A 250856-nucleotide genomic window follows, 5' to 3' on the forward strand; every position below is an offset into this window, starting at 1 on the left:
TAGTCTCACATAAGTTATCTCTGAAGATGGGTAGTTCAGGCTGGCATGAAGGCCACAAGTATATCAGGGTCTCAAGCTCCTTTTTTTTTTTTTTTCCTCCTCTACCACATTAAAGTGTGGCTTCCACACTGGGTATTGTATGTAAGCAATGAATCACGGGAATCTACCCTAAAAACCAAGAGCACACTGTATACACTGTATGTTAGCCACCTTGACAATAAATTATATTAAAAATAAAATAAAATGTGGCTTCTATCTTAAAAGTTGAAACTTACGGTTCAACAGTTGCTAGAGTACCAGCCTTCAACTCTACATTACAGGCTGGAAGAAGGAAAAGCAAAATGGCCAAAGGGTGTGTGCCCTTTTAGGAACTTATCAGAAGTTTCCTTTAACACTTGAACTTATATTTCAACAACTTAGTCACATGGCTGCATCCAAGAAAAACTGGAAATGTAGGTTTTGATTGAGTACATTGCCCAGATATCAGTTAATAAGGAAGAATTGAAAAATGAACATTGGGGGGCACCTGGGTGGCTCAGTAGGTTAAGCATCTGACTTCAGCTCAGGCCATGATGTTTGTGGGTTCAAGCCCGGCATCGGGCTCTGTGCTGACAGCTCAGAACCTGGAGTCTGCTTCAGATTCTGTGTCTCCCTCTCTCTCTCTGCCCCTCCCCCTGCTCATGCTCTGGCTCTTTCTCTCTCAAAAATGAATAAAGATTTAAAAAAAAACAAACTTAAAAAAAAGAAAAATGAACATTGGGAGGCAACTGGCAGTCTCTGTTACAAATCCTTGGTCAATTTTACTTTTGGGTTTTTGTTCTTATTCTTATTGATTTGTGGGAGCTTTTTATATATAAAGGAAACTTTGCTACAGGAGTTACAAGTACCTTTTTTGTCTATTCTTTTCTTTTGACTTTGGTTATGGTGTTTTTTCGTGTAGATATTTTTCTGTAGTTGAATGTATCAATGTTTTCTTTTTTATGGCTTCTGGTTTTTGAGTCATATTTAGGAAGGCCTTCTCACTCTGAAATTTCTGATGTTTTTTTCTAGTACTTTTACAAGGATTCAGACCTTGAAAGATTCAACTCAAGGTCAAAGCCTTCTGGAACCAAATTTCTTATTTAAGTTGGAAGCAATGGCAGTGACATCTGGCTTGCTGATTACTGGTAGGGATAGTTTTGTTGTCTTTGGAGACTTAACAGTATCACTAAAGTAGTCTTACCATATAATAGTATTGAATGATGGCTCAAAGATTAATGTGAATTGCAGGTCCCTTCAACATGATTACTGAATGTCTGGATGACTGCAATGCAATAAGAATTTGCCCTGAATGAGACCAAGGTGGTGTTTTCAAAATAGAAATTGAAGTAGCCAAGCCAGAAAGTTATTAATAGGAAACACGAAAGAAATAAAAGAAACATTCATTTGTAAATCAGAGAGAGAGTCTTTTAAAACTGTCACAGTTCACATTGGCTGGTTACCACTCCAACAGCTTACTGTCTCTGATCATAATTACTCCCGGGAATAGAGCAAAGTCCCATTAGAAACATCCATATACACTGGAGCATATCCCATTATAGCCTGCAGTTCACAGGAGTTAGTGAAGGGCAAGGCCTTCTAAGCCTTGACATTAGCCAATCTCTTTTGTAAATATTCTCTCCATTACTGTGGTAGCTTGGCAAATTCTTTTTTTTTGGAAAGGAATAGTTTCAATAGGATGCTACCTTGATAAGGGCATAATTTAATTGGTTTCAGGTAACTTTATTTATTCATGTTAGGGAGAGAGAGAGAGAGAGAGAGAGGGAGAGAGAGAGAGAGAGGACAAGCAGGTCAGGGGCAGAGAGAAGGAGAGACAAAATCCCAAGCAAGCTCTATGCCATCAGCACAGAGCTTGATGTGGGGCTTGAACTCATGAACTATGAGATCATGACCTGGGCTGAGATCAGGAGTCAGATGCTTAACCGACTGTGCCATCCAGGCATCCCGATCCTAGTTAATTTTCTAAAATTCACTTAGCCTAACATCTATTAAAAGCATTTTCCAAACTTGAATTCTAATGTTGCTTAGAGCTCTGGATTGAAATATTCTGAACTTCTACAGGTATGAAAATTGTCCTATTCTCATCAGGAACAGAAAGTTAAATGCCTAACAGCTGGAAACATCACCTTAATTTGCTCCTTCTAAATCTAATTAGACACAGTAAAGGCATTATATGCATGTACTCCAAGAGAATGAGATGAAATATTTGAAACCGGAGATGAAAATGCTGCCGTATATTACAACAGCACTTTTCAAAACAGTGGCATAGTCTCCTTTCCTCCTCGCCTTCACTCAATGTGGCAGAGAGGGCAGTCACAGGAGGACACTAAGTAAAAATTGACTTGCTCAGGTGGTTACAAAGGTAGTTTTAGCAAAGCTATGATACAAACTGGAATTCCTGATTTTAATTCTGTTAAGTAATTTGATAATAACTAAGTTAGGTTAGGAAAATATTTTTTAACATGACCAACACAGTCTCTTTAAACTTACAACTTGCTGGCATTCCATTAAAGTCATGAAGTCTAAAGATGATGTTCCCAAGCTCTGCTGAGACCTATTGGTTATCATATAGTTGGTTATAGGTCTAGTACCTCTTTCTATGGCTAAGATATATCTTCTAGCAGTCACCAGAGATTTTAGTACCATGAAGGGGGAGAAGGGGGCAGATTATATAGTCCCTGGTAAATCTCCACAAGCTACTTTGTTTTTTAATGTTTATTTATTTATTTTGAGAGAGAGTGTGTGTGAGCAGGAAAGGGGCAGAGATAGAGAGAGAAAGAGAGAGACTCTCAAGGAGGCTCTGCACTGTCAACACAGAGCCTGATGTAGGTCTGGACCTCACAACCGACAACTGTAAGATCATGACCTGAGCCGAAATCAAGACGCTTAACAGACCACCATCCAGGCGTCCCTCAACAAGCTGTTTTAAGAAGACTTTAAACTTCTTGGGGAACTAACCAAACAATGTTTGCTAGTTGGAGAGGTAAAATGCTTCATAACCACTGAACTGATTATTGTAGACATCTTCTGTTTGAGGTACATGGAAATAATTTTTATGAAATGAAATTATATCAATGTGTCTCAGGTTAAAAAAAGGGGGGAAAAAGAAAAATTTTAAGAATTAACACAAGTGACATGTAACGGTTGACCATCAAATTTTAATCTTGAACCTTTTCTCCAGTCTTCAAATTATTAACACGAAGCGGAATGATAAATTGTAATTTTATCATTACCATATCACTGTGTAACAAGCCCTTGTTACAAAATCTCCACCTACTGTCTCCAAAAAACCAATAGAAAACCCATACATTATATTATCTAAGTGATCTATTAACAGATGAAATTTTAACCAACTTCATACCAGGAAACTATTAACAGAGGTACTTCAATCACATAGCTTAAAATATGGAGAAGAGACAGGTAAAAAATTATCTTAAGCTGTAGTAGTCTTTTTACTTTTTAAAATTTTTATAAAATACACTAATTCCCCAAAATAAAGAATATTATGACACATTGGTGTCAACTTACACAGATGAAAGCTGATGTCAGCTTTTTTTCTAACTAAAATTCATTTCACCAAACCTTTATATATTACATGAATATCCAAGTAAAGTATTTTTTTAAAAATTCAACACACAGGAACATAATGTACAGTGTTTTATATATATATAAAAAGGTTAATTTAGGAATGATTTCATTTTCGACCACATGATATATCTTTTTAAGACCATGAAACCTCTTGCTATCGCAAGAAGACTTTTCAGTTCATGTTTCTATTTCCCAGTTGTAATTCTTAAAAGTAAAAAATGAAAAAGGGTTTTTTATTTGTTTTTCACAAAAAAACTGTAGCAACAATTTCATTCACTACCAGGATGTCTTCCCTCCTTTTGATTTTAGGACTACCCAGACCCATGACCGCTTGGTGCCGGAATGTAACGGGAAGAGGCCAATGACATCAAAGAATAGATATAAAAAGACGGGCTCAGCTGGATCCTGCCGCCATTGTAAGGTGTGGGCACTTTCACTCGTGAAAGGCCTCCCAGAGCTGCAAGAGAACAGTCACAGGAGCAGTCTCCTGGCTCATCCTTTACATCCGTCAGCTGGGAGGACATAAAGGAACATTTTCATTAATGACTTGTCTAATGGCTGATGGATTCCTTAGCCAGGGAGGGAGCGAGTACGCTCAGAGACCTCGGTCAGGAGCAAAAAGAATACTGTTTATTTTACACCTCCTGCATTGGTCACTTCTGAGCGCAAACCAACCTCAACAGGAAATTGCAATGAAATATACACACCATGCACAGTCCCTATTACTGTGGGAATCCAGTAACACATGCAGGATGGTGGGAAAAGAATCACAAGGGATGAATGTAAACTTTTCACAGTGTTTCTTATAGCCTTTGACTTTAGCACGAGTGCACCACTTACCACCACAATCTCACAAACGTTTTATTGTGTCCTGGGCATGCAGATCACTTGGGGTAAAATGGGCGATTACATTTCATAGCCATTCTCAGACAGGAGTACAACTTCAATTTTCCCAATTTCCAACCAATGAATCAGCTGCTTCTGTTATAAAACTAAATACATTTCTGAATACATTTTTGTTTGAGGTTGTGCTTTATTCTTATCACTTCACTGGCTTCATTCTAGGGAAATTAAAAACCCATAAAATTATACTGAAGACTAGGTCTTAAGGGTGATTCCTGACCAAACCAGAAAGACAGGGAATCACTAACTTCTCTTCTCTTGTTTCTGTCTGCCTACCCCAGGCCTTTATTGATATTGACTCAGTTATAGGTTTTAGTTTCCTAAAGAAGAAAACCAAATTAGAGAACTGGCATTTCTGTCTTAAAGAAGTAAAAAGTAACACCGGTGGGGGGAGAAAGGGGGATTCATTCTATGTCGAAAAAAAAAAAAAAATCTCTTGCTCTCAACAGGAGATAATCCAGCTTCTCCTTAGCTATTATTTCATAAATTAATAATTTCTTAAAATCATAATCCAAAGAATTTATCTATTACAAGAAAAATTCAAGTGTAAAAAAGGAAATAAATTAGTTAAGCCTTGTAAACAATTGTCCATTTTAGCTATATATCTTTTTAAAAAGGTTTCTCTGTATAGCAAATCAGACAGTACAAGGCACACCTTACACATCAGAACCCAGAATGATAAGACCCACACACACGCCTTCTTCACACTGTTGGCTGGCCTAACTGTGCTGAGGGCACTGGGGTCACACACCCATCCTCTGCTCATCTCCTGACCATCTGGAAGTCCAAAATGTGCTCTTTCCATTAAATTGCTTTGTGCTATTTTGTTGTGTGATGTGACTTCAGCCTTCTCAATGTTAGTCTCCTCAGATGTTTTCCACAAAGCTTCCTGGGAAAAGGCCAGTTTTCCCATTACGTTGTAACGTGCCTTTGAACCAGCCATCTTCTCGCTTTTTATGGACAAACACGATATCTCCTTCTTTAAGTTCAAGTTCTGCCTCACTCTGAGGAGGATAGGAAACTACCACCCTGTGCCTAGAAAAGAGAGATATATTTTAGTTAAAGCCACTCAAAGTAGTGAAAAAAAAAAAAATGTACACTATTGGTCTACAGAGCATTAAACATAAACAGAATAGAAAATAACAGTTTATAACATCTGTAAAACAACTCAAAATACAACGACTCTCTGCTTCGTAGAGACTTGATTTTAATAGAGTTGACATGTGTGTAACAGTCCATTATCGATGAGACTGGTTTATCTGAGTGACCTGTACAGCAAAAGCTATTCTTGTCCCTTTCCATTGTTTGGATCTTGTCCATACAGAAAATTTTATTCCGTTTCCTAGGAGGAAATGCCCTGTCCTTCCCTCTTCTCCAAGAAGAAAGGAATGAATTCATTTGATTGGTGAGATTAGGAGAAGTGGTTGAGTAGATGGATTCAGTCCTCTCTGAACTCCCTGCCTCTAGGCTGAGTGGCTTCTGCTCTGCTTCTGCTTGTAAGTACGGAATGGTCAAGGGCCAAGGGGGTCAGGCCTGCCTTCTAGAAGTGAGTCTGGAAGTCCATCTCTCTGTGTCCCCTACTTTGGGGTTTGACATGGATGAGGCAGCAATTCTAAGGCAGTTCATCTGCCTTACATACCCAAATTCTCCTTCAGGCAGGCTGTCCTAAGGTCTAGACAAGGAGGGAAGGACAATGACCACAAATTCAATCCAACACCACCAGTAACGAGGCTGATACCCATTTGTCTGACAACTTTGTCTGTTTCTTTATTGGTTCTCAACTCAGATATTAGTGGGAAAAGGGATAATTATCAGTTAAAACCCCAAGAAGCCTTGTTGGTTTAATATTATCTTCCTTCTTCCTTTCTCCTTAGTCTCCTTGTGCAAAATTATGATTAGCTGCCATGAAAGCCAGATGGAGGTTTTGTGCCCCATATTCTTTTATTTTTTCCAGCGTTACTTCACTCCTTTACTCCTCTCTTGCTTTTTCCAACCAAGGCAGAGGAAGGGGGTGGGGGGTGGTATGTGGTAGTCAACCTCCAAGATGACCCCAGTGACCCTTGCCTCCTGGTATTCATACTCTTGTGTAGTCTTCCCCCACAATGCATGGGGATGATCTGTGTGACCAATAAAATACTGTGAAAGTAACTGTGATTTCTGAGTCTAGGTCATAAAAGGCCTTGTAGCTTCTACATTAGTTTCTCTTGAATCTCTGAAGAAAATGAGCTGCCGCATTGTGAGAAAACTCAGCATCCCTATAGAGAGGAGAACATGGTGAGTAGCCAAAGTTTCTTTCTAAAAACCCAACTAACTAGCCAACAGTGATGTCAGGAAGCCACCTTGGAAGGGACTCCTCTAGCCCTGGTCAAGCCTTTATAGGACTACAGCTGAGGCTGATATCTGGATTGCAACCTCAGGAAATATCCCAAGCCAGAACCACCCAGAAAAGCCACTCCCAAGTTCCCAGCCCACAGAAGCTGTGGGGAAATAAATGTTTATTGTTGTTTTAGGCCACTCAATTTTGGAGGTAATTTGTTACATAGCAACAGATAACTAAAAAATGTGAACATATATTTTTCTCCATTTGCTGTTATGCAGTATTCAATCATAAAGGTGATTTTAAGTTTCTACTTTCGTTTGGTTCTTAAAGTCAGAAAATAAGTTCAGAGCCTCACAAGACCCACTCTTGACTGTAAGTAAAGAATGGTATGGCTTAAATAATGATAGTCATAACAAATTCTATAGAACTGTCCCTAAACTATGAAACCCATCAGAGACTAGCCCTTTCAGAAGATTGCTAGCTTCATCAATCTCCTCTCATAAAAACTAGAATCCACTCTCATTAAGAAGGACCCCAGCAAGAGCCCCAGACTATTACTCTATAAAAAAAGGCATCTCTGCAAAAGTCAAATGGCTTCCCCAAACAATTCCTGAGCTACTCTGGGCACATGAACCAAATTATCCTCCAAGGTCTGAAACAAAGTATAACATAGAGGCTAATTCATTATTTTTCTTCCTTCCTTCCTTCCTTTCCTTCCTTCCTTCCTTCCTTCCTTTCTTGTTTGTTTTTGAGAGAGAGAGAGATGGCCCAAGTGAATGAGTGAGGGGCAGAGAGAGAAAGGAGAGAAAGAGAAGGAGAGAAAGAGAGGGAGAGAGAGAGAGGAGAGAGAGAGAAGCAACGCTCACCCGAAGCGGGACTTGAACTCATGAACCATGAGATCATGACCTGAGCCAACGTCAGATGCTTAACTGACTGGGCCACTTTGGTGACTTATTATTTCTAAGAAACGTTCATTTAATTCAAACATGAGTTAACATGTTCAACCCACTGAACCCACCAGGTTCGGGGTTCAATCAAGCATGAACTGAGGGAGGAAGCACAGCCCTGCCCACACAGGTGCTGTGCACTAAGCTTGGGTCTAGGGGCTGACATAGACTTAAAGGTCATTTAGAGCAGTTTAACTTTGGGCTAATTATCTCTGCTCTCTCAGCCTCAGTTTCCTCATCTGTAGGAAAAGGTTGTAGTAACTTAAACAGGTATTACCATGTAATGGAGTAAGATTATGAATGTGATGCTCTTAAGTGGTTTCTGTTACATAGTTTACACCCAAAATGCAAGCTCCCATTGCGATCACGTGGCTCAGGCAATAGCAGGCAGGGGTCTGTGCTTCAAGGAGGTGAAGAATGGACCAGGAAGTCACTGGTCACCTGTATCCAGGAAACAGACTCAGGCCACAGTCTAAAGAACTGCCTGATAATGAGACATGACACTTCAGAATGATAAAGTTAGGTTTTGGAATCTCTTATCTGATATCTTTAAAAGCAGGACAAATAATTTCATTATAGACTTATCTGAAGAAGGGTTTCAGATGAAAAGATTTCTCCAGTCTGATGCAAACATGTTAAAAATCCATGTGGAAAGCAATGTAATAAGTTGCCGTTTGGGGGAAGTTAAAATTTGAGCAAAGCTTTGTAATTCTGGAAAAAGGCATACAGGTGACTCAAATCATATTCAGAGTAGATCTCTCATGAAATGTATTCCCCATCGGTTCTCTGGGAGATGCCTTAAAGGTGAAATGGAACAAAAATAGTTCTTGAAAAACTTGAAGTGAATTAGATTAATATTTGCATTTTATAAAATGCACTAAACCAATTTCGTCAAAAAATTTTTTGAACTACAACTGCTGCTGGGCTAAGAACATAATCTTCCTGCCAAGTTCCCAGTGGGAGCAAATTTTCATTGCGAAGTTATAAACCTCTGGGGGGCGGAATGAGAAACCCTGTGCATAATGGAAAGTGTGACACAGCCCTGATGTGTGAAGGCTACCAGGTGCCGCGGTAACAGACTCTACTTAGAAATCTTCCAGCTCGGATCCTGGCCTCGAGCCTTGTAGTTTGCACACAGATTTCTAACATAGACTCCTAAGGCCAGATTCTGGGCACAAATGGCCAACTATGTCAGGCATGGAAAGTAGAATGTTTACAGACCAACAGACACATATAAGGCACAGCTGCAGAAGCCCTTCACATCTGTTCCTCCACCCTCCGCCTCGCTTGGATTATGCTTATCTGAGTAGGGCTTTTGGGAAATTCTGAACCTCAGGAATCAAAGACCCCTCTCCCGTGACATCCATGGGACCTGCTAATAATCCCACTTTCAAAATCTGCACCCCATCTACTCCTCTTCATCGTCACTGCCGCCATCCTGGTGGACAAACTCATGATGTTCACCCAGTCAAATAATCTACCTGCCCTCCCTGCCTGTATTTCTTCCTGCCTCCATTCCATTCTACGCAGATCCAACAGACCCATTTTCTTAACTGGCAACTCTGCTTGTAGTTATCTATCCCTCAAAAATCATAACTGGCTTCCAACGCCTGTGAGGAAGGTTAATCCTCAGCCTGGCATATAAAGCCCTCAATGATTTGACCTTCATCTCTCTACCTATTGCTGCTATTATCTCCACGAATGTGCCAAATATGCCTCTACACCTGAACGTGCCCTCCAGATATGGCTTCTACCTCTCCGTTCCTTGGTTCCTGTGGTTTCTTCCACTGGGAACTCCCCGTGATGACGCCTCTGCCCATCCACACCTGATCAGCCTCCCACAGCCTGGCTCTAGTTTGCCCCTGCAAAATCTTGTCTAGCCCGTGGCTGGAAGTAATTTCATGCTTGCTCAGGTCCCAGAGGCCTCATGTACATTTCTTACGGCACTTAGCACAGTTTACACTGCACTGTTACCATCTGCATCTCTGTCTCATTCATCTTCCCAGACCATACGCTGCTTGAGGGGGAGAAGATGGTAAATTCACTTTACGTGCCTCATACCACTTAGCATAATTCGTGATAATTCTTTTTTTTTTCCATGGTAATTCTGAGTAAGTGTGCTGAATGACAAAAGAAAAGGCACAATGTATAGAAAACTATTTTTAAAAAGATGCAAAGCTCCTTAAAAGGAAATGTAATTTGACAAATGCTACAACACGGATGGGCCTTGAGAACATCATGCTAAGTGAAATAAGCCACACACAATAGGACAAATATCATACAATTCCAAGTACGAGGCACCCAGAAGAGTCAAACCCACCGAGACAGAAAAGTAGAGTGGCGGTTGTCATGTGTTGCCAGTAGAGGGAATGGGGACTTACTGTTTAACAGGCACTGAGTTTCAGTTTGGAATAACGCAAAACTTTTGCAAATGCACAGTGGTGATGGTTATTCAACAATGTGAATGTACTTAATGCCACTGAATTTTACCTTAAAAAATGGTAAACTTTATGTATATTTTACCACAATTTAAAAATAAATGAATAGGGGCGCCTGGGTGGCTCAGTCAGTTGAGCGTCGGACTTCGGCTCAGGTCATGATCTCACGGTCTGTGAGTTCGAGCCCCACATCAGGCTCTGTGCTGACAGCTCAGAGCCTGGAGCCTGCTTCAGATTCTGTGTCTCCCTCTCTCTCTGCCCCTCCCCCGCTCATGCTCTTTCTCTCTGTCAAAAATAAATAAACATTAAAAAAAATAAATGAATAAATGAGTGAATAAAAAATAATGGAAAGAGTAGGGGAAAATAAAAAGAAAAATGAAAAAACATGGAAAGCTGAGCGGTCACTTGGCTGTTGTAAAAGTATCCCTTTGAACAGAGACCCGGGGGACAGTGTGAGGTGTATAGCAGGGCTCACAGACTTGGCCACGAATGGGTCTCTGCCTGTTGGCAGCTTTGTGACTCTCACTGTCTGTGACAGTCACCAGAATTGAAGAAACAGGCTTGCTATACAAAGAAGCCCCGTCCACATCCCACTGCCCATCTTCCAACCTCAGGCTATGGTGTTCCAGCTTCCACCTAAATGAGCACTTGCAATCTTTCATTTGTATAGATTTTCTATTTCCTTTATTTTTCTGGCCTCTCATGCATTCTCTGCAATTCATACATTTTTTGTTTGTTTGTTTCTAATCTCTCTTGGTATCAGCCCAAATTGGACCCCCTGTGGCTCTGGGAGGCACTCTATCCGTCACCCTAGTCTGGGTAAGTAACCTTCACTGCTTTCTGCCAGTTGCTACAGCAATCTAATATCCAATTAAGTATTTCACTGGCAAAACCATACTAGCTCACTTTGTAGCTTTGCTTGAAGTCCAAGTAAATTATGTCCATTGCTTCACCCGGTGGGTTCATTGTCACTGACTCAAATTAATCATGCTGGTGAAACCCGACTGACTTTCTGTAAATCTATCTCTATCAAATTTGTGTGTCTCCAAGTGTTCTAGCTTAATCCCTGATCAAAGATCACAGGTTCTTTTCCAATTTAAGAGATGGGCTTATAGGTATGTGGTTATCAGTTTAATTCCTAAACTTCAAAATACACAGAGATGATGTGCTGTGTCTCTTTAAGCCCTTATCTGTCTATGCTGTTTTAGTAGAAAAAAAAAGAAAAGCCTGTCACATATACTTTCTTTTACTGCCATTCCTTCTGAAATATTCCTACTTCCTCTTTGCAATTTCCTAATTATTTTTTCTCCATTATCTAAAATAGAGTCAAAAATATCTGTTCTGTTATTTCTGCTGTCATCAATTATACATGTTCTGCCTCCAGGATGTAGTATTTCTTGCTTGTTTTCCTCAGCCTCTAACAAACACAAAAGAATCCTTTTGTTCCTCAGAGAATTGTCTCAGCTGACACCACAGCCGTCAACACACCTCAAGGTTCATCCCTTCTTACTGTGAGATTGCTTAAGTCCTTATATCACGTGAATGCTTCTTCCCATTGAAGGGCTGCCCTAGTCACATTCTTTTACTTTAGATTTATGGGACAGAGCCATGGTTTGAGGGGAAATTTTATGCTTGTTCTCATTATACTCTGCTCTCATACGGCACCAATACAATGCAATGAGAACTACTTCTATGAAATTCTATCAGGAAAAATTCTACCAGAAGAACCCCAGGCTTCTGCACTTTGCCAGAGCAGGAGTTGTTGCTATTTAGGTTGTGAATCAAGGAATCTAAGATCCTGAAATACTTTCTGAATCATAGAGATGTTAAAGTTAATCTTCCCTCCATTTTTAGTACTAAGTACTTTTAATTGTGTTAAAAATTTTGAAATATCAAAACAGGTAATCCCTAAACGGCATACTTGGTAGTTTCCTACTAACCAAAAACTTTCATTCCCAGTGGATAATAGGATGTTTTCCTATACTATCTGTTTCCACACCTTTTTCCTACTGTTTTTATAGCCAGTCGGACCTAAGAACACAAGTTAAATAAATACCATCACCATCAGTGTATGAAGGCAACAGGGCGGTGAAAAGTTGGTCAGGCTGGCTATTATATTTAATATTCTGTTGAACATATGGATTATAAAAATATAAACTTGAGCAGAAATCTTCTCCAAAGACCCCTTTTCTACTTGTAAAAATGGAAATGGTTATATGAAAAACCTGCCAGAGAATTCCAGAGTGCCCATGCCCATCTGTTCCATCATTAAATTCTCCATGTTCCCTATGCGATGTGCATCCCCGGCTCCCTGGACCACCATCACCTGTCTGCATTAGCGATTTCTCCCTTTCAGATGCACTGAACAGCAGGAGCCTGCTGTTAGAAATGAGCTCCTCTAAGAGGAAAGGGCAGGAATGCAGAAGCCACAGAGATTGAGGACATCTGGCAACTGAAAAGGAATGCATAATGGGGGAGGGAGGCAGCAGTGCCAGAGCCAGTGCCTAGGGAGAGGCTGGGCAAAATGAACGATCGCTCAGAACAGTCACACAAACACCACAAATGACAGGGAAAAGAGGAGAGAGACTCAGGGTATGAAGGAAAAACTGCAGATCGATGCCTGGGGGTGGGGACGAAAGAAGGAGCCTTTGTGACCAAAAGAAAGTAAACAAGTCCCTGGACTAACTCCAGGGACAGAAGCCCTATCCCTGGAAAGCGGAGTATTACTGCAGGAAAAAAGGCTGACTCTCAGAATAAAGGATTAAGTGAATGCAGGGCAAAATTTCAAAGCTTTACTAAGAGCACAACAGATGAGGGGGAAAGATAGAATGATTTTATTTGTGGGGGAGGAACACTTTTCAGAGTACTGTCTCATTTCAAAACTGGTTTTATAAGGATTAGACCTATGTAAAGCTATTTCACCTCACTATGAAAATATATAATAAATTGTGTACTTTGTACTTAGTGCACGTAGGCTGTTTAAAGTTTCTTCTTGTCCAGTTTATTTTTTGATAATTCAAATTATACGAATGAAGGCCTCAAATTTTGTGGGTACAGATGTCCATCTGAAATACAGATCTGTAAATTTAAGTTATTGGAATGTGTAACAGTTTATAGTAAGACTTCAAATCAGTAACTGAAAATGAGACCTACACTGCAACACCTCCACAAATCAGAAATGTGATTTATAAAATGCAGGTACAGAAGGAATAAAGCTTATAGAAACAATAAAACAGATGGCACTTTTAAAAACAAATGTTTATATATATATATATAGATTATGTGAAAACAGTCTACTATTTTAGTGTGCTTCATGATGTTTTCCTGGCCAACCACTGGTGCTTCATTTTTAATTCATATAATTCTAGCAGATAGTTGTCTTGCTAAATATATAGTTTCTCCTAACATATTCCTAGAACCCCACTGGTTGTATCAAACAAAACTACTCCCATGTGTAATCATGATTCAAGGCCAGGATCAGTAACACAGGGCCCCTCATTCCGAGTGGAACCCAACCAACTCAGTGTCAGGAGGGGGAGTCAGGTCTCTCAGAACTTAGGCATACTCTCCTAGCTCAGGAAGAATAAAAAGAGAATTCTCTTGGTTGGCAGAATTCTCCAGCTGCTTTACAACCAGCAGGTACTTATGTAAATGTTTAATAAAAAAGGCAAAGGATGAAAGGAGGGAGCAAAAGCTGGCGATGGAAGAGAAGCAAGAAGGAAGTAGATGCGAACCAAGTTCCAGGGATTAACACGTTTCATCTGGTTACAATTCTGGACGGGATGTCTGGAGAAAATAAACAAAAAGAGGGCTGGAGGCCTAACCCATGTAAGGAGCACAGCAAATGGTACAAGAAGGCCAGTGCTTGCCTGTTACTACAAATTCAGTTAAAACGAATTTGGAGGATGTGGAAAAGTATCCTCATGTTGGAATAAATATTCCAGCACAAAGCTTGTTTGCATTTCTTCGTTTCTCTGGGAACGACAGTGAACTCACCTCTCACAAACCACAGGCCTAGACTCATTCAGGACAGGGCCCAGGGATGAACATGGCTGACGAGGAGGTGGAGCGATGGGTACAGCGGAGTCCAGGGAGCTAGTCTTCCGATGAAGAGCGTCCTGGGCCACAGCAGCAGCCACGGCCACAGCGGGGGCCGGGCAGTCCCCATCGGCAGGGCAGGAGCCGGCCCTGCCGTGGGCGCCCCCTAGCGGCAGCTCAGGCCCCACTGCTCCCTGAAGAGGCAACTCCCCGCCACCCAGCTCCACTTCCAGGGTGGGTGAGGCTGGTGGAGATGCTCGGGGCTTACGTTTAGTGGACGCGCCAGAAAGCAACTTCAACAAACCCTTTTTCTCTTTCTAGGAAAAAAAAAAGTACATTAATTAGAGATGGATGGTACTGTTGTTATTGTAATCGATAGGGTGCTAGTTTTCTATTTTTGGTTTGATTTTTTTTTTTTTTTTTTTTTAAGATTTGTATTTTTAAGTAATTTCTACACCCAACGTGGGGCTCTACCTCACAACCCCGAGATGGGGAGACTCATGCTCTACCGACTGAGCCAGCTAGGTGCCACTGGTTTGATCTTTTAAGATTCATTTCTATGGATATTTGGTTATTTATGATCTAGCTCCCAATTCCTTCCTGTATGATGTTAACCTGACATTTGGTTGTCTTTCCTCTCCCTTTCTGCCTGCATGTTTGTGCTTGTATGACACTCCACTGTTCATCTTCTACTGAGGCAGAAGAAGTAGATAAAAAAGTAAAGCAAAAAAACTCATCAAGTCACATCTCTGGCTTGGTGAAGACAGAAGTAGACATTTTAGGACAAAATGGAAATTTCTGATTATGGATTTAATTTCTTGAGATTATGCCTATACTACCTCTAATTCTTATGTGCTGAACTAAACATTACTCTCCATCCATAGAGCATTTTACTCTCCATCCATAGACTTGATCCTTATCATTTATGGAGAGTAATGTCTTGATCAGGGTTAAGGACTAAAACAGTTCTCAGATGTCACCACCTTGACGAAATTTAATAAGCCAATAATGACAGAAGTGAAACCATTTCTATTGTGCAAGAATATCTTGGATTAGAAAGCCAAAACAACTCCACAAAATTTTAAATAAAGCTGCAGTATAATCAAAAACATTTTTATGTCTCTTTGCAAGCAAAAGTAGGAAAAAAATTTTTCCCCAGCATCTTTCTCCACAAAAACCATCTCTAGAATCTCTTGTCTCTTTTGACACTCTTGTTCCTTGGACTGCTAGGAAAACCAGACCTAGAGCTAGGTTTTCTTCATTTCCAAACCCTGTGTCAATGTTCTTTCTGACAACCAAGCATAGACAACAATCATTTCACGTTGTTTTACTGAGATGTCAGTGACATTACCAAGTCATCTGAATGGAAACACTTCAGAGGGAAATAATTCTTTAGAAAACTAGAGGCAATCTGGAATCACTAAGGTCCACTAATAGAGAAATAGAATTATGAGGGGCCCACATGGAGATAGAACCCTGAGGAATTTTTCTTGAGAATATGAGTTAGTTCATACTCAATAAAAATCCCTTGGGGAAAAGGGTCTGAATCCATAAAAACACAGATCCATTAGAGACAGAACGGCAGGAAAAAGGAAGAGACAAAAGTAATGATTTAGCCAGATGACGATAAAGCATTCCAGGGAAAAAGAATCCCAGGAAACTGCAGGCCCCATTTAGAGAATACTGTTCACAGTATGAACCAACCCATGGGTTGGAAGCGGGGGACAGAGAAAGATGGTGGGAGCACTGAAGTCATCTCTGTACAGCTCAACGCAGGCTGCAGATGAGCAGAGCCAGACACTGGATCCACACCCCCCTTCTCCCCATCCCAGCCTGAGGAAGGTTCTTTGGCATTTTTCTTCAAGGCCTGGCCTTAACTCACCTTGCAGGCTTTTGCTTCATTTATTTAGCTTCTCATTTTCCAAGGGGCTACTAATACATTCCAATAAACGACCCTATAAACTCGGACTACCTGCTTGATGCCTGCACCCCATCCACCCAGTGCCTAATGCAAAGATGCACCTATTGAGCCAAGAGGCCAAGACTGAAAGAGACTGAGATGGGGGAGGAAGGGAGATGATTTAGTGAGTCCCAGGGCTAAAAGAATAAGAGAGGACATTTTGTAATTCTCAAATCATACAATGTGCGGTGAAGTGGGCTGAACAAACACCTGCCAAAGCCACAGCTACACTTTTTTAAGGGAGCCTGAGGTCTGGAGGGCCGAAAAATGAGCTGAGAAAAAATAACGTCTACACTTCTATGGGGGCAGTCAGCCACAACTTCCAGCTATTCCTGCCATGATGGAAGAAAGCACGCTCTAATCCCTGGACCCCCACAGATCCACTGAGAACATCAAGTCCAGCGGTAAATTACAATCTCAGCAAGCCACAGCTACAGATGTTTCTTAAAAGCTCAGTTCTGGGCACTCAGAAAAATTCAGTTAACTGAATGGCGCTCAGGGAACAGCCTCTAAAGTGATTAAGAAGAAAGATGACTTGGTTCATCTAAAATGATTAAACACATTAAATACAGCTTGCTTTAATGACTTCTAAGAGATACGTTATCATCATCAGCTGATGCCGACTACCCACTGAGCAGAAGGCAGAGGATTAGGTGTTGTGACAGGGTGTGGGGGTACGGGGTGGGGGTACTTACAAGGAAAAGATGCTGCCCTAGTTCCACCCAAGTGTGCTTTTAATACCATATTTTCATGTTTTCTATGTTAGCAGAACAGTGTGCCGCTGGAGAGAGATAATTCTGCAAACACAGACACTTATCATCTAAGGGTGCCTTTGTTTTATTCAGAATCCAACAGCAGAAATGAAAATTATAGATGAATTAATAAGGACTACACTTCAGCAATTTTTCAAATGTAGTGTTAACATGCATGAAAAAGGGACATATCTTTGAACATGAACCTTAATAATTCTTCTCCTGTGGGTTTTTCAAGAAATTATTCCTAGATGGAATAATGTTTTTATACCCATAATCTTCTCTTCAGAAGATCAACTATTTGGTTCAGAAAATAATTGCCAGATGATGAGAAAGAGTAATTTCTACACGTAAAAATAATTTCTGAACATCACTAAATAGCTTTCCATTAGTCATATCATGGAGGATGAATACAAAATGGGAAACCTCGAGTTCTCCTTCTCAAGCAAAAATAAATTTGATTTGAGCAACTCACGAAGCTGAAAACATTCTACCCACTGAATCTTCTTTATTCCTCTCCTTGCCTTCAGATGTACAAAGAAAGAAGCAAAAGATAAATACTCTTCCGGGACACTGTCATCAAATATCTACAGTCATATTCCCAACAATCAGTCACTATTCTTAGATAAGGCATCTCCAAAGCTTAATTCATATGATTGTCTAATAATAATCACTCACTCTTTCAACAAATATTAACTGAATGTCAAATATGAACCAACAACGTGTGAGGCTCTGGGAATACAAGAGTGAATAAGACAATAAGGGGTTCACATTCTCTAGCAGAGACATAAACATGGCTATAAAACAACAGGTGCTCTGCAGAAAAATAAAGCAGGGTAAGAGGAGAGTGAATGACCAGGGGTGCTGAGATGGGGAGCTCTGGAAGGGCTTTTAAATTTTTTTAATTTTTATTTTCAAATTATTATTATTTTTTAAGTAGGTACCACACCCAACATGGGGCTTGAACTCAAAACCCTGAGATCAAGTCACTTGCAGTACCGACTGAGCCAGCCAGGCACCCAGGAAAGGCTTCTTTAAAGAAGTGAATGGTGGGGCGCCTGGGGTGGCTCAGTCGGTTAAGTGTCCGACTCCAGCTCAGGTCATGATCTCGCAGTTTGTGAGTTCAAGCCCCGCATCGGGCTCTGTGCTGGAAGCTCGGAGTCTGGAGCCTGCTTCAGATTCTGTGTCTCCCTCTCTCTCTGCCCCTCCCCCACTCACACTCTGTCTCTCTCTCTCTCTGTCTCTCAAAAATAAATAAACATTAAAAAAATAATAAAGAAGTGAATGGAGACAGGGAAAGGCCATGTGAAATCTGATGATCAAACACCACTGGGTTCAAGAATCTTGTTAAATGCTTTTATAAAGATTTCCACATTTATTCCTCATACTCACCTGATGCGACAGGAATCAGTAGTATTCCCATTGCCATTATTCTCTACGCTTGCCTACAATCATACTGCTAGTAAGGGGTGGAAGTGGGATAACCCGGCCTTTGCTCTTTTCTTCTGAGAGTTCGGCACAGGCAACAACTCTAGAAGCACATCTACTCCATGGAGTGATAAGAGCAGATATGTTTGCTTACAGGTTGCACAACCTAAGAGTCACTCTGAAACTGTGTGCACATCTGCACTGTCCACAGCTGGTCTGGATCCCAGCTGCTGGCACGGGCAGGAATGTGACTCCGATCACTTAACATGGACAATAACTTCTCTGTGAGAAAATGAAATGGCAAAGCTCACAGACCAACTTGGTTTGGACAGTGAAATAAGAACTGGGAGGAAGGAAAATCATGCGAGCAAAGAAAGTGATCAGTAGGGACTTTAGGACAGTGTTCAGAACAGAAGAAAACAGGTATTTATTTATTTATTATTTTTTTAAGATTTTATTTTATTTTATTTAAAAAAAAATTTTTTTAACGTTTATTCATTTTTGAGAGATGGAGGGAGACAAAGCGTGAGTGGGGGAGGGGCAGAGAGCGAGGGAGACACAGAATCCGAAGCAGGCTCTAGGCTTCTGAGCTGTCAGCACAGAGGCCGACGCGGGGCTCGAACTCACGAACTGTGAGATCGTGACCTGAGCTGAAGTCGGATGCCTAACTGACTGAGCCACCCAGGGGCCCCAAGATTTTATTTTTAAGTAATCTCTATACCCAACATGGGGCTCCAACTTACAATCCTGAGATCAAGAGTCACATGCTCTTCTGACTGAACCAGCCAGATGCCCCAAAAATGGGCATTGAAAAACTAGATGGGGATGCCTAGGTGGCTCACTTGGTTAAGTATCCAACTCTTGATTTCATCTCAGGTCATGATCTCTCTTCCTGAGATCGAGCCTGCCTCAGGCTCTGCACTGGCAGCGCAGATCCTGCTTAGGATTCTCCCTCTCCCCTTCTCTCACTCGCAAAATAAAAAAAACTTAATAAAAATTAAAATAAAAACTGGATGGACCCTCTGCTTAAAAAAACCAAGAATAAGAGCAAAGGTCCTCAAACAGCGAATTGTTTGAAGACCTGTGCTTGGCTCCTTAAGGAAAGGAGTCAGTAGGACTTTGGGGGTGGGATGTTTGTGGTACTAAATGTTGACCTTTTTGTGGCCCGCATGTAGAAATGTCACCTCTTAGGAACAAATCCAGAATATGGGAAAGGGCATGAGAACCAATACCTACTTCTGCTAATTGGTAAAAGAAATAAATGAATATGTCAGAGAAAACTTATACTATGAAGGTAGGGGAAGGAAATAGAAGCATGTGGGGGTATAAAGTGGTGCTTCAGAGATGGTTTCTTCTCTTTTACTATGTGATGGTTAAAATTGTAAAATTAATTAAACCATTAGAGATTTAATTAGAGGCCATTAGGACTGAGGTGATTCTAAAGCCCTAGCAGCTCCCTTAGCAAACCAAACCCTAAGCCTGTAAATACCTCAAAACCTATAAGGACATCAAAACCTATAAGGACAACCAATCACAAACAGCCAACTGGGCTTTCCCCAAATAAGGCAACCACTTAAATTACAGCCAGTCAAATAACTTCCTTGCTCTGCTTTGTGTGTCCTTTACATAATTTTTGCCCCTGGTTCCTTGATAGAGTGGGTGCTGCCTGATTTGAATATGTTTTTACTCAAACTCTTAGAATTTTTAGTATGTGTCGGTATATTTTCTAACAAAACTTAGAGAATATAAGAACAACCAATAATTGGTGCTGGAAAAAAAGATTTTATTTTCTGGATAAAAGCTTAATATACCAAAATAATATTTACTGTATTTTGGTATATGAGGGGGAAAAAGCATATATACACCATAGTATTAATGGCTACCTTTGAAATCTTAGATCATACTTAGGTCTTCTATTTGGATATTTAGACTTTCTCTCACTTTTAAATAAATATGTATTTTTTTTTAACAATTTTATAATAAGAAAACACAAAACATTGTGTGTGTGTGCATGTATACATACATACACATGAGCATCTCATAAGGATTAGGAAACACATCTGCCTGGAGACTAGCTACTCAAATAATGAAGCCTTTAAACTGAATATGAAGTTAGAAAAATGTTCAGATAAAGCTGTTAAACTGATAACTGTAGAAGACATAAGGGATCTCATAGAAAGAAGAATAACAATGACAGAAAGGCCCAGGATTTCAAACAAGAAGTAACTGAGATGATGTTTGGAAATATATTATAGAGTTTCAGATGCTTATTTATCAAACCACAGAATGCAGTTACCAGACAAAAATGAGCCAGAGGGGAACCCCCCCCCCCCTTTTTTTTTAAGTCAAGGACAAAATCACACTTCTGAGACTTTGTGAGATAAGACTTCCAAATAAAATACTGTTCAAAAGGAATAACTCAGTTAGGAGAGGGGCTGCAATAGTCCTGTGTGCACATCAAAAAGTTGTATGTCTCTGTGGAACATCAGTGGTAGGTAGCTCACTGCAGACGATTTACACATAGAGAAAAGGACAGGGAAATCGACAAGCTATCGTTTGGCAGATATACCACACACTATCTAAAGAGTTTAAGTAAATGGATGATGCTGATCACAAAATGATGAAAGAAGATGGAGATAACAAGGGAATTGTCAAATACCTAGATAGTTGTTGGAAGTCTCAACAAAAACTAGGATCTCTATAAACTTAGAATCTCTGATAGACATTTTTCTTGAATTGTTCACAATTTAATCTCACATTGGATCTAATTCTGATCAACTGGGGGAACAGTAGAGACCAGGTAGGGAGTGGAGTGGTTCGGATGGTGGACAGAAATATTGAAAACTTCGAAGTAAGCACCCAAAGAGAAGTTGGCTATAGTCAGATTTGAACTCTAAAGTTTAAAAGAACTGATTTTAAAAGTTCAGAGAAAATATATGCATGACCTGAAACTCAAAAGGAAAGATACTTCAAGAGCAATGGGCAGGCTCTCCAGAATGATATTCTAACCATACAACTGTAAATTATCTGAGCAGATGAAAATATGGAGACATCTAAAGGCACTAGTGTGATCTCCCAGAGAGCAGACTAATGGGCTCAAATTTTTAAAGGACTCAGTACAAAAAGATCAAGAGAAGCGACCATAAGAAAGAACATATCATGGCCCATAACAGCTTAAACTTGAAGAAAAAGGGGGGGGGGGTGGTGGATAACCTTAAAGTTATGTTTGAAACAAGAAGAGGAAAAATATAGACCTGCTGTTTGAGATGGATGGTGGTTCTCAGAAGGTATGAAGAAAGAGAAGGATAATCTTCAGACTAGAAAGAACAAATGCTGACAGGAGGGAAATGAGTGTAGATATTGGGGTTTAGAGATTTAATAATTATGTGCCAGGATGAATCACCCCAGCATACAGAGAAAATTCACAGCTGAAATGCAACTGTTCTTTTCAGAAAATGCAAATTATCTTTGACAGATCCTGATGAGCCTGAGATCAGGTCAACTCAAAAGGTCAAGAAGGGCATGTGTAATCCTAATTTTCAAAAAGAATACAACACTGTTCTTTGCCAACTGACTGGAAAATTCTAGAACAGTGTATCAAATGAAAGGAACACTGAGGAAGAGACTCCTGAGGAAGTCTCTGACACTGAGGAAGAGACTCCTCTAGGAGACCCTTGCTAACATGAGTAACAGCTGAAATGATGGGGAGACTGGGGAATAGTTAGGATGGGAGAATGCAAAAGACCTCTGGATTTTGACAGGCATCTCATAAGTTCTCCCATGATATCCTTATAGACATGATGGAGGAGTATAGACTAAATGACACTTGAATTATGTTAATTATGGAATTATTGATTTTATATCAACCAGGAGAAGTCTCCCTGGTGGATCCGGAACACTAAATGAGGTAGTAGATTTAGGAAGGAAAATTTATAATCTGTGACATAAGTAACAGTGACAAAAACTTCAGGAATGTAGCCCTAAAAAAATAAGATAATTCTTAAATAAGTCAAGGCATCATATAGAAAGGAGATCAACACTTTCTATGTAGCTCCTCAAAATAAAGAGAATGGCATGGCACACTTTGGAGCTAGGATACTCAAGGTCAAATAAGGAGTCCAAACAGAGACCAGTGGCCATTTGTCAAGGATAGGAACTCAGCAGAATAGCCCATTAGGTCCTGTATTAGTTGCTGCTATAACGAATTACCATAAGCTTTGTGGTAAAAATCAAGTCTTAAAATTAAGGTGTCAGTAGGGCTGCATCCCTTACAGAAGCCCTAGTGAAGAATCTGTTTCCTTGCCTTTTCCAGATTCTAGAAGCTTCTTGCATTTTTTGGCTTGTGGCTCCCTCCCTGAATCACTGATCTCTGCTTCTGATGCCACATTTCTTCTGGACCTGATCCCCCTGCCTCCCTTTCAGTAAGATCCATGTGATTTTATGGGGCTCACCCAGATAATGTAGAATAATCCCCTCATCTCAATTAAACCTTTAATTTAATCATATGTATAAAATCCCATTTGCCACAGAAGAAAACACATTCTCAAAATTCAGGGATTAAGTTATGGATGTCTTTGGGGAGCCCTTATTCTCTCTGGCACAGGTCCCTTTCAAGGCTCAGATTTAATGAATTCTTTCCTGGGAGGGCAGAAGCTGAAGAGTCTGTTAGTGACAAGGGCCCTGAGACACACTGTCCTAAAACCTTAAATTCTAAAGTACAAAACAATTCTTTAAAGATCTTGACAAAGTTGAACATGTCAGCTTGAGTACAAGTTTAATGTAGTTAATTATAAACACTGAACAGATACCAATCTTTTTCAAAAACGTTCATGTTAACCTAACAATTAAATATTAACTTTTTAGTAGGCTGTAAAGTTTATTTCCTTATAAACTCCTATTTACAGGCTTACCTAACCATTTAAATAGAGCGACATACAATACCACTGAACCAGGTGGCTCAGAGTTTATGATTAGCCTAGAGTTTCCCAGAACCTGGCTAGAGCTTTAGGAGAACATGCATGAAATACTGAAGAAAATACAATATTTTCCTCAGGTTGTCACTTCATCTGATTATAATACAATTATCCAGACTTTGTTATCCCTCTTACATTTCTGTTCACATTCAATCACCATCAATTTCCTTTGCCTCCAACCACCTGTCTCCAAACCCAACCATAGGTTAGTCTTTCAAACACAGCTTTCCATTTATATTTTCTTTGAAATTCAGCCCCAAATGAGAGCTTTTTTAAACATCTATGGATTTAGAAAATAGCTTTTCACCCTTATTTCACGTCAAGAGAAAAACTATCCATGCTGATTATAATCTAATATGCTGTAGGAAAAATAAATCCACAAATAACATTTTTTGATCAATAATTTCAACTGCTTTGTATATTAAATATTTTTTTGCAGAACTGACTGAACAGGAAGAATTAAGGACAGCACAATGATGAAAGAATGAGTAACTAAAGGAGAAAAGAAACTCCTCCATAAGATGTAAGCTGCACAAAAGTGACTTAGTCTTATTCACTGTGGTCTCCCTAAACATCCAATATTAGGCTTGCAACTTAGTGGGTGTTTCAACGCAGAGAAACATGAATCTAGCAATGGGCGCAGTGTCTCACACATGGTGAGCACTTGAAGGACTCATTGTTCAACAACGAGTCCTTTCATTAGTTAGGATGGGACACAACATAAAGCAGGGGAACAGGACGTTGGTCTTACTTTACTATCTTTATCTGGCTTGGTTGCTGAACTGTTCCCACAAGTCAATGATGCGCTGTCAGGAGAGGTGGGAAGTCCAGGAAGAATGGTCACTGTCCGACCACTGGGCTCAGTCTCCAGAGAGGCGGTGGTGATGCTCGGAGAGGTCAGTGAAGCAGTCGCAGCACAAGCCAGGGGGGCATTGACTCGACCCATATTGATGGCAGCTACGTGGGTGGCAGGGCCTGCCATTGGAGGTGGAAGTTGTGGGGAGGCCAAGGGATGATGAGGCAGGCCCACAGATGCAGGGCCCAGGCAGGCAGTGTTCTGTACCTGGATGGGCGTCACCGCTGCTGTAGGGCGTTCTTGGTTATGTGCTGCAACTAGTAGTGATGGGAGAGAAAACAGCAAAATTTGACCTTCTAATAAATGCTACTCACCAAACCATGAGTCATTTCACTGCATCAGACCATAATGAAAGGTTGCTATTGCACTTTTATAAGAAGTAATGGATGCACAGTGGTTTAAAAGCACTTAATCTTAGCTGGGTCCTTAGACACTGTTTTACTTCCAGATCAGCCCTTGAGTCCACTGAGAGCCTGGAAGCTTAGCGATAACCCCAGGCTGTTCAGTTAAAAAGTCTTTCCACAGATTTATGGACACAGCCGGTCTTTGATGGTACTCTACAGTGTCAGATTAGGTTGGCCTCCAAGCCTTTTGAAAATTATTCTCCATTTTCTTAAAACAAACAAACAAACAAGTAAATAAAATTATTCTTCCTTTTCTTATTAATCATCTTCCATCTTTTGGTTTTTCTGACAGAATTTACAAGTTTACCCTATCACCGTTACCCAAGACTCTTGGTAGGTTTTCAGTGCTATAAGAAGAAGAAAAGTATTTAAGATCCCATTGGGTTTAAAACAAACTTGGAATTAGGTTCATCAGAAATCATCAGCACACTAGTTCATGGAGTATGATGCAGTGGTCACGCGGCTGGCATCAGGGAGATTTGAGTTCATATGGTCTTGAATGCAGAAGCCATATTTCCAAGTCTTATTGACATTCTCAGGATCAGCCTAATTTCTTTCAGATTTTCAATCTGTAGATCAGGCTTGAATTCATGTGGGGGACAGGCTTAGCCAAAATAAGCAGATGTGAAGTGTGCCACTGACTAGACTGTGCCTGCTTCTAATTCCTAATGTTATTCATGACTTTAATATTACATCTGCTCTTCTCAACATCTGTTATAAGGGATCTGGTACTAGGCAAGCAACCCTCTTCCTGATACTTTTCAGTCTGGTCTCCTCCTTACCTGTCCTCACAGCATTACGGGCCTGGTTAACTGTCATCTGCCCAGTCATGTGCAACAAGACCTTGGCCTGAGGACTTGTCTGGATATGAGCGGCTGACACAACGGCTGTGGGGACAACACTGGGACTCCCAGCCATACCATTTCCCTGGAGCTTCTGGGCAGGCCCTCCTGCAGTGGAAGGACTGACCATAGTCACCCCTCGACTGGTCTGACCAGCAGTAGACATAGGGACTTTAGCTTGGGAAGCATTTGTCACGGCCCTGCCAAGACAGAAACACAGACAAAAAGCCCAATCCATCAGCAAAATGGGAGAGAGAACAATTAAATGCAAGAAAAATGACTCAGGGCGTTAAAACAGAACATTTTAAAGAATGAATGGAATAATTTTTAGAAGATGTAAGAATCACAAATTCAAAGTAAAGATGGCCCTGAGGGAGAGAAAGGTCTTGAAATACATTCTTAGTCATAGAAAATTATACATTGCACGCTTGTATAATATTCAGAATATTCAGTTACTGGGTTCGGCTTTCCAGATCAAGGCCCAACACCTCTTGCCTATAAGGTCCTGGATTCTTCTGCTTTAGCTCTCAAAGAAGCTGATTTGTTTGTTATTGCTGCTAGTAACATTAGCAGTTTTGTTACATTTGCATAGCTTTGCTCATGGTTTTTGCCCTTCTCCCTGCTTGTTCCTAGTTCTACATCACAGAAGTGCCTGTGTACGTGCATGTGTGTGCACATACACACATGCACACACTCTTAGAATGTTCTCTCTGGCTACTCTTGACCTGTCTTAATCTCATGTATGTTTCAAGGTCCACAAATCCTGTCCTTTTAAGAAGCCTTGCCTAAGGCTTAGGCTTAAGACCTTATGTATGATTCTATTGTTTCATGTGAATTTCTTCCTTCTACAGCCCTTGATTACAAAATATGTCATTTTTAATATGTAAATTCTGTATTAAATACTCCTGATTCAGTAAAAGTTCCTTGAAAGTAGGCCCAGTGTGAAATGGTTCTTCCACATTCCTCCAGTTATCAGGATACAGCCAGCTCTAAACAAACATTTACAGGTTGAGTTAAATTAAATTAGTTCAATGTAGTTTTGTATAATGTATTTTTTTAATATTCTAAATTCGTTTAAATAACAATTCTACACATAGTAACTTTGTACTAAGTAGAAAACTTCATTAACTCAAACATCCTTATTTACTACGATAAATAACAGAGAATTTATTGCATCTCTTCAGAGACTGTTAATAATTTGTTTTTGAATGTTATGAAACTGCTTTCCTTCATTAATTTAGTCTTTTTTTGTGGTTTGGTTTGTTTTATTTCCTTTAGTTGTTGTGGTGGTGGTGGTTTATTGTTTGTTTTTTTCCTCGCCAGGGAAGGTCTATCTGCCATTTTCTGGATCCTGAATGTAGATTTTAACATATACAGAAAAGAAGGTTTATATTGATTAAAAATCTGCAAGTCAAATTAAAGCTAACATTCTGTCACCATCTGCAACAATAGTGATTTTCATTTGATTAGGCTGCTGGCCAACCTATAAATCAAGGCCAACAGCTGACAAACATGTCAGTTCATTAAGCCATTTATTTAAAATCAGGGTGTTTGAGGAATGATTTAACACAGTTAAACCTAGAGCATTTATTAAAAGCCCAGTGGCTAAAACTGGGGCTCCCTCAATGCCATTAAAGGTCCTTCCATTCAGTTTCTAAGGCTACTTTCCTTAGTGACCAGAAGGTAGACTACCTTTAAATAAAGAAAATTTTGAAAAAAGAAAGAAAATTTTGTATAATTAAAGCTCTTACTTCCTAGTATCCTATAACAGGGCTTTTCAACCTCAGGGACATCCTGGGTCAGATAATTCCTTTCAGCAGGGGGCTGTGCTGTGTAATACAGGACAGTTAGCAGCATCCTTGGCTTCTATGCACTACATGCCAGTAGCAACCTCCTCCCACGTCCTCCACAGCAACAATCAGAACTGTGTTCAGACATTGCCAAATTCTCTTCAGGAGCAAAATCACCCTTAATTGAGAAGGATGAAGGATCAATGTTGTATTTCAGGAATTTTATTTCGGACTATATTATAGAAATTATTGTTGGACTTCCGAGGTAAACCCCACGCTATTGGAATAAATACAGAGCCAGACGCATAGGCTTAAGCACTTCTTCACTGTGTGATCAAAGACAAGTTATTTAACCTCTCCAAGCCTCCATTTTCTCATCTATTAAGTGGGGATAATAATAGTGACTATATCGATGAGTTATTTAAGGACTCAGAATTAATATGAGTCATCCATTTAGAAATCTGCCTGCCTGGCATATAGTAAGCCTTATGTAAACATGTAAGTGTTAATAATATAGCTTTTGTTTATACTAAACATGATATTTTTTACTTTTGAACAGAAAAATACCGAAAATGGTTGGATCTTCTCACATACAACTTAAAACAAATAACTTAAACCCCAGTACATTTATTGGTAGAAACCTACAATTTCACATATACCCATGTGAAAAGTAAGCTAAGAATTTGAGTAGAAGAGACTTCAGCAAATATGGATAGGAGTTTTTAAAATGTTGGCTAGGTAACAGGCAATAATTATAGTGTGAGAAGGAAACTTGGATAGGCTGAAAACCATGGAAAAAAACAAAGCTTCTCTGTCTAGAACTTAGTAAGCCATTTACTCAGAACCATACCTTGTGACTGGTGCCACATAATTGCCAGGGAAAACCCCTATCTTGCTGGTATGCATCGATGTCCCTTTGAACCAGCCATCTTGGCAACGTTCAAATACTAAAAACATCTCCCCTTTTCTCAGCTCCAGCTCATCCTCTTTCCGGGGAGTGTATGGATATATAGCAACATACCTAGAATAGAAAAGAATATTTGATTTCAGGCTGAGTAACAGACAAACCCTGGCATGCTCAAAAACTCTTCCTTGGTACAAAGTCTTGAATATTTTGTACAGATATAAACAGAAAATATAATACTTAGCCTGTAAGTAGCATTGGTAACTGTCCATTGAAAGAGGTTTTGCTGCCTACATTTGAAAGACAGAGGCCTTCCTGATTAAGAACTGCCCACCTGGTCCCCCCAGTGTGAAGGTGACTATCCCACCAAATGGTATTCTCAGGGTGTGAAAGAATTAATGCCACTTCCCAAAGTGCCTAACCTGCTGCTGGGGTTTAGGGACCCACTGGGAAACTTGAGCTCTTCAAACAGCACTGGTAAGACGTGGGAAGTAGCCCCACATGAGGACATATGGCACGAAATCCTGCTAGGAGGCACGATATGCTGCTTTCCACACACAAGCTGAACCTAGAGGCTTGGGTTGCACCTGCTTTTGTATGCTCAGCCAGGAAAAATACTGAATTTGAAAAAGTCAAAAGGGAAAAAAAAGTCCAGGTCATAGAGAGTGCAAAACCACCCCACAGTGCAAGGTGACTGTGCCACCAACATATGGAAACCAGGCAGGTAACGCTAACCAATAGTTTTTGCCAGGGTTCTAAACTGTTCCATGTATAAAATCACGTAATGTAGGAGCCAAAAAATCTAGCTGTATTCTGCCATTGGTAAATGTTAACAAGACAATTAGATTTTTCTGGATACTTATGGTTGGGCCTTATAGCTTTTCCAATGCATATTTGCACTAGATCTGATTTGTGTGGAAAATGCCTTCCTGTTCCTTAGTATCCTAATGTAAGGAATGAAAATGGAGACCAAAAGCTCAAACAGGAATTGTACAAAAAGACGGCACTATGTGCATATAATATTATGAAGAAGCAAACACTATGTTTCCCTAGACTGCAAAAGGCCTCCACTCAGCAGGATGGCTGCCTACTGAGCTCATGTATTGGGCCCATTTGGTTTCAGCAGTTTCCTAATTATATGCATGACTGGGTGTAAGTTTGCAGAACACAAACCACTTTGGTGAGCCATAAGCCTGTCACCAGCTCATATCAGAAAGGTGTTTCTCTACCTCTGCTGTTTGGGCTTAGTTTGAAATAAACTTTAAAGCAGTAATAAATGACACCCTCACTTACACACTGGGGCGAGTCTGAGGCCGTAAATGTGCAATCTGGTCAGTGGGTCCCACTGTGGGTCTCGGTCCCATTGCAGCAGCAGCAGCAGCAGCAGCAGCAGCAGCAGCAGCAGCAGCGCCTGGAGGTGTGGAGGCCAGTAGAGGGGGTGGGGGAAGAGGAGGATTCATAGTCTGGTATGAGAAGACAGAGAGAGAGAAGAAAGAGAAGAGAGGGAGAAAAAGAAAGACAATAATAATGAATTATTTATTTACATCTTTCATGGAAGGTGGGAGGGAAAAGGAATCAGGAATCCATAGGAAAAGACTTTAATGGAATCCACAGGGAGCAGAACCAGCAGGCTACTTTGTATGAAAGCCTCCTTTAAAAAAAAAAACAACAAAAAAACTCATCTCTTGTTCTGCTTTAAGATCTTAGAGCCACAGCAACTTTTTCAGCAAACAGGTACGTAATGACACTTGGAAAGAGGGAAAGAAAAAAAAAAAAAAAGGAACAACTGCATGTAATTTTAAGATTAATGGCATTTTTAAGTATAGACTTGGATAAGAATCCAAACACCTTTGAAGAGGGCAGCTATAATGTCACACTGCTTGCTAAGACGTAATCTGTGATTGTTTCTGTAACTTGAAACTTAAACACAACACAAAACAATTGAGCTGCACTATATCTCAAACCATTCCCTCAGAAGAAAATTTCCTTTGATGCCTGGTTTCCAAACAGCCCAAACAATAGCAAGCCACAATCACTGGGAAATTGTTGCTACTTTCGCTTATTCTTTTCTTAACTTTGTCAGCTTTTGAAATTTAGTACTATCAAGCCTGGTAATCTTTAACAAGTAAACCAGTGAAAAGCTGCTGGTTCCTTTATGGGCACAGACTAATGGGGTTCTGCCTACAGGATTCCATGCCTTTTGAAAATCAATGGAGCAATTGTTACTTTCTGATCTATAAACCCCAGATGATTCTTTAGGGTCTGTATACTGAAACTCCTGGGAAAACAGGCACACAAAGACTTGCCTGAACCCCCACCTCGCCCTCCCCAAATCTTTGAACCACTAGATGTAAAAACTGAATTAAAAGAGAAATAAGGAGACTAAAGAATGCACCTAGGAAAGCATAAATGGCTTCTACATATCAGTGTATAAACACAAAAAATCCAATGATTTCTAAACATCGTTCACAACAGTCACTTTGTTTCTATTTTTTTAAATAAAAATTCACATCTCATCAACATTTGCTTCCTTCATCTGCGGATTAGCTGATTAATGTACACAGTTCTGGAAACACAATAAACTACGCAGAAAAAATTTCAGAATTCCTGACATATGTTGCAACTGTTTCACACATTGTAATTTAATTTTTTGCTGAAGTGACTTTCAGGAAGGATTTTTCCCGTACCGAAGCTGAAGGTGTTGTAGAACATTCAGTGCAGAAATAAATGAGGCGCAGCGCTGCTTACAGAGTGCTAACCTGGACAAGGCAGAGGGCAGTTCAAAAAGTTAGAACTGCATGAAATGTTGCTCACATCATCCATGCAAAACATGGCAGGCAGCCTTAAGATTTGTTACAACTCTGGAATTGCCTGTACTGGGGCTTAGATTCTTCAAAACCTTTAACCAGTAGAAGGTCAAGCATTCATTCCACTAGGTCTCCTCCCAGTGACAAAGTAGAGAGAAACAAAGATAATCCTGGTAAAACACTCAGTACATGTGACCTGGGCAGTTCACTGGTAATCACAACACATCAGTGGCTTGTCGGGCAGGATAACAAGTCTAGACTGTACTCAGGATAATATATGCAGACTGTAAAATTACCACTCAACCGATTTCCACTTAAATCTTCCTAAACCCGATTTCCAAACAGTGTGGCTATGGAAATGGGGAGACCAGTGCATGTGCTCAACACGGGGCCCAACACAAACTGCTCCTAGAAATTACTTAAAATACTACCCAAGGCACAGAACCAAAAAGCTCCATTTCACACTCTAAGTAGAATTGTATTTGCAAGAGGAAAGGAAATTAAAATGGTCTGTTATGGCTTAACATTATTAAAACAAGAGGCTGTACTGGGGCGCCTGGGTGGCTCAGTCGGTTGGGCGTCCGACTTCGGCTCAGGTCATGATCTCGCGGTCCGTGAGTTCGAGCCCCACGTCGGGCTCTGTGCTGACAGCTCAGAGCCTGGAGCCTGTTTCAGATTCTGTGTCTCCCTCTCTCTCTGACCTTCCCCCATTCATGCTCTGTCTCTCTCTCTGTCTCAGAAATGAATAAATGTTAATAAACAAACAAACAAACAGAGGCTGAACTAAATTAACCCTAAGAAGAAAAAGGCAAAACAACATCTACAGACCTGACAAAAACACGTCACATTTTGTTAACAAAATGTAAAATAAGGTCACCTCTTGTAGTTAAAAAAATACAGTAAACTACTGTTTCATGTACATTCCTTTCACGGAGAGTTAAGTCAGAAGTCATTTGAGGTACAGCTTACAAGAGCATATTCTGAAAGACCCCAAAGGCTGTGCTCGAGAGAAAGTGTAGTTCTCTCTCTTTTTCTGTTGTTGGAACACAGACTGTCTTAATAAAATTGGGCAGATTTTCCCCCAGTGTTGGGCTACATATCTTTGGGGAAATAGGCATTTGTGTGTGCATGTGTACTTGGGATATATGCACACAAAGACCAAAGAGAGAAAGTCTGATTAAAATCAGACTCTTAGATGTTGTTCCACCCTGTGGGGTTGGTAAAATGATAGGGCTCTGGTGAGTCCAAGGCTGTGACAGACTAGGAAGTTCTGTGGGTTGCTTTATAAACAACTTAAACTGAAATAATCTGGTGATGTGGAAGTTCAAAAGGTAATCCACTGTGTGCTGTGCTTCAGGCAGTTTGCTATCCTGCAAGACCTGAAATTTCTACAGAGCAAACCACAGCCTTCCATTCACCCAGAGCTGACCTGGAGACCTGCTTATTATTTCACAGTCCGGGCCAGCCCAGGCCCCAGAGGCCAAGGCGCACTCTCCACCAGCAGCAAAAAACATCTATGGACCTGCAAGAAGGATAGGTCACATTTTTCTAATAATATTTTGTTAACTTAATACTGTTCAGAACCAAATACCACACTTAAATGTCATTTTCACTAGACACTGCGTGCTAAATTAATAGGAGCTTTGAAAAGTACTCATCACTTGTAGTTTTATTTTATGGAAATGCAGCACGTCTATGTTATCAAAGTAAAGCTGTCTATAGCTATAGGCTGGGCTGCAGAAATACTGGTGTAGAAAACTAGATGTTATTCTGATATCCATTAAAAATGAGCATCCTCCTTATGTTTCTTTAGATTCAGATCTTCTGTTTGTAGTATGTGGTAACGGTCTGAGGCAAGAATTACTATTTCTGAATAACAGTAAAAACAGGACAACAGTTCTGCTGATGTGAAATGATCATACTTTGCCATGTCCAGGTTCTCTGTTTCCCTGACCCACTGACCTTGAAAGCAGTAGAAGAAGCATGGGCTTTGGGGGCAGATAAACATAGATTCCAATCCCGGCCCAGTGTCTTAGGGCAGTCCTCAATCTCCCTCTTACGTTAGAGTGAGCACCAGAAAAGAAGTGTCCTCTCCAAGTGGACTGGATTCTAGGCCAGATGAGCCCAATTCTAGTGAGCATTGTGAGTGAAAAGTTCAAGTGCATGGGTGTGATACCCTTCCTCTCTGGTGCTCTTTCCTCTTTGTGTCCTTTCATACAACCAAAGAGTGGTTAGGTCTGGGTCTGGCTAAAGACAGGTGACAAGATCCATTAGGTCTTAAGCTTGGGCCAAGGGCTGCAGGCCACCTTACCAGTAAAGTGCTTTGCATTGGAGTTTGGGCAACAAGTACAACTGACAATAAAGGATTCATTTTCTTTCCAACTGTTCTTTAAGTGTGCATTTCCCTCATATACATTTCTACCTCCCAGAGTAGAAAAGTGATGGGCAGGATAGACTCTGGGCATCTCTGGGTCCCCTGGGAAAATCCCACTGTAATACCCCCCCAATCCCAGCATCCTTTTTTTCCTCACACCTGATTTCCAAACAACCCACCTTCAACCCTACACATCAACATCTCTAAACAGCCTGAGTACTGAACTCAGACGCATGTAGACAGGCTGGTGGAGGAACAGTTCAAGCTGCTGCATGATCATGCTTCCTCAAGTCGGGAGTGTTAGCAATTTCAGCAGCATTACCACCTGCATACAGCAGTGTTTGTGCAATTATGTGATTAGCTGGTTTTATTTTATGACAATAAGCAGGAAGTAGAAAAGTGGAAATACTGACACCAGCGATCAAAAAACAAAAACAAAAACAAAACAAAAAAACTTAGTGGTATCAGAATTCAATAAAATTAAGATAAAGATGGAAGGTCCCTAAGTCTTAAGTCTCAACTGGATGCTCATTGGAATTAAGCCAGTCAGTTGTGCGTACAGCTATGAAGAAAAAGGAATAAAATTTAAAAATATATTTAAAAAATCCTAGAAATCGATGCTTAGATGATTACGTCTAAAGGGAAAGATGTAATTAAGAATTTGGTAATTTTTAAAAATCTCTCCAGGAATGGAATTTCCCTCATAAATTATAGATTTATTGTTCTACATTTGATTTGTAAAAAGAGATACTTATGTTAGTTAACTGACTTTGTATCAATTACATAAGCTCTCTATGCCTCAATATACCAATCTGTGAGATGGAGTTGTAATTAGAAATAGTTTAGGTAAAGCTGCCTTTCCCAGTGCCCTGGAGCACAGCAGAAGCTCAATAAATAGAAGCTGTTGTTATGATTCATGAGACCATGAAGTCAGAAACTGTCTTACTCATCTTTGTATTACTGTCACCCAGCTCTGCAGACAGAAGTTAACAGACCCTCAATGAGTATTTCACAAATAAGAAAACATTCTGTGCTTCAACTTCCCTTAGGACAATATGATATGAATCAAGAGGTCTTGGTTCCTGAGATGCTGGAGTCCTTTTCTGTTGTTGCTATGAACATTCTGACCATATTCTATCCCTAATCCTGATTTTCAGAACTCATACCAATTCCAAAGCCTCAACTTGTCCCTCTCAAACTATTGACATGGTAGTTTCATTCCCCTCTTTGCAGAGCCTGTCCCTGATCCTGTGGATCAGTAAGTCCTGCTGAGCCTTCCATCATGGGCTCCAATGGACTAATTACATATTGGCTATCCTGAGAACCAGACATCATTTAATTTGCTTCTTTAAATATACACACAGACACACACTATGTGTGTTATGTGTACAATTTTTTTAGTCAGGGTTACATATTTTTGGAATGCAATCTGTTTATAAGTTGGCCACAGGCTGTATTGGCTTTTATTGACCTGCCTAATTCATGACATCTTGCAGCTAAACACCTCTCAGCTGGTACAGAGGATCAGGGATTATTAATCACTTATTTGAAAGTTTTTCTGCCCTTGTGCAGAAAATACAAGACTAACATAGATCCTCACCCTCCTCCCTTCCCAAAATTAGTTGTGGAAAAAGCCCTCACTACTATTAACATCCTGATGTCTGAATTAGATAGATGTAATGCCAGTTTTGCTCCTAATATTAGATATCTAACATTTTAACTGTTACATGTGAAATGTATAGGACAGTATGATCCTAAGTTCATTCTGCATGAAAGATTAGAAAGTCTCAATTCATAATAAAAATACTAGAGATAATTTTCATTTCCTATTCTAGTGTTGGCATTTATTACCTAATAAATCCACACCATGAAAAGCATAGTTTTCTCTCTACCAAGCTACATACAATATTGCTGTGATGGTGCTCTATGTCTTAGAAAATATTTCAAATTTTAAATAAGATACTTGCTATGATTAATGTAAGATACAGAGGGTACATGCTACTGAGATTTTTTTTCTCATTTAAACCTAACATATTAAATCCAAAACATTTCTGCCAACCTACCAGGGACTTTGAGATCTAGACATCTCCTGGGATGACAGACAGATCTGTTTATAATTAGTTTTTCATTAAATGGAATTGGCACAGTAGACATACTGTTTAATAAACCTTTCGCTTGCTTAACATGCAGGCTTTCTTATATAATCCTAGGATGAAATGGTTGAATGTAAATTAATTTTTGTATATTCATGCTCTCCTGTGACCCGTCCCATTGATTTGCCCTAGAGTTGCCTCCAGCTTAGAGCAACTGGCCATTTACTTACTACACCGTAAAATTTTGAGCCCATAAGGGATGAAATTCAGCCAGCTCTATGTCTTTTCCACTAATTAATTTTTCTAAGATCAGAAAAGGCAGTCTTTTTCCCTTAAGAAATTACGTTATAATTTTTCCATGTGAAGTAGTCATCTGGGAAGGGAAATACCAAGTGGTTGTGTATGTATTGGGGTGAGAAGAGAAGGAGGGAAAGGAGAGAGTCTTCTCTGGAGATGAGAGGGCAGGATGATTATGGAACTTGGCTCTGGTCAAAACACCCAGGGCTAACAGAATCTCATGGAAACCACATATCAATAAAAGTTAAATGAATTTCATCTTCTCCCCAGAAGAATCAGCACAACCTTTCCTGCACCAAGCAGTGGTGCTATCAAAGAAGCTGTAATCGTTCTGGGAACATTTAAAAAAAAAAATACAACTTTAACCTATAACCAGAACATTATTAACTTCCATTTAAATACAAGAACATGGTTAACTCTATAAAAAGTTTTCTAATGTCTAAGTCAAGCTAGGTAATAACTCCACATTTATTTATATCCACCTTGTTTCAAAGCAAAATGAGGCAAAAGGAAAATGAGGACAATAAAACTAGATGGAGCAAACATCTTGACTAATGTACTAATATGTTGTGAGGTCTTTGTTGGAGGGGGGTACAGATTTGGCTCCAAGCATTCTAGCAGAAGGAAACATAATCTTTACAGCATATATAAAATCCACAACCTAAAAACAAACCAGCTGCCTAGAAGTCTCACTATTCCTGGTACAGAGAGCAGAGAAACCATAACCCAACAAACCAGGCCCTCCAAGGCATTCTGAGAACAAACCAGTGGCACATGCCACAGGCCTGCCTTGCAAGGGTCCTCAATAGAGACCAATAATGAGATCAATAACAGTCATCCCCTACTATAGTCTTGGCATGGTGCTAACTCTCCAAAGCAGAAAATAGTTGTTTCATTTTACAGGTAGGGACACTGAAGCTTAAAGACGCTGAGTAACTTTTCATGGTCATGTAAACAAAGAAGTGACTGAGCTGGGCTTCCAACCTAGGTCTGTGTCCCCACCATCGGGCCACACTGTTTCTCCAAGAGCATCACAACCAGTGAGACTCTGTAAAGCAATTTACGGGAGTGGGGCCCACTGGGGAGATCTGATTTAGTGATCTTTTCTATTCTCATTCAACTCAGCACTGGAAGAAAGAGTGTGAAAGCATAAGCCAAGGCACAGGACTGGATGAGAGATGACTCACAATTGCTGGTTCCTTGTAGTTCAATTGCCTGCAAGTTCAGGAAACAGGGATTTACACTATTGTGTTTCTGCTTTCTAAGGCTGAATTTGCTTGTTTCTTCCCTTTTAACTTTCTCTCCATAGTGTTCTTCTTTGTGTCTATCTCCCTTGGCTGCCTTCATTTCTCCTATTAATTTCTCTTGTGAGGATGTTTTAAAGCAATTAGTGTTTGGACTCTGTAGGATGCTAGGTGTTCAGAAGGAAAATCAACACAATCTGAGCGAGCCTTCCAAGACAGCAGTTACCTTTAGGCAGCCAGAGCGGCAGCTACTGCAGTGGAAGACAACCTACTAAAAGGTGAATCATAAATGGAGAGATTTGGAATTGACACACCATGTGACTCAAGGTAAACCATTTAGCCTTCGGGATCCTGGTTTCCTCAGTATTTCTATAAACCTGTCTTTGTAGGAAATAAGTGAAGTCTTCTAGAAACTCAAAAGAAATGAAAAAGAAATTTTAGGTTAAGCCTTCAGGAAATCAGGCTGGACTTTAATGAAAATGGAAAGCATTTTATAGACCTCTTCTAATGCCTTCAGGCCACTGATCACTGTTAAACATTTTGAAGGCTGTAGGAAAGAGGCTTTCTAATTTTTTCTGTAAGATCAGCAGAGATAATAGATGAAAGAGATCCACCTCCACCTAGCAAGTGTCAATGTAAACTGCAGGTGTTAGGAGGTGGGATGTGCCAGATTAACGTCACTAAATACCTGAGAGAGAGACAGAGATGGATAAACTGTACTCACTCCAAGGGCAGCTGGGTAGGGAACATCTGATGGGAAAGTGAACGAGGGGCCAGTTGTCACTGGGCTGCTGGGGGGTGGGGTCACAATTAACCCGGTGGTACTTATATGAACCTGCCAAGAAAAAGAAAAGTTAATTAAAAGACAACTACATTTAATACAACAGATTACTGGCTGAACCTTGGGGAGGCAAATCATAATTTTAAAAAAATCTGTAGTTTCTAGTATTTGGAGGAAGGCAGAATCTCTTGCAGCTTATTCAATCCACATTTACTGATTACCTAATTTGTATTCGGAACTGGGAGGTAATGTGATAATATTGGCCACTGCTGATTTACATACAGAATTCAACTGCTGCTGGCTTTCATAACTTGGGAGGCTACTGTGAACCAAACTGACCTTTCAGATGGTTAGTCGGCTGCTTGCTTAGCCCACTAGCAATTTCCCTGAAGATCCTATTAAGGTAGGTCATGGCTGAACACTCACCTGTCTATCAATATGTAAATCTATGTGAAGTGCTTAAGGTATTTTGTTATTCTCAGGATCATTTTTCATGACTTCTACTTTTCAGTGGGGATGCATAATTAAAATGCAGCTGCCTAGACATGCCTAGAGCAGGTAATTATTTATAAAACCTTTAAAGGAACAATGTCAAGCCAAATTAGCTGTTTTCAAAGGTGTCTTATCCATGATACTATCCAAGATTAATTTACTAGAAAGAAATTGAGTTATTCAGGTCATTTCATTGCCTGTGTTCAGTTACTCGATCAATTTCACTCAAGCTGCGTATCAGGTCCAACTGCAGAATGCAGGCAGGAGTAGGCGTGTGGGCCTGAACAAATGGGATGGTTTTCCTCCACTGTTAAAGGAAGTGGTTGGCTGGTACCTTGTTTCCCCCAAGGAAACGATACACCCAAAACGCTAGGCCTTTTGTAATAAAAACTTAATCCCAAACATACTTCCCTCAATTCCCATATGTTGAGAAAAAGATTATCAGGACAAAGAAAAGCTCAGAGATTAGTTCCCAGAGGGCCTGAAGGAAATTTTGAGTTTCCTGCTTAGGTTAGGCCCTGCCAAGGCCAGGGATAAACAGCATCACAGCATACAATTTATTTTCAGCAATAAATCTGTGTTATATATGGAATCCACATCCTTTTAAAATCACATCTGTGCCTGTTAGCTCACACATTGATTAAACTGGAGGCTTAAACTTAGCAGATCTAAGGGATGCCCTAACAAGAGTTTCTCCCCAAACCCTTTTTTTTGTCTCTCCTGTCAATGAAAGTCTATTATCAATCAATTTCTAATGGGAAGCACACTGATTTTCATTCTAGGATAAAATCCAATGGTCTTTAGCTGTTTTAACCAATAAATCTGTTTATATACATAACCCAAGGACATTTGTAAGTTGGCACTACATAAGAGTCTTTCTGAGAAGATACAATGAAGCTCACTTCAAAGTGCATGCCATTATCATGGAATCAAAATACAGCTTCCTGGGCCTGACCCTACAAATATCTAAGAAAGATCTCATGACTGACCAATGTTTCTCTAAGAGCTGCAGACTGGGAGTCAAGATAATTAACTGCTAATGAGCTCATGGTCTTAGACAAGACACTTCACCCCCCTATATGAGCTGGACCAGAGCCCCCCTAATGTGTCCACCGTCATAGTCATGGAAGTGAAGCACTAAACATTGAGACTCCTGTAAGCACCAGCGAACACAGGGCCACTCCTAGTATTTGAGTAAAGGAAGAGATAAAAGTCACCAAAGAATGATTAAAAGCAGAAGCAACAGAAGTAAATTGCCTGAAGGTGAGCATGCCCAGAATAAATGTCCTGAATAGGGACAGACTGACTTTCTGCTATTCTTTTCCTCATGGAACTGCAAATTAGTTGGGCTCCTCTACAAGAAGGGGCTCTGTGAAGGGGGGGAAAGAGGTGGGGTAAGCAAATGCAAATGAGTGGGTGCATCTCTGGCTTCCCCTGAAGCCACTGACAATACAAATATGCCACAAAAACACTTAATATCATGAATCATTCCTCCAGCTGGCAGAGGCCAAAAAATATCTTGAGTGTGGCCAGAGAAAGATAAAATGTCTTAGTTGCTTGTAGCACCATGTGCTTTTACAGATGTCAATCACAGATATCTGTGCACATCTGTTCTGGTGACCCACCTAGACAGCACAGTCTATAAATAATCTTCTAGTTTATGTATTTGAAAGTTCAGCCTTCACTCAATAGTCACCATATATAATAGCAAGCCAGCCTTTACTCCTTTCTTCTATTTCCCAATCCTGTTGCCTGGAACTTGGGATGTCCTGGTGAGATGTCTAAATTCCGTATAGAAACAGGAGGATAAGGTTCTACCCATATGGTGGAAAGGTAAGCTGAAAAGCACATCACACCAGCACTGACTGCCTATATGTGTATTCTATTCAGGTGAGAGAAAAATGAACGCTCACTTCTTAGGCTCCTTCCTTTAGATTTTCTAAGTGCAACCAAACCTAATTAAGGAAAAGCAAGACAAAAAGTGGACCAAGATGTTAAAACATCCTTTTCCTCAGCTCTGTAAAAAAGGAAAAGAAAAAAAAAAAGAAAAAGAAAAAGAAAAAGAAATGGGCCATAGCAGGAGGAGTCACATCTCCTGATCGGTCCTTTGCAAGGCAGAGGAAAAGGACAGTCCTATTTCAAAGAGTCTCACATGAGCCATCTTCCCATATCCGCTGAGCTCCACAGTCAGGAGAGTGTTTGCCTGTCACACACTCCTGCTATGCTACACACACCCATTGCTTTATTATAGACTGTAGTTCCCTCCAATGTACACACTATGCTAGACAAGTAGTGTTTTCTGTAAACCTGGGCCGGAGAAGCCAGGCAGCACTTGAAACATCTCCCATCGTCTTCTTGAAATCACTTCTCCCTCAGGCAACATATTACCACCGAAAACAGAACGAATTAGAATATGGGAGGAGGGGTGGAATGGTTGAAGGGGAAACTGTTTTAATGGAACACAGTAAGAGCCTTGTTTCCTAAGCTACTCCAACCAAAACAAAAATAGCTCTACTTTTATAGTCTTCATTCCCAGCTCTGGTGTGGCACCGTCAGACATGCTCACACCTGACTGCCGAGTTCTCTACAAAAGATATAAACTCGAGCTTTATCCTCCCTTTCTCTTTTAATTTTGTCTAGTGCCAAAAGATTACTGTCTATTTTTTTTAAAGCTATTCCTATTCTGAGTTGCCACTATTCTTACCAGAAACTTATCTTTTTTTTTTTTTAAACAAAACATCATTGTACAAATGTTGCTAGGTCACAAAATAAAAAACGCAGTCCAATGATCCAATTTTCTTTTAGTGAATGGCCAGCTTTACTAGACCCCTCTGTCAGAACCTTATTCAAAAATCTTTTGAACCTTTCCAGAGTAATCTCACTTGGTACTTCTTACTCCAATCTATAATCCATGTCTATTTTTCACATGGATATAATTAGTTACATGTAAAGTAACATAGCTCTCCTCTCTACCCATTTTCAAGGGACTCCTCATTCAATAAATATTTATTGAGTGCTTACCGTATGTCTGACATTTGGAGTACATCGGTGACCACAACAAAGATGTCTGTCCTCATCATACTCATGTCCTAGTAGGCTTTGTCTGTGTGTGTGTGTACTAGTTCCCTCAAAAGATCAAAAGTTTCATGGCCCCACCACCTAAAAACTACCAGTGAACCACAATCCCATTCAGAAAGTGAATGCATTTAACTCACAACATGCAGGATGAATCTAAAGGAGTGAGGTCAAATAAATGAGGCCGAGAGAACATAATTTTTAATAAAATTGGCAAGGAATACCAGAAACCATGTTGTAAATTTTTATTCTGTGGCTCACAACAGGCACTTATTAAACTGTAAACTTTCTGAGGACCAGGACCCTGTGTGTACGTGTTTCTTTGTTTAAAGGAAAATAATTTAGATTTGTATTTTTTGAAAAACACAACAGCTATATTATAAAGTAGAATGTAACATCTGCATGAATTTTAACAACTAAATATGAGATTTGAAAGAAACTTCTCCTACTTGTGACAGGCTACTTTGGACCGGGCTCTCTGACCTTTGAGTTGAGGAAAATATAGTGGTCATCTAACTGGATAATTACAGCAGCCCTGTGAATTAGGCAAGTAACAGTTAGGCTCATTTTGCAGTCCAGAATTAAGGCCTAACAAAGAAGCATACATGGTGCCTAGAAGGTTCTAAAAATAAGGCACTCAATAAATGCCTGCTGAATGAATGAATGTTTCCAATCATCTTGTGTATTTTTATTAACACAAGAATAATGTGCAGCAATTTCTTAAGATAGTCCAAAGCCTTGATGAACTAATAAGCTTTTTAAAAAAGCTAGGCCAATTTCTAACTTAAATGCTTTTTCACGTCCTTTCTTTTTTCTCTATAGCTCTTACTGGGAAGCCTGAATGTCGGGGTAAATTAGATGGATGCAGGCAACTGTCAACTATGGGTTTTAACCACAGCATCTTTAGTTTGGATGAAGATAAAGTTTTAGTTGGCAAGATCTCCCAGAGCAGCCTTGTGAGGAAGTTCTGTAAAACTGAGCAGTTGCTTGAAACTAAGTATTTAAATCATTTTGTAATTTCTGATCCTTCCTTTGAAAATGACTAAGTTCAGGTTAATACACTCAAGTTAGTTTTCTCTTCTCCATTTTTCTACCTACAGAATGGAGAAAAGCTTTATTACATCTCAGGAAAGCTACTATCTTCTGAAGGCAAAAATAAGCAGTCTTGTTTAGCTAGTGAACAAACATGTTTGTGAATAGATCATTTTGTACCTGAGCTCTGTTCACGCCTTTTGGATGATTTACCTGAGAAGGGGCACTGCAGGAAAGGCCAGAGAGTTCACTGATCCGCGCGGCAGCCGTAGGGTTACTGGAGCTGATGAGGACAGGAGGGCTGATCTCCATGGAGTGGCGGTTCTGGGATGCCTGGGAGGATTTGCTGGCCATGGTGAGGGAAGTAAAGGAGTGCCGCTTTTTGGTGTTCTTCTTGGTGTCAGAGTGCTTTGGGGCATTGCTGCTCTGGGTTGCTGCCAAGGTACATTCTCCAGCATCGACTCCTGGCCCAGGAGGCTTATCCCATTCTATCAGCTGCTTAGCTGCCGAGTTAAACTGCAAACCAAGAAATCGACACAAGACAGTTACACAGTTCTCAAGGATTCACTGAGATTTCTTTTCAACCAGCTTTATCTAAAATTTAATGTCATCACTTTAGAGTTTGCATTTGCAAGCCTCTTTATATTTTTTCCATGTGGATATCTTTTCTCTCAATAGTGGCATTTCATTAGATCTGTCATTAATAGATGTTAAATCAAGAATAAACAATTCTAGGGGCAGCCGGGTGGCTCAGTCAGTTGAGCATCTGACTTCGGCTCAGGTCATGATCTCATGGTTCGCGAGTTCGAGCCCCGTGTAGGGCTCTGTGCTGACAGCTCGGAGCCTGGAGTCTGCTTCGGATTCTGTGCCTCCCTCTCTCTCTGCCCCTCCCTCGCTTGCACTCGGTCTCTCTCTACCTCTCTCAAAAATAAATAAACATTAAAAAAATTTAAAAAAAAAGAATAAACAATTCTAATTCAACACCAACAAGGTAAAAAAAAGTTTTCTCCAAGAATATTCAGAATATCTAATTTTAAAACTTGCCGGTAACAAATGAAGATTCAATTTCAGTTCACTGATGAAATTTAAATCAGAACAATTAAAAGGGTCCATTTGTCTACCTGAATACTCTGTTGTCCAATAATGGCTAGGTGTTTCCTCAGAGCACAAGTGAACACTGAAGGGGCAACTTTTGGGTCTGGTAAAAAACAAGCAAGATGACAAAGAACGAAACCATTACATGTTAACTAATATATTTCCACATAAATTAATCTCCCACTTCTGTATATTTTGGGAAAACTTCACAAAAAAGTTGGTAGATATTCTTTTTTATTTTTTAAATGTTTATTTATATTTGAGAGAGAGCAAGAAGAGCGAGAGAGAGCAAGAACACATGCGTGAACGGGGGAGGGTCAGACAGAGGGGGAGACAGAAGATCTGAAGTGGGCTCTGCCCTGAGAGCAGAGAGCCTGAAGTGGGGCTCAATCTCACAAACCATGAGATCATGACCTAAGCTGAAGTTGAACGCTTAACCGACTGGGCCACCCAGGAGCCCCAACATCCTTGATTATCTGTCATGTCACTGCATCAATTCTTCTCATATGTACTTACAGTTTAAATCATAAGGGGGTAAAACATGAAATTCAAGTCCTTTGGCAAGCTAACTTGTCTCTTTGAAAAGTTCTCTATTGGGGCGCCTGGGTGGCTCAGTCGGTTGAGTGTCCGACTTTGGCTCAGGTCACGATCTCGCGGTCTGTGAGTTCGAGCCCCGCGTCGGGCTCTGGGCTGATGGCTCGGAGCCTGGAGCCTGCTTCCGATTCTGTGTCTCCCTCTCTCTCTGCCCCTCCCCCGTTCATGCTCTGTCTCTCTCTGTCTCAAAAATAAATAAACGTTAAAAAAAAAAAATTAAAAAAAAAAAAGAAAAGTTCTCTATTAAGGGTACAAGGGGTCAAAGGCTGTGCACCGGGCTGATAGCACCAGCAAGAAAGGAAAGACCATGAAATTTGTTTTTCCTGAGGTAGAATAAAACGTTTCCACAAAACTTCCATGATAATAAGCTGTATATAACTTACCAAGATATTACAGTAATAGGAAATCATTGAGCACATAGTTTAACCTCACATAAAAAAACATTAAGATAAAAAATAATGGACTTTTTAAAGGTAAATTTAGGTAAATATTAAGGATAATAGGGATTTTCTTATCTCAGCTTTGCATGCTCAGCACTTTACAAACAACCTTAGATAAAATATCACCATCAAATGTTATTTTCCATCTACCTAAATGGTTAGGACCATGTCTCCTTGCCCTGTTGATGAGAATGTCCTGTTAGAAGAATGGAAATCCTGTCAGTCAATACATAACAAAGTGAACTTGCTTTGGAACAACTGGCTGCTCACAAAGCTGTACTAATTGCAGCTCAGTAGCCAGTGCTTCCATAGATGACTGCAAATTGATTAACAATTTGTTCCTGTGGCTCCCCAGGGCCTTGAATTCATCCGGCCTGTCTGATCTACAGTTAGTAGGATACATCTTTTTCAAACATGAGCATGCCTCTCCTTCAGACTTCAAGGATTTTTTCCACATGATAAACTTTCAAGAATAATAGGCAGTGATGCTACCATTAACACCTATCAATGCCTGAAGTATCAATGGCAGGAGAGAGAGGAGACAGACGATCATAAGGACTCTGTGTTACGTGTTTAGGAATGAAGAAATGAGGTACTATTAAAAGGTGGCCTTAATATAACATTACACTAGCATTTGGCCAGGAGATCCAGGTCTCTAAGAAAATCAGATGCCGGAAGGAAGAAATGTAATGTTTAATTATTATGGTGGGAGTGGCCCAAACCTCAACAATACCAGAAGAAGAAAAGGAGTCACAAAATGCCTTCTTCTACTATAAGCTCATTTAGATCCCAAGGCACAAATCCTCAAAAGCATGACTTAATCCACATGCTGGAATCTGACCAATTAACTCAGCACTCATGTTGCATTGAGTAAGAAATAAAGGAAAGAACTGAGAAGATTTCCTTCCCACTAAGGCCAAAAATACGAATTGAAAAAACTATTGCATCTACTTGATATCAAAGTTAAATTTATTCTGGGATCAAACCATAGCTTCCATTAGCAATGTCTGCTTTGAAATAGTCTGAAATATTACCATGGTCCTGTTCATACCCAGCCAAGTGTTGCTTTAGTTAAAATGAATTAAAATTTCAGGTTTCTATATGCTGTGCTCTGGAATAAACATAAGAAATATATTTCCTACATATATTCCCTATATTCCCTGCTGTTTTCTCATTATAAAAATACAGGGTGCTTTCCCTGTACCTTTTCCTATATTTTCCATTAAATAAATACATATTGATCTTTCCACTAAAATAAATACACATCGATCATTTGTTACATGATGGATGATGTGCTAGGAGCTGGAGATCTATACATGCAGACAAATGGTTCCTGCCCTCAAGGAGCTTACAAACAGACTTATAAATAACACACTCTTTATATTTTCCTGAGTTTTACTTCTTTCAGTCAACAATACACTTTTTGAGACTTATCCATATGGCCTATGAATCGGTCATTTTTTTAAAGTGCTATATAATATTCCATTGTGCAGATACACTACAATTTATTTATGCATTCTATTGTTGATTGAATTTGGGTTCCCTTTACCTCTCCTCCTGCCCCTTCTCTTTCTGAAGACTTCTTCCTTCCTACAAATTTTGGCTATTAAGAACAATGCTGCCATGAATAATCTTGTGCGTATTTCTTGGTGGACTAAGCACTCATCTGGATGTTGGGTATATGCCTAGGAGAGGAATGGCTGGGCTACACAACTGGCATGTTTAGAAAAATAAAGTCTACATGCAGAAGTATGTGCATACAGGCAGACCCATCATGGTGTGGTGGAACCAGCAAATTGCAGAGAGAAGACCACAGTTCTGGTCTTTTGTCTCTCTTAGCTCTCACATGTGTAATGCATTATGTCACTTAAACAGATATAATTCATTTTTCTATTTCACATCTTTCATTTTTATTTCTCTAAATCACCTATTTTTCCTGCACTTCATTTTTACACACAGGCATTCATATTTGTTACTAGAATGCTGCCATACTTTAAAATGACGTTAGACATCTTCTGAAGCAGCAGAGGTTAGTACTTAAAAATGCTATTTGCTGCCTTTGTAAGTTCCAAGGAAAAGCACAAAGTTAAGACTATTTGGTAGAGGCTTTAAGTAATTCAGGCAGAAACTTAAAGAGGCTTTTATTGTAAGTGTACCTTAACATTCAGCAACAACAGGACAGCAAGGATCTGACAGCTTTTAGTGGAATTTTGATAATGTTCACTTATGAATGTTTGTTTGAGTTCACTAGTGTAAGCTTTCTGTGACATTTATCTAACCATGACCTTTTAGTTTAGGAGTACACTTATCACCTACGAAATAAATTTGTATCCTAAAATACCTTCTTCCCAGCATTTGGTAAGGAGTATCTGATGAGACCTGGTTGCCTACAAGATAAAATTCAGTACATTGGAGCTAAAGCAGGGACAAATGAGATTTGTTAATCTTAAAACTGTAATGTCTTTTTTTTTTTGGAAAATCTAAAATTTAGATGGAATATTATCAGAAAGATAAAGAAGTATGAGAAAGGAAATACAGACAAAATATTGATAATACTAACAACAGCAACAAGACAGCTGAAGAAGTATCAAATAATCTGTGGCTGAAGCTGTCTTCGCTAAAGAGACTATGATTTTTTGAAAAAATTTTTAACGTTTATTTATTTTTGAGAGAGAGATGGAACACGAGCAGAGGAGGGGCAGAGAGACAGGGAGACACAGAATCCAAAGTAGCTCCAGGCTTTGAGCTGTCAGCATAGAGCCCGATGCGGGGCTTGAACCCACAAGCTGTGAGATCATGCCCTGAGCCGAAGTCGGATGCTCAACCGACTGAGCCACCCAGGCGCCCGTAGAGACTATGACCTTTTTAAAAGATGGAACTTACATTTTTTAAAAAGAAGGAAAAAAATTTTAATGAAAATGAAATTGAGTAGTCACTATTTGATATGAAGCTTTACAGATGTATCCGTTAGTTTTTGAGCACCAGAGAATACAAACAGTAGGCCTGATGGAGGAACCTATACTAATTCACGACCCACTAGAGTATCCCTTGAACATAACAGGTTTTTTACGACAAATAAAAACTTTAGAAAAACATATTATAAAAGTAAGATATGTTCATGATTTTTAAAAAGGAAATACTATAGAATAATATGAAGTAAAAAGTGAAAGGCCTTGGCCGGTTTCCACATGTCTCCCCCTAACTCATTTCCCAGATGTATCTAAGTTTAACAGTTTAGAACATATCCCTCCATATATTTTCTATGTAGATATTGTTAAATACGTAAAATATGTATTTTATTAATTTTTAACACAAATGAAACCAACTGGTATATACTATTCTCTCCTATAACAATATCTCATCTTTCTGCATCAATAGAGACAGCATGGTATTTCATTGTATAGAGATGTCTCATTTAATATATCTTGGCATGTTTGTGCAGGCATATCTGCAGGGCAAACTCCTAAAAATGAAATTGTTAGATCGAAGTATAAGCTTAAAACACTTTTTTGAAGGATATTACCAAATTGCTCTCCAAAAAGTGGTCAATTTTCATCACCTCCGATGGTGTATTTTTTTATTGCAATATATTTAACATACTACATTGCATAAATTTCAGCTGTACCTCCAGTAGACTATTAAGAAGTCTCTGTTTTGAGGTGCTTGGGTGGCTCAGTCAGTTAAGTGGCTGACTCTTGATTTCAGCTCAGGTCATGATCTCATAGTTGGTGAGATACAGCCCCACAGGCTCTACCTTGACAAGGTGGAGACTGCTTGGGATTCTCTCTCTCTCTGCTCTTCTCCTGCTCACACACAATCTCTCTCAAAATAAATAAATAAACTTTAAAAACAAAAACGTATCTGTTTCTCCACATTGTTAACGGTATTGGGTATTGTCAATCATTTAAAAAATATTATTTGGAGAGGTAACAAACTATATTATACTGTTTTAATTTGTGTTTCTCTACTTGTTAATGAGATCAAGCATCTGTGTTTTTTGGATTTGCGTATTATCACACTTTATCCATTTTTCTATTGGGTTGTTTGTATTTTTCTTATAGATCTATGACTGTTCTTCATATATTATCTAAGTCATTCTTTAACATAACATGTATGCATGTATATATGTGTGTGTATATATTCACCAAGTTAGAAATATTACTCCAATTTGTTTAACTTGTTATGTTTGTTATATATACCTTTTTATTTTATGTGCCAAATTTATCTTTTCCACTAATGGCATCTCAATTTATCATGCTTTAAAAGTCTTATTCTATAATTATTTTTAAAAAGAAAACCATTTTTTTCCTACTATTTTGGTGGCTCCTTCCATCCTTTTTTTTCTTTCTTTACATCTCAATCTTTGAACAATGTGCACATTTGCATAAAGAATAAGGTGAGGGGGGCGCCTGGGTGGCTCAGTCGGTTAAGTGTCCAGCTTCAGCTCAGGTCATGATCTCACAGTTCGTGGGTTCGAGCTCCGTGTCGGGCTCTGTGCTGACAGCTCAGAGCCTGAAGCCTGCTTCAGATTCTGTGTCTCCCTCTCTTTCTGCCCCTCCCCAGCTCGCACTCTCTCTCTCTCTCTCTCAAAAATAAATAAACATTAAAAAAAAATTTTTTTTTAAAGAATAAGGTGAGGATTGTGCTATGTTTTTTTTCACGTGGCTCAGGAGCTGGCCCATCACTGTTTATCTAATAGTCCACCTTTTCCTCATTGGCTTGAAATGCACCTTCACAAAGCTATGCTTTAAAAGAACTTCAGTGTTCTGCTACATCACGAGGTCCAGTGTTCCTTCCCCAGAGAGTTAGACACTTTGAATACCAGTGAATGAATGTTATAGGATGTAAATTCATGCCATTTACCTCCTCTTAGCAGAAACAAAAATATTTTGCCTCACATTACAGTCCTTTGCAAAATCTTTTCACATAGTAGCAATGAGGAATTTGTATTTCCATTAGTCTTGTATTCTTCCCTGCAATTTAGGTAACAAGATTTTTGTTTTTGTATGATTGAAATACAAAAGCAAGCTCAGTCTTCATTTATAATACAAGACTCCCCCACAGAAAAGGAATACTTATAAAGACTGAAGGGATTACTCAGAAGTCTTTTAAAATTGATCTGAAAGCCTCCCTCAGGTAGCAACTCCATTTAGGGCTTGGTAAACATTTGTTGAGTAAATAAAAATGTCAGTCTCTTAGAACTATCAAGGGAAGGAGGGGCTCCCTCTAGACCAGCACTGTCCAACTGAAGTATAATATGAGTCACATGTGTAATTTAAAACTTTTAATAGCCACATTTAAGAAGATAACAGGTAAAGTTAATTTAATATATCTTATTCAGTCCAATTTATCCATTATCACTCAACACGTAATCAACATAAAAAAATTATTGAAACAGTTACATTCTATTTTTTGAAATCCAGTGTGTATTGTATACTTATGTCACATCTCAACCTGGAATAGGCATATTTCAAGTTCTCAGTAGCTATACATATTGAAGAGTACAGCTCTGGACTCTCAGGAGATGATGAAGGGGAGAGGAACTACACCCAAGATGGCTGTCTCCTGAGGCTCATTAAGCACAACAGATTTGCCAAACAGAGAAAGAACAACTGAAACTACTCCCCTGACCTCCCCTGGCCCACGTTTGTGAAGCCTCGTGAGCCCTGAAGTCGTTCACTGGTAATGAGGGTTACTCCTTTACCCAGCAGGGCAGTGAGGAACACAGACTCAGTACAGCCTTCATGACATCCTAAAGGGAAAAGGATTTTCAAAGTAACTGCCCCAATGCACTAAGTTAGGAAGGTGAGAAACATCAGTTATTTAGCTCCTCGCTTACCTTTTTTAAGTGTTTATTTTGGCAGAGAAAGACAGAACATGAGTGGGGGAGGACTTGAACCCATGAACCGTGAGATCATGACCTGAGCCAAAATCAAGAGTTGGATGGTTAACTGACTGAACCACCCAGGTGCTCCTGGCTTAATTATCCTCACCTCTGTTGGCCCCAGCTGTTAAAAAATAAACAAACCAGAATTTTCTTTTTCAGGTTGCTGATTCTGAAATATAAGGGACAAAGGGAGCGTTCACTTCATTGAAAGCCTAAACAGAATTTTAGCTGCGGAGCTGTATAAAAGATTGTTGAAGAAAACCACAGGAAAAGCTCTGAACATAAAGTTGAAAGGTCTGGGTTGGAGTTAAGTCTCTCCTCATTGGCCAAGTACTCTTGGGGAGACCATTTAAATTCCATGGCTTCAGTTTCCTTCGCTGTATAAAACAGGGAAGGTAATATCAATTCTGTATACCCCAGGTAAAAATGAGTACAGGTTAAAGTGCTCTGTAACCCATAAAGCTCTATATGAATATAAGTTATTCTCACTGTTCCCAGAGAGATCCCAGCTGGTCCTTCACATGCTCCATTGCCCTGGGCAAGTCACTTTTTTGTATGTGTGTCTCCTATTTGTCATATGTAACATGAAGTTGGACTTAATGATCTGTAAAGTTTTATTCCTATGTAAAGTAGTGGTGATACCTTTTCTCAACCCAAAACAAAAACATCCCATTCAAAATACTCAGAGGCAGAGACCTCTTTGTCAAGTATAAAGCCCTCAGGCCCAAGGTGACCAGAATCAAACACACTTTCACTCATTCAAGTGTTTTTTGAGTGACTATTATAAGCCAGGCACAGTACTGTGTGGGGTAAAGGGGACACAGAGAAACACCTCCCCCCCCCGACTTGTGAAAAAAGAAACCTAGGAAATAGCACGATGGATTTCTAACATTGGGTAGGAGGTGCAAATTCACCTGTCAGCAGAGCTCAGGCAGAGCTCATTCAATGAGACCAACAGGGAGCAGTGGACTGTATGGTACATTGGCAAGTGTCTGTCCTCTCTCAAGAGGCAACTGCTTGCTGGTGTCAGCTGATTTTTTTTTTTTTTTTAAGGAAAGCTAGAAATTTAGGCTTATGTAAAATCTCCTGATTTTTCCATCTTAACAATGAATTAAAACGAACCCACTCTGTAAGCCAAGCATAAAATTCATATGGAGTCATTGTCTAACTAGGGAAGAAAAAGTACGGAAGATAGCAGGAGGGAAAAGCAAAAAGGCACTCAGAATTTCAGGTTACAGGGGCACCTGGGTGGCTCAGTTGGGTAAGTGTCCGACTCTTGGTTTGGCTCAGGTCATGATCTCATGATTCATGAGCACATACTCTCGCTCTTTCCCAAAATAAATAAATAAACTTTTTATTAAAAAGTTAAAAAAAAAAAAAAAGCATTTCGGGCTACAGAAAGGCCTTGCAAAGTTTCCCAGACCAACCAACCAATATGCCAGAAATGAAAAAGGCAAGTAGTTACAGGGAGATTAAGAATAGTGGTTGTGATGGTTAATATTATGGGGGAAAAAGAAAAAATCGTGGTAGATGTCCCGGGGAGAATAAAACAACAAAATGAGAGCTACGAAAAGGCAGTTAGTTGGCAGCCAGGAGGGCAGTTTCTGGGACTGAAGTAGCCAAAGCCTAACGGTAGGTAATCGGAAAACAGAGGCACTGAGCAGGTATAAGTGATTCTTATGAGAATTTTGGCAGGGAAAGGAAGGAAAGAGGTAGAATCATAATGTGAAGGGAGTGCAGTCAAGGAAAATAGTTTTGAGGTGAGCAAAAAGCTGCTCATTTCCCTACATAAAGGGGAAGCCAGGAGGAAAGCAAATAACTGAACTGCAGAACAGAAAAGATACACATGATGTGACCAAGTTCCTGGAGAATGAAAGGTTTGGGAGGTGGAGACAGAAACTAAAAGGAAAAGAAACACTTCATCCATCAAGATGACGGGGAGACTGTGAGCAGCAAATATGCAGAAGAATTCAGAGAGAGAGAGGAAAGCTCTACCCTGACGGTTAAAGCTAAAGAGTCAGTCATACCTGTTACTTCTGAAACAACAGGTCTACAATCTTACTATGGTGTCAAGGACTGAGACCAATGGTTATTTAGAAGTTGGGCTCAGTTCAGTTCTCTGTGCCCACTGACTCTAATACTCTAGGTTTTGTGTGGGTCTCTTTTGATGTGGTATTCGTTCACCAAATGCACACCACAAATAAGAAATGTCTATAAACCAAAAGGATACATTCCACTCATACATTTTATTTTCAAGGACCTCATTACCAGATGTAGCAATACTACATCTGGAATAGGTATCTCAGGAGGTTAAGAATATGCAATTGCCATTAAATTCTAAGTAATAATTTGTCAGTGTGAAATGACACACTGACAGAAATTCCACAGTGATACATAATCAGTTAATAAACTAGCGAATGACTATTTCTCCTGCCCTAGTACCTAATGTGTGTTTGTGTGTGTGTGTGTGTGTGCGAGTGTTGTGTGTGTGTGTGTGTGAGAGAGAGAGAGAGAGAGAGAGAGAGAGAGAGAGAGAGAAAGGGTGGGAGGTTGTAAGGCACAGAGAGGAAAGCTAATCACCAAGAAGGAATCTGATACAGAAAAATACTGAGAATAATGACTATCTTGAATTTGCACTTTTGTTTAAGATCTTTCTTCTCCTCAGCCTGTAGAGAAAGTTTTGCTCCACACACATGTGAAACCTAATAGGCACACTGCCACTAAACACTATTTTAAAAGACAATGCTGTTTTACAACACTTAGGAAAAATTTTCCAGAAATACATTCAATTTCATTTTAGAGAAGCATGTTCCTCAGTGGTTTAATAACCAAGATGCTTCTGTTTATGCCATTTATATGCCACGTATGTGCAGAAATGTGCAGAATAAAGTAGAATATCCATTCAACCTTCTTCAGGATACAAGACAGAACTTAACCTGTGTTAATTAAAATGAATCTAATTTGTTTCTTAAAGCCTAGTTACCACCAAATTTAGGATGTATACCGAAATATAATAATATTTTTAAATATCAATAAAATTTAAAAGGTCTTATAATGGTTTTAATTAATTTGTGGTTTTTCTCTTAAAAAAAGGCAACCTCAGATATTTGAAATTGTGGAATAAAGAGTCATTTCTGAAAATTAACCTTTTAAGTGTTAGAATTTAAAAAGCTATCATTATTCTTGCTGAAAAATCAAAATGTCCTACATACTTTTTAAGCAAAGCTTGCTAATAACAGTGACTCTATACCAGTATTTGGAACTCTAGTATTCCATATGCTGTAAGGCTAGCACAGGGCAGAAATGTGGGGCATCAATGGACTGCAGAATGGAGACCACGGTTTGCTTTTCAATTACTGGCTGTGTGTCCCTAAACAAGACACTTAACTTGTTTAAAAGATGGGGAAAAAAATTAACTAAATTATGATTTAGCTACCAGAATGTTTATTATGTAGTAAAAACCCTGATGATTAGTAGTATTATAATAACATAGAGAATGGCAAAATCATGTGTTAAAGCATAAGGGGAAAGAATGGAAAGATATTTATCAAAATCATGTGTGATAGGACTAAGGGTTATTTGTTTCCTCTCCAACTTTTCCACAATGTGATTATATTACTGAAATAAAATCATTAAAAATATTCTTTATGTCAGATGTGGCTCCCAAGGAACACAGGAAAACATTAAATCATCTACACACATAATTATATTCTTAGCATATGCCAGATCTAAAATGGTAGAAACTGAGTATCATAGATGTTCGAAGCAAGGAGGAAGGTGTTTGTTCTGTTTTGTTTCTGCACAGGAGAATTAGGAAAGAAGGACTTCATGAAAAATGACAGTATTCACCTGGACCTTGAAGAAAGAGTAAACTTTCTGCAGATAGTTGGACAAAGAAATATCCCAGATGAGCTGTAAAGGCAGCAATTCCAAACTATGTTTTCCAGGAACAATCAGTAGATCAACTTAGGGCCCTGGTTATGTACAGGGGGATACAGCCAGGCTAAGTAATTTGAGGGTTCCTTGGGAATCATTGTGGATGTTAGACACCAGTTGGTCATTATCCTCAGCCTCTGATGAAGGCACCACAGGAGACCTGCATTTTTATGTTCTCCAAAGCTACTCAGAGTACTGGAAACTGCCCATTCATGCAGTGAGAATTCAATAAACATTAACTGATCTTTAGAATCTCAGCTCCCAGAGTGTTTTCTTGATAGGAAACTTTTAAATTAGAAAGGGTTACTGAATAATAGATGGAGTGCAAACTGCCTTAAATAAAGTTCCTTACCTAATTTAAAGGCCTCCTTGTCAGATTGAATCTAGTCAAGTTGCCTCAAGCCATATGTATTAAGCAGTTGTTCCTGCAGTCCAGAGGAGACCTGCCTCTGCCCTTAGAAATTCAGAAACCAGTGCTCATTTTTCCTTCTGTCATTGTGGCAGAACGAAAAGGCAACAATTACTTGTATCAAGCTAATAACATTCAGAAGATAAGAAAACATGCACTATTAGATGGAGCCCACTGTGCTAAGGAAAAAAAAAAAAAGCTACTTCAATGTATTCAGTTATTAGAATTAAAAATGGCAGTATGAAAGAAACATAAAAAGAAGCCAGGAAGCCATTAAGGAAGTAAGGCTTATGCATGTCCTCACCTGAAAGAAAAGATGAACTTCAAAATATAGGTCACTGCCAAACCACAAGCATCCTGGAGCACTAGCTGCAACTCTGCCATTTGAACAGAAACGAACTTTTTTTCTTTTACTTAGGAATGGACTTTTTGCTTAGTGATAGCCCTTAGCAACCAATCATGTACAGGTAAGAATAGCTTCAGTTTTTCAGAATCAATCATATTACTTGACAATTTTTATAGCTTTATTGTAAATTCCCCCTTTGCCTTTAAAAGTCCTCTTCTTTTCTCCCCACTTCAGAACACATTTTCAATTCCTGCTCGAATCTGTGTCACTAGAATTGCAATTCTCAGACCCCAGATAAAAGCCTTTGGTTTGCCCTTCAGTCTTGCTGCATTTCTCATTTGATATTACGTGGTGTCAGAAGTGGGATCCAAAGCAGCTGACCTTCACCTCCACCTCTGCTGCTGTTGTGGATTCAAGTAAGGTGCCTACAAGAGTTCACTGCACTCTGTTGTCTCCTGTGTTTTGGGTTACAGTAGTAGTCCTCTTGTTCCTGAACCTCCCAACTCAGTCAAGGTTCAGGCTCTGTTTTGGTGTCCTGTGTTGCCAGCCTTTACTAACAGAAGATTTTCTGTTGTGTCTCTGGTAAGTACACACTCTTTGTTAAAATGGATAGTTCACTGTCTAAAGAGGAGGCTACTAATCAGTCCCCTCTGGAATTCCTGCTGGCTTTATGTATAAAAACTATGGACCTTTGTCCTACAAATGTTTGTCATGCTGAATGATGATTACTCAGGATAACTTACAATTGAACTGGCTCACTTGGGGCTCTTTTGAAATTCCTAAATTGGTCTATCTGTGTAGCTGATTGAAAGAAGTTGTAAGACAAAACAGCCTGAGTGGGAAGCCTATTTTCATTGGCATTTCAAGGGCTCTAAATGCATAAATACTTCCAAAAGTGCTTCCCTCCAGAATACTAACTTGAAATTAACCAAGGCTAATTCTGAGCTGTTTCAGAGACTTACTAAATTGGAGGAGTCTTTCAAAGGCTCCTCTGATATCTCTGCTCATATTCCATTTGCTCCTCCTCCTGCTTGCTCACCACCTCTCTATCCTTCACTAGCTGAACTTCCTTACTCTAATGACTCAGATCCTGAGCCACCAGCCTTTGCCACTCCCTTTATGGTTAAACCTAATATAAGTGGTTCAGGGATCCCCCTCCATGATCTCTACTCTTTGGACAAAAATGGAACGCTGGGCTATTACTAAAGAGTTCCCAGATCCTAAATATAATCCTGTAAGTTTTGCAAAGGAATTTAATCTAGTGGTCCATGCTGAAGATTCAGGTCTTCTGAAGGAAGAGCTAAAGAATGCATAAACAGAGTAAATTAGAAAAATCCTTTCGAGAATTTCAGTAAGTGGAGAGCAATTGACCAATTGAATATTCTCAAACTAGCAAAAAAAAAAAAAAAATGCTTTATAGTGATTCCTAAACTTTTTCCTAAAATTATTGATTGGGAAAAGACCCAACACTGCACTCAAAACCTGAGGAAGTTATGATTAATCACCTTGAAAGAATCTAAAACAAATATTGTCTAGATTCAATTAATTATAAAATGCTCACCCATTTATTTATCTATCTATCTATTTAATTTTTTAACATTTACTTATTTTTGAGAGACAGAGAAAGACAGAGCATGAGCAGGGGAGGGGCAGAGAGAGAGGGAGACACAGAATCCGAAGCAGGCTCCAGGCTCTGAGCTGTCAGCACAGAGCCCGATGCGGGGCTCGAACCCACAGGCCACAAGATCATGACCTGAGCCGAAGTCAGTGGCTTAACCGACTGAGCCACCCAGGCGCCCCAATGCTCACCCTGTTTAACTCAACCTTCCTGAACAGGTTAAATGAAGAACTAAGCACATTTGTGTAACCTAAGCAACTAAACTGGGCCATTATGGATATTTATAACCTAGTCAACTTGCCTGAACTAGCCAAAGGATCCAAAGAAAAAATTAAAAAGTCATTCAAATTTAAGTATCCATATTCAAGCTACCCAATAATGAGCTTACAAATGCAATATTTAACAACCAAATCTATCTTCCAAAATCCACCAGTCAAGCCATCCATCCTTAAAGGGGTTTGCCACTACTGTAAAAAGCCCAGACACCAAGAAAAGTTTTGTTTACAAGTGAAAGTCTCCTATAAGACCAATAGCCTCAGAAACTATGATTTCTCCCAGGAATTCCAACCTAAATACCCCCAACAGTAGAGATGCCCTGAGGATTGAAAGAGGATTTTTCCCTATGCTTTTGACTACCTGGGGAAAACAGACTTACCCATTGGGAATGAGGTAACTAAGGCTCTAACAGACACTAAAGCCACATACTCAGTCCTCATCTCCACCAGCCTCACCTTTCCCCTTTCTTGGAGTACTAAAACTACACAAATGGTGGGTGTTTCTAGTCAACCCATGACCATTTCAAAATTCCTTTTCTTTCAACACAAGCCCAATGAAGGAACTCATCAATTCCTTTTAGTTCCCTCTGCCTCTATTCACCTCCTAGGACAAGATACCCCTGAGGCATACAAAGCTCACATTTTTTTTTTTTTTCTCAAAAGACAGCTTTTACATCTTCAATTGACAATCCTCAAGAAGACTTGTCCATAGCTATCACAGTCTTCTCAGGCACTATAATTGAACCAAATCCCTTCCTAGATTCCATTCCACCTGAAATATGGTCTAAAATCAAAACAGAGGGGGCACGTGGGTGGCTCAGTCAGTTAAGTGGATGGCTCCTGATCTTAGCTCAGGTTGTCTCAGGGTTATGAGTTCAGACCCTGCGTTGGGCTCCATGCTGGGTGTGAAGCCTACTTAAAAATAAATAGATAGATAGATAGATAGATAGATAGATAGATAAAATGCAACTGACATTGGGTACATTCATTATATACTACCAATACAAATATAAATTCAGGAAAATAAGCCCTTGCTTAATATTCACCAATACCCTTTAAATGCAGACGCTACTCAAGGAATTGAGCCCATTATTGAGGAATACATTAGGCAAGGTCTCACAGTTCCTCATACAAGTTCTTGAAATACTCCTATCTTGTCCAAAAACCTCTTGGAAGGGAATGGAGGTTTGTCCAAGATCTGAAAGCAATAAACAACACAGTTATACCTCAGCACCCAGTCGTGTCTAATCCTCACAACTTCCTTTAAGTCATATGACCAGAAAGTAAATTCTTTGGAGTCACATATCTGTGTAGTGCCTTTTTCAGTATTCCTATCAATTCTAGAAGGTAGTTCCTATTTGCTTTCACTTGGGAAGGACAAGTACACTTGGACAGTAATGTCTCATGGATACACTGAGAGTCCAACCTATTTTTCTACAATCTTTACCATCAATAAAGAGTTTCGATATCAGTCCTCCCTTCTATAATATGTAGATGACTCCCGTGTTCAACTTCTGGAGAGGCATTTCTCAAAAACAAATTCCATCTCCTTCAAGAACTAGCAAAAAGGAGACACAAAGTATCTAAAGAAAAACTTCAATCCTATAAATCCCAAGTTAAATATCTGGGACATTTGATCACTGACCATGGCCTTCTCTGGATCCCAAAAGATTTCAAGGTATCTTGTGCCTTCCTGCCCCTAAAACCAAAAGACAATTCAGAGGGTTTTTAGGGTTGGCAGGATGTTGTAGAAATTATATCCTAAATTTCTCTACCATGGCTTAGCCCTTCTATTCCCTTCTTACACTGACCAAACAGAGACCTTTACATGGGCAGAAGGATCTCAGGAAGCCTTTAATAAGATAAAGCACAGAGCCTATATAACCTTCCTGCCCAGAGGCACCCTATTGATTACCTTTTTCCCGTTTGTTCATGAAAGAGAGAGAAATGTAACTGTTGACTCTTAACTGATTTACAGGAACCCCTCTTGAAAATATTGAATTAATTTGGTTTGCTGATGGATCTTACCTAAAAGAATAAACAAGTCAATATCAGGCTGGTTACAAAATTGTATCCTTAAATGGAACAACTGAAGCTGACTCAATGCCCCAAGCAACTTCTACCCAACAGGCAGAACTTCATGCATTACGTCAAGCTTGCATCTTATCCAAAAATAAAACTGCCAATATTTATACTGACAGCCAATATGCCTTTGGTGTTGTCCATGACGTTGTATTATTTTGAAAACAAAAGGTTTTCTGACCTCCTCTGGACAGAAGATTAAAAAAAAAAAAAAAAGAGCGCTTATGTTTTAAACCTTTTAGGAGCCAATTACCTAAATCTCTACCTTACAAAAACCAAAAACTCCAACACACTCTATGACAAACAAGAGAAAAGCATTTGGCTGATGCATCTGCCAGGAGAGCAGCCCTAAATTTAGCCCCTAAGATAATCAAGGCATCCTTAACCTTGGCTGAGTCCTTTATCAATATGAAGGACCAACTTCTAACAGCATATTTGGCTGCACAACAAAGTAAGAAAAAATGTGTTGCACAAGAATGCAAATTTAAACCAAAAAGAAATTTATGGGTAAGTCCAAGTGGATGGCCAGTCTTCCCTGATTGTCTACAGAGAAACAAGTATTAACAATAAATGTATATCATGACTTTTAACGATTGGAACACTGACAAAATGATCTTATGGGGAAATCAGTACTACTGGAAGCTATCTCTCAAAGTCGGTTCCCAAGTATACCAGAAATAACAAATTTGTTCAAAATAAACCCCTAAAAACCCATTCATACCTCTATGGAATATTTTCCCTATCTTAGGTCCCTTTGTTGTGTGGCAAATGGATTTCATCCAGTTGCAGCCTTCTTAGGGATACAAATTTGTATTGGTAATGATCCGTATGCTTTCTCACTGGGTAGAAGCATTTCCATACCACAGAGCCAAAGCCTCATCAGTGAGCAAAATACTATTGGGAAAAAAATATTCTCATTTGTAGAATTCCCTCAGAACTCCCTAATGACAGAGGTTTCCATTTCACTGGTCAGGTAATTCAATCTGTAAAATCTGGCACATCCTACATTTTCATTGTGTTTACCATCCCCAGTACTCAGGACTGGTGGAATGCACCAACAGGATTATCAAAAATCAATTGGCAAAACCCATAGAATCCTTTAAAATGCTTAGGCCCAGAGCTCTGCCCTTGGTGTCGCTCAACAGGAAAAAGCAGGTTGTCACCCTTTGAACTAATCACTGGCAGACCTATGAGGCTAGATGGAAGGAATATATGAACCAGCTTTCCGAAAAGGAGACCTTTTAATCTACTGCAAGGAACTCATAAACGCCCTCAAAACTAACTTATACCTCATAGAGCAACCTTTTCACAGCATGCTCCCAGAAGACAAAGACATACATTACCATGACCTGTAACCTGGTGATGATGTTTATTGGAAACGTCATCTCCAGGAAGATACCTCACAGCCAAAGGACCATACCAAGCATTATTAACCAATCTCTGTGCTGCTAAACTCAAGGGTACTGATGCATAGATTCATTTTAAAAGTGCATCAGCTCCTGAATGGTCATCTGAAGCCACTGGGGACCTTAAATTTAAAGGCTCCAGACAGCCCAGGACCATCTTGAAGACTACTCAGCCAGCATTAGAAGCATATGACACCTGATATAGACTGCTTCCCAAGAATCTGGACCAGGCCTGTATATTAAACCCTTTAGCCAATAAACATTCATGAAATATTTGGTATCCTACTCCTTGTCACAGCAGTAACTGTACTCCACTTGATTCTTCTTTTTCCTCCTGGTTTCAATTGTTTAACTCTGTTTAAAGGGTTCTGATTTTACTATACCCAAGGATGATTCCCCTGATCCTATTCATTCTGTCCTTAGTCCACAGGGAAACTTGGCATAAAAATACCCTTATTTGGTTATCCCAGTCTATGGCCAAAATAGGAGACTTATCTAATTGTTGGACATATCATCATAAGCCCCTTACCAACTCTATGGTAACTTTGTTATACCTGTCAATAATTTTTCATCCCTTCTGAATTGTACCACAAATCAAACAACCCCTTCAAGCTCCACTTACTGTGTCAAGATAGTTTTGCTGCCAGGCAAAACATACCCCATGATTTTGGGTCCCCCTGTCTAATGGAGTACCAATGATATCCATGAGCCCTCCTTTATCAATGGCTTGAATCAAAAATAGATATCCTTCTGTATATCTTGCCCTGACCCTCTATGTAACACCTTCTAACAACTAGAAATGAGATCTATAGGCTGGGCAAACAAGCCACTCAATTCCTGAAAAAATAATTACACTAAACAACATACAGATCTCTCGTTTGATCATAAACCCTCTTCCATACTGGTAAACAAATCTATAAATAACCATACACTAGCAGGTGTACTTTGTGTACCCTCAGGACACATTTGTCTGTGCATATAAAAATAAACCACAGACATTCAATTGTTTAGACAGACTCCTCGGAAAATGTCTCCTGGGTTATATAATAACTCCATTCACAATTCTTAAATTAATAACTCAAGGTTCCCAGAAACCAGGAAGACAAAAGAGAGTCCTTAACATAATTAAAGGTTAACCTGATGAAAATCCCTCTGAATGAGGACAACAGGTGTGGCCACTCCCAAAACCGTCAACCTAGTTTGGGGGTCAACTCTTTAGAAACAGCCTAGTTTGGGAAAATTTTTAGTTCCTGGCCTCGGATAGTACCTGCATGGAACAAATACATGATATGAAACCTATCCCAAACTATAAACAGAATGGCCAGATCAACTTCCAGAGCCATTAGAGCTCAAAAGTAATCTTCAGATTTTTCCTCCTGTGTGGTCCTTGACAACAACATAGCTTTAGACTACCTGTTGGATGCCCAAGGAGGGATGTGTGCTATCACAAATACTTCCTGTTGCACTTGGGTTAATGCATCCAGCCAGGCGGAATGGGAAACAACTAAGCTTTTCAAACCCACCAAACCCCTAAAAGGAACTCCCTCCCCTGGAATAACAAGATTGTTTAACCTTAGATTTCCATATTTATTCAGCTGGCTTCCAATTGGGATGGGGACCATCCTAAGAATGGGGCCACAAATAATATTACTCATTGTTTTATTAATCTCGTTGTCTTAATGCAACTATTAACTCTGCATTTCTCAGTGTTGTACAACTCAGGAAACCAAAATCATTGCTCAAAGGCTTCAAATGATACGCCAAGCCTACTCATGTGGACTTCCTCATGCTCCCATCATAAATTTGATAAAGTGCTCAAGTGAAGACAGTGTCTAAGCTTTGTCTCCTGAAAACCTCCCTGTTGCATAATTGTGGTCACAAGCTCTCCTCAAACAGACCAAACACCCTGCCTCTAGTTTCCCTCCTCTGTGGGATGTGACTTTCTAAAAACTAGCCTTCCTAGTGCAGAGGACACCTATACCAATGTTGGATGACCTATTAGTTGAGGAAAGATTTTGATCAAAGGGGGAGAAATGTGAAAGAAGCATCAAAATGGAGTCAGTCTTGCCAGGAGAGCTATTTAAAATGGAGCTGGGAGGCCATTAAGGACATTTATGCATGTTCCCACCTGAAAGAAAAGATGAACTTCAAGATATAGGTCACTGCCAAACCACAAGCATCCTGGAGCACCAGCTGCAACTCTGCCATTTCAAGAGAAATGAACTTTTTTCTTTTACTTAGAAATGGACTTTTTGCTTCATGATAGCCCTTAGCAACCAATCATGGCCAGATAAGAACAGCTTCAACCTGTCAGCACCAATCATAATACTTGACAAACAATTTATGTGGCTTTAGTGGAAATCCCCTCTTGTGTTTAAAAGCCCTCCTCTTTTCTCCCAACTTTGGAACACATTTTCAATTCCTGCTCAAATCTGTGTCTCTTGAATTATAATTCTCAGACCCCAAATAAAAACTTTTGGTTTGCCCTTCAGTCTTGCTGTATTTCTCAATCGACAAAAGTACGATGCCAAGCATCAGAGTAATTCTCCCTTACTGATTTCTCAACAATATCTCTAAATTTCATTTGTAAAAATTAATTTATTTCAGAATTGAAGGAAGAAGTGTGGTAAGCAACACAGTAATCCTGCCCTTCTGACTTTCCAACAATTTCTCTAAATTTCTTTTATAAAAATTAATTTACTTCGGAATAGAAGGGGCAGTTTGAATGCCAAGCAGTATAGTTATTCTCTCCAACTTCCCCCTAACTTTCCTGCATTTCTTTTTTACAAAATGATTTCAATTAACTGAACAATTTATTTTGTAATTTTAAAGAAAAAGAATACACTCAAAAATACAGATGATAGAATATCTTTTTATACTGCTCAAGCAACTCTCTGATATTAAATCAAGAACTATTATTTTGGTCTTTTGATCTCATTATTCTCTAGAGGAAAGGCTTTAGGTTAAGAAAGAAAGTTATTGCTATTCTGAGCTCCTCCAAGGGTCAGTCACCTTGGCAACTTCAAACTATGTATCTAAACCTCTACTTCTTCCTGGAGCACAGATGAGATTTCCCAATTCCCCAACTCTGTAGAGGAGGAAGCTAGCATTCCTTAAGGCCACTTGTGCCCTCTGAGACCTGCACATATGATTTTCCACTGTTAAGGCTGATAACACTTCATTCTATTCCCTAGCCACAGAAACATGTCCCAAGATTCGCCTATGGGTTGCTTCTAAAAGTTGAACACAACAAATAACACCTCATCAAGTTATATACTTGAAATATGTGCAGTTTACTGTATGTCACTTATAACTCAAAAAAGTTATTTTAAAAAAATGAGGATCCTTGACAACAAGACCACCCTAACTCTGCTCAAAGTAAGCCAAAGGAATAATCCCAAGCAGGTAAAAATTCATCCAGAAAGTATTCGGGGGTCTTCTGTATATTAAAGATAAATAATTAGTAGAGGCTTCAAAATCTAACCCACAGAATATGGCTACTATTATTTGGTCTGGAAAAATGCTAGACACAACCAAACCCTCACCTAGCCTCATTGAAAAAAAAAGATCTCACTAAGGTAACACAACAAACCTTTCAGCTTTGAGAAACAGAACTTCCTAAAATAACACTAAGATAAATCAATGATGAAATATATGAAATGTATGCCTAGGTTGTATAAATGAGCAACTAACAACCAATAGTTATTGAGTGTCTACTATGGGCAGATGCTGTACAAGGACCTCAGGAGACCAAGGTAAACCAGAATGAAGACAAGGTGCTGCTGTCAGGAGCTCACTTTCTACTGGAAGCAGGCAGAGTTAGGAGACAGTAACCACATGAACAAATAAATTATTAAAGGAATAATAACAGTGGTGATAATAATCACAGCTATCACTTATACAGCTCTTAATAGGTGCTAAGGCACTGCTTGGAAGTATCATTGGAATGAAACCACCCTAGGAAGTGGTTCTATTTTACAAATTAAAGAAAAGGCCCAAAGTCACTTAGTTAGGGGTAGAGTGAAAACTTGATTCCAGTCATCTGGATTCAGGGTACAAGTTTTTCTCCACAATCATACCACCAAATGTGTGAGGTAAAGCAAGCAGATGAAAAGGAACTACTGTAGACAAGGTAGTGAGGAAAAGTTTGTCAGAAGAAGTGACATTTGATCAGAGATCTAAAAAACAAGAAACATAGCCCTTAATTCTGATAGTGACTTAAGAGTAAAAATAGTTGTCTATTGGGCATACCTACTTCATGCCATCTGCGCAAAAGGAATGCTTATTTTTATATTATATCTATGGCAGAGGCACAGGTTGCTAAATAATTAAATATTTTGGTTGCTGTTAAAAAAAACTGGACAAGTGATATTCAAATGAATGACTAAGAACCAACATAAAATGATAAACTTAATAAAATTTATAGTTCACCAGAGTCTACAATACACAATGGTTGAAAAACATCCCAAATCCCACATTTAGCAGTTACTTCATTCAAACTTTTTTGCTTGCTAAGAATCATGCCATACTTGTTCAAATGACTGCTAAACTTGAATGAGTCAGCTCTGAATTAAAGACATTGTTAAAGTCTTCCATCCTATCTCACAGAAGACTGGTATTTTTTAACAAATAAAGAAAAAAGCTACTGGTTTCTTTTTTTAAGCTGCATTCAGTCCTTGACAAATATACCCTTTATACATATTCTGGCATGGTGTCTTCAAGAATTCCCCAGATTTCCCTAAGAGACCCCTACCCCTCACGACTTTCCAGCTTGCTCAAGTCTAGGCAGATCCTATTTAAGCAGAATAGAATCCACAACCTCTGACTCAACCCCAATCTTAGGAGCTTAAACAAAGGCTCCAAGTGATAAATTCAAGGCCCTTTATAGAGCCATTTTTTGCCCTACTCATTCCCCTCAACCAGAGGCTCCTTCTCTGTTCAAAATTTGAAGAATTTTGTACTTTAATAAGGGGCCATTTGCTTGCATGTTGCTATACCATTTTATCACCTTATTCTAATACAGATACAGACTGTAGTACACAGTTATGGGATGTGGAGGGAGAAGAGAAAGGACAACTGAAGACAAAAAGGGAAAGCAAACTATTCGAGCAGCATTTCTATTTTTGTCTCAATCCTCCCACTCAATTCTCTTTACCGACCTCTAATGCTCAGCTCCTTTCAATTTACCCTACCCTCTAATTCCACAGCTGAACCTCTGACCCCATGGTTCTACTCCAGGTCCACAATCCTATCCTCAGGCCCATCCTGTTTAGAGTTTCTGCCTCAACCAAGTTCCTTGAACATTTCCATTATCAAAGCCAACAAGCTAGGAGCTGAGGGGGAGTTCCAGCTTTTGCTGAGATCAAACATGTCACTCCGGGACTCAGAATTCAATTGTGAACTCATTTCTCTCATTATATGTGGTGGTGAGATTCTTTTATTTGATCATACTATACTCTGGCATATTCTGGATTACAGACTAATCTGAGCTCCAAACCACTAAGCATAAAACACAGCATGCCAGACCCTTCAAAATATGTTATACATGTGATCCTCCCAGAACTTCTTGGGGGGTAACAGTTTTTGGAGCACTGTGGAAAAAGCAAAATCACTTAACAACCATGGAGACTTAAATGTATATTTATAAGAGATAAGAAAATTATTTACAAATGGATTTTTATAACACAGCCTGTTTTTATACTGGGGACAGTCTGGACCCTGAAGTGGTTTACAGAGCAAGAGAAAGGCCATTATTCAGGAAAAAGGCTCTGTTTTTGATTCCTTATAACTGGCTTTACCCCATCTAAGATTGTCTTGTAAGACAGTCTATACTTTATTTAAATAGTTGAATTTTGGTAAGTTCCTATTGAAATCTGCCTCCTCTCAATTCCCCTAAAGGCTAAACCAGGTGTTACTAATCCCCAGGTGCTCTGCTCCTACCAGAGACTTCAATCTGATGGCCTGACATCAAAGAAATGTTCATAGTCTCTTAGAGATAGATGATTTGTTTACCGTGTCTCAAATGGCAAAATTCTGGTTCAAATGAGAAAAATACTCATTTGAAAGAAAGGAGGCAGAAGAATGAAAAAACCTTCCACTGGGTAGATGTTTATCTTTCCAACTTAAGTTAGAATAAATAATTCTAATGACCCGAGTGACTCACAGTGACTCTGGATTTGCTGGGGGTGCATCTTTTACGCCTATCTGCACAATTCTACACCTGCTCAGTAACAAAAGTATAGCAATCCTTTTTCATGCATCACAAACCAAGTATTGGCATGTAATATTGATAATACCTAACAAGTAAAGACAGGCTTTCATTACTAATCTTGTGCTTACCCATGCTTTTCAGTGTAACTATTCAAATACTTGGAAATGCTTATAATTTTCCATGACCCACAGCTAGAATATATATAAATAATGTACAGAAAGGATTGCCTGAGATGTAAGAATTTTTTTTCCTGTTGTTTACTTTCAAAGGAGTAAAAAATATTTCAATAAATAGGAACATTTGAAGGGTATGGATAAAATTCAAGGCTCATACATGGTTTGAATTATTTTTCCATGGGTATACAGTAGTCAAACTGATTTTTAATGAAATCTTTGGCAATCTTACTGTCTATGGGAAAAATTGAGTGCTAACTACAATGACACAATTTGTCATTTTAGTTTTCAAAATCATGCCAAAACAAACGCCTCAGATAAAAAGATGAGAAAATAAGTGCTGGTGGTTTTTCCTTCTCATGTGCTTCAGATACATGCTTTGATATCTTAAGCAACAGAATTACTTTCAGTTCCCCCAAACAATCGGTGTTCTCTCTTACTTTTTGGCTGTTGCACATTCCAGTCTTCTGCATGGATGTTCTTCCTGTCATAAAAATGTTCTTCTTCCATTCCTCTTGGTTAACCCTTATTTATCCATCACACAGATATGCGCTAAGAACTCCCATCTTCCAGAATCCTTCTGTGACCTCAGCTAACCCTTTATGGTTGTTTGGGCTGTGTCTCATTCTTTAAAAATGCCTTCAATTTTCAGCAAGAAATTCTTATAAATAAAGGACATGAATGCTTATGATACATGATGTAGGCCTCTTGTAAACTGTCACATCCTATTTCATTTTTAATTTGTGCTATTCTTTAAAATAGAACCGTGTTACTTTATAGATACTGTCTATAAAGATTTCACTGAGTCAGGCTGGCCGTAACCTTTCTGGGTAAAGCTGATTAAAAAGGGAGAAGGGACTAAGGTGTTGCTGGGATGACATGGGGGAAGATTCATTCACTTACTTCATGTTTATTAGAGGCCTACTCTGCAAATCACCATTCTGGTTCTGATGACGTGGCAGATAAGGAAAGAAATAGGTACACAGATACACTCACTTGCCACCTCACTCAGAACATTATCAACCAAAGCTGGCAAACAGAATAGAACACCTGCAAACAATATAGGTACTGACAGGAAGCATACAGTAACATTTAACAAGACACAGGAATGCTTTTGGCAGGGGGATAAGGTAAAGAGTTTCAAACATTTCACAGTCTTCAGTAACTATAGGTGGATGGAGGAATTCTTCCTAATCCATCCAGTGATCTGGAACAGGGCATTCCTGATGTTTTGTGTTGTGAAGACGATGATTTCTTCTCCTTCCCCATTTCCTCCTTCTCCTTCTAGGGTTTTGTCTTTCTTTTTTTACCCCAGTTTTACTGTGATATAACTGACATATAATACTGTATTCCTTTAAGGTGCACAACCTAAGAATTTGCTGTGTGTACATATTGCAAAATGACTGTTAAGGACTTCGTAATACCCAAATTGCATAATTAAGATTTGTTTACTAAGCTGAATACTAACATGTTTGAATTTTCTACAGATTAACTTACCTCAACATATGAAATTGGAAATATTCCTATTTTGTCTGCCAGCATTCCTTCAGCCCAGTTTTCATCCACTCTGCGGATCACAGTCAGAACATCATCCTGAAGAAACAGCAAACATTAGTCTCTTTGATCCCATTAAGTTCATCACTTAATTTCCCTTTTCAATAAAGGGGCTCAAGTTTCAAGAGTAAATGAATCTAAATGCCATGACCTATCTTTAGTACATGAATCCAATGTTGCCACAAACTAAGTGGCCACTGCAACCTGTTGGTTCTTTCAGACCGTTGTAAAACTATAAACTCCTTCTATACAGGGGTTGGCTGCTCATTATGTTAAGATCCACAAATTACAACCTTAAATGCTACTCACCCCAGCCTCTTGAACTTCCGTTTTAGACTGGCTTTCAGGCTCTTCTCACATTCTCTCTGATAATACACCAAATACCCACCTTTAAATGCATATCCTACTGCTTTTCTTTATAAAAAACACTATTGTGTTTATCTACTTAAAATTTTAAAGGATTTTATCAATTCAGTGGATATACTCCTGTGTGCTTTCAGCAAAGAAATTTATGTATAAAATAAGAAAGTAATGATGTCTCATTTTGTTATTCATAATTCAGTAAGCTAAAATCCCTGAGTGGCACACATACCGTGTAAAGTGGCTTAGAATTAAATTTAGGCTATAAATATGAAAATGATACCACACAGACTATCAAACAAAATTATCTTTCATATAAGAATGGTCTAGTTTTAGGGGCGCCTGGGTGGCTCAGCCGGTTGAGCATCCTACTTCAGCTCAGGTCATGATCTCACAGTGTGTGAGTTCCAGCCCCGCGTCGGGCTCTGTGCCAACAGCTCCGAGCCTGGAGCCTGGAGCCTGGAGCCGGCTTGGCATTCTGTGTCTCCCTCTCTCTCTGCCCCTCCCCCACTCATGCTTCCTCTGTCTCTGTCTCTCTCTCTCTCTCTCTCTCTCTCTCTCTCTGTCAGAAATAAACATTAAAAAAAAAATTAAAAAAAAAAAGAATGGTCCAGTTTTTTGTGACTTTAAGAAAACTGCTTCCAGGTATTTTTAAAAGCGCAGGTATTTTTAAAAACTATTTTATCTTTTTGTGAAAGGAAATATAAGCCATATTCCTGTGTATCTGGGTCCACAGAAAGAGTTGGCAAACAGAAAATCTCATTCTAAATTTACCTTTGCAAACGGAAGGCAATCTTTGTCTGCTTCCTTGTCTTTCACTTCAAAGTCATAAAGTGCTTTGCACTGAGGTGGGGGCTGAGGTAACGGCTTGATGATCTGCACAAAATTGGTGGGAAAAAAGCCATGGATCCCGTTGACTTCCCCATGGTACCAATTTTCATCCACTTGTCGCCGCAAAATGATGATGTCACCTTTGCTGAATTTAAGGTCTCCAGGCTCTTTCCCTTCGTAGTTGTATAATGCTTTGGCACAAGGTAACTGAGGTATACCCTTAGGGAAAGAGATGAGTTTTAATTAAAGAATGATCCAAAAGCATCTAAAAATTTAACTGTATTATTATTTTTAGTCAAGGTCAACTCAACACAGAGTGCAGGTCTCTGGAGTTTAGCAGGTGGGAAAATGAAACACTTCCTGGAGGAAGTGACACATAAGCCAAGTCTTCAAGGATACATAGGAGTTAGCCAGGCAAAGCTGGAGTAAAAGATAAAAGTAAGGCATTCTCACCAGAGGGCACAGCACCAGCAAAGACATGGAGCACACTGTGCAGAGGGACTGAGTTTTATAAAGAATGCAGGAATTATGGAATATAAAGTGTAGGAGAAGTAGACAGAAGCTAACTCATGGAAGATCTTGAATGACATGTTAAAGAGGTTCAATCGCTGTGTCCTTCAGGCAAAGACAAGCCCTCACAGGTTTGAAATACAGATGGCCATGGTAAGAAGCATGTGTCAGTCAGGCAGATGAGGCTGGCATGAGAGTGGAAAATGGACAGGAAGTGGGCAGGCGGACAGATAGCTATGTGCTAAGCACAAGCCTTAACTAGTTGAATTTTTTTCTTTTTTTACAGCTGAATCTTTCTAATGAATAGGAAGAAGCATTACTCACAGTACTGCCCTCTCCCTGTGCTCCTCCATCTCCCCGCTCCCCAAAAAAGTGGATCACAGTTTTATACTCTTGAGGCAACAGAACTTCGTAATACACTTTTTAAAAATTACTTTGGTTTCTGGTCAGAGAGTTAGAGTCTGGCTTGCTCCTAAGCCAAATTTCTTTTGTTAAATATTTTTGTTTGGCTTAAGAGGAATAGCCAATTCTTGGCTCTCAAAATGCTATTGGCAGTCATCTTGTGTTGGCTTGATCCATGTGATGTGTTTGGTTAATGAGAGCTGCTCTAGAGGCCAATATCCTGAGAAGACAGGAGCTGAGCCTTCCAGAAGTTCTGAAACCCTCATGTGCCCTCTGACTTTTGGACCCTGACCTAAGATCCTGCCTATGAAGGCATGACTTCTGTTATCTGACCGTGACCTAATCTCATAAACAATTCTGCTGTGCCCCTTGGTTTCTGCAGAAGGAAAATGCCCATCAGGAACTCTGGAGCCTCACAATCCTGTGAACTTTAGTCATATTCCCCTTCAGTGTCGAATGCTAAGGAAGGACTCTAATTTTTGTCTACTCTCACAGAGATGCCTCACTGCATTCTCTATTGTATATTTATTGAAGTCTGGTTATCAAAATATAACAATATTTCCCAAGGCAGGCTTGAGAAAATAATAGTAAATAAACATAGAAATGAATATTATTATGAAACACTGAAAGAGTGATGGAGTCAAAGACAGAGAACTGACAAGTCCTGTAATAAACCAACTCTTGGAACACAGCTGTATGGGACCATGATAAGGCAGTTTTATGTAAGGGTTGGAAACATAGACTCCAGAGCCAGAATGTCTACGTTTGAATCCCAGCTCGGCCACTTACTAGCTGTGTGCCTCAATTTCTTCATTTGGGTTGCTGCGAGGATTTGGTGAGTTAATGTATGTAAACCGCTACAAAAGACCCAGCAGTTAGTAACTGCTGTCGCACCCATGAACTATTATCATCATTGTCACTGCCCAGTATGAAAAGCCTTGTTCACCAGTGAAACACAGCACCTGAAAATGTATTTGTCTCTACGCAGCTGGATGCTATTCCTTTTTGGACGAATTCACATAGCAATTACATTTTTAATACATATTCACTGTATAGCAATGCAAAGAATGTTCCTCCAAGGAAGTGCTGGAATCTTGAAATGTGCGTTTCTGAAGCACACATTTGTTTTCTAAGTGGAATCCATTCATCTTCTGGTTGAACAGAAGAAATTACAAATTCACTGACATGCACGGTTTAATAGGGGATGGCATTTTAGATGTGGCTGTAGTTCATCTTGACAGGGCTAATGTAAGGCATTGGAAGCCTGCATGAATTAATTGAAAATCCTATTACAAACTCGGTGACAAATAACTCTATTCACCATTATGGCCTGTTCTCTCGATTTTTTCCCCACCTCAATTAGCTCTGTTTGGCCTACTCTGTCCAAATCCATGCCAGCCAAATCCATGCACCAAGATACAGATTTAGCACTCTTAGAAACCATTCTGAATTGCTTCTTGAAGAGATCTGTAAAATTCCCAAAAAAACCACAGTATGGTTCTTTTGTGATATGCTCACGTGGAAACTGAAGGAATTTATTTCTTCACAGATCACTTCCACACACCAGTGGCCCAATGGACTTATTAACTTTTCCACCAAAGCAAATCTATTAAGTAACCCTAAAATCATCACACATACTTAATACAATGAATGGTAAGGATAAAACTCATGATAACAGTGATATCCATTATGGTTAGCCTAGTTACATCCCTGTGACTGCAACCTAAAATTCATTAATTCACACTGTTTTGCTAAATCTTGACTGCTAAGGCTATTTCAGTGATCAATAACCACAGAAAAAAGAATCATAAAGCTTACGGCAATCTAATCCACAAGCAGATATTTGCGCATCTGGCTGTGTTTTTCTATGGTGTTCTTTTTCAATTAAATTCTAAGAGGCTAAAAAGCCAGTTTGTGTCAAGTTTCTCAAAAGAAGGTTTCCCACATTAAATAAAATGAATTCTACTCTGATTTCAAATCAAGCAAAGTTCAGTGATCTTTAAAAGACTTATTCCCACACAGACTGCAGATGATTAAGGATAAATGGTTACACGACTTGGAAGGGCAATAAAAGAATGACTTTTCCTTTTGCAACATCTGAAGGATAAAGTCAAAACAATTGGTTTGATAGCCTCAGACTACTCTTGTGGGTAAAATACGTCCGGGGCCCACGGAGGCACTGCCTTCTCATTCATCTCCTTTGAAAGGTCTGGGAGTCATGTCATCACCCAGGCCCTTTGCCCCCCGTGCCTTCGGCAGGCTTTCCAAACTGCTGCCTTTCTTCTGTATCCTCTCATCAGGCCAAGGCCCCCGAGGATCTGTAGAGCTTACATTTCACTTGGCTACACATGAAAGGGAGGCTTAAAAGGAGAGAAAGCCAGAGAGAAACGGACTCTGCAGTCTAACCTTGAGTTTGCAGCTGTCATTCATGCTGCCAGCTTTATCAAAAACCTTGGCAATTTACACAGGTGAGCTATTATAACGATTCTTAATCTGGAATACATTTCAATAAACAGTGACTATTTTGGTCATATAGAAAGGAATAAATACGACAGTGGGCTAGTTTTACTCTTAAAGTAATTTTTGCTTCTACATTATGTATACAGATATTTTACATGACATTAAAATCCTTATGAGACCCACACACAAATATTTTTGATGAAATACTCTACACTCCATTTTTGTATCATCAAGTGTATTCCAATATATCTAGCAAAGCAGTACTTGATGATGTAGCTGAGATTCTAATGGGTAAATAAAACATTCACTGCCAATTTATTTTATAGACTCTAAATGCCAATGCCCAGATATACATGCAAGACAGCCTCTTTAAATTCAAATTCCTTCATGCATTTCTTACTGCTCCATAAAGTAAAAAAGATTCAATGACCTACTAAAAAGAATATCTGGAAGATACTCTTGCCATAGGAACAGCACCATGGTGTATATAATTTAAGAATTTAGTTAAATCTAAATGGGCATGAACTATGGCTGATTTCAACTTGACTTTCAAAACTTTCCAGAAAGAACTGAAGCATAAAGAAATTACAGTAATAGAAAGTAATACATACAGAGTAACAAGTAGCAAAATGGTTCAGGAAAGGATTTTTTTAAATGTCCTTTGGACAACAAAATACATGTTGGCTTTTCCCTACAAAGTGAAAATCTATCGGAATATACCAATAGTATTTCGCAAAAATATTCTTCAATAGTTAAAAAAGTCTTACGTACTGATATCAAGATGTCTAGGTTGGATTATTATTCAAATATTATTTGACCATCCCTTGAAATGTTTCAACCTCAATATAACAAACATCCAAGATAAGTATTACAAGTTATTTTTCCAAAGCAGTATTAGAAAGGACTAAGAATCCCATAATTCCATAATAATCCATTTCTTTTTTTTTTAATTTTTTAAATGTTTATTTTTGAGAGAGAGACAAGGTGTGAGTGGGGGAAGGGCAGAGAGAGAGGGAGACACAGAATCTGAAGCAGGCTCCAGGCTCTGAGCTGTCAGCAGAGCATGATGTGGGGCTCGAACCCACAGACCGCGAGATCATGACCTGAGCCGAAGTCGGACGCTCAACTGACTGAGCCACCCAGGCACCCTACGTTTCTTTTCTTTTTAATGTTTATTTACTTTCTGAGAGAGAGAGAGAGAAGAGAGAGAGAGAGAGAGAGAGAGAGAGAGACAGAGAGAGAGAGAGAGAGGATCCTAAGCAGGCTCCATGCTGACAGCAGAGAGCCCGATGTGGGGCTTGAACTCACAAACCACGAAATCATGACCTGAGCTGAAATCATACACTTAACTGACTGAGCCACCCAGGCACTCCCGTAATAGTCCATTCCTTATTTGTTCTTTCCTTTAATAATTTTTTCTGGACAGCACTGTGCTGAGACATTTTCTCTGATGATCACTCTCTTAAGCTACCATCTGCTATCCACCCCACGTTTGTCACATAACATTTTCTCATCAGACTAATCCTATCTACCAGCACTTTGAGGATGGCAGTTGTGAACAGACAGAAATGAAGAAAAACATGTTTTCTTCATTCACATTTATTCGTTTTTTGGTCCTTATTTTACTATTTCACTGCCATCTTTTCTTGCATGCTCATTTTCTTCAGCATTCTCCTTAAGCAGACTCTTTCCAGGTTGCCTATCTTTCTCCTCCACTCCAGACATGGTGCCTCAAGAAAGTGGGCTGAAGCTGGCTTTGCACTGCTTTAGTGCCCTGTGCACTCAGCTCCTGCTCACACTGCATACACTCTATCCACTCCTCCTCACCCTCAGGTTCTACAACCCAACCCATAAGCCCTTAGGGAGTTTCTATCCCAACCCATGACTAAATAGCAATCAGCCAGTTATTGCTTTCAACCTCGTTGTTTTAGTGATATTAACGGCTTAGGGAAAGGGTGGAGAGAGGGAAAAAAACAAAAAACAATAAAACCCAAGGTTAGAAGGACAGGAGACAAAGTAGCAGATTTCTCACCAATTTCCCTGGACAGTATTCTCACTGCTATTTAATCAAATGATAATACATAGTCATTTATTCGGTCAATACTTAATCAAATACTTAACCAAATGCAAATACAGAATGAAGTAAGTTGAGGTTATAAGATTACTTTCAGGGGCACCTGGGTAGCTCAGATCATGATCTCACAGTTGGTCAGTTTGAGCTCAGAGCCTGCTGGGAATTCTCTCCTTCTCTCTCTGCCCCTACCCCACTCGCATGCACCCACACTCTCTCTCTCTCAAAATAAATACAGTTAAAAAAAAAAAAAAGATTATGTTCAATCATCCAGAAAGAGAACAAAGAGCAGAGTTTTCCAAACTTAAGAAAAAAATTATATGAGACTCTTTTTTTCTAGGAACTGCAGTATAGAGAATAGATAAATACATCCGTGTAGGGTAGAATCGGAGCCTGATGTGGGCCTCGATCTCACAACCATGAGATTATGACCTGAACCAAACCCAAGCAGGCACCAGCCATGAATCAGAAAGGGGGACTTCACCAGAATGAGGCTGTGCTGACACACTGTGAAAAATAATTTCTATTGTTTATAAGCTAACCAGTCTGTGGTATTAGAGCAGCCCAAACGGACTAAGATACTCCTTCACCAAAATTCAAGAGCAGCCCATCTCTCCATCTTCCTACATCGAGAGTCCCCAGCACATATCTTGATACAGCTGCAGTCGATAATTACATGCTTTTATTTCACTTCTATTTTTATTTTCTCTAGCATGACTACTTCTGTTGCTTGGAATCAGATGCAAATAAGGCTAAGATCAGAGACTGATTCCAGTGCAGGTCAGCAGGACAGACTCTGTTTTCCAGATGTAGTGGCCATTGCCTCCTTGGGGAAGATTCTCCCAAGCCTGCCTCACCCAAATCTGGAGAAAGTGCTTCTCTTATGCTCGCTCATCCAGCATGTCTTATGCATACTGTTACTATGGCTTTCATCTTACTCAGTTTACAGCCTGTTTCCCCTACCAGACTGTAACCTCCTGCAGATTGGGACTATGTGTTACCCATCTTTACATCATGAGCACTTACCTCAGTGTCTGTGAATAAATTCTTGCTGGAAAAATAAACAAAAAACAATGAATTTATCTAGGTGGCTGAGGTCTATGATATGGATGACTAAGTGTAAAAATACCATATCCAAAGGAAAAACAAAAGACAATTCTGTGGACAGTTGGGCTCATTGGCTTTAAATGTATTGCACAGTATATGTACGCACATATTTCTGTGCCTCTGATACTCCTCATGAATGACAGATCGTGAACCCATCTTTTTGAAACTGTCTTCAGTGCCTTCTAAGGAACACAGAATATGGTGGGCACTTGACACTGAGGCACAGGAGGAGCAGGAATACGGAGGAAAGAATTTCATTCCTCATTCCAAACCTGTAGCACATGAAAGTGCCAGAGAAAAACAGGGAAATGTGAGCTAATCTGCTAACTGGTGTCTACTTCAATGTGCTCTGGAAACAAGACTAAAAACATGATCTGTTCTGGAAATGGCCAGTTCAGTTTGTACTAAGCAAACTGCTGGCATTTGAAAAATGTAAAGCAAATTACATAGCAAACCATACAAACAAATATTTTCCTTTTAAACTCATCTGGTGGTTATGAGGAAATAGTCACGTAGATGATATATAGCTTTTTTTCTTGGCTGGCCTTAAAAAGGGAGTATCCATCTGACAGACAAATCATTAAAGAAAACAAATCTTATTGAATTTCTCTAAGGGAAGATAGCTATTGAGAATGCAGTCACGGAAATAAAATGCAGGAAATTTATGTCACTCATTGCCCTGAATATTAGTTTTCTGTTTCATCACATGTTTAATAATTACAATAGTATTTTGCAAAGGGGAGGAAAAGTTATTGGGAAAATTTTCTGCAGTAACTTAAGCTATGATCTTGGGGACTCATGGCAGGATGAGGGATGTTTCCTGGTAAAAGGTCAAGTTTCTGTCTATTTGAAAAACAGCTTGATTCCTGGCAAGGAATCTGCCCCTGCCCTTTCCTAAACCTCCCACCTGCCCATGGGGGCGTGGGACTAGATGGAAAAGAACGACTATGTATGAGGAACTCTGCATGGTCTTTGCCTAATCCTTACAGAAACCCAGAAGGGTAAGGAGAGTCAAAAATACAAAGGAAGAGGGGTGTGTGGGAGCAGGTTTTCATATTAAATAGAAAGGTCAGGTAAGGCCTCAATCTAATTCAACTGCCTCGTTTTAGACTTTTTTTGGTCCAGTGTTTTCATTAATATCCCAGAGAGATATGCTCGTGTAATTTAGACATGACATTATATGTGAAAGAAAGTTCAGAGTTTCAGACTTAAAACACCACTGGAATGAACCCACATGTATATGGGCAATTAGACAATAGTGCCAAGGCAATTCAATTTAGGAAAACAAAGTCTTTTCAACAGATGGTTCTGGGATAATTAGAAGCCCATATGGGGAAAAATGAGTCTTAACTCCTACCTCACATCATATACAAAAATTAATTTGAGATGAATCCCCAAAACAAACGTAAAAGTTAAAACTGTTTTTTAGAAGAAAACACAGGAGATTATCTTAGGGATTAGGTGGGTCAAAAACAAAAACAAAACCCAAAACCCTAACTAACCATAAAAATGTATAAACTGTAGTTCATCAAAATTGAAAAATTCTGTTCATCAAAATGCAATTAAGAAAATAAAAATGCAAGCCACACAAAGAGGAAAATATTTGCAATACATATACCTGACAATGGATTTAAATCCAGAAATACAAAGAACTTGTACAAATCAACAACAAACAGTGCAATTTAAAAACAGACAAGATTTCGGGCACCTGGGTGGCTTAGTTGGTTAGGTGTCTGACTCTTGGTTTTGGCTCAGGTCATGATCTCATAGTTTGTGGGGTTGAGTCCCGCGTCAAGCTCTGTGAAGACAACATGGAGCCTACTTGGAATTCTCTCTCTCTCTCTCTCTCTCTCTCTCTGCCCCTTCCCCACTCTCTCAAAATAAATAAATACATTATAAAAAAAACAGAAATATTTGAAGATATAATTCAAGAAGGAAGTTATTATATAGCCATGTAAAGGTACTCAACATCATTAGTCACCAGGGAAATGCAAAATAAAACTATAGTGAGATATGCTTTCACAACCATTAAAATGATTAAAATTAAAAAGACTGACAACAGAAAATGTCGTGAAAGATACAAAGCAACCAGAACTCAGATATGTTGCTAGTGGGGGTCTAGAATGGTTCAACCACTTTGGAAAAATGTTTGACAATTTCTTATAAAATTATTCATACACTTACTCTATGACCTAACATCCTAATCCCAGGTATTAACTGAGAAATGAAGATATATGATCATACAAAGACTTGTCACAGAAATGCTTACTGCAGCACTATTCATAACACAAAAGTCCATGAACAAGAGACTAGATAAAAAATGGAATCCTTAGTTATATATAAAAAAAGAATCACTAATACACGTGAGTGAAAAAAATCAAAATTGATACTATACAATCACACTTCTTTGGCTTCAAGAATAGGCGAAAACAATCTACTGTAATAGAAATCAGAATAGTAGTTGTCTATCAGAGGTGGAGTTGTGGGCATGACGAAAATTTCTGAGATTAGAGACAGAGTCTATATTTTGAATAGGATGTTGATTATCCAGGTATACAAATGTGTTAAAATGTATTAGATCGTACTCTTTTTAAAAAAGTTTCATTTACTTAAGTAATCTCTACACCTGATGTGGCTGAACTCACAATCCCAAGATTAAGAGTTATGCACCCGTCTGACTGAGCCAGCCAGGCACACCAAGACTGTACACTTAAGAACTGTAATTCACATATGTAAATTTTATCTTAATATTAAAATATATAAAAAATAAACCAGTAGCAGCACTTAGAAAAAAAATGAGAAATAACCACATATGCCAAATATGTGACTCTATATGCACATGGAAGAAAAGATACAAAAGCATCACAATGAATAACAACTTACGCTGGCAATCAAGAGAATGGCAAACCTGGCAAAACAAGAAATCTGAAGTCCAGAGGTATGGAGATTAGTGCCTAGAAAGACGGCTACTTTTTGAAAAGGAAATCCATCACCAATGTGCAGAGTATACATAGTATATAGGGTCTCTACTATAATCAGACCCTACACTTAGCACTAGTCAGCCTCTCACTAGATGTCCGGGTTACATTCTGAATTCCACAAGCAAAACGAACAGAGAACTGCAGTGTGTTCAGTGGGGAGAGGAACAGATGATAAAAGTGTTGGAAAGTATTATGATGGAGAAGCTGCAGAAACTTGAGATGTATCAGTGGGGCAGTATTGAAGTGAATATTCAAATATAGTGAAAAGGTCTTACACAGGGAAAGTTAAGTCGGCTTCATATTCACTGAAGAAAAAATAAAGGCTTAAACTGGTACATGCATTATTTAAGTTGGATAAAAGAATTTCCTGACAGTGAGGGTTGTTAAATATTGCAACGGATTATGATATCTCTTTCACTGGAGACTTTTAAAAATAGGACAGCCTCACAAGTTTGGTTCTGCCCAAAGGCAAAGGAACAAAGATTATGACACGTGATCTCTAGCAATGCTGTGATTTCTTTGGCAATCAGACCATTTGAAAGAATAATTTTATTCTTGATGATTTTGTGATTTGTTTCTTTTTTAGGAGTAGAATCCCAAGAAGTACTAAGGTATGGGAGAGTGAGCTGGGAGGGGACATTTAGAAAGAAAACAAAGTGACAGTATGAATTAGCTTGTAGAAATCAAATTATGCCAGCCTTACTACTCCAAAGTCTATCACAACCTGTTACAATATTATCAGCAAAAGTAGAGGCAAGCTGAGCTGTGGTCAGGCACACCAAGTTGTCTTTTACTTTATTATTTTTATTTATATCAAAAAGTAATATGTAATATGTATTTCTGTTACAATTCTCCAAAGAAGTGTTCTGCCAGTTAATTAATATGAAGTTTACATAGTGAAGATTGAGTAATTACTACAGGATAATATTCTCTTACTTTGAAACAAATCCATTACCAGGATATAAAACCAATCCTGTGAAACCCATAGGGTAGAATCAAGATCTTTAAAACATAATTAAGTCTTCACTGAAAAAAAAATCTATCTATATGCATATGCTTTAGAAGTCTGGCTTTCAAAAAAATTCTAAAGTATGAATTGAATGTAGAGACAATCTTATAGTTCTTTCAACAAAGCTCTTTTACCTTTGATTAAGTCTGTTGTAAAATGATACTATAAAAATACCTGTAAATATTCTATGACACTTAAATGAGTGTTATTAGAATACACGAATTGCTTTTACTATCTACTTTATTATATGACTGCACAAGACATGCTACTATAAAGGAAAAAAATTTGCAATGAATAATTTTACCAATAGATAATTATTTTAAAATAAGTAGTTTACTGAAGTTCCCCTTTAAAAAAAAAAAAAGGTATTCCAATTGAAGTATATCAATCACTAAAAATATGAAATAAAGGAGAGAAACTTAAGGGGGAAATATTTAGTAATTAATCCAACAATGACTCTATTTTCCCATAAGTAATTCAACAGTAAGATATTAATTACAGTTATTTTCAACCAAAATGAACCATCATATAAAAATGATGTGTTGTGGGGCTCCTAGGTGGCTCAGTCGGTTAAGCATCCAACTTCAGCTCAGGTCATGATTTCATGGTTCGTGGGTTCGAGTCCCGCATCAGGCTCTGTGCTGACAGCTCAGAGCCTGGATCCTGCTTTGGATTCTGTGTCTCCCCCCTCTCTCCGCCCCCCGCCTCAAAAACAAATAAACATTAAAAAAAAATTTTTTTAAATGATGTGTCGTTTTTTACATTTCTAGGTGATTAAATATATAGCAAAGAATATAAAAATTAAGTGCAGAGTCCACATGTGTGCATCTGAGACTACTTTCATTAAGCATTTAATACATACTGCACAAAGAAGATAAAAGATCATTCTAGCTATATTTGTAGTAATAGAAAATTTGAGATAATTAGAAATTGATCATCTGAAATAGCCACTGGCAAATTAAGTTACAGTTTTAAAATATCTATTAATATAAAATACTACATTTGTATGTTTTTAAAAATTGTTTAAATGTTTTTTTGGGTAAAGCAACTAGTTTTTCATGGGCACCAGGCTGTGACTGACTTGAGGGCAGGCTCTGGATCTCATTCATCTTTGTATCCTGACAGCACAATACAAGGCACAGAATCAATCTGTTAGAGGACTGCTTTCTGGCTGCCTCTTCATTTCACCCTAAAGAAACCTGCCAGATTCATCTTCTTAAAATACAGCTTTTACCAAATCATCTGTCTGATTGGACTTTTTCTAATTCCGTTTCTAGCAAATTTAGCTCAAATCCTTCTCTCTGGCACTTAAGATGCCCACAGTCTGACCCCAAACTGTTTTCTCAAATACTTCACACTCCTCTCCAACAAGTATCCAATATTCTAACCAAACTAGATTCCCTCTAGTTCTCCTAATATGGTCCTTTCCCTCCCCCCCTCCCCCCACCTCTGGGTCTTTTCTCTGTTATTTGCTCCACCCTAAGAGCCCTCTTCCCCAGACTACATGTCCACTTGTCAGAAGTCCATCCACCCTTTAAGACACAATTTAAACATCATATTTTCTAAGACCCTTATTCTCCAACACAGATATATATATATATATATATATATATATTCTCCTTTTGAACCTCAGAAGGTTTTGTTTGCAGTTCTCTGTTGGCTTTTTTATACCTTTTATTATATATATTTGAGTACTTTAATAACGCTACCAGACTAAAAACACTTTGACGGCAGGGATGGTCTCTCATCCTTTCTTGAAATCACTTGCAGAGTCTAATAACATATCTTACATATAGTAAACATATTTTACTGAAATGAACTGGATCAGTGTCTCCCTCTAGGCAATTCTTCTTCCTACCAACTACACAATTCTAAGAAAGAGAAGGAAGCTTCTCAACTCCTATCTTGTACCTTCTATTCACTTCTCTAAGGAATTCTGCTTAGGAAATTAGTAGAGTGACCCACATGGAACTGCCTGTATGTACCAATCAAGCAGAAGGGCAGGGCACTGACATGGGTGTCTGCTTGTATTTTTGTTATTTTATCTGACCTAAGCAAGGAAATAAAAGAAAGAGACTTACATCAAGGCAGAATTTAGCAGTGGTGGGATAAACACATGCATTTAATTGCTTGAGTGACCTCCTTTCCTAAGGTCATAGTGAAATAACAAAAAGTATTTTTAAAAAAATAAAACCACAGCAGTTCTAGAAAATAGGGAAAACAACCATTAGCATACCAGAAAATTCTAGGAATTTCTAGAATGAAAGGAGGTGGAATCAAAAAAATCTCAATCAGTGGTGGGATTAAAAAATATAGGGCCAAAGACCAAGGTCATAACCATCATCATGAAGTCAAGTAATTATCCCAAAACACAGGGAAAAAAGGTAAGAGATGAAAAATAATAAAAAAAAAATTAAGATATATGAAAGATAGCTCTAAAAAAGTCTAATATCAATCTAAAGTGAGACTCATAAAGAAAAACACAATAAGGGGGAGGAGAATCATGAACGAAATTACAATAATGAAAGAAAAGTTTCATGAACTAAAGACACCCAAGATCTCTGAGCTATAACAATCTCATTAAAAACCAAGCAGGGTTAATAAGGGAAAAAAATATATCCACATTCAGACATATTTCATTACACTGCAAAATTCCAAAGATAAGGAAAAAATCCTGAAAGATTTAGGGCAGAAGAGTTTACCATAATGGAACTAGAATCTGACTTCCTGGCAGCAACAGTGGATTAAAAGAGAATGCCTTTGAATTTCTAAGGGAACATGATTTAGAAAAATATAGTCAACTAAATTGTTAAATATGTGTGTGAACAAAATTAAGATATTAATGAATATATAAAATCTCAGAAAGTTTATCCCCCATGCATAAAATAAATAAAAAATAAGTCAAATCAAATTTAAAAAAAAGTTCAAGGCGGTATCTCCCATCCTACACCCCCAAAACCCATAGAAAACTCCTAGAGAGAGGATATGTGATTCAAGAAACATGTATGACTAAATATGATCTAGAAGACATGAAGAAAATGGGAAAGAAATTTAAGGAGAATTCATTGGACTTAAAAGTTGGATTCATCCCACTTGCAGTGAGGCAGGATCTGGTGACACAGGTTATGTTTCCTTTTTAATCAACCCAACCACACTACAGTGAATGTTTATATAATCACAATACCACAAATGTTTTTAAGGGGTCTTGATTTATAGAATCAATCTCCAGGGGCACCTGGGTGGCGCAGTCGGTTGAGTATCCGACTCTTGACTTCAGCTCAGGTCATGATCCCAAAGTCATAGGATCGAGGCCTGCTTCAGGTTCTGCAGTGAGCATGGAGCCTGCTTGAGATTCTCTCCTCTTTCTGTCTCCAAAATAAAAATTAAAAAAAAAAAAAAAAAAAAAAAAAAAAAGACATAGATCGTGCTCCCTACTTCTGTAAGACCTGGTGATTCAACTAATCAATGTGATTTCACCTTCAGAGTTTATATCTAGGAGCTGGTGATCCTGATATGCTGTAGATCATGGGGCCTGGAGAGTTAAGCATGTTACCTTTGGAGAAAATAAAAGCATAACACCTACTCTCAGTTCAAAAGGGGTTAGTTTACTTAACTTGTGAAATACATGAAAGTCACTTGACATGTCATCTTCAAAAATACCTATTTCTCATGCAAACTTAAGAGGTCAATGTATAATCCTAACTGTTATCTCATCATTTACAAGCTGCTTTTAAAGGCAGAGGGGTAGCAAGTTGATAGTGTATGAATTCTTAGAACCATAGTTGAAAAACTTAATCACAGACAAGATTTTGAAATGTTTAAAATAAAGCCATTTCTCTCTTTGTCATGAAGTCTTTTAGAAATATATGGAGTGCCTGGGTGGCTTAGTTGGTTAAGTGTCCAACTTTGGCTCAGGTCATGATTTCACAGTGAGTTTGAGCCCTGCGTTCGGCTCTGTGTTGACAGCTCAGAATCTAGAGCCTGCTTCAGATTCTGTGTCTCCCTCTCTCTCTGCCTCTCCCCTGTTCATGCTCTATCTCTATCTCTCTCTCTCTCTCTCTCTCTCTCTCTCAAAATAAATATTTTTAAAAAAAATTTTAAAGATATATAAGGGCAGTTTCCACCACCAACACCTTTAAGGACATAGCATTATACTTCCATTTTAATTTTCCCTGAGGGAGAGAAGTGAACCGGTGATTGGATTCATACTTAGTGCAAGGCCTATCCTAATTACACAATAAAAACAAGTGCTTTTCAAACTTTATTTATTTTCAAGCTTATGAGTCATTGGGTGTTCCTGTTGCATGCAATTCTGATTCAGTAGTTCTGGGTAGGGCTAGAGAGTCTGCATTTCTAACAGTTCCCAGGTGACAGCAATGGTGATGCTGCTGGTCCAGGAACCATACTTTGAGCAGCATGGGAATCAGGGATCAGTCACCTTCCGTATTCTTTGCTCATTCTTCTTCCTCGGTTGCCCCAGGGTTCAATCTTCTGACAGTTTCTCTTTTCTAAGTTCACTCCCAAGCTGATTTCATCTATTCCCTTCTTTTAAAGCCATTTATGCCAGCTATTACCAACCCTGGCTGCATATTAGGATCAACTCGGGAGTTTTTCTTCTTCTTTTAAAGTTATGTAAGGCCCCACCCCAAACCAATTAAATAAAAATTTCTAGGGTTGGGTCAGAAGTATAGGTTTTTAAAAAGCTCCTTAATGGTTCTATAAAAGGCTAAGACCTGTTCTCTACTCACTGATGTCTCCCAGACCTGATCTCAGCTACAACTTTTCCCCCGAACTCAAGTGTCTACTGCACATCTCCTGTTGAATGTATAATAGTTGACTTGTCTAAAATAGACCTCTTGACTTCCACCTGCCCTCACCAAAACCTGATCCTCTACCACCTTTTCCCATCTTGGTAAATGGCCCCATCATTCATGTAGCTGCTCTGACCCAAAGACTGAGCTTCACCATGATGCCTCTGTTGCCATTCTTTCTAATCTTATATCCAATTCATCAGCAATCCTCCTGGATCTACCTTCAAAATACACCCTAAACCATTGCATTTCTTACAGCTTCCACTGGTACCAGCCTAAGCCAAAATGATACTACCTCCATATTGCTACTCCTGAACCCCTAGAGTTTGATGTCCACACTCTCTTGCCTATAAATTTCCCACTGGCTTTCTTATCCACTTACAATAAAATACAAACTCCTTCCCATGGCCCCAAGGCTTTGCATTATCTAGCCGCTACTTTAACCGACTTCTTTCACTCCTTTACCTCCAGCTCCTACTAACCTCCAACTCCTAACCTTGTTGCTGCTCATGACCACTATACCTCTTTTCTGCCTCAGGATCTTTCTCTTATTTTTTCTTACACCTACAATAATCTTTACAGGCTTATGTCTGCACAGTGGTCAGGTCTCTATTCCAATGTCACCTCAGAAAAGGCTTCCCTGACCATCCCCAAATAGCCTCACACACAACCAGCACTTATCATAATGTGCTTACCCTAGTCTTTCTACCATGCTTATTTTCATGGCATTCATCACCACCTGAAGTTATATTAGTCATTCCTTTGTTGGTGTGTTTATTGTCTCCCCCTGACCCACCCTAAAACACTAGAACATAAGCTCTAAAACACACTTTGTCTTGTCAAGGTAGGATCATAGGCCTATGTCCATACCTAGCAAGCTGTAGGCACTCTAATGCATGTTGGTTGTTATGAACAGAAAGTTTATGTCCTCCCCAAAATTCATGTGTGAAAGCCCTAATATCCAACGTGATGGTATTTGGAGGAGGGGCCTTTGGGAGGTAATTAGGTTTAGATGAGGTCATGAGGATAGAGCTCTCCTTGTGGGATTAGTGCTCTTAAAAGAGGAGACACCAGGGTGCCTGGGAGGCTCAGTTGGCTGAGAGTCTGACTTTGGCTCAGGTCATGATCTCAAGATTCGTGAGTTCGAGCCCCACATCAGGCTCTGTGCTGACAGCTCAGAGCCTGAAGCCTGCTTTGAATTCTGTGTCTTCCTCTCTCTCTGCCCCTCCCCACTCACACTCTGTCTCTCTCTCTCAAAAATAAATAAGGAAGAAGAAGAAGAAGAAGAAGAAGAAGAAGAAGAAGAAGAAGAAGAAGAAGAAAGGAGAAAGAAGAAGAAGAAAGGAGAAAGAAGGAAGAAGGAAGAAGGAAGAAGGAAGAAGGAAGAAGGAAGAAGGAAGAAGAAGAAGAAGAAGAAGAAGAAGAAGAAGAGACACCAAGGGCACTTGGATGGTTCAGTCGGCTGAGCGTTCAACTTCAGCTCAGGTCATGATCTCATGGTTTGTGAGTTCAAGCCCCACATCTGACTTGCTGCTGTGAGAGCAGAGCCAGCTTCAGATCTTCTGTCCCTTTCTCTCTGCCCCTCCCCCACTTGCACTCTCTCAAAACTAAAAATAAATAAACAAAAGAGGAGACATCAGAGTTTCCTTTCTCTTCCTCTCTCTGTGCACAAAGGAAAGGCCATGTGAACCCACAGCAAAAAAGTGGCCATTTACAACCGAGAAAGTAGGCCCTTACCAAGAAACAAATATGCCAGAACCTTGACCTTGGACTTCCCAGCCTCCAACATTATGGGAAATAAATGTCTGTTGTTTAAACCTCACAGTATTTTGTTAAAGTAACCTGACACCAGTAAAATGAATAAATGAGTCATAGAATTCTGTAAATGAGTTACAGAAAGTAACCTGGATATAGGGCTCTGTGATGTGCCCCAAAGGTTTGTAACTATCTATCCTTTGGGATGTCCAGGCTTTTTAGCAAGAATTTGAATGAAAGTATTTAGGGCACAATTAATTTGCCAGGGACACAAACCTAAAAGGGACCTAGCTAGCTAATATGATGAATGACAGAAATGTGATTTTGAAAATTTTTCACCAATGATAAAATATGGACCAAACAACAAAGCAAGCATTGGGGGAATGAACATTCACTGTGTATCTCATTGCTTAAAACCACTTGCACAGATATAGGAAACTACAAAAGACCTGCTCCAATAACAGATTGAATGAAAAAGACTCAAGGGCTTTTGCTATCTACAAGTTCAATATAAGCCACAAGTAACACAGCCACTGTCAAAATTTTAGGCACATTAGCCTGCATAAATGAGATGTCGGTGGCAATCAGAGAAATGGACAGGCCTTTCATGTACTGACTGATCAACAACATCTACAGAATCTTGTTCATTTGTGTGTATCCCAATTTAAGAGGAATATTAGTAAAACGATCTTTAGAAAGATGAATGGTCTAGAAATCATGTTAGAGAATATTTGTCTGAAGGACTTAGAAGACTTGGAAAAAAAAAAATGAAGGTAGTAACAGTTGGTTTTTGCTGAGCATTCTCAATGTCCCATCATACATTCACACACATGATACATCTGTGGGGTAGGCTATCGTTATATATGGGCTGCAGAAACCGAGGCCCAGCAAGGTTGTGTAACCTACTCAATGTTACACATTGGGTAAGTGGTGGGGTTTGATTCCAGAGCACACACTTACCATCAGGAGGTAGTCTTTAAACACTCAAAGGGTTGACATATGGAACGATATTATACTTATTCTCTATAGTTCTAGAGCGTAAAACTAGAACAACAGAGGGCCAAGTTACAACAGTTACAGTTGTACTGAACAACAGTTACAATGGGCCAAGCTCATTCTCAATATAAAGAAGCATTTTTTCTAATGATGAGCTCCTTCCTGGTCAACAGCAAGTATTCATATGGAGAAAGGCTAACACTCTGTCAGTATGCTGCCCAGAGCACAGCCAATTTGGGTGGGGACTCAGAGGTTCCTTCTTCCTCTCAGCACTTTTCATCAACAATACATGTTTCCTTTTCCATCTAAGTACAGCAAGGAACACGGAATGGAAATGTTAACAACTCTTCAAAGCAGGGTTAGCTAGTTACATTTGGAGGAATGATAAGCCATCTTGTAAGTACAGCTGAACACAAAGTAGATGCAAGCATATTCACCATTAGGGTTTTGCTTACTCTTTGTCCTCCAATTTTAAATTCTTTCAGAAAACAAAGATCATTTCCTAAAGATTTCCTCAGCTTGTACCCTAGAAATCTTTACTTTATAAATACCCACTTGTACCAAAGGAGACATTTTTCATCCTTTAATTAGTAAGACATCAACTAAATAAAGGACAACACTTACAAGGTCAGAAACACAGAGAAGTTACAAAATTAAGCACTGAAAGATCCCCACACTGATTTTAATAAACATACTATCTGTATTGCAATGAAAGTTTAATAAACAAGAAGGAACATTCATAATCCATTCTATATGCCCATATCACTAAAAGAATTAGTCTAGTAAAGCTATCTTCTATATCAATAATTTTACAATGAGCCACATTTTAACTATGTGTTAATGGTGTTATCTACCATTTTAAATTTTAAACTAAACACTGAAATGTTTTAAAAGATCTCCATATTATAAAGTTGCTTATATATATGTAAACAGGTTTCCATGGGGTTAAGGGGTTAAAAGAGAAAAGATCCAATATGTAGTTCATACATATAGTTTCCAGTATATTTGAATAGAAAACATCACATATGTGTATGTATAATGTGAACACACATACAGATAGATATTCACTTACAAAGCTGACAGATAAAGGTGCTAAGGCCTTGATTCTCACAGATGACATCTTAGAGAGTTGAAAAAAAAAACCAGAAAACTGGAAATTATGAACCTAACCCTATTTTGAAGGAAATAACCAAAGGATATTGGGGCTGAAAGGGGCCTGAAAGATTATTTAGCCCAGCCTCCACACATCAGGATAGGAAGGTGAACTGAATGACCAAAGTCACACGGCTAGTAAGTGGCAAAACCAAGACCCTAAAACTTGAGAAGATGTACTTTGAAGTCAAAAGAAACTTTGCAAATGTGATGAAGAACCTTGAGATGGGCACGTTATCCTTGATTATCTAGGTGGGCTGAAAGTAATCATTGGGTCCTTAAAATCAGAGAACACTCCCAGCTGAGTTCAGAGTCAGAGGCAGATGTGACTACGAAGAATAGTGCTGGCTATGAACGTTGATACAGACAGATGCATCATTGCTGGCTATAAAGATGGAGGAAGCCCACAACCCAAGGAGCGTGTGTAGCCTCTAGACAGTAAGAAGGCAAGGGAACAGATTCGCTCCTAGAGCATCCAGAAAGCAAAACAGCCTTGACTGCACCTTGATTTCAGCCCAGCGAGACCTGTGTTAGACTTTTGACCTACAAAACTGTAAGATAATAAAGTCGTGTTGCTTTAAGTCACTAAATTTGTAGTAATTTGTTATAGCCAAAATAAACGAATTCACTATGTGAATCCACATCCAGCATTCTCATCCCTCGGCCAGCTGGATGTCCAAGACCACATGGGGCAGACCTCACGCCTCTCTTTGAGGAACTTCCCACACTCCTCAGGTTATACAAGGATAAGTTGAGTAGAATGGAGCACAGCTTGACAACAGAAGAGAAAGCTGCTGAAAGCCCTACACAAAGAAAACACCGCACGAACTTTGAGTAAGTTAAATTTCACTGTTTACTTTAGCCCATTCTTTGAACTACATTTGCTTCCAAGCGAAATAAAATTGACTTTGAATAAATTTTATAGTGTTCTGCTTGAAACAGCTGGTTGGGACTCTTCAAAAAGCATATTGTTATAATTACATATTTTTTTCCTAAGACATATTCCACCCACTAAGTCATAGCAGCAGCCTTGTTAATCACGGTAGATTACAGTGTGAATGCAAATCCCTTAGATTTCCATTCCGCAATAAGCTTCTTACAGGAAGGTGTGAATATATAAAATACCTTAAATTTAACGCAAAGGAAACCTGAATAAATCTTGGCCACATCCACTGCATGGAGGGAAAAGCAGAATGAAAAGGAAAACTTGTAGTTCTAGTGCTGAACAACCGATGCCAAGGCCATCTGCATAACAGCAAAGGCAAAAGAAGCAAATGCAGCAAAATGAGACCCAAGCCTTAACTGATTCTTTCCTTTCCAATTTCCAACTTAATGTGTCTTGATTTGGGAAGGGATTATCCATGAAGAATTAAGTAGTGTGGGAAAGAAAAAGAGGAGTTAAACTGAAAACCTGGAGATGAGAAAAACGAGCCCAAACCAGAGAGGCTAAAGGCTCGTGTTCCAAGTCCCGCTTGTATAAATACTGGTCCTCCACCTCATTGAATTGTTGACATGACATAATTAGCCAGTTACAATAATAACACTACAGCTTAACACACTGCCACAACCAGAGGAATTTTAACTAGTTTAGTGAATTGCCCGTCACCAGCTACATTTGTGCTGAGCTTCAAAGCAAAAACGGAAAAAGAAAAGGGATGAACGTTTAGTATGCAGACTAACACAGAGTAATAAACAAGAGGAGTCTAGTTCATCCAGGATTTGGGTTCCTGGTCCCCTCCCCAGCCCCGTTTGTTTTTGGTTTCATTTAACTGGTTCAGCCTTTAGTTGTTGCCTAGTTAAGTAAGATTCAGTAAAAGCACCACATATACACTGTGATATAGTAAAAAAATATATATATTAATTTACATCATATTAGTGTATACATGAAACAAACTCAAGATACTTTTATTCTTCAACTTTATAAACTTTAACATAACTCCCTCCCAAAAAAACCCATGGCTTAAACCCAATACTTTCAGTTTCATTCTTCAACTTTTTAAACTCTAACCTAAACAAACAAAAAAAAATACTTTAAAAATATTCTCAGATGTCTTGGGCACCTATTAGCATTCCCCTCACTAGCCACAGAAAAAGTTTCACCCGCCAGTGACCCTTTCTTTTCTCTTTAATCACACGTTCACTCTAGGAAATGAAGGGTGCTGTATTCTTTCTTAGTAAAGTAAATTAAATATGAAATGCAGCCCAACTCAGGATGTACTCAGGAAATGCAGGTACTCAGGAAAATCACATATAGTATTCCAAATATTCTTAGATATACTGTACAGAAATGCTCAATCCTTCTAATTGAATGCCAAGTATTTTTCCTTAAAATTATTTAAGACCACAGGCCTAGGAACTATTAAATCTGGAAGGTTCAGTTTAGAAATCATCTATTCCACTTCTCTTGTTTTACAGAAGAAACAGAATTGCAGTATCTTTTCTCCCCTGTTGCAATGAAACCACAAAACCTTGCTAGCTAAGCATTCCACAGTGGGTCAGTTCCTCCTGCCACTGCTGGAGGGTAAGGCCAAAAGGAGAGGACTGAGGCTCATGTTTCATCCAGGGAGCCATATTGAAAATAATGACCCTTCCATGTAATTTGTCATGTTCTTTCCTCCCTTATTTGGTTGGTGCCTAATCTTCATGTCATCTCTCCCAACCTATGTTCCACATCCAAAATACTTTTAGGAAACACTTTGGGAAACCCTTGTAAAAGAAGTCTCCTAAAGATTAATAAGATCATTTAGATATCAAAGAAATGAAAATAATGGTGAAATCCGAGGCATTCTGAGGATATTTGAGTGTGTAAAAGTCCCACCAGGACTCTTCTATCTATATTATGTGGGCAAACTATTACTACGTTCATATAAATTTAACTCCTTATCTTGTCCAATTTTTGTTTTATTCTTTGTTGTACTTATTGTGGTAGGAACTCTTAATAAGAAACCTACCCTCTTATATTTTATTTTTTTTTTATTTAAAAAAAAATTTTTTTTTAAACGTTTATTTATTTTTGAGACGGAGAGAGACAGAGCATGAACGGGGGAGGGTCAGAGAGAGAGGGAGACACAGAATCTGAAACAGGCTCCAGGCTCTGAGCAGTCAGCCCAGAGCCTGACGCGGGGCTCGAACTCACATACCGTGAGATCGTGACCTGAGCCGAAGTCGGACGCTTAACCGACTGAGCCACCCAGGTGCCCCTACCCTCTTATATTTTAAAGGGTACATTACAGTATTGCTATCAGTAGGCACAATCTTATGAAGCAGATCTCTTACTCATCTTGCATAATTGAAACTTTCTACAACCAAAATCCAGCATCTCATCTACTCTGTCCTTTTGAAACTGCTACTCTTGTCCTTTGCATTCTTCTAAGATCATGGTGACAAAGAGTGGAATGCAGATCAGCACAAGGTCATGACACTTGAGGCTTCCAACCTCTTCAGCTCTTGGATTTAAAAATGAAGTTGTCTCCAAGCTTCATTCCTGCAGGTGGTCTCTGGCACTTGAATGAATTCTCCTCTCCCTTCAGGGTTTCCCCAACCCTACTGCAAAAAGCCACTGCCTGACCATCATCTTCCCGACTAAATTTTCACAGTAAAAATTAAGATGCATGGTCTGACAAAAATGGTCTCATATTTCTGTTCCCACCACTCTCTAAATCCCCTTACTCAGCTTCATTTTTCTTTATGGTGTTTATAGTCCAATTCATATCTATCCATGCACATATATATGATGTTCTATTAGGTATCTATTTTTTTGCTGTATACTCTTCTATTAAAGTGAGGAGAGGGACCATATTTGTTTTATTTATTGCTGTATCCTCAGGATCTAAGAATGTGCCTGGCATAATGTAAGTACTTATATAATTTTTGTTAAATGAATAAATAAGGCTTCTGTTGCTTATGTGGGAGAATGGAATAGAATACCTGAAATAGAGATTAATCTGGAAAACTCAAATATGCGTTTTCATACTTACACTCTACAACCTTGATTCAATAGAGTCAACTTAATAATTATAAAGTTATTTGTATCTTACTCTAACTCAATAAATAAAAAAAAATATATTATAACTTACTTGTTAGAAATGTTGACTTTCATAACCAAATCATTAATGATTATATAAAACACAATCATTTCCAAAAGATGATGACCAAAAAAGATCATTTACTGAGCAACTGCTTGTACATGAGAACATAGTATAGAATGTATACATGTTTCAGCACATGTAGCATTAAGAATACCAAAATATTTTCTCTCTTCAAAGTATTCTTAATTTTCTAACATTATCTAGAAAATTCAAAACTCCTCAAAAATATTATATGAAGGCTTTGAGAGTATGGAAACTAATATAACATAAAAACTAATCTCTACAGTTTAAAATAAAAGAGACAATTTACTAACCTCTGTCATAAGGTAATTTGGGGATTTTTAAATCCAATCTTGCTCTAATGTGACAAAGGGCTTATGGAAAATGTTTTTTTCTGAACATGAATGATCAGTTCAGCACCCTGTTAATGACCATCATTCCCTTCTCGCCTCTTTTCACAGTAGGTTCTATTGCAAAAGGACTGTTTAAAAAAAAAAAAAAAAAAAAAAAAGACAATAGGCCCAAAATAGAGTCATTATGTCACTGAAACAAGACCTAACACCTAACCTAACTGCAGCTTCAATCTCTCCCAGGAATTTACCTTTTCACCAAGCAAACTGGAATTCCCTGATCAGCACCAGGGAGGTAATCCATCCAAGACTCCTCCTAGTCCCCACCTTAGGAGGGTGACTTTGCCTGAAACAATGCATTCTTGGCTAATAATTTCCTTTTCTGCCCCAATTTAAACTCAAAAATCTTTCCTTCTCCTTCTCCGTAGCTCAGCAGGGCTCCTTTCTATTTGCTAGGTGGGATCCTGCTTGATCCATGAATCACTGAATAAAACCAACTTGATCTTTAAATGCACTCAGCTGTATTTTTGTTTTGTAACAGATTTGGTGGCAATGGTGAGATCTGAAGTGAACTTCTGACAGCATTCAAGGACAAGGAAAAATGTGCAAAACATAGTCATGATACTCTGCAAACCCTTTTGGGTTCACAGTCTTTCCTCACCCCACTCTCTTTGCTTTGCGCTCCCAATCTAATTAGCTTCCAAAGTCAGGGCTTAGTTGGTCAGTCTGAGCTGGCAGACAGTTCCATCCAGAACTCCAGTCCTTGTCCTTGGTTCTGTTGGATAGAAGCTAGACCTGAGCAGTGGAAGGAACGCACCCATGCAGAGTCTCAAGTCTTTGAAGGGGAACGATAGAGACATGAGCTGGAGGCAAGGACAGTGATAAATAAGCCACACATTAAAAACCCAGGAGCACAACATCCTGACCTTGTGGCTTCCAAGATTGTGGGCCTGACAGATCAAGAGCCACGGGTGCAGAGCATACACTCTCTTCTTCCCCTTCTGCCCCAGAGTAACTCCTAAACACATTATAATGCATTTGCATTGCAGTTATACACCCCTGGATGGAGAGAGGCTGCCATGATGGCTCCAGTACAAAACTCCCCCTCCCAATCTGTGGGAAGAGTCCCCCAAATGACTGGAAACACACCCCATTAAAGAGCACCCCACTGTAGGTCACAGCTCCTCTCAGCCCAGAGAGAAGGAACAAATATCCTATCCCTAAACAACCTAGGGACTGGTTTCACCTCCCAGAACCTGTCCACTCTCCCACCTGGAGAGTGTAATTTTGTTTTAATAAACTGCTTTGTGCTTGCTACTTTCCTTCTGGCTGTTTTTATTCTAGCACATATCTCCACATAAATCTTTTTTTTTTTTTTAATGTTTATTTTTGAGAAACAGAGTGCGAGCGGGGGAGGGGCAGAGAGGTAGACACAGAATCTGAAGCAGGGTCAGGCTCTGAGCTGTCAGCACAGAGCCTGATGCAGGGCTGGAACCCACAAACTGTGAGAGAATGATCTGAGCCAAATTCAGATGCTTAACCAACTGAGCCACCTAGGCACCACCCCGCTCCCCCTCCCCATACATCTTCTTGTGGGGAATCCAAGGACCAAGACTTCATTCACACAATGCTTTATCACCTGTAATACTTCAGTCAGCAATTGTCCAGTTGTTTGGAATCACTTTGTCCAGTTCCACAGTCCCCACTTACTGGAGTTTGCCGATTTAATCCACCCTGGGAATTGCTAGTGGTGTGCACGGCCTTGTCTTGGCCAGTATGCAGTAATATCTCTTGGTTATCGATGGTGTGTTAAGATGCACATGTTTTGTGTAGACAAAGGCTAATGGCTAATGGGAATCTTGGAAGTCAAAAAGCCATAAAGTTAGACGGCACAGGCAAGCACTTTTTAAAGGCTGATAGAACCCTTGCCACCTATTTCAAAAACTCCCACGTTAGGGTAAGTTGGTCATGGGACAAGTTAAGTTGATACTAGGTTACCTGCTAAGGTCAAGAAAATTTCCATTCAACAAGATATACCGTAAAGCATCACAACATCCCAAAACCCAGGGCATATCCCTTGTAGCTATTAATTTGGCTCAGAGAGACCTAAAGTCCTAGCTAAAATAATGATAGTAGTAGTAATAGTTATTATAGTAATGGTAATAAAGATGAGATCCTCAAGTTCCAGTTAAAAATACCACCTTCTTGGGGCACCTGGGGGGCTCAGTTGGTTAAGCGTCCGACTTCAGCTCAGGTCATGATCTCACGTTTTGTGAGTTCGAGCCCCAGGTTGGGCTCTGTGCTGACAGCTCGGAGCCTGGAGCCTGCTTCTGATTCTGTGTCTTCCTCTCTCTCTCTCTCCCCCGCTCATGCTCTGTCTCTCTCTCAAATATAAATAAAACGTTAAAAAAATTTAAAAAACAATACCACCTTCTGGGGGTGCCTGGGTGGCTCAGTCAGTTGGGCAACCAACTTAAACTCAGGTCATGATCTTAAGGTTCATGAGTTCAAGCCCCATATTGGGCTATTGAGCTCTATGCTGACAGCTCAGAGCCTGGAGCCTGCTTCGAATTCTGTGTCTCCCTCTCTCTCTCTGCCCCTCCCCTGCTCATGCAGTTTCTCTCTCTCTCTCTCTCTCTAAAAAATATACATTTAAAAAAAAATTTTTTTAAGGGCCACCTTCTGACACACCTGTTTATTTTATGTCTAACAACTGCAGTCCCAGAAGCTATAAATAGCTACAAAAATGACAAAATCCTACAAAAGCCAACCTAGAATTACAATGGCCATTATGGGAGACATTCCAATTAGACAAGATCAACTTAAGATGGGTACTTGAAATTAAGGGTTCTCTTATCAAATAAATAGAATGGGATACCTATTTCCATTGGTATGTAGAAGCTTCCAAAAGGCTTTAAGATTCCAAAATAGCTTTACTAAAATATTCACCGCAGAAAGCTAATGCAAATCTAAAGACACAAGATCATAAACAAAAGCTTGCCAAACCATTAGCTTTATAGCTACAACAGTTCGGGGGTGCCTGAGTAGCTCAGCCAGTGAAGCATCACCTCTTGATTTTGGCTCAGAACATGATCTCACGGTTCGTGAGATGGAGCCCTGCATCAGGCCTGTTTGGGGTTCTCTCTCTCTCTCTCTCTCTCTCTCTCTCTCTCTCTCTCTCTCTCACACACACACACACACACACACCACACACACATCTTGGTTCAGATGAGAGACAGAGAGACAGACAGAGAGAGAGAGAGAGAGAGAAAGAGAGAGAAAGAGAGAGAGAGGAGGAAGGAAGGAAGGAAGGAAGGAAGGAAGCAAGCAAGCAAGCAAGCAAGCAAACAGTCTTATAGGTATGTAAGGCCAGGGATTGATGTCTTACAGGTACAATGGCCCAAGGATCAATGTCTCAGTTGTAATCAGCTAGGAAGGAGATTGTCCTGAAGGGCCTATGCAAATTTTTCAACATCAACTCCAAAGTCTTTGTATCTACCCTCAAAGGAGCCCATATAGCATCCCCCTCCTCTTCACTCAGAGTTGATGAGACTCTGAGGGATTTTCTGGGAAAATGCTATGTTATTCCCTTACCCAGCAAAGAGAAACTAAAAATTAATGAAAACCCTTGCCAAATTCTGGACACCGGAGCCACACCCCCTTTAAACCCCACTCAGAGCCTGCAAACAGAATCCTAGGAAAACTAGCAGAAACTGGCTAAGGGTAAGAATTCTTACCAGCCTCAGATTTTCTGGATCTCTACTATATTACTCAGGAGAAAGAGGAAAATAAAATATCTCTTGCACCCTCTCTGGGAATGTGTCTTGAGTCCAAGGGGTTATTCAATACTGCCAAAAATATTTACTGTTTGCCCCAGCTAAAAAACTACAAAGTAGTTCTGTGGTGAGGAATTGGACAATTGCAGAACCTGATAGAAAAATACTTTAAAGCCTTCTCTCCTAAGTTAAAATAAAACTATGTACCCAGAGCAAAAGAAAATCTTCCCAAAGCCCTTGTGAAATGATTTATGGGTGGATCAACTTATTAGGTCAATTAGGTTGCAACCCCATTCCTTGAGGAATAAAGAGCAACTGTCTTTATCTCACAAATTTTTGCAGAGCTACAAATGCAACTCCAGAGGCAATTCAAATTTCACTGATTCCTTTTTACTAACCCCTAAATCTTCCTTATTTATCTTAAAATTCTTGTAACCTGCATTCTTCCCTGTGCCTTTGAGATGTAAATATTAAAGTACAAACCTGCGGTGGGGGGGAGTCATTTGGAACTCGGGCTAGTGGGAAATCTGAAGTGTTCCAAAACTATAAGGTTTCTGATTATATCTGTCTGTATGTTTATGTGTGTTTACATATGTGTTACAGATGGGTGACATTTTCTACCTCTGGATGCTACTGCCAGAATTAATTTGTAAAAGACCTCTATATAAGTGTCTTAAAGAAAAACAAATGCTTATATAAATGAAGTATTCATAAAAATTCTCAACACTACAATAGAAACGAACCTAACTACTTTTTAGTTTCATTAATCCAGGTTAATATCTGATACATAAAAGCTAATTTGAGTTTGGTTTAATTAAAATAGGCATGTCTTCCAAGTTACTAGCATTAAATACAGACATACAACTTCTATTCTACCTGGGATTACTAATCAAGTAAATTCACTTTATCTCTTAAGAATTTGTCAGCAAGACAAACAGCTTGGCATGTGGCTGATTTTGTCTGTCTCATCAAGTTTTTGTGGATAGTCTAAATGTAATTGTTAAGAAACAGTAAATTAAATAGATGTTAAGTGGAACAAAAATGGTTTCAAGCAAACTTTTTTTTTAATGTTTATTTATTTTTGAGACAGAGAGAGACAGAGCATGAATGAGGGAGGGTCAGAGAGAGGGAGACACAGAATCTGAAGCAGGCTCCAGTCTCCGAGCTGTCAGCACAGAGCCCGACGTGGGGCTCAAACTCACGGACCGTGAGATCATGACCTGAGCCAAAGTCGGACACTTAACCGACTGAGCCACCCAAGCGCCCCTTAAGCAAACTTTTTAAATACTTTCCCCTAATTTTTTTTTTTTTGGTAACCAAAAAACCTTAAAGTTTTGTAAATTAAGTTAAATGATGAGTTAAGTTAAACTCATTAAGTATCAAGATCATTTCCAAATAAGAGAAAATACTGAAACATCAATTATTGAACACAGGCTTATCTACCTTTTGTTTCCTTTTACAGAGGAACTAAAAATATTTGGGTCTATTAGTAAACATGTTTTGTGCCATGCTGAAAAATTTACTGTTAGAAAACATGCATTTTTAGAAATTATAAAAAGTATTTATAAATTTGTCAAGCCACAGAAAGCTAATTTAGAACAGAGTCCATAATTGTGTACTTCTTTATTTTCACTAACAAGGTTCTTAAGGGTTAAAAATTCTAACATATGTAATTAAAGCCACTAGAAATAAGGAAAATATCTCCAAATGCAAGAAAAGTAAGATGTGTGTTTTCACTAAAAGAAGGTATGAGGAACAAAAATGCATTTTTGTTGAAGGGAAATAAAGCAATTTTGTTCTAAAGAGAAGCTAATTATTTCAAAATGGTAAAGAGGAAAAATATAAGGCAAAATGTTAAATGTAAAAAAGAAAGTTGTAGGTTTATGGAAAAGAAATCTGTGGAAAATTTTAATGTGTGGTCAAGCTGGCTAAGATTAGAATAAAACTAATTAAGTTAAATGAATTTTAATATCAAAAGTAAGCCACTGAAAAATCAGAATTTGTTTTTTTCTACTCTTGACAAGAGATTATAAAAGGTTTTTCTTTACCTTTTAAGTTATCTGCCTGGAAAATAAAGACTTTGGAGAACCTTGGTGGCTCATTCGGTTAAGCATCCAACTCTTGATTTTGCCTCAGGTCACAATCTCATCGTTTGAGACACACATTGGGCTCTGTGCTGATTGCACTGAGCCTCCTTGGGATTCTCTCTCCCTCTCTCTGCCCTTCCCCCACTAATGCATGTGCTCATGCTCTCTCTCTCTCTCAAAAATAAATATACTTAAAATAAGAGAAAAGAAAAAAAATTTGTGTCTTGTGAAAATAATTTTATCAGGTCTTTGATTACTTAGGAAGGCTGAGTCTTCTGGGGTGCCTGGGTGGCTCAGTCAGTTGAGCGTCACCTTCGGCCCAGGTCATGATCCCACCCTTCGTGGGTTCAAGCCCCGCATCAGTCTCTGTGCTGACAGTACAGAGCCTAGAGCCTGCTTCAGACTCTGTGTCTCCCTCTCTCTTTGCCCCTCTCCCACTCTCTCTGTCTCCCAAAAATAAATAAGCATTTAAAAAAAAAAAAAAAAAGGAAGCCTGAGTCTTCTCTATTAAAAGAGCTAAGGTTTTTTGAAACTAACTTTCTGTATTTGCCTTCAAAGTCTTTAATTGTCACTGCAGTTAAATGGATAACTAAGTATTGTTTTACAGTGACCTATGATCCTATTTGATCAAGTGTTTTAAAACTTTTTGATATTTTTGACAAACTTCCCCCCAAATCAAATTCATCTTTTTGACCTCAAATTAACTTTAGGATTTTGCAGAAGATCTCTGTAATGTCTCAAAAGATTTGTTTTCTTTCCTTGTAACAAAACTGATGTTACAGGTATTAGGCTTATTGGGTCTGTTAATTATATGGGAAGCATTGTCAAATAAGCGATACCAAACCTTCTTAGGTTATATTTGTGTGGATATGTTATTAATATGTGTTTCAGAAATTGTATGAAACTGATATCACTTGTAATCCTAGTTCTTATCTTGAAATGTTACCAGTGTTATCACTGAAACAACCAAACTTCTTTATCAACTGCACTGGAATGAACTTTCATCAGATCTTTAATCATACCCATTCTCAAGGTTTTTCTCATTGACTGACAGTTACTGTTTCACTCTAATGCTTTTGCAGAAGTGTTTCATCTTCAAGGACATTCATGGAAAGCCTAGAACATGGCTTCTGATAACTTTAAGATCATAAAACTGAACTGGATAAGAATTTCCAAAACTAATGAAAAAACTTGATTTAAGCCAAACAAGTATTAATTCCATGAGACTAAATAAACTGAGGAGGAGGAACATCATTTTAAGACTTATTGTTTGAAACACTGCTGACTCTTTAATATTTTGTTTTTCCAGATTTTAGGAAACTTTTTTTTCTTCTCTCTTAAGCTATCAACAATTTGGTAAAAGATGCCTTTGTGAACAAAGATGAAATACTTACTTTTTCTCCCTGAGCCCTCCAGAATTCAGAAATTCAGAAATAACACTACTGTTATTTGCATAAGTTCAATAAGAATCTGTTCTTCTTGTAATAACTCAGTTGGAAATATTGCTTAGATCACCAAGGCTTTAACTAGAATGTTGTATTTGAGAGAAGTATGTGTAGACTCAGATATGACTAGACAGTTTTAAAGAACCAAGACTGACTACAGAATAAAGCCCCTTGAAAAACTTGGCCTGGTACTTGTTTACAAGGTTCTTGCCTACAAAGCAATCATAAAAGGAGCTTATATGGTCAATTACTATTCTTGCTGCACTTGTGTAAATAACCACGTCAAGTCTAATGCAAACAAATTAGTTTTACTGTGATTATCATTGGGTGAAAAATGGGATAACTGTAAAGGAAAATTATGTTTGTGTCTTTGTCTATATTAGATTCTAATCCTGTTGTCTTTGAGGTTTTGTTATATACCTGTAAACTGGACTGGATCCTGAATCCTTCTAGTTTCCTCAAATACCTGGCTATAACTTACCAAACTAATGTTTTCAATTCTCTCTCCTCCTCTGATTTGGAATCACTAAGAACTAAGGCTGCCCTTTAATCACCTTTGGACTATACCAGATCCTCCTCATTACCCAGATGGAAGCCAAACGTCAGGCACTTAAACCTTGGGTACATACTTCACAGAAGAAGAAGGCTCCATCTGACATCTGGTCAGGTACAAGGGCTGGAGACCTCCAAAACAAACTGACTACAAAGAGAAGCAGCTGATGGTGAGGTAGACTGCTTCCTCCCAAAACATCAGATCAAAACTTCATACTTTAAACATAAAACCCCTTCTTTTCTGTCTTTCCTTTACTCTGACACTGGCCTAGAAAGATAACACCACCTTGAGTATTTCCTAGGCCATTGCCAGGGGCAGGGCGGGGGGACGACTTTGCCTTTCAGACTGCTGGATTTATCACCAAAAACTCCAATATTCCATTAAAAGTACCACCTTAATGGGAGTGGTTTGTTCCTTCACGGGATTTATCCTGGTCTCTAGTGATTATTATTCTCCTTGGGCCTATGAATGACTCAGACAGCTGGCATACAACTGAGCAATGCCTCTTAGGTTATCAAACTGCTAATTCAAACTGTGTAAAATTCAGCTAATTATACACAGCTAATACAAACTGTGTATAATTCAGGATTCACTTCCTTTGGTAAAGCCCTATAGCCCTGGTAAGGAGTAAATGTAGATGAGGCTATGATTAGAAACCTCTCCTTAACTCTTGAAAATACTGCAGAATCCACTGCTAAGGCAATAGCTGCCTGATAAAAACCACTAGACTCTCAGGCTAAAGTTGTTCTTGATAATAGAATAGCTCTTGCCTATTTTTTAGCTGAGCAAAGAGGCGTCTGTGTTGTGTGCCACCTGGATTAACACTTCTGGAGAAACTGAAACTCAGTCACATAAGATCACTGAGCAAGCAAGCGCTTGGCTTAAAAGGGTGACTCCTTCAATGAGGTCTTCCTGTGACTTATTTGATTTTGACTGATTTGGGTCTTGGGGACCATGGAATTATCCTGCTTCTAATAATCATAGTAAGCTCCCTGGTGCATTGTATTCTCTCAAAACCTTGCAATGCGTGTTCACAGCCGCTAACTGTCAAGCAAATGATCTCCCTAAGACTGGAATTTCAGAAAAAGAATGAATAACCAACTTAAACATTGTGAACCCAAAATCATGGCCTATCACAGAGATTAAGCAAAAAATGTCATGGCCTGTGAATACCACACAAAGGATCAACAAATGTTACAAAAACTACAGAGCAGTAGCTGAGAGTGATGCTAATGCCTTAAATTTTGATCACATCTCTCAGTAAAGCTGAGTCTGATCAAAAGGGGGCATTTTTTTAAAAAGAGACAAGAGGCCCAAAATGGAGTCATGTGTACTAGGCACCACATCAGCAAACCAAGATTTAATACCTAATTGCAGCTTCAACCTCTCCCAGAAATGTAACCTTTAACCAGTCAATCTGGAATTTTGTGCACAGTACCAGTGAAGTAATCTGCCCCAAAGACCTCTTCAATCCCCCTTAGGAGGATGCGTGACCCTGCCCAAAACACTGCACTCCTTGCTAATAATTTTCTTTTTCCACCCTCTTTCTGCCTTTACAAACTTTTCCTTTTCTATAGCCTGGTGGAACTTCTACTTACTACAGGGGATGCTGCTCAACTCATGAATCCTTAAATAAAGCCAATTTGAACTTTAAATTTACGCAGCTGAATTTTTGTTTTTTAATAGGACTCCAAGGAGGCAAAGTGGTCAAGTGTAAAGAATAACAAATCACCATCCAGATATTAGGATGCTTACTCCGTTTCCTTAAAGAAAGTACACTATAAAGTAGTATGTAAATAACTGCCTTTTTCTGTCATAAAAGAAAGCTGGCTTTTAGTGGATTTTTTTCAAGACTTTTTAATAATTGCTGAAGTTTTTTTTAAAAATGCCAACAAGAAACAAATGAGTTAGGACATGACTGCCTGTTGGAAGCCTTTGCTAAGATAATAGGAATGTAGGAAAGAGACTTGTTACTTCTATAAAATCATGAAGTTTATGAAACTACAAAGGTAGAGCTGACAGACTGTCTCCATTAGCAAGACTAACAAGACGGTTTGGTTGTTTTTAAAAGCAATAATAGCTTATGTCACTTTCTGCCTAAATCTGTTACCTGGGATATAGTAGTAAAGAGGCTGGAGAGCATTAACAATCCTTGGTGGCAACAGAAATTCACTCACAAAAGGTACCAGACCTCAAGGGCACCCCATCAGCAGGCTGTGAACCCATATCCTCTACCTCTGAAATCCATTTGATACAGCAGGATCTCCTGCAGGATGTCTATATTTTCAAGGCAAATTATCTCCTGAATGCTTTCCAGGCAACACACTTTGTTCAACTCTAAATTTTAAGGTGTTTCTAGCTCTATCAGCAATAACAGGGCACATCACACATGCCCATATCAAAAAATAGATTTGACCTTCCACGCTTGATGATTCTAAAAAACAAATGGCGAGGCCAGGGAGCAGTGTGTAACCAGCATGGGCGGTGAAGTCCATCAGACCTGGGCTTGAATCCAGGCTGCTTCACTTCATCACAACTTACTTCACTTTCCTGAGCCTCACGAAGACAGCTATTCTTTCCCTTTTGAGCCATTCAAGTCAAACAATGTAATAATATTCCAAAGAGAGCCTTGTGACCTTTACATGCAATCCCCAGCAACCACTAATTAACTATGAGCCACTGAAAAGAAGATGCCTATCTCTGGATGATGAAGGCTGGTGGAGAAAAGATTCCTAACTTCCCAATCATCTGAGGTAAGAGAGTTTTGTTATTTTTTTGCAAACTGGCTATGTGTAGAATATGCCAAGACAAAGTCTGTACCCTAGGGTGTACAATCTAAATTATGCTTGAATAGCATCACCTAAAACTAAACTGGGACTCAGCAGTGGAAAACGGACAACAGTGGACAAGATTATACATGTGAAGGCTTATCTACAAGACAAAGAGCTTACTTTCCTGACTCAAATTCTTTATGCCTCATTTTAGATTTCAAATAATTATATTATAAGACCACCAGGAAAAAAGCGTTCTTATTGCAAATGTCTTACAAGTAAGTTTGTGTTATCTGCTTCCTAGGATGAAGTTTTAGGCTAAAGGAACAAGTCTTTCTTTTAAGTTAGTGGCTCTCTCTTTTTCTAAAAAAATGTATTCATTTTGAGAGAGACAGAAAGAGAGAGCATGCACGTGCAAGCAGGGGAGGGGCAGAGAGAGAGAGGGAGAGAGAGAATCCCAAGCAGGCTCCACACTATCAGCACAAAGCCCACCCGACGCAGGGCTCAGCCCCACTAACAATAAGATCATGACCTGAGCCGAGATCAACAGTCGGACACAACCAACTGAGCCACTCAGGCGCCTTCAAGGGATAAGTCTTAACAGAAGACTTATTTTCTCTTTTCAGAAAATGATTCTCTTTGGTATTTCTTATTAGGGCTACTAGCAACTACTTCTCTAGTTTATGGTTAAAAGCTTTAAATGAGTTTGTTTCATATTGTTCTACTTATTTTTTTTTTACAACAAATCTCTCTCCCAGTCTGCAAGCAACTTGTTTAAGTTTTTCCCCTTTCTCACAAGAGCAGTGTTTAGGTATAACAAAGTAGTCAAAGGTCTTATTAAAAACACTAATCATCTATAAATTAAAAAATCTTTAAACAAGTTAATACCAGATATAAACAAATGAAGTAAATATGTTTTGAAACAAATGAAGGGTATCTGTACAGACATACCTTGAAGACATTGCAGCTTAGGTTCCAGCCCACCCCATAAAGCAAGTATTGCAATAAAACCAGTCAAACGAACCTTTTGGTTTTAGTGCATATAAAAGTTTTATTTACACTTACTGTAGCCTATTAATCATGCAATAGCATGTCTAAAACAAAATGCACATACCTTAATTAAAAGCTACTTTATTGCTAAAAACTGCTAACCATCACCTAAGTTTTCAGTGAGTCTTAATCCCTTTGCTGAGAAGAGGGTCCTGCCTCGATGTTGATGGCTGCTGACTGACCAGGGTGGAGGTTGCTGACAGCTGGGGTGGCTGTGGCAGTTTGTTAAAATAAAACAATGAAGTCTGCTATAACAATTGACTCCTTCCATGAATGATTTCTTTGCAGCATGCAGTGCTATTTGATAGCGTTTTACTCACAGAACTCTCCAAATTGGAGTCGATCCTCTCAAATCCTGCCACTGCTTTACCAACTAAGTTTATGTAACAATCTAAATCCTTTGTTGTCATTTCAACAGTCTTCACAGCATCTTCACCAGGAGTAGTTTCCATCTCAAGGAACCACTTTCTTTGCTCATCCATGAGAAGCAACTCCCCAACCTTTAAGTTTTATCATGAGCTTGAAGCAATTCAAATATAATAATGACAAAGTTTGGAATATTGTTGAGAATTACCAAAAATGTGATACAGACGTGAAGCAAGCAAATGCTGTTGGAAAAATGATGCCAACAGCCTTGCTCAACACAGGGCTCCCACAAACCTTCAATTTATAAAAAGTACACTATCTGTGAAGTGCAACAAAATGAAGTGCGAAATGAGGTATGCCTGTATTGGGTTAAACAGTCCAAAATTCACGTCCACCTGCAACCTCAGAATGTGACCTTATTTGGAAATAGGGTTTCTACTAATGTAAATTGTTAAAACGAGGTCATCCTGGATTCTTGTGGGCTCTAAGTTCAATGGCAGTTGCATTTCTATGAAGGCCATGTGAAGATATAGCAAGACATACCCAGAGGGAGGCTATGTGACATCAGAAGCTGACTTGGGAGTGATGGAGATACAAGTCAAAGAATACCAAAGATTGCTGGCAATCACCAGAATCTAGGAAGACAGAAGAGATCCTTCCCAAGAGCCATACTCATGGACCTGCCAACACCTGATTTCAGACTTCTTACCTCCACAACTGTGAGAAAATAAAGTTGTTGTTTTCTTTTAATATTTTAATGTTTTTTATTTATTTTTGAGAGAGAAACAGAGTGTGAGTAGGGGAGGGGCAGAGAGAGGGAGACACAGAATTTGAAGAAGGCTCCAGGTTCTGAGCTGTCAGCATGTAGCTGGACTGGGGTCTTGAACTCACGAACCACAAGATCATGACCTGAGCCAAAGTCGGACACTTAACCGACTGAGCCACCCAGGCGCCCCTAAAGTTCTATTGTTTTAAGCCACCCAGTTTGTGGGAACTTGTTGCAGTAGCCCTAGGAAATTAATATAACATCTCTGGCTGAAAAGTATGCTTAGATAGAGAAAAGTAGCTTTCCCACAACCATTCATTCTCTTTTTTTTTTTTTTAACATTTATTTATTTTTTGAGAGACAGAGAGACAGAGCATGAGCAGGGGAGAGGCAGAGAGAGAGAGGGAGTCACAGAATCCGAAAAGGCCCCAAGCTGTGAGCTGTCAGCACAGAGCCTGATGTGGGGATGGAACTCACCAGCTGTGAGATCATGACCTGAGCTGAAGTCGGACGCTTAACCCACTGAGCCATCCGGGCGCCCCTTCACTACCATTCATTCTTAAAGTGAAATACTAATGCATCAAAGATAGATAACATTGAGGCAAATTCCTACTCAGTATTTACAACACAATCTTTACACTTCCTACATCACCCTCACTGTAAACACCGGTGTTCGTACATTCAAGCAGCTCTTTGCCCTTCGATTGCTGCAAGTTAAGAGCAAAACCCAACTACAAACATGAAAGGCGGTGTAAAAGTCTGTTGTTATTCTAACAGTATGACCACTGAGGATCGATAATATTGCTTTTCTCTAATCATTTCTGAAAACCTTTCCCATATTTACAGTACAAAAGATAATGAAAATGTAGTTGGCAATCATTATAACTCACTGAAAATCTGACAGAAAAAAAGCCCACATCTAAAAGCATCAACATACTCAAAATCTTTAAGGCTTTTCTGGCTTATTTAATAATTTCAACCTGCCTGCCACAGTTCAATAAATTTTAAATGAAAAGCTTTGTGCAGAAGTGGACAAAATTGGCAAAATAATTTCTTCCATACTCCCTATCTCCATTTTTTGTATGTGCTTCAAGCTTTCAGCAAGGAGTGTTAAACACATGCTCTTTTCTTCTCCAATATTCTGGTGGCTGCATCACTAAGGAAATAGTTCATCAATGTACTAGTTGTAACTGACTTTTTCAATGAAATTATGTAATCACTTTGACATTTTCAAGAAGTTAGCTACAGTGGAAAAGAATTACACACACAGGCACACATGTATGTATATACACACACTAAAAATGAAAATTTCTGGGGATACAAATAATGGTCTCATTTTAGTAAAGATAGCTTTGGCTTACACAGTTACTGTGAAGAGAGTTTTGCCAGTTTAAGTAGAAACTTTTCTAAATGTCTAAGATGAACACATTGTGGTTTTCACCTTTCTATTTTCATTGATGGTACATTCAAGTGCCCCCAGAACAAAGCAAACATGTATCACAACAGAGAACAAAGTACCTTTCCCAAACCTTTTACATCAATTCAGAAATGACCCTCTGCAATTAGTCAAATAAATCATCAAGCAGTAAAGTCATCAGCATCTGCTGATATTTTGCTGCTATTTTGGTCCTATTAAAACACTCTGTTATAAAGATCTGGTAATCCATTTCGACGGGTGCCATGTGGGGCCAAGCAGAGCAAAAGTCATGGTGAATTAGCATGAATTTTCTTAACTCCTCAGCACTGCTCAAGACATGAAAATCCAAACAAGGTCAGCATTAGGGCAGGGAAAAAACAGGGAAAATAACTTCCAGAGACTCTTCCACAGATTTTCACAAATTTTCTGTTTCAAGAAACAGGCCATTAGTGCAGCAACCTAAGTTAAAAATAAAATCAGTGTTTCCCTACACCGTTAAAGAAAGTAGGGTGTACGGGAAAAGAACAAGCTTTGGGACCTGCTCCACCACGGTTGGTAGCTACTTACTCATAGGGAAGCTGCTATCCTGAAGTTCACTTTCTTGGTTCGAGTGCTGTGGGGCTAAGAGGTGGGGTGGGTGGTTGGGAAGCGTGCAAAGCACCTAAGACTACAGAGGTCCGCTACTCTCAGTGTATGGCAGGCCCTCTCCCTCTTCTCCCCTTCCCCCAACTAAGTTTAGGTTTAAGTTTTAAGTTTCAGCAGAACGCTGCAGATGTGTCAGCCTCCAACAAAGTGCAAGGACTCCACCCCCAGAGAGTTATTTGGGGCATATTTTTTCTTTTAAACATAAATAAATGCCTGTAGCTATTCCAGGGCTGTTATGTTCTACCTCAGTATATACAGATATTAAGTCTGCAAGTTAAAACTGTCATTCTGAAATTGTTCCCTCTGGGACAAATAAGGAGACTTTGCCCTGTTACTAAGGATGCCTGGCTCACCACATGGCTGAGTAATTATTATAGCGTAAGCCCTGCCACGGAACGCATCACTCCATCAATACAATAAGGAAGGTCTCACCACATAGCCCTGCCAGTCACCTGAAGAATAGGTCCCTTGGCCTGGGAACTGGAACGGAGTATGAGATCTCTATTTAGAAGTTAACAGACACTCTTTCAGCGATGTAAAAGGACAGAGTCTATGAGCCTTGGGAATAAATTAGCTGTTGTTAGATTCAAAATCTGAACAAAAGAGACTGTAAGATTTATATTCCTTTGTTGTTATTGGTATTTTTTCTGCCTTTTCTTCCTTGGATATTTGGTTAAAATCTTTCATGCAGCTGTGCTAACACTGAGAGGGGATTTTGTTCATATTTGGGCCTAAGGGGTGGGGTCTGTGTTCATATTTGGGCCAGAGTTGTACAAAGGGACTAGCATGCTCCTGGTGGCTAGCATGAGAGCTGCTAAAAAACTGTACCAAGAGAACCTCCAAAGTATGTGTTCAAACAGAGACAAAGACAGACACACACACCTAGATAATAGAAAGTTAAAATAGTTCTTCATCTAAAACTTCTTCTGTATGGTTTGAAAATTATATGAGGATGCATTTTAACATTTTTGTTATGAAATATTCACAGTAACATGCTCAAAACAAGATGCGCAGTTCAAAGATTTATCACAAAGGAAAAACACGTAACCATTACGAGGGTCAAGAAATACAACTTGCCAGAACCTAGAGGCCTCCCTCCTGATCCTACTAATAACTAGCCCCTCCCTTTCCCAAAAGGCAACCATCATCCTTTTTACCTTAGCACGCATCCTCAGACACTATGGTTCCATTTTGTCTTTTTAAGATGTAGTTTAAGTGAATCATGCAGTCTTGCTTCATGTCCAGCTTCTTTCGCTCCGTATTATGTTTGTGAAATTTATCCAGGTAGCTACATGTAGTTGTCAGTTCATTCCTTTCCACTGATGTAGAGTCTACAGTACAAATATACAATCTGTCCATCTAATCTTGGTGCACAGTGGAGTTCTTTTCAGGTTTTAGTTATTCTGAATGGTTCTGTTATGAACATTCTTTAATGTGCTCTCACCTAACTTCCAAGATTCAAATTATAAGTGTGTCAAAACTTCTTACCAAATCCTTTATGTCTCTTAGCCTCTCTTCTGTATTTTTCATCCTTTTGCTCTGTGTTTTATTTTGCATATTTTCTTTCACCTATTTTGTTAATTCCATCCTTGGTTATATCTAATCTGTTGTTAAATCTATCCTCTGAGTTGTTCATTTTGGTCATCGTAACTTACAGTTCTAGAATTTCCATTTGGTTTTTATTTATACTTAGCAGTTTTCTTGAATTCTTATCTTTCCTTGAAAACAGTAAACAATAATTTTAACATCTGATTCTAGTAACACCAATATATAAAACTTCTATGCATTTTTCTATTGCTCCTGTTTTTCTAGGTTTTGCTAATGTTTGTCTTTCTTCCTGATGAGGTTATTTTTATTGTCACTCTTTTTGCAAAATTGTTAGTAAAAATAATTTGAGGACTAGGATGTTATATTCTTATTCAGGGGATTTAAGCCTGTTTCTGCCAGATATCTGTGGGACTAGTACTCTGGAATCACCTTAATCTAATTTCAGGAAATGAAATGATTAGAAGCTGGGCCTCTTTTCTCCCTGATCTGGAGTCATAACTCATCACTATCTTATAACCTCCCCAATGCCTCCAAGCAGAATTTTTTCTTAATTTAAAGACTTCTTTTTTTAGAGCAATTTTAGGTTCACAACATAATTGAGAGGAAGGTACAACAATTTTCCATATGTCCCCCCCTAATTCCACACATGCAAAACCTCCCCCATTATGAACATCCTCCACCAGACAGGTACATTTACAACAACTGAAAACCTACATTTACATATCATAATCACCCAGAGTCCATAGTTTACATTACAATGCACCCTTGGTGTTCATTCCATAGGTTCGGACAAATGTACAAGGACATGTATCAGCCATTACAGTGTCATACAGAGTATTTTCACAGCCTTAAATATCCTCAATGCTCTGCCCATTCATCCTCCCCTACCACTCTCCACTCTCTGACAACCAATAATCTTTTTACTTCTCTATAATTTTGCCTTTTCTAGAATGTCATATAGTTGAGTAGCCTTTTAAGGTTAGATTCTTTCACTTTGCAAAATACCTATAAGACTCCCCAAGTCTTTGCATGGCTTGAGAACCTGTTTCTTTTTAGCAATGAATAATATTCTAATGCTTAGATGTATCAGAGTCTAATTTTTATCCACTTATCTATTGAAAGATATCTTGGTTGCTCCAAGAAAACTTTTTTATATTTTAACTTGCTTGTCCAGTCTTCTTCAGCAAGGTTACCCTAAATTACCTAGTCCACTACCCCGGCCCTGCGTTTTACTTTAACAAGCTGTTCTTTTACTGTATCTCCTCAAAGCCTACCTATATAACTAACCTATGAATTTGTCTACTATTGCTTTGGTTTTATCCCACAAAATATGTTATTCTCTAGTTTTTAAGCCCTTTAAATACTTTTGACTATTTTACTTAAAAAATACTAAGAAACCCTCAAAATGAAACAAAACAAAACAACATTCAAGTAAAAGAAGACACAGAGGGAAGACGAAGTGAAGGCACCCTAAGTCAGCCAACTATAAGCCAAGGAGAGAGGCCCTCAGAAGAAACCAACTCTACTAACACCTTGGTCTTGTACTTCTTGTTTCCAGAACTATGTGGAATTAAATTTTCATTGTTCAGGGGGAAAAAAAAGGTAAAAGAAAAAAATCTGTAATTCTATCAGTTCTATTTTTAACTATACAAAGTTAAAAGGCTCCTACCCTAGAATAACTACACTTTCTGTATTATGTTTTATAAAACAAACTGCATCTGGAATAGTGGGAAAGGGAATAATCTTTTCAATAATAATAAAATTATTAACATTTTATATTAAAATCAGACAGACCTACTACTCTTATAACTAATACATGATAACATTTCTCTAGCACCTTTTGGTTAAAATAATATTATATCCTTTTAAAATATGATTGGAGTGCCTGGGTGGCTTGGTCAGTTAAAAATCTGACTCTTGATTTTGGCTCAGGTCATGAATTCACAGTTCGTCAGTTTGAGCCCCACATCAGGTTCTGCACTCACAGCATGGAGCCTGCTTGGGATTCTCTCTTTCTCCCTTTCTCTCTCTCTCTCTCTCTGCCCCTCCCCCCACTCTCTCAAATAAATAAACTTTTACAAAATAAAAATAAAATAAAATAAAATAAAATAAAATAAAATATGACTAAAAGTTGGCACTTGACTACAGGACACTAATCAATAGAAAATATTAAAAGTTTCAACTGTTGTCTCCGTTGTATAAGAAAAAAACAATTGATACACATGAGTGGAATGCTAAATACAAAGTGATCCTTAAAATCAGAATGTTCTCCCTTGAAGGAAGAAATGAAAAAGTCTTATAATAGTGCTTTAGAGAAATCACTTGGTATAAAATTATTGCATCTAATAAGATTTTCCACCCTTTCTGTCAATATTTTTGTGCTGGAGCAAAAGATAAATTACATTATGGAAAGGTCCACAACAAGGTCTTCTGTCTCTACCTTTCATTTGCTTTCTGTAATCAGAAATTGTCAGGTTACCGTAGCTTTCAACACTTTAAACCACCAATAAAGTCCTAACTCTTAGAATACAAGCAAATGAATATTTTTAACATTCTTGATTATATTAATATTAGTGTTCTCCTTCTGCATTGCATATGGTCTACATAGAGAAGAATGTTGTCACCAGGTTCTTAACTTTTTATGTGCTATAATTTTTCACAGGACTGGTCAATATAAATCTGTACTTGACATTATACACCTTTGTAAGTATAGAAAATAAATAAATTTTAAAAATATATTTTTCTCCTACTTTTTATATCATGTTCAATATAATATATACATAGCAACACATGTATTTTGATTTGTATATTTGAAAATAAATTTGTTAAAAATAATGCACTCTCTCTGGAAATAAATCAAATGATTGACCTTTTTTAGATCATCCAATTTGTCCAAATCTTTGAAAAGTATAAATAAATACATTAAGCAAAATGAATACTAAAGAGGATAAATAAAAAATCACACCTAGATACATTATAATCAAATTGCAGAACATCAAGCACAAAAATAAGACTATAAAAAGAGAAAAAAAAGAGAGCATCTAGCAAAGGAATGACAATTAGACTGAAAACAGATTTCAACAGAAATAAAGGCCAAAGTTCATGACAATATCTTTGAAGTATTTACATAAAATAGCCATCAACCTAGACTTAAAAGAACAAGAGAAAAATAAAGACACATTCAGACAAGTAAAAACTGAGAGGATTTATTACCAGTAGAGTTTTGCCCACTAGAACTTCTAAAGTACATACTTCAAGAAGGAAAATGACTCTAGGAAACAAGTCTGAGTGACAAGAAAAGAAGGCAGGAAATAAATCGGTAAAATGGGAGGCAAAGCAAAACAATAATAATGCCTAGGGTTTAAAAAAAAAAGAAGAGCATGTAAGATAAGAGGGACACAATTGGAGGTGTGTTCTAAGATCCTCGTATTATGGGAGATGGGTTTAAAATCAGATTTCACTTTAGACTCTGCTAGTTATACATGGACAAGAGGATCACTAAAAAGAAGAAAAACAGTGTACAATTTCTACATTACTCAAGAAAATGCCATCTACTATAACAAACCCCCTGGATTTCAGTGGCTTAACACAGTATTTCTCAAAACAGTCTAATGTTTGGTTGGCAAGCGGTTCTCCTCCACACAGAGATTCAAGGTCTCAGGTTCTTTCCATTGTGTGGCTCCACCAATCCTTAGAGTATCATTGTGATACTTGTGAGTTAGAGCTCCACACTGGGTGTAGAAATTACTTTGGTAAGTAAGTAATTTAAAAAAAAAAGGAGAAGAAGAAGAAGAAGAAGAAGAGGAGGAGGAGGAGGAGGAGGAGGAAGAGGAAGAGGAAGAGGAGGAGGAGGAGGAGAAGGACAGAAGTTTAGGATCTCAGCTGGGAGACTTGTTATAATTTCCAAACCAGAGGTATAGTATAGTGGAATAAGAAAACAAGCAAGGGGTGCATGGTGGCTCAGTCCGGTAAGCATCCAACTTGAGTTCAGCTCAGGTCATGCAAGACCTCCTGGTCATGAGATGGAGCCCCCCCAAGTCGGCTCTGTACTGGGTGTGGAGCCTACTTAAGATTCATTCTCCGTCTGCCCCTCCCCCACTTGCCAATTGTGCACTGGCTCTCTCTCAAAAAAAGAAAAGAAAAAGAAAACAAACAAAATTCAACCAATTAAAAAAGGGAAATAAAAGAGAAAAAAGACTAAAAAGTGAGACAAATAGAAAGTATAACATGAAACATATCAGCAATCATAATAAATGTAAATTAATCTGCCAGTTAAATATTAGAGATTGTTATGATGTATTTTAAAACAGTAATAAAATCCAGCAATACAAGAGATATACCTAAAACATAAAGACATGGAAAAACGCAAAGAAAACACAAAGAAAACATGGAAAAAATATACCAAATATTAACCTAAATAAATGATGTTAAAATGCATTAATATCATTTAAAAAATAAACTTCAAAACAAAAATATTAAAGAAATAAAGAGAGCATATACATAATGATAAAAATTTAACTTAACAGGAAGGTATAACAATTCTCTCTCTACATATACCTATTAAAATAGCCTTAAATATGTATAAAGCAAAATTTAATAAAAACATAGGAGAGGGGGGTGCCTGGGTGGCTCAGTCAGTTAAGTGTCGAACTCTTGATTTTGGTTCAGGTCATGATCTCACAGTGGTGAGACTGAGCCCCACATCGAGCTCTACACTGAGCCTAGAGCCTGCTTGGGATTCTCTCCCTGTCTCTCTGCCCCTCCCCTGGTTGCTTTCGCTCAAAATAAATAACCTTTAAAAAAAAAAACCACAGGAGACATTAATAAACCTTTTACAGTAGGAAATTCCAAAAAATGTTCAATGTACTAGACACATGCAGTATACCAAATAATCAGAGTATAATTTTCAAATACCCATTTTCAAAAATTTTCTTTTGCTAAGCCACAATACAAGTATCAATGGATTTCCAAGAATAGATATTATATAGACCATGTCCGCAATCACAAAGCAATTAAGTTAGAAATCAATAATATAAAAATAAATTTAAAATCCCCATACATTGGGGAAACTTTTAAACATTTCTATAAGCCACAAGTCAAAGTAAAGACTGGAAAAGAAATGTATACATCAGTAAGAATGAACCACAGCTCACAACAACACGGGTGAATAAGCACAATACTGAACCAAAAAAACCGAATTGCTAAGCTGATGTGCTATTTCTTCAAAACTACTTGTACTTATGTGGTAAACTATACAACTCTCTTTTTACAAAACAGGTGAATGTTAAACCCAAATTGGAAGAGGAACAGGACAGTGAATGAACATACAAATAGCTTTGCTGGTACTGGTAATGTTCTGAATCTTAAGTTGGGTGCTAGGTTTACCAGTTTATAGGTAAGTTTCACAACACATATATTACCTCACATAGTTTCATATATGTCAAGTATTACTGTCACCTGATACGCTGGCAATTAATCTGTGACCAATTCAGCTATGTGTTCCTTTTACCACTTTTAAATTCCCTTTCATTGAAAAGAAACCTCCATTTATTCACTATTCTCTTCCTAATCATAGGGTAGGAAAATACTTCAGATCCCAGAATTGACTAGGAAGAGAGATATTTTGGATCCCAGAGTAATCAGTGGTACTAACTGAAATAAGTAAACTGACACATTTCTAGAGCTTAAGGGGCCAGAACAACTATGAAATTCCTGTCTAGAATTGTTAGCCCTTTCAAAGCAAAAGGACAGTAATAACAGAAGTCTTCAGTGTGCCCTGGAGCAAGTCAGACACAATGTTAGCTAAATAAATAAAAACACTAGAGGATTCCAAATATAAAGAAATTAAGACGATGAGCAATAATACAGCACTGTCACCATTTCCAATTTTCTTTGACAAGGCTTACAGTATATGACCAATGTTTTTTAAACAAGCATTTTTTTGGAAAGAATTGCATTTACTGAACAGATATAGAAACGATGAAATTTGGAATTAAATTTGCTATGGAAAAAATAACACTGTTTTTCACTATACCCCCTCTATCTGACTGCCAGAGTTGGCTTTAACAATTAACAAATACCAGTGCTAACATACTTTACAGGGAATGTGTTGATGCAAAGACCAGGAAACGGTTTATCTCTACTGGGATATCTTGGAGGAGGAATTAGAGGAGTACAGGCAGTGAGGATCAGAAAAAAAACAACAACAAAAATATTTGCTAAACTAAAAACACATATGCACACATGGGAATTATTTTACTTTCAACAAGTTCTGAAAGTAGTAACAAAACCAGGGAGAGTTAAAAGAATAATTTAACACTGATGTTTTGGGAATGCTAAGAGGGACTGGGCATTTAGACTTCATGTTGCTAAATTTGTTCATCGAAAATCTGAAAGGCACTGTCATGACAACAACTTTGCTATTTCTCAGCATTTTGTCTCTGTAGGCAGCTTATTTCCCACTCAAGGTTATAATTCTGTATTCATAATACCATAATCATTTCCATGGTAACTTCCTGTGATGTCACAGGGAAAACATTACTGACTTCCCCTGCAGCTCCTATTTCCCAGTCAGAATCATACATTGATTTTATTCTTTCCAATGTAAATAAAAGATTTAACTATTAAAATTCTGGGAATAAGAACCAAAATCCCCTGGGGCGCCTGGGTGGCTCAGTCGGTTGAGTGCCCAACTTCGGCTCAGGTCACGATCTCATGGTTCGTGAGTTCGAGCCCCATGTTGGGCTCTGTGCTGATGGCTCAGAGCCTGGATCCTCCTTTAGATTCTGTGTCTCCCTCACTCTCTGTCCCTCCCCTGCTCATGCTTTGTCTCCCTCTCTCTCAAAAAATAAATAAACATTAAAAAATTAAAAAAAAAAAAAAGAACCAAAATCCCATCTCTCATCACTACAGAGGCAAGCAGAGAAACCTGGTAGCACAGGACGCTGGTTAAAACTGCAAGTACCACCTCAGCCTACTTGGATTCACTCTAGGCTTCACTAGTCACGAAATAAGGGTCTTTGGGCACAGTATCTACAGTATCTAGCATTCTCAAACTTCAGTTTACACATCTGTAAAATGGAAAAGTACCTCATTCAGGTCTTTTAAGGATGAGACAATGTATATAAAACATGTAAGCACAAAACCTATCAAACTGTCAACCTAAAAAAGAAAATATCTTGAGTTCCCCAGAACTCAGTTATCTCTGACCTCAGGATTCAGAATTAAAGAGGAAGTTACTGTTTTAGTTATTCGGCAAATATTTATTGATATTTTGTGCTACACAGTGTTTGAGTGCTGGAAGATAAAGAAAGTGTTTGTTCTACGGCCCTAACAAAAACTGTTTCTTTACTCTGCTCCTTCATTTTAATGCTTACTTCCCTCTGTAGGAGGCTGGTTCCTGGTATGAGATCAACCTTGAGTCTCAGCCCTCTCTATTTTCTCTTGTGCCCACACATGTAGGCAAATAGAGTACACATTTAACAAACTCAAACAGTGAGTCTCTGTGTAGATGAAAAATGGAGTCCGGGGTGGGCAGAACTATTTCAATTTACTAACTCATCTGAAGGAGGGATGTGGTTCTTTTTAAAGGGTAATTTAAAATGAATAAAAGTCTTCATCTTGCCGCCAGCTTATAATTATTATTTGGGTTTAAAGCATGGTGACAATTGTCTGAACCTCTGAAAACACAATGGTAGTAAATACCTACCTTCAAAAACCAAAGTATCAGTTAATTCCAGGACTGTGTAAGTGCCTATTTCTAAAGAAATAACACAATAATTTTACCTAGCAACTTCATGACAAGCAGAGAAGCAGTCTATGACAAATGAGTTCCTTGGAGTTCTTTACATATATTGTTGTCATTAGATATTTAGTCTTTGTACCTAAAGTTTAATATGTGTACCATTAGAAATGCTGAGGTCTTCAATAAAAGAACCTTAAAAAACCCAATTATGAGCTTTCTGAGTATGAAAGGAAAAAAAAAAAAAAGGTAAAGGAGGAGGACATAGCATTCTATATCTAGATAGTACTGTGAAGTTCTCCTGAACACTATTTGGGCTAGACAGATGATAGAAAAAAAAGTTTGGGGCACCTGGTGGCTTAGGTGCCTAGGGGCCTGACTCTTGATTTCGGCTCACGTCACGATCTCATGGTTCATGAGTTTAAGTCCTGAGTTGGGCTCTGTGCTGACAGTGTGGAGCCCGCTTGAGATTCTCTATCTCTCTGCCCCTCCCCAGCTCCAGTGAGCGCGCGCACACGCACACACACACACACACACACACACACTCTCTTTCTCTCTCTCTCAAAATAAATAAATAAACTTAAAAAAGGAGAAAAGTTTGGGAAATACTGTGCAAAATTAACATATGCATATTAGCATATTACGGGCTCTAAGAAGTTCTGCAGTAAAGAAATCTCTTTATACTTAAGCACACATTTTCCAAAATGACTTAACAAAATACTCTAGAGAACACACCTAAAGAAATGTTGTTATTTAGTACTTTTCAATTATGCCACATATTAACATAGTTGCTAGATATATGAAGTGCATCAGAGAATATTAACTCACAACTCAAAACATTTTGATATAGGGGCACCTGGGTAGCTCAGCTGGTTAAGCATCTGCCTTCCGCTCAGGTCATGATGTTGCAGTTTCTGGATTCAAGCCCTGAATCAGGCTCTGTGCTGACAGCTCAGAGCCTGGAGCCTGCTTTGCATTCTGTGTCTCCCTCTCTCTCTGCCCCTCCCCTGCTCACACTCTGTCTCTCCCTCTCTCTCTTTCTCTCAAAGATAAATAAACATTAAAAAAAGTTGTAGTTCCTCCAAAATGAAGATACCTTGGAGTTGTTCTAACTGCTCAACAATCCCTACCAGAAATAAGAGTTCTCTTCTATAAATGTATAAATTATAGCTACATGATGTAAAAAAAATGTAAGCTATTTTGCCTGTTTGGTTGAAGGTACATCTAGAACAGTATCTGGCATGTGACAATATTTGCTAAATGAATAATTAAATAATCTGCATTTTTCCCTTCAATTCTAGTCAATAGATAACTCTTCTGATCTGCTCTTCCAGACTCCCTAAGAGGTACCAGTCAGCAATCTGTGATTCTATGAAATCATACATTTAGAAGCACATTGCATACATACATACATACATACATACGTACATACATACATAAAGGGGTGGCTCAGAGGGTTGAGCATCTGACTCTTGGTTTCAGCTCAGGTCATGATCCCAGGGTCGTGGGACTGAGCCCCACATCGGGCTCCACGCTGAGCATGGAGCCTGTTTAAGATTCTCTCTCCCTCTTGCCCTTCTTCCCACACCCTTGCTCTCTCTCTCTCTCTCTCTCTCTCTCAAACAACAGGAAAAAAAAGCACATTACAGAAGAAAGAATACAGAGCTTGGTGCTAAACTAACAGCGTTTAACTAGGTGTGTGCTCTTGAACAGTTACTTTTTGCAAAACAAGAATTTAAACTGTTTTTATCCCAAAAGACTACTGTGAAGAAAGCGTCTAGCATAATCTTGGCACTTAGAGGGATTCAAAAGTTAACAGTAATCTCTCTCTCTCCCTCATTCTAATTTACTCTTCCATATTTAAACCCTGACGAAAAAGGAACTCAAGGGATAAGTAAAACTTCATGATAGCGTATTAAATAAGATGAAATAAGGCAAAACAAATCCCACACTGAATATGATAAAATAGAGAATTGGTTTCTAAAGAATCACATTCTAAAGAATGTGATACTATTTTCCATCTGTTTCCCTAAGGTCCTGAATACTGTAGTTTCTTTTAATTTTGAGGTATACATCTTCTTTTAATCAAACTAATTCAACAAAACTTCCAGCACATAATTTCATTAAATTACCTTATTCCCTGTCAGAGGCTTTATCATCCTCAAAATTAAAACAGCGTATTTCTACAATAAAATAATATATTGCCTATCCAATAACCTTCAAACATAAAATTTCCTGAAGTATACCAAGTTTAAGGTTTTTCATATGCTAAAAACAATTAGAGTATGACGTTGGGTATTTAACATACACCTAAGTGACACAAATAAGACCGAATCCTGTCTAGATATCACAGATAGCAACTTCTTCCCTTTGAAGAGTCTGGGCTCATATCTTGTTTCTGGAATTTGAACCAATTTAAAACATTAAGAAGTCGATTTGCTAATTAAAAGATTTTATAAGAAGGCTGAATTTCCTTTCTCTGTCTCAATCAGTCATTAGTGAATGAAAGATAGGAATCATATATTAAAATGGAAATTTACCAGCAACGTGAAGTTGCCTCATATGCTGACAGAACAACAAGGGATTCAAGAGAAATAGCTTCATTAAATACGCTATTTATGTTCCAGTAAATCCAGTGTTTTAAAATTTTGACATTTGTTTTGAAACCAGATTCAAATTTAGTACGTAGTATTTCTTTGTTGGCAAGAGCTGCAAGAAAGTTAATGCCAATAAGTCTAGCTATTTTACACACACTTTTTGTGTGTTAGGGTATCAGAGGACCTATGAATCAGGTCAAAATTAACACCACATGTATGGGTTTGGAGAAACAGAAATGACTTGTCAGACTTCTATGATGAAAACTAATTTATATTTTTGTAATACCACTGATAAGGCAATAATAAGCATGGCAAAGTCTCCCATGCACTCTCTTTTATATTTAATAACTCTGTCTTTGTAAAAATAAGATCAAATCACCTAAAAATGCAGGCCAATCTTCAGGCATGTCAAATATACTACCCTAAACTGAGGGACATAATGCAACACTGAGCATATCCTTCTTGAGTTATTTTTAAGCCATTTGATCTCATTAAGGTGTTGACAAATACTCACCTGTCAGAAAAATCTCCCAGCACATTTTTTCACTTAGTAATATAGGCAGTAACTCTGAGAGGAGCCTTTAACCAGACATAACGACATCCTTAACTGGACTAATAAATTTCTATCTTTCCCTTTCTTGAGATTTGCCAACATACCATACCAACGCTGAATGAAATTTTCCTAACTCAAGAAAAGGAAAGAGAACATCAAGGATATTTGAAATATTTCTTAACAACACACACATACGCACACAGAGGGGAAAAATCCATATCCTGACTTAAGAAAACAAGCAAACCATGTCCAAAGGAGTTCTCAGATCCCCTTTGGCAAACCGCCTCATTCCAGCTCATTAGGGACATTTACATTTTAACTAGGCTTAGAATTTGGAGCATTTTATAATTGGTTATTCCCCTCTTCACCACCACAAGAATAATAAATACATTTTTAAGTTAATATCTTTTTCTTAAGTTTGTTTCTTTAAGTAATCTGCACACCCAACGTGGAGCTCGAACTCATGACCCCCAAGATCAAAAGTCGCTTGCTCCTCCAACTGAGCCAGTTAGGTGCCCCTTAATTAATGTCTTTAAATGGGAAAAAACAGTAATGGAATTCTGGAATGCAGCAAACGCAGCAACCTGAGAAGCATACAGAGCACCTACTGTCTACAAGATCAGTAATTTCAAGGAATTAAGAACACTGGTTCTAAAGAGCACTCTTAAATATATCAGAACACTTCAAGAGAACGTTGAGAAAGACTGATGAAATATTTACTACTATAAATGACATACTACTTCCAACTATTTGAAAATGATAACTTTGTGTGCCATACATGATTCTGGTTACAGGGGATGCTTGAAGTTCCACTGGATTCGTGACCTCTTGAAACCAGTCCCCACCAGGGGTGTGCCAACACTGCCCTGATGTCTAACATACAAAAAACACTGCTCATAGGATTCAAATTAAGTAAATGGGTCAAGTACTCACCATATGCAAAGCTCCACAACGTTGCTATAAAGATAAGTTACACAGGCATCCCCTGCATTTTGAACATTCACCTTATACCTCTTTGCTTTTACAAAAGACCTACGTTACTACCTGTTTTTGCTAACCAAAAGAATTCTGAGGAGGATTCACTTTTACACAATGGTAACTGCTTCTTCACTATAAGCCATTTTTACTTATAAAAGGTTTCATAGAACCCTCTACCTTTGGATACAAGGGAAAACCTGTATCTGTTCCAGGTAACCTGAAAGAAATCCCAGAAGGAATTTTGCTATTATGAAAAAGGCGAACAGCAAAAACAGCATTCATCATTTGTTTTGCAACCAGTCGTTACAGACGCAGTTCGCACCTCGTGCAGCCAGAGGGGCATCACCAAGCTCCTTTTTCCTGAAGCTACACTCAGCATCTCAGTGCCAAGCTCCATAGCTTTGAACTGTGTCTGTGAACATCTGTGCTTTGTCTCTATTTATTTTGTGCATCCATTAGGAAGACGTGTCCTAAGGTATCAGAAAAGCCTAGCAGAGGTTATTTTTGGGGCCTGGAAATGCTCAAAAACTTTCCCACATAAATTGATACTATTTGCTTCTTCCCTTTGCACCATTTTGGCTTACGAAAGGTTGCAAAGGAACACTCTACTTTTGGATAGCAGGGGAAACCTGTACTGAAAATTTCAGCTTCAAGCTCTCAGGATACCCTGGGAATATCGAGGGTCCAGTCTTTACAGGGTGTGCAGCAGAAGATACGCCAAGCCGCGGAAAATGTAAGAAAATTACATTTAGAACTGTTGCCATTCTACCAATGGGAAATGAATAAACAGGTTAGGGACAAAGTAGATGGGCAGTAATCTAAAAAGAAATGAGATCTGCTAACTTCCGGATATTATACCATCTGCTAAACCAAAATTCTTCCATTTTAAAATAACTCACCACAATACACTAAAGCCCTTTAGGATTTAGACTCTGGCCTCTATCCCAGAAAGAACTTTTAAAAAGCTCAGAGTTCTGTCTATATATGTGGTCAGCTCCACAGTGGCCTGCACTCTTGAAGCTCAGCCCTCCAGGTTCTGGCTGCTGTGACCTCGGCTGGGAAGATAAACCTAACAGAAGACTGTGATGATTAGGCCAGTTCCAGCAGATCTACCTCTGTGGAGGACACTTGTTTAGAAAGCCCCCTTTTCCTCAACTGCTTGTGTACTGTGTCAAAAACCACCAAGATACAACACAGGACAAGGGGAGATGCGGCTGTTTATACAGGTGCCACTTTCCAAAGGGCACTCACAGGAGCAGCTCTCCCTGCAGAGCTGGACTCAGATCACAGGCCTAAAGACAACACCATTGGGGTGTAAGGGGGGTGAGCAGATTCTACTTAAAGAGAGGAGCAGGGTCTGGGGGTGGGGAACCCAAACAAAACTGGGTAAGTACCGCCTCTAGTCTGCTTTGCCAGGTTATTCCTGTCTGTGGGTACGCAAGGCACACGACGAAACATACTAAAATAATGGAACTTTATTTAAAAATGTAAAGATTTAGCTTAGACTCACTTAAGACCTCCAGTTTTGTTGTTTTTTTCCTAAGAGGAAACTACATTCCTTCACTAACCCTCCTTCATCCACATCCCTGCTGTCTGACCCCAAGTATTAGCAGTTTCTGCCCAGAGTTTAAATGACCTTTGCCCTTCCACCCACTTTATCTTCTACAGGAATTCCATTCATCCTTTTGTTACTCACTGAAACCCATTGTGCTCTCATTTTCCCTCTCACTTTTATTTATATTCCTAAAGAAACTCTTAATAAAGAAAGGAAATAGTCACTGAGTAGGCAAAAGAAAAAGATGAAAAATAAATTTTAATACCACAAAGCTATACTTTTTTAGTAAGACAGACACAAAAGTTTCTTAATAATATACATGTGTGCGTACACACACACACACACAAAAATCTATTTTACGTTAGATTTTAAAAACTTGAACAATTGCTATCAAGTCAAATGTTTCTTTCCTAATGGTTTAGTAAATAACTGTTTTCATTCCATTAAATTAAATACACATAACCTAGAAGGCCAATAAATGCCTCCTGGCCATCTTAAACAAATTTTACCCTGTCTTTGCACCCCCAAGGACAAAATGAGCTGGTACAGAGTTCTGAATCAAACATCACACATCTACCCTGAAGTTGCATTAGGTTTGCCTTATCTTATCTCCTTCATTCAGGTCCTGCTCCTACAAAGTTGCCCGGCATTATTCCAAGTCATTTGTAACCCAAGGGACAAAGCCAAGAAACAGGCTGAGCCTCAATCATGCATGAATCCCCAGGCATGAATAAAGATATGAAAATTTTTCTCAAAAGTTGCATTTCTATGGCTCAAAAATAAGCAAGGGATTGAACAAAAAAAAAAAAAATAGAAATGAGGAAAAAGATGAAAAACAGACCAAAAAAAAAAAAAAAAAAAAAAGAGGTAGTTTGTTACAGGAGAGGAGAGTGGTCATTGTCAACTTGTCCTTCAGTTCTCAAACAAGTATTCACCTTATCCAGGAAGCTCTCCCTGACACCAAGTCAGCATGAGGTGTTTTCACCCTGAATTCTCCTACTACATTCCACTATCTATAGTACTTATCACCTGCATTGTACTTGTATAGTTACTCGTCCACTTGTCCCACTGCAATTTAAGCTGTATGAGGGCAGGGATCATATCTACCTTATAATTATAGTATTCTCAGTATCGAGCTTGGCCTACGATGAGGGTCAGTAAATATTACTAGAAAAATTAAGTAATATGAGTTCAAACCCTGGTTCTACCATTAACTCACACTGTAACATAAGATACTCAAGTTTTCCGGGGCATCTGAGTGGCTCAGTTGGTTAAGCATCCAGCCTTTGATTTCAGCTCAGGTCACGATCTTGTGGTTCGTGACACTGAGCCCCACGATGGGCTTCAGACTGACAGTGCAGAACCTACTCAGGATTCTCTCTCTCCCTCTCTCTCTGCCCATCCCATGAGCACCTGCACATGTGCAAGAGTGCTCTCTCAAAATAAATAAGCTTCAGGAAAAAAAAAGATGCTCAATTTTTCTAACCTACAAAATGGAGATAATAAGATAGATAATACTGTAATATACCAGTATATGCTCGCACAATTCACGGCATTCAACATATGTTAAATGTTTACCTTTCTTCATGTCTTTTCATCAGTCCTCAAATCTCTACATTCTGATGGGTCCCTTCCTGCCTTCTCCCCTCACTAATACCTTTCCCTCTCACCTTCATCTTCTATGAGTCTTTCTCCCATTGTATCCTTTACCTCCCTCTTGCTTTCCCTTCCTGTTCCTCTTTCTAATTTGCCTTGCTGTTTATTTTCATCTGTTAACCACAAAGGATCATTTGCATTTGAAAACTGCAAACTTTACCTTCTAATTCACATCAAGATAAAACATTTTCTGTGACTGTATGGCTCATGTTCTAGATATGTTTTAACCTATGATTATTTATAGCATGATGCAAAAACTGAAGCAAATGTTTTTTGGGTTTTTTTTTTAATGTTTTATTTACTTTTGAGACAGAGAGCATGAGCAGGGAAGGGGCAGAGAGAAAGGGAGACACAGAATCTGAAGCAGGCTCCAGGCTCTGAGCTGTCAGCACAGAGCCCAACGTGGGGCTCAAACCCACAAACTGTGAGATCATGACCTGAGCCTAAGTCAGAGGCTTAACCAACTGAGCCACCCAGGAGCCACGAAGCAAATGTTAATTTCACAAAGTATACTGAAACAGTATGCAGATTTCAGTTTTTTTCCAAAAGAGGTCTAAGCCTAATGGGATGTTTAAAATAATAATTTTTAAAACCCTACTGAAACAAAATTACAATTACTTAGTTCATAAAAACGATTTCTTTTCATAATAGCACACACAACTTTGCATAATTATTTTTTTGGTGATGCTGCTTCAATGTACCGTGCTCAAAAAAACCCTCAAAACAGTTCTTTATTTTCACAGGTCAATGTAAATAAGAACAAAGGACAAAACACTTAAACTCTTAAATCAAAAGTTCCATTGAAAGTCTCGATTCTATTGTCCATTAGTAAACAGGTTTTGGTATTTTGACCCACTCTCTAAGGAACTAAATCCAACATCACCATGCTGTAACCATTCACTGCGGAACTTAGAATAAGCAGGTTATTCCATCAGCACTGTCTACCCTGAATGAGGAACTACGTCAAACTGTTCTTAGTGAGTTCCTTCAGTTTGAATGAAGGCCTTGCACGCTTGTACAGTGTTTTTCATAATTAAAGGAAGAAAGCTCCATGAACAAAGCATAGATAACAAATGTATGTGTGTTGGTGGATGACAGCTTTCATAAGTTTTATTTCCATGTATACCAGATGTCAATAAAACTGGCATAAAATCGTGCTGATGCCATCCCAAGTCACCATTTAGTTGGCTACCACTCCTGACTCTCGTCTCATAGAGGAGGCCTCTCAGAGTGATATTAATTTATGATCTGCTTTATATCCTAATACCAAAAGTATAAGAAAAATTGGGGGCTCCTGGCTGGCTCAGTCAGCAAAGCACGCAGCTCTTGATCTCGGGGTTGGGAATTTGAGCCCCAAATTGGGTATAGAGATTACTTAAAAATAATTTTTTAATTCAAAAATATATGAAAAATTATAGAACTCAATTTTAGATAATTCTGCCCAAACATGGCTAATTTTTCTACTTTTCATATCACTACATAGGCTTTCATGAGTAGTGTTAAAGAGAAATAAATGTTTCTGTTGTGATTTCTTAGTCATCTAGTTTCTAAAATATTCCCTGAAATATTTAACCATTAGTAAAGACAAAGTAAAAATTTCTAGCTTGAAGCAATAAACTAACACAATAACCTCAGGGCTCTTTTTAATACTAAGTAAATATATATATATTTTTGTTTTCATAATTTCCTTCCATTTTTTCCTTTTAAATAGAATTTACTTTTTAGAGCACATTTAGATTCACTGAAAATATTGAATAGAAAGTATAAGGAAATTCCCATATTTCCCCTGTACCCCCCACACATGCACAGCTTCCCCCACTGTCAACATCCCCCACCAGAATGGTACATTTGTTACAAACAGTAAACCTACACCGACATATTTATCACCCAAAGTCCAAAGTTCACATTAGGGTTCACTCTTGATGTTGTACATTCTATGGGTTCTGACAAATGTAAAATGGCATTCTACCATTATAGTATCATACAGAATATAGTTTCACTGATACAAAATTTCTCCAGCCTTGCCCCATAACTCCTGACAACCACTGACTGTGGTTTGCTGTCTCCACAATTTGCTGTGGTTTACTGTCTCCATAGTTGGCCTTTTCCTTGTCATATAGTTGGAGTCATACAGCATTCAGCTTTTTCACATTGGCTTCTTTCACTTCGTAATATGCACTTAAGATTCCTCTGTGTCTTTTCATAGCTTGATAGTTCACTTCTTTTTAGTGCTAGAGAATATCCCATTGTCCAGATATGCCAGTTTATTTATCCATTCACCTACTGAAAGACATCTTGGTTGCTTCCAAGCTTTGGCAATTATGAATAAATATCTGCTATAAGCATCTGTGTGAGCGTACGTAAATATCAAGGAACACAATTGTCAGATTATGTGCTAAGAATATGTTTAGTTTTGTAAGCAACTGCTAAACCGTCTTCCAAAATAGCTGTAATATTTTGCATTCTACCAGCAATAACTGAGAGTTCCTGTTGCTCCACATCCTCATCAGCATATGATGTTGTCAGCATTGTGCATTTTGGCCATTCCAAAAGATGTGTAGTATCTCATTGTTGTTTTACTTTGCATTTCCCAGATAATGTATGATGTGAAACATTTTTCCATATGCTTATTTGCCATCTGTGTATATTCCTGGGTGAGATACCTGTTCAGGTCTTTTGCCCCATTTTAATAGGGTTGCTTGCTTTCTTATTGTTGAATTTTAAAAGTTCTTATAGATTTTAGATAACAGTCCTTTATCATATATGTCTTTTGCAAATAGTTTCTCCCAGTCTATGACTTGTCATAGTCTCTTGACTGTCTTTTGTATGGCAAACTTTTAATTTTAATGAAGTCCAGCTTATCAGTTTTTCCTTCATGGATCATGACTTCGGTGTTGTACCTAAAAAGTCATCATCATAGCCAAGGTCACCTAGATTTTCTCTTAAGTTATCTTCTAGGAGTTTTATACTTTAGCATTTTTATATTTAGGTCTATAATCCATTTTGAGTTAATTTTTTTGATAGATATAAGGTCTCTTTCTTGGTTCATTTTACTGCATGTTGATGTCCAGATAAAAAGACTATCTTTTCTCTACTATACTGCCTTTGCTCCCATGTCAAAGATCAGTTGACTATATTTACATGGATCTATTTCTGAGCCTTTTGTTCTGCTCCATGAATCTATTTGTCTATTCCTTTGCCAGTCCACCCTGTCTTGACTACTCTAGCATTATATTAAGCAAGTTAGAGGGCATCATTCCTCCAACTTTATTATTCTCCTACTATATTGTATGGACTATTCTGGGTCTTTTGCCTCTCATATAGACTTTGCAATCAGTTTGTTTATATTCACAAAATAACTTGCTGGTATTTTTGAATGGGACTGCACTGTATTTAGAGATCAGGTTGGGAAGAACCAGTACCCTGGCACTATTGAGTTTTTCCATCCATTAACATAAAATATCTCTCTATTTATTCAGTTCTTCTTTGATATATTTCATCACAGTTTTGTAGTTGTCTTCACACAGATCTTGTACATATTTTGTTAAGTTTATATAGAATTTTTTAATTTTTGGAGACCCTAATGTAAATAGTATTGTTTGTTTGTTTATTTATTTATTTATTTATTTGAGAGAGGGGGGTGTGGGGAAGAGGGACAGAAACAGAGAGAGAGAGAGAGAGAGAGAGAGAGAGAGAGAGAGAGAATATATTTTTTTAAATTTTTTAAGTTTACTTATCTATTTTGAGAAAAAGAGAGAAAGCGCTAGCCTGAGCAGGGGAGAGGTAGAGAGAAGGGGAGAGAAAGAATCCCAAGCAGGCTCCATGTTGTCAGAGCAGAGGCTGATGTGGGCCTCAAACTCATGAACCATGAGATCATGACCTGAGCTGAAACCAAGAGTCAGACATGTAACTGACTGAAGCACCCAGTAGCCCCAATAGGAATGTTTTTAATTTTGAATTCCATTTGTTTGTTGCTGGTATAAAGGAAAGCAATTGATTTTTGCATATTAATCTGATAATCTTAGCAATTAATCTTGCTATAATTGCTTATTACTTCTAGGAGTTTTTTGTCAATTCTTTAGGATTTTCTAAATAGACAATTGTGTCATCTGGTGAACAAAGACCCTTACATTACTTCCTTCCCAATATGTACACATTTTATTTCCTTTCCTTGTCTTATTGCATTAGCTAGGACTTCCAGCATAATGTTGAAAAGGGGTAGTGAGAGGAGATATCCTTGCCTTGCACCAGTTTCTCACCATTAAGTATAATGTTAGCAATAAGGTTTTGTAGATGTTATTTAACAAGTTGAGAAAGTTCCTTCTATTCCTAGTTCAATGAGAGGTTTGTAAGAAATGGGTATTGGATTTTATCAAATGTTTTTTCTGCATATATTGATAGTCATGTGACTTTTTTAAGCTTGTTGATGTTATGAATTACATTAATTCATTTTTGAATGTTGAACCAGACAGACTTGCATACCTAGGATAAATTCCCCTTGGTCATGGTGTATAATTCTTTTTATACATTATTGGGTTCAATTTGCTAATATTGTGTTGAGGATTTTTGCATCTATGTTCATGAGAGATTATTAGTCTACAGTTTTCTTTTCTTGTAATGTCTTTATCTGATTTTGGTATTAGGGTAATCTTGACCTATAGAATGAGTTAGAAAGTATCTCCTCAATTTCTATCTTCTTAAAGAGAATGTAGAGAGTTGATATAATTTCTTCCTAAATGCTTGACAGAATTTATCAGTGAATACATTTGAGCCTGGTGCTTTCTGTTTTAGACGGTTATTAATTATTGATTCAATTTTTCTAATAGATTTAGCCTTATTCAGATTTCCTACTTAATTACATCCTTTAAGAAAGTTGCATTTTATTTCTCTCAGAAACATGAAATTCACAGATTTTATTATCTCTGAATATGCAGTATATTCACGTGTTTTCTAATAGTCAAGAAATGTAGTATATGTGGTATATATTAGCTGTATGTCTGACTCACTATTTCTAAGCGAGGTTAATAATAAAGAATCTTTAAAAGTCCATATTCTGTAAAAGGTTAAGGACAATTAGAAATTATACTGTTTAAAATGAAGAAGTTTGATCATTAAAAAAATTAATTTAGCATTTATCTTCATGACTCCTGAATTTAAGATACCCAGGTATCTTTCATTGTTTCCCACCAGTATTTGAAATCTTTTATTTTAGGTAAAATTTCCTGTAACTGCCTTTACATACTGTCATTATTGTTAATATATAAATAAGAACTATGCAATGACTACTGTGAAGCATAAAAATGTCTGTTCAAAAACAAGAAATGTTTTCTCTTCATGTTTTTATATCAAAAACTCATGCTACACTCTAATATCAAGGAATAGCTCATGAGGGCAATTCATTTAAAAATTTTATCTACATGTGCAACGCAGTGTAACTGCCTACTTACTTCAAGCAAAAATTCTATTCTCTAGGTTTTCTAGAGAATATAAATATATACACACACACATAAATTATATATAACAATTAAACAATTACTTAGGTGTATTTAACTATTTATTTAAAAGAGTTAACAGTAGGTTCCCCTTAGTGGTTCAGTCGGTTAAGTGTCCGACTCTTGGTTTCTCGCTCAGGTCATGATCTCATGGTTTGGAAGTTCAAGCCCCGCATTAGGCTTTGTGCTCACAGTGCAGAGCCTGTTTGGGATTCTCTTTCTCTCTCTGCCTTTCCCCCACTTGCACTCTCTCAAAATAAATAAACTTAAAAAAAATAAATAAATAAGTTAACAGTAAACTAAATCAAGTTAGGAAAAAAGTTTAAAAAATATTAGAATGTAAAGTAAATAAAAATCATCTTGGCATACCGTCACCATGTAAAGAATTTGGACCAGAGTGAGAGACTATGTAGAGAAAGGCCAAAGCAGTATCTGCTGAGGGTGAAGCCATCTTGGATGTTCCAGCCCCGGTCACGTATCCCCAGTAGATAGCACATGGAACAGAATAGAACAACTGCACGGTTAAGCCTAACCAACCTAAGAATTAGAAGATCTAATAAATTGTTTTAAGACATCAAATTCAGTGATGGTTTGTTACACAACAATAAATAGCAACACAACAACATAGGAAAATATCTTCATAACTTGAGTTAATACATATTTCTTAGATTTATTAATGGGAATTATTCTCCCATTTTTTTATATTATCCATTAATAGCTAACTGATAAATAATTTCTACAAAGCTAGTTAACAGTCTTCAGTATTTTCCTGGTATTTACATTCTTGGTAAATGAAATACATTTGATGTTTCTTTTTTCATGTTACATGTCATGATAAAGTAAAATACCATTTAGTACCTTGTAGAGATTTCCAATGGTCTTCAATGCAAGAAGCTAGTTTAGCCTCTATTGTTTCTTACAAGGTCCCACAAGGCTTGGTTAACCACCATGGGTAGTTTAGCCTCTATTGTTTCTTACAAGGTCCCACAAGGCTTGGTTAACCACCATGGGTAGGGCAGGCTGGACAGGACCAAGGCAAGTAAAGGCAGTTGTAGGAAGAACAGAACAACCTGGGAGAAAGACTAGAAGCCAGCAGGCAAAACATCAAAGCCAACAGGTGAGCAAGAAAAAAAATGATCCAATAAAGCTGTTGCCATCAAGAATGTCTATTACCAGTCAATAAATCAGAGAAACAGGAAATCAGGGTAGGTAATGGCTAATAAAGTCAGACAAAGTCAGTCAGCAAAAGGGCCCAGGATACTAGTCCAGAGCTCAGTGGCAGTTGAAAGGGGAGGAAGTACTAGAGACAGAAAGGCAAAGCTCAAATCTGAAGGGCTTACTAAACCAGGGGTTCCAGACAAAGGGTAAAACCACATGTCTCAACTAGATGAACATTAGATCTAACTTGATAGTGAGGAATAAAGTATTAGCCTGTCTCATGTGTACAGAGTTTCAGCTGAAGAAAATGAAAAGTTACGTAGATGGATATACAACAATATAAATGTACTTAATGCCATAAAACTGTGTATTTTAGTAAATTTTGTTATATGTATTTTATCACAATAAAAAGAAAATTTTCAAAAATATGGGGAAAATGTTTAGTAGCATCATTGATCAAAAACACTGGGTCTCAGGGTGTCTGGGTGGCTCATTTGGCTAAGTTTCTGACTCTTGATATTGACTCAGGGCATGATCTCGTGGTTCATGAGTTTGAGCCCCACATCAGACTCTGTGCCGACAGTGTGGAGAGTCTGCTTGCAATTCTCTCTCTCTTTATCTCTTTGCTCCTCCCCCACTCTCTCTCTCAAAATAAATAAATAAACAAACTTAAAAAAAAAAAACTGGATCTCTTCAATTTCCCTAAAAAACCTCATATGACCCTGAGGCGCCTGGGTGTCTCAGTTGGTTAAACATCCAACTCTTGGTTTCAGCTCAGGTGATGATCTCACAGTTCATAAGTTCAAGCCCTACATCAAGCTACGCACTAACAGCACGAAGCCTATTTGAGATTCTCTCTCTCTCTCCCTCTATCTCTGCCACTCCCTGCTCGTGTTCTCTGTAAATAAATAATAAACTTAAAAAAAAAAAAAAAACACTTCCTATGATCCTCCAAATCACCACTGTACAAAAAATAGTCTATAGACTGAACTGCAGCAAGAAATTACAGCTGGCCCTAGAACAACAGCAGGGATGAGGCACTGACCACCGTGCAGTTGAAAACCTGCATGTAAGTTTTAACTCCCCCAAAACTTAACTGTTAATGGCCTACTTTTGACCAGATGCCTCACCAATAATGTCAATTAACATATATTTTGTATGCTATACATATTATATACTGTATTTTTATTAATAAAGTAAGTTTAGACAAAACACAATGTTCTTTAAAAAATTCATAAAATACATTGACAGTGCTCTACTGTATTTATTGACAAAAATTTACATGTAAGTGGGCCTGCATAGTTCAAACACACATTGCTCAAGGGCCAACTGTAATTCAAATGTGAATGCATTTATCCATAGCAAGAACAAACAGTAACCTGGGTCTGCATCAGAATCAAGTTTGATACAGCCATGTTTAACTATGTGTATACATAAACATACATATATACATATACATAAATATATACATATACACATTTAGGGGGCAAAGATTTTATTATTTAAAATATTTAAGTAAAATATTTTACCCTCCCCTGTATCATAAAAGTCTCTGGCCTGAACTGAAACTGCTTTTACCCTTTCCTTGAAGCTGGGACCAGGAGTCTGAATATAGGGGATTAGCCCCTCTCACCATAGGGAGGGAGGGCTGCAGAGCAGGGACCAAAAGGCAATACCACCACTCTTGATACAAAATGCAGAAAAAGTCAGTCATTTTATCATTAATATAAGAACCAGAACCACATTAGTTATGGCTGGCTGGAGCTAACATTGAAATGCATTTGTGGGTCCACAAAGTAGGTAGTGTTGTGCCTAATAAATATAGAAGGTAATTAATTTATGGGAGGAAGCATCTAAGAATAAAAAAAGGTTAAGTAAAGGTCACCTAGAAGTAAAATTTTGCTTCAGGTAATTAGGAGTTCTTTCAAGGTGCTTTAAAAACTTAGTAATTTACTGCTAGGAATTTACCCAAGGGATACAGGAGCACTGATGCATGGGGGCACTTGTACCCCAATGTTTATAGAAGCTCTCTCAACAATAGCCAAATTATGGAAAGTGCCTAAATGTCCATCAACTGATGAATGGATAAAGAAATTGTGGTTTATATACACAATGGAGTACTACATGGCAATGAGAAAGAACGAAATATGGCCCTTTGTAGCAACGTGGATGGAAGTGGAGAGTGTGATGCTAAGTGAAACAAGCCATACAGAGAAAGACAGATACCATATGGTTTCACTCTTATGTGGATCCTGAGAAACTTAACAGAAACCCATGGAGGAGGGGAAGGAAAAAAAAAAAAAAAAAAAAGAGGTTAGAGTAGGAGAGAGCCAAAGCATAAGAGACTCTTAAAAACTGAGAACAAACTGAGGGTTGATGGGGGTGGGAGGGAGGGGAGGGTGGGTGATGGGTATTGAGGGGGCATCTTTTGGGATGAGCACTGGGTGTTGTATGGAAACCAATTTGACAATAAATTTCATATATTAAAAAAAAAACAGTAATTTATAGTATTCAAAAGTCAAACTTTTGACAGATCCACCCTCTAAAACATAGCCACTGAGCACAGAAGAATGATTACACCACGCAGATACAACTTGCCACAAAGCTTCTATACACAAACTCCTTAATAACCCTTCCTTACACAACCGAGACGTCACAGTAAACCTAGCTATCTAATTTCTCAATTTAGAAGGAGTAGCTGACAGAGGCAAGCGTAACAATATGGAAGAGGTGATAACTGACATCTACAAAAGACATAAAACGAAACAGACTCTGGACTGTGTTGAGGCACAGTGCAACAATGAATGTATGTAATGGTAATCCTAACCCTTCAGAAAAGGGTTAATCTATGCTGGGCAGCCTTTGTTCAATCAACATAGGGAGCACTATGGAAAGACTTCATAAAAATTATAAGAAAAGAAAAAAAGGTTCTGGGAATTCACATAATAAATTCCAGTTAGATTAAATATTCATCCATGAGAACACCTTATTTCCTAACCAATGTCAAATAAAGGAGCCACTGCTTTATTTTTAAGTTTTTCTTCCTAAAAGAAACTATTTCAATGCTATCAAAATTGCCTGCTAAAAAATTAATGTACTCTCCTCTGAAATCCCTTACCAAATATTTGAAGGATGTGTTTAAGGGGCAGCTTGTGTTTGTTCTTCTTTGTCTACTGTTTTCTGTTTCCTTTAGGCCTATTTGCAGGCAAAGAGCCAGTAGACAGCTGCTCTAATTACTCAAAGAGCCCAAACTCAAGAACCCTGTTCGTGCATTCCTGCTGTTGAAACCAGGGGTTTACAAACTTTGAATTTGAGACTATTTCTTCACGTGTGCCCCTCTACTATTTTTCTTCATCAAGCAATCATCAGAATCAATTACTTACTTGTCATCCTGTGTAAAATCATTTTATTCACTTATATGTTACGCTTTTTATGCCCAGATCTGTATTTTGTCTCAGCTGACTAAAACGATACATGAATAGGCAGTTTGTTATTAAAAATCAACATCCATGCAATCAATTCAAATTAGCCTGTGGTAATCTAAATTAGGGGAAAGGCAGAAGGGAGGAAAGAAGAAAAGAGAAAGGAGAAACTTTTGGTTTATGCTTCAAAGAAATACTAAAATTACTTCAAATCAGCCAAAGTGAATCATCTGTCTACCAGCATGCCTCATATTACATGGCCTATTTATAACTAAGAGAAAAGTAACTAATGCAGGAAATAGTTTTGTGTTATAAACTGTGCATAATTTTACTGTTTTAATAATGAAATTAAAACTGACATAATTTTCTTTCTTTCCTATGAACTTCTTATAATTATAACTGGAAGAGAAATGTCAAGTGGTGTCCACAGATAGCTGGCTCTTCACAAGAAGACTGATGGAGAATATATTTCATTTTAAATACATGTCATTTCACAAGTTCTATGATTAAATATTTACACTAGCTTTCCTCAGTCAAAAAAATAAATGAACCAACTGAACTTCTGTTTGATCCTCTCTTCCACAGGATAAATTTCTCTTTTTCTAGTACTTTTAGAGTACATATTTTGGCAAGGGTGGGTTGAGGAGTGGGGCAGGTGCTGGGGATGGGGAACAGTTGCTTTGTTCCAAGAGCAGCCATCTTCTGGCCTTTGGTGATTTTAGCAATCCACGGTCTTGCGCACCCTCCAGAAATCTGGAAAGTCTGGGCACCTGAGCACCTAGCTCCAGTGCTCCAGCTTTCACTACACTGGACTCAAGCAACTGACCCACAAAGCCCTAGAGTTCACCATCATGCAACACAAAGCTTGAATGTACTAACAACCACTTATTTATTGGTAAGTAATGCACAAAGGAACTTGAGTTAACATGAAGATGCAATCTGGAGTAAGAATCCACAAATCCATACATTTATGAGGTTGTATTTATAATTTTCAAGAACAAAGTCATTGCAGAGGTTTTGATTATTATTAAAATTAATGAGATTAAAGATCCAGTCACAGGTAAAATTTGCCTTAAAAGCAGAAGTTGGACAAATAATTCTGGTTCAGTCTTAAAAGTATTTTGAGCATTATGTGCCAAACAGTTTGAACACAACTTTAAAACCAAAAGGTCTCAAGTGGTTAATCAGAAATGAGAGGCACACACTGCATTTTACACTGCTTTCAGTCTGCTGACACAACATCATTCTGTGCTCTCTAGTGAGCAAGAGTAATCCTCTATGGCATTAAGATGAGAGGTTGAGCATGAAACCATGGGTAAGTCAAGTAATGATTTTATTCTTTTTGTCATTTTTCTTTCAAGTGGAAGATTCCTAACACTCTCTGCTGCTGACAATGTTTATAAACAGAACTCTGAGAAGCATTTGAATGCAAAAAAAATAAAATAAAATAGCTCTTTCCTACAAAGTGTGATAGTCAACCAGCTGAGTTCTCATTCTGCAGACACGGATTTGGAAGCACTTTTAAGAACTAGTTTCGACAAAAATAAAATTCAAAAATTGCCCAAATTGCTACTTTTAATCTCCATCAAAGAAAAATAATGTTTAACTTAAGATTTGCCATAGGGGCGCCTGGGTGGCTCAGTCAGTTAAATGTCCAACTCTTTATTTCAGCTCAGGTTGTGATCTCACAGTTCATGAGTTCGAGCCCTGCATCGGGCTCCACACTAAAAGTGCACGGCCTACTTGGGATCCTCTCTCCCCCTCTCACTGTCCCTCTCCCACTCATGCTCTCATTCTCTCTCTCTCTCTCAAAATAAATAAACTTAAAAAAAAAAGATTTACCATAATTAGTTATACTAACAACTCTGTTCTGGGAAAATTTAGAAAACATTAACACTGGGAAAACAGGGTTCAATCAGATATATACATTAGGATAAGAGCTGTGTCATGGTAGCATTTCATTTTAACAAACCAACCCTCTACTCCTTATACCTTGTAATCTACAATTAAAGGCAGTACCTTTGGGGCGCCTGGGTGGCTCAGTCGGTTAAGCATCCGACTTCAGCTCAGGTCACGATCTCGCGGTCCGCGAGTTCGAGCCCCGTGTCGGGCTCTGGGCTGATGGCTCAGAGCCTGGAGCCTGCTTCCGATTCTGTGTCTCCCTCTCTCTCTGCCCCTCCCCCGTTCATGCTCTGTCTCTCTCTGTCTCAAAAATAAATAAACGTTAAAAAAAAAAAATTTTTTTTTTAAATAAAGTAAAATAAAGGCAGTACCTTTTATGGCTTATAATAAAGGAATCTAGCTGTTAGATTCAGGATGACCCAACACTTCATCTATCACTCCCTAAAATTTGTCATGAATTTTAAAATTCTTCTTTCACATGGTGTCTGCATTCTACATTTCTGATAGCCTTTCTGAGAAGGATCCTAAGTCTCCGACAGTGAACTGCTAAGCTAAAGCATAACGTTAGTGTTTAGTGGATGAATGGACTTCAATAAGAGGAACTATATAGTTCACCCTTCTAAAAGTAAAGTCTGCCTCCCCTCATCCACTGCAAAACTACAACTAATTTTTCTTGTAAGAGCATCATTGTAGACGTCTACTATGTGATAGTAACATACATTCGATCCATGTACTTGCTTTTTTAAGGTTGACTTGTTTTCCTCCCAAAGCAAAACATACTGCACTGCAAAATCAGTGATGTTGCAATTATTAAATTACCAATCATTGCCTGTTCTGTACATTTTGACACCTTTTTAACAGGGATTTAAGATAATAGAATCTAACTCCAAATTAACAACATTGTTAGATAAACACCATAACAAAATAATAATAAACTCTGCTTCCATAAAAGTGGAATTGTAATCTGAGGACACATTTCAGTTTACTGCTTCCCTTGTTAATCTTTCACCTTCTAAAATGCATTTTACAACTAAAAGTGAGAACGAACGTACATTAACAACTCTCCACTTTGTGACACTTAACTTTTATAGAACATATTTATTCCCCATATTCTGCCCTGCTCCCCACAACACCTCTAATACAGCTGAGATCAGCTGAGAAAATTGTGTCTAAAATGGGAAGCTCTGGAGAGCTTGGGTGGCTCAGTCGGTTAAGCATCTGACTCTTGGTTTTGACTCAGGTCATGATCTCACCATTTGTGAGCTCGAGCTCTGCACTGAGAGTGTGGAGGCTGCTTGGGATACTCTCTCCTCCCCCCCCCCCCCCGCGCCCCTCCCCCACATACGCATTCACACACATGTGCACTCTCCCTCTCTCAAAATAAATATTTTTAAAAGTAAATAAATTTTAAAAAATAAAATGGGAAGCTCTGAGCTGACTATGAAGCCAAACGGGCTGGTGCCTCTGCCTGTGTAGACGGCATCTGTGAGTTTTTAACAGGTGCAGTGTCATGCTTCACGTGGCTTGCTCAGCTGCAGCTCTTCACAAAGATGAAGCACACACAATACTGCCTCCACTTTTCTTCCCAATCGTGTCAGTCCTCCAACATGCAGACTCCTTTATGGCATTCCTCCAGGGCCATAAAATGTCAAGGGGGACCCTTTCTCCCAGGAAGACACAAAAGGACACCTATTCAACTGACAGGTAATAGGTACCCAATGCAAGGTGTCATGCTCAGCACACAGAGATGGTAGGTTGTAATGGACACTGAGCATGGCCGAGCAAGGGAGACAGAAACATAAACAAATAAAAGAAGTCAGTCCACATAATAAGAGCTATAAAGTTCTATGAGAGTTCTAAAGAGCTGGTAAGATCAGAGAAGGGACTATGAAGAGGCGACAGCTCAAGGGACCCTCAGAGAATGGGTAGGAATCGGAGATACAAATAAAGTACACTCTGAATAGGGAGCAAAAGGAGACAGCACAGCATGAAGCTGGCAGGTGTATAACATCTGCTCACTCTTCCTATTTGTATCCCAAACTTATTCTACTCATATCCTAAAGTGATTCATATCTAAAAATCACTGCCAACAAATGTTTACTCAAGACTACACTGTCACAGGCACTGTTCTAGGTGTTGAGGATGCACTCTGAATAAGACAGGCAAAATCACTGCTCTCGTTGAGCTTATTTTGCAGTGGAGGAGATGAACAAACAGATCCACAAATAATATAAAAGTTAATGTCAGACAGTGATAAGTACAAAGAAGAAAAGTAAAACAGGGTAAGGCACAGTGATTTAGGGGAATTTCTGTAAGAGTGAACAATGAGGTGGTATGTGAGCAGACCTGAACCAAGTGAGAAAATAAATTATTCAAACAGGGGAAAGATGGGGAAAGAGTGTACAAAGGCCCTGAGGCAGAACTGTTTGGCATTTTCTAAGACTAGCAAGAAGTCCAGTGTGGCTAGAATGCAAGTGAAGCAGAAAAAGGTAAGAAATGCTCTGGAAAGGCAAGTGAGGTGAGAATAAGTATTTCTCAATAAGAGCACTATTGTCATTTGGGACAGGATAATGTAGTCTTGTTTCCATTCAGTATCATGGTCCTTTGAGGCATCGAATGCCAATAACACTATCCTTATAATGATTGAAGAAACCATCACTTATTTCTAAACACTCCTACAGGTGACAAAAAGGGAGCAGTACCTCCCACTGAGAACCACTGAGCCAGATGCTGTGTGGCTTTGTTGTTATAGTTGATACGATGATGTTGAGTGTAAGGGAGAAGCCACTAGCGACCTGAGGACATATGAAACGTCTCTTTTTGTAGAGCTATGATCTGAATTTCATCTTTAAAAGATGTTTCTGTCTACTTTACGAAAAACTGAGTCTAGGAGATCAAAGTAGCCCCAGGATAACCAGGTACAAGGCTCCTGCCATCATCCAGGAGATTATGACAGCTTGGACTGGGGTAGTTCTAGTGGAGATGCTGAAAAGTACCAACATCAGGGGCATTTTGTTGACAGAGCCATCAGAATCTACCTAACGTGTCTTCATCCAGTAGAAGCAGAGTATTGAAAAGGGAAAGTCAAAGACGAAGTTGGGGTGGGAAACTGACACAAGACTGCTGAGGACCTAGAGAGCTAACCTAAGATATGTAGTCTCATTCTGTGGGCAACAGGGTGCCGAAGAATGCTCCGTGCTTTTGGCAGAGTAATCCAATTAACAGCCTACAGACTACATGGCAAAAGGAGAGACTTAAAACAGAGACCAGTCAGACAGAGGGTGAGGCCAGTTACAGCATCCTTCGGAGTAAAGGAAGCAGGCTCCCTGATAATCCAAAAGACATCACGGAGACAAAGGCAGTGCCAGTTACGACTGGCTGACCCTGATATTCCATTCTGGGTGACAGAGGGATCACAGGGCCATGAACAAAGCTGGGCATTATGGAGAAAGGGGCAGTTTCAGAAGAAAAATACAATGTCCAGCATCAGCTTCAGATATGTTGGGTTTGAGTGCCAGCCAACCTCACAAGTAGGAAAGTCAGCTGAATATGTGGGACCAGAGCTCAAGCACCAGTTAGGGCTGGAGATCACTGTTTGGGAGTCATCAGCAAGATGATGACTGTAAAAGTCACACATGTGAAATAGTACCACCACCAGAGAAGTCAGAAGAGAAAGCTGTGGATACAGAATGTGGCGACAGGAGAAAAGGAAGAGGCGGTTTTAAGAACACAGTTATGTGCAACAAGCTCAAATGCATGGATGTAAAGGGGGATAAAGACTGAGAAAAGGCCAGTTTTTCTTGTGACTAGAAAGAGTTAAGAACTGCCCAAAGTGCAGTGTCATCAAGAGAGAGAGAAAGGTGACTGCAAAGTGCTAAGGGAAACGAATCAGTCTTGGAAACGTAGGTGACAGTACACTATTTGTCAAGGTGTGGTTATAAAAGGAAGGACATAAAAGAGTTGGTAGCTTGGGCAGAGTTGTGAGGAGGTTGTGTGAGTGCACGTGAGTGTATGTGTCTCAGGAATGAGAATTAACTTAGGGAGCTTAATGAGAAGAATTCCAGTGCAAAGGGGGAAACTAAAATTGCAGGATGACACCACATACTAACAAAATAACAGGAGAGGAGAAGGGATGCTTCTTCCTCTGTCAAACAAAGGAAGATGGTCAGGCCTGGGACCCATGGTGGCTGCCATGTTGCTGACAGGCCCTCTGCACATAGCAGACTGGCATCGACAGCATGGAAACGCTGAGGTGACTGGCAAGACAAGGAATAAAGCTGCAGACAGCAATGCACTTCCGACAATCACTTTAGAAGAAACAATATTCTGACTAATGCCTAACGTTATTCTAGTCAATGTCGTGACATCAGAACAACCAAATGTTGTGACTCACAGTTTGGCGCTTTTGTTTAGTGCACTTGATGTGAATGAAAGAGGTGGGTGGTTAAGTATCTTTGGTAAGTGAATAAAGAATAACCTTCCAGACAAGGCTCAGCTTGCTATATATAAAACAGTATATTTTGTTTCTGAAATTCATTTAAACTCCTATTTGGTTTGTCTTTCTCAATCACTTAACATTTATAATTCAGTTTCAAATTCATAAATCAAAAGGATTCCGCTTTTTACCATAGGTGTCGTGTCTACATATCAAGTTTTTTCCTGGTCACCACAATATCACCATGCCATAGCACTGAAAAGCAAAATATACAGAGTGCTATAATGAGAAAAAAAATTGATAGAGCTTGATTAAAAAAAAAAAGAGCAGGAAAGAACAAAATACAAAGATGAGCTAAGTAATTAATGAGATAATCAATCATAGCTCATACTAACCTCATTTAACTATCCCTCCCCCAAAAAAGGAAATTACAGAAAAAACATGGGCCAGGAGCAAAGGCCTTTAAAACAAGAGCTTCTGAAGTAATTGGCCATGATGCACCATCAATTTTATAAGAAACTTCTAGAGATGATGAAAATTATCTTTGTAAATATATTTTACAGTTTGCCAAAATTACCAGCAAAGCTAAAGTCTTAAAATAACTATGAATGGGTGACACCCTGAATAAGTTAAAACAGCATTAGTTACCCCAATTCTAAACCTAAGTTGTACCATCTCAACTACCAAACTAGTTTTTAAAACACATAAAAGTGGGGCACCAGCGTGGCTCGGTCGGTTAAGCATCTGACTTCAGCTCAGGTCATGGTCTCACTGTTCATGAGTTGGAGCCCTGCATCGGGCTCTGTGCTGGCAGCTCAGAGCCTGGAGCCTGCATAGGATTCTGTGTCTCCCTCTCTCTCTCTGTCCCTCCCCCGCTCATGCTCTCTCTCTCTCTCAAAAATAAATAAATATTTTTTTAAAACCATAAAGGAATTGAGAGTTCATTTAATTCCAATTATAAAATAATAGGAAAAAATAAAAAATTCACTAGATAATAGGAAAAAATTTACAAGTTCACTGTCATCTATCAGTAACCCATTTTCAAAGAACTTTTAATTTATTAAACACTGAAAATACTTGAACGGCAAATGATAAATAACTATTACCTATTTCACATATTTTAAAAAAATATTCCTGTTGAAAAAAACTGTATCTGTCACCAAATATTTCATCTTTCACTGATAGGTACATGGCAAAATGATTCATGGAAACCATCCATGGCTACAAAAATGTGTGGTTTTCTTAACAGGTGTCAGGTATCAAGTTGGAATTTAGGCTTTGCAACTTGTAATGGAGCCCAGAGCAGCAAAATGTTTCTTTTAAAATCTGAATTAGTATTTTATATTCTGAAACAACATTTGGCAGGGGTAGCTGAGATCCCTGGGTGTTCCATAACATCCATGCATTATTTATTTTACTATCCTACCATATTAATCTATAATTACTCTGTGTGCCTTTCTCCACCAGTGGACTGGAAACAACTTAAGAGTAGAGAGACCATTTCCCCAGGAAGCAGAACAGTGTCACTGAGATAAACCCAGCCAATTTTAAGAGGAATGTCAAAGGGCAACAGGATAACTACAATACAATTTCTCACAGGAAACATACCATCTCTGGATACTTGAGCAGAATCTAATTGCATCCCCAAACACTTCATCTCAGAAAATTCATAAGGAAAACTTTTAAAAAATAATGCCACAAGAATGAATGAAGGGAACTCCATAAATTCTGGAGTCATAAAGTGATTCTGAATCCCAAATGCCTGGTCTGAACTTTATTAAGGATTTTATTTCCTATAAAAGTAACATAATACATTTTCAATTTTAATCTTTCTTCAATAAGTTATTTCACTATTCTACTTTTTCAAACTATTTCCATGAGCAGTAAGATCATCATCAAATATACATTCTAAATGTGTATGTTCTAAAAATCTGCACTAGAAAATACAGGCTATAAAATTAAGTGTTCTTCAAATATAGGGAGCCATCTAGACATATTATAGTATGCATGTGCATTAGTTTCCTATGATTGCCATAACAAATTAAATTATTAAAATAACACAAATTTATCATGGTATAGTTCTGGAGGTCCAAAGTCTTAAATGAGTCTTGGAGTGCCTGGGTGGCTCAGTCAGCTGAGAGTCCAACTTTAGCTCAGGTCAAGCTCTAACAGTTCATGAGTTCAAGCCCCACATCAGGCTCGCTATTATCAACACAGAGCCCACTTCTGATCCTCTGTCACCCTGCCTTTGCCCCTCCCCCACTTGCACTCTCCCAAAAATAAATGAACATTTTTTTAAAAATAGGTCTCACTGGGCTAAAATCAAGGTGTCAGCGGACTGCATTCCTTTCTAGAGGCTCTAGGGAAGACTCCGTTTTCTTGCCTATATCAGCTTATAGAGGTTGCCTTCATTCTTTGGCTCATAGCTCCTTCTTCCATCTTCAAAGCCAACAGCAGCACCTTGAGTTTTCTTCACCTAGCATTAACTCTGCTTCCCTCTCCCACTTCTAAAGGCCCTTACAATTACATTGGACCCATCTGGATAATCTAGGATCTTCTCATCTCAGAGTCGGCTGATTAACAAACTTAATTCTATCTGCAATCTTAATTTCCCTTTCCCATATCACAACATATTCACAGGTTCCAAGGGTTAGGAGTGCACATCTTTGGGAGAAAGGGGCATTATCCTGCCTGCCACAATTTGCAATCACCTATTAGTACACTGACCATTTTATTTTTTCATACAGATACACAGACATACGCCATAGCCACACACACACACAATTCTTTAGGTTTCTCTGTTCTACTTTATGAATTCTAGACTAACTCTGCTGAATAGTTCCATAAACATCTCCTATAACTTTATAGTGTTAAATTTTTATTTAAAAAAAACCTGTTCTTGAAAGAAATTCCAGATGGTTCAAAGAGTGTAAACCAGAAAATATTTTACTTTGGTTAAAAAATATGCTAATAGGGGCACCTAGCTAGCTCAGTCAGTAGATCTCGGGGTTGTAGGTTCAAGCCCCACATTTGGTATAGAGATTACTTCAAAATAAAATCTTAAAAATATATATGATAATAAAAGCACAATAACTCCAATGAATAACTCTTTTAGGATCTAATTTTAGGCTTATTCTAGAAAAGGTCCTAAGTCTCTTATTCATAGTTACAATTCATTCTGCTATAGGCAGGTTGACCTTACGGCTACATTTTTGTTAATTTTACATTATCTCAAAAGAGTGAGTTTTTCCAGAAATTCTCAAGGTCTCCATTCAGTTAACCAAGGATATCTGAACTCTGTCTCAACTGTCAGTGCTTTCCAGTAAAAATAAATCATGACACTTTAATTCCAACTTTAGTTGTGGGAAAATGGACTCATCTTTACAATTCTTTTCTTATTAAGTGAAGAGACTTACATAAAATAAAGTATTTGAATTTAATTTAGAATGGTTCTTTTGTCATATTCAAATCAATTTCTAATACTTCTGCTGGCTACTTTACTTTTTTTTAATTTTTATTATTGAAGTACAGCTGACATACAATGTTATATCAGTTTCAGGAATATAACGTAGCCACTTTCTTTAAATGATGATCAAAGAAACAATTTCTGAAACTTCAAAACAGCAATTTAAATAGTAATGGTCTATTCTCAAATACATGACTTTGTTCCCCAAAGTGTGTTGTGTAAACACTTGGTAATGTAAATTAGTATACCTCTAAAAAACAAAACAAAAACCCCGATTCTGTGGTCATATATATCTAGAAAAGGATGTACATTATGCCCCCCTTTTGGAGGATCACAATGCACATTAACTTTTTAAAACTCTTAACAAGTCCCAAAACACTGAAACCTCTAAGTTTGTTCAACCTCACTCACTGTTTTCCAAACACGGCTATAAATATCCTGGGCTGAAGCAGGAAAGTGAGAAGAGAATACTGATGTAGAGAATATCTCCATAGAGTATTACTTATTGAGCACTCAGAGCATTCTCAACAGACCTGGGAATAAAACCAACCCCAGTTTAGCTCATGAGAGTTTATGAAACATATTTACAAATGTCAAATGTAGAATCAATGCCAAATTGCAACTATGATTAAAATTTACTTGAAACAACACAAACATGAAAATGTACTGCGGCCTCTAATTGTATTTATATGGATGGGTCTTTTAAAATAAATGTTTAACTCAAGAGGACTTTAAATGATCCAAGTCTAAACAAACCATACCATCTATATAAATAGTCAAAATGTATCTCATTCAAAATGTTGGCCCTCAAATATAGCTATGGATGTCCCATCTACTACATATAAGCAACAGATTCATAAAAAGCATTTCAAAGGTTGTTTTCCTTCATTCACTGAATAAAAATATTTAATTAAAATAAACTGAAGTTAACTTTAAAGGGATAGGAAATTTCTTTCAAATGGTTTTCACCTTGTTTTTCAATAAAATTCTAGAAATATTTCAATCTAAATTTAAAAATTTAACTTTAATCTTAAAATGTTAAGTATTAACTATTCAAATAAAACTGACTCCTCCTTTTTAAAAATTCTACAAAAATGAGATCTACAGTGCACTAGGCTCAATACATTTAAAAGCAATGTCTTTGATCACTGAGTGTCCCGCTCCTGTGAGATGATAAAACACAGCATGAAGACCACACACTCTGGGGTCTGGGGTGGGATCTAAACACTGCCTCGCAGCAGCTGTGTGCCCTAGGCTTACTTACCTTCTCAGTGCCCACACTGCTTCATTTATATAAGGGAGAGGGTAATAACCTCTACCCCGTGGGGCTGTTGTGAGAACTAAGGGAGTTAAAATATGCCAAGCAGTTAGAATAGTACTGGCACATAGCATTCAACAAATGTGTCCTGTTACTACTAACTATTGTTATTTTTACTACCCTCTACCCATGTTTGTTGCCCTAAATTGTTATTCATAAATGAAAAGGAAAATAAATTTCTCCAAATTCTACCTAAATTGCCTACATTAGTTTCTGCCCAAAGCTGTGACAGGATACTTACACCTTCACCAACTACCCATAACCACCAATTACCCATTCTGTTCCCATCAGAGTCCTGAACAATCAATGCCTTTGTCTACTTCTGCTTGAACCATCTCTCTTCAGTTATTGATTCATTCAATTATATTCAAATCTACTGCATGTTGACCACTGTTCTGCACGTTAGAAATATAAAGATATGTAAGTATCAGGTCCTGTCTTTAAAAACCTGTTAGTCCAGAAGAAAAGCAAAAGAAAATATTTCAACAGTTTAAAAATTCCAGAATGGAAATATATCTAAGACATAGTATTGACAAAAAGAAAGGCCTGACACCCTTGCTGAGGGGAGAGAGTGCCAGGCCAGGGAGCTGGTCAGGGGAGAAAGGGGAGAAAGGGGAGAAAGGGGAGAAAGGCACTGCAGGGAAGGGGACAGCTTGCCCAAAGGCAGACAGGCAGGAACTGCTCAGAGTAGTCTATACACTGGATAGCCAATGAGGGCACTTACAAGGTCCTATGAGGTGAGAGAGTAAGTGGATGTCAGACCCAGCACGCTCTTGTAGACCATGCTAACACTTTTGGACTTTATTCAGCAGAGGGCTCTAAAGAGATTTAAACAGGTAAACAGGGGAGCTGGTGGTTCAGATCCATATTTTGAAAAGATGACTGCAGCAATGTGTAGAATAAAATAATAGAAACACACACTACAACAAACAGGTAGATCAAGTCAATAGGCTTCATGATTTTTCCCAGTACCTTCAAATTTAGAACACTCTTACAAAAACGTTGTGTGGAGTGAGCTTTATTACCCTCATATTCAATGTCAGAAACTGAGCTTCAAGAATATCAAAAGACTTCCTCAGGATCACATAATGATAAGGAAGTAACAGCCAAGAGGGTCCCTTGAATCCAGGTTTTCTCATTCCACTGAACCTCTCTCCTCAACCCTCTGAAATTAAAATAAAAGGCAAACTTTTGGTCACAGCACATCCCAGAGTTGTAGTCAACCTGGTTTAGCTGAGACAAATGAATTGAATTTGACTAATCAGATAACTTTCTTTTTTATTTAACTTTTAATGTTTATTTATTTCTGAGAGAGACAGAGCGTGAGCAGGGGAGGGGCAGAGAGAGAGGGAGACAGAATCCAAAGCACACTCTAGGCTCTGAGCTGTAAGCACACAGCCCGATGCAGGGCTCGAACTCACGAACTGTGAGATCATGACCTGAGCTGAAGCCAGACGCTTCAACTGACTGAGCCATCCAGGCACCCCTAATCAGATAACTTTCTGATTGAAATGGCATAGTACATACATCATAGCTATGTAAAATGGAGTTGATTCAGTAAGTTTTTATAAACTTTAGTCCTGAAAGTTGGCTGCTACTAGATATTTTTTACCCTTCTTCAGTGATGTGCATAAACCCCCAAATAAGATTCATGCCCATCAAACAACTAAGCAGAAATTTAGTTGAATCCATAAACTGTGAACATCATATAATCTACAATGAGTTGTATCAATGAGTTGTAATCAATGGTGGAAACTGCCTGGTTGTAAATATTAAGTCTTACTATGTATCAGATTATTAAAAAACTCTGATTAAAAAAAAATAAATAAATAAAAAACTCTGATTTCCTCAGGATAGTCGGTAAATGTAATGTTCTCGTTAATTTACTATTCTGATTATCTGGAAGGTAACACATAGGCTATGTATCACAGAAAAATTACCAATTTTCAAAGAATTATTATAATAAAATAACTTAGAATTAAAACCATACTGAATATGATAATTCACGGTCTTCATTTGAACAGCTGATGATAACCAACATTACTGAAAGGTTACCATGGGACGACAGGTACTCTTCTAAGTGTCTTATATCTAGTAACTCACTGCATTACATTTTATCTCATCAACTTGTTGACAAATAAGAACTGTCACTGTAAGTCATGAAAAACAAACCCAGTTACTTAGGTTCTTTTGGGGGGAGGGGGTGGTTTGGCTTCTGGAAAAATAAAAGTTATATTTCACCACAGTAATTCACTGACTGATTTTCTTCATAGCCTCCAGATAATGAGCAACTTAATCAGAAAACCACCTCCCTCTACCCCATTATTTCACAGAACCATTACTCTTTCATACTTGTCAGCTCTGCCCTTACAAGCTGGCATTTCATTAAGGGACATAATTGAAAATCTAGCTTTCAGGTAAGTCTGAGGGTCTTCCTTCCCCTTCGATTTCTCTATTTTGATCCCTGCCCCAAAGCAGCTATAAAACATTTTCTGTCCCTGCTAGTTACCATCTGCTTCCTGATCCTGTACTCTGAAATCTTCTTCAATTATTATTCTGATTCTCTATATATCCCTAAAGCTGAAACGTACTCCTGGTTTGCTGGGTTTGTTTTTTTTTTTTTCCATTCCTACCTTACTCTGCTAAACCTGTCCATTTAATCAACCTGAACACTCCTGAGAAAGCAGTGTCCTTGTCCCAATTACTCTAGAACAGAGATTCTTCAGTAGGCGCATCCCGGTCCACTCCCCCACCAGGGAACATTTGGCAATTCCAAACTGTTTATTGTCCCCACTGGTCAGATGGAGGGGATTGGGAGGAGTATGCTACTGGCATCTAGTGGATGGATTTCAGGGATGCTACTAAATTTCCTACAATGTACAAAACAAACCCCACAAAAAAGGATTATCTAGCCCCAAATGTCCATGGTTCAAGGCTGGGAAACCCTGATCTAGAATATGATCTCAGTCTAAGTACCACAATCTTCCAGTTCTCCCAAGAAGCATATTAACATAAAACTCTTCAAATATACTGCCATGGTGGTTAAAGAATATCAGTTTTGGTGAAGAACATTTACTACATCCAAATTAGAGACGTCTTGATAGCTGCTTTCATAGGGATTAATTAACACATTTCTAAGACTAGACTTCTTATTTAATAGACATTGCTATACCTCACAGCACACCTTTTTATTTTATTTTTTTTTAATTTTATTTTTTAATATATGAAATTTACTGTCAAATTGGTTTCCATACAACACCCAGTGCTCATCCCAAAAGGTGCCCTCCTCAATACCCATCACCCACCCTGCCCTCCCTCCCACCCTGCCCTCCCTCCCACCCCCCATCAATCCTCAGTTTGTTCTCAGTTTTTAACAGTCTCTAATGCTTTGGCTCTCTCCCACTCTAACCTCTTTTTTTTTTTTTTTTTTTTTTTTTTTCCTTCCCCTCCCCCATGGGTTTCTGTTATGTTTCTCAGGATCCACATAAGAGTGAAACCATATGGTATCTGTCTTTCTCTGTATGGCTTATTTCACTTAGCATCACACTCTCCAGTTCCATCCATGTTGCTACAAAAGGCCATATTTCATTTTTTCTCATTGCCACGTAGTATTCCATTGTGTATATAAACCACAATTTCTTTATCCATTCATCAGTTGATGGACATTTAGGCTCTTTCCATAATTTGGCTATTGTTGAGAGTGCCGCTATAAACATTGGGGTACAGGTGCCCCTATGCATCAGTACTCCTGTATCCCTTGGATAAATTCCTAGCAGCAGCACACCTTTTTAGAATGAACTGCTTGGCAGTGTTTGGAAATAGCCTTACACTTCCAATAGGTCACTTGAGCATTTCAATGGTATTTAGCACAAGAGGAATCTACCTGCACTCTAAGGATTCTTTCTATTTAAGGCAATCCATGGTAAATTGATTTGTTTCCAGGTCAGCGTTTCTCAACCTTGCCACTATTGACATTTGGGCCTGATAATTCTTGGTTGGAAAGGGTGGCTGTCCTGTGCATTTTAGGATGTTTATCAGTATCTCTGGCCTCGACTCAGCAGATGCCAGTAGTAATGCCTTTGCCAGTCCAATATGACAAATGTCTCCAGATATTGCCAAATGTCCTCTGGGGAGCAAAATCACTCCCTTGCCCCCATTAACAACCACTGTTCCAGAGCTTTAAAAACAAAAGCCAGCTTTCCAACCTGGGCCTGGCAGAATGGCTCATGCAAGGAAGGGTGGTAAGAAGATAAGCCATCCTTCCGTCAAGGAAGCAGTGACCAGAGAACACACCACCAACACTCACAAGCACATCCAAGGAATGTGTTTCAGGAAGCATGCCACTCGGGCCTTCAAAGAGATTCAGAAATCTGCCATGAAGGAAAAAGGAACTCCATATGTACACTTTGACACCAGCCTCAACAAAGCTGTCTGGGCCAAAGGAGGAAGTAAGATCTCATGCCATATCCAAGTGCAGCTGTCCAGGAAATATAATGAAGATGAAGAGTCACCAAATAAACTCTATACATTGATTATCTATATGCTGTCACCACATTCAAAGTCTACAGACCGTTAATGTGGATGAGAACTAACCACTGAGTTTCAAATAAAACCGCCACACACACATTCACATACACACAAAACCACCTCTAATTTAAGTTTTCTACACCTACATTTTCATGTATTAAGTTTGCTGGGCACAGATATTTTTAATAATTAAATCAACAAGTTCTTTTATGTTGATATTCTTAAAACAGGATTCCACCTATAATCCTACTGTGGAAATAAGACTCAGTACAACACTGCTCTAATTCTTAATAAATATAAATGAAAATATATAAATATTAAACAGTACCAAAACACTATAATAATCTGGCTTACATTAACACAGTGGTATCCTTACAGATGAACCTAGTCATCAAACTATTTTGTTTACAGTTAAGTTTTTAGAGATGTCATTTATTCTGTAGCATGACAAAATTCCTAACAAAAAAGTGTAGGTAGCATCTTTTCAACATTTATTACGTATTCCATACTTCTTATTCTAACAGCACCACATGCACAATTTTAAAAATCCCTTTCAATGATACAATAACTCTGTATGATAGGTGCTACTATTTTTCCCATTTAAATATGAGGCAATTAAACAGAGAGGTTAACCTAGTAACCTACCCAAGGTCACACAGGTATCTGTGACAGAGCTGGCATTGCAATCCAAGCAGCCTAACTAAGAATTCGTGTTCTCACCTATTATGCTATATTGCATCTCATATACTAGCATGTCCTGTTAATAACTGTAAATCATATAATAATGAGCATATTACAGGGAAATTTTACTTAATTTCTTTCAATGCTACTTCCTCTTCAGCCTAAGTGACAAAACTGTTCTGGACAATGTATATCTCAGTTATGGTCACTGTGCTATAATAATGTAACAGCCTCTGTAGCCTGACTGCCTGGTTTCCAGTCCCAGCTCCACCACTGTGATCATTGTTAGGGCTGTTCACAAACACTCCCGTCCTCTTCTTACGCTGGGCACATGGCAGGACCACACTTCCTTACCTCCTTTAAATGGAGCCATGGCCTAGTGACTTTGTTTGAACAATGAAATGTGAGCAGAAGTAAAATGTGTCACTTCAGGTAACTTTAAGAGCCAGAGCTTGCCTCACCATTCCTTTCCTAGAAGCAGGAGTTTAGATGGAGCCATTGTCAGGCTGGGGCTCTGAGTAACTATAATGAGGAGAGCCCCCTGTGACCCCACACTGGCCATTTATCATGGGTGAAAAATAAGTCTTTAGTGTGTTGAACCTCTCAAATTTAAGGGTTGTCTATTATTACACCAAGGCTTAACCTATTCTAAATAATACACTTACTTTTAGATATGTGACCTTAAACAAGTTACTTAACCTTTCTGTGTCTATTACCTCATCTGTAAAATGGAGATAATAATGGCAACTACCTTATAGTGTTGATGTAAGAATTAAAAAAGGGCCCAGAACATTGTTTAGCATACTGTAAGTACCCACTATTTACCCTAGATACTCTCAGGCAAGCTAACTCATCACTATGGTCACAAGTCTTTATGAGAAATGGATATGTAAATGCATATATTGTTTCTTATTACTCTAATAATAAAACGCTAAATACACAGACCCAAAAGCTAACCAAATAATTGGTCAGACCCAAATAATTGACTGACAGGCATAAAAACTGAGTAATAAAACCCATGATCCCCTTGCTACAAAATGATGAAGTAAGGAAAATAAAGGAAAGATGATTATATTTAATCAGCCCAACTTTTGCTTCTGCCCCATCCTCTGCCAGTAATACACATTTAAACAAAGACAAACACACACACACACACACACACACACTCTCTCTCTCTCTCTCTCTCTCTCTCTCTCTCTTCTCAATGAAGAGATTTAAGTTGCCAGCCAACTAGAAAGATATTCATCAGAAGGAGCCAAAAATGTAGTGCCAACTGGCCGTGTGACATGCACAGTAATGTCTACTAATGAACCAGTACCTGACGTCACATAGCTAGGGATGGAAAAAGCGGATAGAAAAGGAGTGATGTGATGTGGAAAATCAACTTGGAATTTTCCTAGACACACGGTAAAGGTGACTTGATTAGGAAGAGGATCATGCTTAGAATCAAGAAACATTTTTAAAGAGCACAATCACCAAAGACAATTTTCATCAGGCGCTTTTTTATTTACTCAGGAGATAATTAAAACTGACTTCAAGAGGGGAAATGGTTGTAGCTGTCCATATCAACGACTAGCATACTACAACTACGAGATTCTAAAGTCTTTAGTAGACATTTTGGTGAAGGAAGCAAAGGAAGACTTTCTTAAAGTTAGAGAAGAACCACAATTACATATTGAAAAAAACATCCTATTCTACTGAAAAATAACCTAGTCTGGGGCTGCTATAATAAAATGTGTATGTAGTTTTACATATTTTTAAATGCAGATATGAATTATAAGGCTGTGAAAGTGGCTAATGGAAGGGAATGATACATCCAGCTAAGTCACATGTAGAGTGATGAAATCCAAGCTTGGTTGTGGCAAGTTATAGATTTTTAAAAACTTAAGAAAGAGTGCCCTGAGACCCAAAAGGTCAGCAAGAGGACACAAAATAGTGAAGGTGAATTAGTAATAAGACTGCAGAGAGAGAGTACCCTATAGTCTTAATCAGGAAATTAGAAATAAGTTTATTAGACATCTGTGGTTCTTAACATTTTAGAGTTACAGAGCCCTAGGAAAATCTGAGGAAAGTATATGGATCCTCTTTCCAGAAAAAAAAATTTTTGTTTTCATGTACACACAGAATGTTCATAAACTCAGAAGAAAGAAAATAGAAAAAGGTCAGAGATTTCTGGATACTCTACACAGACGTCAAAGGTCATGGGGAATAAATGAGGAAGTAGCAGAAACTTCCCCTTCCAGGAACTAGAAGATGGGAAGCTAAAACAACAGTCTGACAAAAGACTGAATATCAGAACAGGAAGATAAGCCAAAAGGATGACACAAACTTTACAAGCACTTGGCTGCCATTCCAGGATGCCTCTAGAAAAACGCTCAAATACTACAATTGTTTCTACAATGTGAATGGTGAGGAATGAAAATACTGAGACTGGAACTCAAAAAAGAAAAGAAAAAAAAAAAGTTGAGACTAGAGTGTTGTCTCCAAACTTGTCCAGAATTGGGACAGCAGTCCAAATCCAACCCGCAGAGGCAGAACCTATCACATCAGGGGGAAAGGAACCTGGCAGGTGTTCTGGTATGGAAGGTTGTGGGGAACTCTGGCCCTGACCAAATGGTGCAGCCCAGAAGCCATCTTTGCCATCGGGAAAGAGACAGAATATTAAGCTCCCATAGATTCTCTCCTGCCTTCCCATTTTACCAATACCATGAATCTATGGGACTCCTCGGTTGCAAACATACAGTACATTCTTACAGATCTGTCCTATAGACGCCTGTGAGGGAGAAGAGGCTGAGAATTATGGACTGTTGTCTATCAGGGTGAAATGACCTTCTCAAGATCCACAGAAAGGTCAAGAATCAGTTCTGTGTTCCTTTCACAAGAAACAAGCCACTGCCTCCTTTATTCTGGCACAACTCAGCCAACTATGCTGCCAGGGTTCATTCCTCCCATCATCTAACTGCTAAATAAAAATTCTTTTAGGCTTGTTGGTTTAGGGAATGTGAGAAGCAAGGAAGATGATTCATTTTCAGAAATACCAAATAAAAGCTGTGCTGTCTAATTAACAATAGGTTTACAACCTATTGGAAATATGTACAAACTCCCCCAACCATGGAGTCCCAAGCCCTTAGGCACTTCACTTTCTGGTTCTTCTTCCCCCTAGGCATTTCTCAGGCTTATTTTCAAGGGCTTTGTAATGAGCATGGCCAAAGAACAAAGGGAGAAGGGAATGAAAGTCTCAGCATCATCTCAAGGTATGTACGTTTGTTCTAATCAGACTACTTCTTCCTTTACATGGGCATAGGCAACATCCAGCTAAGGCTGCAACCTCTGTAGTATTCACCCAATGAGGAACCGGGGGAGGGACTTGCATTGCTAGGAGATAAATTGTCTGCTATAACTGCCCTGAGTGTACCTGTCCATCAGACACCCGCTCTTGCAAGAACATTGATTAAAGCCTCCCCTCATGGTGCTCCAAGTCTCCACATCCCTCCTTTGATTGGGTCGATGGGCTGATTTCTAACAGGGAATATTCACTTCCATTCTGAAAATGCTTTGGCTGTGGTAATAGAGTGCTGTAAAGAACTCTTTTATCACACCATCTTCCTTCTACTCCTGCCTGCCTCACATTTAGTTCTGCCTCCCATCACTTCCAAGGCAGCATTTAAGTTTCTCCATTCTTATCTTCCTATTTGATTTCTAGACTATTTGACTATTTCAGGCACAAAAATTGACAAATAATTTCCAAGCTAGGTCTGTCTTTCTTTTCCTCCCTTCCACTTTTCTGGTTTCAAGATACCATATGGGTCTTTCATGCATTCTCACAAGACAGTTTAACTGCTCAGCCACTGGCCTTGGTCAATTCTTATACTAGAATATATTAGATACATTTGGCTTACTTAAGTAATGCTTCACTCATCTTTTTTCTTTCTTACCTCCCTTTTCTACATGGAATTTTGGCCTTTTGACAGTCATATGTGGGTCGCTGTTTTAGCCAAGACTGCACCAATAAGAAAGGTTTTAAAACTACTTACTTTGTATAAAGGGGATATTTTTGTTACCATCACATATCTCTGTCAAACCATGAAGGATATAATGCAGGCCGAGTGCACAAGCAGCATGCAGAAAAAAGCTGACATTCAAGAAGTCAAGCATAGAGGGAAATAATGAGAGGTTAATGAAGTGAGCTCTGAGTCACAAGTGTTATTCAGAAAACAAAACAGACATCTGTAAGGATCAACCTTGGAACTAGTCATTGCACCTTAATCAATGTGTATATATGTGTTTTTATTAAATAACTGTTCAAAGACTTTCAAATAAATTAAAAGTCTAAGTTTTAAAACTTTTAACCATTCAAGCTTTAACAATGTCCACCTCATTATCAAACATTCCTATATGAATGAAATGAGTACATTATTTGAGGGAAGTACTCAGAATAACTGCCATTAATTAACTGCAAATTATAACACAAAACCTATCAATAAAAACTTTTCTTTAAAAATCATTAAAGTCTATGGTAAGATTTATAAAGCACAAACTCAAAGTAGACACTGAAATACCTAAGAGTGGAATCCTAAGACAAGCAACTTTTTCAAAGTCAATTAAAACTTCTCAAGGTGTTTTATAATAAACTCAATTCCACTTAAGAAAGCATAAGAAATTGTGTTCAACTCAGGACACTACCCTGCTTTATTCATTACTCAACTTACTGGGCTTATACAACAGGCCCTCATTCAGTACAATGATCATGTGCTTACAAGACCCAATTGAACTTTATCCAAGCATCCTTCTCATTGCAGGGAGGTCTTCTTAAAAAGAGTGAAGCCTTCTCTTTAAAGGTTTAGTAGAGGCTAAAAAATTTAAATCAATGCCATAGCTCAAGTCTATGAAATGGACCAACTTTAAACATTCAAATTAACATAAGGAAATACATGTTAGATACCATTTAGAAGGAACTTGAATATATTTTCTTCAACAAATTCACCCTTCAGCAAATAAACAGCTGAACTTCACCCCCAATTCTATATAGAACTGTTGACCTGATTTTGTGAGGGTTCTGTCTGTATTTTAAATTACCCAACTAAAGTAATGGCCTTAGGGGTAGAGAAGGGTTGGAATGCATGTGACCATGTGAGATGTGCTTTGGCACAGGCTCACCGCCAACATGGGCACACCTGAGCTCCCCCTGGGTAGACCTGAGAAAACCAGGATGTCTTGCAAGTTCAGCTGCTCCAAAAATGCCAAAAGGAAAATGTGGCTATCTTCCTAAAAGGAAAAGTCAAAAACCCAGACTGTCATCCTGCTGAAATGTCATTCAGGCAACCTGACCAGGTAGTGTAGTTATTGAATACATTACTGCACTTCTTGGGATACAGGAGCTAGTTCCCTCCTACAAGGCCCTCTGACCCCTACTAAAGTCAATGTGGGCTTCTCTGGCCCTTATAGTTCAAGACCCTAAGTCTACTCTCTGTAGTTAAACAACAGAAAGCATAGTATCAAAAAATGTTTTTAGGGCTGCCTGGATCGTTCAGCGGGTTAAGAGTCTAACTTGGGCTCAGGTCATGATCTCATGGTTCGTTTCATGGGTTCCAGCCCCGTATCGGGTTCCACACTGACAGTGTGGAGCCTGCATGGGATTCCCTCTCTCTCTCTCTCTCAAAATAAATAAACTTAAAAAAAAATCTGTTTTTAAAAAATAAGAGATAAAGTTTATGAACAATAATGCTTAAATGCCAAAAAAATTATAAATTGGATTCTTTGGTAGGAAATGAGAGATTTGATTCTTTTTTTTAAATTTTTTTTTAGGCTTTATTTATTTTTGAGAGAGACAGAGACAGAGACAGAGCGTGAGTGGGGGAAGAACAGAGAGAGGGAGACACAGAATCTGAAGCAGGCTCCAGGCTCCGAGCTGTCACCACAGAGCCTGACATGGGCTCGAACTCACAAATCACGAGATCATGACCCAAGCCAAAGTCAGATGCCCAACCGACTGAGCCACCCAGGTGCCCCAAGAGATTTGATTCTTAATCAAATATTTTTCTATTTCAATTAGAATACTTTTTTCCTTAAGTTTATTCATTGATTTTGAGAGAGAGAGAGAGCAGGGGAGGAGCAGAGAGAGAATCCCAAGCAGGCTCCACACAGAGCCCAACATGGGCCCTGATCCCACAAACCCTCAGATCATGACCTGAGTGAAACTCAAGAGTCAAAGGCTCAACTGACTGAGCCACCCAGGCACCCCAGAATACTTTTTTTTTAACAGAAGAGTAAAAATTATAGTGCTAAATGATTCTGCCACTCCCCAAAGGGGAAATACTCCTAAAACCATTTCAATCATTAATCTGATGTGTGATTTAACCACAAACATAAAACTGCTTGCCACGAAAACTTTTCTTCCCACACAGGCACCTCACTTACACAGTGGCCCAAATTCTAGCATCTATGTAATCTTTTTCTATTAAGCAGTATCTGTAGGATGAAATACCATTTCTAAAATTATACTCAGAGGAAAGAGATTTGAAACATTAAATCTGTGTGGCTTAATAGCTAAGATTTGCATTTGATTTTGGAAGTATTTTCCATCAAACATTAAGTGTGCACAAGAACTTTTTCAAAATACAGATTCCTGCATCTCAGCACCAGGAAATGAAAATCAGTGGTCTAGGCTGGGACTAGGAATCTGCATTTTAAATAAGCACCCTGGTGTTTCTGATGCAGGTGGTCTAGAAAAATAGCACTGCAGGGAAGGTAATTCATTTCCATTATAGCTGTCCAGTCTTCAAGCCTCTTCTCCCAACTCCATTTTTTTTTCATTTGACACTTTTTAAACAATCCTTAGTTGGATTAGTGTTTTTCAAGGAAAATCTTTGAAATGTCATTTTCACTGCAACTACAGAATAACAATAATGCCAGAAAGTAAGACATAGCAGAAATGGTTAAGAGAAAGGTGAAAAGCTCACTTGCTCTAAGGAATCGCTTAAAATTAGAACTGGATGGGATCTTGATCATTCCAGGCTAACTCTCTCATTTTAATCTTTAAACAATATTTTAAGCACTCCCCTGACTATTAATTTTGTTATCTATGTTCTCCAGTTACCTCATTCATGCTACTAAGTGAGATGATGCCTGAAATTTAAATCAGTCTCAACAGCTCTTACACTGGGTTTTCAGTAAGTTTTGCTTTCACTTACTGTGTTTTCCTATCTGAACTTTTTAGAATCAGAATTGTTTATTTGATCCATTTACTTCACTATTCTCCATAAGATGATTTAGAACCTTCTGGAAATTCCCACCCAACCACAAATGTAATTGGTTGCACTGACTACAGTAAACTTATATTTTTAAGTCAGAAATTCAGATTTTCACTTAAATAACTGCAGACATGGCAGGCTACCCTGGAGTTGCCAAAGTCAATATGTTAAGTCTGTCTCTAGGGCAACAGACTAAAGAGTAGTAAATGAGGTTTTGAACTGCATTCCTGTTCATTTCTGATTTAGCAACAGGCTTCTACATGCTCCCATTATGCTCTGGCCATCCCTTTGTCTGATCTCAAAATTACATGGAATGACTTTTTGGTTGTTGTTCTACCTTTCTTTTTTTTAAAGACATTCTATTTCAATTTTGCTTGCTGTTTCCACATACATTGTTTGTTTGTTTGTTTGTTTTCTAATTTTCACTATCAAGTCATTACAAGCAGCTCCCCTACACAAACACAGGAACGTACACGCGCCTCACCACCATTTTAAAATTTTTCCATGTGAATTGAGGACTGTAAGTATTCAGTGGCTTAATTAGAAATCTGCAAACCCCTCCACACAATGGACCAGTGCTGATTCAGTAAGTACTTCCTGCTGCTTTTGTAAAAGCTCTTCCCAGTTTTGTTTTGTTTTTTTTTAAGCCACTAGACAGATGATCTCTTTCTCCCCAATTCTAGAGTTTCACAATACATCTTTTTTGTGGACTCAAGAATATACTATACTGCTAATGCCAGAATGTCAATCAATCTAAATTTTCCTAGACCATAAGTTAATAAATTTAAATTCATCTCACTATAACCAGCATCACTTGAAGGAGAAAGACACATAAAATACAGTGCCCTAACTACCCAAAATGCGTGTGGAAATATTTAAGATAAACTGATTTGTACACGAAGGATATCTAATAAAATAATATATAGGACAGAACAATGATTTTTTCTGAGTTGCACAAATTTAACCAAGACACAATGACAACCCTGTAGCACTAAGCTTTTCCAAACTTAATCAATGGTTTTCAGTTCTGTTGCTATACTCTCCTAATCCCTCTAATATCCTTAAATTGTACTATCATTTAACATCTTATTAATAAGAACAAAGAGGGTGGTATATAACACTCAGCATGAAGAGGGATACTAAAACTATAACAAACCAAAAAACGTGAGTCATCCAGTTTTTAGTAAAGGTTATGCAAAAAACATGGGTTACATACTTAGATAAATCACAACACACAGAGGTAAATATACTACAGTAAACATACCCATATTGTGTAAGCAGATATTCCATCATAATGATAGCATAACTAGCATCAAATAGTTGCTAAAATAATACATTTATCTTTTGCTGTATTGTAAACCAAATTCCTACACTGGTGTAAATTTTAAAGCAATTTGCTTATGTTTACCACAGTAAGAAGAGTAGTTTGTATCAAAGACTAAAGGAAGAATAAACTTCTCAACACAGCTTTAACTACCAATTTTCACAGGGTAATCTCAAAAGATGAAGTAAAATGGCACCGTCACCTCTGACCAAATCTACTTAGGTTTAGGCCTGTGTCTATGTATGAAGTATGAACAGAAGGCCCTGATGATGGTGCGTACTCAAGTTAGAGCACAAGCCATATTAACCAATAATCTACATATTCAGATGTCTGTGTTTCAAATCTCCATCTAAATTTGTCTTCATTCACCTAAATCCATTATATTTTGATAGCCACAGATTAAGTAGGCTATGTTCTCACACCAGGATTAGCGAAAACAGTCCAGAAAGCAAAACTCTCAACTGGCCTAACATCACTAAGCTATCTACCCTCAAGATCCTGTTTGTGCCTACATGGAGAAAACCACATAATCCAGTTATAAATATAGCAATGATAGTAAACCTCAGTTTCTGCTACAAATAATATGGCCAGAAATGCAGCAAAAGCAGCTGAAAGAAAAAGCAAAATCACTGTGGTAGGTTGGTAATAAAGACTGTAGTCTTGGGGCGCCTGGGTGGCGCAGTCGGTTAAGCGTCCGACTTCAGCCAGGTCACGATCTCACGGTCCGTGAGTTCGAGCCCCGCGTCAGGCTCTGGGCTGATGGCTCAGAGCCTGGAGCCTGTTTCCGATTCTGCGTCTCCCTCTCTCTCTGTCCCTCCCCCGTTCATGCTCTGTCTCTCTCTGTCCCAAAAATAAATAAACGTTGAAAAAAAAAAAAAAAAAAAAAAAAAAAAAAAAAAAAAAAAAAAAAAGACTGTAGTCTTGTAACTGCAGGATATCCTATAAAATGAAAATGTAATTTATAAATCATTTTTAATGCTACCAGAAACCAAAGGAAGGGCAATAGGGGAGTATTTATACAAGACCACCTTCAATAGAGTCTTCCAATAAAAGTGAATCTACTGAAGAGAAAAATGGTCACATTAGTTTTTAATGAAAGGCAAGAAAAACATCTCTGTTCATTCACCTGTACAAATATCAATTGCTTAAGTTGAAAAGAAAAATAGTTTGTCAAAGGTGTCACATCCACTGTAAACTGCAGCAGTTGAAGACCTCGATGGGATGAAACTACTTCCCCAGATGACACTTTTCCTGGCCCCTCCACCTTGCCTATAACTGAGTCATGCAAATGGTATGCTGGTAGGCAAGGTGCTATTTATTCAAGTTTTACTCTGAAACTCAAATTATTTCATAACATTCAGAATAGGACTCAACCATAGTTTACTCCAAATTGGGGTATGAAAAAAAGATTTCATAAAGAGAACTCAGCTTTGCAAAAAATAAGATTTGGAAGTGGTGGGGGGAGCAAAACATAAATTTTCCCTAGTATATTTTAATCTTTCTATCTAGGTGTGTGTAGGTATTATCACCGAAGTATCAGATTGTGAGCCAGGAGAATGTGTGATCCTGCTCATCTGCATTCTGTCACTCTGTTCTGCTCCATAGACACTGCTGAGGTCATGCTTAATGGCCAAAAAATTCACTACGTGCCTAAAGGAGAAAGTAGAAAAAGACAGGCAGGCCTGAGGGTGTGATTATCTATTTAAGCATGCAACTGTATTTTAAACATAATTAGACTAATTGCCTCCCAATCTTAGCTGATGCATCTGCACATGCAATTAATTAGAACTGATTTTAAAAGCTCTGTTTGGAATCCTTTGTTCCCCACTTCCTACAAATCAAATTATCAAGGAACAAATTTAATTTTTCAACTTTTATTTTAAGACAGACACAAACTTATGTTAACTAGGTCTGATCGACAAATGTAAGTCATTTAACTAGCAATTATTTTACTCGGAAACTAAAGGCCAATTCAAATTTTTTCATCTATAAAATAATCCCTGGTAAATACAACAATCCTGCAAGACTGCTGTAGAAAAACTGAAATAATCTCATAGGTCTTCATCTAAAATGGGAAGGTACAAAGAGATAAAGTTCCATTTTGCAGAAAAATTGAGAAGTATACTATTAATGCCACTTTTTACCATGTGCTTTATTCTCCACTGCTTTTTCTACCATAAGTCAAATGCAGTTAAGGAATTTTTAAAAGGACAGTAAGACATATGATGTGCTCACTGGGAAAAGGATAAGGACTATAACACAAAGACCCAGACACTGAAACTGGAGATGGGGCTGGGAGCAGGTAACTGGGGGGGATAAAAAGAGACAAACAAAAAAGTGAAGGGCCAAAAAAAAAAAAAAATATCAACTTTGATAGTTTGGACAGACTGCAGTGCATACTGAAGAGGTGGTCAAACTAGCTCAGGATCTTCTCCCAAGTAAATATTTACTGACTAAATGAACAGTGGATAATCCACAGCAACATTAGGGGTGTGTACGTGATCCAGGGGACAGCAATTAACACAATTAACAGGTCATACAGCCTGGTTAATGTAAGGCAAGACTGAAGTTGGGAGCCAGAGCCTGGAGAATGGGCCTATTTACAGTGACTTTGTAGAATGGCCCCAGAATCATTAATGGATGGAGGAAACGTCCTCTAATTCTACATGGAAAGCAGACTGAGTACCAACACATGATAAAACACAGAATTACCTGTTGGCGAAAAAAATACGAAGATCCATTCCCTTACTGGATGCACACAGGCTAACAATGGGAAAAACAAATTTACAGCAAGCTGACTCCTTGTCAGTAAGCTAAAACACATGCAGGTTTAAGGATAGTAATTGTGAAACATGTGACTGTGACATGTTTCTATGTGCCTACACAGAGACCCTTAAGTGAATTTTACATGTAATGTATGTAGCAATGATTAGATTAGAAAAAATCCATTTCTGATATTAACCAACAGGCTCAGGACACTCAACAGAATCAACCCACAATTCGGTAGTATTATTTTGCAATGGAAAAAAAACGATATCTGAAGGCTAATTTGAATCTACACTATATCCTATGAGGAAATATTCTCAAGTCACGACACAGCCAAGATTAATAGGTGTTTCCACCCACTCCTTAAACAGTTTTAGGTACAGAAAACAATGTCACTTCTCTTCCAAAGAATATGTTAAGTATAGGAGTTTGCAGAAATATATGAAAAAGACAGGGCTCCTTTCCATGCTCTCATTGTCTGGTGTTCTGGGTACCTTTAAAAATATGAGTACTCAAGCACACTGACACCATCAGTTATAAAGGGTGTGTATTCATTTCCAAAAGCAAAAAACAGAGATACCGCTATAATTTGAAATGATGTTGCTCATCTCTTGCATTGGGAAAAAAAACTGCTTATAGCAAGATTATTTTTTAAATAATTCTACATTTATATTCGTAAAACAAAACAAATATGCAAATATGATACTTTAATATACTCATCTATAAAAATTTTTAGTTCCAACTTAAACATCTGAACAATTGACAATCATTTTTCCATTTGCCATATTTTTTCAACATGAGGTTTGCAGAGTTAAGACCAACATACATCAAGTAACTGATTCACTGATTTGTTAACTAAACAAATTCTTACTGAGGGCCTACTTTGTACCAGGTAGTGTTCTAGCTGCTGGGTATACTGACAGGAATAAATTTAGAGAAAGTCCTGTCCCTCATAGAGCTTCCTGTCTACTGGGCAGTGGGGGGAGGGAACAAAGCAAACAAATTTTTAATTTTAAATGGATATAAGTGGCATAAGCGCTACAAGGAAAAATAAACCTATCAGACTAGAAGATTGGGTATGGTGGTCAGAGAAGACCCTCCCAAGGAAGGGACACTTGAGAAGAAATCAAACTGAAATAAAGAAGCCAGCCATGTTGAACTCTGGGTAAAAGCCGACCTTCCTTCCAGGCTTCACAAAAAGCAGGTACAAATGGCCCCAGGTCTGAGTGGTTTGATGAAGAACAAGAAAACTTGTATGGCTGAAGTAAAATGCATAAGCTTAAAAGATAAAGTGGAGGAAAAGATACGGCTCAGTTATACTGTTTCAATCTAATGGACCATTATCTAAGTTTGAGCAACAGTGTGTCACATCACACATCACACACATCACACCACACATCTCTAGGAGACACAGGTGGAAGAGGAAGATTAGTTAGGAGACCATTTCAATAGTTAGCTTCAATAGCTTAATCCATACTCTGTAAATGCTTTAACCTGTTAGGTTTTGTGGGGGTTGAGGAGCTACTTCTTAAATTTAATTCTATCTAAAGAAACAGACATAAAGACGTTTGTATATTTTATACTATACATTCCTCTCAGTGACTTTATTAGTTTGAATAAATGAAAACTATTGTTTCAGATAATCTCAGTCGAACAGCCTTAAAATTATGCACAAAACAAGATGACCATCCTCCTATCTTTTATTATAACTACATGAAAGTCATGTAGGAGTGAATAGTTCTTTTGTCCTTAAACAGGCTATTTGAAAAACAGAAGCATACTGTCTTTTATTGTCAATTCATGGTTCACAAAGCCTGTGAGGTTGGCTTTCGTCCTTCAAAAGCTTTTAATGGACAGGTACATTTAAGCCTTATTTTATGGACTGTGAGAAATGGAATGCACTGGGAGCGGTCCACATCTCCCTTTTATGAAAGGAAAAAGATATCAGCAATGCAGAGTGACCTCACCTATAAAGAATGCATCAGTGACATGGAACAAAGGTGGCTTCCTTCGTAAGGAAACACAATCTGTTTCAGAAAACTGCTTCATTACTTTTGAATGATTTAGGGCTGCACAGTCTACTAGAAACAGTTCCAATCCTTAACCCCTATTTATTTTATTAACAAAACTGTTTGTGATACCATTCTTTGTTCAAACCTTAAGGAAAAGTCTAGTGTATTCATTAATCAAACCTGTATACTGTTCAGATTACCTTTGATCCTATGTGTTTGTGCCAAATAAGTATATTTATCAATTGACGACTGTAAATGATAAATTGCATATCTACGGAACTAAGGACTCTTGGTATGCTGTCCAGAGACTCAAGAACTTGATCAGATGTGGAAAATAAAGGCAATTAACCAATGTTTCAGTATATAAAAGGAAGCCCAGCATTTTCACATTTTAAGGCATGTTGCATTTTCCAGCTTATGAAATTCATTATAGCTTACTTTTTCAAACAATGATATCAATGCAAAGCAAGTTATTTGACAAAAGAGTGAATTCATTCATCGCTAACCTAGATGCGACAAACAGAACACTCACTAAAATAGTAGCTGACTCAAATTCATTAGTTTACTCAAGATCACAAAACATCTTGCTACATATTTTCCCTCAAGGTCAGATAGTGAAGAATTTATTTTCTTGAATCAGACATACATTATTCCATATGATCAGCTCTTACAATGATTTCATGACCATTTAAAAGTGATTTTGCTGTCAAACTAAAATTGCTACTATTTTCATCCTAAAGCTAAAGATACATAGTTGTGATCTAATTACTCCCCACCTGTGCAGACTGTATCATCCAGTACATGGCTGCAAACTTGTCAGATGACACTCGACTGACTAGGAAAATTGATATTAAGTGTCAAACCATAAATCAATTTTGGCCTCTATCTTTAACCCACCTATTCTATTCTTTAGCTTAATATCCCAGTATGTCTGGTAAGAGTGCCAAGAAACGATGACCCTTCATTCCAGACACAGAGAAGAAATGTGTACTGAATGACTGATACATGCATGCACTGAACACAATCTCTATTTTCATACATTCTTAATTTCAACATATATCACTAAACATGAGGCATGTTAAATAAATCCTAAACTGGTCACATGTTAAATAAATCCTAAACTGGTCCAAAAAATCCCAGTTTCAGAAGGGCTGGGTGGCTTACACCATGGCTGTACTTAGACAAACAAGACACTAGCTAATTGCTAATGATGCCCAGATACTGACTTGACCCCACCAAACTGGAATGAGAAAAAAGCCACCAGGGGGGGCTGACAAATTTACATATCAGGTAAATGTGAAAAATAAACTTGCCACTCAGTCCAGGAAATAAAGAAAGCTGGGATCACAAAGAGGAAACTTACATAAACCCAGCAACACATACAAATTTACATAATAAGTATTCACCTAGCATTCTTACCCCTTCCACACAAAGCTCTTCATTCACTGCATACCTAAAAACCACAGCGTGACACATATCTAAAGTTACCAAGCCTTCCTGACGTGCTGTTCCCCAAGATAAGCCATTCTCTTTCATCTATAATGAAATGTTAGGTGGACCTACTGTTCCTTATTTGTAGGTATCACATAGCTTAGTCTCCGGAGAGAAGTAAAATAACTGGAGGTATTTCCATGCATTTTAGTTAAATATTTGATACATTAACAATCACAGAAAATCAGCCTTGCACGTATCTGAACTAAAGAGCCTGCAGTTCTTGTCATGTTTCGTATCATAGCTGGCTGGCTTATAATTCAGGAATTGGAAAGAGTCCCTTGGGGCTAATTTATTCTTCTAACTGCCCTTTTTTCTTTTTTCCCTTTCCACTTCATTCTCGAAATTTTAATTTTATTTTGAATGTGCATGTTGCCTCTTATGGGAATTAGAATGTGGAGGTGCTATTGCAAACCACATCATTACCTGTGCTTCCTATCATCCACAGGATTACCTATCCCACAGGAATTACTTGTATATAGATAATCTGCATCAAAACAGAGGCCTTTATTACATGTAATAGTTGCATTCCTAAAGTAAATATGCAAGCAGAGAAATCACAAGATGTTTGGTAAAGATCAACATGACTGTTGGACAGCTAATTCCTATTAGATCCATTTCATTTTCCTCTTTGTCAGAACGATGATGTGCCTAGGGGAAAGGAGATAACAGATCACATATTTTAACTTTTGTAAGGCTTTTGATTCAATTCGGTAGAACATTCTTTCTAATAAAACTAGGAAAACATGATTTCCAGACCACCATAGTGGATGCAACACAAATGTTTCAAGGGCCACCCTCAAGTGAACTGTTATTCAGGATCCAATTACAGCCAAGTTTCATGAGGGTTTACCCAGCGTTTGGGTAATACTTTCATTGCGGACTTAAATAATGGAGAAATGAGGATGATTAAGTGCACCAAAAATATACATGTGGTTAAGCACTCTCTCTTAGGAAGATGTGAATGTGTTCAAATGAACTTTGAGATCCTGGAATGTGAAGAATCTATCATTCCCATCAACATGTGCTTATTGAACTGAACATCTAGTTTTCAACAGTAAAGAACAGAAAAGACCTACAACACAAGAGTCCCTGCTCTCGAGTTACTTATAACTTGGTGCAGGAGACAAAACTAAAACACAATTACTTAGAGAACAATCAAATACCAAATGGGGGGCAGAGGATACTCAAAATAAATATGATAAACAGGTTATATATGTGTTTAAGATCAAACCGATATAATTACAAGTATCTACTAAAGAGACAGCATTTGGGATGGACATTTTTCAGTTTCCATTGATAGCTGCAAATTGCTGCCACCACCATAAGGATTATAGAAACAACAGGAGGCAGTTTAACTAGAAAGGTAGTAAAAACTAACCACTCAAATAAGAGAAGGAAAACAAATTTATATAAAAGAAACTCTGAGGGGGGGAGCCTGGGTGGCTCAGTCGGTTAAGCGGCCGACTTCAGCTCAGGTCATAATCTCGCAGTTAGGGGTTCAAGCCCTGTGTCAGGCTCTGTGTTGACAGCTCAGAGCCTGGAGCCTGCTTCTGATTCTCCCTCTCTCTCTGCTCTCCCCCACTTGTGCTCTGTCTTTCTCTCTCTCAAAAAATAAACATTAAAAATAATAATAATAAAGAAACTGATGATCTAGGCAAAGTATGAATCAGCAATGTAGTGAGTTATTTTTAGACACACAGCATCAAGAAGTAAAGACAAGCAGCATGCTCAGGAGGATCATGTGATAGCCTTCCACAGAATGATGATCTATTCAGAACTTTATTACCATGCTAAGAGCTATTCTGGACTTGAACCCGAGCAAGATGAGAAGTTGGAGAGCGTCCAAAATGATTAAAATGTTAGGAAATGAGTCCTAAGAGGACATGTAAAGGAAATGCAGTTATTAGGGCCAGATAAAAGATGGCTAGGGAGGAGGTCTGGCTACATGAAGGCCTGCAAGGTTATGAAGGAGAGCCTACAAGGGAGCACTTCTTTTCCATTAAGGACAGGACTAGAAGAATGTGATTAAATTGCAAGGACAGGGATTTGTATTTGATACAAAAGAAAGAACTTCCTGGCTATGAAGCTTGCAAGGCACAGGAATAAGTTACCAACGAGCTTTTGAAATGTCCTTTTCAAGAGACCTTTTAAATACAGTAGATGACCATCTTCATAAAATCTTCACTCAGTGTCCTTTTTTACCCTTCAAACTCAGGAAGTGAATATTTTAACTATAAATAGAAGCTCCATAAAAAAATATATATATATATATATACAAACTTGCTGAAAGTTGGAACACAGCGAGGCTCTTCACTGTTGTGGCATTTCAAAATTCATCAGAAAGTTATCAGTTACATAAATGCATTCATTTAGCCTGAGATGGCTCTAATCACATAAAAATAACAATTAGTTGCTCTAGATAGGAGATATAAAAATAACCAAAACATGGTTAAATTGACCAGTAATATCTACTTAAGGAACATAATCTTAATGCTGTATTGACGGAGGGGCAGGAAAGGGAGGAAATGGTAAAAATCAGCCACAAAGGAATAAAACACACACATGCATTCTATATCCAACATGGCATTAAAGGACCCATGTGATGGCATAAAAATCCTTCCTAACATTAATTTTTAAAAATGAGAACTGCACTACAAAGCACATCTAGTTTCCCTTACAGAAGTTTTAGAGATCTAAGTCTTTTTAATACTACACCAAAGAACAAAATCAAAGACCAGTATTTTAAATTATTTGAACTATTAGTTTCCCATATCCACAATGAAAGAAGGGAAGAAGGCAGGCAGGCAATGAAAACAGTCACAGATGGTCTAATATATAATGAACCCCACTGGCTGGGTCTCTTATAGGATGAGAGAACAGAAAGAGGTATGAGAGATCATGTTGCTCACCATCTCTTCTCACAGATGAGGCCCAGAGAAGCACATCACACCACAGTTAGTGACAGAACCAGGATTTAAACTGAATAGGTAGCATCATGTGCAGTCACTAAGTGACGATCAGCTTGTCTGCCTAAAGTCTGTCTGTTTAAAAGAGAACAAAATCTCCTCTGGCATTAACCTTGTAAACTTGACTGATTAAATTACCAGACTACACACGCCCGCATGCACGTGCACAAACACACACAGTTTATTTTACAATATAACCGATACAAGGTACTAAAAGTTCTAATTTCTGGGAAGAGAGAAAAACAGAAGGTACTAACATGTATTGAATATCTAACTAGGTCCTAGGCATTTAACATTCTTTATCTCATACAATCCTCACAACCCTGGAAAGCAGATCCTCACCATTTTACAAATGAAGAAATTAGGCTAATGAACTAACATGCCCAGGAGCCACACAGATAACAAAGAATAGAGGAAGGTCTGCCTATTGCTAAATCCCCTGCCTTTCCTACTACATCACATTTTCTCTCCAGCAAAAACCACAGAGCCCACAGAAAGAAGCATTCAGAGGAAGAAATCAATTCCCTTGCATTTCCCCTGAAAATGTTTGAAAGAGCTTCTGTGTTCATTGGCATCTTCCCCATACTGGATGAAACTTTCTTCTATTTCCTGGGCTCACTCACACTGCCCTCAGCTAGGGTGACCATATGGCCTTGTTTGCCCCAGACAGACCCAGTTTACCCCTGTTGACTCTGCAAAATTATCAAAAGCATCCCTTCAAGCTCAAAAGTGTAGACAATAAGTTACATGGTCACCCCACTTAAGCCCCTTACTGCACTCTTTACCCAGGCTTGTCTGACCCCAAAGAAGCTCACTTACCACCATCTTTCCCTTTTAGCATGAAGAATACTGTCCATCAGAACAGGTGTTCTCCAAGTCAGTAAGAATGGGAAAAGCAACATGGTTAGATGATTCCATACCCTTCCAGAGAGCAGAGAACATTTTAAAACATCGACCATCTCCGTCAGGATTTTAGGCAGTGTAACAACTACATGAAGATAATATTCAGGCAGAATACAGGTAGATCAGTCCAGGGAGATGAGGCCCATCAAGCATACTGCCCTCCTTGGAGCTTGATACCAAGTCAGGCTCACTAAACTGTCCTTGCTTTTCTTCTCTGCCTCACATCTAAACTGCCAGATTATCCAACAGTTCCTCTGAAGGCTCCTGTGGCAGAAATAGTGTGGGCTCCTCAGGGATATTAGGGTCTGGTGTCCATGGGTGACTGTAAGAGGCACATTTCACCTCATTGCACCAAGGTGATATGCAGACACCAACCTCAGTTTGCTCTGCATGTTCAATGTCAAAGTGGCCTTTGCTAGCGTAATTATTTCAAAAAATGTCAGGGAAGCAAAGGAACTCAAGCAGTCAAGCCCTCATTTTACAAAAGGAAACTATAGCCTATAGAAGAGAAATCACCAGTGTATAAAGTCAGTCATACAACCAGGACTAGAAACCAGGTCTCCATCATTCTTGCCACCATGTAAGTGATCCCCAACTTCTACACAGCATACGTATTCATGCTCACATATTGAGACCCAACACTTTCTGATATCAGAGTTGGACTTTCTTGGAATATGTAAACATTTCAAGCTGTCACATGATGATGTCTTTCAATCAACACTTGAGTTTCAGCAACATCACTGTCTTTATACAGGTGACCTTTATAGACCTAAGGTTATACAAGTGACCTTTATAGACCTATATAAAGACCTAGGCTCTTTATAGACCTAAGGTTGTTAATATCATCTAATATTCTATACTTGTTTATAAAAATGAAGAGAGAAAAAATGAAAGTAGTAATACCAGCTACATAGCATCATCTACAATGAAATACAGAATGAAAATAATTAGGCAAAAATTAGCAAAAATATCTAGCCTATAGACTTAAGCTCTTTAGCTGTGTTCAACTGTGGAGGAAAAAAGTAAAACCATATGAAATACTAGAAATAATCAAAAGTGTGCTTAAAACATGAGTTTAACAACAGAAAAACTAAGAGATTTGCTAACTAAATGTCACTTTGAATAAGCTGAGCAGATAAAAATGTGTTTGAAATATAATTTCACCACATATAATACTTAACTATCCATTAAAGAACTTTTAACATTCTTTAAATGGTAAGCTGTTATGTAATTAGGAATGTACATATGTTTTTAGCTCTACAGGAATTGTATCTCTTTTTAACAAATCAAATGTTCAACTTTTAAATATTAGTCTTCAAATACTTCTAAAAATTTTAGACAGATGCCAGGGGTACTGGTACCCCACACTGATATTCTTACTCTATTTTGGGGGCGGGGGAGCATCCCTCACATAAATTAAAATTAGATCTGGAACACACAGTAAACTTTAATTTTACTTCTGTATAAATATTTTTCATTGTTTAGGAACACTCACTACATCTTAAAATAATGAAAACCCACTCCTGTTTATTCATTCCAACATTATAAACAATAAACATACATTGTTTCAAAAGGATTTTTTCCTTGCAAAAAATAAGGACTTCGTTATTTCCTCGGGCTAACAGAAAAATGTTCAAACGTGACAGTCCTTGCCTTTCTGCACTATTTTTAATGTAACTTGAAAATTCATTTGCACAGTCTTCTGCTCCCTTTTATCCATGTTTCACAGCTCAGAGAGTCTACTACTTAACTGCCTACTGTCAACCATTTGAAATGGCACCTCCATTCCCTTCCCTGTTACCCCGGAAGAGCCCACTCACACATTTATCTTTAAGATGGCTGTGTTTACAGCTACCCATATGTCACCATTCATGAAGCAATTGCTGCCATCCTCTTGACTAAGCATTGGCAGGCACATACGCTGCAGAGGACTGCAGGACCACAGGAAGGGTGACTGAGGCTCAGAATTTTTCTTTTTAAGGTTACTACTTTCAAAAGACTCTGAAATTTAAAAAAAAAAAAAAAAAGTGGAGTACACACTCTTTGTGATAAAAGCTTTGGGAGGCTGAGGGGTCTAAGGTTCCACAGTGAGAGGGCCTTACTAGCAAAGGTGTTGCCAAGGGTACTATTTCTATCACAAGTACACCTCACTACCCAGGTTGCTGTGTAAAAGAGGCTTGCCTGACATGGTATCTGATTTGACATCTCAGTTCCTCACTATACTATGTTGCTATACATAATATTTCTATCACAAGTATGCTCACTATACTGTACTATGCATACTACGTCGCTCTGCTAGGGTGGCCCTCATAAAGAATCCTGCTAGAAAGTGAATTACAAAGTCATTTGCCTCTTGACCTTAAAATAAAACATGCTTTTTCATTTTTTGTCTCAGGGTTACTTAAGCCATATTAATGCAATGGAGGGGTGCTTGGGTGGCTCAGTCAGTTAAGCCTCTGACTCAGGTCATCAGCTTTCGGCTAAGGTCATGATCTTGCAATTCATGAGTTCAAGGCCTGCATGGCGCTCTGTGCTGACAGCTTAGAGTCTGGAGCCTGCTTCGGATTCTGTGTCTCCCTCTCTCTCTGCTGCTCCCCCACTAAGCATTCTATCTCTCTCTCAAAAATAAATAAACGTTAATAAAATTTTTTTAATATATTAATACAATGGACTGGAGAGAGTATGGATTAATAAACAGTGAGTGTCTGACTGTGGTGGGGAAAAGCAGGCATTCTTAGGGGCAGAGGAGGAGAGTTAAGGAATGGAGGCATGCAAAGCAGAGCCAGGGACTCTTGGAATGATGAAGTCAAGGTCAGAAATGACAGACTGCACTGCCCCCACCTTTTTTGGACCTATGTTTAACCTTCCACTATTTCTTCCATTTCCCCCTTCCTAGCCACTTGGAAAATGCAGACCATGGTTGTATGAAAGGACAATGCAAGGTGTCTAGAAGGCAGAAGAGTGAACCACAGAAGTTCCATACCAGCAGATGCTAGAACCGGGGGGGGGGAGATGGAGGCTGAAGCCAGAGAACCAGCAGCAGAGGTGGGGCTTTTCAGAGAGCAGGAAGAACGGCAAGGGCTTGTGACTAAAGCAAAAGTAGACTTTCTCTCATTGTCTTCCCTTTCTCTGTCCAGCCAGCAACAATAGAATAATCTCGCCTTCCCTCCCTCTCTTTCAGTCACCCACAGGAGAAATAAGGGCTGAGGGAAGAGTAATAAAAATGGGGGAAATGGGGAAAGAAACTCCAAGTGGTAGCCAAAGAGAATGAACATTCATCAGGTTATTTCTCACAGGTAAGGGACCAAAATTACTGAGCCCATGTCCTCATTTTATGTAGTTCTACATCCATTTTTGTGATCTTTTCAATTTCTTCTCAGTTATTTGGTTCTTGTTACCCCGAACAGAAATGGTATCACATTCCTTGTGAGGAAGACTGATAATTCTTACAGTAATGATACTAATAATAATATATCCGTTTACATTGATGTTATAATTTTCAAAATGTTTGCACATCAATTCTTGCATTTATCCACAAGGCAACCTATTAATAGGTAGAGAAAGTGTTAACCCGTTTTTACAGATGGTGAGGAGACAGCACGAAGAAAGGGGTTAAGTATAAATAAACTGTTGAGAGAATGGACAGCCAAGAATTCTTAGAAGGTGACTTGAATGCACATCACTCAACCATTCATTCATGCATCCATTCATTCTGTTATGGGTTGAATTGCATCCCCTAAAAAGGTATGTTTAAGTTTTAACCCCCAGTACCTGTGAATGTGACCTTACTTGGAACTAGAGTCTAGCCGATATAATCAAGTTAAAATAAGGTCATGCTAGTTTAGGGCAAGTCCTAATCCAAAGACTGGTGTCTTCGTAAAAAGAGGGAAACTTGGACACAGACACACAGGGAAGAAATGTGAAGATGTAGGCAGAGACTGGAGTGATGCATCTACAAGCCAAGTAACACCCAGGGCTGCCAGAACCACCGGAAGCTGGGAAGAGGCAAGGAAGGATTCTCCCCTGAAAGTTTCAGAAAGAGCATGACTCTGCCAATATCCTGATTTCAGACTCTGGCCTCCAGAACTGTGAGAAAATAAACTTCTGTTGTTCTAAGCCACCCAGTTTGGGGTGATTTGCTATCGCAGCCCTAGAAAACTAAAAACATTCGTTCAACAAACCTCGTTTTGAGTGCATACTATGCGCCAGACACTACAAAGCATTCTGAAAAGCCTAAGATGAACCAAACTCGGCAATCCTTGTCCCCCCACTCCCTGCATGGAGCTTAGGGACCTAAGGTTGCGCAGTCCTGTGCTGAAACAATAAAGCCCAGAGAAGCCAAGCAGCTGGTTGATGGCAGTGTTGGAAGTAGAGGCTACAACCTCTGACCTCCAAACCACACTCCTCCCACGCACCAAGCTAACGGTCTGGTTTCCTGGCCCACTGTCACTGTAAAGGAGTTTCATCTGTCCCTTCAGAGCAACAACCACAATGCACACAGCAAGGACAGTGAGGAAGCAAGAACCCCCACTTCAAAGCTTTCCCTGTCATAAGCCACAAACCAGGACCCAGGAAGAATGTCTGTCACTTAAGTAGAGTGTGGGTAAGAGAAGGAAGCTCTTGGGACCCAACAGGCCTAAGGTGGAATCTTGTCTCTATCATTTTCAAGCTAGGAGATCCAGAACAAGTTATTCAGCCTCTGTCAGCCATCCTTTCCACATCCATAAAATGAGAATGATAGTACATAATGCCTTCTTATACATCAGTGAGAGTAGATATGGAAAGCTATGAAAGATACATCATCAAACAGAAAACCTCAAATTGCAGAACAGCACATATAATATGATCCTATTTCTATTAATTTTTTTTCTGGGAAAACACACACACACACACACACACACACACACACACAAACCTCTTCTCAGTCATCACTCTTGGAGATTAAGAATAGAGAGATTAGAAACTTACATCCTTTTCTACCATTAAGTTTTTTTACTATGAACATGTATGACCTTAATTTTTAAAACAGGGAGAAAAATACTAGTCATTTACAAAGAACGAAGCATGGTATTTCAATGAGTTGCTCACTTAAGATAGGTGCACTTCTCTGTGTACATATTAAACCTCAATAAAGAGGTGTGATGTTTTTAATGAGGCAGACAGATGTGCTCAGATATGAAGAGGTTTCCCAGACAAAATAATGAACTATCAAGTCATCATATACACAAAACATGAAATTCCATTTATGTAAAAAAGCAAAAAAAAAAAAAAACTATATGCATACACATACAATTGCATATGAAGAGGTGGAATAATATACACATTTCATAACATTATACATGTACATTGTTGAGTTGTTTTACCACCAGAACTCCCTTTAAAATTCACATTCTTTTTGGGGCACCTGGGTGGCTTGGTGGGTTGAGTGTCCAACTTCAGCTCAGGTCTTGATCTCACCGTTCATGAGTTCAAGCCCCACATGGGGCTCTCTGCTGACAGCTCAGAGCCTGGAGCCTGCTTCCGATTCTGCCTGCTCCTCTCTCTCTCTCTCTCTCTCTCTCTCTCTCTGCCCCTCCCCCACTTGCAGTCTGCCTCTCTCCCTCTCTCTCTCTCAAAAAATAAACATTAAAAAAATTTTAATTCACATTCTTTTTAAAGACTTTTTATTTTTTTCTATTTTTAATTTTTAATTTTTTTAATGTTTTATTTATTTTCGAGACAGAGAGAGACAGTGCATGAGCAGGGAAGGACAGAGAGAAAGGGAGACACAGAATCTGAAGCAGGCTCCAGGCTCCGAGCTGTCAACACAGACCTGACGTGGGGCTCGAACCCAGGAACCGTGAGATCATGACCTGAGCCGAAGTTGGACGCTCAACTGACTGAGCCACCCAAGTGCCCCTTTATTTTTAAAATGTTTTATTTATTTTTGAGACAGAGAGAGAGAGAGAGAGAGAGAGCACGTGTGAGCGACAGAACACGAGTGGGAGAGGGGCAGATAGTGGGCAACACAGAAGCTGAAGCAGGCTCGGGACTCTGAGCTCTCAGCAGAGAGACCCATGCAGGGCTCGAACTCATGAACCATCAGATCAAGACCTGAAGCTTAACCAACTGAGCCACCCAGAGGCCCCAGAGACTTTTTAAATAAGAATAGTACTTAACCTCAGAGGGTTGTTGTGAGATTTACATGATAATGGTCACATGATACTTTGTGTGATATAAAAAAAAAGTCACTAAGCATTTCTTTTTTTATTTTTTTTATTTTTTTTTTTTTTAAATTTTTTTTTTCAACGTTTTTTATTTATTTTTGGGACAGAGAGAGACAGAGCATGAACGGGGGAGGGGCAGAGAGAGAGGGAGACACAGAATCGGAAACAGGCTCCAGGCTCCGAGCCATCAGCCCAGAGCCTGACGCGGGGCTCGAACTCACGGACCGCGAGATCGTGACCTGGCTGAAGTCGGACGCTTAACCGACTGCGCCACCCAGGCGCCCCTCTTTTTTTAATTATCAATCAGTATGCACCGCAAACTCCTTCTCCATCCCTGCCTTCTATCTCTGTCCCAAATCTTAGCCTTAAGCCCCAGCCATTGAGCCTAATTTGGGAATAAAGTCAAGTCAGGAACAGGATGAACATGAGAACTGAAGCAGGGGTCAAGAATGAAATGATAAAATAAGTCAAAAACATCTGGAATACACATTGTTTGGCAAAAACAAACACATTTTCTATTTTAACTCAGCCATTCAGAAATATCCTAACGTCTCCCTCATCCAATCCACCGAATGAAGGCATCAATTCTTGTGTCACTGGTAGGCTGCCTACTCTAATCCACACTCAATCTGCTCTTTGATCAGACAGTTAATCCAGGGGCCATGAAACAGGAACTTTACTATAGAGACTTATTCTATTTCTTATCCCAAGGTTTGATGCTTTACAATATGCTGCCTTGTTGGCTGTTTCTTGTGTTTTACCTCCCCATAATGTAAACTCTTTTCCAAGAGGAACATGCATTAATGCCACCTCTGTCCTAGGACAGATCATAGCCTAGAATGGAGCTGAAAAAAACTCTCCACAGGTACCTGTTCACTGACTGCAGGTCAAAGATGGCCAATGAGGCAATTCATAGCACTAGCTTCCCAAATCCTAGCTGGAGCCACACTGTAGTCCTTCCTGTCTTTCTCCCCTACCCTTCCTTCAATTCCCTTTCTGGCCTTTGGGTCATGCCTCAACATGCAGTAACATGCACCCTCTCCAGACTCCACTTGCAGAAGAACCTGTAGATAAGCAAGTAGTAATAGTTCTCTCCTCCTGACACTTCCTTCTCTCAACTCTAAAACTTTCTGCGTATCTGGTTTATTGTCACATAAACCTCCTGTCTATTTTGTAAAACTATGCCGGGCCACTTGTGCAGCTGAGGAGGGCAGTAGGTACTAAACAACCTCTCAAACTTATTGCACCTTGGAGTAAAGAGCACAGAAGGATTAGACCACTGCAGATCTTTGGGGAAGCCAGGTCTGAAGGGCAGTGGACTGAGGCCACTCAAGGTGCTGACCTTTATGAGTATATCCACAGTTAGTATATTAGTTTTTGCTAGGGCCGCCATAACAAAGTAATACAGATTGGCTGGCTGTAACAGACACTTATTCCCTCAGTTCTGGAGGCTAAAAGACTAAGATCCAGGTGTCAGCAAGGCTGGATTCTTCTGGAAGCCTCTCTCCTTAGCTTGCAGATACCCATTTTCTTTGTGTGTTTTCACACGTCTTCCCTCTGTCTCACTCTGGGTCCTAATCCCCTCTTCTTATAAGAATACCAGTAAATATTTAAAAAACATTTTTTTTTTTTTTTTTGAAAAAGGGATTACCTGGTGGCTCAGTTAAGCGACCGACTTCAGCTCAGGTCATGATCTCACAGTCTGTGAGTTTGAGCCCCACATCAGGCTCTGTGTTGACAGCTCGGAGCCTGAAGCCTGCTTTGGATTCTGTGTCTCCCTCTCTCTCTCTGTCCCTCCCCCTCTTGAGCTCGCTCTCTCTCTCTCTCTCTCTCTCACTCAAAAATAAATAAACATTAAAAAAAAAAAAAAAGAATCATATTGTGGATTAGGGCCCACCCATATTTTACTTTATTAGGGCCCACTCATTTGACCTTAATTACCTCCTTAAAGTTGCTATTTCCCAAACACAGTCAGATTCTGAGATATTAGGGGATAGGACTTCATCTTATGAATTTGGAGGGGACACAATTCAGCCCATAAGAGTCAACAATAAGGGAGAGAAAGGAGTTGTGAGTATAGCTATGGAGAAATGAAAGCATACTTTACACACTTGCAGAAGAAATTTCACCTGTTTCCCCCAAATCTAGAATTCCCTTTCTTCTCTCTCAGTCCTTTGACACCAAGCTCCTATTTCTGTTCTCAGCCCTGATGATCATCTCAGTCCTAATGATTCATTTCCCTAATCTCACATGCAGAGCACTTACTAGCTATACCACTCATCTGGCCCTTGACCCCAGATGGCCTGTGGTGCCTCTTGATGCCTTGTACATTACTATACTTGAGGCCTCATCTCAGTCACTGTCTCTGTCCCTTGCTTAGTTCACACTCAGCTTATATTGGTTCCTCCCAGGAGCCATATAGTTAGTGGGCTGTAGATCAAGGACACTGGAATACTCCTCCCAACCCCTCTTCACCTGCCCAGCCCTCTCTCAACTAATTAATATCATTTTATCCTTAAGATCTCAGCTCAAATGCCTCTTCCTCAAGGAAGCTTTTGAAGACCACACACACACACACACACACACACACACACACAATATTTATCCTGACACTAAACACAGATCCTTCTCCTACCCTCTCCCCTCACTTTGTCATAACACTCACCAAGTTTAATTCCATACTTGCATTGTTATTATGTCATTAATGGGTGTCGTTCAAATTGATACATACTCATAAGTTCGTAAGCAGGACTCTATCTGGTTTATCCATCATTTTCTACCGAGCAGCTAGACCAGTGCCTGGCACACAGTAAGTGCTCAATAAATATTTGTTAGCTAAAGGAAAGAGTAAGTGAAGTGTAAATTAGTGTAAATCACTGGTTATGTGCTCTATTTTTACTAAATAAATTCACTGTGAAACAGAGGCAGTGTGGGGCGCCTGGGTGGCTCAGTCGGTTAAGCGGCCGACTTCGGCTCAGGTCATGATCTCGCGGTCCGTGAGTTCAAGCCCCGCGTCGGGCTCTGTGCTGACAACTCAGAGCCTAGAGCCTGTTTCAGATTCTGTGTCTCCCTCTCTCTGACCCTCCCCCGTTCATGCTCTGTCTCTCTCTGTCTCAAAAATAAATAAACATTAAAAAAAAAAATTTAAGAAAAAGAAACAGAGGCAGTGTGAAATCATTAAGTAGTAATTCCTAGACAGATAGAAAGGTGCACAGATATTAATAGATCTTGAATGAATGGAACCACACATAGAAAGTAGAAATCTAACTGTTCTATTATGTGATAATTCTGCAGAAATTACTTAAACATGTTTTCCATATGTAATTTTCCATAGACATTTATATATTATTTCTCTTCTGCAGGTATTTTTTAGTCCACTTGAACAGATATCTGCAGTCACCCTCTCCCAATGGCTCATTCCACTGCTTGACTTTGGCCTAAAACCAAGAAGAATTCTTTACTTGTGCTAAAGAACTGACAGATTCCCATGGTGACTCCAATCCAACACTCTTTCATTTTCTCCTTCATATTAGGCAGGAAACACTAAAATTCTGGGAACAAGATTTGTGTCACACATTGGAAATGTTCGTATCTGCTGATAACACTCCATCTACCTCGGCTAAACACATGAGGAAGCCACATGGTCACAATCTAATGGAACATAGAACATAACTAATAAACTGAAGCAACATTCCACATGTTATCACTTTCAGCTTTGCGCAACATGTGGAAACAGGCTCATGCACCACTCGGTTGTGTCAGAACATCTAAGAGAGTAGAATGCTTGCTTGGGATTTATTATGGTCACTCACCTCAGGAAAGTGTCCAAAAGAGTGCATTACAACCTCCACATGTCTGTACCTTACTGATTTCTTTTTTTAAAAGGAGTGTTTTCTGAGATGTATTTATTTTTCAGGTATTTGGACTATTTATGTAGCCCTGATTCTTTTGAATACTCGAAAGCAAAAGCTACCAGTAACTGCTAATGAGAAATTATTTTAGACTAGAAAAATAAAACTGTTCTCTTTATAAGAATTGCAACAGTTGCATGAACCCAGGTTACTGAATAATTTTGTTTCTTGCTTTGTCCTCTACTTTCTATGCTTCCCCACCCCGCAACGTAACAGACATCATCTTCTGTTTTATGGACTTCAATTATTTTATCCAAGGTGTAAGGCTCAAGTTGAGCAGGGCTTCTTGGTGAATAATTTTTCTCATGCTAAAGAAGAAACATGAAGCAAATTAGGAAATCATGGAAGCCAGAAAAATAACAGCAACATCATCAAAATCTGAAAAAAAAGTTTACCCAAGAAAAGTGAAGCTCAATATGGGAAGTTTAGCAGTTGAACTAAATGAACACTACAGCATTACATAGTCAATCTCCATTATTAGAAAGAAAACTTAAAATGCAAAGCATGTTAAGTTAAATGCTTGAGCCCTTTTCTTAAATTCCGTTTTATCAGTAACCAAACATTCAGTGCATTCCTCACAACAGGTAAGGCAATGTGTCAACAACTAAGATGCTTCCACCCATAGCCAGAAGCTACAATCTCTCCAGTCCAATTAAGAAGGAAACAAAATCTCTCCAAAAGAAGCAAATCCACTCTCTCATTAAGCTGAGCAGACCAGGGTCAGGTGTCTCAGAAATAATCAACTTGATCACTGGTTCTGAGGCTAAAATATTAATGACCATATACATTAACCAATGCACCAGGAAACTCCATAAAGGAAATCTAAGAAAAGTACTATAAGCAGACCAAGTTCACAACACACAGTCTTCTAACCCAAAGTTCTCACTATCTTCAAAAAAAATTAAATATAAATCAAAAGAAGCTGGATAGCCTAGTAATGAAACTGTTTCCTAGTAATTAAGACACCTTCCTATTTTACATCTAGTGATAGAAACACGTTGTATCATTTTAAAAGATGAGCCTGAGAAGAAAGTGAGGGAATGGTTGTAGCTGTCTGACACTCACATCTGTGAATTAATACCGTCTAACGCCATCCCAATAGGCTGTTCCAACACTAAATAAGTCAGTTTTGAGTGTTTACCAAGAATATTTGAGAAAGAAATATATATTCTCATCCAAATTAAGTGTTCTTTAAAAATATATTTTATCAGTTTGGCCAATCATTAGAATTGTTTCTTCCGACAAAAATGAAATTGTTTTAATTATCTGATGCCCATAGCTACTTTTTATTTTTACAAAAATGAGAAAAACATGTCTTACTTGGAATGCCATTACCCATAACATAATATAGATTTATTCAGAATACCTTACGTTCTAGGAATTTAAAATGTGGTAACTGTCCAAATATTTACCTTCATTTAAAATTATTTCAGCCCAAACCCAAAACCCCAAGAAAAATCATTCTGATGGAAACATTTCTTTTCACTCCCTATGAAACCCAACATAAAGCTAGATTCTCTGTTACACTGTAGTCCTAAATGACATTTCGTTGCTACAGCAACGAAACTCTGCTACCTGTGGCCATGATTTGTTAAGAATTCCTCCAACCAGTAAATTCTGTGCTGTGCATTCATAAAACCAAAAGAATGGCTGGAATGGCCCAATGCAACGTACAAATTAAGGTTTAATTTCCTATTATGATCCACCCACACACATATTTACAACATATATCATATATGTATACATCCATACATGATTATGGTTTCCCCAACTCCATGAAAAAGGAAAAATCATACCAAATTTCCATTTTAACGTGAGCACCAAAAAACTGCTTTGTTTTAGGTTTCAGTGAATAATTGTTACCTGTTTCCCAAAATTTATCTTAAAAGGTAATAGCGGCTATCTGGAGAGAATTTAAAAAACAAAAATTTGTTATCTGTATCCACTCTCATTCCAAAAGGAAAAAAAAAAGAATGCCGAGGCACAATTTCCTATCTGTTCCAGTAAATGTGGCTTCCTTAGCAGCGAACTGATTTAGCAAATCTCAAGCTGAAGCATAAAGAAAGAAAATGTAGCTGTCACCACCTTGATTCACCAAACTGCTTCTGCAGGCTACTCACCCTCACCGGGGGGCTCCAGGCTTGCACCCGTGGCTGCTGTCCGCCCTGGGAGCTCTGCAAATCTTTTGAGCTACAATTAGCCACAGTGCTGCTCTGAGCCCTTAATGCATTTGTGCAGTTGGTCCCACTGCCCCCACCAGGGCCAGGTTTCCAAGGCCTCTGCTTGATGCCATCCAGAAGTCTGACCAGCAGGATGTTACTTGGAAGCTCCTCAACACCCGAGCCAACAAGAGTCCTGCACTCTGGACATCTGAGTTCATTTCGGGAACCTACAATCCCCAGCAAACATCGTTTGCAAAACGTGTGCTGGCAAGGCAAGACCTTTGCGGAAGCATCAAGCCGCTCTAGACACACAGGACACTCCAGAAGATCCAACAAGGCAGATTCATCCATCTTTATCTCGTCTACTGAGAAAAGGCTTCAGAAATGTTCACAGTCGTGCGCATCCCTGAAAGTGATTCATGTAACATCCATTTCAGACTTCGCTCTGGAGTAATGGGGGAGGGGGAGGAGAGAAGACAGAAAATTAGTATTGTTACTTGGAGAGACGTTTCACAGCGGAGCCCCGAGAACCAAAAAAGTACACAAAAGTGCTTCCTCTGAATAGTGCAGCTTTGCTTTGGAATGTGGTTCCTGAACTCCAAAGTCAACAGCTAAACACAAAGTGGGCTTTTTAAACAATTCGAAACGAATCCCTAAAGATATGTAGGAGTTCACTGGGCAGAAACGGCTGTATCAAGCTCTATATGGGATTCCTGTAATGAAACGGGATTTAGGAAATGCAACAAACAGCATAACTTCTTCAGCTCTCAAAGTGATACTGGCTGCCTTAATAAAGTCCTCCTCAACTCATACGAGAAGCTGAACAGAAGCAACTCAAAGTTTCCTCTACCTGAAAGTATTTTTAAAGCCAACAAACTTCCCAATCTTGAAGCCACTTTAGTGCTTAAGAAACCATGCCTCATGTGATCGCCTGTGGTAAATGATCCCAATATTAAATACATATGTTTCTTCATCGGTCTTAAAAATAGAACTGCTTAATCTTGCCCAACCAAAATGAGCCGAAGGTTGACAATTCTGAGGGACACAACTAAAGATTCGCTTGCAAGCAGCTGAACTAGAAAAAGCACCCTTCGGGGGCAGCGGTTGACAAACTCTGAAACGGATCTCTGGCCAGCCCGTCCTAACCCCATTCAGAAAAATCTGGCAAAATTATCACCAAAAGAATCTGAGAATGGAATGCTGGGCTGAACACTGTGAGCGTCATAGGAAAATGGGGCCATTCGGGAAAAAAAGCATTTAAAGCGGTGCCTGCGCCGCTCCCCCCCCCCCCCCCCACCTCCGAAGTAAGTGCAAATGGGAGTGCCTGGGAGAAAGAGGGCAACAAGATGTGGATGTTCTTGACGGAGTCGGGGGAGCGGGGAGCCCCTGAGCCCCTCTCCCACGCCGCCGAGCACAGGTACTCCGCGACCCGCAGGGAGGCGCGGCGGCCGCTCGCCGCGGACACACCCCGGAGCCAGGTGTCGCCGACCCGCGGCAGGGGAGGGTCCCGCGCTGGGGCTGCGGCCCGGCGGCTGCCGGAACGGGGATCTCCTTCAGCAGCCTCCTCTCCGCCACCCTTCGGGTCAGGCCGGGCACACAAATCCCCCCGAACGACTGCTGGAAGTTTTCAAGGACTTAAAAATAAATTCGAAGCCTTAAGTTGCGAAAGTCAGCCCCACGAAGTGCCACCGGGAAACGTCTGTGACGCCGCAGAGATGAGGCGGGAGTCCCCAGAGAGACCGAGCCTCCGGGAGGGCAGGGAGTGCTGGGCTGCGCCCCCCGGGAGACCGCGGCACCGAGCCCGGGCAGCTTCCTGCCGGGAGAAGGCGGCGAGGCCGCGCCGCCGTCCCGGCTCCGGGGCGGAGGGGCAGGCGGACAGCCCAGCGCCCCGACCACCGCCTCCTCGGCCGCGAGCGTCTGCCCGCGCCGGCTCCCCCCGCGCGGCCCCGCGCCCTACCTCGCGCCTCGGCTCCTCCTCTTTGTTCGCGGCCCCGCAGCGGCGGCGGAGACCGATGCAGATGCGGCCCCGCCGCGCCCGCCGCGCGCAGTGTCTCTGACGCCGCGGCGGCACCCGGAGACTCCTCTCTGCCGCCCCCCTCACGCGCGCACACACACACACGCCGCCGCCGCCTCCCACTTTCCCAGCCAAGGAGGGCGGAGGAAGAGGAGGAGGAGGAGGAGGCCGAGCCGCAGCGGGCGCCCGGGGCGCGAGGGGGCGGCCCCGCACCACAGCGCCTCCCCCCGGAGCGGGCGCGGCACCTCCGGGAACCGCGGGGCCGGCGCAGCCTCCCTCCGGGCGCTGAGGTACCTGCGCGCGGTCCCCGCCCGCCCCCGGGGGCGCGATGGGGGCGGCGGCCTGAGGGGGCGCTGCGAGGGCCGCGAGTCCAGGAAGCGGGGTCCCCGAGAGCGAGTGAGAGGGATGGTTTAGGGGCACGCGCCTTTCCCTGAGGAAAACACGCCCGAGAAGATGAAGCAACCGGAGGGGGAGAGCTTTGGGAGTGGCGACGGAGTGGAGAAGGAAGGCGCCACGGGGCAGGGACCGGCCGCGTCCTCCTCCTGCCCAGCGGTGCCCGGCGGCCCGGGACGGACGACTCGGGGCGGGACCCGCCGGGGCGCGGGAGGGGCCGGGGCCGGGGCCGCGGAAAGGGCGGGAGCGGCCCTGGCGGGAACTGATCCCACTTTTCCTCTGCGTCTGTTCTCCCGGCCCTCCGGACACACTTGGGAGAGTGAGAGCGAAGTGCTGTTACCCCCGAGGTCCGAGAGGGGCAAGTCGGATCAGCGCGGGGACAGTCCCGGGGCAGCTGTCCACCCGCCCATTCTCGGGCCGCCGCCGCCGCAGCCCGGCCTTGCTCCCCGGTCTGCCCGCACCCAGGCATCACGCCGCCTCCCCGGGGCACAAACCCGAGCCGGCTGGGAGGATTGCTGACCCAGGAGCTCAAAATGGGAGGGGAGAGAGGCGAGGAAAACAGTTGTGGGGGGTTTACTGTCAGACCTGCCCCAAACGGGGAAAATTCAAAGTCTGACCCCAGGTGAGCTGGCACCGTAAAGCTAGCTGAGAGGCGCCTCTTTTATCTGAGCCTAGGAGGCAGCCATAATCACCACTGTAATCTTTGTTTCGGTTGCCCCAGGCGCACACCTGTAAACTGAAATGTAGTTTTGAAAAACACGTCCACAGGTTTTGAGGTTTGTTTTGCAGACTCGGTTGAGAGGGGGAAACAAGTTGAAATGTTGTCAGTATCTCAAAGTTGCCGTAATTGTATTTGCATTTACCGTCAGCTTAAAAGAGTTATCCCAAATACCCTTCCTCAAAGGTAGGCAGACACTAGGCGAACATAAGAAGGGTTAACGCATATTATGCAAGAAACCCCTGCCTGGCCAGCGACCACAGTGACCTGCTGAAGGGAAGTCAGATTATTCTCTCGTCTCCACCCAGGCCACGCTCAACTCTTCAAGACAAATGAGATCACCTAAGTGAGAAAGAAAGTATAACAGTTAATAATTATTGATCATACATTGAATGTGTTAAACATTCTACACCCATTAATTCAATCCTTACTGCAATCTGATACTCATCCCTCCGCAGCTTTGTTTTAAATAGATTAATATGCTGAGAATCATCTTGTGTGAACACCAGAAACAGCCCCCTTCCCCCTCCGTTAGAAGTGAGCAAATACACATGGATTTGAGCTGAGAAGGCAAGGGAAGGAATGAACAGAATGAAGTGGGTTTTTTTTAAATATTTATTTATTTTAGGGAGAGAGCAAGCAGGGGAGGGGCAGAGAGAGGAGGATAGAGGATCAGAAGTGGGGGAGGGGGGTCGGGGGTTGTGCTGACAGCAGCCAGCTCCCATGTGGGGCTTGAACTTAGGAACTGTGAGATCATGACCTGAGCCAAAGTCCATCATCTTTCAACCAACTGAGCCACCGAAGTGTCCCCAGAATGGAGAATTTTTAATCTGATAATCTAGAAACAAGGCACTCTGAAAGTGACTACTTAGCCTATGTACTTCTGTATCTGGAACTGTGCAGATGAAGGTGAGGCTGACTGGAAGAGTACAGTCAGTAAGCACAAATATTAGTAGATGCAGTTCACAGTTTTTAATATTTCTTTTTTAATTTATTTTTGAGAGAGAGCATGAGTGGGGGAGGGGCAGAGAGAGAGAGGGAGAAAGAATCTGAAGCAGGATCCAGGCTCAGAGCCTGACAGCTCAGAGCCCAACACGGGGCTCAAACTCATGGACCGTGAGATCATGACCTGAGCCGAAGTTGGACGCTTAACCGACTGAGCCACCGAGACGCCCCTGCAGTTCACAGTTTTTGAAAGCAAAGTTCAGATAGGTTCATTGCAACCCTAGGTCACAAAATCACAAGACAACCTCAGGTCTCTAGATTCTAAGTACCCTCTCTTAACATTCCGCCTCAGGCAAAACCAAGTGTACTATGTCTGCTCCCAAGGGAAAGAAGACACTGTTCATCATGTAATTACTTTGGAGAGCAAGGGACAATTTCTGTTTTGTTTGTTCTTATTTTGGTTTTTTGTTTGTTTTTACAGAGAACAGTATATAAAGTCATGGGTGGAATGGTGCAGCTCTTGAAACTAGGCAAGAAAATCAGTCACGCCCATTATCAAAGAACTAAAGACAGTGTGCCCAAGACTGCAGTGATCGAAAAAGCACCCCCATACATCCCATGAATGTTATTATCTGGCACATAGCTGCAGTTCCTTGAATGCCCCTGGTGCTACTTCACTATATTTGGTAGAACACAACTCTTCTATTAGCCTTAATTACTCTAGCTGTAAAATGAAATTTTAGGCGAATTACTTTAAACTCTTGAGCCATCTTTCTTCCATCAAATGGTGAAATAGATCATACCTTTCTTAGAGTGTTCTTGGAAGAGTCAATGAAATCATGTGCTGATTCTTTCTAATCTGTACATCTCTATTAAAGAAAGATGTCATTATCGTTATCTGCTGAAAATTACCCAGGCAGAGGTATATTGGGCAAAATCCTTCCTTCCCACGGTCTTTGAAAAGTTTGAGAAAACACTTACAATTGCCAAATCCTGTCAAAAGAATACTATAGCAGAAGGGACAGTTGGGTAAAGAGAAGCATGTTCATCTCACCATTTCTGGGAACTGAACTTGAAGAATGTAAACATGATATACTTATGGCCCCTGTGACTTTGAGTAGCTACATGAAAATATAAACACACCCTGTACACAATAATGATAGCTTGGCTTAATACCGTACAGATCCTCCCAAGACTTCAAAGTACTTTTATATATGTTGTCTCATTTATCTTCTAAGCATCCCTCTGAAGCAGTAAAGACAGATATAATCATCCGCATGCGTAGATGGGAAAAAACGAGGTGTAAAGCAGTTATTGCTTTTAGTGACAATGTTATGACACAAATCGGGCTTTTAAATTCCAGGCCAAACCACTCTTCTATAAGCTTTGGTATCATACTCACACATACATGTATCTGATCATCGTTTTCCTTCAAAACTTACCCTGCCTCCAGTTGCTGGCGACATTGGGAACTGGAAGCACTGTTTACCCAATTGCGTAACTAGAAATGTAGAGGTCATCTTTGATTTCTCCCTCTCCCTCTCCAACCTTCTCCATCAGCAAGCCTGCCAGCTGCTCTCGGAATATATTTCAATTTCTACTACTTCCCTTTGATCGACTGAATCTTTATTCAAGCCACCATTGATCGCTCTTTGCCTCTGGCCCTCCTAACCAGCTTCTCTGCTCCCACTCCTGTCCCCACAGTCTTGTCCTGAATGTAGTGACACCCAGAGCAAGATACAAAAAATGCATAACAGATCATGTCACTCCCTTTCTCAAAACTCACCAATTTCTTTCTATCATACTTAGAATAAAAATCAAGCACCTTCCACATCTTAGGAGCCCTTGTGTCACTTGGACCCTACACCATCATGTTCTACCACAGCACCTTGTTTATCTTCTTTATGGTACTCTTCAGAGTCTCCCTTTTTGATACCTTGTTTATTGCCTATCTCCCTTGCCTGAATATAAGCTCCCTGAAGGCATCAGGTCTGTCTTCTTCACTACTGTAGCCTGGACAGCCAACCCATGGTGGGTACCAGTGAATGATTCTCAAGTAAAAAATGAGTCAAGTGGAGAATTATATTTATTACCATCCTAAGGCTACAAATATACTTAGTGCTTTGCTGATCTACAGATAGGAAATCAGGCAATGTTCCAAATTCCATTGAGAATCTTTCTTAGAATCTATCAGTCACTAAGTTTTATGCAGAAGAGGACACATGATTCTTTCTCTTCACAGTTAAGCTGCAGAAAAAGCTAAATTCCAGCTACATAACACAGAACATGAATGTAATGCCAGTTTGTCTTCATTCTAGGTCTTAGTCATCATCTACTTAGTTCTCCAAGCAAGAAAATTCAGTTAGTCTCTCCTTTTCCCTCTTCTCCCTGAGAAATCTTCTCCCAGATAAATGATCCAAAGATCATCAGAAGTGCTTTTTATTTTATTTTTAAAACAATTTTTTAATGTTTGTTTTTGAGAGAGACAGACACAGAGCGTGAGTGGGGGAGGGGCAGAGAGAGAGGGAGACACAGAATCCGAAGCAGATTCCAGGCTCCGGAGCTGTCAGCACAGAGCCCAATGTGGGGCTCAAACCCACCAACCGTGAGATCATGACCTGAGCTGAAGTTGGACACTTAACCGACTGAGCCACCCAGGCGCCCCAGAAGTGCTTTTTAAATCTGCCCCTTCTCCCAATCCTTATTTCAGGACTCTTTATCTTCTATTTGAACAGCTAATATTTTCCCTGCTTTCAGTCTTTCCAGAGTACCTGACTCAGGAAAGAGCTTTGGAATCAAAGCCTTCTCCATCTACTAACTGGGTGAACTTCAGGCAAGTGTCTAGCCTCCTATGTCTAAATTTCCCCCATAAATGGGCATAAAATTAATATTGTGGAAATTTTATATAAGTTAATAAAAAAAGAATACTTGGAACTATGTCCTACACATGGTAAGTACTTAATAAATGATAGTTAATATTATTTTGATTAGAATCTAAATTCAATCCTGGATCCACTACCTGTTAACTAAATGGCTTTGCAAATTTCTTTAATTTTTCTGAGTTTCAACTTCCTTATCTGTTCAAATGAATATAATGTTCTCTATTTTGAAAATTTATTGTAAAAAATTAATGACGGAACTCACTGAAAAATCTAGCTCAGTGCCTTTATGGCACATAGTAGGAACTCAATAAAATGTTTGTTCCCAGTCTCCTTTTCTGTATACATCGGCATCTGTTTCCACATAATTAGAGGGTGGATTGGATTATCTCTGAGGTTCTTTCCAGCATTAAAATTTTATCTCCATCCTAATTGCATAAAGGACATCTAAAGGCAATGGATTCCTCTTGTAAAAACCCAAGTGGTCTTGAAGCACCCTAGTTGTCACAAGAGGGGTTCTTATCAGTTAGAATCAGGCAAGCCCAGAGAAGTTATTTCAGTCTACAGTAGTGGGAAGGTGGTGCAAACTTCACTGTCTGGCAGAAAATCTGAGCAGATGGAGTATTTATAGACACTCCCCGAAGATTTCAGTTCAATCAGGATGGATGCTAGGGAGAAAGACTGATGAGTGGGAGGAACCGAACTGAATCTTCCTCCAGCCTTCTTGAAACAGGTCTGAACATTTGAGGAGCAATTTGACAGCAGAGTACTTGGCGAGGGCCGGAGTGCTCTAAGCTGACTCTGATTCTAAGCTGGCCTTCAGAGAGTGGTTCTTGAAGTTCAGCGTAGTCCAAATCACTTACAAAACTTATTTAAAATGCAGACATCCTAGCTTCATTGGTACAGATTCTTACTTAGTAGGTCTAGTACAGGTTCAAGAATCAGGTGATTCTAATGTAGGTGTTGCTGGGACCACAATTTGAGAAATGCTAACCTACAGTCACCCAGAGGCACATTAAAAGGGAGGTACCCTGGGCACTGATCAAGGAGGCTCATCTCTAATGGGCCTCCAGGGCTTTGATTTCGCCGAGAAGGATATGCGAGCTTGGAGCCATTCCTGGTTTTCTGGAGACAACAGAAGAGCCATTGAGTGTTTCACCCTCATTCATTCTAGTCTGTCCCCCTTTTTACTGCCCACTTCACCATGCAGTGCTGTTTCTCCTCTTAATAAATACTGGACAGATTTTTAAAGAATATGTGTTTAAAGGGAAGCAAAAATATTAGTCTGCCCAGAGAAACACACATGGCTGACCCCAATTTACCCCAGGACTCCAAATATGACCAGGGTCACCCACATCACGCCTCAGAAGGTCCTGTTGCTCAATACTGTTAAACTTCAGTGAAAAAATGCTTGAAAACCAGATGCCTCTAAGATATTTCTGACCCAAGTACAAAAAAAATTTAACCTATATGAGGAAAATATAATAGGATTTCTTCCTTTCTATTAAAAATACTTTCTCTTGTCAAATTCCATTATCATTTTAAAAGTTTAAGCCTTGAAGTGGTCTTTTTGCTTCTAAGCAAACTTTACCTAACCCAACTATTAGAGAGTAGATAAATATCCATCACTTTATCTAACCATCTTCGGGAAATGAAATTCCATAATCTTTCTTGGTAACCCATCTTTATATATTAAAGATTGTTTATCAATTTTCAGACTTCTTTTTTTTCTGATCAAATATAAGGATAAAGGTTGACTTTTCTAATGCATTTAAGTAGGCCAGCTTAAACATGAGAGTGCACACACACACACACACACACACACGGGCATGAGCAAGAATTTACTAGAGGTTCATAATACGTGACCTAGGTTTCTTTTTTTATTATAAGACTGCAAAAGATGTGAGTCTTTCTCAATTTATCCAAACTAATTCACATGTGTACTCAAATACAAGCCTATATTCTGTGATTTCATAACGACTAGAAATGATCCCATAACATTTTCTTTCATCTGTAGTCAGCGCTTCACCTCTCTCTTCCTTGCTTCTAAATAAAGTGTGTTTATTCATGTTTTTAAAAGCATAACTATATGGGGCACCTGCATAGCTCAGTCGGTTAAGCATGTTTTTAAAAGCATAACTATATGGGGGTGCCTGGGTGGCTCAGTCGGTTAAGCATCTGACTTCAGCTCCGGTCATGATCTCGTGGTCCATGAGTTCAAGCCCCACATCGGGCTCTGTGCTGACAGCTCAGAGGCTGGAACCTGTTTCAGATTCTGTGTCTCCCTTTCTCTGACCCTCCCCTGTTCCTGCTCTGTCTCTCTCTGTCTCAAAAATAAATAAATGTTAAAAGAATTTTTTTAAAAAAACGTAACTATCATCATGCTGGGTACTGATCAAACTATACTTCAACTCATTTTTCTGAAAACTTGCCTGAATTCAGTAAGTGGTTTTCCTCCTTCTGCTGACATCAGTTTCCTTATTATTTTTCTGCCCCTCATTTCCCTAAAACTGTACCACCAAAATGTTCACCCCAACCTTTACACTGTTCCTTAGTATTCCTATCCTCATGGCATCTTGTACGTGTTTCCTTTTAAAAAAAATTTTGTGTCATGCGTGAATCAGGCAAACATAAAGTTTAAAGGGGCACTTTGAAAAATTTGTTTAAGTAATAAACATAATTTTTAAAATTAAATTTCCATCAGCATTTTGTGCCATTGACATTTGATGAAATAACTAATACATTTATTATAAAGCATTCCCCATGTAAATTACATATGATACAAGTATTTAATAACTCATCAAAGAATGTATTAACAGTTGGGGTACCTGGCTGGCTCAGTTGGTTAAACATCTGACTTCGGCTCAGGTCATGATCTCACAGTTTGTGAGTTCGAGCCCCCTGTCAAGTCCTATGTCAAAACCCATGTCGAACCTTTTGTCAAGCCTTGCTTCAGGCTCTGCACTTACAGCTCAGAGCCTGGAGCCTACTTTGGAGTCTGCGTCTCCCTCTCTCTCTTTCTGCCCCTCCCCCACGTGTGTGTGTGTGTGTGTGTGTGTGTGTGTGTGTGTGCGCGCGCGCGCGTCACGCCCCCCCCCCCCCCCCCGCACGCGCTCACTCTCTCAAAATAAAATGCATTGATATTTGATGTTAATGAATTAGACCTCAGCACAGCAATATAGAAGTTAATGTTTTTAATCATCTCATTCAAAACAATCTCTTTTCTCCGTAATTCAAAATGAATGGTTATAGGGGCACTTGGGTGGCTCAGTCAGTTCAGCAACCAACTCTTGATTTGAGCTCAGGTCCTGATCCCAGGGTCATGGAATCAAGCCCTGAGACAGGCTCTGTGCTGAGAGTGGAGCCTGCTTAAAATTCTCTCCCCCGCCCCGGCCCCTCTCCCCAGCTCATGCGTGCTCTCTCTCTCTCTCCTCTCTCTCTCTGTAAAAAAAGAAAAGAAGAAAAGAACAAAGAAAAAAAATGAGTGGCTATTGAGTTTTTTAAAAATAGGAAACCAAGATGGTATCAGTCCAATTGACATATTTCTCTTTGACAAGATTGCGGAAGACTAAAGATTAAGATAATTTCCTTGTTTTCCATGATGCTTTTATGCAAAACTGATAATTTGCATAATTTCTTTTCAGTCTCAATTGAATTTCTGAAGCTATTTTCCAAGCAAACTTCCACATGTCTCCAGTGTACACCATCTGTCTCATCTCTCTCTCTCTCTCTCTTTTTTTAAGTATTACAATTATCTTGTAACAGGAGCTGTCAAATCTTTATTCCCCAAGGATTCTTTCTTTTGATAAATGAAAAAGAACTGTATATATTGTTATGTGTGGTTGTATGAACGTGACGGGGGTTAAGGAAAGGTTAGATGTTCAAAGCAGTTATGGCTAAGTTGACATATTGGAGGAAATGTGATCAGGTAACGCTGGCTAGAGTTTTTAAATCAGATTCTTTACTCCAGGAAAATGAAGGAATGTTTAGTCAAAAGGTCAGGAGGTCTTAAAGCAAAGAAGAATTCACAAATAGCCTTACTAAGGATTCTGTGGCCCATATTACAAGCATCAGAGACAATATGGGAAAAAAAGAAGATGACCTTACTCACAGGCTGCAAATTGCTTATAAAGCCTATTGGCATTTACAAATGGTTGATGCTTTTACTGGGGGAATCAAGTTTTATGTTTACATAGTAAGTTTATACTCAGTAGGAACTTCAGGAAATCATATGGATTGCCAAGAAAAAGCCCATATTGAAGTATTTTTTAGAAAAAATCCTGCCAAAAACATTTCAAGGGGTTTTTTTTAAAAAATGAAGTTTGCAAGGAAATGCAATAGATAAAATTTATGTAGTAATCCAAATTTACAACCAATGTATTTTATAGCATTTCATAAAAATTTTATTTGCAACTCAATTTCAATCAATTTATAGAGCTATAATTACTGAAATCTAGTAAGAAGCTGTGAAGTACAGTTAAAGCTTCAGCTATCCAGAATCCTTGAAGAGTGGGTCACTCTGGAAAACCAAGTTTTATTTGGCTGAAAATATTTGAAGTATAGTTTAAGTTTCCCTGATTTTTGAAATGAAAGGCACAGAAGGGGCTCCTGGGTGGCTCAGTCAGTTAAGCATCCAGCTTCGACTCAGGTCACGATCTCGCAGTTTGTGAGTTCAAGTCCCGCGTCAGACTCTGTGCTGACAGCTCAAAGCCTGGAGCTTGCTTCAGATTTTGTGTCTCCCTCTTTCTGCCTCTCCCCCACTCGCACTCTGTCTCTGTCTCTCTCTCTTTCAAAAATAAATAAACATTAAAAAAATTTTTTCTTTAAAAGGAAATTAAAAGCACAGGAAATTAACATTTCCGGATGACTCCAGGCCATCATTAAAAATATCAGTTTTTCTACAAACAGAATAATTAATACTATAGAGGCAGACAGGCTTGGGTTTGAGTCTTGGCTCTGGGAATTTTTACTTATGTGACTTTAAGAAAGTTATCTAACCTGTGTCAGCCTTAGTTTCCTCATGTTTAAAATGGAGATCACGGTACCTACCTCACAGGTTGTTGTGAAGCTTAGAAGAGAATGCACTTGAAATTTATTTTTAAGTTGGCTCTGTGCCCTACATAGAGCCTAACACGAGGCTTGAACTCCCCACCCTAGGACTGAGATGGGAGCTGAGATCAAGACTCGGACGCTCAACCACCTGAGCCACCCAGGTGCCCCCACCTGATTATTTTACACTGAAGTGTTTAGGAGCCTTTTCTCTTAGCAGCAGAATTCTCTATTTCAAAATCTTGTGTTTTCATTTTTTCTTTGTTTGTTTTTGTCTTTCTTCCCTTTCTATTGGCACCAGGAGCTGCCCAAATCTTTTACTGGTGGGAATTTGTAAGTGCCATGCGGGAGGAAGAGCAGAAGGGCCGACCCAACCAACCTGCTCTGTCAGTACTTTCACTTCTCTGCACTATCGTTAAGTTCCAGACCCATGTTCATCTTCCACTTATGTGATTCTAACCATTAGACTGTGATCCTAAGTCTTTACACATTCGTGGCCTGCAATGTCATCTTGTGCTTGACTCTCGTGTTGGGAATCTTCCTCTGCTCACCACCTCCCACTGCCTTTGATAAATAATCATCACCTGTGGACTTCATCTTAAATTTCTCTTGGCCCTCCATTCTCACAAATTTTTTGCTGAGTATGTTAGTCACTTGTCTTGCTTCCAACTGCTGATTTTTTTCAGATTCCAGCTTTCTTAGTTGGGGCCTGACAATAGATCTACAGACTACGCTCACTATTTTCATGGTAGCAATCTTTCGCAATTAATTTACCCAAATGGCTAGCATCTCAGTAATCGGTTAACCCAGCTGATAAGACTTGTCTATAGAGCAATAGAAATTAGTCAAAACAAGGCACTACCATCAGAGTTCATCTCCTCCTTCCTATTTGTATCCACCCCTCCTCCCAAACCAATATATTGTATGTACGATGTACGTGGGTATGTTTCCATATCTTTCTACATGCTAATATAATCATATATAAAATATATGGACATATACTTTATGGAAGTTCACTTTGTTTAAAAAATAGGGTGTCTTATATATTTTCTCTGCATCTTGCTTTTTCTCTCTAAAAAATATAATGTAGGAATCCCTTTCAGTCAACAGGCATAGAGCTAACATTCTTTATATTGCATAGTTTTCCTTGGAATGGTTGTGTCCCAATCATTTTCCTATTAATAATTCACTATTTAAAAATATTAGTAATAATTCACTATTAATTCACTATTTTCTCTTTTGTAATTAGAAACAAAGCTGCAATAAACATTCTTGTTTCTGTGTCATTCTATAGAGAATGGGTTCCCTAGGATGGAATTTCTGGGTCAAGGGGCATGTACTTTCAAATTTTGGGGGCTAGGGGGAGCGCCTGGGTGGCTCAGTTGGTTCAGCGTCTGACTTCAGCTCAGGTCATGATCTCGCAGTTGGTGAGTCTGAGCCCTGCATTGGGCTCTGCACCGACAGCTCGGAGCCTGAAGCCTGTTTCGGATTCTGTGTCCCCCTCTCTCTCTGCCCCTCCCCTGCTTGCACTCTGTCTCTTTCTCTCTCAAAAATAAATAGACATTTAAAAAAAATTTTTTTTAATTTTTATTGAGATGTAATCACCATATAGCATCATGTAAGTTTGAGGTATTGGTTTGACACATTTATATATTGCAATATGATTACTACAGTAGCATTAGCTAACATGTTTATCAGTCACATAATTGTCGTGTTTTTTTTGTATGTTTTGAATAGTTAAGATCTGGTCTCAGATCTAGTAACTTTGAAGTTTGTAATACAGTATTGTTGACTATAATCACTATGTTGTGCATTAAATCTGCAGAACTTATTTATCTACTAGTTGCAGTGGAATGCTATTTTTTAATGCTTATTTTACTTTTGAGAGAGAGAGAAGGAGGGAGGGAGGGAGGGGCAAAGAGAGAGGGAGACAGAGAATCCCAAGCCGGCTCCCCACAGTCAGCCCAGAGCCCTACTTAGGGCTTGATCTCACAAGCCTGAGTTGAAATCAAGAGACCGACACTTTTTTTTTTTTTAATTTTTTTTTTTAACATTTATTTATTTTTGAGACAGAGACAGAGCATGAATGGGGGAGGGTCAGAGAGAGAGGGAGACACAGAATCCGAAACAGGCTACAGGCTCTGAGCGGTCAGCACAGAGCCCGATGCAGGGCTTGAACTCACGGACCGTGAGATCATGACCTGAGCTGAAGTCGGACGCTTAACCGACTGATCCACCCAGGCGCCCCAAGAGACGGACACTTAACTGACAGCCACCCAGGCACCCCTGGAATGCCTTTTTTTTTTTTTTTTGAATGCCTATTTTTTGGTGTGTTTTATTTATTTATTTATTTATTTATTTATTTATTTATTATGAAATGTATTGTCAAATTCGTTTCCATACAACACCCAGTGCTCTTAAATGCCTATTTTTTAAACAGATATTGTCAGATTCATTCCACAAACACTTAACAGTTTAGGTTACTACCATCAGAGCATGACAGTACTCATTCCACATCCTCAATTCACCCTTTCTGGCTGCCACTTCTAAAAATTTGTATCATTTTTCTCACGGTTTGTGAGTTGAGCCCCTCTGCGGTGACAGTGCAGAACCTGCTTGGGATTCTCTCTCTCTCTCTGTCTCTGCTCCTCCCCTGCTCACTTTCTCAAAATAAATAAATAAACTGTAAAAAATTTAAAAAGCCATTGTATCATTTTAATAGGTGCCTTATGATATTCAATTAGTATTTAACTTAATTTTTAAATTTTTTTAATGTTCATTTATTTTTTGAGAGACAGAGACAGAGCATGAGTGGGGGAGGGGCGGAGAGAGAGGGAGTCACAGATTCCAAATCAGGCTCCAGGCTCTGAGCTGTCAGCATAGAGCCTGATGTGGGGTTCGAACTCACAAACCTCGAGATCATGACCTGAGCTGAAGATGGACACTTAACCGACTGAGCCACCCAGGTGCCCTTCAATTAGTATTTTAAATTTCATGTCCCTGACAACTACTGAGGTAACTTCTTTTTATTCGTTTATCGTTCACTTCTCATTTCGATTTTCTCTTATTTGAGTTTGTTAGTCTATCTTGTCAGTTTTATAAGAGTCCTTTGTATGTTAATGATATTGGCCACTTCTCCGACATTGACATTGCTAGAATTTTTCCAGTTGGTAGTCTTTTCACTTTCTCCATAACTTTAAATTTAGAAGAAAAAAAAATTTTTGAAACACCGGCACCTGGGTAGCTCAGCTGGCAAGCCTCTGACTCTTAATTTCAGTTCAGGGTCATGATCCCAGTGTTGTCGAATCAAGCCCTGCATCCAGCTCCATGCTGAGCATGGAGCCTGCTTGGGATTCTGTCTCTCTCCCTCTGCCCTTCTCCCTGACACATGCATGCTCTCTCTAAGATAATCAATCAATTAATTGATTAATTAATTAATTAAATTAAAAGTTTTAAAACAATCTCAAATTTACAGAAGAGTTGCAAGTAAGCATATCAAGAAATTTCATTTTCCTGAACCATCTGAGAGGAAGTTGCCAACATGATGCCCATCACCTCATGGTCATTCTCCTGTGTAACCACAACACAACCATCAAAATTGGGACAATGACAATCATACATTCCCACCAGTAAGTTTTGTCAATAACAGCAACACAATCCCCAATAATATCCTTCAGAGCAAAAATCCATCCAGTTCAGAATCCCACATTCCACTTAGCTATCATGCCTCTTTAATCTCCTTCAACTTGGAAATAACTTCTCATTCTTGGATTCTTTTGAAGATTATAGGCTAGATGTTTTGTATAATTTGGGTTTGAAACTATCCCTTATTATTAGATTCAGGGTATGCACCTCTGAAAAAAAAAAAAAACCCTCCGCAGAAGTGATGCTGTGTTCCTCTCATGGCATCTTATCGTATAGCACATGATTTGGCTTCAGTATTGTCCAATTTGATAACTTGTTTAAGCTAGTGTCTTCCAGTCTTCTGTACTGTAGAGTCACATTTTCTCTCTGTAGCATTTTCTTAGAGAGTATTTTGAGATTAAGTAAATATTCAATGTACTCATATATGTATATGAATAAGTATATATATTCCCATAGTTTGCAATTTCATTCAAAGGATTATTTGTATTTCTATCATTAGCTAGCTGTTTTGGTGCTTAATCTGTTCCACATTTGTGGGCTTCTCCTTAGGCTGGCTTCTGTATCTTTTTGCTATATCCCCAAATTCTTTCAGCATCTCCTTGCTTATGTTCCAGGTTCCTTTTTTTTTTTTTTTTTTTTTAAGATTTTGAGAAAGAGAGAGAGAAAGAGACCATGAATGGGAGAGGGATGAGGCAGGGGGGTGGGGGGAGAGAATCCCAAGCAGGCTCCACACCATCATTGCAGAGTCCAATGTGGGGCTTGAACTCATGAACCACAAGATGATGACCTGAGCCAAAGTTGGACACTTAACTGACTGAGCCACCTAGGTGCCAACCCCCCTTTATTTTAATTTTTTTAAGGCTTATTTATTTTTGAAAGACAGAGGGAGACAGAGCATGAGCAGGGGAGGGGCAGAGAAAGAGGGAGACACAGAATCTGAAGCAGGCTCCAGGCTCTGAGCTGTCAGCACAGAGTCCAACATGGGGCTTGGAACCCACGAACCGTGAGATCATGACCTGAGCTGAAGTTGGACGCTCAACTGACTGAGGCATCAACCCAGGCGCCCACCCCCCACCCTTTTTTTTTAAAGTTTATTTCCTTATTTTGAGAAACAGAGAGCATGCGTGCATACATAAGGGAGGGGCAGAGAGAGAGAATTCCAAGCAGGCTCTGCACTGTCAGTACGGAGCCCTATATGCAGCTTGATCTCAGGAACCATAAGATCATGATGATCATGACCTGAGCCAAAGTCGGATGCTTAACGGACTGAGCCACCCAGGTGCCCCTCCAGGTTCCTATTGACCTTACTCTGCCCCAGTCCTCGCATCTCTTTTCTCTGAGGAGTTCTGGCCTTTTAATGGAGAATGGTTTCCAGAAATCAAGATCCTCGAACAACTGTGCTCATTGCTTTTGGAGTAACTCTGCCTTGGACCTTCTCAGTGGGTTGATAAGGAATACACACACACACATTTGCATCTATATGTATTTCTGTAGTTATATATATTGAAGTCCCTGATCTCAAGATACTTCCAATTTCAATCAATACCACAGGGCTGATTCTGGTCTCTCTCTTTCCATATTTATAATTCCCTCAACCTGATCCTCATTTCCCCTCAGTATTATTTACTTCTTTGATCAATCCTCTTGTACATAGGCAATCTCCCATAACTGTATGCTGGCCCTTCCTCCTTGAAAAAAACTCTCTCACCCCACCTGTGCTCTGCCATGCTGCTCCCCACACAGGATGCCCTCCCTACCTAGTTTAGGTTCAGCAGGGCCAGGCCAGATCCCTGTGAGGGCAACTTCCACACCCCAAAGGTTCTCTTATACCCTGCACTATGACGTCCTTCTATACAGAGCCCCTCCTGACCTTGCTTGGGCCCTGGCATCCTATGCTGGGACCCCTCCCAGTGTGAATCCTCCCATTCAGACACACTATTTACCCTGCTTGGTTTCTGACAATTCACACCTGGCCACCCCTTCATGGGGACACCTTCTTTATACTGCCCAGGTTCTGAACCCAGGTTATACACCTTCTTCTATACTGCCCTTTCTGGACTGCTCTCCTACACAGCAACCCCCCTCATCCCATTAGATCTCTCCTTTTATGGCAGGAGATTATCCCATATGGAAGGTAATGCAGCATCACTTACTTCAATGTACTCCTCCAGCTGATGAGACAGAAAACTAAAAATTCAATAGTGGGATTGAAGAGAATCAGCTGGGCGGAAGTTGCTAGCCTGGATACGAATGCTGAGGAATGCATTCATTTCCTTCCCTTCCCATCACAAACCAAGTGAGGCAAGCTTTAAGAAATATAGTTGTAGGGGAAAAAAAGAAATATATTTGTAAGAATGGATGTTTGATAGAAAGGAGGCAGGCATTTCTCTCCCTGGCTGTGGGGCAAGGGCAGAACACAAGAGGAGTGTCAGGAGAGCATGGCTTGTCTCTTGATGTGTGAGGCTCACTTGTGAATATAACACTGGAGCTTCTCTCTTTCCTAGAGGGGTCTGGAGGAGGTATATGGCCTGGAGCAGTCCCTACAACAAGGCAAGGAGACAGAGTTGCTATGGAATGGGTGTATCGCCACCATCTGACAGCAAAAGGATGCTTATGTTTTTTTCATGGTACCATTAAGTAACAGGGCTTGGGTCATCTTGAAATGAATCCTAGAAAGAGGGCTGCTTTCCAGGGTGAATTGATGCCTGGAATGTTGCAGAAGTCAGCTGGCAAGTGCATCAGCTGCTCCAAGGAAAACGAGTGCAGGTGAGGAGGTCTCCTAGAGAAATCTCCCAAGGTCATGTGCTGCACACCATGGAAGAAACAGAATTTGAAAATAAGTGATGAGGGAGGGCTTGTGACCAACAAAAGAAATAGTATAAATGGTGCAGGCTGGTCCTTTCCCTCCACACACTCCCCTTCCCAACTCTGGAGGAGGCTTGTGGGGAGTGGGCGTAGATAAAATGGGCACTTACATCCCTTCCTCACCTTGGTCTACAAAGCGGGGAATCAGACAGACCTGAGTTGGGAAAACAGGAAAAGCACTGGATTGGAAGACATACTGAGGTTTTCATTTAGACTGGATTAAACTACAAAATATCTAAACATGGGACTGTTTTTAGACTCAAAAGTGGGTGAAAAGCCATAGGCTCTGCTGGAAACGTCAACAAGAGCATGGAAATATTTCTGAGAAAAGAAATGTATGAGGCGGTGGTGGGAGAAAACAAAACTGTTTCCTGACCACTCCCTGGTAAGCCTGGCCACTTCAATAAGCCTGTTGTTACACCATTGTTCCTTGGCTCCTTGCATTTTCCTTCATCAGGATGGGACTTTTTCTATTTAGAGGAGTCTTTCATAAGAATCTGCTTTGAGATATACTTACTTATCTTTTCTACTGTATTCGTTTTCCATTCATTATTTTCCATCTTCATTCTCTCTTTCAAGTTTTTCTTTGGTTCATTTTGCTGTTCTTGTTCTGATTTCTTAGACTGACCTCTAAATTTCTTTCTCTTTTTTCTTTAATAATAAAGCTTTTAAGGCTATAAATTCCCAAGAGGAATAGTTTGAGCCGTGTCATGTATGTTTGGGTATGAAATTTTCTCCATTATTGCTTCATAGGTGGTTTGTAATTTCTGTTTTATTTGTATTTTATTTATTTATATTTACATTAAACTATATATTTATACAGTTATTATAGTTTTATATTTTATTCATATTTATTTATATTTTAATGGTATTTATATTTTAATGATTATTTGGGATGCTGGTTCTCAATTTCTGAGTAATTAGAAGGGTTTCTTGGGGGTTATCCCCTTTTCATTATTTATCCCCTCCCCCCTCCCCCCCGCCCTTAGACTACAGCCAGGGAATGTGGCCTATAAAATCTCTACTTCTGTGAATCAGTTATTAGATATCCTAGATATTATCTGAACCAAAGACAAGACTAACTTTTGTAAATGTTCCTTTAAAATAAAAAAGAAATGTAGTTATGAGATGTAATGTTCCATACATCTTTTAGGTCAAATTTGTTGGGTTTTATTCTATTCCCTCTTCCTATTTTTTTTTCTGCTAGATTTGTCAGATTCTTTTTTTTTTAAATCCAAGTTAGTTAACATATAGTGTAATAATGGTTTCAGGAGTAAGTTTAGTGATTTATCACTTACATACAACACCCAGTGCTCATCCCAACAAGTGTCCTCCTTAATGTCCATCACCCATTTAGTCCATCCCCCTCAACCCAACTCCCCTCCAGCAACGATCAGTTTGTTCTCTGTATCTAAGAGTCTCTTAAGGTTTGCCTCCCTCTCTGTTTTTATCTTATTTTTCCTTCCCTTCCCTTTCTTAAATTCCACAAATGAGTGAAATCATATGATATCTGTCTTTTCTGACTTTCACTTAGCCTAATACAGCCACTTGGTTGCAAATGGCAAGATTTCATTCTTTTTCACTGTTGAGTAATATTTCATTGTAAATATACAATACACTACATCTTCTTTATCCATTCATCAGTCAATGGACATTTGGGCTCTCTCCATAATTTGGCTAATGTTGATAGTGCTGCTATAAACATTGAGGTGCATGTGCCCCTTTGAATCATCATTTTTATAGCTTTTGGGTAAATTCCTAGTAGTACAATTGCTGGGTCATAGGGTGCCTCTATTTTAATTTTTTGGGAAACCTCCATACTGTTTTCCAGAGCTGCACCAGTTTGCATTCCCACCAGCAGTGCAAAAATGTTCCCCTTTCTTTGCATCCTCTCCAACATCTGTTGTTGCCTGAGTTGTTAATTTTAGCCATTCTGACAGGTGTGAGGTGGTATCTCATTGTGGTTTTTATATGCATTTCCCTGATGATGTGTCTCATGTGTCTGTTAGCCATCTGGTTGTCTTCTTGGGAAAAGTGTCTGTTCATATCTTTTGCCCATTTCCTCACTGGATTATTTGGTTTTGGGGCACTGAGTTTGACAAGGTCTTTAGAGATTTTGGATGCTAATCCTTTATCTGATATGTCATTTGCAAATATCTTCTCCCATTCTGTCAGTTGCCTATTAGTTTTGTTGACACTTGTCTGATTATGAAAAAGGAACATTAAAATCCTGTATTATAATTTTATTTTTACTACATTCTCTTAATGTTTTTGCTTTATATATTTAGCTTCTGTATTAACTGGTGAGTATGGTTTATGGTTGCGATACCTATCTATAAATTTGCCTTTTATCATTACATAATATCAATATTCATCTTGCTTATTCCAACATTGCTATTGCCAAACTTGGCTTCTTTATATTTTATTTTATTTTATTTTATTTTATTTAGTTTGAGAGAGAGAGAACATGTGCTGGGCGAGGCAGAGAGAAAGGGAGACAGAGAGAATCCCAAGCACATTGTCAATGCAGAGCTTGATCTCATGAACAGGGAGATCATGACCTGAGCTGAAATCAAGAGTCAGATACTTAACCAACTGAGCCACCCAGGCTCCCCCTGGACTTGGCTTCTTTTGATTTATTTACCTGATGATATCTCTTCACATCCTCTGAATTTCACCCTCCACCACTTTGTTTAAAGTGGATTTTTTTATGAACACGTGGATGGGTTTTGCTTTACAAATTTTTTTTGATGTTTATTTATTTATTTTGAGAGAGAAAGAGAGAGAGAGAGCACGTGCATATGCAAGTGGGGGAGGGACAGAGAGAAGGAGAGACAGAATCCCAAGCAGGCTCTATGTAATCAGCATGGAGCCCGATGCAGGCTGGAACTCACAAACTGTGAGATCATGACCCCAGCTAAGATCAACAGTCAGATACTTAACCAACTGAGCCACCCAGGCACCCCAGTTGGGTTTTGCTTTTTTAATCCACATTGATAGTTGTCAGCAGATATGATTGTACTGTCTTCTGATTTCAGAGAGAGAAATCTGAAGGCAGTCTGGTTCTTTTTCTATGTCAATAACTTGTCCTTCCTGTCTGGAAGACTGTAGAACTTTGTCATTATCCTTGGAATTAGCACAGTTTACTGGAATCTGTCTTGTACATTCCCTATTTGTAGCTCCTTCCTTGAAACTCAAAGATTCCTTTCTATCTGAATGGTTTCTTTAGCTCTGCAAGATGTTCTTCACCTATTTGTTTAAATATCGCCTCTCCATTCTTTATTGCTATTTCTCTTTCTGAAATTCCTATTTATTTACACATTCCAACTTATGGGTCTATCTTCTGGTTCTCAGATTTGCTCTGATGGCTTCTGTCTTTAAATTTGTGCTGTTCTGAGAGATTTTTTTCCACTTGTTCTTCCAGGCCTCTGTTCACTTCTCAGCAATTGCCATACTCTTTTTCAATACATCTGCTGTATTTTTAAACTTAAAAACATGTTCTTGAGTTCCAGTTCTAGCAGTTTAATGCTGTAATTGGAGCCCCTTGATTGCACTAATTGCTTTTTTTGGTTCAAGTTGCCCTGCACTTCTCCAGCCATTAGATTTTGCTGGCCACTGCCCATCCAGGGTTCTCTCTGCATTCTTTCCCTCCCTGGCTTTGTTGTTACTTTGCCTACCTGCAGTATTATTCAACCTGGGCCAAAGTCTTAAGCAATCCCATGGGTTATTGAGGGCTCAGTGCTCTCTGCCCCTGTGAACAAACAAGGTATCAGTTGGAAAAGCCTCAGGTCCTCATTCAGGCTTTTCTGCACCCTAGTTTCCTCAGCTACAGAAGTTAGTGTTCTGGCCTCAAAGACGCAGAGGCTTTAGCTCATCTGTTAAGTCACCAGCCACTCTTTAGGGCCAGAAAGACCAGTAGGTCCTTCCAAGGACAACTGCGTCAGCTGTAGAGTTGCCAGATAAAATATATTTCATGGGACATACTTGTACTAAAACAATTATTCATTGTTTATATCAAATTCAAATTTAACTGTATTTCCATCTCTCTCTCTCTCTCTCTCTCTCTCTCTCTCTGTCTCTCCCTCTCCTCTGTTCAATCTGCCCATCCTAGTCAGTTGGGTTGTTTTCCCTCTCATCTTTCCTCTTATCTGCAGATCTGATAAGCCAACCTCTCTCCAATAACTTTGGAACTCTGATCCTTGCCTTCAGGCACCTTTCTGAGGCCCCAAACTCTCTCTGGTCTGGAGAATGCCAAGGTCCACGTCCAGTATATGCTTTCTCCATACTGGATCCCCACAGCACAGAAGGCCCTGCATATTCCTTCCCACCTCCAGGGTGCCACTCAAGAAGGTGTTCACACTTACACTTAGTTGGGAGAGCAGAGGATGCTGCTGAGGTACACATTTAGCCAGCTCTCATAGAATATATGAAGAAAAGAATCCTTATCCTAGAGCTCTGCAGCCAACCAATCTATCAATTACATAGAATACAGGCAAAAATAGTTTCAGAACTGCAACTGCTCGGAAAGACTATCCCTCAAGTATTTTTCTGTTTCCTTTTTTGGTTTGTTTTAGAGAGAGAGAGAGAGTGCATGAGTGGGGGAGAGGGGCTGAGGGAGGAGAGAGAGAATCTTAAGCAGGCTCCATGCTCTGCACAGAGCCAGACACGGGGCTCAATCCCATGACCATAAGATCATGACCTGAGATGAAATCAAGAGTCAGAGACTCAACCGACTGAGCCACCCAGCTGCCCCTCTCAACTATTTTTCAGAAGAAGTAATGGGAAGATGTGCTCAAGCAAACAAGGGAGTAAAACAAGAAACAAGAAGACATGGGATCTGAAAAGGAGTGGGTCCAACCGAGGAGCACAGTGAAGGGAATTACAGAGTGCAGTTGGAAGCTGGCCTGGAGAGGAATCAGACCAAATTGGAATAGAAGGACAGAACTGCAGAAGGGCAATATGCATACAATAAATACCATGTAGAAGATAATGGAAGAAGGTAACGACTTGATAAAAGAGAGACAATCCAGGTCCTTCCAGTCATTTTTTTTCCTCCAGTCAATTTTTATTTGAGATGGGATCAGACTACTTAGAGCTTCTCCCATCAGGGATCTAACTCAGAGTTGGTCCTATTCAGATTCACACCCCCAGGGGCAGACTGAAATTACACCAATCCCTGAAGAATGAGATCGAAATATGTTAAAGGCTAATAAATGCAATAACTTCTGCCCAAATTCAGACCTCTGGAATTTTCAAGATAATTCATTTCAACACTTGAGTTCCTACTTTTTTTTCTGCCTCCACTCATTCCAGCTGATGAAAACTAAACTAAGAAATCCACTTTGGGTTCTGGTCTGGCATGGAAGGCGCTTGGAAGTTGTCACTCCATTCTAACAACAAGTAGAAAGCTGAACAAACTGAAAAATTAACAACTCTACTTAGATCTGTCAGAGAAGTAAGGGAACAGGGCACATCACTGCCTCCAAAATTGGAGAGACTGACAGATGGCTACAGAGAATCACAACTTACTAGAGCAGCAATCCACAGCTAAAGCCTCCACAGAAACTACTACAAAAGTAGGAAAACCTGAACTGTACAGGAAGTCTTCATTTTATTGCACCTCGCTTTACTGTGCTTCACAGATACTGTATTTTTCACAAATGGAAGGTTTGTAGCAACCCCGTTTTAAGCAAGTCTATCGGCGCCATTTTTCCAACACCATTTGCTCACTTCATGTCTGTGTCGCATTTTGGTATTTCTCACAATATTTCAAACGTTTTCATTATTACTATGTTTGCTATGGTGACCTGTGACCATGGATCTTTAATGTTACTATTGTAATTGCTTTGGGGCTCCAAGAACCACACCTATATAAGATGGTGTACTTAATCAATAAATCTGTGTGTGCTCTGATTGCTTCACTGACCAGCCTTTGCCCCATTGTTCTCCCACTCCTTGGGCCTCTCTATTCCCTGAGACACAACATAATTGAAATTAGACCACTTAATAACCCTACCATGGGTTCTAAGTGTTCTTGCATATCTCTCATTTTAGATCAAAAACTAGAAATGATTAAGCTTAGTGAGGAAGGCATATGGAAAGCTGAGATACACTGAAAACTAGGCCTTTTGCACCAGTTAGTCAAATTGTGAATGAAAAGGAAAAGTTCTTAAAGGAAATTAAATGTGCTACTCCAGTGAACACACAAATGATAAGAAAGTGAAACATTCTTATTGCTGATATGGAGAAAGTTTTAGTGGTCTGGACAGAAGACCAAACCAGCCACAACATTCCCCTAAGCCAAAGCCTGATCCAGAGCAAGGCCTTAACTTTCTCCAATTCTATGAGGGCTAGGAGAAGTAAGGAAGCTGCAGAAGAAGAGTTGGAAGCTAGCAGGGGTTGGTTCATGAGGTTTAAGAAAAAAGGCTGGCTCCATAGCATTAAAGTCAAGGTGAAGCAGCAAGTGCTGATATAGAAGCTGCAGCAAGTTTTCCAGAAGATCTTAGCTCAGAAGATTAATGAAGGTGGCTACACTAACCAACAGATTTTCAATGTAGATGAAACAGCCTTCTATTGGAAGAAGATGCCATCTAGGACTTTCATAGCTATAGAGAAGTCAATGCCTGCCTTCAAAGCTTCAAAGCACAGGCTGATTCTCTTGCTAGGGGCTAATGAAGCTGGTGACTTTAAGTTAAAGCCAATGCTCATTTACCATTCTGAAAATCTTAGGGCCTTTAAGAATTACGAGAAATCCATTCTATCTGTGCTCTGTAAATTGACCAACAAAACCTGGACAGCACATCAGTTTACTACAGATTATAAGCCCACTGAATATTATAAGCCCACTGTTGCGACCTACTGCTCCAATAAATAATAAATAAATAAATAAATAAATAAATAAATAAATAAAAGATTCCTTTGAAAATATGACTCCTCCCTGGCAATGTACCTGTACCTGGTCATCCAAGAGCTCTGATAGAGATGGAAAACAAGATTAATGTTATTTTCATACCAACTAGCACATCTAATTTCCAGATCAAGGAGTTATTTTGACTTTCAAGTCCTATTATTATTATTTATTCAAGTCCTATATTTACAAAATAAATATATTTTGTAAGGCTATAGCTGCCACAAATAGTGATTCCTCTGATGGATCTGGGCAAAGTCCGTTGAAAATCTTCTGGAAAAATTCACCATTCTAGATGCCATTAAGAACATCCATGATTCATAGGTAGAAGTCAAAATATTAATGTTCAAAAGAGTTTGAAAGAAGTTGATTCCAGCCCTCATGGATGACTTTGAGGGGTTCAAGATTTGAGGAAGTAGCTGCAGATGTGGTGGAAATAGCAATGAAACAAAAAATAACTAGAATTAGAAGTGGATCCTGAAGATGTGATTAAATTGCTATAATCTCATGATAAAACTTGAACAGATGAGGAGTTACTTCTTACAGATAAGCAAAGAAAGTGGTTCCTTGAGATAGAAATTACTCCTGGTAAAGATGCTATGAAAATTGTTGAAATGAAATTATTTAGAATGTTACATAAACTTAGTTGATAAAGCAGCAGTGGGGTTTGAGGGGATTGACTGCAACTTTTAAAGTTCTGTGGGTAAAATGGCATCAAACATTACACATGCTACAGAGAAATCATTCATGAAAGGGAAAGTCAATCAATGCAGCAAACTTCACTGTTGTCTTATTTTAAGAAATTCCCACAGGGGCGCCTGGGTGGCGCAGTCGGTTAAGCGTCCGACTTCAGCCAGGTCACGATCTCACGGTCCGTGAGTTCGAGCCCCGCGTCAGGCTCTGGGCTGATGGCTCAGAGCCTGGAGCCTGTTTCCGATTCTGTGTCTCCCTCTCTCTCTGTCCCTCCCCCGTTCATGCTCTGTCTCTCTCTGTCCCCAAAATAAATAAACGTTGAAAAAAAAAAAAAAAAAAAGAAATTCCCACAATCATCCCAGCCTTCAATAACCGCCACCCTGATCATTAGCAGCCAAAAACTTTGAGGTAAGACTCTCCACCAGCAAAGAGATTATGACTTGCTTAAAGCTCAGATGATGATTAGCATATTTTAGCAATAAAGTATTTTTAAATTAAGATACATACATTGTTTTTTAGACATAATGCTCTTGCACACTTAATAGACTACAGTATAGGGTAAGCATAACTTTTATATGTACTGGGAAACCAAAAAAAAAAAAATTCATTTGACTTGCTTTATTGTTATATTTGCTTTATTGTGGTGGTCTGGAACCAAACCTGCAACATGTCTGATCTATGCCACTAACTGACAAATTGCTGATGGCTCAGTGTGGTTAAGGTTGGCAGCGGGATGAGAGGGCAATGGAAGGTTGCGGGGGGGGGGCAAGTCTCAGTTTTGTGAGTTTTACCTCCTGGAGCTCTATTAGGTTCTCATGAAATAGAGAAAATCTCCCCTGCTTCTGGCAGAAAAAGGAGAAAAAGAAGCATTTTGAAATATTCCAGAGCATTCTGTTCTTAAGAAAGTCTGCCCTCAGCAGAAACTATTTAAACAGAGCCTAATCTGCTGGGTTTTATCAGAGGCTAACTGACCTGTAGGAAGGGAAATACTCAATTCCAGCCCACTCTAGCCACCCTGTACCACTTAAGGGATGGTGAGGGGGCAACCAAGAAACACATATGAAGTTCACAGCTACAGGCACAATCTCATGAAAGACTGAGACCTAATGATAGTACTGTCAAATTCTTCCCCTTCCCCCACACCTCACCACCACATTGTTAAAAGCCCATTTACAGTGGTTTCTTTTTCCCATTACATCATGCCCAGCTATCAAAAAGTTAAGACATACAAAAGGAAAACATTTAAGGAAGAAATACCAATTCCCTACAATCTCTTTCAGAGCACAGAAGCAGAAGGAATATTTTCTAACTCATTCTATGAGTCCAGCATTACCCTAGTATCAAAACATGTTCAGATCTGTATGAGGAAAAATTCATAGAAATCAAAGAAGATGAAATCAAAGAAGAACGAAACAATTGAAGAGATATTCTATGTTCACGGATAGGAAGACTCAATTTTGTCAAAGTGTCATTCTTCCCAACTTGGTCTAAAGATTCAATACAACCCAAATCAAAAGCCCAGCAAGTTATTCTGTGGATATTGAAAAACTGATTCTAAAGTTTGTGTGGAGAAGCAAAAGACCCAGAAAAGCTGATACAACATGAAGGAAAAGAACAAAGTCAGAGGACTGACTTGAGGACCCCATCCTCAAGACTTACTATAAAGTTACAGTAATTAAGACAGTGAGGTATTGGTGGAAGAATAGGTTCCAATAAATCAATGGAATAGAATAAAAAGTCCAGAAATTGACCTCCTTAAATATAGTTATCTGATGATCTTTGATATGAGAGTAAAGGCATTACAATGGAGCAAAGCTAGTCTTTTCCACACAAAAAGTTTATCTAGATACAGACTTTACACTCTTCACAAAAATTAACTGGATCAGAGACCTAATGGTACAATGCAAAACTTCAAAAGTCCTAGAAGATAACAAAGGAGAATATTCAAATGACCTTAGGTTTGGTGATGATTTTGAGCTATAACAACACCCAGAATGACCCATGAGAGAAAGACTTGATAAGATGGATCTCATTAAAATAAACAGTTCTTTTCTTTGAAAGATATTGTTAAGAGAATGAGAGATAAGCTACAGACTGGGAGAAAATATTTACAAAACACATATCTGATAAAGGACTGTTATGAAAAATATAGAAAGAATTCTTAAAGCACGACAATAAGAAAATAAACAACTCAATTAAAAAATGAGCCAAACACTTTAGCACACACTTCACCAAAGAAGATATACAGATGGCAAATAAGCATATGAAAAGATGCTTCACGTCATGTGTCATCAGGGAAATGCAAATTAAAACAACAATGAAATACCACTACATACCTATCAGAATAGCCAAAAACCAGAACACTGAAAACACCAAATGCTGTCAAGGGTGTGAAACAACAGGGACTGTCAATCACTGCTGGTGGGAATGCAAAATGGGACAGCCTCTTTGGAAGACAGTTTGGTGGTTTCTTACAAAACTAAACAAACTCTTTTCACATGATCCAGCAATTGTACTCCTTGGTATTTACCCAAAGGTGTTAAAATGCATGTCCACACAAAAACCTGCACATGTGATTTATAGCAGCTTTGTTCATGATTGTCAAAACTGGGAAGCAAGCAAAGTGTTTTTCAGTAGGGAAGTAAATGGATAAATAAACTTTACTACATCCAGACAATAAAATATTATTCAACGCTAAAAAGAGAAATGAGCCATCAAGCCACGATAAGGCATGAAGAACCCTAAATGGATATTACCAGGTGAAAGAAGCTCATCCAAAAAGGCTACATACTGTATAATTCCAATGATATGGTATTCTAGAAAAGGCAAAACTATGCAGACAATAAAAAGATCAGTGGTTGGCAGGGGTTGGGGTGTGGGAACAATGAATAGGCACAGCATGGAGGATTTTTAGGGCAGTGAAACTGTTCTGTGTGATGCTATAATGGTGGACACATGGCATTATCCAAACCCATAGAAATTACAACACCAAGAGTGAACCCTAATGTAAACTGTGACCTCTGGGTTATAATGTGTTAAAGTAGGTTCCTCAGTGACAGCAAATATACCGCTCTGATGAGGAATGTTGATAATGGGGAGGGAGTCTAGCATGTATGGGAGGAGGGATATATGGGAAATAAGCTCTAATACACACACACTTTTGGCTAGCGAGGAAAAAATAGAGTGAGTGTGTGTGTGTGTAACAGACTATATCCCCATCTCTTGATATAAAAACATAATAGATTCCAAAATTTTACTTGCCTTGGTCTCCTCATCGGTCAAGTGAAGTTTATAATAGCAAGTACTTGAAAGTAACGTGGGGAGGATTGAATGAGTTAAGTATAGAAACAGTGCTTGGCACATGGTAAGCTCCATGTAAATGTCAGCTCATATAATTAATGAATGACAGGAATGTCTTGTATTATGGGGAAAGTGAGCTCAAGAATCAAATTGGCAATAAGAATGATGTCAGTTTGCAATTATTATAGAAAACTATATCACCACATGAATAAAATGCAAGAACAAAAATTCCTTCGGCTACTGAGACTCTGTAGTAGCTATAACAATGTTTGCTATGTTGACATACCTACTTGCAGATGGGGCAAGTTGGTGGAAAATAAGAAGTAAAATAGTGTATCTGGAGTCATTTTTTTACAAAATAGGACAATACTTTCCAATAAGGCACTGCATGTCACTGCAAAATCTAAGGAAATGTAGGAGCAGGTTGAATATAAATTTATGCCAAACAAATACTAAGGAAAACTTGGTGCTGACAGAATGTGATGTCACCTGCTTCTGGGTAAGCACTCACAAGGCCCCGAAACCCTCTGAGCATGAAAAGTTTGCCTGGATGACAAGATTGTCACTGTGACCTCATCTTGGCTCAAAGCTGCTTGTTTATTTCTGGTTTTCAGTTATGCTCTGGACATAGTTGAAATGCTCAAGAACATTTATCATCCCTGTTCATGTTTCCAAAGAGGACAGGATTTGCTGTTCCCTGCATGGAGCAAGAACACCTGCTGTCCTTCCCAGGATGGGGAGGGGACGGCTCATATGATGAGTGAGCGCCTGGCATTCCCTGGGCTCCACCTTACTAGAATTCAGGATTCCGTGTCCTAGGCCCCAGGTGCCCAGCCTGTGGCTCTGTTGGGCCTGCTGGCCATCAAGCAGCCTGTAACCTCCCTTTCACTTCCAGTTCCCAGTGTTTAAAGGGCTCCTCCTCTCCTTCCTCTCCTTTTTGTCCATTGGGAAGATGAGGCCAGTTTCAGGGTCCTGGCAGCTGCTCTGTAAGTGGACTGAGTGAGCCCCAGAAGTCTAGATTTTGGGAGGAAGCTGAACACCCCAAGAGGCTTCAGTGCTAAGCCTCATTCTTCAACACTGTTTCCCAGAAACCCTACTCAGCCATTTATTAATATAAAACCACTTTATATTAAAACCATCAATTAACATAAATGTTATGCTCTGATCCACATTCCATTGGTGGTTCTTACAATCTACCCTTTCCATTTGTGAAAGCCCTGGAGAAACAAAGGGAAACAAATGGGCGAATCCAGAGCCTAATACTTCATTCGAGTAAAACCTTACAGGAAACATTTGTAGAGCAAGCACTAAACACCTATGCATCTACACACATAAAAACACTAATTTGGGGGGACTGGGTGGCTCAGTCAGTGAATCGTCTGACACTTGATTTTGGCTCACATCATTCATGATCCCGTGGTTCGTGAGTTTGAGCCCCGTGTCGGGTTCTGTACTGACAGTGCAGAGCCTGCTTGGGATTCTCACTCTCTCTGTGCCCCTTCCCACTCACTTGCTCACTCTCTCTCTCTCTCTCAAAATAAATAAACTTTAAAAAAAAACAGATTTTTAAAAAAAGGTTATTTATTTTTGAGACAGAGAGAGAGAGCGAGAGCATGAGCGGGGGAGGGGCAGAGAGAGAGAGGACACAGAATCTGAAGCAGGCTCCAGGCTCTGAGCTGTCAGCACAGAGCCTAACGCAGGGCTCGAATTCACAAACGGTGAGATCATGACCTGAGCTGAAGTCGGACACTTAACCGACAGAGCCACCCAGGCGCCCTAAAACCTGGTGTCAGATCTGAATTCTGTTTGTGCCATGTACTAAGTACATGACCTCAGGCAAATTGCCAACCATCCTGCGCCTCAGTTCTCTGATCTATCAGAAGTTCTATCATGTGGGGGGAGCCTGGGTGGCTCAATCGATTAAGCGTCCAACTCTCGATTTTGGCTCAGATCATGATTTCATGGTTGTAGGATTGAGCCCTATGTCGGGCTCTGTGCTGACAGCTCTGAACCTGTTTGGGATTCTCTCTTTCTGTCTCTCTCTCTCTCTCTCTCTCTCTCTCTCTTCTGCCCCTCTCCCTCTCAAAAATAAGTAAATAATAAATAAATAAATAGTCATCTGATCTGACCTATGATCTGATCTATCATCAGGTTCAAGGAACTAATATGTAAAGGACTTAGTGGCAGATATGGCAAAATAACAAAAAAGGGGGGGGGCACCCAAGTGTTTAATTCACATCCACATTTCCCCTTTGAGATGCAGAGCAGATGGGTCTACAGGCAATCCCCACCTCTGAGGATCTTGTGCCACTTCCTAGTAGCTTTCAGGAGTTCTGTCTGCTCTATAATGAGCCAAATTCAGTTGAATATTTCCAAGCTTATCAAAGATCAATCCATGGACATTGTGGGGTCACTATTTTATAGGAAGACCAGAGCCATGCCCTATTTACAAAGTCTTTGAAATAGTCATGACAACTTAGAAAAATGGTTATAGCATTAGAACCACGCCATATCACCTTTGACAAGACCTACCCCTCTTGGGATAGTCTCATGTATGCCAAGAGAGACTCTGCCTTAAGACTGCCCAAGTAGCCTTGTCAGTAAAGACCCAGGAGAACCTCAAAGCAGGTGCCATAAAAATACAAACCATTGGGTTGAACTAGCAGATTGACCTCAAAAGCAGCCAAACTGAATGTACATTTTAAACTTGGTAAAAACATGCAAGCATGAAAACAAACTGAGACCATAATCTCCTCAAATTAAATAATAAAGTCAACCTTTTATATAAGCCAAATCACAATTAAAAGCTACTCTTCATTGTCAGGGTAAGATAATGTTGCACATGGGAAACCTGTAGTAAGAAGTATGAAGTAACAGAATTGTTCTATGATGGTTTAAAGTATCTTTGAGCCTTACATTCTGTCATTCAGGCTCTCTGGGGGCAACGCTGTTCTTGGAATTCCATTCATAGTTGATTAGTTTTAAAGGAGCTAGCCTGTATCTGCCAATGAGCAAAGTGAGGTCACTACGAGCTGTCAGCACAGAATGGGGAGGACCCCGACACAAGAACTGCTGAGGTTCAGGTGTCAGGGAGGGTGTGCATATGAGGCCAGAACCCAGCCAGGGAATGAAAACAAACAGGATACAAAATGGGGTCAGAAACCTAATACATTTTTTAAGTTTATTTATTTCTTTTGAGAGAAAGAGAGGAAGCAGGGGAGGGCAGAGAGAGAGAGAGAGAGAGAGAGAGAATCCCAAGAAGGCTCTGAGCTGTCATCACAGAGCCCGACTCGGGGCTGGATCTCACGCACCAGGAGATCTTGACCTGAGCGGAAATCAAGAGTTGGACGCCTAAGCGACTAAGTCACCCAGGGGCCCCATAAACCAAACACATTTTGTGACTAACTTATTCTTATGGCTATAAGAGGTATGGCATGCTGCTCCCATCAGACAAGCTGTGCCTGAAGGTCTTTTATATCTATAGTGGGCAACCAGTAGCATCTATTTTGAAATTGTTTTCAGACCAAAACTATTTCTGCCTTGCTTTATGGGCAAGAACTCAGAATTTCGGGGTAAACTGTATTTGAGTGCTAAGGTGGTCCCAGAGCTATTGAGAAAATTCTATATTTATGTGATCACCTTCTTTGTAAACATGGCTTTCTACTATGGCAAAAACATAGGCTGGGACCCACAACTTTCATATTAGAACATCATCTCTATAATCTCCTCCTTTGTTCTCCTAAAGGAACTGACCTGAATCAGAAATAGAGAAGGCCAGGGGCACCTGGGTGTCTCAGTTGGTTGAGATTCCAACTCTTGATTTTAGTTCAGGTCATGATCCCAGGGTTGTGGGATCAAACCCCATGTCAGGCTCTACATGAGCATGAAACCTGCATAAGATTCTCTCTCTCTCTCTCTCTCTCTCTCTCTCTCTCTCTCTCTTTCTCTTTCTCTCTCTGCCCTCCCTCACTCATACTCTATCTCACTCATAAAAATGGAAAGAAAATAGAGAACACCAGCATGATAGTTCTTGTCAGGCAGCAAATGGTTAAACTGTTTGCCATGAACTCTTATGAAGAGCCCTGTAGAGGGACAGTATTTGGAGAATGTTATAAGGATGAAGTCTCTAGAATTCAGCTGTTCTAGGCTCTCTAGATTCTACCTTAAGTTAGCTTGCTAAACATTGAATGGTATAACTTAAAATAAGTAAAAATTGTATTTTGCCTATGTTCTATTTACCAAATATGCATACTTGTATGTATGTTGTGTGTATGCATGCTTTCGTTTATGAACAATGTAAGGAATTTTGCAAGAGTATTTTGAGTAAGCATCATTTTTTCTCATACCCTAATCTGGAACCTAACTCACGTGGAAGACTAGTCACACTAGATATCACCACTTAGGGTGCCATCTCTGACCTGGTGGGGCTCCTGTCAGGCCAAGTCCCTGATTCTGTGAGCTGAGCTAGGAACCCACTTGTAAAGCTCACCCTACTGAAAGGCACAGTTTCCTGCCTCCTTCCAACTCACTGGGCACTTGCTGCTCACCTGTCAGGCAACACTCCCACACAGTCTATAGTTCACTTCCTACACTTGAACTCTTGCCTACTTGCTCGTTACCTGCCTGCTCAGCTCACAACCTTTGGCGTCACCTGGCCATCAGCATCTCAGGAGCAGTCTATCTTACTCTGTTTTACCAGCATTTCATATAGTATCTGGAACATGGTAAATGGCAAATCAATATTTGTGGAACAGAACTTATCTGTGTTGGGCTTTATCACTGCTCCTGCTGCAGCATTCCTGAGAAAGGAGCCACTGGTAACAACCTTCCACTCAGCAAACATCCCTTTCTGTGCCTAGCCTTGCAAACAGCCTACAAGTAAGCCTGGGCATCTTTTCTGTAAAGACTGCAGCGAGCGTGCACAAGCAGGGGAGGGGCAGAGAGAGAATCCCAAGCAAGGCTTCACACTGTGAACTGTCAGCACAGAGCCCGATGAGGGGCTCGAACTCAGGAACCATGAGGTCATGACCTAAGCTGAAACCAAGAGTTGGTCACCTAACCTACTGAGCCACCCAGGTGCCCCTAAAAACTATTTTTTAGTATCTAGTGTTAGGAAAACACTTTTCTCCTCAGGAAGTATACTTTCACCTTTCCACCAATGAACGCCTTGTAAATTATCATCTTTTTCTTTCTCTGCAGAAGATCTCAAAATAAATTTAAGCTACATTAGAGACACTGCATTGACCCTTTCAGTTGCTATTTATATATACTTTTTTCTCTTTGATCCTGATTCTGTTTGGGGATTCTACTGCAATATTTCTCAAAGTCACACCTACATTAGAATCACTGTAGGTATTTGTTAAAAACACTCATTCCTGGACCCCCCCCCCCCCCCCCGCTCCAGACATATTAATCAGACTCACTAGAAGTGGGACTCAGGAATTTGCATTTTACACAAACATCCCAGGGATTCTAGCCTCAATGAGGTTTGAGAATTACTGGCCATTTTCATATGTGATTTGTTATAAAATGCCCCATGTATTTCTTGGAAGGAAAGGGAATTTGGACACACGAAATAGTATGATATAAGAAAATATCCTGTATGTTACGATGCAGAAGTCATCCAGGTAATGTTAATAGCATTACTCAAAATAATTAACATAATTATTAAACATATTACCTTGATTTTTCCTTGACCTTTGTACAATATATGAAAATCATTCTCTGTCAAGATTGATGGTCACAGTACTCTAAGTACTTACTACTTTTTCTTCAGAAATTAAGACAGTATTAAGTAAAACAAAAAGTAGTGCCTACGAGCTAGAAAGAAACTAAGATATTCATTCACTAAAGTATGTAGTGAGGGCCACAATGCTCCTGGAGCGGCGCTTTGTCTGGGAGACGCAGTAAGGGACAAGGCTCAGTGCCTGCCCTCAGGTTGCTTATGGTCTGGTGGGAAATGTGGGCAGGAAAGCCAGGAAATGTGTCGGTTGCCTACTGCATCTGGCTGGTCTGTGGGTACAGAAAATCATCTATTAGCCATACAGAGTTCAGAAACTGGTGCAAAACCAATTCTTTATTCTCCCCAGATAAACGAATCCCTTTCAGCTCATACTGGAGCAATCAGAAGGTCCTCCAAAACCACTCGGTCTCTGGGCCCTCTCCTCTCCCCACTGCGTGCCTTCCTCCCTCTCGGCCCTCCCTTCCCAGCCTGGCTCCTTGCGAGAGGCAGGCCAGTCTGCTCCTTACTGCCGGTTGCACAGAGTACATTTCCTTTTCTCAGATTTTTCCCAGCTGAGCATCTAAAAAGATCAGCCCTCCCAAGCTCAACTGAGTCACATGAAACCTGTTTTCCACAAAGAACCGGTTCCACCCGCCCTGGGAGGAAGTGTGGACAGGGGGTGAGCGCAAGAACGTCCCTTCCGGGGCAGGGGCTCCTCAAGGGCACCGGGAGGGCTTCCTGGGACTGGCCTGGGACTGGGGCTCAGCGCAGAAGCCAGAGGTGGCCGCTGGAAGCCAGTGCGGGAGGAGTGTTCAGGGCAGAGGGGACCTCCGTGTAAATACCTGGAGACCAAAGAATACTGAGCAGTGGTGGAATTTTGGGCCATTCTGAATCCCCAAGAAGTAATTTTAAATCCTACTCCTATTTCAAGTTTCCATACGAATCACACCTTATCCATGTAGTTTTCTAGAATTACACTGCTTTCGTTCACCTTTTCTTATAGGGGTCAACAATGCCAACCATCACACTGCTGACCTGACATTTCATTGTATTGTGACTTCCTGTTGTTCACTGGTTTCACGGGAACAAACTGGTTTTCTTTTTTTAAAAAAAATTTTTTTAAAAGGCTTATTTTTGAGAGACAGCACGAACAGGGAGGGACAGAAAGAGGGAGACACAGAATCTGAAGCAGGCTTCAGGCTCTAAGCTATCAGCACAGAGCTGGATATGAGGCTTGAACCCATGAGCTGAGAGGTGAGATGGTGACCTGAGCTGAAGTCAGAGCTCAACTGACTAAGCCACCCAAGGGCCTCCAAACTGGTTTTCTTAGACTGGAGACCTTAGAAGGACAGAGACCATGTTACTGAGTTTAGTTTTTAAATAACTGCTTTATGGAAATATAATTCACATAGCATATAATTCACCTATTTAAAGTGTACAAGTCAATGGTGTGTAGTTATTTTCAAACAGTTGGGCGACCATTATCACAGTCAATTTTAGAACAATGTCATTATCCCAAAAAGAAACAGTGGACCCATCAGCAGTCACTCCCCATTTCTCCAAGTTGTGAGTTGAATTGTGTCCCCCAAGAGACACATTCAAGTCCTAACTCCCCAGATCCTGTGAAAGTGACCTAATTGGAAACAGGCTCTTTGTAGACGTAATCAAGTTAAGATGAGGTCATACTGGATTAGGGTGGGCCCTAAATCCAACATGATGTGGTATTCTTTTTTTTTTTTTTTTTTTAATGATGATGTGGTATTCTTATAAGAAGAGGGAAAATTTGGGTGCCTGGGTGGCTCAGTCGGTTAAGCATCCGACTTCAGCTCAGGTCTTGATCTCGCAGTTCATGGGTTGGAGCCCCATGTCAGGCTGTGTGCTGACAGCTCAGCGCCTGAAGCTTGCTTCAGATTCCATGTTTCTCTCTCTCTCTCTCTCTCTCTCTCTCTCTCTCTCTCTGTCCAACCCCCACTTGTGCTCTGTCTCTGTCAAAAATAAATAAACATTAAGAAAATAAATTTAAAAAAAGAAGAGAGAAATTTGGATGCAGAGATACAGGCACATGGGAAGAAGTCCCTGTAAAGGCAGAGACAGAGATTGGAATGATGCTTCTACAAAGAAAAGCCAAGGATTTCAGGCAACCGGGAGCTAGATAAGGTAAGGAAGGATTCTTTCATAGATCCCCAGGACCTTCTTCCCTAGGTCCTTTGGAGGGAGCATGGCCCCATCAACACCCATTTTGGACTTCTAGCCTCCAGAACTGTGAGAGAATAAATTTCTGTTTTTCTACAGCTCATGATTCTTTGTTATGGCAGGTCTAGGGAACTAATACATTCTCCCAAACCTCCTTCAACCGAGGCAACTACTAATCACTTTCTATTTCTATAGATTAATCTACTCTGGACATTTTATATAAATACAATAATACAATATATAATCTTTTGTTGCAGCTGTCTTTCATTGTAATGTGTGTGTGTGTTTTAAGATTTTATTTTATTTTTTAAACATTTATCTATTTTGAGAGAGTGCAAGTAGGAGAGGGACAGAGAGAGAGAGGGAGAGAGAGAATCCCAAGCAGGTTCTAAACTCAGCATGGAGTCCGACGTGGGGCTCCATCCCACAACCATGTGATGATGACCTGAGCTGAAATCAAGAGTTGGATGCTTACCTGACTGAGCCACCCAGGCACCCCAAGATTTTTAAGTAATCTCTACACCCAATGTGGGGCTCAAATTCACAACCTCGAGATCAAGAGTCTCATGCTGCACTTTCTGACCAGCCAGGCAGCGCTCATGTTAATGTTTTCAAGGCTTGTCCATATTATACCAAGTATCAGTGCTTCATTTTTATTGGTAAATAATATTCCATTATATGGGTATACCACATGTGGTTTATCCACTCATCAGGTGATGGACATTTGGGTTGTATCCACTTTGAGGTCTTTTGAATAAGACCACTATGGAGATTCACGTACAAGTATTTGTGTGGACATGTTTTAGTTTTTCTTGGGTATAAACCTAGGAGTGGAATTGTTGAATCATATGGTAACTATATGTTTACACTTTTGAGGAAATGCCAAGCTGTTTTCCAAAGTAGCTGCACCATTTTACATTCCCATCAGCCGTGTATGAGCATACCAATTTATCTATATCCCTTCTAACACTTGACATCATCTGTTCTTTTAGTTATAATCATCCTAGCAGATGTGAAGTGGTAACACACCGTGATTATGATTTGCATTTCCCTGATGGCCAGTGAAGTTGAGCATCTTTTCTTTTGCTAATTAGTTGTCTTCTTCTAAGAAATGTCTAATCAGATCTCTTGCTCATTTTTTAATTAGATTGTTTGTCTTTTTGTTGTTGGGTTATAGGTGTTCTTTATATATTCTGGATGATTGGGTTGTCTTTTGATTATTGAGGTTTAAGTGTTATTTTTATATTTTATAGTTTTTAAATATTCCACAGTGCATCTAACAATAGTGAGCACATGATGGGGATTGTGTTTGTATGCTTGTACATTTCTGGTGTTCGAAAAGGATCTTTTGGTTGAATGGGCTGGAATAACATTTTCCAGAGCTGTCTGTTCAAAACCAAGGGTAAGCAAAAGAACCTAATATTTGCTGATGGCACATGATAGGCCAAGCATTGTTACTGGGAGAACCTCACAACAACCTAAGGAGAATCTGTGTTCTTATCCCCTAATAAACCGGCGAGCACAAAGGAATTACTTACCAGACATCTCACAGTTGATAAGCAGTAGAGCTGCTTTTGTCTCTAAAGCCTGTGCTTTTAAACCTCCTGCCCCTCTGTTCCTTCATGATGTGGTAAAACAAAGAGATATCCAAACCAGAGGACTCACTCCTCAGGCCCCTGATGCATGTAAAATGTCACCTTTTGACTTCATGTCTCACCCAAGGAACTATAAACAGTTTATACAGTTTTTCAGCTCATAAATTAATGAAATCCACGCAAATACTTCTCTTGCAGTGAAGTATAGGAATAAAGGAATTGTGCCAATTCTTCTGTTAAAAACTAAAGCACAGAAATGAGAATATGCCTAAGTTCACTGAATAGGAAGAAAAAGAACATGTGATTCTAGACTTCAAGCAGAAAGTATGTGAGTCCTACAGAGGTTACCTGTATATGCATGCTTCAACATCCAGCGGCACTTTCCAGGCAGTCCTAAGTGCAAATGGTTTCCACAGCTCATGATTCTGGCTCCAGGCCAGTGACATGCTCACTTGAACTGCAGCCAAACACCCTCGGACTCGCTGCCTGAACATGTGACTGGCCTGCTTACGCTCTACAGAGTGTACTCTCCTGGAGACCCGCTGCCATCTAATTCTCTTGGATCCCATTTCAGTTTTTATAGACAAGTGTCTTTACCCTTCAAACCCTAAAAATAGAGGAGAGATGAAGACATAGTTTGGAGGGTCTTAAAAGCTCTAAATAACGTCCCTAAAACATTTAAAATCCTGAGATTCATCTCTGGGAAATAGTGCATCTGATTATCTTAATTTACAGCCTATCCTGGAAATTTCTCTTCTGGGAAAAAAAAGCCATCTGCAAGCGATTCCTGTTTGTAAATAATTTTTTTTTTTTTATATCAGAGGAGGACATCAGAAAGTAGAAAAAGAAATTAAAAGTGAAAGAATTTCTTCACATGACCCAAGTAGATCATGGGCAAGGCAACCTATAAGAATACAATTAATATGGCCATATCAATAGTTGAACTTGACTTATTTTCGCAGGGCTGGCCAAGCAGAGATAGAAAAAGGAATTATAGATGTAGTTAAATCACGCCTGGGAAAGAAAATCCAAAGGAACATTTCTGCTTATGCAGGAAAGATCAGGTCTGTGCTGATCGATTCCCTGGGGGTTTCCTTACATCTCATGTGCCTGTGTGGTTCTGTCCTGTTTATGGACCCGCTTCCTGGTTGAAAGTCCCCACAAGGCAGGCTGCATGAACACCTGCAGGACGCTGTTGCTTGCCAGAATTCTAGGAACAACAGTCAATGGAATTTTGCCTTTCTGGTCTTAGAAAAAGGCAAATCCCCCAAAGGCCAGTAGACTAATATCACATTGTCCCAGAAGTCCAGCCCTGGACCTTCCCCACTGCTACAAGTCAACTGGCACCTCCAGGTCCTTGGTTTCCCTCGGGGACTGACTGGCGCAGGGTGAGGCATCCCTGGGCCTTAGTTCAGCCCAGCCCTGGGAAGCACTGGACAGCTGCTGCTATTGACACTTTCTTACCCAAGGGAGGAAGTAGCTTCAGAAGATTCTGAGACCCAGCTCATAGTCTGGATGTTTGAAAGGGTGAAACTTAATTTTAATATAAGTTTAAAGAAGGAATTTATTTATATAACGCATGCTTCTTTTTTATTCTTTATTTCCCAGGCGACAAGTTAATTGAAAGTGTATGTCATCCTAGGTCAGAACGTGATGAAGTTTGATGGGTAAATTTTCTTCTGGCTCCTTCCCCCCAACTTCACTGAGTTTTATCCACCACATTTGAAAATCTAGTATGAACCACAAAATGGGTTGAGAGGATTAATTAGATGAAAGGATGAGGTTTTCCTTCGGATAACAGTCAGTAGGTGCCAAAGATCCAGGGGACTTCTTGTGTTGATTGAATAGTTGGCCTTTACTTGGGTTAATCCAGTGAATTTATGAAAGAATTACGTAGAATGGGCACAGAAAATTTTACATTACATGAAAATATGTAAAACACTATTTTAGATATAAATCCATATTCCTCCTTCACCAAAAAGCTGTCAGATTGATGAAAATAATGGATTTGTGCTTATTTTCCAAAACATAAAAAATTGCCAGACTAATTACTATAGTACCTCTGGAATAATGGTACAGATTTATTGAGTACCTACTATGTGCCAGTCACTTCATGAATATGATTCCCAATCACTACAAGGTGGATATTCTTACTCCCAATTTACAGATGAGTAAACTAAAGTTCAGAGAGAAATCATTTGTTCAAGGACTGAGCCCCATGGGATCAAATCCGAAGTCCACCAGGATTTAGCAGATCCAGTAGGTCTGAAGTTGCTAAAGTGAAGCACAGTAAAAGACATAGTTATTCAAGATAAATGTAAAATGCAGGAGATGCCAGGACAACAGGCAAACCAGGACATACGAATACTTAAACTATAAGGCATCATCTTGAAAATACGCGCACTGCTACCTCACTCTTTGCAAATTCTTAATGTACAAGGAGCCGAGAAAGTGAGTATAGGGTGAATATAGTAGAGAGTTATGGGAGTACTTAACAGAAGAATGAAGTGTGAGGAGATAGAAACAGAGGGTTAATTTCAGGAAAGTTGTTCAAGGCTCAACATGCCAGGAAAGGTGTTTGAACCTTACCTGTAGTCAGTGCCACATAACTGTTGACATCTGTATGGTGTCTGAGAAGTGCTTTCACACACATTATCACGCTTGACAGTGAAAGCGTGATGGGTGGTATTTCTAGAGACATTGGGTGACTTTCCCGAGACTACTAAGCTGGTAAGCAGCAGAGGTCCATGTTTCTGCAAAGCTTGACTTTTCCCACTTTTTTCATATTAATTGCCACCTTCCAAACCAGACAGTCCTTCAGAATTGCAAGCTGCCATCAGAAGTCACCAATAACAAGCAAAATAATTTATATGGGAGAATGGCACATGGCCAATCCATTATTCTGTCAGCATGTATGATAATAGTTTTCCTAGAAGAGAGCTGAGTCCTAAGGATTAGATGTTAGGTATAAGAACATAGTTATTCATAATCTTCTCTTGATTATGAAAGGAATAAATACTTTCTAGAAAACTTGGAAGTAAAGAATATAAAGAAGAACACAAAAATTATTCACAAGTTGGGGCACTTGGGTAGCTCACTCGGTTAAGCGTCCGACTCTTGGTTTTGCCTCAGGTCATGATCTCATGGTTCATTAGTTTGAACACCACGTCAGGCTCTGTCCTGACAGCACGGAGCCTGCTTGGGATTCTCTCTCTTTCTCTCTCTCTCTCTCTCTCTCTCCCCCTCTCTCTCTCTCTGCCCCCCCCCCACTCACTCTCTGTCTCTCCCAAAATAAATAAATAAAAACTTTAAAAAAACTATCCATAAGTTTACATCTAATAGACCACTTGAACATTTGGGTGCATTTGTTTCCTGTCTTTGGTGCACCCTAGCAAGATACTGGAATGTCATTCCTCCCTCACACATTGAATCCAACCAGTCTCCTAGTCCCACGACCCTGTCTTCTGAATATATCCCAAACCTATTCAGTTCCTGTCAGCCTATATCTTGGCATAGGCTACCGTCGTCTCTTGCCTAGATTACTGCAATTTCCTCCAAACCAGTCTCCTTAGCTTCAGTCTGGCACCTCCTCTCCCCGTTCATTTGCCACACTGCAGCCGGAGTTGTTTTTCTAAAATGATAACTGCTTAAAATCTTTGGATGGCATCCACTGCCCTTAGGATAATGCTCACACTACTTACCATGGCTTCCAAGGCACTTCATCTGACTGCCCCCACCTTACCTCTGTCTCCCCACATCCAGCTGTGCAGACCTTCTTTACCACCCTCTGCTAGCTACACCTCTGAACAGCACTCTGTCCAGGATGCTCTCCCCAGGCTCTTTTTCTAAGTACTTTCCAGCTTTCATTTCAATTCCAGCTCATATGTCAGTTCTTTTGGGAGGATTTATTTGACACCCTTCCTCTCTTCGCACAGGATTAGAGGCTCTTGTTACAATTCTCCCCCTATCGTAACACTTATTTCATTGTATTATTATCCTTTTTGTTTAACTACCGGTCTCCTTCACTGGTTGTGAGCTGTGAAAGCAGGGTCCCTTACCTCTTTCATTCACCACTCCACATGCCACATGTGACACCATTTTGGGCAGGGTGTAGGCATTTGATACCCACTGGACACACATGGGCACACTGATATACGACATAAAACACTTTTAATAAATTTTAATAATGTTTCTATAGATTCTCTTGAATTTTCAATGTAGAAACTAATGTTATCTGTGTATAATGATGGTTTGGCTTCTTCCTCTCAAGGCCTTATCCCTTCTATTGTTTTGCTTGTCTTATTGTGCAGCTAAGATCTCTAACTCGACGCTGAATAGATGTTGATATTTGGCATTTTTGTACCTCGGTTTTCAAAGGAAAGGTTTAGGGTCATGTGGGTGGCTCAGTTGGTTGAGTGTCTGACTCTTGATTTTGGCTCAGGTCATAATCCCAGGGTTGTGGGATCGAGCCCCATGTCAGACTCTGTGCTGAGCATGGAGCCTGCTTGGGATTTTCTCTCTCTCTCAATCTCTTTCTCTCTCTCTCTTGATCTACCCCTCTCCCCCATTGTGCTCTCTCACTGAAACAAAATTTAAAAAAATAATTTTAAGAAGTTAGTGTTTTCTTGTAATTGTTTGAGATCAAAAGAAGCTGCTTTCCAAGGTTGGCTTCCATTTTTTTGTTGTAAATCTTCTTTAAAGTATGAATTTGCTTTGCAAATTCAGGGCCATGTTCTTCCTACTTTTTTGTTGGTGCTGTTTCAGTTTGTTCATCCTCAAATCAGGAAATTTGGAAAGATCATATATATCTGACTGCTGGAAAATATTGAGATGTCTCTTGATATCTATTAGCTTGAATAACACTGTTGTGCCTGAAAGGTTATGTATGATTCCAGTATGCATTTTTCACCAAGCCCTTCATGAGAGAGGCTTTTTCCCAATGCTCAGCACTATCTGGTGTAGTCTATATGCAATTTTACTGCTGGAAATTTCACATATGGCCAAGACATAGCCAACACAGGGCATCAATTAATCGGCTCGTGACAGCATGGTACAGGGATAACAAATAGGTCTCATCTCAATTCCAACTCACATACCAACAGTGACTTCCTGGACAACTTTGTTGAAAACTATTCTGAGGTGCTTTCTGGCTCAGCAGGAAAGAGTGCTTTGATTTGTTAGTTATACCTGTTGGAAGTATGGGAGTGGGGAGTGGCAGAATGAATGCCACTATTTGCTAAGCCATCCTAATGACTGTCCACAGGTGTGGCATAAGATATAGAAAACAATTGTTAGTGAGGCTTAAAGGGACCTGGCCTTCTTTTTTGTTAATTTTTTAGATGTTTATTTATTTTTAAGAGAGAGAGAGAGAGAGAGACAGAGTGCGAGTGAGGGAGGGGCAGAGAGAGAGGGAGACACAGAATCTGAAGCAGGCTCCAGGCTCTGAGCTGTCAGTACAGAGCCCGATGTGGGGCTAGAACCCTTGGACCACGAGATCATGACCTGAGCCGTGCTTAACTGATTGAACCACCCAGATGCCCCCGGGACCCTGGCCACCTTGAAGCTGATAAGCAACACAGTTCTGCATGACCTGGCATTATTTGACATTGGGTCTGTCTTCTACAGTGCTTTCCTGAGACACTAGTGATCAGAAAGTGGCCCAAACTTCAGAGATTGGCAGACTAAACCCAGGCCAGCTGAGTGAATGATTAAGTGGTGAACTTCCCAAGCCCTCACATGCCTAGATGTAGAAGCACTCAGCTGCTTCACAGCCATATCAGAACTGTGTCTGCATAATCCTTTGGATTATAGAATCCTTTGGAAGTGGGCATCTATTGTTAGATCCAGCTAAGATCTCCACCCCCACCTTTTCACCTTCCCCCTACCCAAAGGAACCAGCCATCCTGGCCACAGGATTAGGCCTTTGACCCAGTCTCCCCAGTTCAGAATGTGTCCCCAAATGGGTATGTGACCTAGGCTGGAACTGAGAGTCCTTGTCTTGGAGATTATATAGGAGCATTTCAAAGAAACCACTCTTTCCTCCTCTAGAACTGCTGAGCAGGGATGATACTTTCCTTGAAGCAAAAGGCAGAGTGTACCCAACATAGAGGTTTCTTTCTCAACTCAGTCCATCAAAGATGTGGTTTCCCAGGTTTGGGCACACAGCTTTCAGTCGACAATGCTGCCCGCCTGGGTCTCCCGGGGCTCTCTGCGAACAACTGAATTGGAAAGCAAGGAAGGATGAATGGGGTGCTGTTCGTTGGCAATAGGGACAATGTGGAAACATCTAGGCAGGTACTTTTGACGGTGTGTTGGGGACTGGGGGTGGACCAGAGCCTTGGCAAGGAGGATGGTGGCCGGGGGCAGCTGGGAGGCAGCCAAAGATCCCAGTGAAGGGTGCTAAACCGAGGAAAGGAGTGGGTGGTAGCAGGGACGAGCTTCAACAGACTGATGACTTTGCCTCCAGCCTGCCCTGACCAGCTTAGGCTTGTTAACTAAAACATTCTCCCTGTTCCCTTCTCGGCCCAGTTTTGAATGATGACAGGATTGTTGATAGGATGCATTTACAACATTTAGCCACAAATGGCACCAATTAGTCATTTCATAAAGTTCAACATGCAGCGATACAGTTGCTTATCTCCGCTCTCTGGGGCTGGGGGTGGGGTGGGGAGCCAGGAGTGGAATACGCTGCCTCTTGCCTGAAGAAAAGTTGTCAACAAATCAGCTCTTCATCTAATTTGAGGTGACAAGGACGGATGATACATTCTAACTAAAGCACTCTTGACTTTGTATGACTTTGTAAAGATAATAAAACTGGCTCCTGTTCATCTGTTCGTCAACATCTCCTCTCCTTGACTCAGCAGATTTTTGAAAGCAAAAATTTCCCTCTTCTTCACTCCTCTTTACTAACTGATGAAAATATAAAATGTTATACTAAATCAATCTCTTTAAAGATCATCTGCTTCTTTGACAAATAACGTTCACATAGTTTTAGAGAACTGTCGGGGGAGCGGAGAGAATTAAATTAGGCATTTATTGAGGGTGGGGACAGAGCTAACGTGATACTCACAGCCTAGTTACAGAAGATCTAAGAATAATATCTATCAATAACTGTGAAGATGCTGAGAATTAACCTATATCCAAACTAACAAATTAACCTGCCAGTTTCCTGGATGCTGACAGAACATATGAAATGCCGGGACTGGGGACAGCTGACAATTTATTCCTCACAGTAACAGCAGTAACCAAAGTATCAGCATCTTGCACCAGCCCCCAGACTCCAACTCCCACAGGTGACACGAAGCAGCCAGGTGACACCTGAACACACAGTGGATTGCATCACGGGGGAGAAAGCCTGAGTTTAGGAACCCACGTTTTTCTATAAGGGCCAAATCACACCTGCCCTGTGCACTGAAGGGAGACACTAACTCTTTCTTCCAAGGCTATTCCTTAAAAAGAGAATCCAGAACAAAGAGCAGTCAGTGCCTTCCTTGCAAGATATACAGAAAAAGGAGATACTTACAGAAAAGTTTCTTCCAACAATATCCAACTCTCATTTCAACACAGCTGTATTAGTTTCCTGAGAGTACCCTAACAAACTGCCACAAAATGAGTGACTTAAAACAACATAAATGTATTCTCGGGCAGAGGCCAAAATCAAGCTGTTCGCACAGCCAGATTTCCTCCAAAGGCTCAAATCCTTCCTAGCCTCTTCCAGCTTCTGGTGGCCCCAGGTATACCTTAGCTGTAGATGTGTCACTCCAACATTGGCTTCCATCTTTACACAGCCTCCTCCTTTTAATGTCCTGTGTCTCTCCTCTGTGTGTCTCTTTTAAGGACACTTGACATTGTATTTCGAGCCCATCTGGACAATCCAGGATGATTTCATCTCAACATCCTTAACCTAGTTAATCTGCAAAGACCCTTTTTCTAAAAAAGGTCACATCTACAGGTTCTAGGGGTTAAGACATAAAGATACTTTTTGGGGGGCCACAATTCAACCCAATTATATGAGTTTCTGGTATGTTTTTCCATGAATATGCCACTCCATCAGCTATACTCATCAATCTGACAGAGAATAAGACCAAATCCATTCAAGTTGTCTCATACAACATTTAGTTAAAGTTAGACTCCAAGCACCAGGATGAGGCCAATTTAAAGTATCAATCTGAAGCATATTCCCCCAAAATCCGAGGCCCAAGTTGAACAAATCCTGTAAACCATCAGGGTCTACCTCGGAAATGCAGGTGGCTTGCTCTTTCTGTTTTGACCTTTCCACCTGGCTGAAGGCACTACTCCAAGTACAGCAGTATGTATTACCAATTGCAAAAGAGGAAGTCTTGGACAATTCTGTGATCCGTAACAATCATGGCCAGTGAGTTGACATTAACTAAATATCTTCAGGACTTTAGTTTTCTGTAAACACTTGAAGACCTTTCATGGCTACTTCTGATGTGCAAGTCAGTATATTTCCAGGAGGTAGACAAGTTAATGCCTGGGTTCCACATAAGAATTATAGTCTTTGGAATTCACATGATGGCCTAGAAAGAATTTATAATTATTGGTGCCACTCAAATGGGATCTACATCAGCCGGGGACCATGATTGACCATGCCTCAAACACGATCTCCTGGCTGGAGAGGCTTTTCTGGGCAGTAGACTAATTTAATCTAATCCTTTTTTTTTTTTTTTTTTTTTTTTGAGAGAGACTGCCTTATAGCAGCCAGTTCAACCTGTCCTTTTGTACACATCACCAGTTGAGTGGCAATGTTTGCTCCATAGAATAATTGAGTAACGCCTATGAGTGTGTGAAGACATCCAGAAGTGTTGACCAGTATGTTGCAAGAACTGGGGCTACCCCCTTACTGTTTCTGTTCAACTTTTTGGTAGGGTTAAAAAGGAGTGAGGTCAAATCCTGGTCTGAGTTGTCTGCAAGGGGATAGCAGGCCCAGCAGCCAGTTAAAAGAAAGACAGTTAATGTTCTAGGGCACTTTTCTTTTGTGGGGAAGCTTCTGGGTGATTCTGAAAGATAAAGATCACTAGTGTCCTTCCCTCCTTCATATTTTTACTTTTCAGGGTCTACAGTATTCATTTCCCAGTTTCCACCAACGCAAAATCAGTGTATCCATTCTGGTAGTTTTAACTTTTTTCTAATCATCTCCTACATGCACCCAGACTTTTTGCTTAGAAAGGTTGGGTACAAGAGGAACACATGCATTTTTATAAAACTTACAGAGACCCACTATATCCTCCACTTTGGCCCATGTGAGCTACTGTAGGAAGATTCAATGAGCAGTGTACTTAACTGAGTAGTCATTATCCTGATGATCTAGGTCATGTCCATCCAACAAGAGAACCCAGGTATCTGAACAAGAATTAAGTTGGAATTCTCAAGGCCTCATTTTGGACAGGCTATCACCCAGGGAATGTACAAATCAGGCCAGCCTAGGGTTTCTGTTAGGGGAGAGAAAGATGTACCATACCCAAGAATTGTCAGAGCAGAATCCTGAATTTCCAAAAAAGATCTCTCCACCATTTTTATCATGAAAGCAGCCAAGAGAAGAGGATCACTTTCTGGAGACAGACAATTCAGTTACCAAACTACTTAGACAAGTGTAGGAACTTGGATGAGTTAAGACAGGTTGAGTCAGAAATCTTTTTGAGTTACGTGTTGAGGAGGCCATTCCAGTGGTCAGTAATATCAGATGCCTGTGGGTTGTGGGGAGCATGGAAGGTCCATTGACTATCTTGACTATTATTACTCTACTGAACAGTTTTTGTGATAGAAAGTACATTATCATCAGACTTTAATCATCCAGAAAGCCAAATGTTGCCACAGATAAATTCCAAGGGCCACAGTGGTGTGGGTAGAATCAGCTGTTCAGACTATAAGAGCAATACTATTACCTAAAAAAGTGTCAGTAATGCTGAGGCATCACCAATAGCCCTTAGAAGGATCAACAGTTCAACTTCTTCTATCTGCCAGGAGTTTACAGAGGTAATGCAGAGTGGCCTTCCTCAACATAAGATATATGGATCAACTTAGGGCAGAAATCCCAGGCCTGGCATGTAATGGTGGCCCCTGCATCAGGCACAGAATCCTCTGCTTTGTACCAAATGGTGGATGGGCTGCCATGTCCAATATGATGATGGATCCAGCAGCAATGGTGGCAGTCTGGGGAGTGCAGGCTAACTCGGCAGCTTGATTCCAGCTAGTCTCATCAGAGAATGGGCCCCTAGTGTTAGTACCTATGTGACTGACCCACACAGTTTAATCAAGAGCCATAATTTGTTTCCACAGTTCACAGCCACAAAGACAGGTGTCTTTAATCTGACAGGCTGTAGTTTTTAAAGCGGCATCCAGCCCAAGAGTCAGTAAAAATATAACTAGCTTCATCAAGATGAGTACTGGCCTAAGTTAGGAAAATGCTCTTGATTTCTGCCCACCTAGTAGAACAACCACATCTGCCTCCGTTTCTGTAAAGCTGATGTGCTAAAATCGAACACACGCAGCAACCCAGTGGACGCTTTCAAGTATTGGCTTGGCTAAACCATCAGCGAGCCAGGCCCAGGCACTTAAAGGAAACCCTGTGAGTGAAAGACTCCACTGAGCCAGCAGCTGGCTTCAGGTGGTAGGATGAGGATAAAGTTTCCCCCAAAGAAATAGCTGCCACTCTTTCATGTAAAGCCAATATGTCATGAGAGCTGGGCCAGCTTGCCTTTGTATGTACCACTGCCACTTGACCAGTGAGGCGCATTGGACCCTTCCCACCTTGTTAGACATTGGGTCAAAGTTGATCCAACCCAAAATAGGAATACAGGATGGAGAGTCACAAGGCCTCCATGGGCCAGGCGTTCAGTTTCCAACAAGAACCCAGTAGCAAGCTAAGAGCTATTTTTCAAAATGGGTGTACCTGATCATCACGTCATGCAGATGACAAGTCTAAAACCCTAATGACTGATGGGATAAAGCCTTCTTCCCTTTGCCAGAGGCTGTGATCAGCATAATAACCAGTCGCAGGGACTTATAGCTCTAAGACTTATACCCCAAAGTAGAGAGTGTGTCAGTTTGCTGGGTAGCTTCTAATGCAGTCTGTTTGTTGGGGCCCCCAAAGTATCCTGATACAAAGGAACAAGTTGAGGGACACCTGGGTGGCTCAGTTAGTTAAGTGTTGGACTATTGATTGCAGGTCAGGTTACGATCTCACAGGTTGTGGGATTGAGCCCCACATCCAGCGCTGCACTGACAGCGTGGGGCCTGCTTGGGAGTCTGTCTCTCCCTCTGTCTCTCTTCCTCTGCCCCTCTCCCACTTGCTCTCTCTCTCTCTCTCTCTCTCAAAATAAATAAACATTAAATAAGCAAATGAATGGAACACTTTGAATTCCCAGTGAAGCGCATACTTTCTCCAGTACTTACAGAGTCCATGAAGGATCTGGGCATCTTTCGATGGTGGTGGTGGGAGAGCTGAAGACAGCCGTTTTTCCCTAAGTGCCGGGGTGGTTGAACATTGCAAATCTGCCCACATAGTCTTAAGGCACTTGGTGAGCTGACTCCCGAATTTTGTCAAGGTTTATCAGCTTCACCTGCTGCCAGAGATATAATAATACCACAGTAAAAGCCATTGCGACTGACGCGTCTTACTTGCCAACCGATAGGACATCATCCATGTAATGAAAACTCTGGACACCCTGGTGGAAACAATTGCACTAAACTCTGACACACCCACTAGTGGAAAGTGGCAGGGAAATTTAGGTACTGCTGAAGGAATACTGCAAATGTATACTGGAGGCCCTGCAATGGGAATGGGAACTATTCTTGATTCAGAGGTGCCAGTGGTATGGCAAAGAAGGCACTAGCAATGTCCAAGACTGTGTGCCAAGTGCCACTGGTCTGTGCAATGGATTCAGTTACAGTCACAATGTTTGCAACAGCTGGGACTATGGGATCAACAACTGAATTCAGTTGGCAGTAATCTATTGTAAGCCTCCAGCTCCTGATAGTTTTTCTCAGTGGCAGCACTATTACATTGAGATACTGCATCTTTTATAATCACCGTTGCCTTTAAATTCTTTAGCCATGGCTGTTGTCTCCTGGAATTTTACACTCTTTCTGCTGAACCACCCAGGAGGGTCAGGGAGGTGGAGTGAGAAGCAATGTATATGCTCCACTAGTACTTCTGTAAATGTGGCTCTTTTCTATCAGTCGATTCCCCTCTGGACTTGATGAACATGTACAATACGAGTATGTAAAACATCAATAACAGGGATACATCTGGCAGTGGATCCACAGCAGCGCTACGCTGAATCGGCCCCAAGGACCCTAGCACAAGACCACTTTAGCTTCCCTTCCCCACTGCCCAAATCCCATCGGTTGAATTGGAGCCCCCTCCTCGCACAGGACCAGATAGGATATTAACTTGGACACCCATATCCAAGAGCCATAGCAATTTAAGTTCCTCCCTTTCCCCAAATCCCCAAATGGACTGGAGTGCATGGCCTCTTCTTTAATTTTATTAAAATATAGTTGGCATACAATATAATTATATGACAAACTAATATAATTATTAGTTTCAGGTGTACAACATAGTGATTCAACAATCTATACATTACTCAATGCTCATCACGATAAGCTACCGTCTGTCACATACAATGTTATTACAATACTATTGACTAAGTTCCCTATGCTGTAGTTATCACCTATGTGACTTATTTCTTTCATAACTAGACGTCTGTACCTCTTTTTTTTTTTAGTTTATTTATTTTGAGAGAGACAGAGAGCGAGTTGGAGGGGGGCAGAGAGAGAATATCAAGCAGGTTCTGCACTGCCAGTGCAAAGCCTAATGTGGGCCCGAACCCATGAAGCCGTGAGATCGTGATCTGAGGTGAAATCAAGTCGGATGCCTATGCAACTGAGCCCCCCAGGCACCCCTAGGAGTTTCTACCTCTTGATCCCCTTCACTCATTTTGCCCATCTTCCCCACTTCCCACTTACAACCACCAGTTCATTCTCTGAATTTATGAGTCTGCTTTTGTATTTTCGTTCATTCGTTTGTTTTGGTTTTTAGATTCCACACAGAAGTGAAATATTTGTCTTTCTCTGTCTGACTTAATTCGCTAAGCGTAATACCCTGTAGGCCCGTCCATGTTGTTATGAATGGCAAGATCTCATTCTTTTTTACGGCTGAGTAATATTCCATTATATGTAAATACAACTGCCACCTCTAGTTGTTTCTCTTCTTAAGGTGATTGAAGTGAAGGTACAGGAGGAAAAATCAGGGGGCATGCAGGTAGAGTGGCTATGATAGACTTAATGTTTGTGTCCCACCCACCCTGAAATTCTTAGCCCGAATTTCCAGTGTGAAGATATTTGGAAATAGGGCCTTTGGCAGGTGTTTAGATTTAGATGAAGTCATGAAGGAGGAGCCCCCATGACAGCATTAGCGTCCTGAGAAGAAGAGGAAGAGAAACCAGAGCTCTGTTTCTTTCTCTGCCATGTAAGGACACAGTGAAAAAGCAATCATCTGCAAGTCAAGAAGAGAGCTCTTACCAGGAACCAAATGAGCCTTCACCTTGATCTTGGACTTCCCAGCCTCTGGAATTGTGAGAAATAAAATTTCTGATGTTTAAGCCACACAGTCTATGGCATTTTGTAATGCCAGCCCGAGCAGACTAATACAGTGGCTCCGTACATTAAACAAGGCTTTTCATTTACTTGTATTTTCAAACAATGTGGCAGTGTCTCATTGCTCAATTCAATGAACTTCATTGCTTTTGGCTTTCACAGTGCTCTATATTAGGTCGTGATACCCTCATGGCTGGTATCATTTATGACAGCCTTGGGAACCCTGGACTCTGTAGCCACAGCCACAACCACATTGCTTTCTGGATCATGGGGTTTGTATCCTCTTATTTTATTTTAATTTTATTTTGAGAAAGAGAGAGAGAGAGCAGCTGCTCAAGCAGGGGAGAGGAGCAGAGGGAGAGAGAGAAAATCCCAAGCAGGCTCCACACTCAGCACAGAGCCTGAGGTAGGGCTTGATCCCATGACCCTGGGATCATGACCTGAGCTGAAATCAAGAGTTGGAGGCTCAAATAATTGAGCCACCCAGGCACTCCTCGTATCCTCTTTTGACTTGAGCATAGCTCAAGGTCACACAACTGTGACCTTCTTTAAGGAGCTCACCTTAATCTGGGACAACCATTACCCCATTACTAAGACCACATCTCATGTTCTCGTTTTGTACTATGCCTCATTGCCTGATTAGCAAGGGAATCCCCCATCTGGAGGAGACTTAGCAACAAACAGGGCACTATTTGGGCAGCTGTCTTTGAACCTCTTATCTATAAGCCCCTTCCCAATTTCTCCTCATTATCAGGAAATAAAGTGGAAGATCACTCATTATTTTGTTGACCATAAAATTTAATCAGCATGCTTCCTGTCAATTCCTATGGGCTTTCTTCAAATCCCATTAACTAGTTACAAGGCCCTTATCATTCTTATTCCAGAAAGTCACATCTCTCAGTATCCCATCCTCATCACCAAAACTGTCAAGAACTTTTAAGGGTCTGAAATTTTAGCCTATTTGCAATCTAACAAGTTAACCTGGTACAGTTTCGTGGGTGCTGGCAGAAGACATGAAACTCTTGGATCAGAGGCAAAGGACAATGTATTACTTAGAGTAACCAAACATCCTGAGTGTTAGAATTTTTGCACTAGTTCCCTGAGCCCCAATTCCTACAGAGTGACACCAAGAGGCCCCCATGATACCCACTTACACAGTGGGCTGTGTACTGAGAAGAACTCTGAGCTTAAGGAACCTACATATTTTTTAAGGGGCAATAAGCATGCTTGTCCTTTGCACTGAAGGGAGACATTCTATCTGCCAAGGGTGTTCACTAAACAAACTTCCTTGAAGAAATCATCCAGAACAAAAACAATCAGTGCCTCGCTCATAAGACATGCAGAAACACAAGAGACCCATGGAGAGCTGGCTCTCAATAATACATGTTCTCTTTTGACAGAATATTTTTCCAGTTGTTCACAGTTATTTGAAAGTGTATTTCTGTGGCCTAAAGTATTAAAAGACAATGAAACAAAAAATTTTATCATGAAAATCATGAGGAGATGATATAAAATATTCACTTCCAGAATGACTCTGAGAAGGCTAATAATGATGAAGCTTTTTTGCCTTTAATGCATCTAAGATATAGTAGAGTAATACCTTTTAGGGACTTTTTAAAATTAAACTTTTAATTTTGAGATAGTTGTAGACTTACATGCAGCTGTAGCACATAATGCAGACAGATCTTGCATATCCTTATTCAATTTTCCTAATGATAACATCTTGCAAAAGTATTGTTCAATATCACAACCGGGATACTGACATGGATACAGTGAAGACAGAACATTTCCATCATCACAAGATCCCCCATGTTGCCTATTTTATAGCCAGAAGTATCTTTTTACCCTTCTCAGTTTTCTTGAAATATACTTAGCTAATTAATTCCTTCATTTTATCTGTGAAAAAATAGGATTTTAACTAACCCATCTCCTTGGTTTTAAGGTAAATTAGTGCTTTATCTAATTAGACTGTTTGCCACAGACCAAAGGGATAAGATGGTTTTCACTTAGCAAGAAAATATATGTTTTTAAAATGTTTTCTAACATTTATTTATTTTTGAGAGACAGAGAGAGACAGAGAATGAGGGGGGAGGGGCAGGGAGAGAGAGAGAGAGAGGGAGACACAGAATCAGAAGCAGGCTCCAGGTTCCAAGCTGTCAGCACAGAGCCTGACGTGGGGCTTGAACACATGGACCATGAGATCATGACCTGAGCTGAAGTCAGAAGTTTAACCAACTGAGTCACCCAGCCACCCCAACAGGAAAATATTTCATAGTTTATTTTTGTAAATATAAATAAAATAGCTCATCATGGAACATTTAGAAAGCACAGTAACAAAGAAGTGGGAAAAAACCATTTACTGCCCAGAGACAAAAAAGTGCTTACCAACTCACTGTATTTACTTTCAACCTTTTTTCGTTGTTGAGAGAGGGACAGACAGACACACACACAGTTGAGAGAGAGAGAGAGAGAGAGAGAGAAAGAGAGAGAGAGAGGACTATTGTTTATCTACATATTCATATATCTATGTATAAATACATTTTGTTATATTTGGAAATGAGTTATATCAGTGAAAGAGACAATTCTTATGCCCTTTTACTCTCACCTTTTCTACAGAAAGACAAGGAAGTGGGGTGGCTTCTTATGGGTAGTTTGTCAAATCTCCAAGACTAGGACCCACTACAGTTACCCTACACAGCAGGCCCAGGGACTATCAGCCAGGGACTTCTGAAGGGGCTGAAAGAGGAAGAAGAAGCTTACTAGTTTTTGTGTTTGGCCAGAAATTGGAAGGGGACTGGAAAGCTGAGAAAGTGGTTGCCTGCCCAAAGTGGGCAATAATCATTAGGCTTATTTCAACAATCATTAGGCTTATGATTTTAGAAGATGTGAGGACAAATAGTGTGAAATATGTGACTGTCTCCTCCGAGATCAGGACGAGAGTCACCGTGAATGACACAGTCAAGGGTGGCCCTTTTTTGTGCACTCACTGCCCCCCATCAACCAAGGGTATTGTTCCCTTGTACCCCTCCCCACTTCGATGAGGGCCCTGGCCAGGATGGAGTGGTGAGAGGGGAATTCTGCCAACAGGATTCCAAATGCCAATGGGCTGATAGGTCAATGCTGACTCAGACAAGCCTTCCCAGTGAAACTATAATTACCTCCCACTCTCAGAACAGGATTTACAAATGCAGTTATTTATGTATGATATTTTTACCCATGATCTCATGCATTTTACTCATGTAATCCAATATTTCCCATTAGATTTATGTGTCTTATGAGATTTTCCTATAAGAAAAATCCTCTATGGATGTCATTACAAATAAATTATTGGCATTAAAAAAAAAACCTTGTTAGCCACACATCATGAGGGTAAAAGTGTTTATCCCTTCATACAATAGTACATTTCTTTTTTTAATTTTAAGAACGCGCTTTTTTTCACTTAATTCATGAGTGAGGCTGGGAATCAATTAAGTTTTAAGTACTGAGACAAGGGACATCATTTCTAATAATAAAATAAAGTGAATGTACTTTAGAGGTAATTATAATAGGATTTTATTCAAGAGCTCTCATAGAGCCTAATATACTCTGTGGGCTTATGAACATCTATTTGAACACCAATTTCATCATCTATAAAATGGGGGTAATTCATGTCCACCTCATAGAGATCTTGATCCAATAATGGAGGCTTGTTGTGTGTGTCCTTCCAGGAGCCCCAAGGGCAAGAGACTTCCCAGTGTCCTGACAGTCTCAAGGAGCACTCCTGGTGAAAATCTCAGGCTCTCTCACTGGCTGTGCTTCTTAGTCGGGAACACAGGGCTAAATTGAAGTTGTAAACTAACCATCATAACCGGCTGCTGATGAGCAAGTCTTCAACTCTCCATGTCTCACTTTATCTACAAAATGAACTCAGAGCTGGGGAGTAGTCAGACTACATCAGAGGTTCTTGGCTCCCCCTGGTATATTAGGATCACCTGGGGATATTTTTCAACTCCTAAAGCCCAGGTCACACCTGGGACCAATCACATCAGAATCTGTGGGGTTGAAGAAGCATCCGTGATTTCTGAAGCTCCTCAGGTGATTCCACTATGTAGCCAAGATTGAGAATCACTAGCTAGTTGTCTAAGTCACCATTCAACTCAAAAGTTCAATAATTCTATTTTTTTAACGGTTATTTATGAGAGAGAGAGAGGGCATGAGCAGGGGAGGGGCAGAGAGAGAGGGAAAGAGAGAATCCCAAGCAGGTTCTGCGCTCTCAACACAGAGCCTGATGCAGCGCTTAAACCCATGAACCGGGAGATCATGACCCAAGCTGAAACCAAGAGTCATCAAGAGTTGGACGCTTAACCAACTGAGCCACCCAGGCATCCCAGAAATTTGATGATTCTAAATGAAATATTTGATAATATTCTGAAAAACAAGATACTATCATTGTTATTGTTGTGGGCCCATAAAATTTTAATCCAAGGACCACAGTATTCTCTATTGGGTGGGGATGCCAAAAATGGGGGCTAGAGAATCTATGAGAGGAAGAAATTCATTGTAGAGGGATTGTGCCTCACATAGTCCTCAAACCCGCTTCAACCATTATCGTCTCCGACAAAGATTTCAACTGGAACCTCTCATAAATTCTGTAAGTAATGATGTCGAAGGTAGAGTGTGACCTTGGGAAATGAATCTTATCTTATTTGCCCTCATTCTCTTCTGTTACAGGAATGTGTTCAGATTATGTATCTCTGTGGTTTACTCCAGCTTTCACCTTTAAGGATTCCAGGGCACTGTTTATTTACAGTAAGGAACTGAATATCTGTGACATTAATAGTGCTCTAGAAGAAGACATAAAAATGTGTCTGGTAATTCTGGTGTTTTAAAAGGAAGTCAGCCCTATCCTAGTCAATTCTGGAGAGAATTTTTAAGAAGAAACTTTACTTTGCATACTTAGAAAGGAATGTTGACTATTTTATTCCAAGTAGGCAGGCACCCTGGAGATCGATGTCATATATGTGGCTTTTATACTTTAAGCAGTTATTTATGGGATTTAGCCACAGCTTTTATGCTTCATTTTGAACCCCTGTGATGCTGGAAGTCCTGCTTTTTGAAATCTTGTATGCAAAATAAGCAACTATATAATTAAATCATCTACAAGAATAATGAACTCATAAATCCCAATAAACATAACATTTTAACAACAGCAAACTACAGCTCTGAATTATGTTTCTGTTGGTAAGTTATAACCATATTTGAGTTATTACTCAAATATTAAACAGGAAATGAACAGTTTTGAAGTCTGTTTCTTTGTGTGTAAATTTTAACAGAATACAAATATTCTATATTGATTAAAATTTATCCAGCTTCCTTGATAGTTTTTCTGTACAAAATGTACAGCAAATAGTACTACCTTTTTTTTTACTAAATAAATATATGTTTATATTTTGTAGTTAAGTGGAAAGTTTCTTTCTCCCTTTTCTACATTGTTTTATATAGTGTGTGCCATTATTAATGAAACTTAAATAGTTTAGACTATTGGGACAAGGTTGTGCCCAAACTAGAGGAGAATGAAGCTTTTTGTAGTGACTGATAAGGCTTTGGATACATTTTTTTTCTGCGTCTCCTATTCTTTTCCCAGGATTTAAAACAGCATATAAAAAAATATGTAATATACCAAGATCACATTAATTAAATGTAAGTAAAAATATGTTGCAAGGGAAAAAATTGATAGAAATATAAAATAGGAATGAAATTAATGCAAGAAGATACCCCATGAATTTCTATATACTTGCTAAATCTAAGCAACGAATTGGATTCTAAGCTTTCTTCTAGCCCACAGAGAGAAATTTGATCAATTACACAATTCATAGTCAAGAAAAACACAAACTAGTTGCTTGTGAGAAATGTATCTATTTCTAATATTAATACTGAACCAGAAATTTCTCCAAGGGTCTTTAACTAGTAGGGTATATTGTAATGAGCATAAATCTCAACAACAAGTGGCTGTAGGGTATTTTTATTTGATATTTTATTTTTAAGCGTACTTTTAGTACAGTAAGTAGCTATATTTGGGGTGCCTGAGTTAGTGTTCTATTCTGCAACCATGTCACATGCACAATGGGAGTATTCAAGACACAATTTGAAAGGAAAAGAGGAAACTTAAATATATTGGGTTCTCACTGTGGGCCAGACACATTTTATAAGTCATTTCTTTTAAACTCAACAAGGTAGAGCACCTGGGTGGCTCAGTTGTTTAAGGGTCTGACTTCAGTTCACATCATGAGCTCGTGGTTCATGGGTTTGAACCCCGTGTCAGGCTCTGTGCTGACAGCTTAGAGCCTGGAGCCTGCTTCAGATTCTGTGTCTCTCTCTTTCTCTCTGCTCCTACCCGCCCCCCTCTCAAAAATAAATAAACATTACAAAAAGATTATAAACTCAACAAGGGATTTTACATGTTATTTCATTTAACCTCAATAACACTTCAAGGCAGTCCTATTTTACAGATGTGGAAACTGAGAGGTAACTTGAACTGTGTTACCATGCTAGAAATCACTTCTTTTGGGAGCAAATTTCATCAAGTCTGAGTCACTTCCTCAGAGTATATTACTATTTTGTGTAAAAGTCTGTAACCTAAAAAGGCCTCTTATTTGTATGAACTGCCTCAAGAATATTAATAAAACTTCAATTCAACAAATTTCTGAAGCTCCTTGTTGGACGCTCTTAGGCAAACCAGAGGGAACTTAATATAGTCCCTTTTCCAAATATGGAGCTCAACCTTAGTGAGTTATTCCTTGTGACATTTTGATTAGGTGAGTACATATTTCAAATAAATGTGAGAATTCTGTTACAAAGTTCTGTGCCCATAGTTCAAGGCTTTATTCTGTGTTTTATTCCTCACTTTAAAGACTATATTGTATTTTGTAATAGCCTTTGGCTAAAATCATGAATTAGTTGACCCTTTTTAAATGTTAAATCTCCAAAATTAGAAGTTCTGCATTGTAAATTCCTTCCCAGAAAAAGGAATGGACAAGGAAATAAGATCTAAAATACTTATGCTGCGGGGCACCTTGGTGGCTCAGTCGGTTTGGCATTCGACTCTTAGTTTCAGCTCAAATCATGATCTCACGGTCCATGAGTTCAAGCCCCATGTCTGGCTCGGTGCTGACAGTGTAGGGCCTGCTTGGGATTCTCTCTCACCCTCTCTCTCCGCCCCTCCCTGCTTGCTCTCTCTCTCTTTCTCAAAATAAATAAATAAAATAATAAAATAAAATACTTATGCTATAATTCAGGGACCCCTTCTGAACAAATCTCCCCTCTTCTATGATGCTTCCCTTCTAATCTGCAGTAGGGCATAAACTCCACACAGAATTTCCTCTTTGAGCAATTTTATTTTTTTATTTTTATTTTTACTTTTTTCAAGTAGGCTCCATGCCCAATGTGGGGCTTGAATTCAGGACCCTGAGATCAAGAGTCAGGTGATCTACCGACTGAGCCAGCCAGGCGCCCCTTCTTTGAGCAATTTTAATCTGAAAAGATTAAAAGGTTGACCATTCAGAGATTTACATAGATATAAGTGACAGATTACAAGCTGACTAAATATTTCCTTGGGAAACAAAGGCATAGTCTCCAGAAATAGAAAACAGGACGTGCAAGGCCTGTGGATGGTGGGAGCAAGGGCTTGAGCAGGCAAGCAGCAGGGTGAATGTGCTGTCTATTCAGAGAAAAATGTTGAAGAGATGTGAGTCCAGGAGCCTAGAAGACAGATTCCAAGTCTGTGAGAAGAGGCAGTAAGTGATGTATGGAAGAATAGCAGATGTACGGTTGGCCCTTAAACAACATGGGTTTGAACTGTGCAAGTTCACTTACATGTGGATTTTAAAAAAATTTTTTTCAATGTTTATTTTTTTGAGAGAGAGATCTGAGCTGTCAGCACAGGGCTGGACGAGGGGCTCGAACCCATGGACTGTGATATCATGACCCGAGCCTAAGATGGACACTCAACTGACTGAGCCACCCAGGTGCCCCTTACATGTGGATTATTAAAAATAAATATAGGGGCGCCTGGGTGGCTCAGTCAGTTGAGTGGCTGACTTCGGCTCAGGTCATGATCTCGCAGTCCGTGAGTTCGAGCCCCACGTCGGGCTCTGTGCTGACAGCTCAGAGCCTGGAGCCTGTTTCAGATTCTGTGTCTCCCTCTCTCTGACCCTCCCATGTTCATGCTCTGTCTCTCCCTGTCTCAAAAATAAATAAAATGTTAAAAAAAAATTTTTTTTAAATAAAGACAGTAGAATACTGTAAGTATGTTTACTCTTGCTTATGATTTTATTAATAACATTCTCTTTTCTCTAGCTTACTTTATTGTGAGAATACAGTATATAATACATATCACATACAAATTATGTGTTAATCAACTGTTTCTGTTATTGGTAAGCTCCTAGTCAACAGCAGACCAGTAGTAGTTAAGTTTTGGGGTAATCAAAAGTTATACATAGATTTTTTAACTAGAGTTGATGTCCCTAACTCCTACATTGTTCAGGGGTCAACGGTATTGTTGAAGGATGGGAGTTGACGAGGAAGAAGCTAAACTCTGAGAAACAGACATTTTTTTCCATGTCTGATCTGGAGAAAAATCCAAGAGTATTCATCCTATCCAACCAAATTTTTCTGCTCTCCTGAATATCTATAGGTCACCTTTAATCAGATACATTCCATTATAATTGTCCTAAGTTTCAGTGTTCTAAGAAGCATTTTTATGCTGTCAAGAAAAAAAAAAAATCAACTCGTTTTTTAAAAATCATTGTGATTCCATCAACTACACTGCTCCGAGTTTGGAAGCAATAATGGCGACCAGCTTAGTCAGCTAATTAGCTGATGACCTCTTCCAGAGTGACGTCAAGGAAGGGCATGACCAGCTACAAATACCGCATTTGGCAGTGCAAGGAGCCGTGACTGCCAAAAGGTGCAATTTGTTGAAGCGTGAAACCAAACCAGGGCAAGATAAAAGAAGCTTAGTCCTTATAGAAATAGTATTGTTTTTCATTAATGAGCTCTTTTTAATCAAGTGCTCTTAATCAAGAATGCTTTTCTCAACTGAAGTTTTAAGTTTCCATTTTCAGGTAAGAACCTTTCTGCACCAAATGTAAAAGTTATCTGATGAGGCTCAATAACTTTTATTGGCATGCTAGTGGTAGTTTATAATTTTAATTGCTTTTGTCTAATTAATACAAGATACAAACCTTATACTGAGGATAAAATTTATTTTCTAGAGTTTCCACAGGCTATAAAGGATTTCTTTATTCATCCACTCAGCAAACATTTACTGAATACCTACGGTAAGCCAGGCATGGAGCCAGACATTAGAAATGCAAAGATGAGTAAGACATAGTCATTGCTCTAAGAACCTCACAAAGTCTTTAGGGAAGGAATATTAAATCAATAGTTTTTGTGCAATATAGGAAGTGCAAAATTTTCTGGTAATCATAGCGTTGAGGCATTGACAGAGGTAAGGAGAATTAGCATTGTCTTAGGAAAGTAAGAGGGCATGGAAAAAGTCAGAGAAGACTGAAGTGGCCACCACTGAGTGGAAAGTCAACTCCTGAATGTATCATGTAAGTGAAAACAGGCAAGCCAGCCTGTGCAACACTGCAGTCATCTTTATGCCGATCTAACAAATTTTAATTTATGTATCATTTATGCCACTATTTACTTGACATTATTCTTGCAAATGACTCACTTTGAAAAATTAAATTCAGAGGTGCCTGGGTGCCTCAGTTGGTTAAGCATCCAACTTCGGCTTACATCATGATCTCGTTATTATTGAGTTCAAGCCCTGCATCGTGCCCAATGCTGCCAGTTCAAAGCCTAGAGCCTGCTTTGGATTCCGTGTCTCCCTCTTTCTCTGCCCTTCCCCTGCTTGTGCTCTGTCTCTGTCTCTGTCTCTGTCTCTCAAAAATAAAACAAAACATTTTAAAAAATTAAATTCAATTTTTGGGGTGCCTGGCTGGCTCAGTCGGTGGAGCATGCAGCTCTTTTTTTTTTTTTAACAGAATTTTTTTTTAAATATAATTTATTGTCAAGTTAGCTAACATACAGTGTATACAGTATGCTCCTGGCTTCTGGAGCAGATTCCCATGATTCGTTGCTTACATACAACACCCAGTGCTCATCCCAACATGTGCCTTCCTCGATGCCAATCACCCATTTTACCCTCCTCCCTACCCCCCATCAACCCTCAGTTTGTTCTCTGTATTTAAGAGTTTCTTATGGTTTGACTCCCTCTCTGAAACTACTTTTTCCCCTTCCCTTCCCCCATGGTCTTCTGTTAAGTTTCTCAAATTCCACATATGAGTAAAAGATATATCTGTCTTTCTCTGACTTATTTCACTTAGCATAATACCCTCCAGCACTATCAACAATAGCCAAATTATGGAAAGAGCCCAAATGTCCATCAACTGATGAATGGATAAAGATGTGGTTTATACATACAATGGAATACTATTTGGCAATGAGAAAGAATGAAATTTTGCCATTTGCAACAACGGGGATGGAACTGGAGGGTATTACAGAATTTTTAAAAAATTAATTAATTTAATTTTTAAATTAAATTAAAGCACAGAGCTGGACATGGGGCTCAAATCCATGAACTGTGAGATCCAGATCCACTTTTCCCACACGTGCAGAGCCCCACTACCAGGGAATTGCCATCCCAGGGGTGTCATTCAACCAATGCCTGAGAGGTATGGGAGTATGAATGCTCTGTTTCCTTCCCTTGGATCTGGCAGTTTGTCAGAGTTCCCTGGGAGATCAGGTTGAAGCCACCCTTTGCAAAACTGCCTTAAACTATACCCTTGCCTGTCCTAACCCACCTTCCTTAGTACTAGCCTCCCCCAGGGCCACTTCCTTAATAAATCTCCTGTACACAAATCCTTGTCTCAGGATAATGCTTCTGACAAACTTGATTTAAGACAATATGAACTCCTCTTCCCACAAAAAAAGAAAAGTGTTCATCCTTGTACCTAGAAAACATCTTGTCTACCTATCTCAGTGACATACACACCTCTTGAAACACTAATCTGACCCTGTTAACGTGTTAAATTCAGTTAAACAGAAAACTCAGGTAGTTGCATGGCAGCTACTTTATATCCTTCTCCAAGAACAGGCTATTTAATGACCCTGATTCTCTTATTAGAAAAGTCCTGCTTTTTAGCTTTCTAAACTCTATTCATTTGCATATCCTTCAACTACCTGTTTCTGCCTTCTGATAGCCCTCTGTCCAGAGGTCCCGTCTGCTTCAGGCCACGCCTTTTTGATTCTCGACACCACACACTGAATCCCATTTGCACATATTGACTGTTCTTTAAATTGGAAAATGAATTCCCTTCTTAAAAATTCCCTTTCTCAAACTTTAATAATTCTTATGAATTATAATTTATTCCTTGTCATTTTTAATGATATAGGTATCCCAAATCAGTAAAATACATATTTGTATCTGTTTGCTCATTCTCTGTTGTCCTGAGCTCTAAAGGGTGCACTTTGCTAACCTTAATAGTTCTATGTCCCAATACCTAAAACAGGGCCCAGCACTTTTAAAAAGCATTAAGCTGAGTAAATTGTGTTGAATTTTTCAACGACATAATTCCAAATTAAATTCTCTGTTCTAAGTCCTTCTGTGTTCAGTGAATACACCAATATATGTCTATCATGTTTGTGTAGGCTCCTGTGATCTTCCTTTAAATAAAAAATATGAGGAGGTAGACCACTCCTAATCTATCTTGGTCATCTCTGAGGATATAACATTTTTGGCAAATCAGCATTATACTCAAAATAGTTACTATCAATAATAGATCAGACCGTAGAATCAAGCTTGTCTGTACTACTAGCACAGATGATTTTTCTTTAGTGCATTGATATGAGTAGTCAGAGAGAGAAATAGAAAGTGCAGAGGATGACCTTACAAAAAAACCGAGTCTAGCTTTGCCTTGGTCTTGCACACAGCACAGATGCACCGAGCATCACTTTCCTCTTTTATAAAATGAGGATAGTAATAAACTCCTTCAGTCTCATGGAATTGTTATAAACATTAAACCTGAAAATTTATGTAAAAATCAGTAGTGTAAGTTGTTAGGTATTATGCAATTATAAATAATTATGGTTTTTCCCCCTAAAATTTCAAATACAACCTACACACAAACTCTCTACTCATAGTTCATACACATCCTTAAACTTCCAAACGTATTTGAAACTGAAACTAAAATTAAAAACTATTTGCAACAGGGACACCTGGGTGGCTCAGTTGGTTAAGCGTCCAATTCTTCACTTTGGCTCAAGTGATGATCTCACAGCTTGTGGGTTCGATCCCTGCATCTGGCTCTGTGCTGACAGCCCAGAACCTGGAGCCTGCTTTGGATTCTCTGTCTCCCTTTCTCTCTGCCCCTCCCTGCCCACACTCTGTCTCTCTCTGTTCCTCAAAAATAATAAATGTTAAAAAAAATTTTTTAAACTATTTGCCACCAAGATTTGGCAGGGATATGGATCAATTGGAATACATACAGTGATCTAGGAAATATGAATTGGTACAACCATTTTGGAAAACTGTTTATGCCTGTCTACTAAAACTGAACATATGCATATCTTATGACTCAAAATTTCCATTCCTAGGTATATAGTCAACAGAAATTCATATATATTTAACCAAAAGATATGTAGACAGATGGGCACTATAGTTCTTTTCTAGTCCATCGCCTTAACCACTCGGCCACGACTATTTTATAGTTCTATTCTAAATATCCAAACAGAAGAACAAATTTAAAAAATGTGGAATATTTTAATAGCAGAATACACCAATGGGAATGAACAAAGTCAACATGTGCAACAACACGGATGAGTTTTACAAACGTAATGTTGGGCAAAGGTAAGGCCCAGAAGAGTAGTATATACCATAAGGCTCCATTTATATACAGTTCAAAAACATATTTGTGATGTTGGAAGAAAAGATAGAGGTTACCTGTGAAGGATAATAATAGAATGGAAATTCTGGGGTACTAGAAATGTTCTTTCTTTATCCACATGCAGGCTACAAGAGTAGATTCTATTTTTGAAATGTAATGGAGCTGAACAATTGTGACTGGGAACATTTCTATATGTATGTTTATATTTCAATAACAAGTTTACTTAAAGGAGAACAAATTCAATTTTTTAATGTTTAATTATTTATTTTGAGAGAGAGGGAGAGAGAGCACACACACATGTGAGCAAGGGCAGAGAGAGAGAGAGAGGGAGAGAGAGAATCCCAAGCAGGCTCTGTGATGTCAGTGCAGAGCCCGACACAGTACTAGAACTCACAAACTGTATCATGACCTGAGCTGAAATCAAGGGTTGGACACTTAACTAACTGAGCCACCCAGGTGCCCCTTAATGGAAGTTTTAAAGAGTAGATTAGACTCAATGGTATACTAAAATACTGGCACATATAATTTGTCATATCTGCCTATTTTATGGTGTAAACACTCTTACCATGTTTGATTTCAGATTATCAATGTTTTAACAACCAGCTCATAAAGGTCCTAAGTATTTAACAATCAGATCTCACAGGTTGGAATAAGCCATTCTAACACACCAAGGAGATCACACTGATGAGAGAATTGACTCTAGGAATGCTTTCTATTTTACAGTTAACTAATGTTCTTTAACTCTAAGCATGCTTTTGCCTTATAAGTCCCCAAAAGAAAATTATTATATTATCATAAAAGATTTGATTTATAAGAATGATATGTGCTGAGAAGATCAAAATATACAAAACAAAATTAACAAAACTACAAGAAGAAATGCACAAAACTATCATCATAATAGGATATTTTAACACATCTTTCTCAGTAATTGATAGAAAATCAGTAAAAACCAATAGATAATAACAGATAAGTAAAACTGAATTAACAGTTCACCCACTGGGTATACAGAATGGATCTCACCTCTGCAGAATGCACATTCTTTTAGGCAAAAGTACATCTCAACAAATTTCAACTAATTGGCATCATATAGGAAAAAACTCAGTAAACTATGCTCTGTCAGCCAAATCCAGCCTACCACCTGCTTTTGTAAATAAAGTTTTATTGGAACAAGTCATGCTCATTTGTTTATGTCTGGCTGTTTGTGCACTACAGTGTCAGAGTTTAATTTTGCCAACTCCTGACAGACCACATATTCTCTGACCATAATACAACAAAATAAAATATGCAAAAAAGTTTAGAAATTTAAAAACACAATTCTAAATAACTCATGGGTCAAAAAATAACTCATAAGTGGGGCCCCTAGGTGGCTTAGTCAGTTGGGTGTCCGACTTCGGCTCAGGTCATGATCTCATGGTTTGTGAGTTCGAGCCCCACATCGGGCTCTGTGCTGACAGCTCAGAGCCTGGAGCCTGCTTCAGATTCTATGTCTCCCTTTCTCTGCCCCTCCCATGCTCATGCTCTGTCTCTCTCTGTCTCTTAATAATAAATAAAATGTTAAAAATTAAAAAATAAAAATAAAAAAAAATAACTCATAAGTGAAAATAATAGAAGTTGAACAATAGCAACAATAATATAAAAAGCAACTGAAGAAGTACTTGGAAATAAAAATAAAACAGGTTCATTTTATATTTTATGAAAAAGGGATCAAGTTATTAAGAGGATATAACGATCTTTAAATGTTTATGTACCTAACAATAGAACTTCAAGATACATGAAATTAAACCTGGTAAAACAACAGGGATAAACAGATGAATAGACAAATACTCAAATATGGTGTACTACCTTTTTATTGCTGCATAGCAAACTACTACAAATTTAGCAACTTGAAACGAAATCCATTTATTATCTCATAGATCTTCATGTCAGAAGTCTGGCATAGCATGACTGATTTTTCAGGTTAGGGTCTCCCAAGGCTGAAATCAAAGTGTTGGTACAACTGAGCTCCTATCTGGGGCCTCTGGGAAAGAACCCACTTCAAGTTCATTCAGGTTGTGGGCAGAATTCAATTCTTTGTACTTGAAAGTACTTTGTACTTGTACTTGAGGGAGTGAGGTCCCTATTTGCTTGTTGGCTGTCAGGTGGCACCACTTTCAACTTCTGAAGCCCACCAATATTTCTCTTCACATGGCTCTTTTCATCTTCAAGCACATCAAATCCTTCTCACTTGGGGTGCCTCAGTGGTTCACTCCTTTAAGGGTCCAACTTCAGCTCAGGTCATGATCTCACAGTTCATGAGTTCAAGCCCCACATCGGGCTCTGTGCTGTCATCTCAGAGCCTGGAGCCTGCTTCGGATTCTGTGTCTCTCTCTCACCATTCCCTGCTTGTTCTCTGTTTCTCTCTCTCAAAAATAAATAAACATTAAGGGTCCCTGGGTGGCTGAGTTGGTTGGGTGACCAACTTCTGCTCAGGTCATGATCTCACGGTTTGTGGGTTTGGGCCCCACCTCGGGCTCTGTGCTGACAGCTCAGAGCCTGGAGCCTGCTTCTGATTCTGTGTCTCCCTCTCTCTCTGCCCCTCCCCCGCTCATGTTCTGTCTCTCAAAAGTAAATAAGCATCAAAAAAAAAATTAAAGTAAATAAACATTTAAAAAATCCTTCTCATGCTTTGAATCTCTGTGACTTCCTTTTCTGTGACCAAAGAAAACTGCTTTTAAAAGGCTCATACGATTAGATTAACCCTGCCTGGATAATCTCTCTTTTGCCATATAAGCTAAAATAACCATGAGAGTACTATTTCTTTATAGTCACAAGTTCTACCCATGCTCAAAGAGGAGGGGATTATATAAGGGTGAGATTTGTTCAAGGTCATTTTTAGAAGTCTGCCTACCATAGTCTGGCTCCCGATAATCCACCTCCATCCCATGTGTAAAATACACTAACTCCTATCGCAAGGTCCCCAAAATCCCATCCCATTATAGCAACAGCTCAAAAATCCAGTATCTTATCACCTAAATCATCTAAGTCAGATGTGGACGAAGCTCTGGGTATGTTCTGTTATGTATGATTCTTGGGACATAATTCCTCTCTCTGTGTGTGCACCCATGAAACTGAAGAGACAGGTTATCTGCTCCCAACACTCCCAACATGTAATGGTGTAACAAGCACAGGATATAGTTATAGACTTTCCAGTTTGAAAGGGGG

The 250856-nt window shown here is 39.4% G+C and overlaps 1 protein-coding gene across 2 annotated transcripts; it reads right to left on the reverse strand.

The window, feature by feature from the left end:
* Positions 1–3177: 3177 nt before the first annotated feature.
* SH3RF1 (SH3 domain containing ring finger 1) lies at positions 3178–184257 on the reverse strand. 2 transcript variants are annotated; one of them, XM_060653806.3, is made up of 12 exons: positions 184143–184257; positions 182144–182630; positions 69538–69813; positions 68347–68442; positions 42591–42893; positions 37722–37832; positions 29476–29645; positions 28129–28299; positions 25429–25688; positions 24138–24499; positions 14232–14590; positions 3178–5565 (listed from the first exon to the last, which is right to left on the reverse strand). In XM_060653806.3, exons 2-12 carry the CDS (start codon positions 182534–182536, stop codon positions 5397–5399), a joined length of 2670 nt encoding a protein of 889 aa, XP_060509789.3. In that variant the 5' UTR covers positions 182537–182630; positions 184143–184257; the 3' UTR covers positions 3178–5396. The 2 variants fall into 2 exon arrangements, with proteins under 2 accessions (XP_060509789.3, XP_078301750.2); XM_078445624.2 differs by lacking the exon at positions 184143–184257 and adding an exon at positions 183036–183403.
* Positions 184258–250856: the final 66599 nt, after the last annotated feature.

The sequence above is a fragment of the Panthera onca genome, chromosome B1 (assembly GCF_046562875.1).
Source record: "Panthera onca isolate mPanOnc1 chromosome B1, mPanOnc1 haplotype 2, whole genome shotgun sequence".
NCBI classification, from domain to species: domain Eukaryota; kingdom Metazoa; phylum Chordata; class Mammalia; order Carnivora; family Felidae; genus Panthera; species Panthera onca.

Bases quoted from the DNA above. Each gene is read 5' to 3' on its own strand.
- SH3RF1 (XM_060653806.3), bottom strand. From the start codon at position 182,536: ATGGATGAATCTGCCTTGTTGGATCTTCTGGAGTGTCCTGTGTGTCTA. The intron at 29,646-37,721 runs GTGAGTACAGTT...TTCTCATACCAG, and splicing joins CCTACCCAGCTGCCCTTGGA to ACTATGAATCCTCCTCTTCC. The intron at 25,689-28,128 runs GTATGGTTCTGA...CTGTCTTGGCAG, and splicing joins TATGTGGCACCAGTCACAAG to GGCCGTGACAAATGCTTCCC.